The 202,588-nt window shown below is 43.8% G+C and overlaps 1 protein-coding gene and 3 non-coding genes across 11 annotated transcripts; all 4 read left to right on the forward strand.

The window, feature by feature from the left end:
- The first annotated feature begins 52,093 nt into the window (after positions 1 to 52,093).
- PUM1 (pumilio RNA binding family member 1) lies at positions 52,094 to 182,940 on the forward strand. Of its 8 annotated transcripts, none has more exons than XM_074934155.1 (22): positions 52,094 to 52,217; positions 57,420 to 57,793; positions 86,501 to 86,569; positions 108,288 to 108,396; positions 111,223 to 111,401; positions 116,950 to 117,116; positions 120,135 to 120,405; positions 133,655 to 133,748; positions 135,037 to 135,153; positions 146,361 to 146,512; positions 152,499 to 152,637; positions 154,286 to 154,429; positions 155,632 to 155,928; positions 156,729 to 156,965; positions 168,998 to 169,265; positions 169,789 to 169,918; positions 170,628 to 170,762; positions 172,316 to 172,453; positions 174,580 to 174,705; positions 176,176 to 176,297; positions 177,363 to 177,555; positions 181,199 to 182,940. In XM_074934155.1, the coding sequence occupies exons 2-22, from the start codon at positions 57,431 to 57,433 to the stop codon at positions 181,328 to 181,330; spliced, it is 3,582 nt and encodes a 1,193-aa protein (XP_074790256.1). In that variant the 5' UTR covers positions 52,094 to 52,217; positions 57,420 to 57,430; the 3' UTR covers positions 181,331 to 182,940. The 8 variants fall into 8 exon arrangements, with proteins under 8 accessions (XP_074790256.1, XP_074790259.1, XP_074790260.1 ...); XM_074934158.1 differs by having other exon boundaries at positions 170,628 to 170,756; XM_074934159.1 differs by having other exon boundaries at positions 135,049 to 135,153.
- Positions 141,674 to 141,760, forward strand: LOC141974766 (small nucleolar RNA SNORD103/SNORD85). The gene has a single exon (XR_012635808.1). It is a non-coding gene; the product is annotated as a small nucleolar RNA SNORD103/SNORD85 (small nucleolar RNA).
- Positions 150,724 to 150,797, forward strand: LOC141974765 (small nucleolar RNA SNORD103/SNORD85). Its single transcript, XR_012635807.1, has one exon. It is a non-coding gene; the product is annotated as a small nucleolar RNA SNORD103/SNORD85 (small nucleolar RNA).
- LOC141974764 (small nucleolar RNA SNORD103/SNORD85) lies at positions 178,143 to 178,228 on the forward strand. Its single transcript, XR_012635806.1, has one exon. It is a non-coding gene; the product is annotated as a small nucleolar RNA SNORD103/SNORD85 (small nucleolar RNA).
- Positions 182,941 to 202,588: the final 19,648 nt, after the last annotated feature.

Here is a 202,588-nt window from a genome sequence, read left to right on the forward strand (position 1 = left end):
CTTACCCCGTCCGGGTCCCCACATCCTGGAGACATGGCCCTGCTCCTGGCGCCACTCTGGGGAATACGGGGGGGCGTGGAGGTAAAAAGTAAAAACTGCTTTCAGCACCCCCACTATTAAAAGTGTCCCAGCACCACTGCATGGCTTGTCTGGAGCTGTGATGGGGAAAGGCGAGAGAGCAGGATGAGGATGCAGGAGCTCCTAATCACCGCATGGCACTGGGGCCGTGCAGCCTGCTGCCATTGAGGACAGACTCCCCCGGACCCTCTGCTGACAGACTCCCGTGGAACCTCCCCAAACCACCTGCAACTGTGCCAGGGCATGACACAGACTTAACTGCCCTCCAGACACCAGTCGGCCCCATGGCTGCAGCTCTGCATGGTCAGCACAGTCCTGAGCCTTTCACTTGTGCCTGCTGCCCCTCTGTTCATCTGGCTCCACCCCCTGTTGGAACTCATCCTTGTCTGGCCCCACTCTGCCCCAGCTGCCTCTCCCCTCCCTCCTCTGCCCCATCACTATCTCTAGAAAAAATTGATGATTTTGGGCCCACATGTATTAAAGCCACAAGGCACCATTCTGACCTCCTGGTTCCAGCTCAGACCCCTGAAGACACTGAGCCGGGCTGGACCCAGGCTAAGCAAGCGCAAGTCCTGCTGGCTCTGAATTTGGTCCTTTCTGCACAGCGCATGCTGAGCAGGGGCTGCCCGGTTTCATGCCACCGTTGGGAAGCTGAACGAGTGTTACTGAGATTCCTGGGCCTTAACCAACCACTCCTAAATAGGCACGAACGTTGGGGTCTTCCAAACCTGGAGCAATGTTTTCCATCTCTAGTTCAATGCAAGAGAATTGGTAAGGCAGGCTGGCTTCAGGTTGGTTAGCGGCGTGGGCTAATGAGTAGGGTGCTGCCCTGGGAGACAAGGGATGGGGATTCCATTCCCATTTCTGCTAGATTAAACTAGGCAAACTGATTTCCCTCTCTGAAAACTGCAGACAATGGCACAGACCTGAGTAGAAAAGCACTTGGAGCTCGATGGCTGAAAGGGGCTACATAAGAGCTAAGTATTATTAGTAAAACAACACGAGCCAAAGCAAGAAGCTGGCTAAGAAGTTAGTTCCTTTGAGCCTCTAGTCTGCGTATTAGGGCTGGGTCATCTGGTGAGATTATTTATAGTAACCCCTTCTATATGAAGCCCACGTTAATTCCAGGGAGATGTCATCGTTATTGCACGAACACAGGAAGAGCTCTTCTGAGTCACTTGGATGTGACTTTGATGGCATTAGGGGAGACTGGGCTTTCAGTTATTCCTGACGCTCCCGGAAGGCTCTGAAATATCCCCCCTGACATGTAACAATAACATGTTCCACTTGGGCAGTGATTTAAAAAGACGAGGCCAGCTGGTATGTGGGCTGTATTGCTGGCCCTGACTCTTATCCTCAGTAAAGTAAACTGCAAGAGGTCAGAATAAACCCAGCCACTGGAGAATATAATGCCAGCTTGTGCTGTACATTGCTGGAGAGGCAGCACCTGGATCTCATTGATGCTAAAGCCCTTGGGCAGTTCACAGGGGCTTGAAGCACCCAGGGCTCTAAAAGGAAATGGCTGTCCAGAGCAGTGTGTAAGGGCCTTAGTGTAAATGAGAATCAAGACCTCAGATTTTGGTTCTAGGGCCGCATTCAAAGTGTCTGTCCTTCTGTTAACTCCCCTTTGTCCTCCCGCCCCCAGCTCTAGCCTAAGCTATAAGAAAGCTAGTACATGATAAACCTTTGTGGCGCAGCTGCCAAACTTGCATTCAGCTTGTAAACCGTGTGAAATCCTGAGTACATCACAGACATGCTGGAAATTCTAAATTCAACACACATCATTTTCTGGCAGGCCCCATAACTCTTTGAAATTTCAGTGCACTGGGAAGTGGGTTTTTGAGGGGGAAGGGGTTAGCACTGTGGGGGGAAAACAAGCTAATAAAAAGGGAATACTATTAAACTGATACCTATAGACAAGCAACCAAGCTATATTCAGGCTTTCAGCCATAAAAACAAGTCTGGTTTTGACTCATAACACCGAAGATATTTTTTTAAAAAAACCTCCAGCCAAAAACCACGACTAAAATCTTTTCATGTAAATGAACGCTCGGTAAAAATGAATTTTGTGCTGTTTGCTCAGTAGTTTGCTGTCAGCAACATCCTTGAAAAGAAAAAGAGATCTGGATGTGGCTTTGGGGAAAATAAATTGCATTTTTTTAGGTGGCTTGTACTTTGGAGAAAATACGATGGATCTTTTTGCTGACATGTGTAGGACAGAGAGCCTGGAGCACTGGGCCTGGTGCAAGATCTGCGACCTGAACCAGAGGCTGTGAACCAAAGTCAGTCCATGTATTAAAGCAGATGTTTACAATATGCAGCAACGCTGCATTCCAGTGCAGCCTTAACTGATACTGAGCTGCGTTAATATGAAGACAAACATGGAAACGGGTTTTAGTTAATGCTGATGTTTAAGATCTCTCTTACAGATGAAGACAATAACAAAATCCATAGCTGCCCTTAATATTTCTGCTGTTTAATCCAAGGTAGGTTAGTTTTGTAGAAGTTCAAATACTTTTCTGAGCTTGTGGACTAGAGTCATTTTGAGCTTAATGGAAACACGAAGCCATCCCACAGTACTCTCAACATTTCAATGAAGATAGATTCACACTCCAGCAATCTGTCAAAGGTTCAGGTTTCAAAACTAAGCTCTTTGAAAATTAATGAATTTCACTGTGTGCGCTCAGAATACCATTTCCAAAAAGTATAAAATAGATCTCAAGCTAAAAGCATATTTTCCTGACTCAGCATTTTCAAATGCTGTAAATATTGACTTGCTGTCATAAATCAGATAACAAGATACTTTAGAAATCCTGACAAACTTGGCTATTATATCAGGAGCAAATGTCTTCCGTATAGGCTGTCAGAGGTAAGAGTCACTGATATTGCAAAGAGATGGGCTGGTACCAAAACCCAGCTCTGCATCCAAGTTTCTGATCCAAGTTCTCAGCTAAAATTTCTCTCTTTAAGCGGCCAAAGCCCCACACCCTGAAATTTGAGGACATTCTGGATTTCAAACTCCAGACTTCAGGCATGCTTCTATCTCAGGTTGTGATTTGGCCCATTAAGTTTAGATCCACATCGGGAGTTTGGATCTGACGGTTTGTTTCTGGCCTATCTGTTCTGTAGTTGCAAGATGTAAATAAAATGTACATTTCTGGTTTGTTCTCTGCATTTCCCACCTCTGCCAGCTACAGGAATGAGTTTGCCACTCAAGAGCTGAAACCTTCTCCTGCAGTCCAAACCACACCACATCTCTCTCCTCCTGCATACCCTCTCATTAGCCCCCTTCCCAGTGATTTATGAGGCAAACAACTGTGGTGAGGTTGCTAGGAAGAGAAAAGAAAGTAGATTAAAGCATAACTAGTGTTTGAGAACTGGGTAGTATCCCTTTAAATAGTTTGTGGGTCCTCTGTAAGCCTCACTGTCTTCTATGTTTAAGAAGAAAGATGAGCAAAAATTGGAAGATGAGGAAAAATTGTCCTGCAAGAGGTTCCGATATTTCAATATATTTTTTGTTCCGATTTGGGTTGAAAAGTTGAAATATTGACATTTTTTGTGGAATGAAAAGTTCTACAAAATTTCTGTTTGAAGTGGGAAGCATTTCATTTTGGCATTTCTGATCGAAATGAAACATTTCCACATTCCCACATTGAAATGTTCCGTTTTGGTTTGTTGAACTGACCCAAAAAGATTCATTTCGAGTCTGTCTGACATTAGTCTGTGTTTCTCTTTGGTGGTGCATTGCCTGATGCCCTCATTCTCCTCTATGGACTCAGAATACGTCTCCTGAACTGCTGCAGTTTCCTCTTTGGGTGAGGACAGGCAGTGCATCCTGGGAGTCACATGGCTGCAGTGATTCATGGGAGATGTAGTCCAGCTGGGGAGCCTGGCCCATAGAGAAGAATGGGGACATGAAGCACCCAAACAACTACCATGACGCAACATGGGGGCATATCTGAATTGAAATTTTCAGTTTCCAGGCTTTCCTTTTTTTTTCCAACAAAAAATTGCAGTTTTCCCACAGAAAGCAGACACTGTTTGTGAAAAATTTTGTTTGGGAAAAATCCAATTTTCTATTTTTAAAAAAAGTTTTAATGAAATTTTTTGACAAGCCTCAGTTCTATGTCTGTCTCTGCCTGTGACCTGGGGTAAGTCTGTGCCCTTGTCTGTGCCTGCATTTCCCATTTGACTGTCTGTCTAGTTGATTTAGCCTGTAGGCTTGTCATAACCAAAGAGCTAAGGGTAGCCTAGAATTCCTCCTTACCTGTAAGGAGTTAAGAAGCTCAAATAACCTGGTTGGCACCTGACCAAAAGCACCAATGGGGAAAGAAGATATTTTCAAATCGGGGTGGGGGAGGCTTTGTTTGTGCTCTTTGTTTGTGTGTTCTCTGGGGAAGCAGAAAAGCATCAGGTCAGAAAACTTCTCCTAAAATCATCCTGAAATGAGTCTCAATATTGCAAAAAGAGTAAATAAATAAGGCAAGGCACATTAGATTATCTTTTGTTTTTAGCTTGTGAATTTTCCCTGTCCTAAGAGGGAGGTTTATTCCTGTTCCTTTTTTTTTGTGTGTGTGGTCATTTTAAAGTTTTGCCTAGAGGGGAATCCTCTGTGTTTTGAATCTGATTACCCTGTGAAGTTACCTTCCATCGTGATTTTACAGAGGTGCTTCTTTTACTTTTTTTTTCTTTATAATAAAGTTCTGTTTTTTAAGAATCTGGTTTACCTATTTGGTTGGTATATTATTCTCAAGCCTCCCCAGGAAAGGGGGTGAAGGGGCTTGGGGGGATATTTTAGGGAACAGGAACTCCAAGTGGTCCTTTTCCTGAATCTTTGTCTAACTCACTTGGTGGTGGCAGCAGTACCCATCCAAGGACAAGGAAGGATTTGTGCCTTGGGGAAGTTTTTAACCTAAGCTGGTAGAAATAAGCTTAGGGGGTCTTTCATGCGGGTCCCCACATCGGTACCCTAGAGTTCAGAGTGGGGAGGGAACCCTGACAAGGCTGTTTGGGCCAGGAGCTGTCTCTCACTGTGTGTGTAGTGCTAAGTACAATGGGCCCTGATCTCAGCTGGGGAATCCAGGAGCTCCTGGAATATTAATAATAATCTCGCTGAACATACAAAGATTGACATTTTTAAGACACAAAAGGCCAAATACTGAGCTACTTCCTTCATTTTGATTTGGCCCTCACTTCACCAGGACTTTACCTCTCCCTGGAACATCTGCTGAGCTAAGAGAAGTTCTGGGGACATAATCTAGATTTTTAGATGTATCAGGCAAGGAGTTCTCTGCCTGCCAGATACAATTAAATGGAAGTTTTCCAAGTCCACAGTCCTTGCACTACATGATACAAATGAGGGCAGCAGGTCAGGCAGGACTCTAGCGTAGTAGATCATATGCTTTGGGGCTCATATCCTACAGAGGGGACTTTATGTTTCTCTTTTCATAGTATATTAAACATAGAGGTGGGCCCAACCCCAAGTCCCTCCTCCCCTTTTAATCCAAACCCTGGGAACGTTCAGCTCCAGGCCAGGATGCCGGAGCCCGCTGGTAGTTAAAAGGAAGGATGAGTGCTGCGTGGTTTGGCTGGCATTTTCAGATTAACACAGAACAAGGGGGCGGTTAGGTCAAAGCCCGGGCTGGGGGCTGGTCCACTGGCTGGGGCAACATGCAGCATGCTACTAATCGGGGACCTGGTACAGGTGTGAAGGACTCTCATTCCTGAAGCCTATTTTGTCCTCGACAGGTTGGTTCGGAAACCGTGCAGCTGGAGAGCGTCACAGGCCAAGGGCTGGATTCTGAGCTGGGCCCCACTGCTGTCAAGCCAGAGTCTCGCTGCTGAAGTTGGTGAAGTGACTTCAGGTTTACACTGGGGTGATTCAGATTAAGGGAGTGATTAGAGCCAGTGGTTTGGGCACTGGCCTGGACTGCAGGAGAGCCAGGTTCAAGTCCCTGCTCTGGCCTTCCTGTGTGATCTAGGGCAAGTCATTTCCCTTCTCTGTACCTCAGTTCCCCATCTGTAAAATAGGGGTGATAATGCCCCCTACCTCACCAGGGTCCTGGAGAGGAGATGGATACAAGCACCACCCATTGACACATCATGGCATGATGTCCATATGACTGAGCTGGTCACAGGATATGGAGACTCAGACCAGAATCTGGTGCAAGTGGCTCTGGACAATGGAGAGATGGATTATAAGCACCAGCAGCAACTGGTGCAGGGTCCCAGTGCAGGTTTGTGTTCACAGCTTATAATAATGATAATCACATTTTGCTGTCCCTGGGGTGGGGTGGAGTGTGTGGGTGGGGGTGGGGGAGGAGTGAATTTCCTGGTGTAGGCACTGGAAGAGACAGCCATGAGGGCTGCCAGCCAAGGTCCCCTTCCCAAGCCCCAGTAGAGAGGGTGACAGGCTTTTCAAAGAAATTTTCAGCCAGGTCTACTGAGCCTGTTTGATCTGGGGTTGCGAGTGCTGAGAACTCCAAAGTCCCATGATGCCATTCTCCTAGAGCCACCAGTCAGGGTAGAACAGCCTTCTAAAGAGGCATTTGTTTCTGTCTAGATTTTATCCCAAGGAATGCAGCCAAGTTCTTTTAATCAGAACCTGTATAACAGGCCATTGACATATTCCAAGGTAGATCCTGCTCCTGGGAATTTACATTCAGCTCTGGGTACTGCATCCCCAGAAGGATATTGACAAACTGGAAGGAGTTCAGAAAAGAGCAACCAAAAAACAATGGCTGGTGGGAACTGATTGATGATGAGAGGTTAAAGGAGCTAAATATGTCTAGCCACAAGTAAGGGGAAGAGAAATCTGCAAGCACTAGAAGCATATAAACACCAAGGATGGAGATATCTGCAATTAACATAAAATAAAGCTGAGATAGTCCAGGAAGTGTTTGTGGGTCCCAGCCAGACCCACAAGGAAACAATATGAAAAAGATGGTTGAAGAGATCAGGACGAGTGCAGGGGCAGAGATCTGAGACCGTCCTCCCTGGCTCAACCTGGGGCTGACTCTCCTGTGCCCAGCACCTCATACGATCACAAATGCCAGTGCAAAGGGGGAGTAAAATTGGAACGGTTGTGTACCATACCCACTTTTGCAACAGGGTAAATGATGCAGGGCAAGGAAAGAGCAGCCTGTGTGTACCTGTGTCTGAGGATGTGGCTGTCAAGATGAAAAGCAGTGCAGCGTGTAAGCGCTAGTTACTGTTATTTTTATTGTGACCATGCAGCGAGTGGGGAGTCGAAACTAGCTGGAATTTGGTGTATTATCCCTTCCCCCTCTTTCTGTGCTACCACTATACATTATTATTTATGCCTATGGACCAGGAGCCCATTTTGCTAGGTGCTGTACAAATACAGAGCAAAAAGATGGTCCTAAATAATGTCACAGCTCTGCTAAATGGTATAGCAGACATGGGGGGTTTGCAGGCTGACTTCCTTCTGGAAAAAATCAGTGATGTGGAGTCTGTATATTCTTAGTGTAACTTAGTTGTTTACACTATGTACGCTAATCCTGGAACAGAGATGTCACAAACAGCATGCAGGCAATCCCCTCTCTCAGGGGTTTCAGCCCAACCCCCAGTGCCTGGTTCCCAGGGATCAGCTCTGCCTCAAGAATTGTCTCTAGTTAGAAAGAGAGTCCCTTGTGCTTGCAACAGCTCCACCCAAAGAATCTACATCACAAAACAGAAAACAATGCAGCGTTTCTTCAACCACTAAAAACTTGCTTTCTGGGATGGATCTACAAATCCCATGCTGTGCAACAAGAGGCTAAGGAGCTGCTGTGGGCTCAGCCAGCCCCGCCCTGCCCCGCCACACCTGCAAGAGATGCACAGGCTGGAGGAGGAGTTAAAAGGGAGCAGAGCAGCTTGTTTGTGGGCAGTCCAGGGAGGAGAAAGGACTCTTAACAGGCAGTGTCTATGAAAGGGGCAGGTAGGATCTCTCCTCAACAGCTGCCTGCAGTGCCATCCTGGAGGAAAGGGAGGACCTGCTGCTGCTGCTGTTATACCCAGAGAGGGAAGCATTTCCCTCTCTCAGTCTATTGGTGTTAATTTCCCTTGTTCTGTTTATGGTGGGACTAGCTCTAGGCACCAGCCAAGCAGGTATGTGCTTGGTGTGACACGATTCCAGGGGCAGCATTCTGGCCTTCTTCTTTTTTTTTTGCTTGGGCAGTTGCACTCTCAGAGCTTGGGGTGGCAAAAACCCTAGAGCTGGCCCTGGTTTGTGGACTACCCTGGAAGGGGAGAGGCTTGGTCCTGACATGGTTGAAGGGGACAAATTGTCCCCCAAGCGGGATTGAGCTGCCAGGCCACATCAGGCTGTGAAGAGGCACCAAGTGGTGAGCTGACCTCCCTTCATACCTTCTTGCTACAGGCTGCAAACCTTGGACAACAGATGGGTGGTCGGAAATGGCTTGGGGAGGGCAGCCTTAAGGTGTTCTTGGGGATCAGACCCCTTTGGTAGCCCTCACAGGGCCCTGGGCTGGAGCCTGGTGGAGTGGGAGCACCCCTACCAACTGCCCACTCTGGATTTTAAAGGGACTAACCAGTAGGTGATGCTCCCCACAAGTGCTGGCTGTTACTCTCACATTAAGAGAGAACTTGTAAGATTGGTTTCAGAGCAGCAGCCATGTTAGTCTGTATTCACAAAAAGAGAAGGAGGACTTGTGGCACCTTAGAGACTAACAAATTTGTTTGAGCATAAGGTTTTGTGAGCTACAGCCCACTTCATTGGATGCAAGTGAGCTGTAGCTCACGAAAGCTTATGCTCAAACAAATTTGTTAGTCTCTAAGGTGCCTCAAGTCCTCCTTCTCTTTTTGTAACAAGAGTGATCAGGTAAGGTGAGCTACTACCAGCAGGAGAGTGGGGCCGGGGAGCCTTTTGTAGTGATAATCAAGGTGGGCCATTTCCAGCAGTTGACAAGAACATGTGAGGAACAGTGGGTAGAGGGGGAAATAAACATGGGGAAATAGTTTTACTTTGTGTAATGACCCATCCACTCCCAGTCTTTATTCAAGCCTAAGTTAGTTGTATCCAGTTTGCAAATTAATTCCAATTCAGCAGTCTCTCGTTGGAGTCTGTTTTTGAAGTTTTTTTTGTTGAAGAATTGCCACTTTTAAGTCCTGTAAGATTATTTTCAACACTGCCATCTGGTGACCCAGGCCCTGACAATACTTAATTCTTTACCCTTCTATAGTTCCTTTCATCCAAGGGTAAAAAGATCCTTTTGCACCAATTTGTCTGAAAATATTATTTAGCACTGCCCAGCTGTGTTTCACCCCAGAATTGGCTGCATTTCATTGTTGGACTAAGGTGATCTGAATATATGCAATCTGAAAAGTGCTTTTATGTCTCAATTTTCCTCCTGCTCACATGGGTGTAAATCAGAACCAATTCAAGTCAACAGAGTTACAATGAATTGGGAACCACTGGGAGATGCTGGAAAAGCAGGCCTGGAGAGTTTAAGGTATGCAAGACACAAATTTATGAAAAATAAAACCAAGGTCCTATACTAGGGTGATACCAAGAGTATAAAAACTCAGATCACTGAGGGTGTTAAAGATCCCTTGTCATTTCCCCCAAAAAGTGAGTTAAAGCTAGTCAAAACCTGTTCAGTGATTTTTATTTTTGTCGAAAATGCCCTTTATTTCAGTATTGTAACTTTTTTCACCAAAAATGGGTTGTGTTTTTTTTCTGAAGCCTTTTCCTTTTCTTTTCTGGTTTTGACAGAAGAAATACTTAACTTTTCTTTTTTTTAATCTCTGAATTTTTTTTTAAATCCCATCATGGGTCTAAACTGCCCACAAAACTCATTTTTTTTTTTAAATGTTTCATGTCTCAGAAATGGAAAACAAGAAACAAAAATGTCAGTGGAAAACATGTGAATAAAAATTCCACCAAAACAGGTGGAAAAAATAAATGCAAATGATTTTGAAGTTTTCAAAATATTCCATAATTATATTTTTATTTTTTCTAATCAGGATATAAACTGATGTTCCAGTCAATTTTTAATTAATATAATTTCCCTATATTCCCTCTGGAAATTCAAATAGAAAGTGCAGGGGTACTGTATCTGTCTTAAACTGTTGCTGCTGCTGCTAAGTAGCTACCACATTCCAACTAAGAGGTGGCTGCATTGCAACACTGGGTCAAGTAATTCCTCTGCAGTATGTAGTTCATAATGCATTCTGGGGCCCGTGCTATTCTTCTTGGGCCAAATTCTCTGCTGGCACAACTCCCTTGAAATCAATGAAACCAGCCAATAATCTGACCTCTAATTCGTACCCTAGCTGCTGGTTGGATGCTTTTATTGTGTCTGAACTCCCATATGAATCATTGAATGTGGTGCCTGGGTAGACTTCATTATAGGGCCTTTGTGCCCATCATTAACGCTAGCCCATTATCTGACTGGTGGGTGTATTGTACTTGCAAACAACCTGTTTCTCTTGTTTCAGAGTAACAGCCGTGTTAGTCTGTATTCGCAAAAAGAAAAGGAGTACTTTATTTGAGCATAAGCTTTCGTGAGCTACAGCTCACTTCATCGGATGCATACTGCCGATGAAGTGAGCTGTAGCTCACAAAAGCTTATGCTCAAATAAATTGGTTAGTCTGTAAGGTGCCACAAGTCCTCCTTTTTTCTTTTTGTTTCTCTTGTGACATTTATAACGCTGTCTAGAAGTATGTCTGACTTCCTCTGACGAACCCAGTTCCATGCTTCCTTTGGCTGGAGAAGAGGCATGTGAATGAAGCAAACATTGAGCTCCAGGCTTTATGCAGCATTCGATGGTTATTTCTATGTTGTGCATGTGAGCAGCGTTTTGAGTGGCAGCTGACGGTGGTGGGGTGGGAAAACATTTAATAATGCCTTGAGAGGCAGCATGGTCCAGTGTGTTGAGCGCTGGAATGGGATTTAAGAGTCTCACAGTCTTAATCCTGATGCTGCCACTGTCCTACTGTATCATCACGGGCAAGTTGCTCTCCTGTTTGCCCTCCCATCCTTGGCTGTCTTGTGTATTCAGACTGGAAACTCTTCAGGGCCGGGGCTGCCTCTTGTTACGTGTATTTACAGCGTGAGGGGGTCCCAATGCTAGCTGGGCACTCTAAGGTTCAACTATATCAATGTTTATGAAATGGACCCAGGATCTGAATTTTGGAGCTGTTGCATTTCCAGTGAATCCTAGTAGCTGAGGGATTTATTTTCCCCTTCTTACTTCCTGCTGGGGCAAAAATTCCTCTTGTTTTAATAATAGGGAGGAAAAGTCTTTGAAATGAGCATGGAGTAAGAGGAGCACCTCCCGCCCTACAGTGCTACACAGTAATATCTGCTCGTAACCAGTCTGCCCTGCAGAAACCCTCAGTCTGACTCTCCCCACATGGCTCAGAGCCACTAATGTGCTTTCCCCAGATTTGTGGCAATTAAATCTTTGCAGCACCTGACACCATTGCACGTTCTCTCTATAAAGAGCCAAACAGGCCACCACTCCTGGCTTCTTTGCACTCCATGGAGTTCACCCCCGTATCTGCTCTCTCAAATCCAGCTTCTTCCTCTAACACCTGCTCCTCCTTCACCTGTGCTGTTACACCCTGGGCCTCTGCCATGCCTGCCTCTGGCCTGCCTGTATCTCCTCTCTTGCCTCTGCAGTCCATCCCAAAGCTGCAGGTTGCAGCATCTTCCTTTCCTACCACATCACTCCTCCTCGCCCATCCTCGGCACGCTTTCCACATGTGACAAACAGCCTCTCTCTGGGGATTGAACTGGGGGTCTCCATAGCTAACTATGAGCCACTACAGCTTCAGTTAAAGGACTGAAGTCAATGGGAGCTCCAGCTGATCACCCCTGACATTCAGGCCAGAAAAAAAGGGGGTGGTCATGGTAGCATCTAGGAAACCCAATCAGGGATTGGCCCCAGTGTGCTAGGCGCTGTACAGAGAAAAAACAAAGACAGACCCTGCCCAGGAGATCTCCCAGGCTAGGTGTCAGACAGAGTGGGATGAGGTGGGGTTGGGAGGGAGAGGTGACAGTAAAGCCAGTCTACACTAGAGACTTCTGCCAGCATAGCTGTGTCAGTCAGGGTGTTGATGAGATGTGAGCTGTGACCGACGGAGCTGTGCCGGCAGAAGCCCTTTGAGTAAATGCAGTTCTACTGGCTAAGCCATGCTTTTCCTGGCATCTCTTATTTTGCCTGAGGGTGGGTGGTGGAATAAGCTATACCAGTAAAAGTGCAGTTTGGCCAGTCTAAGCTGCATCCACATGAGGGGTGTTTTTCCTGTATAGCGTACTATTAATAGTTATTTATTATTTGTCTTACCTAAGAGCCCTAGTTGCAGACCGGGCCCCATGGTGTTAGGTGCCGTATAAACACAGAACAAACAGGTGGTCTCTGCCCGAAGGAGCTTACAATCCGAGTCCTCCGGTATTCCTATATTGGTAAAACACTCCTAGGGAAGACATGGTGTGATGAGTTCTTCAGGGTGCCATCTGAACTGTGCAATGGCTGAGTCCTCTGTCCTGGGCTCCCTCTCACACTGTGATGCTGTTGCTAAGCCACAAACCTCTGTGAGGTATTGTACTTACACAGACATCCATAGGCGGGGACACACCCAGCTGAGTTACATGAATGCTTCTCTCAGCCACTCATGAACTAACAATAGAGAGGCTCCAGCCAGTTCCCCTGAGCTCCTCAGCCTAGGACCCCAGAGTTGCACTGTCCTGCCCTGGTCAGAAGCCTGACCAGTATACGTTTATAACCCACTCCGCCCCTCCCTCACTGTGGAGTGGATGTGCACCAATTTTTGTTCCTGAGCAGATTTCCCAAGCATATCAAGCAAAATACACTGTTCTAAGTAAAACATAAAACAGGTTGGTTAACTACAGAAAGATAAATTTTGAGCAATTATAAGAGGTAGGCATAAAGGATAGAGATGGTTATTAAATAAAATAAAACAAGTGCACAATTGAAGTTCTATAAACTAAACAGAATTTGAATCAAGCAGTGTCTCACGCTGATCGACAGAACAAGCAGGTTACAGGTCTTCTATACACAGGCTGGAATTCTCCTCCAGCCTGGGACCACCTTCCCCTTGTCAGTCTTTGACCTCCAGATGTGTTTCCAGGTCACAGAATCATAGAAGATTAGGGTTGGAAGAGACCTCAGGAGACATGAGTGAGAACTGAATTAGGCTCTTAATGTGTAGAATGGGTAACTGGTCATCTTCTAGTCCGATCCCCTGCTCAAAGCAGGACCAACACCAACTAAATCATCCCAGCCGGGCTAGGATGTCAAGCCGGGCCTTAAAAACCTCTAAGGATGGAGATTCCACCACCTCCCTAGGTAACCCATTCCAGTGCTTCACCACCTTCCTAGTGAAATAGTTTTTCCTAATATCCAACCTAGACGTCCCTCACTGCAACTTGAGACCATTGCTTCTTGTTCAGTCATCTGCTTCCACTGAGAACAGCTGAGCTCCATCATCTTTGGAACCCCCTCTTCAAGTAGTTGAAGGCTGCTATCAAATCCCCCCTTTTCTCTTCTGCAGACTAAATAACCCCAGTTCCCTCAGCCTCTCCTCCTAAGTCATGTGCCCCACCCCCCTGATCATTTTTGTTGCCCTCTGCTGGACTCTCTCCAATTTGTCCACATCCCTTCTGTAGTGGGGGGACCAAAACTGGATGGAATACTCCAGGTGTGGCCTCACCAGTGCTGAATAGAGGGGAATAATCACTTCCCTCGATCTGCTGGCAATGCTCCTACTAATGCAGCCCAATATGCCGTTGGCCTTGTTGACAACAAGGGCATACTGCTGGCTCATAACCAGTTTCTGCAGAACTGCTGCTTAGGTGTTGAGTTGTGTGGGGAGTGAGGCCAAGTGATTATGCCACTTTCCCTCTTTTATAGTTTCTTCCAGCTTGCTGAAAAGATCTTTGCTGGTGACAGGGGGGTCCACCCCCATGGGTCAAGCATTCTCCATTGTCTACATGCTCTCTCTGAGAAATCTCCATTGTACACAGTGCGGAGGAATAGTGTTATGAGTGTGGATTCTCTTTAACAGGCCATCGGTGCATCTGGCTGGTCCATTGTTGTACCTGACAGGCTGGTTGTGGCTGTTCTCAACCTCACAACATATTTCAGTAACACACACACAGCATAACTTCCCATACAATGACAACACACACAATCCAACAGGACATTAATGTTCAACAGATCAAGACTTTTCAAACGATACCTCACGTGGCACACCTTGCACAAAACATATCCTAGTTACAGGACAGTGGCCAAGGTGGGGGCTCCAGGGTGCTGCTTTGAGGCACAGAGTGCCGCACATGCCTTACGAGTTCATTTCCTTTTTAAAATCTAAATTTTGCAGAGGCCAGGGTTGGCTCTGTGCATTCTGAGCACTGAAAATTGGAAGGACGTCTCTTCTCTAGCCCTGGCTCCGTGGCTAGAGCTAGTCTCTTTACAGCCAGCCAGCTCACCTTACCCCTCGCTCTGCCATTACTGTTTCTTTTGCCTCCAATGGAATTGAAGAGTCCAGCCATCTCGTGCAGCTTTAATGTGAAGAAATCTTCTGCTGTCGTTGTAAACAGGAAGCGCGTGATGAAAAGTGAGTTATTTTATTGAACCCAAGCAAAAGAAATGAAATAGAGGAGCAGCAACAAAGGGCTAATTTACTCGGCGAAGAAATGGCATTCCCCTCCTGCAGCCGCAGAATTACTGCGCGTCACAGATGTTCAGAAGTAAAAAAGCCACTTTTCACAAAATCAAACAAAGGTCTAGAGATTCTTTTCAGGGCCTCCTGTATGTCTAGAGCTTCTCTGCCTACTTCCTCAGCCAAACGTTTAACCTCCAATTCTTTAGGGAGAAAGAAAATCCAGCCTGACTGATTGCTGTGTAAGAACTCATCAATAAACAAGCAGAAGGAAAGAAGGAAACATCTGTTTTGGGGAACATATAGGAACTATGTGATGTGAACAAAGACCTGCGCATTGTGACTGTTGTTTCCCTGGGTGGGTTGGTTTTAAATAGATGCAATTAGAGGAAATGAAAGGATGGAATAGAAACAAGTCCAATAGGGTGAAATGACTGAATTGCAAGGAAGGTATTTTTATGCCTCGGGGAAAGTTTTCATCAGCACTTGTTAGTGTCCAGTATTAAATTGCTTTACAGAGACATCTCAGTGGCTCGTTTTTTAATTCCACCTTATCTAGCTAGATATTTTAGGTACTTATACAGCCCCTATTACTGTTGTATCACAGCCCTGCACAATCTTTATTTACATAACTCCCCTTTGAGGCAGGGCAATACTGTTATCCCCATTGTACAGATGGGGAACTGAAGCACAGAGAGACTAAGGGACTTGCTCAAGGTCACATAGGACATCTGTAGGAGAACAAACAAAGAGGAGTCCTTGTGGCACCTTATCGACTAACAGATTTATTTGGGCATAAGCTTTTGTGGGCTATAACTCACTTCATCAGATGCATAAAGTGGAAAATACAGTAAGCAGGTATAAATATACAGCACATGAAAAGATGGTAGTTCCTTTACCAAGTGGGGGGTCAGTGCTAATGAGGCCAATTCAGTTAGGGTGGATGTTGACAAGAAGGTGTGTGTATCAACAGAGGGGAAATTATTTTTTGTAGTGATGCAGCCACTCCCAGTCTTTATTCAGGCCTAAATTGATGGTGTCAAGTTTGCAAATTAATTCCATTCTGCAGTTTCTTGCTGAAGTCTGTTTTTGAAGTTTTTTTGTTGAAGAATGGCCATTTTTAAGTCTGTTACTGAGTGCCCAGGGAGATTGAGGTGTTCTCCTACTGGTTTTTGAATGTTACAATTCTTGATGTCTGATTTGTGTCCATTTATTCTTTTGCATAGAGACTGTCCAGTTTGGCCAATGTACATGGTAGAGGGGCATTGCTAGCACATGATGGCATATATAACATTGGTAGATGAGCAGGTGAATGAGCCCCTGATGGTATGGCTAATGTAGTTAGGTCCTATGATGATGTCCCTTGAACAGAGACTTGCACCCACATATTCTCAGTTATAGGCTAGTGCCCTGACCACTGTACCATCCTTCCTCTCTAAGCATTGTACCTCACCAACGCCTGGTGCTAGGGTCATGGGGTCAGGTTTCTGAGGATGCAGTGCAAGCTTTACGTGTGAGTGACCCAAATCTTGCACTAAGCATGTGGAAACAGCTCCTAGTGTGAAATCCCACCATGCTGGCAGAACCAGATGAAGGTCCCTCAGCCCATCAGAACTTCCCTAGTTCCCTCATCCTGGGGGTAGCAGCTGTGGAGGGGGCATGTAGGAGAAGTCCTCCCCTAGGCCCCGATCCTGCAATTGAAAGTGTGCGAGTGGACAGCTGCTGCCACGCAGATCAGTTTCAGAATCAGAGCCGTTTGGTGTGCATAAGAAAAACAGTCTTTGTTCCAGTCCTATGTGTGTATTGCAAGGAGGTTGGAGGAAGGTGCTGGCCCAAGGTCCAGCATGTAAGGAATTTCTACAGGCTGTAGTAATGACTACCCCAGAAGCTGAGGAGCTCCCTGTGACGGGTTGGACCCCCCCTTCCGGGGTGCCACCTGATATATTGGGGTCCCACTGAGCCTGTCCGTTCCACCAGCCTGGGCTCCCTCACCCTGTCCTGCTGCACACACGCAGTTAGGGACACCCCCAGCTGTAGAATCACACAGAGTCTGCAATCAGCTCTGCATGGGAAGACTCATCTGGGGAATTGCCCGGCACTCAAGTGCACACACCCTCTGGAGTATAAACCCAAAATTATATGTCTTGCACTGTATAGAGATCTACACAGCTTAAGCTCATGAAATTCCCTCCCTCCCTCAATGTGGAGGAAGATATGCACAGCTTTCTCCCTGCACCCTGCCCCAGTTATGAATTGCACAAACTGGGTTTTAGAATAAACAAAAACTAAGTGTATTTGTTATACCAATAAAATAAAAACCAGCAGGATCTTATTAAAGGGGAAGAGGCAAAATGCCACATTTATTGTGAATACAGAAAGAATCATAGTAAGCAGTTAGTTATAGCTATAACATTCCATTCAATTTCATATTTATTCACACATTCATTCATACGCACACAGGTTCTGCAAGGTTGTTATCATAGTTACCAGCTTTAGAGTTGCTCATGCCAAGCCACTGGCCAGGTGGCCTGGACATGAGGAGGGAGCAGGGCCTTGTCAGATGCTCATCTGATGCTCCTGGAAGTTGGTTTGCAGAATCAGACCCCAAAGTTCTCACTTTCTAGAGTCCATTTTTATAGGAATTTCTTCCTATGCCAGTCTATGGGAATTGCTTCATCATGCTATTGCTGACTCAATCAGCAGATGGCACATTCCTGATGGCTCCGTGCTGCCAGATGTTATCTTGTTCTTTGGTTCTCCCATTCTTGAGGCTGTTGGGTGGATTCCAGTCTGCCCTCCGGGGGTCCTCTGGTTATTTCCACTTGACGCCTTCTTCAGCCAACGGACACTGGATTCTTAGGCTGGCACCTCCCTGATCATTCAGTTATCAGCCACACCAAGCATCCATCCACATACATCCTCTATCTCTATTTTAATCACAATTGTTAACAAAGCGAGATGAATACAACAAAAGGGCGGAGAGTCTCTGGGTGCTGTTTCTGTTGTTACAGAGTATTGCTTTGAGTCTCTCTCTGTGTGAGTAGTTGTTGTTACAAAGAATTGCTTTGAGAACAGACTCTGTCTTAGAATGTACTAACGCAATTAGCAGCTTGTAAGTTTCACACATAGAGGGAGAGAAACAGTACCAAAAACCAAGAGACGTCTTAATTAGTAATACCCTGGAATTTAAACTATGGGGAATCAAACTCATTTGTGATTTTAATACAAAACTACTTTAATATGATCCAACATATTAACTACAAAAGGTGGATTTTAAGTGATTATAAGGGATCACAAACAGATCAAAGCAGAGCAAATAAAACAAAACATGCAACTTAAGCTTAATACACTAAATTAACTGGTTAAAAGTAGCAAATTCTCACCCTAAATGTTGTTTCAAGCAGGTTGCAGAGTTTCTTGAAGGTAAACTGCACTGCTAGCAGCTCAGATCTCCAGGGATTCCTTTTACAGGCTAGATCTTTCTCGCCTGGGCTTAGCCCCTGCTTCCCCCCCACCCCCCACAGCATAGTTCCATTTCTGTAGGTGTTTTCAGCAGTCTTCCTTCTTAAGTGGGGAGCATGGGTGGCGGGTGGAGCCCCCCTTCAGGGAGGCTAGCCCTGGCTCCGACCCCCGCACCCAGAGGAGCCCCAAGACCCCCTTCCCCCCACGGCTGGAGCCGGAGCCCAAGCCCCAGCCCCAAGGCTGGTGTAGTGTTAGAAACCACTATCTGTAGGAGTGTGTTACAGCAGACAGCAGTTTTTTACAATCCCTTTCATCTGAGTAACTGCTACAGGTAGCAAATTCCTACATGTAGCAGTTTCTTGTACTACATGTGAGACATCCACCCCGAGATTCCCGCTCCCCCCACCTGGCCGGAGGAGCCCCAGGCTGTCCAAAGCTCTGACCCACCCCACCTGCCTGGAAGAGCCCTGAGCCAAGCCAGCCAAAGCCCTGAGCCCCCATGCCCAGAGGAGCCCTGAGCCTCCCTCCCCCACACCTGCCTGGAGGAGCCCCAAGCCAGTTGAAGCCCCGAGCCCCCAGCCCGCCCATCTAGAGGAGCCCTGAGCTGAGCCAGCCGAAGCCGCCTTGCACCTCCAGTTCCCAGACCCCAAGAGAAAAGTGTCTCTCAGGCTCTCCTCCGGAAGAAGCTTTTGGTGTGCCCCAGGCAGATTCCAGGGTGGCTGAGGAGGCGGTATTTGCTACTCAGCTTCCTGGGTTCATCAGGAATCTCCCTGGAGCCCATGAAGCTGAATAGCACACACTGCCTCGTCAGCTACCCCGGAACCTGCATGGGGCATAATAAATCAAAACTTCCCCCACAAAATCCCACAACCGGAGGTCTGGCTGCCACAGCAGCGCAAGCTGCGCCTCCCCTGACCTATTATGCCCACCACCCATGGTGGTGGTGCAGTGCAGAAGAACCTAGATTAACTTACTCCCCAGCCTTAAATAGGATTTACATATGGCAGGAAACCTTTGTTTCCTAGTTTGGCCCCCACCCCCTTCCTTAGGAAAAATATCAGCATTGCAAGATGGTATCCTGCACCAGGTGACATGATCACATGACCCTGCAGTGTCAAAGCAGCATCCCAGGAAACTTCTCAGGAAGGAGAGAGATTAGTATCTTCAAAGTCATATTGTTCTCCCTAATGGCCCATCCAGGCTGATTGCCTATTGTCTGGTGGGCATTCCCCAGGTGCAAGCACTTTGTAATTGATACATAGTCTATATTCCTAACCTCTAATACAGAAATGATACATGCCTACAAATAGGGTAATAATATCCAGTAAATCATAACATTTCCAATGACACCTCACATGACCCATCTTGCCTAAAACACACCTTAGTTAGGTCATATTCATATCATAACAATATTTCTATGAAGAATATGGGGTGTAATGTCACACTCCCCCTTGAGGTGGGGGGGTAACTCTGGCTGTGAGAGTGCGTGTGTCAATTTCACCCTCAGGGCCCAATCTCTCGCCTACTGGAGTCAGTGGCAAAATGCCCATTGACATGAATGAGAACTGAATTAGGCTCTTAATGTGTAGAATGGGTAGCCTGGGTGCTAATTTGGGCCCACAAACAAACACTTTTGTGAGGGCCCAGCTGAGTCACCCGACTTTATCTCTCTGGGTCTCAGCATTTACACCCTCTGAAATTGGGAGAGTCTAGGGGGATAGTTAGGATAGAGGATAACTGTGCTGGATGATGCCCAGTCTGCACCTGCTGTAGGGGTCCTGTTTTCAAGCTTTTCCCTGCAATCATGAGGGCTAGAAACATTCTTTTTTCATATGCAAGCTGGGATTCGGCTCTAATCACATGAATCCAGAAGCTGGGACTTTAAGAAAAGCCCCAGACGTTGCAAGACGCACAAGATGTGATAACCCTTCTAGAGGAAGATGCACATGCTGAGGGCCCCAGTAGACAGGGTGTGTTACACAAGCTTAGATTTCCTCTACTTAGACTTACACACGGTAAGGGGGCATAACTTACAACCCCTTTACACATCACTTCTGATTTGGGCTCAGTGACTAACTCAGTCAAAGGGGATGTACGCTGGTGTAACTCACACCCCAAGGGGCCAGAAGGGAGCGAGGAATGTTGCAAGAAAAGCATTTAGCAGGAGGGTCTAAGTTGAAGGAGGCTCCCTTTCTTCTGTCTCCTCAGCATGTCAGGCTACATCAGCTCAGATTCTTTCAGTCACCTACACACTGGGAAGTGGGTGTGAGGGAGCCTGATTTGCACCCCACCTGTGAATTGGGCTCTTTGACTCCTCTAATTTAGCTGGGGAACCACACCGAGGTGCTTAGAAGACTGAGGGCCAGATCCTCAAAGGTATTTGGGCACCTACCTCCCATAGGTTTGAGGATCTGGACCTTAGGATGCTCGGAGAATGTGATCTTCATCCCCTTACCCCTGACACCAGATGCATGCAAAACGACAGCTGTCCAGGACCTCAGTTTTGTGCCTCATCTCGAAGATGGCACTTTCAGCAGCTAGAACCCCCTGACACCACCCAGGGGCCCTGGTTCAGTGCTGATGCAGTGGGAAGAGCGCCACCTACTGAATCACCATTGGAAAGACTGGCACAGTGATGGGCTCTGAAAGCGTGTAACAGATCCTTCTGGGGTTCGAGGGGAGGGGGTGAACACAGACCCACAAAGACCAGGGCCGCCATGACAGATAGGAGTTGAGCTCAGCCATGCAGTCCTGATCACTGGTTGGGTTCTAACCGCTGACTGACAGACATCTGATTTCTAGATGTGCAGTTATGGACTCACTTAAATGTTCCCCGCTTGCGGGTGTGTTCCCAAGTGATGGCTTGAGATGGGCGCATGCCATGGATCCTAGCTCGTGCACAGACAGATCTGTGTGATGATTTCCATAGAGTCTGCTTGCTTGTCAGGAGAATCAGAATTTTCTGAAACACACAGTAGCTAAATATTCCAGTGCCGCTGTCCTGACCTTAACTGCTCCCCCAGTAGTGCCCCCATGATGCCATTGTCTAAACAAACCACTGTCCTACTCTCGGGTTCCTCATGGAGTCTGTCCAAAGACTCCTAATCCACATCAGGTCCATGTGGATCTTCTCCTTAGCTCCCAAACTCCCACAACATGCTGACTAGCCAGGGGGATCTGCAAATGGAACAGGCACGAAAAGTCAAGTAGGGCGGGAGTGTGGATGGAGCAGTGGCCTGGCTATCAGGGCTGCTGAGTTACATTCCCAGCTCATTGAGGTAAGTCTTTCTTGGAGGACATGTTTCCCCTCTGTGGCTCAGTTTCCAAATCCATAGAGAGACTAACATTCCCCCCACTCCGCAGGGAGCTGCGTCCATTGTTTGTTTGAGATCCCTGCGCCTTCTCTCCCACTTTACTTCGCCTCTGGGCAATGCACATAGTGGTGATCACTGCAACAGCATATGATGTGTGCTCCTTCCCCCCCACCTGATGCCACCCCAGCTCCACTGCCCGGGGGGGAGGGAAGTGGGGCCTGTGCTCACCCCTCTGTTCCACATGGGATTTCGAGTGCTGTTGCTGGCACCCATGTCCTTTGCTCCCTGGGTGCTGAGAGCACAAAGACTGAGATTGAGAGAGCGCAGCACGTATGGCACAGGGAGACTTTGCTTTTGTTCTTTCCTGTTTAGTTGTTTCTGCTTCAACCGTCTCTACACCCCCAAGCTGCACGGCTTTCACTGTACCAGCAATACTGTCCCGTATGGGGATGCTGCGATACTCCTCTGGGCTCAACCCTGTCCCCATTGGAGGCAAGGGCAACAGGAACAGACCCTCTGCGAGCGGGGAACAGGCTGAAGACAGACTCACTTCCGGGTCAGTGAGGGTTGGGCCAGCGGCTTGGCAAAGGGCCATGATGCAGTACAACATGGGAGCTGAAGGCTGGTCCTCTGGCTCCTGCGTACCGGGGTGGCAAGGATGTAGGAAAGCTGTTCTAGGTGGCCCCTTCAACACCTTGGATGCGACACTTGGGCTCTGCACATGGAAGTCAATGCAGTCAAGCTGCGGTGAGTGTGGAGAGAATTAGCTGGGGCTACAGTCCTGGAAGAGACTTTTAACCTCCTTCCTGGTTCCCCCCACCCCTTACCTGTCTGATCCATTTCTAGCCTCTCCAGGGCTTTTGTTTTCACTGACAGCTGTTTTACGCCTTTGCCTGTGAGCGAATGTTTATTGTAACATTCCCCATGAAGGTGGACTCAGCAGCACGCTGCCCACTCCAAGCCATGGGAATCAGCAGATTTTACACCAGCTCTTGTCGCCTGGGTGCAGATTATCCAGCTGATCCCAGATTTGCAGCTTCCTCCTCCTATTAGGATCATTGTGGGTCAGATTCTGAGACAGCGGGGTACAATCCAGACCAATGAGTAGCTGGGTCACCCCTGCCCGTAACCTGGAGGCCCCTTTGCAATGCCTTGCTGGGGCAGCCTCCAATGTGGACTGCTCACAAACAGCCTCCAGCATGTACGTCACTCCCGGCTTCATCTGTGTGTGCTGCAGCCAGCCAGCCACACCTGGGCTCTTACCAGCCTTAAAGAGTCCACAGGGTGACTCCAACACACTCCCAGCCCCAGATTTCCCCCAGAAGCGGATGTCCTGTGCTGCCCAGCCCTCAGCTGCTGGACAGTGCAACTACACGGAGTCCGTTATTCCTTTAAGGGAATAATGCGCACACAACTTGTTACTCCAAATGGCGTTACCCAGACACTAAAACGTAAACACACTGGATGAGATAAAACAATCAGACAAGTTCATTAACTACAAAGAGAGATTTTTAAGTGAGTCCGGTATTGAGGCATAAAAGTCAGAAGTGGTTACAAGACAAAGAAAGATAAAACACTGTCTGGTGCCTAACGTAACAAACCATGTTAGATGTAAAGCAAAGTTCTCTCACCACATGCTTTCAGCAGTCTTATTGACCAAACTCTTTAGGTCAGGACCCCTCCCCCAGAGTCCAATGGCTGCTTCCTTTGTCTCTTCAAGTGCAGTGAATGTGATGGGCTAGGGGAGAAAGGGGTGCCTTGGGGCGTCTGCCCCTTCTTTTTATAGTCCTGTCCCCCCTTTGAGAAGCATCTCCAGCTGGGAACAAGGTGACAGGCTGTCTGTGTGGAAGGAAGCTCCATGCTGTTTCTTTGTTAAGATGTTGATTTTTGTCCTTGCCACATTTCCTGCCAAAGAATGGCCACTTAGCAGGTAATGGCCCATCCGCCTTGTTTACACCTGGCAGAGGCATCAGCTTGCCCTTTGTCTCTGAGGAACTGCTTTGACCACTCCCCAGACTTATGTGGAAAACTTACTATTAGTCATGATCTCAGGTTATGTTTATAATTTCACATATAACGCAGCTACGTGCATTTTGCCATGACATTATTGATCAGCAAATTATGAGTTTTTTACATGATGCCTCACAACGATGATGCTTTGTACAAACATTATTACAATTGTGTGTTGGTTGTGAATGCAGGTATATTCTGTCACAACCATACTTTGGAAATACTCCCATTGACTTCAGTGGGACAACTCAAGGGCTATGGCCATGCAACCTGCTGGTGACTGTGCGTGACAGGTCTTCTTCTGGACCCAATCCACCAAGGATGTGACTCTGTTCCAGCCCCAGTTATTTCTCGTGATGAAAAGGCTGTTTACAAACCATATAGACAGAAGTCACATTGTCCCTCTCTTAAGCATGGTCGCCTCTGCGGTGGGGCACAGCATCTAGTAAATAATGGGATTGCAAACCAGTTTAGGATGGAAACCCTGGAATTTGAAGTTGTCTGTTTGTCCTAATTAGTAGAAGGGGCCCTGAGGGTCATTGATCAGAGGTCTCTACTGAGCTGTCTACAACGTGCAGCAAGTCCAAAAGCCAGCGACGTGTTGGGATGCACAAGGAACAGGACGGAGCATATTCCAATATCCTGTGTACAGGACTGGTCACGCCTGCTCAGAAAGAACCCTGAAGAATTATAGGGGTTCAGAGGAAAAAACAAAAATAATCAATGGCCTGGAAAAACTCCCACTGAAGAGAGACTGAAGAGACAGGGCTTGTTACCTTACAAAGCAGATGAACAAGTGGGGACATGATAAAAGTCTATAAAATTACACTTCCCCCCCCAAAACAAACAAACAAACAAACAAACAAACCAAAAGAACGTTGTCAAGGTTGCAGAGTCAAGCACTCCAAAGTTAGGAAATTCTGGATGTTAGTTGCCTTTGCAAGCATGATTCAGCCCCCTTCTGCAGATATAGTCTCTGCTGATATGATCATAGGCTATTTTTTCCACAGGGCCCTCCCGCGCTCGGTGCACAGGAAGGATGTGTTCAGCCAATGAGCAGCTATTCAATATTTTGTTTTCTCCCTGTTGGTCAGTGTGTGGCCCTGGCCTCATTTCCTGCACAATATTCATACCCTGCTCTGGAGACAATATTCTCCATTTCCTCATGGACTTTTCTGTCACGCCCATCACTAGAGCACCAGAGTGCTGCACAGACACTGGCTTTATGTTCCCATCGAGCCAATGAGGGGAGGGGATGGTGTAATCCTCATTTTATAGCTGGGGAACTAAGACCCAGAGACCTAGATCTCAAAGGTATTTAGGCGCCTGACTTCCATTGAAATCAGTGGGAGTTAGGAGCCAAAACACCTTTGAGGATCTGGGCCAGAGAAATCAACATCAAAGGGATCCACTAATTTGGGGTGCCCAGTTGGGGACACCTAGGACCTGACTTTTCGCACTGTATGGCACTTCGTGAGTTCAGAGCACAGCTTCCATAGAGTTCAGTTGCTTGGCACATCGCAGATCAGACCCCTGGGTGCCTCAAACTCCGAAAATGAGCCGCACACAATGAGGTCAGGTCTGTGCTGTGAGCGCTTTGCTAGTGCAGTCACAACGCTACACTACACCGGCAAAGTGCTTCGTTATACCCACGAAACAGCCCTTTTACCAGCACATCTGATCCCAGTGCCCCAGAGTGAAACAGCTTTGCCAGTAAACATGTGGTTTCGCCAGTGTAACTGCATCTACACAAGGGGCTTCTGCCAGGGATCATCCCTCAACACCCCCCCGACACAGGTATGCTGGCAAATGTCTGTAGTGTGGACGTGGCCTTAGTGGCCACTTGTGAAAAGTTTGGTTTAAGTGACCTACCCAGCAAAATGAGGGAACCCTGGGGCAGAGGCAGGGGTAGAATCCCATTCTTCAGGGCAGCCTTCAACTGCCTTAGCCATACAGCCATCCTTTCTTTTCCTGCAGTCCCCTGCTTCATTCCCTGCATACCTTCCAACTTCTGAACAACGCTGAATCATTCCCAAAGCAGGTCCATCCTGTGCACTGACTGCGGCAGGGGTCCTGTGGAAAAAATAGTCTATGATCATGTAATTGAAGACTGGGTCATAATGCATACACATTAGGGGTTGAATTAAGGTTGCAGACACATCTCCTAACTTCTGAACGCTTGACTTCTCAACCTTAACAATGTTCTTTTAGTGAACTTTTTTCGCTCTCTAATTTCCGAGTTTTTCAAAAAAGCCAACTGAAAAAAAACACAGAAATTCCATCCTGTGGCACTGTCCCAGGGCGGCTGGCCCTTCTAAAGGGAGATAGGTCTCAGCAACACCTTTGCTGCAGCTGATTTGCTTCCTCAGGTGGAAAAAATGAATCGAGTCATGTGACAAGTGCTCATGTGATTGAATCTGGTCTTTGATGGTATGTCTACACAGCATGCAGGATCCCACGACAGCGAGTCTGAGAGCCTGGGTGTACCTCATGGGGCTCACAGTACTAAAAATGGCTGTGTAGACACTCAGGCTTGGGCTCTGAAGCCACTCCCCTTCCCTAGGTTTCAGAGCCCAAGACTCAACCTGAGCCCAAATGCCTACACAGCTATGTTTAGCATCGTAGCATGACCCCCCACAAACTCAAGTCTGTAGACTGAGGCTCTGAGACTCATAAGAATGGCCGTACTGGGTCAGGCCAAAGGTCCATCTAACCCAGTATCCTGTTTTCCGACAGTGGCCAATGCCAGGTGCCCCAGAGGGAATTAACAGAACAGGTAATCACAGAATCATAGAAGATTAGGATTGGAAGACACCTCAGGAGGTCATCTAGTCCAACCCCCTGCTCATCAAGTGATCCATCCCCTGCCGCCCACTCCCAGCTTGTGGCAAACAGATGCTAGGGATACCATCCCTGCCCATCCTGGCTAATAGTCATTGATGGACCTGTCCTCCATGTACTTATCTAGTTCTTTTTTGAACCCTGTTATAGTCTTGGCCTTCACAACATCCTCTGGCAAAGAGTTCTACAGGTTGACTGTATGTTGTGTGAAGAAAGACTTCCTTTTGTTTGTTTTAAACCCGCTGTCTATTAATTTCATTTGGTGACCCCCTAGTTCTTGTGTTAAGAGAAGAAATAATTAACACTTCCTTATTTACTTTCTCCACACCTGTCATGATTTTATAGACCTCTATCATATCCTCCCTTAGTTGTCTCTTTTCCAAGCTGAAAAGTGGTTTGAGCATTGGCCTGCTAAACCCAGGGTTGTGAGTTCAATCCCTGAGGGGGCCATTTAGGGATCTGGGGCAAAAATTGGTGATTGGTCCTGCTTTGAGCAGGGGGTTGGACTACATGACCTCCAGAAGTCCCTTCCAACCCTGAGATTCTGTGATTCTATGAGATACTTTCCCACATAACGTGTAGCTAGACTGTGGCACTCCTTGCCATAAGAAGTCCTTCAGGCCAAGAAATTAGCAAGATTAAAAAAAAAAGATTGGACATTTACCTGAATATCAAGAATCTCCACAGTGGTTGTGATTAATGATAACAAACACTTGGAAAAGGTTATTAAAATTCATGCTTCAGGCTTAAGCCAATTTCTTTTAGAAACCGGGATGAGACTTAAAGTGTGGGGGCAAATTATCCCATATCTGCTAATGTGGGGTTGCTACACCTTCCTCTGAAGCATCTGGCCACTGTCAGGGGCTAGATGGACCTTGGGTCTGATCCAGTCTGGCCATCTCTGTGTTCTTAATATTCATTACTTGCTGACATGAAATGTCCCTTAATAGGGCTCATATAGTTTCTGAATATCCCCAGAGCAGTAACACAACATTCCCCTCTCCATGGTCCCTAGCCATGAACTCTGGTGTTGTCCAGGCTCTGTCAGTCCTTTCTGCTAAGACGTTGGCTTCTGTGACATAGAAAGAGTCCTAGATCCTAAGGGCAGAAGGACCATTATGATCATCTAGTCTGACCCTCTATATAGCACAGGCCAGAGAATTTCAGCCAGGGATTCCTGCTTCAAATCGATATGTTGTGGCCAAGTTAGACACTCAATCCTGATTGAACCACTGAAGTGATGCCAATCTACCACATCCCTTGGTAAGTACAAGCTTAGACCAGGGCTGAAATCCACCAGCGTCTTATTTCCAAGAGGTCATCAAACAATCACTTTCATTCACTAGTAACATGGGCTGGATTTGAACCCAGATCTAGAATGCAAAGGCACCATCGCCCTTTGACACTCCCCTGAACTGTCCTGCCCCTCTGGCTGGCTGTCTTGTTGGGTATGTGTTGTGAGGGCTTTGTGTGATTTCAGCTGGGTTTGGGACTGCATTCAGCATCTGATATCCCCATACAGGCCTGTCTTCCCAGCAAGCTAAGCTCTTGGAAAACAAGATGTTTATATACCAAATGTTCAATAATTTACAAAAAAAATATCCAAGCCACTGCTTTCTCAGTGATATCCGGCAAACAGGGCAGTTCTTGTTACCCTATGACAAAGCTATTACCAGATTAGTGACTGATCCAGTGTAAATGTGAGCAAGTCTGGTTTCAACTCTCTGATCCTTCACTCTCTTAGAGGTAACTATTATACTTGGGAGAAATAATTTCCTGTACTATGTGGGCTGAGCGCGGGAGGGAAAGGAAGGTGGATGGTGGAATCCATTGCATCTGTGACTGGTGTTGATTTGCTAATAGGAAAGAGGGAAAACAAAGCTTTTGACACGGTCTCCCACAGTATTCTTGTCAGCAAGTTAAAGAAGTATGGGCTGGATGAATGTACTATAAGGTGGGTAGAAAGTTGGCTAGATTGTCGGGCTCAACGGGTAGTGATCAATGGCTCCATGTCTAGTTGGCAGCCGGTGTCAAGTGGAGTGCCCCAAGGGTCGGTCCTCGGGCCAGTTTTGTTCAATATCTTCATAAATGATCTGGAGGATGGTGTGGATTGCACTCTCAGCAAATTTGCGGATGATACTAAACTGGGAGGAGTGGTAGATACGCTGGAGGGCAGAGATAGGATACAGAGGGACCTAGACAAATTGGAGGATTGGGCCAAAAGAAACCTGATGAGGTTCAATAAGGATAAGTGCAGGGTCCTGCACTTAGGACGGAAGAACCCAATGCACAGCTACAGACTAGGGACCGAATGGCTAGGCAGCAGTTCTGCGGAAAAGGACCTAGGGGTTACAGTGGACGAGAAGCTGGATATGAGTCAGCAGTGTGCCCTTGTTGCCAAGAAGGCCAATGGCATTTTGGGATGTATAAGTAGGGGCATAGCGAGCAGATCGAGGGACGTGATCGTTCCCCTCTATTCGACATTGGTGAGGCCTCATCTGGAGTACTGTGTCCCGTTTTGGGCCCCACACTACAAGAAGGACGTGGATAAATTGGAGAGAGTCCAGCGAAGGGCAACAAAAATGATTAGGGGTCTGGAACACATGATTTATGAGGAGAGGCTGAGGGAACTGGGATTGTTTAGTCTGCGGAAGAGAAGAATGAGGGGGGATTTGATAGCTGCTTTCAACTACCTGAGAGGTGGTTCCAGAGAGGATGGTTCTAGACTATTCTCAGTGGTAGAAGAGGACAGGACAAGGAGTAATGGTCTCAAGTTGCAGTGGGGGAGGTTTAGGTTGGATATTAGGAAAAACTTTTTCACTAGGAGGGTGGTGAAACACTGGAATGCGTTACCTAGGGAGGTGGTGGAATCTCCTTCCTTGGAAGTTTTTAAGGTCAGGCTTGACAAAGCCTTGGCCGGGATGATTTGATTGGGGATTGGTCCTGCTTTGAACAGGGGGTTGGACTAGATGACCTCCTGAGGTCCCTTCCAACCCTGATATTCTATGATTCTATGATTTAAAAAAGGGCTGGCTCATTCAAAAGAGGGTCAGAAGAAAAAGCCAGTGACAAATGCCTGGAAAAATCATGGAGCAATCAATTCAAGGAATCAATTCTGAAGCACTTAGAGGAAAGGAAAGTGATCAGGAACAGTCAGCATGGGTTCACCAAGGGCAAGTCATGCCTGACTAATCTAACTGCCTTCTATGACGAGATAATTGGCTCTGTGGATGAGGGGAAAGCAGTGAACGTGTTGTTCCTTGACTTTAGCAAAGCTTTTGACACCGTCTCCCACAGTATTCTTGCCAGTAAGTTAAAGAAGTATGGGCTGGATGAATGGACGATAAGGTGGATAGAAAGCTGCCTAGATCGTCGGGCTCAACGGGTAGTGATCAATGGCTCCATGTCTAGTTGGCAGCCGGTATCAAGTGGAGTGCCCCAAGGGTCGGTCCTGGGGCCGGTTTTGTTCAATATCTTCATTAATGATCTGGAAGATGGCGTGGATTGCACCCTCAGCAAGTTTGCAGATGACACTAAACTGGGAGGAGAGGTAGATACACTGGAGGGTAGGGATAGGATACAGAGGTCCCTAGACAAATTGGAGGATTGGGCCAAAAGAAATCTGATGAGGTTCAACAAGGACAAGTGCAGAGTGCTGCACTTAGGACGGAAGAATCCCATGCACTGCTATAGACTAGGGACCGAATGGCTCGGCAGCAGTTCTTCAGAAAAGGACCTAGGGATTACAGTGGACGAGAGGCTGGATATGAGTCAACAGTGTGCCCTTGTTACCAAGAAGGCCAATAGCATTTTGGGCTATTTTAGTAGGGGCATTGCCAGCAGATCAAGGGACGTGATCGTTCCCCTCTATTCGACATTGGTGAGGCCTCATCTGGAGTACTGTGTCCCGTTTTGGGCCCCACACTACAAGAAGGATGTGGAAAAATTGGAAAGCGTCCAGCAGAGGGCAACAAAAATGATTAGGGGACTGGAACACATGACTTATGAGGAGAGGCTGAAGGAAATGGGATTGGTTAGTCTGCGGAAGAGAAGAATGAGGGGGGATTTGATAGCTGCTTTCAACCACCTGAAAGGGGGTTCCAAAGAGGATGGCTCTAGACTGTTCTCAGTGGTAGCAGATGACAGAACGAGGAGTAATGGTCTCAAGTTTCAGTGGGGGAGGTTTAGGTTGGATATTAGGAAAAACTTTTTCACTAGGAGGGTGGTGAAACACTGGAATGCGTTACCTAGGGAGGTGGTGGAATCTCCTTCCTTTGAGGTTTTTAAGGTCAGGCTTGACAAAGCCCTGGCTGGGATGATTTAGTTGGGGATTGGTCCTGCTTTGAGCAGGGGGTTGGACTAGATGACCTCCTGAGGTCCCTTCCAACCCTGATATTCTATGATTCTATGAATGGACTGGGTCAGAGCTGAGGTCCGTCTAGTCCAGTTTCTTGTCTGTGGCCAGCACCAGATGCTTCAAAAGCAAGTGCCAGAACCCCCACAATGGGCAACTGTGGAATAATCTACCCAGAGAGGAAGAGTCTTCCTGATCCCCTCACTTAGTACTTGACTTGCGTCTTGCAGCTGGAGGGTTTAGAAGCCTTCCAAACATTTTTCATCCCATCTCCTGTCACTGGGGATGTCCAATCCTTCTTTGAATCCTATTCAGCTCTTCGGTCCCGATCCTCAGAGACATTTAGGCATTTACATTGATTTCAATGGGAGCTGAGTGCCTAAATTCCTTTGCAGATCTGGGCCTTGGCCTCAATAATTCTTTGTGGCAGTGAGTTCCACTGGTTACATATATGTTGTATAAAAGGTATTGCCTTTTATCTGGTTCACATCCATTGTCTGTCAGTTTCACTGACTGACACCTTTGGTCTTCTATTGTTCTATTATGAGAAAGGGTAAAACGGACCACAGTAACTGCCAGACTGGATCAGAGCCAGGCTCCATCTAGCCCAGCTTCCTGTCTCCAGCAGTGGCCAGCACTGGGTGCTTCAGAGGAAGGTGCTACGAACCCCAGAGCAGCAGTTAGGTGATAACCTGATCCCAGAGTAAGTTTCCTCTGACTCCCAATAGCCGGAGGCTGGCTGGAGCCCTAGTAAACGGCTTATTATTTTATAGATCTCTTCCATGTCCTCTTATCCACGTTCTCCTGAAACTTAACAGACACAAGTCCTTTAATCTCTCCTAATACAGAGGTTTCTCTGTGCATTTTTGTTGTCTGTCTCTGGACGTGGCTATTTCTGCAGTATCCTTGCTAAGATGTAGCAACCAGAACTGAGTCCAGTACCCCAGGCAAGGACATACCAGTGGTATAAATAATGGCATTCGCATGTATTCATTATTATTTCCTATCCCATTCAATATGCATCTTAATTTTGTTTGGTTTTTTGACCAGTTTTGCACAGAAAGAGGAAATTGTCATGTATTTGGTCACAATGACCCCGAGGTCTTTTTCCAAGGTAGCACTCCCTTATTATTATTACAGAATCCAGAGGCTCCGGTCAGGATCAAGGATCCTTTGCGCTAGGTTCTGTACAAACACCCAGCATGACATGGTCCTGGCCCTCAAGAGTTTGCTCTGAGGGATGGTTGAAATTTTTCATTCAAACTGTTCATTCAACAAAATATGGTGGTTTTTGGTTTTGGGGGGTTTTTTTTGGTCAAAATGGGTACTTCAGCGGGAAATGTTGGATTTTGACTTTTTGTTTTGTTTTCTTTTCATCAAAACTATGACACCTGAAAATGTTTCCCCTTGCAGTAACCAAAACCTGAAAAGTTTCCTCTGGACTTTCTCAATCTGCAGGTACTGAATCCAATTTTTGATGGACAGCTTTTCAATGAAAACCCGAAAACTTCTGAAGAAAAAAATTGATGAAAATGTATTTTTTTGTTGCTGCTGTTTTTTGGGGGTTTTTTTGTTTTGTTTTTTTCAGGGACAATAAGATTTCCTGACCAACTGTGTTTAAAATCTAGGGCCTGATCCTGAAAATACTTATGCCCATGAGCAGTTGTGCATGTAAGGGTTTGCAGAGGATGTAGTCCAAGAGCAGTACTTCCAGGAATGATGGAGATTGTTTCACAATGCTGTGAGGTTGCAATTTCCCTCCTGGAAGCAGCATGTATGAAAATGCTTTAAACCCAGAGAAGCTCCTCCTAGTACTGAACACTTACCGCTACCTGTGGAAATCAGGTCTCTGCCGCTGACCAACCCTGAGCTTCCTGGCCTTTCTAACAAACTAGCTGATTGAGCCATCACGCTGCATGGGGTATTGAATAAAGTGGGTGACTTCAGGACTGATTATTACTCTTTGTCATGTGACAGCTGAGTTTCATAAAGCAATGTCCAAATAATGCAGCAGTGTTTCTGGTTCTTGAGTCTTTTGGTCAAGCCTGTATATTTGAAAGCCATTTCTTATTCATCTGGGGATATCTCACTGAATCAGTTCCCAGCATTGGTGAACCTCAGTCCTTCCTCTTCTCTGCCAGGGGCACACAACAGTTTAGCCTCTGGAGGGCTGTAATAGTTTGGTCTAATTCTGGTTGTTGCATTTGTGTGGGGGTAGCCTGGTGGTGTTTAGTGGCCTGTGATATACCGGAGGTCAGACTAGAGCAGGGGTGGGCAAACTTTTTGGCCCGAGGGCCACATGAGGGAATAGAAATTGTATGGTGGGCCATGAACGCTCACAAAATTAGGGATGGGGTGCTGGAGGGGGGTGCGGGCTCTGGGGTGGGGCTGGGGATGAGGAGTTTGGGGTGTAGGAGGGTGCTGTGGGCTGGGATCGAGGGGTTCGGAGGACGGGAGGGAAATCAGGGCTGAGGCAGGGGTGCAGGAAGGGGTGCAGATTCCAGCTGGGGGTGCGGGCTCTGGAGTGGGGCTGGGGATGAGGAGTTTGGGGTTCAGGAGGGTTCTCTGGGCTGGGACCGAGGGGTTCAGAGAGCAGGGGGGGATCAGGGCTGGGGCAGAGGGTTGGTGCAGGGGGTTGGGGTGTGGGGAGAGGCTCAGGGGGTGCAGGCTCCAAGCAGCGCATACCTCAAGCGGCTCCCAGAAGCAGCGGCATGTCCCCTCTCTGGCTCTTATGCGGATGTGCGGCCAGACGGCTTTGCACCCTGCCGCATCCACAGGCACTGCCCCTGCAGCTCCCATTGGAGCATGTAGGAGCCTGAGCGGGGCCATGCTGTGGCTTCCGGGAGCCATGTGGTGCGGCTCGCAGGCCGGCTTAAAATGGCTTGTGGGCCGAATCCGGCCCGCGGGCCGTAGTTTGCCCACCCCTGGACTAGAGGGTCTGGGGTCCCTTCTATCTTTATCACAGACAAGAGTAGGAAACAACATGTTGCTGCCCCACTCACATAATTTTGGGGTCATCTGATAATGGTCTCCCCTCTTTGGGTATCTTTTACTGTACTGGCTTTGCGTATAGGACGTGTATATGTTGTGCACTACTGCCTGACCACAGGTAGGCTATGGACCTACTATTAGTGGTAGCTTTAAAAGATTCTCCTTTTGCTCAAGTGGTTGAAGCCTGTGGTTTTGGAGCTAAAGTACTTGGGTTCTAGTCCAGGCTCCTTACGTGCCTTTGTGTGATTTATATAGTCATGATTTCTGCTGTCTAAACTGTCTGGATTCTTTACTCTGTGTGTGTTTCTGTATATGCTTGAGAAGCAACATTGTGATAGGAGTCTGGATCACAGCAGTAGCTAGAAGCCCCACCTGAAATCAGGGCCCGATTGTGCTAGGCACTGTACAGACACATAAGATAAGAGAGTCCCTGCTCCAAAGGTCACACAGCAGATCGGTGGCCAAACAAAGAATAGAATCAGGGTTATCCGCATCCATGCCCTAGCCACTAGACAACACTGCCTCTGATAAGAAACTGGTCTTTATTTCCTGGCCCCAGTTACCTGTCCTGGGTGAGAGTTGCAAAAGTTTAATACTCCTGTCACATAGCAGGGTCAGTATCCACTGGCAGGCAGATGAAGTCTATTGTAACCAAGACTTGTAGATAGGGGGAAGCGGTAGATGTGGTATATCTTGACTTTAGTAAAGCTTTTGATACTTCTCACATGAACTTCTCATATACAAACTAGGGAAATACAACCTAGATGGATTTCAGAGTAGCAGCCATGTTAGTCTGTATCCGCAAAAAGAAAAGGAGTACTTGTGGCATCTTAGAGACTAACAAATGTATTTGCGCATAAGCTTTCGTGGGCTAAAACCCACTTCATCGGATGCATGCAGTGGAAAATACAGTAGGAAGATAGATATATATATAGATAGATATAGATATATATAGATATATATATGCACACAGGGTGTTGCCATACCAACTATAATGGGAGTAATCAGTTAAGGTGAGCTATTATCAGCAGGAGAAAAAAAACTTTTGTAGTGATAATCAGGATGGCCCATTTCCAGCAGTTGACAAGAAGGTGTGAGTAACAGTAGGGGGAAAAATAATCATGGGGAAATAGTTTTTAGTTTGGGTAATGACCCATCCACTCCCAGTCTTTATTCAAGCCTAATTTAATGGTGTCCCGTTTGCAAATTAATTCCAATTCAGCAGTTTCTCATTGGAGTCTGTTTTTGAAGTTTTTTTGTTGTAGTATTGTGACTTTTAGGTCTGTAATCAACTGAACAGGGAGATTGAAGTGTTCTCCAACTGGTTTTTGAATGTTATAATTCTTGACATCTGATTTGTGTCCATTTATTCTTTTGCATAGAGACTGTCCGGTTTGGCCAATGTACATGGCAGAGGGGCATTGCTGGCACATGATGGCATATACACATTGGTAGATGTGCAGGTGAACGAGTCTGATAGTGTGGCTGATGTGATTAGGTCCTATGATGGTGTCCCCTGAATAGATATGTGGACAGAGCTGGCAACGGGGTCTGTTGCAAGGATAGGTTCCTGGGTTAGTGTTTTTGTTGTGTGGTTGCTGGTGAGTATTTGCTTCAGATTGGGGGCCTGTCTGTAAGCAAGGACTGGCCTGTCTCCCAAGGTCTGTGAGAGTGAGGGATCGTCCTTCAGGATAGGTTGTAGATCCTTGATGATGCGCTGGAGAGGTTTTAGTTGGGGGCTGGAGGTGATGGCTTGTGGCGTTCTGTTACTTTCTTTGTTGGGCCTGTCCTGTAGTAGCTGACTTCTGGGTACTCTTCTGGCTCTGTCAATCTGTTTCTTCACTTCAGCAGGTGGGTATTGTAATTGTAAGAATGCTTGATAGAGATCTTGTAGGTGTTTGTCTCTGTCTGAGGTGTTGGAGCAAATGTGGTTGTATTGTAGAACTTGGCTGTAGACAATGGACCATGTGGGGTGGTCTGGATGAAAGCTGGAGGCATGTAGGTAAGTATAGTGGTCAGTAGGTTTCCGGTATAGGGTGGTGTTTATGTGACCATCGCTTATTAGCATTGTAGTGTCCAGGAAGTGGCTCTCTTGTGTGGACTGGTCCAGGGTGAGGTTGATGTTGAAATTATGGTGGAATTCCTCAAGGGCTTCTTTTCACGGCTACCACTCTGAAACCTATTCCCAAGGAGTAATTATCAGTGGTTCACAGTCAAGCTGGAAGGACATAACGAGTGGGGTCCCACAGGGATCAGTTCTGGGTCCGGTTCTGTTCAATATCTTCATCAATGATTTAGATAATGGCATAGAGAGTACACTTATAAAGTTTGCAGATGATACAAAGCTGGGAGGGGTTGCAAGTGCTTTGGAGGATACGATTATAATTCAAAAGGATCTGGACAAACTGGAGAAACGGTCTGAAATAAATAGGATGAAATTCATTAAGGACAAATGCAAAGTACTCCACTTAGGAAGGAACAATCAGTTGTACGCATACAAAATGAGAAATGACTGTCTAGGAAGGAGTAGTGCAGAAAAGGATCTGGGGGTCACTATGGATCACAAGCTAAATGTGAGTCAACAATGTAACCATTGGCACTACTCTGGCCAGACCAGAGTTCCATGGAGTGGATGTAGTTGGCCAGTCTGGAGGCCCAGCATTGTTCTCGTGCTGCCAGCTCGGCAGAGCCCACTTGCTCCAGAGGTGGTTGTCCATGTATATGGTGAAGAAGACAGCTGCCAGGTAGCCCTTAAACTTCTTGGTGATGGCCCAGACCAGGGTCAGGAATTCAAATTCCAAGGAGCTGTAGCATTCATCGTTCCATTCTGACTGTTTCAATCCCCAGCTGGCGATCACCCTCTTCTGATTGTCATAGTCCAGGGGGAGCAGAGCTCCCAGGCCCTGATGGCTTGCTTCCATATACAGTTTGAATGGGAGGGTGTAATCCAGGTAGGCCAGTTTCAGTGCCTTCACCAGGGCAGACTTCAAGCATTCGAAAGTCTCAGTTCAGAGGGTCTTTCCGGGCAGCCCTGCCCTTGGAGAGCCCCGGTAGCAGGGCGTGTAGGAGCAGCCAGCTTGGCAAAGTCTTTTATGAAATGTCTATAGTATCCAACAAACCCAAGTATTTCTGGACAACTCATATTGTGGTGGGCATTGGTCGCGTCTCAACGACCTGCACCATCTCTGCTTGCGTGATACCCCCTCCCCCCGCTGTCACAACATGGCCCAGATATGCCACTTTCTCCTTCAGAAATTGGCCCTTGGAGGGTTTGATTGTCAGTCCATATCAGGTTAGTTGGGTGAACACCACTTCCAGTTTTTCAGGTGCTTCTCATGTCTCTGAGTATACAATGATGTCACCCAGGTACAGGAAGATTGTCTTGAAGTTCTTCCTGCCCACGCAATCACTGGAATGTCCCTGGAGCATTGCAGAGGCTGAACAGCATGCGCATTAACTCGGAGAGTTCATGGGTGTGGTGAAGGCCATTTTTTCCCTAGTCCTCCGGCACCATCACTATCTGCCAATACCTGCTAGTCAGGTCAATGGTGGAGAACAGGGAGGCAGACTGAAGGGCGGTCAATGCTGTGTACCGGGTAGTGAGCATGCACCCTTATGCATAACTCGGTTACCTTTCTGACAGTCCACACAGAAGTGGAGTTTCCCATCTTTTTTCTTGACCAGGACAATGGAGGCTGCCCAGGCACAATAGCCTGAAAACACCTGCCTACTTCATTTCATTGAGTATCTCTTTCATTGGTTGGTAGAAAGCAGGTGGGACTGGCAGAACCTCTCTCTAATCAGGGCATGGTCGGTGACAGTCTGGTGCTGGATGTGGGTCATGCACCCCAAGGCAGCTGGGTGCGTGACCAGCTGGCACCCAAAGGCAGCTGGGTGCTTGGAGAAGGCAGCAGAGTGTTTCCGAATCAGCTCGATTAGACATTCCCTCTGTTCCATGATTACTAGCGCAGTGCCCATGCTTATCTCCTGGAGCCAGGCCTCTCCAGGGCCTTCACTAGCACTGCTCAGCAAGGCAATGCAGACACTCCCAGCGTCTGGTCTCTTTCTGGGGATCACCACATCTTCCCAGTCAACTCTGAGGCAACCCCCCTTTCTTCACAGACACTAGGCTGCGAGCCACCAAAATGGGCTTTGCACCAGTGCCAGGGTATGGCTCCAGCTGGCAGATTAATTCTTGCCCCTTATGCCAGTCTTTGTTTTACACAGGAGAATGGTCTCCTCACAGGGGCAGGTGTCCCAGATCTTAGCCTTTCCAATCTCACTGTGCATGTTGGCAAAGTGGGGCAGTTCTGTCTTTCTCTGATGGCGTCTGCCACGCCCTCCTCCCCTGACGGAGTAGCTGGGACTCATGAGCCCGCAGCGCCTCCGGCAGTTCGTAATAGCAAAGCTGCAGCAGGCTCATGCCTAAAACAACAGCGGACAGGGCATTGTTTCAGTGTCACTTATAACGATCCCCTGTTGACAAAGCATCCTGGAGTCCAGCTGTACGCCGGCAAGCCCGGACCCACATAAGGGATGCTGAGCCTGTTCCCGGCAAGTAGCTGGATCCAGTTGTTGCGGGGTTCGATAAGTCTTCTGGCCCCCTGTGCCAGAGTAATATCCTTTTCTGGATCATAAGTGTCAGGGAGCCAGCTGCAGCAGAGTCAGTCTCCTAGCAACACACTGGAGACAGCTGATCCCACAGGGCCTGTCTGATTGGTGGGGGGATGGACACTACAGGAGAACCTCAGAGTTACAAACACCAGAGTTAGAAACTGACTGGTCAACCACACACCTCATTTGGAACCGGAAGTGCACAAGGAGGCAGCAGGAGAGACAAAAGAAAAAGAAAAAGCAAATACAGCACAGTACTGTGTTAAACGTAAACAGGGTTGCCAAACCTCCAGGACTGGCCTGGAGTCGCCAGGAATTAAAGATTAATCTTTAATTAAAGATTATGTCATGTGATGAAATCTCCAGGAATACGTCCAACCAAAATTGGCAGCCCTAAACATAAACTACTAAAAAAATAAAGGGAAAGCAGCACTTTTCTTCACAGAATCCTAGAATCTCAGGGTTCGAAGGCACCTGAGGAAATTGCCTAGTCCAACCCCCTGCTCAAAGCAGGACCAATCCCCAACTCCCCAGATCCCTAAATGGCCCTCTCAAGGACTGAGCTCACAACCCTGGGTTTAGCAGGCCAACGCTCAAACCACTGAGCTCAAACCACTGAGCTATTGCTCCCCCCCCATGCTCCCTTCTGCACAGTAAAGTTTCAAAGCTGCATTAAGTCAATGTTCAATTGCAAACATTTTAAAGAACAACCATAATCACAAAAGCCAGAGCTCACTGGCTGCCCAATGCATTCTCTGCCTGCAGCTGCTTTGGCCTTGCTTTGGGCTCTGCTCTAATCTCCAGGCAAGGCTACCCCCATGGCTCTGACCATTAGATCTGATTACCCATGTCCCAGTCATGTCCCTGACAATTTGAACAGCCCCAGAGAGCAAGGAGTAGCTAGGAGGTTCACCCCCATTAAAGGTTCTTTCTTCCTGACGGAGGTGATGGACACCTGGCAGAGGCTACAGACCCAGACTGTGGCCCTGCAGGTACAGGTCTCACTCACCTGGGGCCATGGTCCCTTAGGAAATGAAGATTCTGCTGCCAGCCAAGTTTGACAGTAACTGTGGGAAATTTTATGGCTTCCTGAATCAGCGGCTGCTCCTGTTCATGCTACAACCCTTGTCATTTCCCATTGGCCAGGTCGAGTGGGGCTTACTGTCAGCCTGCTAACTGGGGAGGCCCTGGCCTGGGCGTCCCCCCTCCTGGAGACTCCCAGCCCCTGGCTAGGCCAGCTGGAGGAATTCATTGACGCCATGGCAATTGGTTTGTGATATCCTGACTCATACCCACTCCACCAAGAGCGCTCTTCAGAACCTATGCCAGGGGAATAGAGCAGTCACCAGGTTTGGTGCAGAATTCCAGTACCTAGCGGATGACACTAGATGGCACTACCATTTCTGGCATGACTTGAATGAAGAAATTAAGGAAAAACTGGCATGGGTGGAGCCAGTATCTGACCTAGACGCCCTGGTCTAGCTGTGAATCAGCATTGACAATCGCCTGGCTAAACGCCAACTAGAAAGGGAGTCCATTTTTTACCCCCATAGGCCAACCAGATTTGACCCTGCCTTACTGATGCAGGAAGGAGCCAGTGACGAGCCTGAGACTTATGCCTATCGTGCAGGGAGCCTGCGCACTATATCCAGAGATGCCTCAGTAAGACTCATTTCCTGACCCAGTCGGGAAAGCCCATTTTGTCAACTGGTACCCTGGCCATGGTTAGCCAGCGAGCCACCGTCTTCGAACTTCCTCTTCAGTTCTGACATCCTGCCATGTCTGAAGTTGAGCTGAGGTGGACTCAGGGGCATCCGACAACTTCATGGGCTGAAATTTTGCTCAGACTGATAACATTCCCACTCAGCATAAGAGCCTCTCCGATTTGGTGGAATGCATTGATGGGTCCCCTCTCTCCTTTGGCTCATCTAACAACACTGCTGACTGTGGCTCATCTAACAACGCTGCTAACGATGGCCACACTCCAGGGCCACTGGGAAGTTCTGCAATTTGGACTGATCTCATCCCTCGTTTCTCCTCTATCCTCTGTATTCCTTGGCTGGTCACCCATGACCTGCACATCCAGTGGGGATCAGGCACAGTGCACTTTGCATCAAGATTCTGCTGCCATTTATGTCTCCCAGGGTCAGGCGTCAGACCCAAACCCCCTTGTGATGCAACTGCTGACAGGGGGACTTAAAGGTAGATGCTGCCTTTTCTGTCATCCCTTCATCTACTTTGGGTATTCTGGAGAAAAATCAAGACTACACTGATGTCTTTGACTAAAGGAGGGAAGATGTCTTACCATCGCATCACAGTTATGATTGCCCCATGGACCAACAGCCTGGGGCTAACGTTCCGTTTGGCTGTATTTATTCCCTCTCAGCTGGAACTCCACACTATTCTGGGAATACCTCAGTGATCATTTAGATAAGGGGTTTATTCATCCTCCTACCTCTCCAGCCAGAGTTCGGATCATTTTCGTGGCAAAAAAAGACAGCTCCGTGCACCCGTGTGTTGATTACTGGGCTCTGAATAGAGTGACAGTTTGAAATCACTGCCTTTTGCCACTTACTAATGAACTTTTGAGAGATTTTTCTGGGCTAGGTTTTGCTATGTACCTTCATGGCGCCTACAACCAGATCCGTACCAAGGAAGGCAACAAGTGGATGACAGCGTTCCATGCTTGATTCGGACATTTTGAGTCTTTAGTTATGCCATTTGGGCTATGTCTGCCAATCATCAGGCCAAGTTCCTGGACCAGGGAGGGCTCCTGGTGATGGAACAGAGAGTCACTGGAGGCTATTGGTGAAGTCCCTGAGTGTCTCAGTAGGTTTCTGAGCCCGAGCAAAGAACTCTCTCATCTGTTCGGAGGTGGAGGGGAGGAGGGCCCATAAATCTGATCCAGTTGCTTAAAAATATTTTTGACTGTAACATTCTGGTCATCTGCAACTCCCTGCGGGAGGCTCCCCGCACCTGGCCCACCAGGATCCCCACCATCTTGTACTCAGGGAGGCAGTGCATGTTAAATGTGGACTCCAGCGCTGCCCAGAAAGCCGGGAAGCTGGTCTGGGGATCCCTTGTAAATGGAGGTAAGCATGCAGCCCGCATGGGGTATGCCACAGTGGAAAGGGCAGGCCGCCCAGAGGGGGCTGGGTTGGGGGAGGCTGGCGAGGGGCTGTGTTGTTCAAAGATGCCTCAATCCTCCAACTGCCTGTGCAGCAGGCACGTTCCCAAGGGTCCCTGCCTAACTCCCCAAAGCCCGTTCGTGATGCCACTTGTCAGGTGGCGGATTCTCAGGGCTGAGGAAGAGGTCCCAGATCCACAACCCAGAGATGCCTCTGCATGAATACCAGCCCATCCTTCAAGGGGAGTCTGAGTTAAGCCCGGAGCAAGTGCCACACTTAACAAGAGAGCAACACGTGCACCAAAGCCAGCAATAAATCCAGGGAAGGACCTTTAGCAGGGGTTAGACAGACTCGCTTTCCCTGATACAGCACCCAGCTCCCCACATGTCTAGTTAGACACTCACACAGACTCTCTGCACAGCTCCTTGGGTCAGTCCAACAGCCCGTGCACTCTGGCTGTGGGCGCTGGAGAGTGAGTCCTGCTACGCACTCTCACCTGTCCCACCAGTTCCTGGCGGTGTCCCAGGAGCCCCCTTTGCAATCACCCGTGCAGCAGCTGCCTTAGTCAAACCCCTCACCCTGGCGCTTGGGAGTGCCTGCCCCCCATGCAGCGCTGTGGCTTCTTTGTTCTCTCTTCAAACTTTGTGGGGCTTGTGTCCTGTCCCATCCTGCCCCCACCCCATCTGCTTATTGACTCAAACCCACCCAGTCTGTCGTCTAATCTGTGTCCTTGTTTTGGAGTGACAGCCGAATCTGGCTGGCTGAGAGAAGTGCCACTCCAAAACAAGGACACAGATTGGGCTACAGATTTGGTTGGGGGTAGGGGGAGGAAGAGGAGGGAGGAAAGGCAGGGTAAGGGGGAGAGGGGCTCTACCCAATATCATGAAGTGGCATGGGAACCCCAGTATATTGTCTAGCCCCACTGAGGTTGATGAGAAGGATTGTCTGTGACTGCGATCATCTCTTTGTTTTTAAAAGAGCGTAGCGCCCCTGGAGAGCTACCCAGACAAGAAGTTCAGGTTCAGGTCATTGCCTGTTGAGTTAGTGCTGGGACTGCCAGCCCTGGAAATCAACAGCCTCTATTTATACCTGCAACAAGTATTGCACAGGCAATCTTCCCATGCCCCGGTCCATTCCAGTGCCCTGGTCTGCTTCCATAGCGCGTGTTTCGGAACACCAAAGCCTTCGGCAGAACTACCTCTATCACCTTCACAGAGGAGGGCAGGAGACCCAATAGCCCATCTACATTGGTGGCTGCTTATATGGAGAATGGCTTTCATTCTGTGCATTTATGTAGCACATTTAGTCTGAGGATCTCAAAGTGCTTGGTAAATGTAGGTCAGTATCATTACCCTCATTTCACAGATGTGGAAACTGAGGCACAGAGCAGGGAAGTGATGTGCTGAAGGTTACAAGGTAAGTGAGTGGCAGAATCGGCGTCCTGATTTTATGCTCACATGGTGCTGTAAATCAGGAGTAACCCAGGTAAAGACAATGAAGTTTTGTTGGGATAGAGAGAAGTACCCAGGAGAGGAGGCTCAGATCCATAGCAATCCAGACTCCCAGCACAGTACACTAGCTACAGTTAACTTGAATTGGCTTTGAACTAGCATCCTTATGAGTCAGGGCTCTGTGGCCTCATTGTTAATTCCCTGAGCCATGCTGTGCTCCCCGACTACAAGAATGAAGGATGGGATCTGGCTGAAAAAAATAAGGTCAAACACAAGTGCCTGGCAACCTTAAATCAAAGTCTGCTGGCCCTCCAGCCAATGAGTGTTAAATAGCCCACATGTGAAGCTCAGCCGTTCTCACTCACTCTCTCCAGATAATGTCACCATCGCCTCTGCTCATGTCCCAGAATCATTTCAGCACTCAGCAAGCTGGGGTTGGGTGGGAGCAGCCCACCTGGAAACACGAAAGGGCTTGTCTACACTGTGATGTTGTCGACAAAACTTTTGTCTTTCATGGGTACTTTAAAAAGCCCCCCCCCTCCCCCGCGAAAGACAAAAGTTTTGCCGACACAAGAGGCAGTGTGAATGTGGCTTTGTCAGCAGGAGCGCTCTTCTGCCGACAAAGCTAACGCCGCTTGCGGGGCTGGAAGTATTTTTTCAGCAAAAGTGCCAACAAAATACCGACAGAGAGCGTTTACACTCGCTGACTTTTAGTGACAAGGCTGTGTTGACACAGCCTTCTCGCTAAAAGCTGCGTAGTGTAGACAAGCCCTCAGGTATGCATAGCTGCTCTGCTTCGAGAGAGAACTGGCCAGGAAAAAGAGAAATAGGTACAAGCTGGACTGTTCTTCATACTTGCAAGCTAATAGGGTGCCCGTGTGTCTCCCCAAAACAGGTGTCCCTGCTGTGCTTTGTCACTCCATGCAGGCTCTGGCTATTTAAAGGAACCATTGGGCAGATGAGCTAGTGAAAAAGCTGGCTCCCTGAGGGCATGTGCACTGCGATTTCTGTCCCTCACCCTTCATCTGTCTTTTCAGACTGTATGCTATGTGGACTATGCTCTCCTCTGTGCTTGGAAAGTGCCTGGCATGTGGTGAGTGATAGATAATAATCATAAAGGATGCACTCCCACCAGGATTGTCACATGGTGATACCCTCCTGGTGAGCCCTGACATGCATGAGTCCTTAAACCAGCCCTGCATGTACAGTCAAATCCACATGGTGGCAGGAAAGGAGAGGGAGGGGCTCAATAAACTGAGAAGAGGGATGAGTGAGGCGAGGATCCTATTCTTTCCATGCCCATCTCCCTGATGCACATCCAAACCATGTCCTGGATGCCCACTTGATTCCCCGCCTTGTGGCAGGTGTCCTATGGTTTCACTTTGAAAATCTGGTCACCTTGTGCAAGCATCTAAACAGCCAGGACCAGCTCTAGGCACCAGCAAAGCAGGCATGTGCTTGGGGTGGCACAATTCCAGGGGCAGCTTTCCGGCCATCCTTGGGCACTTGCGCGCTCGGAGCTTGGGGCAGCAAATTTTTTGCAGGGGCGGCAAAAAGCCTAGAGCCGGCCCTGTAAACAGCTGTGAGCCCTTCCATGCCCAGGGAGATTGTGGAAATCTCTTGGCAAGAGTGGTGGCATTTCCCTTATACCTACTTGCATTTGAAGGACAAGATGGTTCAGGCATTTGGCAATGGCACACAAACCCTTCCATCTTGCTAGGGTTTTGTAGCTGGTGAGAGAGCACAGGAATCCTGCATTTTCCTATGCCTCTCTCCCCACCAATTCTAGCAACCTCCTGCTCCTGTGCTACTGTTCCTGCATGTGAACTGGTAAAAATAGTACTCCTGGGGGAATTCTGCGCTACTGTGCATGTGCAGAATTCATGTGTCCTGCAGAATTTTTTTCCAGCAGAAAATGTGAGAAAAAATAATTCTTTGTGTGTGCAGTGGCACAGAATTCCCCCAGGAGAAGATGTTCATTACAGCACCCCACCTGCAGAGCCAGGTTAGGACAGACAGAATGGGGCAAATGGGGCTGCTGAGGGGCTCACAGACAGAGTGGGGCAAATGGGGTTCAGAATGGCTAGTGGGGGGGGACAGACTGGCGCGTGGGCTCAGGAGCTAGTGGGATGACAGTGTTGAGCCAGGGGCTGAATGGGAGTGGAGGTGCAAGGCCACCTGGGGACAGGGGAGGGAGGCTGCGGGGACACATGGGGATGGGGGAGGAGACTGCAGAGACCCACAGGGATGAAGGGCGACAGGGGCAGATGTGCCTTATTGAATGGCAGAGGTTTGGGGTCAGCATGGGGGAGGTTCCTCAACAATCCTGCCCCTCCCCCCAAAAAACCCTGTTCCATACTTCTCCCACCCACAACCAACAACCCTCCAGGTTCACTCCAGGCTCCTTCCCTGTCCCCTAGCTCCTCCATTACCCCTGATTCCCCCAAGCCTTTGCACTGTTTCTGACAAGTGCAGGACATACAGTTCTGTATTGCAATTTAAATGAATTACTCAAAGTCCTGTATTAATATGTCTAGTAAGGAATATATTTGTCAAAAAAAACAAAAAAAAATCTGTTTTTGTGTCTGTATTGTTACAGACATACTTGCTGACAGATATTTTGAAATAAATTATCAAAATAATTGAAACTGGCATGATTATATTATGGTTATTTTAAAATAAAATGCAGAATTTTGTAGAATTTTAAAATATTGTGTGCAGATTTTTTAATATTTTACCGCAGAATTCCCCCAGGAGTAAAACAGGAGCAAAATGAAACTGACACCCCTCTAGTCAATTCTGCTCTCCACTCCTGCTGCAGGAGCTCTAGGAGCCTGAGCCAAAGTCCACTGAAGTCAAGGGAAATCTTTCCATTGTTTTCCACAGGCTTTGGCTCAGACCCTACATGCAGGCTCAGCAAAGACCCTAGATGCAACCCAGCCAATGCTGTGGGGCTGGGATCTCCCTCATGTCTGGGAGAGGATCATGAAATACCCACAGGAACAGCTCCCTGAGAGGCAGCCTGCCCTTACAAAAATGGAGCTGACAAATCAAATCTCTACAATTGAGGACATTGAAAGGCAAGTTCTGGTCTATGTTCTTCCTTGATGTCCTGGCAAATTCCAGCTTAGGCCTTGTCTACACTAGAAAAGTGCACAGGTTTAATTTATAAAATCGATCTAGTTAAACGGTGCAAATCCCCAGGATAGATGCAGTTAAAACAGTTTAATGCTTAAATCAGGTTAGCTTGGGTCTGTATGTTACCTGCTTACTTTAGATCCATATAAGCAAGCGATAAAGCACCAGTGCTCTGTTCCTGGCTCTGTCAATGGCCTGCTGTGTGAATTTGGGCAAGTCACCTCATTGCTCTGTGCCTCAGTTTCCCTGTCTTTAAAATGGTGATTGTGAGAGATATGGCAATTTTCTGCATATCCTTGGGAGATCTTATTGAGTTAAGTTTAAGTATTGTTGTATCCATTATATTAAATGCAAAGATTGTGTTTTATTGTGGGCCGGAATTGTATGTAACCTCTCTAGGGGGAAGATGTGATGTCAGTCCTGGGAGTTCAAAGGACTATATCGAAAATGTGCCAGACAAGAATGGAATCTTGGAGCCTAAAAGTGTGAAGTAGATTTCCTTGGGAATCCCTAGGGAGATGGTAATGCAAATCCCTCACCTCTGGTTATGCAAAAACCCAGTCTTTTGAAGCTAAGCCCTGAGGAGTATCACTGTCTGTAGATCACGTGTTCCTAGAGACTGGAAATGAAAGGCCAGAGCTGTATAATGAAATGGCTAACCTGCTCAGCTGGTGTTCTAGTTCTGAAGCTGAGACAGTTATGAACTTGTAACTATGGGGAAACCCAATTGTGAGTTCTGAAGGACTGACACCTGCCAGAGCCCGAGACTGGAGTAGGAGTAACCTCTGGTAAGATTTTTAGCATGAGTGTAGGTTCTTTTATTGTTTTTAATAATAACAATAATAAGTCTGTAATGCTTTTGCCTTAAGAAGCAATATACTGCTAAGAAAAAGCCTCTGAAGAGAAAACAAAATGCAGACGCTGGCCTTTTAGGCAGTGTGGCTTGCTGGGGATATCACAGCATAGGCAGGGAACAGTTCAGCCACAAAGAACCCCTAGTTAAGGTGTGAGATGAGAGTCTCTGCCAAAGAGAGGTGACAGCTGGGAACCAGAAGCCTAAAGGGGGTGCCCTTGGTAGACCATGGAAGGGAAATACAAGTGTAGTTACTCTGAAACTATGACCGGGATAATAATGCTGCACTACTTTGTAAAGCACTTGGAGATCTACTGATGAAAAGGGCTATGTAAGAGCTAAGAATTATTATTATGTTAGCACTTTGTACTGGTTTGAGAAAGCTGATTTTTAAATTTCTAGTATATTCTTATCTAGGCCATGTCTACACTAGCACTTATGTCAGCAAAACTTTTGTCACTCAGGGATGTGACCCCCCCCCCCAGCAATGTAAGTTTTGTCGGCATAAGCGCTCGTGCGCACAGCACTATGTCGGTGGGAGACGCTGCTCATTTAGCTGGTTTTATTTTGTTGATGGGAGAGCTCTCTCCCGTCGACATAACGTGGCTCCACGAGTGCTCTTACAGCGGCACAGCTGTGTGAGTACAGCTGTGCTGCTGTAAGCTTGCTAGTGTAGACATGGCCCTAATATAAGAAGGTATCAGGTGTTACCTTCTGCCTCCCTAAATGCCCCCTGCAGTTGCAAATGATCTTCTTTTCCTGTCCTCAGGTGTTGTGCAGCATTGAGTTAAATAGCTGCTGCCTCTCACCCCAGATGTGTCTGAATTCCAGTGATGGGTGAAGGAATCCTCATAAACAGCCTGTGTATCGCTTCCTAAAGTGCTTTGGGAACTTTCCATGTGAAAGGCAGTGGGGGCAAGGCCTGGTCTACACTAGAAAAGTTATACTGCTATAATTATGTTGGTTAGGGATGTGATTTTTACTGGTTTACTACAGCTATATGGTATAAATGTGCTGAACTAGAATAAGTTATACTGGTATAAGCACTTTTACACTGGTGTAGCTGTATGCACACTTGGGTTGTTTTTTGTGTTTTTTTGGTCACTTCAACTATACCTGTATAGCTAAAGGGGCAAAACAGTTTAGTGTAGGCAGGCAAGCCTTATGGGCTTGTCTACACTGGCAACGCTAAAGGGCTGCCATGCCAGCATTTTAACATGGCTTGTGTGGTCGCGGCAGAGCGCTGGGAGAGAGCTCTCCCAGTGCTCTAAAAAACCCACCTCCACGAGGGGCATAGCTACCAGCACGGCTCCTGCTCTGGTACACTGTCCACACTGGTGCTTTACAGCACTGAAACTTGCTGCACTCAGGAGGGTGTTTTTTTCACAGCCCTGAGCGAGAAAGTTGCAGCACTGTAAATTGCCAGTGTAGACAAGCCCTAAGTCTTATAACAGGAGCAACTATTTTCACAATGATAGTGTTATCAATAGCATTTAGGAACCATCAATGACTACTTTAATAGTGTAGGTTGGAGTCACAGTTATCTCACAGTTAACCTGAGAGAGGCAGGTTGTGTTAGAACTGGCTTTAGTCCTGCAGCCATTCTGGTCAACCTTGCTTAAGGGGTCCATACAAGGAAAATTACTAAGAAAATTATAATGATAATTTTAACCAAATATTTCATTTTAGAATCATTATAAATGGTTACTAGTGTTCTTTCTCATTCAATCTACACCTGAATGTCCTAATATGAGTACTACAGGTCACTGCTTGCCATTGTTGTTTTCAGCTGCAAATGCTGAAGCTGATTTTGTCAGGTCCTTGCAATCCACCACACCTCTCCGGCATGCGAAGCATATATTACATCCACATCTCATACATTTACAAGGTACACATACATCACTCTCTCAGGAGCATTTGATTAACTTCAAAATATTTGGAGGAGGAAGAACAACATTGTCTGGTACAGTTTTGGGGAACATAGATTTGGAACTGTCATTGCATATCCATCCATACTGCAGCAGATCAAGGTATGGTGTATCTGGATCCAAACCACTTTTACACACACGTGCCTGAAGTTGTGCTCATTTTGTGTTTCCCATAAATGCTTCTGTTGTTGGTAGTAGGGAGCTGAGCTTTGGTGTTGATGTGGTACCTTTGCCAATTTTCACTGCCCATGGTTTCTGCTGACTGACATGGTGGTACGGTTTGATTGTCTGTAGCACACCACCATGAATTTGGTTGCCTGTTCAATGACATCAGGCATTGTTGCACTGATGTTATCCAGCAGAGAGTATCCAGCTCACAGAATCTGAGGAGGGATCTGATAGCTGTTTTCAAATATGTCAAGCACCGTTATAAAGAGGACGGTGATCAATTGTTCTCCATGTCCACTGAAGGTAGAATAAGAAGTAATGAGCTTAATCTGCAACAAGGGAGATTTAGGTCAGATATTAGAAAATACTTTCTAACTGTATTCAGAGTAACAGCCGTGTTAGTCTGTATTCACAAAAAGAAAAGGAGTACTTGTGGCACCTTAGAGACTAACCAATTTATATGAGCATAAACTTTCGTGAGCTACAGCTCACTTCATCGGCAGTATGCATCCGATGAAGTGAGCTGTAGCTCACGAAAGCTTATGCTCAAATAAATTGGTTAGTCTCTAAGGTGCCACAAGTACTCCTTTTCTTTTTTCTAACTGTAAGGGTAGTTAAGCTCTGGAATAGGCTTCCAAGAATGATTGTGGAATCCCCATCATTGGAGGTTTTTAAGAACTGGTTGGACAAACACCTGTCCTGATGGTTTAGGTTTACTTGGTCCTGCCAAAGCGCAGGGGGCTGGACTGGATGACTTTTTGAGGTCCCTTCCAGCCCAGGATTTCTGTGATTCTATGAAATACCATTTTGATCACTTTCACTTTTCCCCCAGTATTGTTGGTTTCTTCTGTTGATTGTGTGAGCTTTTCACCCACCAGCAGGAGTGGGAAAACATTTTTAATAGGAAAATGAAATTGTAAAGCCACAAAAAATTGCAGGAAACTCAGGGTAGGAGTAGTATCTGAACTTATGTTTACCTTTTTTTTTTGGAAAATTAGACGAATTCAAATTGACTGTCCCCGTTTAACGTGCACATGCAATCATACGAACTACAAGTCCCAGCATGCAGTGATCTATTTTAATAGCAACAACCTAAACCTGGATTCGGGAAGAGCATGGCATGCTGGGATCTGTAGTCCCCACTGGCTCTATCTCTGTATTGACGCTGAGGGACACATTGCAGACAGCTGTGGGTTGTTTGTCTCAGAAGTGATGGGCTTATATCTCACATACTGAGTATGCAGTATTAGTATGCTATACTATATATAATCCTTTATATATTTCCCTATCTTGTTATCAGTGATCTAGATTAAGTCTTTTTCTTTGGCTTTACTAGATGGGCCATTTATGAACTGGATATTTTTCATTCACACCAGAGGAATGAGACACATGTTGTTTCAAGGGATCAGTCTGAAGGAACTTTGGGACAGGGACTGTAACTTCTTATATAGCACCTAGCACAATGGAGCTCTGATCCTGACTGGGGTTTTGGCTATGTTTAAGAGAGCACAGAGAGAGTTTACAGTAGGAATTGAAGAAAGTTTTCAGGCAGCGTGTGCAAGAAGCTTAGCTCTGTAACTGTCCTGTGGATAAATAGAAGATTTTGCCTCTAGGTCAGGACTTAGTTACAAATTGGTGGGAGACTGGCTAGGAATTTGGTACAACAGCCTCTGCTTTTCCCTATCCTACGTATCCTATTCTGGGAAGAAGCATCATCAAAGCACATGACTGGGAGTTAGGAGATCTGGGATCTATTCCCAGTTTTGCCACACACTTAGGCCCTGACCCTGCAAAAACATACACACATGCTTAACATTGCTCCCATGAGCAGTCTGACTGAAATAAATAGAAATGCTTCATAACAATAATGAATTATTTTGTATTGCAGTAGTAGCACCCCACCCATGGACCTAGACTCCAATGTGCTTGGTGCTGTACAAACACTGAACAAAAATATGGTTCCCAGTCCCAAAGAGCTTACAATCTATGTACTCGTGGTGGTAAAGTTAAGTACATGCAAAGTTTTTGTAGGATCAGGGTCTTTGCAACCCTAGTCACTTTGGCCCAGATCTGCAAATGTATTTAGGTGCTAACTTTCATTGATTTCAATTTGAGGTAGGTGCCTAAATACCTCTGAGGATCTGGCCCTTTCTTTTTCTGTGCCTTATGAAATAGGGATAATAATATTTATCAACAACATGGGGGTATCATGTAGCTTAATTAATTATAATGTAATTAAAATGCTTTGAGATTGCTGAATGCAGGGGACTATAGAAAGGAACTTTATAGTTTGCAGTGGTGCATACTGCAATATCCCTGTTGTTATTGTGTAACACTTTTGGCTTTTATTAAAATAAGAGCTCAGTCTTAGCTGGAGAGAATTGATATGTGTTTTTTGTGTGATATTCGACACTCTGCAAATATGGATCTCTCAGCTGGAGAGGATCAGTTTGGTTTATACATTGCCAACCCCAAGTGTTCAAAAATTGTGAGTCAGGACCCCAAAAAATCATAAGATTTAAAAAAAAGGGTTCTTTTTATTTATCTTCTGGTTCCTGAGTCTTTAGGTTAGGCTCAGGTCATGTTTTCAATCTTTTTTTCTACAACTATGAGGAATAGGAACTTAGTTTTTAAACGTTGAAAGCTGAGATGGTCACTTAATAACATCATTCCTGGAGCAGGGGCTTTAAAAATCCCACACCGAAATATCATGCGGTGTTGTGTATTGGGTAGATCAACTTAGTCAGGGTGTGTGTAAAACCCATTTGGGGTGTGTATAAGGCTGGGACGCCAGTCAGGGTGTACATATGGTGTAAGGGAGCCTGTTGGGGTATGTGCATGCAGTGGATGAGCTCATCCGGGTGCGTGTTCAGGATTGGGTTCCTCGGCGTATCCGTGCAACGCTAGCCCTCTGTCTTGCTTACGGGCATGCGGACGAACTGCCTTGGATCTGGGCTTGTGTTTAACACAGACAGCTGCCCAAGAGAGAGGGCCCAGGGCCCAGTCTAGCTGAGCCCCAGCACAGGAGCTGATGCTGCGCTGGTTGCCACCCAGCCTGGAGCAGGGACAAGGAGGCTCAGCAGCAAGCCGGGCCTGCCTAGCCATCCCATGATGCATCGCGCCGTCCCAGTGCCCAGTGGGCCGCCATGTTGTCGGAGTGAAAGGCAGGGGGAGAGGCAGCCAGCGAGAGGCCTGGGGGGGGCTGAGATCCAGCTTCATCCTACCGCTCCGCCCGTGAGTATCCGCACTGGACCGGGACTAAATTGGGCCCCACACCCCAGGGGACCAGTCGGTGGGGTCATATTGAGGTTAGGGGCTCGAGGTGGGGGTTGATGCGGCCCCGAAAGGCAGCCCCCGCCGGTCGCTGTGCCTGGGTCTCTCCTCTCGCTCTGTTCCTTGTACATGTTTTGGAGTCAGAGCAAGGCCCCTATTGTTATCAAAGGAAGGAGGGAGGGGGAGTGGGGAGGTGCAGGGGGCCCCATAATGTGTCCTAAATCCCTCCACTCCCCCCCCACAAACTCCATTAACCCTTATTCTTGGGTCCCTGTGAAGTTGGGGCAATCCCCTGCCCTGATCCTCCTGGGGGGAGAAGAAATCATCCTTATTTTGGGGGGTGGGTTCAAGCTATTTTGGTTTAAAAAAATAATACCCGACTGGGGGTTCTTCTCGGCATGTAATTCATCGTGTATATTTTAACCTGGCTGTACGGCGTCGCCGGGGGGGGAGGGGGGCGGAAGGGGGGGAATTCAGTAAATGTGATAAATAGTGTCCAAACCATTCGTAGCTTGTACACAGTTCAGATTCCTATCAGCAGGAATTGCTGGGAAACTGTGTGTGTGTGTGTAATGTATATAAGATATACCTGGGATTTCTGGAGGTGCATGCATTTAATTCTCAAAAATAAAAAAGTGATCCATTTTTATTGTCATAAGTGTCCCAGTATTCCTACGGTTTGTGTTTTATCTCTGTAATGGTTGGGATTTTTTGTGTGTGTAAGCCCTGTTGTTTTTTTGGTGTGTGAGAGTCTGTAAGAGAAGGTCTTTATCATTTCAAGTGGAAGGGAATAAAACACACACAATACTTTCCGATGTGCTATAAGTACATAGTGCTGTTCTCTCTTCGTCCTTACTCCCTCTGTAGTATTTGTGTTGGATCATTTTTAATTAAGCAGTTTTGTTTTGAAGAGAACAACATTGGAACTTGTTCTTTACCCCACACTGTGAGAGACTCCCATTTTCATTTTTTTCTGTTCAGTGCTTAATAACTTGGTTCCAAGTAGAAATTTTATTAAGCAGATCATGAGTAAGGAATTTCCTTTTACTGAGAGGGTGGGTGGTTTAGCATTTGTCTTATGACGTGTTTTAATGCTGGTTTAAGAAGTTTAGTGGGTTATCAATTTACCCACTTCCTGCTGTGTCTCCTTAGGTTTTAATGAAAATGTGAACTTTTACGTTTTTGTACACCAGATGCCTCTTAAACAATGGGAAGGCGGCTTTGATTCGTAGTCTAACTTTAGGAATCTGTAAAGGCCTCTATTTTTCCATAGTTTAATTTTGCAAAATACATTTCATGTCCATTCCAATTTTTAAAATACTACTGCAAACTTTTTTTTTTAAATCAGAGCGCTTGGAGATCAGTTATTGAGTTCTGAATTTATTAGTAGTAGTTATGCTACATGCAGAATACAGCTATTTTTTCTAAGGCCATCGCTTCTTGTAGTTAGAATTTGTTTAGCTATGTCCCCAAAGTTATGTTGCTTACAGACAGGAAATTACATGCAGTCTTATGGTAATGATAACATAAAACATCTCGTTTACCAGCGTGTGTGTGTGTGTAAGGGGAAAGAAACGTATGTTAATAGTAATTTCACTCTGGCAATCCCTTTTTGTAATGTCCTATAGGAGGCTGTTTATTTTGTAAATGAATAACACTCATGGGAAACTCTTTATATGGAAAATACAGAAAGAGTTTGAAAAGTAAAAGAGATTGAGTAGCTATAAGACACTTGCAGTGATATGAGTTGCAGCTGCTGGTTAGTTAACCAGTATGTGTTGTGTAGGTGACTTAACATATTTCTGATGCTCTGTATGCTTTGAATGACAGTATTCAGCTGTGTGCTACATTTATCACAACATTTCTGTTAAAACATGTCTCAGAACTAAACTTGAACTTCCCATCATGCTTTTTCCCCCCTTTGCTCTCTTTCAAAATGTCTCCTGTGCCAAGTTTTCTGTGATGACTTGGGATTGGCATGTCCATGTTAAATGAAAGAGGAGGTTTCTGAGAATACAGACAGTTGTACAGAACGTAATAATGCTCTTGTTAGCTCTTGACTGGGATTTTCTAGTGTCAAGAGAATAATAATTTTATAACATTTTCTCCTCCCTGGTGAGATTTGAGGGAGCAAGTGACAGCCCCTCAGATGTGGGAAAGATAAAGCTTGATCACCCCTTAACTTCAGTAGTGGTGATGGAACCTCTAAAAGGTATTTTATGTAAATGTAAATATGTAGCAGGCTGAGGCTAAAGAAGGATCAGGTCTCAAACATAGAAAAGGGCAGGTCCCTTCCCCATTAAAAGCTTTGAAAATCAGGATGCTGCATTTCTCCGTGTCGTGTGGGGTATCACTTAGGTCATTAAGGGAAATCCCTCAATTGGGCCACAACTGCCAAACCTTTTATTGTTACTTCTCAACTATGTGCTATTATCTACCGTGGCCGTAATAGAAAATGATGGCATATTAGTTTGTTAGAGCATTTGGAAAGTTTTGTGTAATATGGACGTTTTTAAAGGAAAAATTAAAAGGGGATCACTGTCTCTGAGTGATTAAATCCCTGGTAATTTGCTCTAACTGGGTGGGGAGGGAATGGGACTGCAGACGACAAAATTTTGTGAATAAGGAAATTAAGTTGGACATTAATGCTGCAAAGATTTATGCAAATGCTTAACTTTGTGCTGTGAGTAGTCCCATTGATTTCAGTGGGGATATTCACAGTGCATAAAAAGAAAAGGAGTACTTGTGGCACCTTAGAGACTAACCAATTTATTTGAGCATAAGCTTTCGTGAGCTACAGCTCACTTCATCGGATGCATCCGCTGAAGTGAGCTGTAGCTCACGAAAGCCTATGCTCAAATAAATTGGTTAGTCTCTAAGGTGCCACAAGTACTCCTTTTCTTTTTGCTAATACAGACTAACACGGCTGTTACTCTGAAACCTGTCACAGTGCATAAAGTTATTCACATATGTGAATCTTTGAAGCATTGGGACTATGGGAAGGTTGGGGAGCGGGTTGTGCGTGTGTTTAAGACTGCCTCACAATATATTTTTCCATTTATTTTGACAGGCGTTAGTTCAGTTTTAGTTATCCATAACATTACCCCAGAGTACCGAAGTACTTTGCCATCCTCATCATAGTATGAGTCCCTTATAAGAAATTAATGATAGAAATAATCTATCTTTCTTCTTCCTTCTGTAGGAGAGTTTGATTCATTTAGTTTTTTTGTTTGCTTTGTGTGTGAGTAGAACTTACTATAGGAAAGCTAAATAGTGTATGCTGGTAAAAGAGTATCTTGTAAAAATAATAAAGCTTTAGTAATGAGACCTCACTATAGTGCTATATTTGAGAAGTGGAATGAGACTACCAGGTTTTGTGGTAAGATTTACATCAAAGTTAGAACCAATGAGGTTTTGCTAAATAAATTTATTTATGTCTGTACACCTCTTTGAACATGTAAAGGGGTGTGCATAAGTGCAAAGTTACCCGTTTACATTGCTCTAGGAAAAAAAAAAAAGAAAAACTTAAGGAGAGGGAAAAAAATCCTATTACTGAAGTTTCTATATTCAGATTCCGCTAACAGATGAATAAGAGAAAAAACACTTCACATTGGTAGGGAAAATCTAGGTGATTTTTGAGCAAAATTAAGATTTCTGTTTGTTGCCATCTTGCACTCCAGTGCAGTTATGAAGTTGTTCCTGAAAGTCACTTGTAGAATTTGATGGTTATTAAAAAGTAGTGTGATGAAAAGAGGAGATAAAGTTTCCCTTCAGAGCCCACAGAACTGTTCGCAGGTTTGGGCCAAAGTTTTCAGTCAAGATATGCTAGGGAGAGCCATATCATGAATGTGGAAGTTGACTTCCTGCATGATGGTATGCAGTTGTGATGATAATGAATGAGGGGCAAATTCTGCTGTCAGTCCATCTTTGTTAACTATTCATGATATTTGTGGGTTTGCAGTTGGGTGACCAGGGCAATAATTGACACGAAGTTTAGAAGTCCGAGCTCTGTTTAGCATTTTTAATAGTGCATGAATTTCTTCCTACTTAAATACCTGATTGTATGTATATATTTTTTTAATGGGGTGGGAATTACATAAAGGAAAAAAAAAACACTTTACCATCAAGGTGTATAGAATCTTCTGTGGTATCACTGTCCATGTTGGATTATTGATCTTTTTGCTTTCACAAAACAAAAAAGGCTTACCATAGCAGCATGAAATCAGTATTTCATACTGTATCAGAACATTTTGGGGATAGTGATTTATTAACTGATTAGCAATATTATTTACCCACTTATTGTCATAGTATTCTGGTCGCTGTGTGGGATGGATTCTCTTTTTTGCTTTGTTTGCTATGCTAGATAGTTTCTACAGTCAGAGTTTAGTTTTTTTCTCTCCCATCAGTAACTGAATTGAGGCTGTCGGCTGATCTAGCTCTGGAACATTCTGTTGGTGTCCCAGTCACTAAGAGGTTAGCTGCTTTTTCTTCAGGGAATCTCCCATAAATATGTGCATATATCTTACTGTCTCATGGCCAAAGCCAGCCTTAGTGTTTGCAACACAGTGCAAGTTATGTTTGGGGCATGACTAATAGCATGTGTACAAATAATATTTTAGGTTTGAATTTGAAAAACTGGCTGATTTAAGTTTTTTTTTTTTTTTGGTTTATCTAACTATTGGATTAGTAATCTAGTAGTATTTACATTGAAATGACAGATTCTGTAGCAGAACTGCCATTAATATAGAAGTTTATAAACATTGATGTTGTATTTTGAATTCCATTACATGCCCTAGGTTTTTCTCCCCGAGAAGTTTTCGGTCCTCAATTTTAGATTAAACTGAGACAAAATTTTAGTGTGCTGACCACAGAAGAAATTTCACTTGCACAACTTGGTGGTCTGATTCCAAGAACAGGCAACTGTGAATATCTTAGCTGTATTGGCAGCATCTTGTAGAATTAACTGTTGGTTTGGCTAGCGTGTATTTTTAATATATTTTACTGAAATTTGTTAAATTTAGCTTTCTGAGATATGGGTCAGTTGTGACTAACAGGAAAGCATAAACATGTCAAAAGAAGTAAAGATTTTTTTCTTGATGTAGGCAATGTGTGCTTAATCAGTTATTAAAATGATTAAACATAGAAAACCCTGTGTCTCCTTAGGTGTTGGTGGAATGAGCGTTGCGTGTGTTTTGAAGAGAAAAGCAGTGCTCTGGCAGGACTCGTTCAGCCCCCACCTGAAGCAGCACACACAAGATACAGCTAATCCCAACATGCCTGTTGTTTTGACATCTGGAACAGGGTCCCAGGCTCAGCAACAGCCAGCTGCAAATCAAGCGCTTGCAGCAGGGACCCACTCCAGTCCTGTCCCTGGATCCATAGGAGTTGCAGGCCGCTCTCAGGACGACGCTATGGTGGATTACTTCTTTCAGAGGCAGCATGGTGAGCAGCTTGGGGGAGGAGGAAGTGGTGGAGGCGGCTATAATAACAGCAAACATCGCTGGCCTACTGGGGATAACATTCATGCAGAACATCAGGTAATAATAAAATAAAAAAAAAGTTCAATATTTCAGACTGAATACATGAACAAATCATGCTAGGATTGCTGCTTTTAATGAACCTTCTTAAAGCTTAAGCCGGTTATTGTGTGGTTTGGATGGTGTCAGCCAGACTTCTTTCTTTTCAGAATTTGAATGCCTCACTAGTTATAAATGAAATGTTTTCTCACTCTTGATGGTGTTGAACTGGAAATCCCACTGCACTCTGTGACAGTAGTTAAAATGGATCTGTTTGCAAAATTCATCAGTCCTCTTTATTGATTTTTGTATGTGTGAACCAGTTTAGCGTTCTTTGTTGCTTCTTATCAAACCTAATGGTGTGGTTACATTATTTTTTATGTAATGGTATTACAAAACTGTGTTGTCCTTTAAAGCATGTAGGAATGGTGAAAGCTTCACACTCTAATACTGAAATGCACACAGTTCTGGTACTTGTCTGCAGCACAAGGAGAAGTGAGGGAAAGGGGGCAGGGCATGGTTAATTGAATGAGGAAGAAAGCAGTTTATAAAAAACAGTTGTTTCACCGTGTGCTAAGGAACAGAACTTTGCTTTCACGTGTATTTAATGTCCTAAAGAATAATCGGATACTTCTACTGTGCATATAAATGAAGAAAGAGAAAAGAGAATTTAACCATTAACCAAAGGTATGGTTTAAATCACAGCATTATTTTATATGCTGGGGCTTAAACAAGTGCATGTACTACTCCTTAGCTATCTGACTGTGACATGTAGGTAACTCTTCAAGTACAGGGATGAACTAAAAAACCTGCTTCCTCTAATAAGGGAGATACAGCAACAGCATTTAGAGGTAAGCATGTTTTTTGAAGTCAGTGGTTCCCAGAAATCTCTTAAAAGCAGCAGGAACAAAGCTTCTGTAACCTCATTAAAACCTCAGCATTGCTTACATAGCTTTTTGGTTTTCTGTCAAAATAGAAAAAAAGAGTGTTTAAATTCACTATTTAAAGGAGCATGGCCAAAATTTGACTTAATATTCAACTTGTTAGAACTTGGTGTGACACCAACTCCATTCTAAAAGAGCTAATTTATTTAAAAGTGAATCACCCTATCACAAAGTTTGAAAAATAAACCAGAAATTAACCCCACCTCCCTCTAGAAAAGTGTTCTGCTTTCTCCGCAGGGCTGTCTAATAAGTAAACGCTATGGTGAAAATTGTGCAATTTGAGTAATATCCGCACATGCATAAACAAAGAAGTAAACAAAGAACTGCATTAATTTCAGTTCCCTAAGAAGCATAGGATGAAATCCAGAATATGAAATAGAGCTAGGAAAAAAGTTGGCAGTGTCTTTTTAAACTTATTTTTAAGAAATATTATGCCTAATTATTTCCTCCATGCAAATACAAGTATTTAGCTAAAATGTGCGTGAAGAAAAATAATGGGTTGGACTCCAGTCTGGAATGACTGCCATTAGTTTGTTTAAAAAAAATCATCTAACTGAAGATTTGAGTAATGATAAAGCTGGAATACAACTTTTATCTGTTAACTAAATCTTTGACGTAGTTAATGTAGGTCAGAGGATGATTCTTATCTACTTCTTAAATATTTTATGGTCTCTCAAATTTGCTGCTATTAAGTGATAATCAGTAGGCACCAAACACTGGTTACACATTGGTTGGGGTAGCATTCGGATATTTTGTGTGAGGATGGCTTTGTCATGCTGAAATGCACAGATGAGCAAAATTCTCAATCCCTGCCCCCCAAAAGGTAGCAACGCCACCAAAAATGGTAGAAAATTGCAGCTATAAAAAAATTATATCCTGCAGTTTCTAGGTGTCTGCAATATTTACTGCATTCTGTAGTAGTCTGTAAACTTTTAAGCTTTAATTTAAAAAACAAAACAAAACTAATTTGACCTGTTTCAACTGTTTCAAAGACTTATTACGCTGCCACAAATGTACTGCTGCTGTTCTTTTGCAGAAAGCTCTCCAGTTAAATAACACCACAAGTAACGTCTTATTGAAAAACATGTTGTTTGAAAATCTAGTTGGGGCTGTTTAGGTTTGGGTTTTTTTTTTTTTTTTTTAGCATTTATGTGTAGGATTTTTGTTTTTTGTTTTAAATCCCAAACATGAAGATATTAACTGCAAATATAATCTAACATTAAGGCTGCCATTTAGTATCACAAAGTCAGGAAATATACAGCAGTATCAATTTAGCGGTTTTGCAAGTGTATAGCATTTTTTTCTGTTTTTTCATGGTAGCTTCAAATATTACTGTTGTGATATATATGCTTTTCTAATACTCCACCTTAACACGCTTAATTTCGTTACGACCATAACTGTTTAGTTTCCTAATATTGTGGTTTCAACTGTGCAGACTTAATGTTACGTTAACCAGTTTTTGCATTCAGCATATCCTTTTTTAATTAAATGAAATTAAAGGTCAATTTAAGGTCATCGGTATGGTATGGGACAGTGACTTGTTTTGCACGTTATCCCGCAGTGATTTCCCAAATGTTCTAAGTTGTATGACTTTTTTGTCATTTCTTTCCCTCTTGGGCCCTGATCTTGTAAGATGTTCCATGTGTGTACAGGTGTCTGCCAACATACGCTCGCAGAATCAGTGCCTTAGTCCTGTATATATCATCTTGGGTCATGTGTCACTCACTCTTAAGGAGGTGGAAGGAGAATATCTGGGGTCCAGGTTGGAGGTATTAAGTTCTCATAAGATGACTTGAAAAATCAGAACAGGTTGATAATGAACAGTAAAGGATTAAAAATTAGGACGCAATTTAAAAACCAAATTTTTATTGAACAGATAAAACTCCTGCCTTGCGTAGTATCTTTTCACTCCTCTTTTGTTGGTATGGTGTCTGTTTAGGGCCTGAGTCCACACCCTTAAATCTCACTGCAGTCAATCGGAATTGAAGGGTGCTGAGCACCCTATGGGTCAGGTTTTCACATTTGTAAAGTCTTTGAAGCGGGGACCATCTGGCTGTGTTTGGACTCTGTATCCATATCTGCAAGTGGTATAGGGCTTGTGCTGCAGACAGTAAAGTGGAGGGTGGTGCTGGGCGTCAAGTGAGAAAATCAGTGGTAGCGGAAGGTCGTGCAGGTTAATTATCCGTTAATACAGTTTAGCGTGAAATGTGCAGGGTTTAGGAGATTGTAGCTAACAGTGGGAAGATTTTGATATTTTTTTAAATGGCTGCTTCCTAATCCCTTTTCCTGTGTCTTCGTGTCAACTGTTCAGACGTAACCTGTTGTCAGCACTTTGGGGCTGGGAGCTCTCTCTCTCTCTCTCTGTGGCACAGAAGACACTTATGCAAATTCAGTAAATAACATTTCAGCCTGTATTACTACAATGGTTATATAACACATGTGTTAAAGTAAATGTACAATATGCTTGCTTTTCATTGTTTACCATGTTTTTATTTTTTCACCTGTCTGCTGCTTCCTCCTTGGAATGACAGCTGTAAAGAATTCAAATGGTGGATGGCTTTGACAGGTGTAACCGAAGAACACGTTTCTCAGTGCTCCAAAAGAAGTAGACAGTGTCATCCTATTCCAAACAATAACCTTCAAAATGGAAGAAAAAAATGTCTTCGCTCAATTGCTATTTTATATGTAGTTTTTCTAACCTTTCCTCTCTCCCCTTCAGGAAAAAATCTCAGTTTTTCTGGTTAGTAAAAATGTTATCAACCAAGACTCCGTTCTCATCTTGGTTAATCTGGTGCATGTGGTGTATTTTATAAATCCAGTATTGCTGTTGTGTACAGATACTGATGTAACTGCTTTTGAAAGGTTTCTGATCTCAGACACACTATAGCACAGGTCGGCAACCTTTCAGAAGTGGTGTGCCAAGTTTTCATTTATTCACTTTAATTTAAGGTTTTGCGTGCCAATAATACATTTTAACGTTTTTTAGAAGGTCTCTCTCTATGTCTATATATTATATAACTAAACTATTGTCGTATGTAAACAAGGTTTTCAAAATGTTTAAGAATTTAAATTAAAATGCTGATCTTACACCGCCGGCCCGCTCAGCCTGCTGCCAGTCTGGGGTTCCGTTCACCTAGGCCGGCAGCGGGCTGAGTGGGGCCTTCGGCCAGGACCCCCGCTGGCAAGGGGCAGGCAGCCAGAACCCCAGACCGGCAGTGGGCTGAGCGGGGCTGGTGGCCAGGACCCCAGACTGGCAGTGGGCTCAGCCTGCTGTCGGTCTGGGGTTCTGCTAGCCAGGGTCCTGGCTTCCGGCCCCGCTCAGCCCGCTGCCAGTCTGGAGTCCCGGCCCTGTCCACATAGAGTAGGTACCTGCTTTCTCCCTGGTTCTAGCCATTCTCTTCCTCTCTCTGCACTGAGATGAGGGTGGGAGTGTGCTGAGAACAGGGCTGGGGGTGAAGGAGCAGGCTGGAGGTTGGGGTGCAGGTCTGGCCAGGAGCTAGAATGAGGGCGGGGTCTCAGGGTTGGGGCAGGAGGTTTGGGTATGGAGTGCTAACCTGGGCAGCTCCCATTTGGTGCGAGGGGTGCAGGTGGGAATGTGGGGGTGTGTGTGTGTGCAGGAGCTCCCGTTTGGTGCTCAGGGTGGGAGTGGAGAATTGGGGGGTGCAAGAGTCAGGGCATAGGGTGTGGGGGGGGTGCAGGAGTCAGGGCAGGGGGCTGGGGGTGTGTGAGGGGGGTGCTGCAGTCAGGGCTGGTGTTGTGGGGGTGGTGCAGGGGCCAGGGCACGGGGCTGGGGTGTGTGTGGGGGAGGGTTCAGGGCAAAGGGCTGGGGGGTGCAGGGGTGAGGGCAGAGGGCTGGGGGTGTGGGCTGGGGTCGTGGGGGTGCTCCCAGCCCCCTGCCCTGAGCGGCTCACGGCAGGGGGCTGGAGGGGATATGCCTGGATTCCACCCCCTTCCCCAAGGTCCCCGAAGCAGAGAGCACGCTGCGGCTCCACTTTTACCTCTCCCCCTCCGTAGCAAGGGCCGTCAGCTGATCAGCCGCAGGGAGGGAGAGGAGGAGGGGCAGGAACCCAGCAAGCTCGGGGAAGAGGCAGTGGGAGGGGGAAGCTTGCCCGCCCTGCAAGGAGAGAGCGGTGGGTGGGGGCCTGAAAAGAGCGGGCCGGGCTGGGCAGGATTTTTAGTGGCACGCTGCTGTCTGCCCGGAGCCGGGCAGACAGCAGCTTGCCATTAAAAATTGGCTCGCGTGCTGGGTTTGGCACGCGTCCCATAGGTTGCCAACCCCTGCACTATAGCAATGGTGCTCAAACCCCATTCCCAAGTAATGGAATGTGGCCGCGCTCCCCACCCCTATTAATAGCCAAGGCTTCATCAGCAGCAGAGATTTGCTGAAGGTGGACCTGGGGATGGGACTGGGCATGGGGGAGGAGCCGGGGATTGAGATGGAGTTGGTCTGGGGGTGGAGAGGAAGTGAGGGTGGAGCTGGGCCTGGAGGCAGAGCAGGACTGAGGGCTGAACAGGTTTGGGGGAGGAGTGAGGCTGGTAGTGGAGCTCCCTCCCCACCCCCCCAGGGAGGGCTGGCTTCAGCCCTGCTGTCCCCCCCCCCCCCCATTCCTCCACGCCCCCATAGGGGGACTCACCCCCACAGTTTGGGGACCACTGCACTATAGGTTGATTTCCTAAAAACCCAAAGGGTCTAGAAGTAACTACAAAACAAGTATCTTTTTGTCTTTAAAATTTCTTGGAGTCTATTTGCTGGCAACAAGGTCTGCTCTGCCAATATATTTAACCTCTAAACAGGAAAAGGATGAAAGTTCAATGCGTATTTTATGTCCGTTGACTCTTCAGACTATCTGCCCAGGTTGCTGTTGTGATGGTGTTTTTTGTTGTGGCACTTATCCAGAAAAATTTGAATTGAGACCAGTAACTCATTTCACATAAGTCACTAAACAGTTATCACATAGGAGTCCTGATGACTACCAGTCTAGGCTTTATTTGGTCTGATGCTGAAAGACCACGTATCTTATTACAGATCCCTGGGGCCACCAAGTCCCAGTACAAAAAAGGCACTTGGCTTAGAGATCTTAGAAGAGTTACCTTTAGCACTTAATGAAAACTAAGAAAAGCTACTTTTTTCCCCCTTGCACACAGATGTTACAGGGAAATGAAGACATTGACCATGATCTTTCAACATTTCAGTCAAGTGTCGCTGTTCCTTAATATTCAGTGATATCCCCTTCTAAATTACAGTAAATGCAGGGCTTTATGTCCAAATTACAGTAAATGAGTAATACGGAAGTCTGTCATGGTTTGAAGATGCAAGAACAATTTTTAGGGATTTACTTTCTTTGAGAGCATCTTTAATTAGCTAATCCCTGCAGCATTCTTCTGTCCCTAGTTATCTCCTCACATCTGAGGAATTATCCATGCACTGAGTAAGAGAAATATAGTGAGAGTGGCAGGGTGAGGATTGGAGTTCATTTCGGGTTTTGTCTCTGTGAAGCCCTCTGAATGGGGAGCACTGAACTTCTTAATCAATACTTTACATTTAACTGGGCATAGAATGCAGTTCTCCTGACTCCTCACTTCTCTCCAAATCCACTATTTAAACCGTGCAGCCTCCCTACTATGTTTCACTACCACATGGATCTAGACTGTTCTCAGTGGTAGCTGATGACAGAACAAGGAGTAATGGTCTCAAGTTGCAGTGGGGGAGGTTTAGGTTGGATATTAGGAAAAACTTTTTCACTAGGAGGGTGGTGAAACACTGGAATGCGTTACCTAGGGAGGAGGTGGAATCTCCTTCCTTAGATATTTTTAAGGTCAGGCTTGACAAAGCCCTGGCTGGGATGATTTAGTTGGGGATTGGTCCTGCTTTGAGCAGGGGGTTGGAGTAGATGACCTCCTGAGGTCCCTTCCAACCCTGATATTCTATGATTCTATGAAGGGCTAGGTTTGGTTCTTGGGATGGCAAACAACATGGTCAAGGCTTGCTTAAGGAGGGGATCACCTCCTCTTTCTCTCAAACGACCTGGGAAGTCAAGCAGAGACAGGCTCCAGTGTTGCTCCAAAGGAAGTGCTGTTTAATTGTAAGCTTTTTCGGCCAGAGACTCAATCCATTTTTGGAAAGCGCCTAGCAGAGTTTAGGTGCTACTGCAATCTGGCCCACATTGCCAAGGAGAGTCACTGCAGCTTGAGGCAAGAAAGAAATCCTGTGACCGCACATACAGTATTCAGTTGTTTGCATATTTAATATCTGTAGTCTTATACCATGAAACAGCCTTTCAAATTAATGGAATTTCCACTGGAATTTCCATGTACTTTCATGGTAAGCACAATAGCTGGGTGTTATGGTAGCAGTGAAATAGTTGACGGTGTTACCATTTAAATTATTTGGCTGCGAAGTTAACACTGTGTTGAAATGAATGCTTGAAATTAGAATATATCATCTTCTGTAGAAAACCTTAATGTACAGGGACTGGCTAGTTCTTCAGGATTTGTTGATATTTTTGTTTTTGAGTCTGTACATTTATATTGGCCCTGCTAACAATTAAATCCATTACAAGGTACCTAGCTTTAATTCACAGAGCACACCTGATCACTTGTGCAGTCTTTGTGATTTCATTATATGGTACCATATCCTTTTAATCTACTTGACTCATGCTTGCCTAGGAAGAACAAAAATACGCTTTTTCATCAACTGATCTTGAAGTTAAATACTGTGCACAGATTTAAGATGTGGGGGTTTTGCTTATTTTAATTTGTGTGGTGTGTGAAGGGGTATGTTCTAGTAGTTCTATAAAATCAAAGTAAAAAACTATTATTAACGAACCAAAAACAGCAGTTTAACAAGACGGTCTGTCTTAAGTGTTTCCATAACTATTAACCATCTTGGCTAAATGCCATGTAAAATGTTAGCCCGTCTGTAATTTTAATAGCATTTTGCTTCAAATGCTAATGGTAGTAGCAGTTCTAATTATGAATTCTTTACTACAAAAATAGTAGTTAAAGCTTCTAATCCTGTCTGATACTTGTGACTTCACATTCTTTCTCTCCTGACTATTGTTATAGAAGAGGACTAAAAATAGTACAGTAATCAGTTGATGGAACAACATATTTTAACCCTGGCACCTAATTGTCATTGACAAGCCTGTATGGGGCTTTTTTGTCACGAATTGGTAAATGTTGTCTCTGGTATTGTGTATAGCATCGCATGTATGTTACAGGCAAGACAAAAAGAGATGCGAGTCAAAATCTCCTCTAGACTAACTAGTAAGAGCAGTTGGCTGCTGCTGCCTATGTATTATAAACCTTCACAAAGGGTTAGCTTAAAATTTTTTTTGTTTCAAAAGGTTTGTAAACCCACCTTCTTTATATCCTAAAACAGTTACCTTGAACAATTCAGACATCTCCACTGTATGAAGTTACCTTTCATTCCTGGGGATTAAAAAAGAGATTTAGTTGCATAGTGCTACAGTCAGGCTCAACATTTTCATATTACTTGTCCTTGCTCTCATAATACTGATAACTTTAAATTTTCAGTATGTGCTACAATTTGAGAATTGTGTATTACTAGAAGACATAAGTTTTTTCTACTTTAAAAATTCAGCAAATTTTTAAAAAATGTAATGGAAGACTATTAACATTCGAGATAGCCCATATGTAAATTTCACAAGATACTTGGGTAGTGCAATGATTGTCATACAAATTCATATAGGTCAAAAGTAAGCAGTATTAGGGATACTATTTCTTGGGGTGAGCATCTGCTTGTGTGATTACACCACAGAGGTAAGTGAGAAGGCCAGACTCAGGTGCCTCAATCTTAAAATAAACTATTAATCATAAAAATAGAAATCAAATACTTTATCCATCCAGACAGATAACAAAAGAAACCCTTTACTACTTTCCAGGAATAAAAAATAGAAAACTGATGCTACAGTTAGACTGTTTATGTAGCACCAAGAAGTGTACTTTAGACACAAGGAATGTATTCCTGGCCGCCCTTACTTCAGTGGGAATTTTGTCTTTGATAGCTGTTGGGTCAAGATTTCACCTGAGGTTATTGCCCTGATGAATGTACTGTGTCTGGTCTTGAACCTGCCAAGCAATCTGTATAAGTGGACTACCAAGCTTGTGCAAAGTCTCACTGACATTAGTGCAACACTCTCCATCTCTTCAAGATTGGGGCCAATATCCTCAATGATTCAAGAAAGAACATATCAATTGGAGTTGTAATTCAGATTGATTGCTTTGAGCGGCCAAGTGATGCAAGGCCTTATGCTCAACGCCATGGCATTTCTCTGTTGGATGTTATGAAGAACTGGTTGATGGTAGCCATGAATGACTTCCAACATAACAGTATCCCTATCTCAGTTCTGCTCATCCCCCCCCAATGCAGTTTAAAATCATAGACATGTAGGGCTGGAAGGGATCTCGAGAGGCCATCCAGTCCAGCCTCCTGCACTCAGTCAAGACCAAGTCAACCTCCTAGACTATTCCTGACAGGTGTTTGTCCAGCCTATTCTTAAAAACCTCCAATGATGGGGATTCTGCAGCCTCCCTTGGAAGTATATTCTGGAGCTTAACTACCCCTATAGTTAGATATTAATATTGAACCTAAATCTCCCTTGCTGCAGGTTAAGTCCATTGCTGTTTGGCCTACCTTCAGTGGACATGGAGGACAATTGATCACCATCCAGTTGTTCCCAAACTTGTTCCGCCGCTTGTGCAGGGAAAGCCCCTGGCGGGCCAGGCCAGTTCGTTTACCTGCCGCGTCCGCAGGTTTGGCTGATCGCGGCTCCCAGTGGCCGCGGTTCGCTGCTCCAGGCCAATGGGAGCTGCTGGAAATGGTGGCCAGGACATCCCTTGGCCCGCGCTGCTTCCAGCAGCTCCCATTGGCCTGGAGCAGTGAATCGCAGCTACTGGGAGCCGCGAACGGCCGAACCTGTGGATGCGGCAGGTAAACAAACCGGCCCGGCCTGCCAGGGGCTTTCCCTGCACAAGCGGCGGAACAAGTTGGAGAACCACTGCCCTACTCTATTTGAAGATTGTTATCAGGTCCCCACTCAGTTTTCTTCTCTCAAGGTTAAACATGCTCAGTTTCTTAACCTAGCCTTACAGATCAAGTTTTCTAAACCTTTTAGGTGCCCAGTATTGGACACAATACTGCAGCTGAGGCCTCGCCAGTGCTGAGTAAAGCAGGATAATTACCTCCCATGTCTTGCATACAGCACACCTGTTAATACACCCCAGAATAAGATTCGTCTTTTTTGGAACTGCATTAGATTGTTGACTCATATTCAATTTCTGATCCAGATCCTTTTCAGCACTACCACCACCTGTGTGGTTATTCCTCATGTTGTAATTGTGTATTGAATTGTTTTTTTTCTTCCTAAGTGAAGTATTTTGCACTTCATTGAATTTCATCTTGTTGATTTAAGACCAATTCTCTAATTTGTCAAGGTCACTTTGGATTCTGATCCTGTCCTTCAAAGTGCTTGCAACCCCTCCCAGCTTGGTGTCATCTGCAGATTTTATAAGCATATTCTTCACTCCGTTATCCAAGATGTTTGTGAAAATACTAATATCAGATCCAGGACCGACACCTGAGAGGCTACACTAGATACGCCCTCCCAGTGAACCATTGGTAACTGCTCTTTGAGTATAGTCTTTCAACCTTTACGCACCCACTTTATAGTAATTCACCTGGACCACATTTCCCTACTTTGCTTATGACACTGTTATGTGGGTGTGTGTCAAAAGCCTTAATGCAATTGAAATATTACATCTATTGTTCCCACCCATCCACTAGGCCAGTAACCCTGTCAAAGAAGGAAATTAGATTGGTTTGTCATGATTTGTTCTTGGCAAATCTATGCTGGCTGTTCCTTAACCCTGTTATCCTCTAAGTGCTTATTCAGTAATTTGTTCCAGTAGCTTTCCAGGTACTGAAGTTAGGCTGATTGGTCTAGAATTCCCTGGTCCTCTTAGTTTCCCTTGTTAAAAATAGATACGATGTCCTTCTCCAGTCTTCTTATACTTCGCCTGCCCTGCATGAGTTCTCAAAGATAATAGCTGACAGTTCTGAGATTGCGTCAACTAGTTCCTTAATTACTCTAAGACAAATTTCATCAGGCCCTGCAAACTTGAATAAATCAAATTTAAATATTTTTTAACCTGTCCTTTCCCTATTTTTGGCTTGTGTTCCTTCCCTCTTGTTAATATTAATTGTGTGGTGTATCTGGTCACTTTTAACTTTTTTAGTGGAGACTGAAGCAAAATAGGTGTTAAAGATCTCAGCCTTCTTGATGCCATTAGTTATTAGCTCTTCTTCCCTGCTAAGTAGAGGACCTATGCTTTCCTTAGTCTTTCTTTTTCACCTAATGTATTTAAAAAAAAGCAGTAAGACGAGATTCTTTATGTCCCTTGCTAGGTATAACTCATTTTTTCCCTTACCCTTTCTGATGTTTGTTTCTACATATTTGTGCTATTCTTTTGTACTCTTCCTTAGCAATTCATCCATGTTTACACTTTTTTGCAGGATTCTGTTTTGATTTTCAGGTCATTAAAGAGCTCCTGAGGCAGTTATATTGGCCTCTTCCTATCTTTCCTTCGCATTGTTATAGTTTACATTTATTCCTTTTGTACTGTCTTGAGATACTGCAAATTGACACCCCAAATGACTTCTCACTCTAGCAGAAAGAAGATAAATAAGAATAGTGGGGAGGAAGGGGAAATGAGGGCAAAAAGAAGGGAATGGGGGTGCATACAAAGTACCATGGAGGGGGATTCAGAGAGTACCCCTATTGGGGAGTTTGCAGGAAGTCCCTGAAATAGAGGGGGATAGGAGGTGGGGTGGTGGTGGGAATGAAACAGCCCCATGTGTGTGCAATGAACTTTGCTTACAGCAACTACACAGTGAGACCCTCTATTTTAGTTTAGATTATCCTTGGATGCTCTATTTAACGCAGCATCAGTGGAAATAGATGACAGTTTAAGTCCCGTTCAGACATCCTTACCACTAATAAATGCAGAAATTCAATCTCTCATTTAATATCCTCCACTACCAAAGAAAAAACAAACCCTGAAGCTCCCCCAGCCCTAATAGGGAAAGAATACATAAAATTCTTCAAGAAGATCTAATATTTATTTATGAAGCAAAAAGTCTGTACTAAGACTTCCAGGAAAGAAAAAAATTATTTGACTCTCAAGGTGTGTGTGTGTTTTTTTGTTTGTTTGTTTTTTACTCTTCTTCCTGTCACCCCTGCCCCAAAAAAAAAAAAGTTCAAGGTCCACTCCTGGTCATTTGCAAATGTAAAAGTGGCTAGCAGTGTGTCTGGCATGATGGAAGCATTCCTGTTATGAAGGGAGAAGTCCATCAAATGTGGTCTAAGGGATTTTGGATGAAGTTAGACTTTCTGGGTGGTTTTACTACTTGTTTGTCTGGGAGAAAATAAATCTTACATAAATTACATTTCTTTAAGGTTATTACAGTCTTTTAATATCTTAAGACACTTAAGGATCACATGTTAAATGAGACTTGGTATCATACTGCAGTACTTTTAAATGAAATTCATACGAAGAGACTGTAGCATCCAAATTTTCTCAATGCAACATGCGAAGTTTACATCAAGTGGCTAGCCATAAACATTAAAATTTATTTTAAATTAGCATTCAAGTTCCTTGCTAATGGTCGTCATTTTGATGAAAACTGACTTATTCTGAGACACCAGAAATATGGGAGCTTAACTAAACTAAACATTGAGAAACTAAAAAGTAGATCTGATGCTGCTTTCACATTGGTTTAACAAGAAGTTATGTGAAGCCACTGTTGAGAGTGGTCAGAAAGACAGCTTGTGGCGCTGTTTACCTATGTATTTAACCTTCTGGCTTTTGATTTACTGACAACAGTGTCATTTAGCACCCTGGTCCTCGTCTTTGCTAGAGAATTTTTCTGTGGGACTGCACAGGTTGGAGTATTGACAGTGCTAGTGCACATTAATCATGATGTTTCAGGTGCACTTTGTTTGCATTTTTTGTCTATATGCGCGCTAGTGCCCATGCTACATTATTGTAGAATGACTGTGCTCTGAGTGCCTTTCCCACAGTTCCTAGCACAACTCCATGAAACAGTGGCTTGTGGTAGATTTCAAAAGGCTTTATGTGATCCATCACGGGTACAGGAGAACTGTGGGAGAAGAGGCCATATTCCTCAGGGAAACGTCCCCAAGTCCCCCGTTGCCAGCTCCGTTTCTAGTCCTTTTCCCAAAATGGAGTTCAGGATGCCTGGTTCTTGTTCCTTGCTTAACAGGAAAGGCTTCTGGAATGTTTCAAAAAGTTGTCATGAGTTGGCTAATGAAGGAGGTATGCTGAGACTGCCGCCTAGCCTGCTGACCAATATAATCTCATTGTTTCCTTTTACTCCTCGTGTGTGTACATCTGTTTTCTGCTGTCTAACAGAGCAGCTACTGGGGGGCAGGGACTCTCTCTTTTTGTTCTGTTTGTACAGCACAGATTGGTCCTGGTCCATGACAGGCTCCTAGATGCTATAGTAGTGTAAATTATATTTCTGCATTAAGTGCATAGAGCCAGAGACTGGAAAGAGTGGTTCATGTGAGTTTGTGATGCGGTAGTTGTGCACCCACCATCCGGGTAGATGGCAGTGTGCTGTTTTTACAAACAATCATTAGTGGGTGGATCTTGCTTTTGGGTCCTACCACAATCCCATACAGGTACATTAAAGTTATGCTCAAGACCAGTAATGGCTGTATAACTTCAGGCTAAGGAAGGCTCTGTGTCTCTGGTATGCTGCCACTGAAATTCCAGACCATCATGATGAACTTCCTTCAACTTGAAAAAGCAAGTTGCAATTACCCTCTGTAAACTGGCTACCTTAGATAATTACTGGTTAGTAGGTGACTGGTTTGGGATTGGGAAGTCCACCAGTGATTGCTCTTGTTGTGGAAGTCTGCAGGGCAATATATAGTATTACATAGGCATGGGTTCATGGTGGCCAATGAACCAGAGATGATTAGGAAATTTAAGTACTTGAGTTTCCTGAATTCTGCAGTAACTATTTATAGAACCCATTTGCCTGTTCTGTTGTCTTCACCCCCCAACAAAACAAAACAAAAAAAAGGGTTAGGGTATGTTGCGGAAACTTGGAAAGACACAAGTTCAGGGGGTACAGAATAATGTTATTCATTCTGGAGACTGAAAATAAGATGGAGATGTTTGATCCACAGTGATTTTCTTCAGGGACTAATATGTCTTTTATCTGCCTTAATTTTTATGACATGAAAGTTGACTTAACATTTTCAATTAACAGTGGACTTCCAAGACAGCTGGGCTGGTGTCAACCTGTGAAAAGCTGGACAAGCAAGTAGCGATACTTGAAGCTCTTAGAACAGTCAGCAGAGCTTTGAGCAAATAAATGCTCTGGGCACATGCTTTCCAAATGATGGCCAGGAACTTTGTGTGGAGCAGTGAAGTGACTGGAATTCGTAGAATATGGTGTGACGTAGCTTGGTTCATTTTTATGTATAAAAAATATTCTTAATTCATAATGATACTTAGCCTTAGTAGAAGTTTGTAGATAATTATATAATTCAGGCATTGTGTTTTTTGGGCAGGGTTATGTATTGGATGGTGTTAAGAAGGATTGATATTAAAGGAACAGTTCTTGGAGGAGTGAATGATGTGCAAAATACTCAGCCCTTGTTTTCAAGAATAAACTTTATTATACACAAACACTTGCAGGCCTGTTTGCATTATCAGAAGGAATGTATCATGTAGAAGAGTGTGTAAGCAATATATTGTCTTACAAGTGCACTCATTAGGATACGCATTTTCCTCTTGCGAAGGGGTGGAGTGCCTGAGGAAAATTTGTGAAGGAGCTGAAGATGTGGGGCAACTGTAATACCTTCAGCCACTATAATAATAGTTAAGGGGCCAGTTGCAAGGTCAAAGCAGCAGTCAGTTTTTCTTTCTTTAATTGCTCATTAAAAACTTCCGCTGAAACTGTCACATGTTCTCCTAACATATCTCTGCACTATCTATATTTCCAGCTACAGTAGAACCTCAGAATTATGAACACCTCAGGAATAGAGGTTGTTCGTAACTCTGAAATGTTCATATCTCCGAAAAAAAGTTATGGTGGTTCTTTCAGAAGTTTACAACTGAATATTGAGTTAATGAACTTTCAAAGTGTATTGTGCAGAAGAAAAATGCTACTTTTTAACCATCTTAATTTAAATGAAACAAGCACAGAAACAGTTTCCTTACCATGCCAGTTTTTTTAAACTTTCCCTTTTTTTGGGTAGTTTACGTTTAACACAGTAATGTATTGTATTTGCTTTTTCTTTTGTCTCTGCTGCTGCCTGATTGTGTACTTCCAGTTCCGAATGAGGTGCGATTGACCGGTCAGTTCGTAACCCTTATGTTCTGAGGTTCTACTGTAGTTAGAAGGCCCTCATCACTGTAGTATCTGAATGCTGCAGAATCACTTCTTTGTCCACCTGTCTGTGCTGGTCTTGCCTTTCTGCATTTTTCAGAATTCTTGTTCTGCCTTTCAGTGATGATCCTTTTATTTTATGCACCTCAAACTCCTAATTCAATCCCCCTCTCTTCATTTCTGTGCAGTTCCATGAATAGATCTCCTCTGCTCTTCCTCTTCCTGGATATCCTCCTGTATCAGGTGTTCCATCTCTATGGGTTTGATCCACCTGCCCCCTTCTGAGATATCGATTGTGGAGTAGATATTTTTTGGGAATAGGGAAAGGGACACAACCTATGTTTATTAACTATTATTTTAATACCCCCCCATCTGAATTTTAATTCCTCACTCAAGTTGCAACTTCAATTTCAGATTCCAGCCTTAGGGGCTGCTTTCTTTTTGGGATGGAAATGTAAAGGACCTATGACTAGCCTTCATGCACAGCTCTTACAAACATGAGGTGGTGTGGTGGTGCTGATTTAATGCCAGAAAAGTGGGGAAGACTCATGGAGAGTCCTCTGGTGATAGTCTTGGAACATGGAGTAATACAGGCTACTTCATTATAGGCTGACTGGAAAACGTCTCTGGAGGGAACTGTTTGAGAGAGCAAGAGGAAGGACTGATAAATCTGTACTAGATATTTGCATAATGATATTGGAGGGCTGGTTGTGTGAGCTTCTGTGGGTGTAACTTGACTTGCCCAAAAACTTAACTGTAAGGCAGGAGGACTTGCTTTATGAAATATTTTCAGACATAACTGTTCAGGATTGGGGAAAAATAGGGCTTAGAATTAGGGATTGTAAAATATGAAACGGTTAACTGGTAAATATTAGTCTTACCATTAACCCATCTTAACTGTTAAACCCTTGCACGTTGGCTGGAGCAGCCCCGGCGCTGAGCTCACTGGCTGGAGTGGCCCCTCTCTCTTTAACCAGTTAAATGATATAATTTTAGTAGTTTAAACGGTTGTCTTTTAAAATATTTACATCCCTAGTTAGTTCTGTCAGTCATTTTCACCCTCAACTCGTGCCCTGTGATAGCAGAAAGATAATAGCAACATGCTACGGAAGTGCCATGGTCCATCATATGGACTGACTCAGTCATGAAAGGAAAGTGTGTGTGCCATACTGAATAGTGTATACTTTTATTGCAGAACGTTATCCTATTTTTAGATTTGCAGTTTGTTACTTTTTTGCATTCCTCCTCCCCTTGTCCTCCATTAAGTGCAAGTCCAGCCACATTGTGTGGGCCAGCTAGCCACGGTAAATGCCAAGTCAGGCACTTCTGCCTTGACTGGGAATAACAGCCCTTGTAACCAAGATAGGGGAATGTCAGGATTTTGAAATTATGGAGTAACTGTCCTGGAAGTGCTGACGATGAGCCGTTACAGCTGCTGCTTGTGCCATGGAGGCAGGGACTTTGGGGAATGTTGGAGGTCAGTGGAATAGGAACTTGTGGGGTAGAGGGAGAGGTGAAGATTTCCACCCTCATGAGGTTCCATCTGCCATTTTATAAACACTAATGGAATTCGTAAGAACTCTGAAATTTCTTTGCTGTGCTCCTGACCCTGCAAATTCTGCCCTGGTTGGTAAATATTAAAATCAAAGGCTACAAATAGGTAGGCTTGTCAGAATTCAATTTAAATTGATTGCTGTCAGTAAACATCAATTTCAGCTGACACACTGAAATTGATGAAAAAATACCCCTTGGTACCTGCCTGCACCTTGCGTCTGCAGGGATTGGGTGTCACTGTCCCTGCTGCTGTGCAGGGAGTCCTGTGCAGCTCTGCTATCACGGCCCTGCTCACTCACCAGTCAGGATTGCGGGGACTGACCCTGGACAGGAACTGTTCCCCATCAGGGTGGCTTCCCCCATGACCAGGGGCTTGTCCTCTTCCTTGCAGCCTGGACTGGGAGTCTCTGGTTTGCCAGCCCAGGACCGCAGCCTCCCCCAGACTGACTCTCAGGTGTCTTGGGCCCTTGCAGTCCCACTGTCAGTGCTGTCCTACCTCTAACCCCAATGCTTCTCCCCTTAATTTCCCACAACTGTAAAAATAAAAATAGTTAAAAAATTTTAAAAAAATTAAAAATCAAATTCTGCCAAGACTCATATAGCCTATAGAAAAGGGCTCCTTTGCTCTCCATTTCTTCTGAACTCCTCAGCTTGGCTGCTGTCTCCATTGCTCTGGCCCCTGCCACACCTGCAATAAGACATCTTGCACATTTTATTGGGAATCTAGTCCAGCTTGTTGGTTCCCTGGCCTGCATGGCTTCTACAATCAGTTTTTCCTTCTGCCTCAGGATTAAGTCAAGAGGCGCTTCCATGCTATCTAATAGCACCTCAGGCTTGTGGAAGGATGAGTCCAAGGGATTTGGTCCATTTCTTCATGTAATCAGGAAGTTTTTTACATGACTCAAGGTGCAGTTCCAAATGTATCTTTATGTGAAATATGTTTGCTACCTGTGGAGATGCCACTCCAGTTGCTTAACATAGACTGAGTGAAATATGGCTATGACCAAGTTTAGCTGGCCCTGGACCATCATCTCTCCCCAGAGCTATACCAGTCATGCCTAAATGTCTGCCTCTGACCAGCTGGCAATTTGATTATATAATGGTCTCCACTGAGAAGTGGTAATATGACAAATTTATTGACCAGAGGTGTTAGGTAAAAGATGATGGTCACGGTGAAAATAACTCTCAACTGAGCTCCATGGCACATGTAATGCTGTTTTTACAGGTATGCCTTCTAGCCAGTTTGAACCCTGTGCAGTAGAATTGTGAAAATAGATCAGAAAGACACCTAAGCAGTGAGTGACCTATGCACTGAGAGACATTCATGGCAGAACTGTATTGCACGTGATCTCAGCTTACACTGAGACTGCATACTTGGAGATTGGCATGGTACTCTTGGACCACTTGGTGGTTAATCATGTTTGAAGCAAATGTAATTCAGATGGTGGCTGTAGTACTGGTGCACCATTATGAGCACTTTTCTGTGTACACACAAATTATGTTACTGGCTTAAGTATATGGAGGCAAACTTGTCAGATGTCTCTGATCTAGACAAGGCTATGATGGGTTCCATCGTGGTGCTCAAAGTTAGTTAACTTAGTTAAACTTTATAAACTTCTCCACAGATATCCCTCCTTCCAACCTTTCTGCCTTGAAAGTTTTGTGCCCATATAAACAGGTAGAAGCATTTTAGGGCTTTTGCTAAGTAAACAGATGTCTTTATTTTGTTTGCATTTGTCTATAGTGTACTTCTGATGCCTTCCAGTTAATTCACAGAATAAACCTTAGGATACCTTTTTGTTAAAATTGAAAAGGTAGCTGAATGTACTTTAGAGTAGCTGACATTTTCTGCTGCCGTTGGAAGTGAGAAGGCACAGCTTTGAAGAGAAATGAGGTGGCATGGGTTTTAGACCTCTGCAGACGTTTGCAGGCCATTTGACTCGTCTTCCATTCGGCGGAGGAGGTGTCTTCGCCACAGAACAGCATGGTGGGGCAGCCTTTTTTCCTAAGAGGGGAGAGAGTAGTACACAGTTAGAAAGCAATACAGCTAAGCCAGTTCTAAGACAACATCATGGAGTGTGTTCAGCTGTTACGATTATTGTGCTGTTGTTTGTGTGTTAAGTCAAGAGGAAACGAGTTCTTTCTGTTTCAACATCAACAGTAATGTGTGACACAGTTCCTGTTCTACCTTGGTGGGTCTTGCGATTATTGGCAGATTTGCAGGCTTTGGAGCTTCATGGCAGCCCTCAGCTTGGCCGCTTTTCTGAATTCACAGTCCAGGTCAACTCCTCCTGTGTGTGACCAGGAGTTGGGAGGATTTGGGGGGAACCCGGGCCTGCCCTCTACTCCGGGTTCCAGCCCAGGGCCCTGTGGAATGCAGCTGTCTAGAGTGCCTCCTGGAACAGCTGTGTGACAGCTACAATTCCCTGGGCTACTTCCCCATGGCCTCCTCACCATAGGACCTTCCTCCTGGTGTCCGACAATGCTTGTACACCTCAGTCCTCCAACAGTCCGCGTTCTCACACTCAGCTCCTAGTGCCTCTTGCTCCCAGCTCCTCACACGCACACCAACAAACTGAAGTGAGCTCCGTTTTTAAAACGCAGGTGCCCTGATTAGCCTGTCTGAATTGATTCTAGCAGCTTCTTGATTGGCTGCAGGTGTTCTAATCAGCTTGTCTTAATTGTCTCCAGAAGGTTCCTGATTGTTCTGGAACCTTCCCTGTTACCTTACCCAGGGAAAAGGGACCTACTTAGCCTGGGGCTTGTATATCTGCCTTCTATTACTCTCCTATAGCCATCTGGCCCGACTCTGTCACAAATGTTAAACTATTGTAGCATGATTTGGGTGAGGACAAACAGTACTTGTTGAATTAGAAAACAGATTTGCGTTGTTTAGCACTGGGGGAAGCTACCTCTAATTCCCAGGAAATAGCGCTTAACTGGTAAATTGCAGTGACTTCCTGTGAAAGTTGATAAGTCTTAAATTTTTAGGCCCTGATGACATTTTGAAAAATTTTGTCCTGGTTTCGTGTCCTAGATAATTGCATCTGTGCAAAGCTGAGTTTACACTGGTGCGGCTTATTACTGAAGTATGTCATATGGGTGTATGCTTGGGGTTTGTAGTGCTCTAACTACATTGATATAATCAAATCAGTGCATGTTTTTTGTATTATCACCAAGGCTGTTGACAGTAGTTTGTTAGCATTTTTCTAGTAAAAATTAAATAAATCATTTACCAATATTAACGTTTTACTTGAAAGGTGACCTACATTAGAAATTAAGGTCTTTCCTACCCTGGAAGACTGTGGAAGACTAATAGGATTATGACATTACAATCACTAAGGAAGTGAGACTTGATTGAGAGGGGTTTTTCTTTTTGAGTGCTAGTCTCTGTGTGTGTTCCTCTGTGGAGTACCTATGTACTCCTTGCCCCCAGAGCTGAGGAATTTTGCAAGCAATGTCCATTGGTCCACATGTGCCCTCTGGCTCACTTAGTGCCTCTGACCATGGAGATAGAGGGTGGGGTGGACTGACGGCCTCTCCAGTTTCTTATCACCGCCACATCGTCTGGATTGGAACCTCCAGTCTGAAGCTTCAGCTTTCTTCTGTAACAGTGAAAATATATTTAGATATCTGTAAATAGATTTTATATTCTTGAGTTTTAAAATTTTTATATGACAGTTTGTGTTATATAGTCTCCCCAACCCCCGTACTCTATTGAAGTTCTGGGCTTCAAAATCTGTGCTTCCTGCCTGCAATCCTTCTTGGTCATCAGTGACGACCAATGCTGCTTGTACTGCTTTGGGGTAGCCCACATCATGGCAAGATCCAGTATATGCTGTTCATTCCCTATCTGTGCCTGGGAAGGGCAAGAACTTCACCTTACAAAGCACCTAATGGAAAAGGTCATGAGGCCGTGGTCGGACCCAGGCTCGGGGACCCCACCATACATCAACCTGACTCAGGAGTGAAGGAGTCTACCCCCAGAGGTCCCTGTATGGGGTCTTATCAGGAGTGCAAGTTATGTCTTCCTCCAAATCCACTTTGAAGAACCTAGGTCTACAGAGGCAACATGCACTAAGCTTCCACCTCTCCCCCCACAAAAAGAGAATACAGCTGCTCTCTCCCCTTATGGAGTGGGCCCAGAAGAGGCGGAGGAAGCAAGGTCTCTGTGTCCCCATGCTGCTTCCTCCAGCATCTCTCTTCCAGAGTGGGGAACCAGGTCCAGGGGGTTACCCTGGGGACCACCCAGGTTACCCAGCCACCATCTCCTTCTAAGGGAACCTTCAGAGCCCAAAACTGGCCTTCTCCTTCCAGACCAGGGAGCTGGGTTCAGTACTTCCTCTTTTAGGACTCGAGCACTAACATAACCCCTTACATGCATGTCTGCGCATATGTGTATCTTCTTCTGCGTTGCCTTACTTCAATATGCAGCCTGGTATTTACACTCAGACTAACTTATTAGCATAAACAGATCGACCCAATGTACTGTATTGGTTTTTGTTAACATAATCAGTATTTTAATGTGTTTGAGTGGTCCAGATTTTGGTGAAAATCAGTGTAACAAAACCAACTAATAGCTTTTGTAAAACCCAGGATCTTTTTGTAAAAATTGAAAACTAAGTCCTTGGGAATGCTGGAGTATTGCTTGTGTGCCATCCAAATATCTGGAACCATTTTACTAATTGCCCCTTTAATATGCAAATGTGAACTGTAGAGGCTGATCTGTCTAGTTCAGATCCTGTCCGCTTTGTTGGATTCATGCATGCATGCGCCTCTGTCCCCTCCCACTTTGCTTGCTTTGCTCTTACACAAGCTCTCTGTGCCTAAGGTTTGCAGCTGGTTGCCTAAGGGTATGTCTACACTACAAAATTAGGTCGAATTTATAGAAGTTGATTTTTTAGAAAGCGATTTTATACAGTCGATTTTGTGTGTCCCCACAGTAATGCACTAAGCGCATTAAGTCGGCAGAGTGCGTCCACAGTACCGAGGCTAGCATCGACTTTTGGAGCATTGCACTGTGGGTAGCTATATCACAGTTCCCGCAGTCTCCGCCGCCCATTGGAATTCTGGGTTAAGCTCCCAATGCCTGACGGGGCAAAAACATTGTCGTGGGTGGTTTTGGGTACATGTCGTCAGTCGCCCCTCCCTCCATGAAAGCAATGGCAGACAATCGTTTTGCTCCTTTTTTCAGTGCGGGTGCCATACTGCTTTCAGCAGACGGTGCAGTAGGACTGCTAACCGTCATTGTCATCCACCGCTTCCACTGCCACTCTGCTCTCCTGATGCTATGAATCCACCTCGCAGGTCCTCTGTATATGATCATCGTCATCCACTGCTTCCGCTGGCACTCTGCTCTCCTGGTGGTCTCTCAGGGTCGCTTCCGCTGCAACTCTGCTCGGCTGCTCTTGTCTCGCCATACCCCGGCAAGTGTGCAGCCCGCTTCGCTGTTGTGTCCTGGCAGCAGACTGTGCAGTAGGTCTGCAAAACTGGTCATCCAGCCACCGCTTCCCCTGCAACTCTTCTGTCCTGCAAACACCATACCACGGCAAGCATGGAGGCCGCTCAGATCACCGCGGCAGTTATGAGCATTGTAAACACCTCGCACATTATCATGCAGTATATGCAGAACCTGCAAAAGCAGGCAAGGAGATGACTGCAGCGTGGTGATGAGGACATGGACATAGACTTCTCTCAAAGCACGGGCCGGCAATTTGGCCATCCTGGTGGCAATGGGACAGGCTCATACCATGGAATGCCGATTCTGGGCCTGTGAAACAAGCACAGACTGGTGGGACCTTATAGTGTTGCAGGTGTAGGATGATTCCCAGTGGCTGCAAAACTTTCACATGCCTAAGGGCACTTTCATGGAACTTTGTGACCTTGCTTTCCCCTGCCCTGAAGCTCAAGAATACCAAGATGAGAGCAGCCCTCACAGTTCACAAGTGAGTGGTGATAGCCCTCTGGAAGCTTGCAGTGCCAGACGGCTACCGGTCACTCGGGAATCAATTTGGAGTGGGCAAATCTACTGTTGGGGCTGCTGTGATCCAAGTAGCCAACACAATCACTGAGCTGCTGCTATCAAGGGTAGTGACTCTGGGAAATGTGCAGGTCATAGTGGATGGCTTTGCCGCAATGGGATTCCCTAACTGTGGTGGGGCAATAGATGGAACGCATATCCCTATCTTGGGACCGGACCACCAAGGCAGCCAGTACATAAACCGCAAGGGGTACTTTTCAGTGGTGCTGCAAGCACTGGTGGATCACAAGGGACGTTTCACCGACATCAACGTGGGATGGCCAGGAGAGGTACATGACGCTCGCATCTTCAGGAACTCTGGTCTGTATGAACAGCTGCAGCAAGAGACTTACTTCCCAGACCAGAAAATAACTGTTGGGGATGTTGAAATGCCTATAGTTATCCTTGGGGACCCAGCCTACCCCTTAATGAAGCCATACACAGACACTTTGGACAGTAGTCAGGAGCTGTTCAACTATAGGTGGAGCAAGTGCAGAATGGTTGTAGAATGTGCATTTGGACATTTAAAAGTGCGCTGGCGCAGTTTACTGACTCGCTCAGACCTCAGCGAAACCAATATTCCCATTGTTATTACTGCTTGCTGTGTGCTCCACAATATCTGTGAAAGTAAGGGGGAGATGTTTATGGCGGGGTGGGAAGTTGAGGCAAATCGCCTGGCTGCTGATTATGCACAGCCAGACACCAGAGCGGTTAGAAGAGCACAGCAGGGCGTGCTCCACATCAGAGAAGCTTTGAAAACCAGTTTCATGGCTGAACAGCCTACAGTGTGACAGTTCTGTTTGTTTCTCCTTGATGAAAACCCGCCTCCTTGGTTCGCTCTACTTCCCTGTAAGCCAACTGCCCTCCCTTTTCCCCTTCGATCACCACTTGCAGAGGCAATAAAGTCATTGTTGTTTCAAATTCATGCATTCTTTATTAATTTGTCACACAAATAGGGGGATAACTGCCAAGGTAGCCCGGGAGGGGTGTGGGAGGAGGGAAGCACCGGGTGGGGTAGCGGAGGAGGGAAGACAAGGCCACACTGCACTTCAAAACTTATTAAATGTCAGCCTTCTGTTGCTTGGGCAGTCCTCTGGGGTGGAGTGGTTGGGTGCCTGGAGCTGCCATGCCCCCTCTCCCCCCAGCGTTCTTGGGCGTCTGGGTGAGGAGGCTTGGGGAGGAGGGCAGTTACACAGGGGCTGCAGTGGCAGTCTGTGCCTTTCCTGCATCTCAACCATACGCCGGAGCAGATCAGTTTGATCCTCCAGTAGCCTCAGCATTGCATCCTCTATCATGCTGCCACCACCTGTCCTCTTGATCCCGCCATCTGTCCTCAACCAGGTGACCATGGATGATATCACTCTCCTGAGGATAACACAGAGAGATAAAGAATGAATGTTGCTTGAATGCCAGCAAACACCTGGACCACACTCTACCATGTTTTCTTATGCAGCGATTTGCCAGCAGATCGAGGGACGTGATCATTCCCCTCTATTCGACATTGGTGAGGCCTCATCTGGAGTACTGTGTCCAGTTTTGGGCCCCACACTACAAGAAGGATGTGGATAAATTGGAGAGAGTCCAGCGAAGGGCAACAAAAATGATTAGGGGTCTGGAACACATGACTTATGAGGAGAGGCTGAAGGAACTGGGATTGTTTAGTCTATGGAAGAGAAGAATGAGGGGGGATTTGATAGCTGCTTTCAACTACCTGAGAGGTGGATCCAAAGAGGATGGCTCTAGACTATTCTCAGTGATAACAGGTGACAGGACAAGGAGTAATGGTCTCAAGTTGCAGTGGGGGAGGTTTAGGTTGGATATTAGGAAAAACTTTTTCATTAGGAGGGTGGTGAAACACTGGAATGCGTTACCTAGGGAGGTGGTGGAATCCCCTTCCTTAGAAGTTTTTAAGATCAGGCTTGACAAAGCCCTGGCTGGGATGATTTAGTTGGGGATTGGTCCTGCTCTGGGCAGGGGGTTGGACTAGATGACCTCCAGAGGTCCCTTTCAACTCTGATATTCTATGATTCCAGACTATGTGCTACTGGCCTGCGGTGGTAAAGTGTCCTATCATGGAGGATGCAATAAGGCTGCCTCCCCAGAAATCTTTTGCAAAGTTTTTGGGAGTACCTCTAGGAGAGCTTCATTGAGATGTCCCTGGAGGATTTCTGCTCCATCCCCAGACACGCTAACAGACTTTCAGTAGCTGTACTGGCTGCGAATGGATCCCAAGTCTTCAGGGCAAATTAATCATTAAACATGCTTGCTTTTAAACCATATACTTATATTTACAAAGGTACACTCACCAGAGGTGTCTTCTCCGCCTTCATGGTCTGGGAGCCCGGCTTGGGAGGGTACTGTCTCCAGGCTGATAAACAGTTCCTGGCTGTCGGGGAGAACAGTTTCTCCGCTTGCCTGGTGTGCGCTATCTTCAACCTCCCCCTCCTCATCATCTTCCTCGTCCCCAAAATCCTCATCCCTGTTGCGTGAGACTCCTTTAGAGGAGTCCACGTACAGGTGTGGGGTAGTTGTAGGGGCACGCCCTAGAATTGCATGCAGCTCATCATAGAAGCGGAATGTCTGGGGCTCTGACCCCGAGTGGGCATTTGCCTCTTGGGTTTTTTGGTAGGCTTGCCTGAGCTCCTTAAGTTTCACACAGCACTGCTGTGGGTCCCTGTGATAGCCTCTGTCCTTCATGCCCTTGGAGATTTTTTCAAATATTTTGGCATTTTGTCTTTTGGAATGGAGTTCTGATAGCACAGATTCTTCTCTCCATACAGTGATCAGATCCAGTACCTCCCGTTCGGTCCATGCTGGAGCTCCTTTGCGATTCTGGGACTCCATGGTCACCTCTGCTGATGAGATCTGCACGGTCACCTGTGCTGATCAGCTTGCCACGCTGGCCAAACAGGAAATGAAATTCAAAAGTTTGCGGGGCTTTTCCTGTCTACCTGGCCAGTACATCCGAGTTGAGAGCGCTGTCCAGAGCGGTCACAATGGAGCACTGTGGGATAGCTCTCGGAGGCCAATACTGTCGAATTGCGTCCACGCTAACCCAAATTCAATCCGGCGATGTCGATTTCAGCGCTAATCTCCTCCTTGGGGAGGAGTACAGAAATAGATTTTAAGAGCCCATTAAATTGACAAAAATGGCTTCGTTGTGTGCATGGGTTCAGGGTTAAATTGATCTAATACTGCTAAATTTGACCTAAACTCTTAGTGTAGACCAGGGCTAAGTGAGAGTGGAGGATTGATCTGTGATGCAGCCCTTGTTTTGATATTCCACCTTTCTCTCCTGAATCTAGATTAAATTTTAAAACAATACTGCGTCTTTTGGGTCATTAAAAGATGGTTGAATTTTTAGGCCTGAGAACTTTGAAAGATTAGCACTGCAGCACATAAGAACATGTTAACTGCTGTGCATTACACTTGGTAATCATTAAGGAAATTGCTAGTTTCTAGTACCTGGGTGTCTGGAATGTCTGATTAGATTATTGAGCCCTGTAGCAAACATACACCAGTCACTTTTTCAAGTAGTCCCATTAAACTCAATGGAACTGCTTATATGAGTTAAGTTACATGTACCTTTGCAACATTGGACCCCTAGTCTGTTGTTATAGTTGGATTGTTTGAAGTAAACTGTGTTTATAGGGGAGATTTATCTGTAGTTTAAGCATAAGTTTCTATGATGACACTTCCTGGAGTTCAGTCATTACATATTGAATTTTGTATTTTGGAACCAGAGTTAGTGTTAAGTGTATCGGTGCCATAAGCAAGTAATAATTTTGGCAGGTGACTGTGAGCCAAAAGAAGAGTCAATATTTTGTTCTCAAAATATAATTTGAAAAGATTTGGTAAATTTGTATTGCTGATAACTGCCCATAGAAAGATATTGAAATATAGGAACATCCCTAATATAGACTTAAATTAAAGCTGAGTACATGTTGTCTTGCTTTTTTCCTTTACCTCACTTTTTCATTTTTAAAATGTTCCATTCTGTATTTTGTTTGCAGTTCTTTTTTTCTGCCATTATCCCCTCACCACCTCTTTCCTTTAACTCCTTGGGTCTTCCTGCTATGACTTTTGTCTGTTTGTCTCCCCCTCCCCAGCTTTTTGAGATTGATAGATTGAGTCAAGGGAAAACAGTATCTGTCTCCCACTCCCCTAGATTATTGCCTCAGTCTCCTCCCGTTGTAGTTCCAGGGATGTTGCGGTTGACTCTAAGGGTTGGCTCCTTCATCTTTAGACAGGCTTCCAAGGATGGAGTTCCTTAAGGTTGCTGCTGCTACCACCTTTTTTCTTTCTTGAAGTTAAGTGTGGGAGAAAGGAAGGTGATTCACAGAGTCAGAGATGATTCTTTTCAGAGTAGCAGCCGTGTTAGTCTGTATTCGCAAAAAGAGAAGGACTTGTGGCACCTTAGAGACTAACCAATTTATTTGAGCATAAGCTTTCGTGAGCTACAGCTCACTTCATCGGAGTGTAGCTCACGAAAGCTTATGCTCAAATAAATTGGTTAGTCTCTAAGGTGCCACAAGTCCTCCTGTTCTTTTTAGAGATGATTCTGCTGCTTGTAAGGAGTTGGGCATGAGAAGAGTCTAGAGTAGAAATCTTGGAGCAAAAGTTTGGCAACATTGTTGACACCTTACATGAGTGCCTAACAGGCCTGTGCTGCCAATGTTTCAGTTCACATTTTCCTACTTTTACGGAGACATTTTATATGCTGGAAGTCGTGAGACCTCTCTTTGAATCTAGGTTTTGTCACTTACACACTGTGACTTTGGGCAGGTTGCTTCCCTCCTGTATCTAGTGTGTCTATCTGCAATATGAAGAGTGATTCTTACTCACCTTTGTAAAGCACTTTGAATTGTATAGATAAAAAATGCTGTGTAACCGCTAAGAAATATTAGAACACTACAAACAGTGCTTTCTCTCGGAATAGTCCTTGTGTTGAAAGCCTTTATTAATGTTTCACTATGCAAAACCATTTTTAAACAGTTTGTTTTGGGAGAGGAGTTTTTATTTATAATGTGATTTCCGACTCTTTGATCAGAAGACCTGCTAAGTTGCTGAAGAAACAGTTGTAACCTGTTCCTTAAGGCTTATTGTAAACTTGGAGTAGTATAAAGATGTTCAGAGAATCTGGTGTTTTTTTAAAACTAACGTGCATCTGAATTTGCACTGCCTATCCCTCGCAGGCAGAATGTGTGATATCAATCTATGTGGATCAGGTAAACTTTAGTAAAGAGTCATTGTAGGCTCAGATGGTGAGGTGCTGTTTAAGGCTGCTGATTTTATGCTATATACACTGCCAACCTGTTGATTTTAAATGTTAGTGTGCTACTTCAGAATTTTTTTTATTTTTCATTGTTTAATATTGTGAATGTTGATTCTATCCTGTCTTTTAATGGAGATCATGTTAACCTCTGCATTTTTTTCATTTGCTTGTGCACAGAGATATTAATGCAGCTCTTTTTTCAATATTAATCTCTACTGTAGCAAGGGAAATCACTCTTATCTGTCTTGAAGTTGCTTATTTTTAGTTTTGAATATATTTGTAGAATTGATAGAAAATATACTCCAGATTTTAAGAGTTGTAAAGGTAAGTCATATTTTGCACCTAAACAGTCTTGTGGTGTACTTTAATAAAGAGTAAGGTTCACTGGCATTTTATGTCTGAAAAAAAATTATAAACTGATTACCTTTTTATTTGTAATAGGAATGAAATATAGTCAGTGCCTCATATTTTTCTCCTCTATTTATAATAGGTGCGTTCAATGGATGAACTGAACCATGATTTTCAAGCACTAGCTCTGGAGGGAAGGGCTATGGGAGAGGTAAGTGAAACATCTTTAGAACAGGTGTGTGTATGTGTGATGGAACGAAGGGAGAAGAGGTCATTCTTCAGAAATGAGAGGTGGATTCTCTTCTCAAAACTACATCCACTACTCCTCCCTTGAGGAAGTCCTGCATCATGGCTGTTGCAAAAAGTCTATTAGGAGGCACTCCAACCTAGGAAGAGAAACATCTGAGCCTTCCAGGTGTTCTACCATCAGCAAGTAATAAAATGGTGCTTGTGCTGAATGGTGGAAACATTAGAATGGAACTTGCTTAGTTTATGTGAAGGGCTTGTCTGCAATAGCAGGGAACTGGAGTTGATGACCCAAGAGATCCCTTCCAGTTGTATGGCCTGTGTTCCTATGTCTTGCTACGAGGTATCATACACTTGTCCCATGTTCCTTTTAGGTATACAGGTAATTAATAGACAACATTACCAAGGCTGCTGCTTTTTTTTTTTTTTTTTTTTTTTTTGGTAAGTGATTGTTCTCCATTTCTATAGGCAGCTTTAGCTATTGTGATGAAGTTTAAAAAGCTATACATGGAGATCTTGCCGCTTTAAACTAGTTAGACATCTTAACCTCATGCTTCAAAACTGATAGGTGCCTATTTCTGTGTAAGTTAATAAGAACACTGCGAAGGGGCAACGTCAAGGGTGGTAACTGGGGCAAAAAGCAGGATTCCCCTCTCCACTAAAATGATCCTCAGTCCATGAAGTTGTGTGGGTAAAAAGTTCTCTTGTGAGTTTACCAATGCCAGCAGAAGAGTTAGAAAGAAGGTTATCAGGTCTTAAATGAAAAAAAGTAATAATAATTTACTTGATTCTTGTATCCTAAGAGGAAATGTAGAATTACTAGCTTCAGATATGGTGTGAAATGTGACAACGCAAATGACCAGCCCAACTTTAAATGTCCATGTTAGTTGCAAAACATGTTTTGCTCTCCTGGTCTCTTCCGGCTCACTTTAATATTCCTTCTGCTGTTCAAAGACCAGTTTATTTTCTCTTCTGTCTTGTGAGTTGGCTGGCTGGCTCCTCAAGCCAGTGTTCTTGTCAGAGTGGATAAAAATCAATGATTTTTTAAAAAAACCCAAAATACAGGTTTATTTAGAATTAAATTTGAAATAGACAACCTATGTTAAGGCCTGAACTTATTATAATCCTATTAAAATAATTTAAATTCAGTTCAGTTATTCAAGTAGTAAATGTTTGCTGCCAGAGTTTTAAAGAGAGTCAAGTTATTGAACAGGTGTAAATGTCTGTCTAAGCACCTGGAACCAGAGTTTGAAGAGCCAAACCAGTTTTTTTATAGCTGTAGGTGCAGAGAGAATATTTATTTTCAGTTCAGTCGCTATTTCAATTTAATCACTACTTCATTCAAAGTTGAGTAACCTGTTGGAGTTAGAAAAAGCAGGAAAGTCTTGTTTTCCTCTTCAAATATCTGAATAAAAATGGAGGGGTGAGGATGAGATCTGCTAATTCTTAAATCTTGAAGGACATGGTTGTTGGGGATAATTTCAGTTTGCTAACTATAAATATTTTGTTTTAATAAATCAGTTTTAAACGTAAAATGTAGAATCATAGAATCTAGGGTTGGAAGGGGTCATCAGTTCCAGTGCTGAGGCAGGACCAAATAAACCTAGGTGTTTTGATAAATATTACATATCTAGCACATTTAACATCATTTAAAAATGGGTTGTGCATTTTAATTGAATTCCAGTTTCCATCCAAATGATCTTGGCACTAATCATTTAATAAATACCGCATCATTCACTGTTCTCTATCATAATGTAAATATTAAGAATCAGAATAAATGTATATTAAGCTATGAAGTTACTTAAAAGAACATGTACAGATATACTATATCCTCCTAATTAGGGGAAAAATTAGTTTAAAGTCTGTATTTAGTTGAAAATCAACATGTTGTAATGATTACCAGCCAATGAAACTTGACCTTTCTTTATGAAAATAATGAAGTACAGAAGCAAAAAGAGATTAAAATAGATATAAATCAAGGCTTCCTGCTTGCTGATTCTGATCTCTCTTAATTTTTGTAAAGAGAGTGACATTGCTGTTTACAAAAGAACTTTGCACAGTGTGCTATTGTTCTTTATCCATGCCAGCTACATGGGATTAGCAGTTTAGATGTAATGTATATTTAATTTCTAAAAAAATCCACCTTGCTTATTCCTCAGATTGTAATGCCTTTGATGTCTCTGTTCCCTGGCTGAACAGCTCAGTTATTTGCAGTGATCTTCCACACTCTTGTTGGTTTTCAGTAGGGGAGCATTGCTAGGGAAAGCTTTAACATGTACACTTGTCTCGTTGTTGGTCATAATGTTCTGTTTGGTATTGACTGTGTGAGGGTCCACAGTCTACATAGATGTACTGTATCACATATTATAGATTGAAAGTTGATTTCCATCTAGTCCCTCTCCAGCCAGGGCAAGACTTTTTTTTTTTTCCTTCAGCACATTTTCTAGAGCTATGTCCAGTCAGGTTTTAAATACCCCAAGCAGTTGGGCTTCTGCCACATCCCTTAGACCAGGGGTGGGCAAACTACGGCTCGTGGGCCGGATCCTGCCCATCGTGGCTTTGGATCCGGCCCACGGGATTGCTCCCCATGGTGCCGCAGACCCCGTGTCGCTCTCAGAAGCAGCTGGCACCATAAGGGGGCAGAGGGCTCTGTGTGTTGCCCTTGCCTCCAGGCACCCCCCAGCTCCCATTGGCTGGGAACGGGGAACTGTGGCCAATGGGAGCTTCGGGGGAGGTACCTGAAGGCGTGGCAAGGGCAGCGTGTCCTTGCTCCCCCCTTCCCCGGGGCCCTGCACGGACATGGTTCCAGCTGCTTCCCTGAGTGGCGCAACATGGGGCCAGGACAGGCAGGCAGGTAGCCTGCCCTGTCCCCGGTGTGCGCCCCTTCCACCCCGAACTCCTGCCCTAAGCCCCCTGCCTGCACCTCGCACCCCTCCTGCACCTCAACTCCCTGCCCTGAGCCCCCTGTCGCACCCCTGCTGCAGTCCGCACCCCTCCTCTGCCCCAGTCCCTTGCCCTGAGCCCATTCCTGCACACCGCACTCCCTCCCGCACCCCGGCCCTGCATACAATTTCCCCGCCCAGATGTGGCGTTCGGCCCAAAAAGTTTGCCCACCCTTGCCTTAGACTCTTATGGCCCAGTACATCCCTAGAAGCTTTCCTAACATTCATTGGGAATTCTGCTATCCTGAAGTTTTGTCCTCTTGTGACATCTTTAAATAATTCCTTTGCATCCTTAATGTTTGCACCTTTAATATATTTGTAGACCATTCTCTGTCCCCTCCCTCCTACGTAGGTGCTGCTTAACCAAACAGTGCATGTTTAGTTTTAACTATTCCTCATAAGTCGAACACTCCTCTCCATATCATTTTAGTTATGTGATAAATAAAAACAGTTCACCAAGCTTCCCAACTAGTCCCAGCATTCAATTGCTGGTCAAATACCAGAGTGAGGTTGATGCCCAGTGTGAAAGTAGATAGACCTATTCAAAAATAAAACTGCAAAATAGCAGATGATTCAACAGGCTTATGCTCAGTATAGTACTCAAAGAACAGAGCTACACACCAAGATAGCTGTTCCAAGGTATTTTCAGTGTTTGAATCATTGCAAGAGGCAAGTAACAAAGCTCTTAAGTGGAAATAAGATAAATCATAAAGTCTGATCCTGTCCTCAGAGGATCTTAAAATATGTTCCAGTGCAAAAAGTCCCCCTGGCAAAGTTCCTTGGATTACAAACATCATCCAGTCCATACGTGCAGCTAATATGCTGAAATCTGCTGTATGGAACTACAAAAATCCTGCCCATTCCACCTTGAACTATTGTCAATATACAGACATCAAAAAAGAAAAGTACTTACTTTCCTCAGGCTAAGCAGAAATACTTTGGATGATGTACCCAATATTACCAAATCTCTCTGTAGTAGAGCTCTACTACGTACACATTCCAGAAGAGGAGGAGTACTTGTGGCACCTCACGAAAGCTTCTGCTCAAATACATTGGTGAGTCTCTAAGGTGCCACAAGTCCTCCTGTTCTTTTTGCGGATACAGACTAACACGGCTGCTACTCGGATTCCAGAAGAGGCAGCTTTAGTGTGGAGTGGCTTCTTTTTTCATTAAATTTTATTCTTTCACTAACACAAGGAAGTTTTAAAAATCATTCTGCTTGTCCACCCCCATTCTAGTCTGTTGTGGAGACCAGTCCCAAGGGGGCTTTAGATTCCATTGGTGACCCTTTAGTGACAATCCCGTTTTGCTTTGACAAATGCTACTCTTCAAAATGCCTTTCTTCTTACATTTGGTATGTTGTGAGAATTGCAGCTCTGTAGCCATAGAAGGGGGACAGCACCAGCCCAAGCTTCTCTTGCACAGCTCCATCAGTGTAGCTGCAGGGACTACCTTGGACTGTGAGAAGTATACTTCAGTCTGTACAGCCCATTCAGTCCTTGGCCTTTGCTGAGAATCTTGGAGTGTTGATACTGGTTGTTCTTTCCAGCCGGTTCCCAATAGGCTACCAAATTTACTTGACATACTGGGTAAAAGCTGTTTAGCAGCCTGTTGTAGCTCTTAGTCACTATCGAGTTGGGGTGGATTTAAACCAACCAATTTGAATTGCAAAAGCTTAATAGCTCATTACAGATTCACTGACCCAGCCCTTAAAATGCTTGTTTTTAAGTCATGTGATTGGATGTTTTCTCAGTTGCTAGATTCAATCTTCCCAGGAATTGTGATCCCTCTTTGGGAGGCTGTAAATGGCTGCTCTTCCCCATCCCTTTGCAGATGTTGAATGACATAGGGTAAAAATGCATGTTTGTAGTTCCATACAATAGTAGTTCAGAACAAAATATTGCTGCTTCCCGAATTACACCATCTCTGTGTTTTTTAAACGTGCTGTGTTAGTGACTTTCACATGAGGTCTGGTCCCTCCATCCACTATTCACAAAGATCAGGAAACAGTGTTGTGCAGGTGCTCTCTGAGTAGAGTTCTTATCTCTTTTGCAAGACACATCTGACCAAATTGTGCCATTTGGTCATAGGCCCACGATGGCTCTGTGTAGAACCTCTCTGCCCAATCAGGAGTGCAGGGAAGTAGTGCTTAAGAAGGCACAATCCCACCCAAGCAGACTGGCATGCCAGAGGATGATGCAGGCTGATCCAGTCTCTCAAGGAAAGAGGTTCATGGTCCTAGCTCCTTCCCAGAATCTTTAGGGCATCATGTACCCCTTAGGCACACACCAGTGGGCTGCACAAGAGGGCATGAGGAAGGCTCCTTGCGGGCTCCTCTCTCCACCTGCGAAACTATCTGACCCTTTAACAGGAGGGTAAGTTTAAGTCCTGAGCTTCCATACCTTTAGGAATCTAGATATTTGACTTTTGCCACAGGCATGAATCTCTGTCACTTAACTCCTTCATCTACTCAATTTAAGAGCAGTTTGCTCACTTTACAGCCACATTATTACCAGAGCAAATGATGCAGTGTTCGATGTTGGTGATTCTTGCTTCTAGTTTATCTGTAACTTGTTTTTAGCACAGTCGATGCTTTTGCTTCGCTGTTTTTTTTTTCTTGTGCTGATCTAGTTCTGATTATAAATTTCCTGCCTTGACAGAAAAGCTGGAACTGAATGCAAATTAGATCTGTGTCTCTGTTTTCTCCCATCCTTTCTGTAGTCATATTGTTTGGAATCTAGAGAATATCAATTCACTTGGTTACAGTGAGTGTTGAGAGAGGAGTCCAGGAGGTGTGGTTTGGCTTTAAAGCACGCTAGATGTGTTCCCAGTTGGCTTCCTTCTCCTTATTCTACAAAACGTTTTCATCTGTGCATGTTATTCAGCTGTTAAACTTTTCTCGATTGTAACCATGCTGAAAAGTGGCAAACTTTAAAACAACATAAGGATACTTCTATGCCAGTGATTCCAACAATACATTGAAAAAAAAACGAGGAGTACTTGTGGCACCTTAGAGACCAACAAATGTATTTGGGCATAAGCTTTCATGGGCTAAAACCCACTTCTGGGTTTTTTTGCTGATAGACTAACACGGCTACCACTCTGAAACCGTACATTGGTTTATCAAAAGGCCAAAACACACTCATTGTCTTACAAAACAATGTTTGAAGATTCTTAGAAGACCAATAAAAAAATTATGCTAGCTGGAGACAGTTGTGGCAGTGAACGATTAATGAGAACAGATAAATATTTGCATGTAAATAAAGATTAAACAACTTGAATTTGAGATGTTAGAACTTCTTCCTTTTAAATTTAGAATTTAAAAAAATCTAGCAAACTCTCCCAGCCCTGGAAAAAGAGTCCCCCTCCTCCTCCAACAACCAAAAGCAGTTCTGATCTAAAATCTTTCAGAGTAGCAGCTGTGTTAGTCTGTATCTGCAAAAAGAAAAAGAGAGTACTTGTGGCACCTTAGAGACTTAACAAATTTATTTGAGCATAAGCTTTCGTGGGTTACAGCCCACTTCATCGGATGCATCTAGCTCACGAAAGCTTATGCTCAAATAAATTTGTTAGTCTCTAAGGTGCCACAAGTCCTCCTGTTCTTTTTTCTAAAAATCTTTGCAACTGGGATTTAAAAAGTAGCTGCTCAGGATATTATGGATGAATCCACTGGATTTAAAAGAGCATTCTGAATGCTCCAGAAGAAAATCCATCAAAAGCTATAAGTGAGGAGTCCACCTTAAAATTACATGATCAGAGAAAGAACCACTATGTTTGAGAGCCTCCCTTTTTCTGTGCCGGTCTGTCAAGATCATGCTTATTTATATTCGTCCTCCTGATCCCCGACATCAAGCTTGTGACCCAAGTGAAAAGGCATTCCCCAGTTCCATTAAAAAGGATCACCTTGGAGAAAACACTTCTCTTCTGCTTAGCAAGGTCCTGATCCTGCAGTATGATCTGTGTGAGCAAGCCCTCGCTCAAGTATGAAAGCTCATTGAAGCCACTCGGGCAGCACTCCCACGGGTCAGATAGTAGGGTTAAGGCCTAAGTTTGTAGTACTATTGGCTCAAGACAGTGGAAGAAGGAATGATAAGAGATCTATGTTACTAAGGGCTCTGAAGACTGGACTTGGAACTGCTAATATCCGTTGCATGTGGTATGAAAAATCTCAAAGATGAATTACTAGAAGTGAGCACATACATAGATTTATTTTAGTACATCACTTGATTAAGATGTTTGTCTTTAGTGAAGTGCACAGACATTTTGAGGATATCTGCTAAGACCAAGGAAACACCTGTGCTACACCTCTATTTGATATCTGACCATATTAGTCAGTTGACTAAAAATCTAAGGACATTCCTGTATATATGGTCATGTTACATAATTTGGGGCTTAACAATATTTTTGAGGAAATAGGTTGTCAGAGGTTGGTGTTTTTCATCTTAACCCTCCAAATGGTGTTCTCTTGTTTTTTTTTTTTTTTCCTCCAAGTGCTAAGGTCTCTATATGATAACAGTTTGTATTCTTACAACGTCTTATGTTAGTAAGGACATTTGTAGGAATTTCACAGAGTGCACTGTTCAGGCATTGAGCTAGTCCACAAATTGAAGTGTGAGGTTTGGGAGAGGGAGGTCACTTCAATTTGCTTTCTAGTCAAAGCAAAGACTACTGTTTGATATCACTGCTCTTGTTTACCTAGTCAGATCTGGCCACAAGATTCCCTCTCCACTATGTATATGTTTGTGCTTCCTTTTCTCATCCACTGGCTTTGGTGCAGCAGTTTACCAGCTCAGCTCTGAACGGTATTTCAGTATCCCTGATGAAGCTAGTGCACATCCACCGCTTCTTGAGTCAGCCCTATTGGGTTAGTTGCAATCAGTGCAGGGCTGCATGCATTGACTTTATAGACAAGTGTGTTTTTATATAAAGGCTTTAGAGCTATGCAGAAAACTGCACTTCTCTTTTTCCTAGACACTGCAGTAGCTTGATGCTGTTAGTTTGCGTTGTGTTTCTATTGAATGTGAAGGAGAGAACACTGACAAAAATATCTAAACAAATAATAGTAAAAAAAGAAAAGAAACTAATGCTTGGGATATGTGTGAGGAAAAGAAGGAATGTTCAGATTATAAGTTCCTGATTTTTGAATGTCATCTGCAGGAAATGCAAGCTCATTAACACTTGTTTGCACACTGAGCTAAGACTGGCAAGTTCACAGAAAGAGAAGGATGAGTAAGAGACAGCCCCTTTTTCTTCTGTTGGGAAAGAAGGCATTGAATGCTTCTTCCTTCTTCCTGCCTCTATTCCTGCTCCCCTCTATATGGATTTTGTAGCAATATTCATCAGCACCTTGTGTTAATTCGTTTGAGGAGTTTTCTGAAGCCAGTATACCGGGGTGGGCAAACTTTTTTGGCCTGAGGGCCACATCAGGGTTGCACAACTGTATGGAGGGTCGGGTAGGGAAGGCTGTACCTCCCCAAACAGCCTGGCCCCCTCCCACTTCCTGCCCCCTGACTGCCCCCTCAACCTCCAACCCTCCCTCCCTCCCCCCCCCCTGCTCCTTGTCCCCTGACCACCCCCTCCTGGGACAACCGCCCCTTCCTTACCCAACCCCCCTGACTGTCCCGACCCCTATCCACACTCCCGCCCCCTGACAGTCCCCCGGGACTCCCGCCCCTTATCCAACCGCCCTCTGCTCCTCGTCCCCTGACTGCCCCCTCTTGGGACCCCCTGCCCCAACTGCCCCCCAGGGTCCCACCCCCTTATCCAACCCTCCCTGTCCCCTGACTGCCCCCCCCCCGGGGTCTCGCACTCCCAACCCTCCCTGTGCCCCATCCAACCGCCCCCTACTCCCTGACTGCCCCCCAGGACCCTCTGCTCCCTTACCCAAACCTCCTGCCCCCTTACCAGCAGCAGGAGCTCACAGCCGCGCCATCTGGCCAGAGCCAGCCACGCTGCCCAGTAGGAGCGGCGGGCCAGAGTGCTGCCCGCGTGGCTGCAGGGGAGGGGCCAGGGACTAGCCTCCCCGGCTGGGAGCTCAGGGGCTGGGTAGGACGGTCCCACGGGCTGTAGTTTGCCCACATCTGCTGTATACAAACCAAGACATCATAATGAGATTATGAGAGCGTTTAATGTCTTGTCATAATTCTTAAAACAACAAAACCTGACAATACATAGTTTTTGAATTCATAAAATGCATTGCTGCTTCATTGGGGTAGAGGAGCAGGATATTTTAAAAACACGCTTCTCTTCTACATTGTAACCTTCCCCATCTTCAAAACCCACCTACTGAAACCAACTTCATTCCACCCCTTCCCCCTCCCCTACCCCATAAACAAAATTATCATCCTTAACACTTCCCCTTCGGTCACATACCTGTGGAAAAAGTGAGCCTTGCACTCTGTCCGAAAGCTAGAGATTTGGATTCTTTGGTTAGTGGGAGTGATCATCATTGTGGAGGGCCATCTTCTGAGAGCACAATGGCACCTCTTTCCTCCTCCCTAATATCTACATCTGTTCTGTTTTTATTTAGATTTGTCAGGGTGCTTTGTCTTATACTGTGCTGTTATGTTTTAATAAAAACAAGGATATTTAGGAAGCATACCGAGAACCATTTACATGTAAAGGAAGTCTGCACCCATTTTGATTTACCTTCTTTCCCCATATCTGTTGGGCTGAAGAGTCACTTAAAGGAGATCTTGAAGGAGCAGTTGGTAAGGGAGAAGAACTAGGAGTGTGCAAAGACACAGAAGCCCAGAGCAGTCAAAAAACTAAAACATCATCACTTGGAAAGAATAAAATTACAGAGAATATACGTGCATTGTGGGAATTACGAAGAAGTAACAACAATAACACAAGTATGTGTTGGGAGGTGAGTGTGAGAGAGACTGTGTGTGCGTGCTGGCTGCTGGGGAAATTTGAGAGACTGTGCGCTGTCTCTTTTAGCACAGCGGCACTCACCAAAAGGCTAGTTCAGACTGTGACAGCTGCCAGTAGCTCTGTCCTGCCCCGTTCTTTGGAGATGGGGTACATGGGCAGAGGAGAGGGGGACACCCTGACATCAGCGCCCCCCACCTTTCCCCATTCTGCACAGCAAGCAGGAGGGTCCCAGGAGCAGCTGGCCAGGGGCTCCAAGGCAGAGGGCTGGAGCAGCACAGCTGCAGAGCAGTGTGGGGAGGGGCACCTGAACACATGTCGCCAGATGTGCGCTTCACTTGATTGACTCTTGGGCCGCTGCGCAGCTTAGAGGAAACACCGCTCTTACTTCTCCTTTTGAATATTTGGAATGGTTTAGAGGGAGTGTGAGATGCCATGGTCTCCTGTGCCATCAGTATGTATGAAGACTATGTTCAGCTGCATGCAGCTTCCTCGATTTATGCAGTTTCTGCCAGCAGTAAGATAACCCAATGCCAAAAAGAAACACACAGGTAAGCACCTGACTTTAACTTAAGACAAGGATAATGGGAACAAAGAAGCATTTAGAGGACCTTACCAATACTCTAACCTCACCAACAATTTGAAAGTATCAGCTCACAAATTGTCAAAGTAGTGCGAAGACTTGGGATCATGCTGGGCCCCTCTGTAATGTTGGAGACACAAGTGGGTGAGGAATGTCTTCCCAGATTTGGACTTTTTCCTGACAAGAGTTTAGCTACTGTGATCTGTGTTTTTGCCACCTCCAGGTTGTTGTACTGCAACTCATTGTATTTGGCATTAAAGGTTATACTACATGATAGCTGTAACTGGAACAGCACACAGCCGCAAACCTGTTAAACAACAATGGCTGTGAGATACTGAAGACTACTTCCCCGTTTGTGACCCACTCATCTGGAGAGGCCTCAAACAAGACGCTGCATTTCCATTAATGAAGAGCATTCTCAGCAGTGGGGGCACCAAAAATAAACTCATTGCCAAACTGTGCCCAAGCCTGTCTGTATTCATACCAGAATGCAAAACTCCCCTTTTTTGCTAAAGCTTCTTCAGTAATGACTTTCCTGTACTCTCTGAAATTAATTATCCTTTAGGAGACGGACGCAAATGCTGGGTTTTAGTTTAGTTGTGACCGGCACTTAGGTACCATGATGATGGACACCTTAAAAATAAGAAGTTTGGCTAGTTTGTAAAGCATGTTGTACTCCCCTCACTAAAGTGCTGTGTAGACTGCAGCCTCTTCAGGGCAGGTGATATCTGACTCTGTTTGTAAAACAGTAAATTTGCAATGCTATGTATGAGTTTTTTAACCACGATCAAGATACTATAAAAGGACAGAGCGTCTATTTGTGGGATTTTCCATGGCGTTCTCACCCTGCTGCTGTAGTCTCTCAAATGGCATCACCATCTTGTGTCACAATATGAGCCTACTTGCTTAATATCTAAATCAGCCACTTACTTAATTTGCCCAGTTTATAATCATGTATCAGTGGGAATCCTTACGTCATCATATCCCTTAAGTGTGGAATTATACTTCATTTTAACCTTTTTAAATGCTCCGTGTTGCCATTTTAAACTTTTCTTTTAAAACTTTTAAAACATTTAAAACTTAGTTAAAAGAAATGCATTTGCCCCTTAACTGTGCCCAACTATTGGTGTTAGCCTAATTGTGCAATGACCTTTGATTCGCTGAAAGAATACAATAGAAGTATAAGTTATGTTTTTTCAGCAAGTTGGCTGGCTCCCATGCTCAACTCAGGCCCATTTTAATTTAAAACTTTAAATATTTTCTGTTCAGAGATTTGCTTTTTACCTGTTGAACTTTCGTACTGCAGGGCTGATCAGAAATGGATGATTTTCCTTTAAGAGAATTCTTTATCACAACTGAAAGCACTTACATGAAAAAATTCTTATGGTCAAAGCCTATTCCTTAATTTTACACCTTGCTAATTGCTGTGTCTGTTGCCAAGCCATTTTTAAGTTTGGGTACAGCGGCTCTTGATAGCTTGGAGGCTGGAGGAGTTGTTTAACATCATCCATCAAATTGTTAAATGCTGTATTCTCATGATTTTACACACGTTGAACAAAAACAGATACTGTAATCTCCATGTGAAGGCAGGACTGTTCTTCAGTGTTCTGATGTTGTGGTATGCTCTGTTAATACTAGGCAACTTTGTGCAGATAACCACTACAAAGGCAGAGAGAAGGTTGTTTGAGTGATAGTCAGTGAAAATGTTTGTATCAGTATTTTGTACAGGCCGAGCTTGTGATTCACTTCAAAATTATAATAAAAAAAAAAATACTTTGGGACGTAAAGTTCTTGAAGAAAAGGTGGATTGATTTAAATCATTGATTTTAAGCAACTTTTCTGTGTGTACCTCAGTTCTTTTCTAAACAAAAATGCATTCTCATTTGTAGATGTAACCATTAAAACATGTTGATTTACAACTAAATAGTACCTTTACACTCAATTTGGTATATCTTTTTACTGCTTAGGAGGGCACACTATAAGTATATACATTTATTTTAAGCAAATATATAGCTTACTATTTTCAGACTCTTACTAATTGTGCTTCTGTAATATGTTAGAAAATGGTGAATGAATATTCACAATTTGAGAACTGAGCCAGTCAGCTCAGAAAGGGAGAGGCTATAAAATAGGAGCATGAGATCACCCGGGTGTGCTCAGTGGATGATCTTAATCAGGTACATGATGGTGTCTCCTGAAGTCAGAGGCCAGATCCCAAGTCTGTGATGATACTCTTGCACCCAGTAGGACAGCCCTTGGGCCCCCCAGAGGATCAAGCCCTTACTACAGTATATGACCTATTGTGTCCTATTTATAAAGCTTGACCTCAAAATTTAGATGTTTTCCCCCCGATTCTTTTCCTGTTTCTTGAAAAACAGTCTATAATTTTTTTTTGATAGAGGCTCATGGATTTAGCATATTTTATTTTTTATTTAAATGTTTTAAGAGATTATAATTTTAGGCCTTAACAGATTTTGTATTAAATTCAGATGTTCTAAAAAGGTTTATTTTTTAAAAGAAAAAAAAGTATTATAATTTAAATGGTAAAATGAAATTAAATAAATAATGAGATTAAACTAGCTAGGGACATAAAGAGTAAAAAAGGAAACATTTTACAAATAAGTTAGAAGCAAGAGGAAGATCAGGGACAGGGTAGGCCCATTAAACAGTGAGTCAACAATGTAATACTGTTGCCAAAAAACAAACAAAAAACCGAACATAATTCTGGACTGTATTAGAGGAGTGTTGTAAGCAAGACACAAGGAGTAATTCTTCCGTTCTGCTCAGTACTGATAGGGCCTCAACTGAAGTTTTGTTTGCGGTTCTGGGAACCACACTTTGGGAAGGATATGGACAAATTCAAGAAAGTTCAGAGAAGAGCAACGAAAATTATTAAAGATCTACAAAATATACCTAGGAGGAAAGATTGGAAAAACTTGTGTTTGTTTAGATTGGAGAAGAGAAGACTGAGTGTGGACATAAGCTTCAATCAAGTACATAAAAGGTTGTTATAAAGAGGAGGGCAATAAATTGTTCTCCTTATCCACTAAAGGCAGGACAGGAAGTAATTGGCTTAAGTTGCAGCAAGGGAGATTTAGTTTAGACATTAGGAAAAACTTCCTAACTATAAGGGTAGTTAAGCACTGGAACAAATTGCCCAGGGCAGTTGTAGAGTCTCCATTGTTGGAGATTTTTAAGAACAGGCTTGACAAACACTTCTCAGGAATGGTCCAGATCAGGGGTTCTCAACCCTTGTATTTCTGAGGCTCCCCCCAATATGGTATAAAAACTCTGGGATCCATCTGTGCCACAACAACTGTCTTTTTTCAGCCCCACCGCAGCTTCAGACCCGCTGCCACAGGGACTCGAGCTTCGGCTTTCTGCCCTGGGCCCTAGCCAGTCTAATGCCTGCCCTGTGTGGTGGCTTCCTTGAAACCTGCTCGCGGCCCCAAGGGGGCTGCGGACCTCTGCTTGAGAATAGCTGGTCTAGATAATTCTTAGTTTTGCCTCAGAGCAGGGTACTGGACTAGGTGACTTATCAAAGTCCCTTCCAGACCTACATTTCTGTGATTCTGTGACTAAAGATCGCTTGCTATGGTGTTTAAGAACCTGTTGTTTAGGACTGCATAAGGGTATTCCCCTACTCCTAACCTTTAACTGGACAGGCATGCCGAGATGTTTATATGCAATTGTATTTGAGAAAAATTAAACACATAATGATTCATAGTGTAAAAATCTCCCTCCCCACTTGTTTCATTGCATGGTTTTGCTGTAATTGCGATTTGTAAGTTGTTTGCAAAATATATTAAATTTGATATAAAAAAAAAAAAGACTAGAGGTTTTCATTAATCCACAGTGTTTAAAAGATCAGTTGAAAGTTCAAAATATCAAACATTAAAATTAAGAATCTAATTTTTGATCCTAAAACTAATTTATCTTCCATTAAAAAGACAAAATGACATTGACCTCTTAGAAATTCAACAAAGGTTGAACCTGGTCATTTACAATACTTCTCTCTGGGGGTAAAAAAAAGCCAGCTCTTGAGGCTACAGTCCCATTTGTTCCGGAGGATGAGATTGTTTTTAGGAGTTTTGGTATTTAAAGTGACCTGAAAAATTATGACTCCAACAACTAACTGGCAATTTTCTTAAACACAAGTGCTTCTCTTTTGACTCTTAAGTCAGTATTTTAAACTGATTATTTTTTAAAGCAGATTTTGCTGAAGGTGTAAATAGAGAATTTGCTGAACCAAACACTACATTTTATGTAACCTCCATGGTGGAAAAAATCTGGCAACTGGAAGCTCCTGAAGGGTGTTCAATTTCATTGTAAACCAACAAAGAGTATTTTATTGAAAGAGCATAGCCTATGTGATTCTCCTTTGTCTCCTTAGTTCATGCGTGTGCACGCCCACACTCTGCCTTATTTCGCTTCCTTTGGCGTCACAGGGGGTGTGGTTTATTCAGAACACTACATCATATTACATTTACAGGTACCATCCTATTAAATGAGTGGCTCATTGCAGCTGAATTTTAATTTAGCAACTCTGTTTCACTTCATCTGAGAAATTCTGATTCTCAGTGTGGCTGGGTAATAGTCTTTTTCTGTACTGGAAATTCTGATGAGTTGAGGTGGTGGTGGAAGCAGAAGGAGACACACAGCCGATAAATTCCTTCAGATTTGTGGCTAGTAGATACTTAATGACTATTTTAACACACAACACTAGTGGAAGGCTTGGAAAATCTTGCCCTGTTTGTAAATGCTTCACCTCCCTATCACTGTCTTTAGCTGTGCTGGAATTACTACTGCTTGTACACAGAGAAGTTGGTGAAGCAGCTGCAAGTTGTACTCTGTTAATTCTCCTCCCCCCACACACCACCTTGTTTCAGTGCCTGTTGCCTAATTATGTTTAGATTGGTTTCAGAGTAGCAGCCGTGTTAGTCTGTATTCGCAAAAAGAAAAGGAGGACTTGTGGCACCTTGGAGACTAACCAATTTATTTGAGCATAAGCTTTCGTGAGCTACAGCTCACTTCATCGGATGCATTCAGTGGAAAATACAGTGGGGAGATTTATATACATAGAGAACATGAAACAATGGGTGTTACCAAACACAGTGTAAGGAGAGTGATCACTTAAGATGAGCTATTACCAGCAGGAGGGGGGAGGGGAGCCTTTTATAGTGGTGATCACTACAAAACGTTTTTTTCCCTCCCCCGCCCCCCCTGCTCTCTTGCTGGTAATAGCTCATCTTAAGTGATCACTCTCCTTACACTGTGTTTGGTAACACCCATTGTTTCATGTTCTCTATGTATATAAATCTCCCCACTGTATTTTCCACGGAATGCATCCAATGAAGTGAGCTGTAGCTCACGAAAGCTTATGCTCAAATAAATTTGTTAGTCTCTAAGGTGCCACAAGTACTCCTTTTCTTTTTATGTTTAGATTGTAAGCTCTTGGGGCTGGGGACTTCTTTAAAAAAAAATACAGATGTGTACAGTACGTATCACTATAGGGGATCCGTGTTAGGTGCTTCAGGGCACTACTACAATACAAGTAATATTCCAGAGATTAGAGAATTGCTTTGATATGTTATTGGGAACTAAATATCTCAAGGGGTTTGTAAGAGAGCCATTCAGTCTCCATAAAGACTATTTAAAAAATGGATAAAGAACTGTTTTGCTTCTAGGTTGCTGGTTGGTATACTATAGTGATCAGAAGTTTCTACCCTCCTGCTTCTTGTCGTCTGTCTGAAATGACCTAGGCTTAGTCCAGTTCCAGAGGACAAATTATCCATTTAACAAAAACCACCTCCACAAATGACCCAGTTGTTTGACTCTCTCTTAGCAGAAAGATGAACGATTGATTGCATGGGCCATGGAGAGTGAACTGTCTTCTCCTCCCTAGAGTTGATTCTCCAGATTAGTTTTGGAGCACGTTGGAGGGCAGTATGGGGTATGCTCGCACTTTTGCTTCCTGTTCCTCACCTGTAGTGTGAATAACTAAGACTAGTCTGTAAGGCTGTCAATCTAGCACCTTTTTGAGACCTAGATTCACCCACAAACTCGTTTGTTTGTTTTTTTTTTAAAAAGTTCGATACTGTCCCCCTAATACTTTTCTTGGATAGATATTTCCCTTGCTGCTTACCAACTGTAATAGTCACTGGTTGTATTAGGGGTTAAACCAGAGTATAAAGGACCAGAAAGGGAAAACTAGGGTATGTTCTTCCCATGGAGCTACGGGTGCAAATAGAGCAAGGTGTGTCTGCCTTCTACAGTTGCATTGTATTTAAAGGAAGGAGATGAAAAAGGGGGCTAGTGCCACCAAATAGAATGCTAATTTTGAGATCATTACATTTTTGGCAAGGGGGAATGCCTTGTATCTGAAAATGGGAGAGAGTAAATTGGAAAATTCAGAGGAGACTATTAAATGGATAAGTGGTCTTGGCCAGACAATGGCATGCAAGATAGAAACCATATTGAAGTGAGTGGGGCTTCATACATTGAACTGAAGGAGAATCCAATTAAAAGTATGGTTCTTGAGAACTGGGACTTTCGAATTTCTGGTGCAGAAAGCCAATATCCGATAGTGTTATACCATCTTGGTTTTGAATCTAGGAAAGGAAATAATTCTCATCTTGTGCTGAAAGGAGCCTTTCAGAGTCTGATTTCATAGTACGTACAGTACTACAAAGCACTTCAAATGTATCTTTATTTCACTATTGATAGAGATAGTTAACCTGTTTTAAAGAGTAGTGGAGATACTGCAGGATTTTTAATATCTAATAATGACTGAAATGGTAAGTGTTTCAAGAACTGTGGGGTATAGCTTAGCTTGTTCTTACAAATTCAGAAGCATGACTTCTTACATAACTGAATTTGTTTGTGGCAAGACAGTGGCAAAAAGGAAAGTTTTGACTGCATGATAAGGTAGAAGGAGAAGCTGGGCTATGGCAGAACTTACCGAAGTGCATGCCTTCAGTAAAAGAGGAACTGCAATACTATTAAGTAGTCTCAGCTTCCTAGATTTATCTATATTTATATCCCGTTTGGGTGCCATTCTGATGCATGGCCTTTCATTACTCAAGATAGAGAAATTGAGGTTTTGTCTGTGTTCCTGTGTGGTACACTAATCTTCCTGTAGGAAAATCACAAACCTTTCAAAGGCTCTTGGAGCCAACAGGTCTTTGTGCTGGGACCCAGAGCACTCCATGCCATCTGGCATTGCCACCAATTGGTGCACATCATCATATAATTGGACACTTCATATTTTGGACCTTGAAGCTCCTTGCAAGTTAGTTCATGACCGTTACTGACCATGATCTCTTTTTTTTATATCCTCTGATTTGCGTGTGTGATCTGTTTGATGTATTTTCTACCTCCAGCATGATGGTGCTTTTGTTTCCTCCTCTCTCTGCACCACCTCTTTGGAGCATTTGTTCAGTGGTAATGGTACGCGGGGAGTGAATCATGTACAATAATTCCTGCTGCCCCCTGAGTTTTCCCCACTGAAGTATATAGATTAAGACTTGTGGTTATAAACAGCAGTGCTGCTAATTTCCATTTTGTTCATTAGTTTATTTAAATTTGTTCTGTGCCTGCTACTTGTGCAGGCTTTCCCCTAGCAAAGCTTTTGACACGGTCTCCCACAGTATTCTTGCCAGCAAGTTAAAGAAGTATGGGCTGGATGAATGGACTATAAGGTGGATAGAAAGTTGGCTAGATTGTCGGACTCAACGGGTAGTGATCAATGGCTCCATGTCTAGTTGGCAGCCGGTATCAAGTGGAGTGCCCCAAGGGTCGGTCCTGGGGCCGGTTTTGTTCAATATCTTCATAAATGATCTGGAGGATGGTGTGGATTGCACCCTCAGCAAGTTTGCAGATGACACTAAACTGGGAGGAGAGGTAGATACACTGGAGGGTAGGGATAGGATAGAGAGGGCCCTAGACAGATTAGAGGATTGGGCCAAAAGAAATCTGATGAGGTTCAACAAGGACAAGTGCAGAGTCCTGCACTTAGGACTGAAGAATCCCATGCACCGCTACAGACTAGGGACCCAATGGCTCGGCAGCAGTTCTGCAGAAAAGGACCTAGGGGTTACAGTGGACGAGAAGCTGGGTATGAGTCAACAGTGTGCCCTTGTTGCCAAGAAAGCCAATGGCATTTTGGGGTGTATAAGTAGGGGCATTGCCAGCAGATCGAGGGACGTGATCATTCCCCTCTATTCGACATCGGTGAGGCCTCATCTGGAGTACTGTGTCCAGTTTTGGGCCCCACACTACAAGAGGGATGTGGAAAAATTGGAAAACATCCAGTGGAAGGCAACAAAAATGATTAGGGGACTGGAATACATGACTTATGAGGAGAGGCTGAGGGAACTGGGATTGTTTAGTCTGCAGAAAAGAAGAATGAAGGGGGATCTGATAGCTGCTTTCAACTACCTGAGAGGTGGTTCCAAAGAGGATGGATCTAGACTGTTCTCAGTGGTAGCTGATGATAGAACAAGGAGTAATGGTCTCAAGTTACAGTGGGGGAGGTTTAGGTTGGATATTAGGAAAAACTTTTTCATTAGGAGGGTGGTGAAACACTGGAATGCGTTACCTAGGGAGGTGGTGGAATCTCCTTCCTTAGATATTTTTAAAGTCAGGCTCGACAAAGCCCTGGCTGGGATGATTTAGTTGGGGATTGGTCCTGCTTTGAGCAGGGGGTTGGAGTAGATGATCTCTTGAGGTCCCTTCCAACCCTGATATTCTATGATTCTGTGATTCTAAAGGGTTCAGTTTTGCTTGGCCAGTGCCCTTCCATCTGTTTTCTTACATTCAGAAATCATTCTTTTGTGGTTGCAGATCCTGTAATGGTCTCTTTCATTCAGTTGCTTCTCAGTGTAGCTTCTATAATAGGCTTGCCATGGCACCAAGACAGTAAAAAGAAAAGGAGTACTTGTGGCACCTTAGAGACTAACCAATTTATTTGAGCATAAGCTTTCGTGAGCTACAGCTCACTTCATGCATCCGATGAAGTGAGCTGTAGCTCACGAAAGCTTATGCTCAAATAAATTGGTTAGTCTCTAAGGTGCCACTAGTACTCCTACTCTAAGGAGAGTGATCAGGTAAGGTGAGCTATTACCAGCGGGGGAGGGGGGAACCTTTTCTAGTGATAATCAAGGTGGGCCATTTTCAGCAGTTGACAAGAACATCTGGGGAGGGGGGGAATAAACATGGGGAAATAGTTTTACTTTGTGTAATGACCCATCCACTCCCAGTCTTTATTCAAGCCTAAGTTAATTGTATCCAGTTTGCAAATTAATTCCAATCAGCAGTCTCTCGTTGGAGTCTGTTTTTGAAGGTTTTTTTGTTGTAATATTGCAACTTTTAGGTCTGTAATCGAGTGACCAAAGAGATTGAAGTGTTCTCCGACTGGTTTATGAATGTTATAATTCTTGACATCTGATTTGTGTCCATTTATTCTTTTACGTAGAGACTGTCCAGTTTGCCCAATGTACATGGCAGAGGGGCATTCTTGGCACATGATGGCATATATCACATTGGTAGATGTGCAGGTGAACGAGCCTCTGATAGTGTGGCTGATGTGATTAGGCCCTATGATGGTATCCCCTAAATAGATATGTGGCCAGAGTTGGCAACGGGCTTTGTTGCAAGGATAGGTTCCTGGGTTAGTGGTTCTGTTGTGTGGTGTGTGGTTGCTGGTGAGTATTTGCTTCAGGTTGGGGGGCTGTCTGTAAGCAAGGACTTACAGTAGTGTTGTTTGGTGTTAGATACTCCACAGCATCATTGATTGTTGATTATGTATCTGAATATAACCTACCTTTTTATCTTTTGTAACTTTTTAAAGCGGTGCAGTATAGGGAATTCTGCTTTTCATAGGTGAGGTAGCAGTTTTATTATAGTACCTGTTTTGCTGTCCTTTGTGCAACCTATTACTCTTGATATCCAAATCCATGTACCTTCAAGTATCCGTTGTCCTGGAGAGGTTGTTTTACAATGTGTATCTGAATCAGATAAGACTTTAAGTTAAAAATACATACTAAACAAAAGTTGTATAGCTGCTTCTTCCTTCCCCCCAAATATAGATTTAAAAGCTGCTTATGCATATTTAAGCTTGCTTCATCAAATGTATCTCTTTGTCTTGGAGTGAATATTGGCTCTGTTATCCTGTAACACCCTGAGTTAACACAAACCTTCTGCTAAATTATATAGACTTGAGCTGCTTAGCATTTCTAATATATAGGACACTTTGACTAGTCCTTCTAGTTTGTACTGTGCTGTAATCTAAATGAGAGATTCTCAAGTGTTTGTTAATCTTCCAGCTCCTTCCATTCTGTCCCGAATTCAGCAGATAGGCTTATTTATTGAACTCCTTGCTGTTACTGTGCTACTTTTTCTCTCTCTCTGAATCACACCACTCCCATTGAGACAGAGGATTTAGTTTAAAGATTGTACTGTTACTATCTAAGGCACGTAAGCAGCACTTGAAATTCCTCTTGCCATATGTAGTTGCCATAAGGCAGATGTTTGCTGAATGGAACTGCTATTTTTAAAAAGCATCTGTTATGCCTGGTATATGTTTGCGAAGTTTGTCCTTTTTGCTGTCACTACACTTTCCTGGAATTGATTTAACCTGAGGGTAGTTTTCTGTCCTGCTGCCCCTGAATTAGAAGAAAAGTTAAGCACCTTTTCAGAATAACATAAGCTGTGCAGAAGCAGTGGCTTAGAACTGTTCACTCTCATCACTGTTTACAAATATTGCCAAAGCATTAAGTACCCTTAACTCCCATGGAATGCACTGGGAGTTGAGGGCGCTGAGCACCTTATGGGATCAGACCCACAATATTTGCATGCGAGAGATGGAAATTCCCAGTCCCCCATATTGGAGTGAAGATTCTATAGGTAACTATATACAATTCAGATGCAATTCTGATTCATTAAAACATGCTCTTCTGATGAGAGCATATCTTTCTTACTAACATTTGTTACAAATGGCTCTCATGCATAGAAATGTGTGAGTGCTAATGGGGTGCGTGTGTTATGCATCAGCCCTTTATGCCTATAGGATCCCTCCTATTTTTCTGAGTTACTTTATGCTTCCACAGGGTGTCACAATCGCTTCATCGCTCTCACCTTGGGAAAGCATAAGCACTCTGATTGTAAAGTGTCTATCAGCTTGTTTTAACATGACTGATTTTTTTGGTTCCACAAGGAAAATGTTTATGGTTTACACTTGCACTTTTATGCTAACATTAAACATGTTTGTTCCTTTTTATTTGCAGCAGCTGTTGCCAGGTAAAAAGTTTTGGGAAACTGATGATTCAAGCAAAGATGGACCAAAAGGGATATTTCTAGGAGATCAGTGGAGAGACAGTGCTTGGGGAACATCAGGTAACTTCCTCAGCAAGCTGGCTAATTCTGAATTTCACAGCTACCAAATATGTCAAAAACCTGGTTGTCTCTGATTATAGCTATTCATACCAGTCCTGTGTAAAACTGGAGTTAACAAAAAGATGAAAAAAATCACAAAAGGATCAGTAGAAATAGATAGGTTTTAAATAATTCTGAATGTAAGAAAATCCACATTCTTGTTCAGTTTTCACCAAACAGGGGTCCCAACTCACCAATGTGTTGCAGGAACATTTTAGATCTGTCATCAGGGCCAGATTAACCCATCAGTTCTGCACTCTGGACGTTGCAGCCTAGTCCATAGGATCACACAACCACTCAGGTTTGGCCCTTCTGATGTGATGGAGGGGTGGCTGGGCCAAACCTGAGTGACACTGTGACTTTGTGCACCAGGTTGCAATGTCCAGAGCGGGAGTTGAGCTGAGCCCTGTGGGACAGGAGCCACTGCGGTGGAGTGAGTGTGAGGTGGGTTCGCTCTCCACCTCACTTGACTCTCCTCCTCCCTCCCCTCCCATTCTGCTACAGGATATCCCCTCTTCACTGGGTCAGGATTAGGATTACAGTGCATATATGTAATGGTGGATCTCAAAAAAAAAAAAAAAAAAAAAAAAAAAAAGACACAGTATGGTGTGTTGCCTTAGTAAACCGTTCGGGAACTCCTGTTCTAATGTGTATCGTGGGAAGCATTCTTAAACCATTGTTTACCACTTTATTTTGGGTTGTGTGCACCATGTGATAGTTTAAAAGAAAATTTTAGCAATCGTCACTCAGCTATTTAGTCTACTAAATAATATATGTGTACATGTATAATATAGGTGGAACAGTTGCAATTATTATGGCTGCCTAACAATCAATTATAAATCCTCCAGTGCAGCCATTTCAGAGATTGAGGGTAGTGCAAAATGTGTTGTGAACATTTAAAAAAAAATCAACTTTTTAAAATCAATAGCTCCAGTGCCTCTGTGGTTTGAAGTAGGCAGACTGGAGCTGTTTGTTAGGGGCATGACCCAGTGATCAGAAAGGTGCCTTGACCAAATCTGAATACCTTTTCCACAAAGATAAGTTCTAAGTCACAGAAGTAGTCATTTGCACATGCTCTACAGAACATGTTAAGCCCTTTCTCAATTTTCTGTAAGTTCCATCTATACTGAGCATGCTCCCAGGCCCCACTGAGCCTCTTGCATTGTTTCCAAACAACTGGACAGATCTCTAGCTCCAGAAAGGACACCAGTAAAATTTACCCCAGTCTGCCTCTTTCCCCCATCAAAACGTCGCATGGCCTAGGGGAGGGTGTGCTGAGCCAAGAGACCATGAGTTCTAGGATAAAGTTTTCAGGGTCTACACTACAGAGTTTGGTCAATATAAAGCATCTCACGTCAACCTAATTCTGTAAGTGTCAACACTACAGCATTGCTCCCACCGATGTAAGTCCCCTCACTACACCGACCTAATAACTCCACCTGCGGGAGACGCATAGCGCTCTAGATTGAAGTAGTTAGACTGATGCAGTGTCTGTATAAACACTGTTACTTACATCACCTGTCAGATCTGTGCCCTTCCAGCTGGGAGCTTCTCACTGAGCTGAGAGCCTGGGCTCTCATCCCCCAACACTGCTCCTCTTAAGTTGGTGCAAGCGCTCCTGGTAAGGACGCACACCACTGGCAGAAGGAGGATAGTGTGGACATGAAAAAACGCAGTAATTACTGCAGTGGCTGTAAGTCGACCTAACATAAGTCGACTTAATTGTGTAGTGTAGAGAAGGCATAAGTCACTTTTGAAAATAGGATGTAGGCTGCAACATCCCATCGACTTTTAATGAAACATAGGCTCTGAAGTAATTTAAGCATTTGTGAAGATTTTACCCCTAGTCTTGCCTCTTTCATTGGCTAGTATTAATCTTCCCCTCTACGTCTCCGTCATTACTGTATCTATACCCTTACCTAGGAGGCAGGCAAGTAGTAGTTGTCCTTTTCCCCCTCTCTGTAGAGATGAGATAACTGAGGGTCTGAGAGGTTGCGCATGGTCACTTTTGGCAGAGCTGGGTCTAGAACCTGGGAGGGAATTAATCAATTTGGGGGTGGGGAATATGAGGTCATGTAGTTAGGCTGTATCAATTCATGCACACAAAGAGGCAAAATTAAGATTGCATGGACCATCTTCGTTCTGGCATTTCTAACTTGAGTTCTGGACTTTGCAGCCTTAACAGTCTTTCATTTGATTATCTTTTTTATGGATATATGAAAAAGATATTGGGAAAATAGTTTTTAGAAATAGCTTACCTTTTCAGCTTCTGTCAGTGATTGGGGCTATTAAGCAGTGCAAGGCGCTAAGCTCCCGTAAATCCTTTAGAAGCCAATGGTGGTTGAAAGTCCTGAGTACTTTCAGGATCAGCTGCTTGAGGAGTAGCTGATTTTCTGTGATATTTCCTAGCCATGGCCTCATTTGATGCAGATTAAGACAGTTCCCCACAACATGAGAAATCAGAAAATGTCAGGCTTTCTGTAAAAACAAAACAAAACTGCTCTTTATCAAAGATGTTTTCAGTAGTCACTGATAGGAAAGCCAGTCTCATCCACCCATGTGGACATCATCTAATTGTCAAAAAGGCAGCTGCTTTGTTTGTAAATTATAATTAAGACTCTCTACATAGCTTTTCTAGTGACTTGCTCATCTTTGTAATTGGATTGGAATCCCCTTTGGTCAGGGACTGTTTCTGTTCTGTACCATGGTCTGTGACTGGGGCCACTACATTGTAAGGTAGTACTACTAATAATGAATCTTAAAGATATGTATATGTGTTTGTTGTAGATCATTCTGTTTCTCAGCCAATAATGGTTCAGAGAAGACCTGGTCAAGGCTTTCATGTGAACAGTGATGTCAACTCGGTGCTGTCGCCACGGTCAGAGAGCGGAGGACTTGGAGTTAGCATGGTGGAATACGTGTTGAGCTCATCTCCTGGGGATTCCTGTCTCAGAAAAGGAGGATTTGTAAGTGTGCCTGATTCTGAAATTTGGGTTTCCGTGATTTTTTTCCCCCTCCATTTGTTGCTGTTTACTTCCTTCCTGAAGACAGATATTCTACCTCTTGTGGGTGTTATGGTTGTATCCACCACCATGTCAAAAAGGGTAAGCCACCAATTTAGTTGTTGTTCATGCTTACGTAATGGGATATAGAAGAAAGAAATACAGCAGGAGTGAGATGGCCAGCCATCTCTGATCCTGTTGGTGAACACACCTGCCATATTGAGACACTAGAAATACGATGTGCAAAAATACTTGGCTAAATGCTGGTGTTCTTGAATATTCTGTAAAGCATGCTTTGCTATGAGATTTGTTCTCTGTTTTCAAGTGTGTTGCAAAAATCACTGCACATTAGTGAGCTGTAGCTCACGAAAGCTTATGCTCAAATAAATTGGTTAGTCTCAGAGGTGCGACAAGTACTCCTTTTCTTTTTGCGAGTACAGACTAACACGGCTGTTACTCTGAAGCCTGACATTACATAGTGGGAATTTATTCAAGGACTGTTCTCTTTTCTGCGACCAGTGTGCTGCTCCCCCCAATGTACTTCTGGCAAAGAAGGGAACAGAGCAGCCAGCTCATACTACCTGTTAACTAGCGCCCCCTCCCCCCCCCCTTGGGTATATTCACGTCCCATCCCACTGCAGTGGGAAGAAATCTTACACCGTCAAACTGCCAAGAGGGGATAGCTCTAAAACTCCCAGACATCTACTAGCTAGGGTTGATATAGGAGGGGTATGCTGGAGCACAGATGCCTCATCTATCATATCAGGTGTTGTACTCACTCCTACTAGTTGTTCTGAGTTTCCCATCAGAACATAGCTTCTGCACCCTTCTGGAGAACCTCATTCATAGAATCATAGAACTGGAAGGGACCTTGAGAGGTCATCTAGTCCAGTCCCCTGCACTCAAGACTTGACTAAGTATTATCTAGAACCATCCGTGAGAGCTGTTTGTCTAACCTGCTTTCAAAAACCTCTAATGAGAGATTCTACAACCTCCCTAGACATTTATTCCAGAGTTTAACCATCCTGATAGGAAGTTTTTCCTAATTTCCAACTTAAACCACCCTGCTGCAATTTAAGCCCGTTGTTTCTTGTTCTAACCTCAGAGGTTAACTAGAACAATTTTTCTCCTTCCTTCTTGTAGCAACCTTTTATGTACCCCCTCACTCTTCCCTTCTCCAGACTAAACAAACCCAGTTTTTTCAATCTACCCTCATAGGTCATGTTTGCTATCATTTTTGTTGCTCTTCTCTGGACTTTCTCCAATTTGTCCACATCTTTCCTGAAATATGGTACCCAGAATGGGGGACAATACTCCAGTTGAGTCTGTATCAGCGTGGAGTAGAGCCGAAGAATTACTTCTTGTGTCTTGCTTACAACTCTCCTGCTAGTACATCCCAGAATGATGTTTGCTTTTTTTTGCACCAGTGTTACACTGTTGACTCATATTTAGCTTGTGATCCATTATGATCCCCAGATCCCTTTCCACAGTACTTCTTCCTAGGCAGTCATTTCCCGTTTTGTATGTGTGCAACTGATTGTTCCTTCCTAAGTGGAGTACTTTGCATTTATCTTCATTGAATTTTATCCTATTTACTTCAGATCATTTCTCCAGTTTGTCCAGATTATTTTGAATATTAATCCTGTCCTCCAAAGCACTTGTGACCCCTCCCAGCTTGGTATCGTCCACAAACGTTGTAAGTTTCTTTTTTTTGTCAGCCCCGAATTAGTAGGTGCCTGGTAAATTTGTTGAGCCCTGGCTGTTAATAAAGAAGAAGTAGGGCTTGGATGCTGACAGGTATTTAGAAATCTGAAAAATTTGAAGGAAGCGGGGAAACTGTTAACTAATCTAATGTTGGAGAGTGGTCTAAGTGGTGTTTTATGATGAAAACAGAGGATTCTTCATACATGTCCTTACAATTCCAAATTCATAGAATGTAATTTACTATCTTTAAAGGAAAACTGCCCCAATATGATTGAAAGATAAGGTGGCTAAGCTAATAAGAACATAAGAGCAGCCACACTGGGTCAGACCAGAGGTCCATCTAGCCCAGTATCCTATCTTAGAATCATAGAATCATAGAATATCAGGGTTGGAAGGGACCCCAGAAGGTCATCTAGTCCAACCCCCTGCTCGAAGCAGGACCAATTCCCAGTTAAATCATCCCAGCCAGGGCTTTGTCAAGCCTGACCTTAAAAACCTCTAAGGAAGGAGATTCTACCACCTCCCTAGGTAACGCATTCCAGTGTTTCACCACCTTCTTAGTGAAAAAGTTTTTCCTAATATCCAATCTAAACCTCCCCCATTGCAACTCTTCTGACAGTGGCCAATGCCAGGTGCCCCAGAGGGAATGAACAGAACAGGTAATCATCAAGTGATCCATCCCCTATCGCTGATTCCCAGCTTCTGCGAAAAAGACGCTAAGGACACCATCCCTGCCCATCCTGGTTAATAGCCATTGATGGACCTATCCTCAATGAACTTATCTAGTTCTTTTTTGAACCCTGTAATAGTCTTGGCCTTCCAAACATGCTCTGGCAAAGAGTTCCACAGACTGACTGTGCATTGTGTGTAAAAATACTTCCTTTTGTTTAAAACAAACATGCTGCCTATTTATTTAATTTGGTGACCCCTAGTTCTTGTGTTATGAGAAGGAGTAAATAACACTTCCTTCTTTACTTTCTCCACATCAGTCATGATTTTACAGACCTCAATCATATCATGCCTTAGTCATCTTTTCCGAGCTGAAAAGTCCCAGTCTTATTAATCTCTCCTCATATGGCAGTTGTTCCATACCCCTAATCATTTTTGTTGCCCTTTTCTGAACCTTTTCCAAGTCCAATATATGTGTTTTTGAGATGGGGCGACCAGATCTACACACAGTATTCAAGATGTGGGCGTACCGTGGATTTATATCGAGGCAATATGATATTTTCTGTCTTATTCTCTATCCCTTTCTTAAGGATTCCAAACATTCTGTTGACTGCCGCTGCACATTGAGTGGATGTTTTCAGAGAACTCTCCACAATGACTCCAAGGTTTCTTTCTTGAGTAGTAACAGCTACTTTACATCATTTTATATGTATAGTTGGGATCATGTTTTCCAATGTGCATTACTTTGCATTTATCAACATTGAATTTCATCTGCCCTTTTGTTGCCTATGCATCCAGTTTTGAGAGATCCTTTTGTAGCTCTTTGCAGTCTGCCTGGGACTTAACTGTCTTGAGTAGTTTTGTGTCATCTGCAAATTTTCCCACCTCACTGTTTACCCCTTTTCCCAGATCATTTATGAATATGTTAAATAGGACTGGGCCCAGTACAAACCCCTGGGAGACACCACTATTTACCTTTCTCCATTCTGAAAACTGACCATTTATTCCTACCCTTTGTTTCCTGTCTTTTAACCAGTTACCAATTCATAAGAGGACCTTCCCTCTTATCCCAAGACAACTTACTTTGCTTAAGAGCCTTTGGTGAGGGACCTTGTCAAAGGCTTTCTGAAAATCTACGTACACTATATCCACTGGATCCCCCTTGTCCACATGCTTGTTGACCCCCCTCAAAGAATTCTAGTAGATTGGTGAGGCATGATTTTCCCTTTACAAAAACCATGTTGACTCTTCCCCAATAAATTCTGTTCATCTATGTGTCTGACCATTTTGTTCTTTACTATAGTTTCAACCAGTTTGCCAGGTACTGAATTCAGCCTTACCAGCCTATAATTGCTGGAGCCCTTTTTAAAAATTGGCGTCACATTTAGCTATCCTCCACTCATTTGGTACAGAAGCTGATTTAAATGATCGGTTACAGACTACAGTTGTTAGTTCTGCAGTTTCACATTTGAGTTCCTTCAGAACTCTTGGGTGAATACCATCTGGTCCTGGTGACTTATTACTGTTTAGTTGTTTCAGAAGTCCTCTGATGACAGCTCAATCTGGGACAGTTCCTCAGATTTTCCACCTAAAAAGAATGGCTCAGGTTTGGAAATCTCCCTCACATCCTGAGCCATGTAGACAGATGTAAATATCCTTTATTGGACCAACTTCTGTTAGTGAGCGCTTGTCTCTCTCTCCAACAGAAAGTTGGTCCAATAAAGGGTTTTACCTCACCCACCTTCTCTCTAAAATCCTGGCACTGATGCTGCTACAACACCACTGCATACACCAAGAAGCTCAATGCACTATTATTAATGTGCAGAATAACTATCTATTATTGCCATATTTAACCTGTGAAATGAAGTTGAGAATGAGGGTCAGTCCTGAAACCAATAGGCTTGTTTGACGGTCCTGTTTGGGTGAGTACAGGTTGCAGGAGTGGGCCCAATTCATATCCATAACTGAACTGGCATTTCCTAGTTCTACTGGTGATGCTAATTAATAAAAATGCTGTTTTGCTGACTGGTGGCATCAGAAGAACTTTACTTTCTAAACACAAAATGTCTAGTTCAAATATGAAACAAGGTTCTCCCAATAGATAATCTGTAGTAAGACAGGATGGAAACTTACTATAGTTTTCATGGGGTTCAGGCACCACTGGTGTCATGCGTGAACTACTTTTCCCTTATTTGTACTAGTAGACTGTTAATGAATGCAGCTTTCTCTTTAGTGGAAAATATTTTTTCTGTGTGCTGTTTGAAAACATCGCCCCCCTCCCCACACACAAATATGTGAAACTGTAGTATGGCCCATTGCAAACACATAAGCATGAGAGTAATTTTACTTATGTCCGTTGTCCCGTTGAGCAAAATTTTAAAAAGAATGAGTCCCGTTTTTCAAAAGTGACTGTAGGTTCTTAGAAGCCTAAGTCTTATTGAAAGTCACTTTAGATAAGCTATTACCAACAGGAGAATGGGTTTGTGTGTTTGGGGGGGGGGGGTGAGGGGGGGAGAGAAAACCTGGATTTGTGCTGGAAATGGCCCAACTTGATTATCATACACATTGTAAGGAGAGTGATCACTTTAGATAAGCTATTACCAGCAGGAGAGTGGGGTGGGGGGAGGTATTTTTTCATGCTTTGTGTGTATAAAAAGATCTTCTACACTTTTTCCACAGTATGCATCCGATGAAGTGAGCTGTAGCTCACGAAAGCTTATGCTCAAATAAATTGGTTAGTCTCTAAGGTGCCACAAGTACTCCTTTTCTTTAAACTGCTAAATGCCTAGTCAGTTTTGAAAATAGAATGTGAGTGCTCTTGAAAATGTTACTCATTAAAGTAAATGTTTAATGTGTTAACAGAATTAGGCCCTGACTTACTACATAGAGGAAACTGTTAAATTGATTGTATGTAATGTTGTAAAATACACAAAGTAGACTTGGAAAGAAAAAAATACTCATTCCCTAATTGCTTCCAGTTATGATAATGTTAAATGTTACCTATTATTGTTACAAGTAAAAATAACTTTTTAAGGGGACATGTCCCTTTAACTTTGTAATTTATTAAGGTAAAAATCCCCGGGGAAAAAAGTAAACTTGATCTCAAAATGAATACATTAAAATGTTATATTTTTTCCAGGGTCCAAGGGATGCAGAGAATGATGAAAATGATAAAGGTGATAAGAAAAATAAGGGCACATTTGATGGCGATAAATTAGGAGATCTAAAGGAGGAGGGAGATGTGATGGATAAGACCAATGGTTTGCCTGTACAAAATGGGATTGATGCAGATGTCAAAGATTTCAGGTATATGCTTTGTTACCTGTGAATTAGTTTGTGTTGCATTTAATTTTGTTGGAAATCCTGCAAGAGCGCTGTCTTTTTTGTTCTGTCTGTACAGCACCTAACATAATGGAGTCCTGATCCAATAATAAGCCTTGTGGTGGCAATTCCCAAAAGACTGTTTTTTGGCTCAGGAATGTGTGTGTCGAGAGAGCGAGTTGACATGGCATCTTAGGCATTTTTTCCTGTGCAGAGGGAATCATTACAGAAGTTAGAGATGGAGAACACCTATTAGTTTTAGTCCGTCCATTGACCTGTGCAGGACTGGTTCCATATTATATATTTGTTTTTAAACATTTCATGCAATGGCATGAAAAGGTCAGCTATTTCCCTGCGGGAGACTGTCCCTAGATATTGTCCTTGCTTGTGGACCATCGTCTAACTTTTAAAAAATTACAGTTGTAGTTATGAAATCAGAATCTCCTGGAATTTGGGCTGTTAAACTGTGTGCTTGTTACTGTATAATTACCTACTTGCTATGCCGTGTTCTCTCTCAAAACTAATGAAAACTGCTATAGAATAAAAGAAAATATTAGGTGCTGTGCGAAATGCATCCATTTTAACAATTGATCAAAAACCATTGGCCTTAGGATTACTATGAACCATTCCACATTTCAGTCCAGTCCTTGCATAATGCAATTCGAATATTATGAGAGGAGCTTTAGGAATGTTTTAAGAGGTGATTTGTAGACCAGCAGCATTAACTTGTTGGAATAATTACCTAGCAGCTCTGCAAAGATGACACACCTTTTGAAAAAATTCTAATTCTATCAGTTTTTAGAACTGTTGTCATGACTGGCTTCTCCTGACCTAGAAACGAACCATAGGAAGGGAAATAATGATAGTTGATTTCAGAAGGGAGAACAACTGAAATGGTTTAAGTTGGCGCCAAAATAATCTTTTTTTTTTTCTTTTTTTTTTTCTTTTAATGAAGTGTTCAGGAAGGAGGGTCCATTGAAGTAAGTCAAGTTAGGTGGTGGAGTTAGGGATCTCCTTTTCTTGGATTCCTTATCACTACAAATGCAAGTCACAAAATGAGGAGAAGCTTATTTGTAGGTCAAACATTTATGAATTATAAATTGAATATCAGCAAAAGCATTTTAAAACAGGAGTGGAATTGCATACATGTTTCACAGAAAATTGCTTTTTATAAATGGGGTGGGGGAACACTTCAGAGTATATCAATGGACCTTTCATGAACCCATTTCTATACAGGTGTTAGCAAATGTGTCCGCTGATTGGATCTGCCAGGAGACTACCATCTCGCTGTCTATTCTGATAATGTGGGGAATCTCCAATTCCCATGTTAGCTCTCTGTTTTAGAGGGGTGATGTGTCATCACAGGAGAGCAGTCTTGTCCAAAAGATTTTCAACCAGTCACAGCTCCTTTTGTTTTTCTTGCTACCCAGTGAATTGCTACAAACCTTTTCCAAATCTGATTTGCTCAGCATGCAGCTAGAGTAGTTACAGTTTGAGAGGCTCGAGGCTCTATAGAGGCTATCTCCAGTTCTCTCTAAGTCAGTATTTCAGTTCTGTGATGTAGAGCATCTATTTATAACCTATCTTTGGGGTGTTAGTAGCACAGAGTATCTAAAAATTGATAATTGAGTGGGCTAGGGTCTGTGTTCTGCTTAGGTGGCATAGCACATGAGGAGTTACACCTTCAGGATTCTAGTCTGGTCTGGGGTTTGGCATGATTCTGGAACTGCTCTATCTTATGCACGCGGCGGCATCTCTTTCTAGAGCTGTTTGGCAGCCCAGAATAGTCAGATTTCACAGTGCCCGTGCACAACCCTCAAAGGGCATGACAGGGCCATTATGCCAGACCTGCACTTGATGGTTTTCTGGTGGGCTGCTTATGTTGCTTTGGCACTCTAAAAGAACCACACTGGAGCTCAGAATCAGAGCCAACATTTGCTTTTGTTTTTCTTGCTATATGTGATTGTCTTTTTGCTTTATGCTCAAAATAGAATGGCCAGTTTCACTTTGCAGAATTGTAATGCTTATTGTGTTTGAGATCCTAATCTGAAGGATTATTTTTTTTTTATTATTATTAGTTTTTATTATTTTGGAGGTTGGGGGGGGGGGGGACTTCCTGTAGAAATGATAGGAGATGTTAGAGACAAATGCCTGTAATATTATACAGGCTTTGAACAACCATTTTCTCTTTTTCACTTCCCCATTTCTAAATCTTGATTAAACTCAGTGTCAGGGTTCATTAAATTTATATTCTAAATTCTCATAATGTGACAAATTGGTTGCTTGGTAAAGAGATAATGCGTTTTGTTTCCCAAACTCGGCCTATTTAAAGTGTCCTGGAGTTTAAATGTGGGGATGTTTTTTTAAATTTTGCTGACAGTTGTTTATAGGCTATATTTTGATGGGGCTCACCAAAATCAGTGGCTGTGCAGTAAACATAATTAGCTAACAAATATTCATTAAATTATATGATCAACATGTACCAAGATACTTAGATATCAAATGGTTCTATATAAAATTATTTAAATACAACCATGCTCATTTCAGTTCTGTTTGAAATGCATGCTGTTTGCCAAATACAAAAGTGACAACATTGTTAGGAGGAAGGATAAGCATCTAGGAAAGCATCCGAAACATTGGAGAATGTTTGTTTTTTTTAAAATGGCTTAATTCATTGCAGTCAGATGTCTTCATCTGTACAGACCTTTAGATAAAATAAATATTAATATGACCTCATTGGTTTAACTATCTGTAGGAGAGAAACTGTTTCAGAGGAAATATGTTGGTAGCGTACTTGGATTGTATGCTTAACTTGACCACATCTAGCTGTTTCTTTTCAGAGCATTTGAGTTAAAAAGTATCTGCCAGTAATTCTGGTTGGCACTAGGGTCGGCTGTTAGTGATGCTAAATGATATGACGTTAACATTGCCAAGAAGGTGTTGCCAGTTTATCTTTTTGGGCAGATACATTTTAGTGACACTTAACTTTTTGTTTTTGTGTAGCCGTACGCCTGGTAACTGCCAGAACTCTGCTAACGAAGTGGATCTTCTGGGTCCAAACCAGAACGGATCTGAGGGCTTAGCACAGCTGACTAGCACTAATGGTGCCAAGCCCGTGGAGGATTTCTCCAACATGGAATCCCAGAGTGTTCCCCTGGATCCCATGGAGCATGTTGGCATGGAGCCTCTTCAGTTTGATTACTCCGGCACTCAAGTACCTGTGGACTCAGCAGCAGCAACTGTGGGCCTCTTTGACTACAATTCTCAACAACAGGTAAACTATTCACACAGGTATTCCACCTCTTTCCTTCCCCAGCCCTTCCAGTGGTCATATCTAACTCACTGGTTTGAGTCGCCCCAGAGGTAGCATGTTACTTCATTACTTGATTGGAGGCGCTGACTCACTTAGCCTAACAGGAACGTTGTTCAATAATGAGTGAGGTTACATGTTCAGGACTCTGCTAAAGTGAGCCAGGTGCAGGAGACTTATCTGATCAGTGGCAAACAGAAAATGCCAAAATAACACATCTCAAGTAGCATTAAGCACATTTAATATCAGTAATTATAAAGCTGCATTGAGTTAAAATAGAAACCTACATGTTTGTTTTATTAGAGAAGGAAACAAACTGCTGCTGAATTATTGTGACTTCATACAGTTGATATTTGAAAAAGCTGCTTTCAAATAACAGACCAACAAAGGCAAAGAAACTGACTTAAGCCTTTGGGTACATTTGGGCCTAGATGTTGCAACACTGGTTGGGGACCTCTGGAATACCAAATCACTGTAGGGTAATTAAAGAAAAGTGTGAACTACATTGCTTTTGCTTGATCCTGGGTTAAGACAAAACGAGATCAGGATCCAGTGTAATTTCTGGGGACCTCCCCCTTACTTTTTTTCCTCAGCCCAAAAGGATTCCTTCACCTTTCCTCCTACCCAGGCGGCCCAATCTGGTGCTTCCTGGACAGAGTAGTCCAGGGGTCGGCAACCTTTCAGAAGTGGTATGCCGAGTCTTCATTTATTCACTATAATTTAAGGTTTTGTGTGCCAGTAATACATTTTAACGTTTTGAGAAGGCCTCTTTCTATAAGTCTATAATATATCACTAAACTATTGTTGTATGTAAAGTAAATACGGTTTTTAAAATGCGTAAGAAGCTTCATTTAAAATTTAAATTAAAATAAGAGCCCCCTGGACCGGTGGCCGGGACCCGGGCAGAGTAAGCGCCACTGAAAATCATGCCTTTGGCGTGCATGCCATAGGTTGCCTACCCCTGGACTAGTCTTTGATCTACGTTCTGGCTCCTTTTGAACGCTAGGTCTAGATTCAAGGATCCACTCTAAGTCTGCTCCTGTTCGTGCTGGTTTGTGTAACAACCGTAAACTTTTGTTCCTTTTCTTTTGTTGGTATTAAAGCCTTCAAAAAAATGTTACTGCTTAAAACAAAAACGTTGTCATGGCAGGCTGAAGAGCATGCATCTAGTCGCCAATTCATAAACCCTGTGTTGGTGGTGTGCCTCGCGAACAGTCAATGAAAGACTGCACTTCTCGGTAGCCCGTATGCTGTGTAATCCCATAATGTTGTCTTGTTGTTTGAAATTTCTTTATACAAGATGTTTTTTAGGGTTCACAAGGACAAATTGGTATTAGTAAAGCATATATTTAGTTCATAATTTAATGACTTGGAAATGACCAAACGGGTTTTATTTTTTAAATGTGATATTAATCTCTTGAGTAAAAGCTTTGATGCAAAGAATCACCTCAGAAAACATTTTTATAATGAAACCTACACACTTGAAAACCAGTGTTTGCAGTGGAAATATTCACACAGTCCTAACTGTGGGCCTGTGTTGGAGCTTATTAAGATTAATTTTAGGTTTCAGAGTAACAGCCGTGTTAGTCTGTATTCGCAAAAAGAAAAGGAGTACTTGTGGCACCTTAGAGACTAACCAATTTATTTGAGCATAAGCTTTCATGAGCTACAGCTCACTTCATCGGATGCATCCAATGAAGTGAGCTGTAGCTCACGAAAGCTTATGCTCAAATAAATTGGTTAGTCTCTAAGGTGCCACAAGTACTCCTTTTCTTTTTATTAAGATTAATTGTTTTTTAAGGTATGGTTATGGTCAGAAAGGTCACTGCAGAAATTTGACACCTGTGTAATTAGTTTTATATTCTCCTTCAATGTCTTGCATATAAAATGGGACTCATTGACAAGTCAAATCAAGTTTTATTTTTTCTGCAATTCTGCAAGTTCTGTTATGTGCAAATCAGATATCTGTTTCTGTTTTGTACCTAACCACTGACAATAAAATTCTGGAAGCAGAGCCTCATTGGAAAGCTTGCTACTACGTGAAGCAAATAAGAGTAGTTTTCTTTTCTGTGGCTCTATTAGATCTGCATAGATGGCAGTAAGGTTTTTTTTTTTAAATGTAAACTAAGCAGATAACACCTGAAGCAGATTTGCCAGTACAGAGAGCCTTTTTCAGAACGTATGCACTTTAACTATTTCACTGCTGAACTCTTTACCTCTCTTGCCATCACACCTTGACACACGCGACAGTTCTGTACTGCCTTTTTAAACTACTTGGATTTCACTGGAACATGAGGATGCACAAGCAAGCTAGACAACAGGTAGTATATGTCCATTGAACATATCTGGTGCACTCAATTCAGCTACTCAGATCAAGGTAATGATATTGTGAATAACCAGATCCGAAACTGTCTGATGGGAACTAGTACTTCGATATGTCAACCTTATTTTTATGTTTTGATAGCTGCCTCATCTATTTACTTACACTTGTAGCAACCTTATATTATACTATTTGAAAACATACGCTATATTTAATGTAGGGCTTTCACTATTGTGGCTCTTAACTCCTAATTGTAACTTCCCACTTCTTAACATATGTCAGTATAAAATGCAATATCCTTGGCTCAGAAGACCAGAGGAGGATTTACTTAATGTGTCCAGCAGCCAATGTTTCCAGGGGTCTGTTCAAAAATAGTTTCTGGTGCCATTGTCTGCCAATTACACATTGTACTTTGGAGTAGAATATATTTCTAAGTAAAATTGGAAGCTATACCAAATGGAGTCTGAGATTGTGTTTAGACCTGTAGTAAAATCTGGCTTACATTTAACTGTTTCCAAAAGGAAATATATCTTAATCAAAAGGACCTCATTTGTATAGCACCTTTTATGAGGCATTGGAAAAGATGCCATATACTTTGAAGGGATTATAAATCTGTGTGGCTAAAAGCAATATTAAGAAGGGAGAGTCTTAACTGTGCATAATCTGATTAGAAATGTCAGATGTTTGTTGCAGAAGAAACTAGATTACACAAATCTGAACTTTATAACATTGACATAATATAAGCTTGTGATGCCTCAGTTTGTTCCAAGTTTTTCTCCTATGACCTCTTGACAAGGTGTGTTATGACACTAGTTTTATGTGTAGGTGAAACTCTCTGAGAGTTTTAGGACTTAAAACAGTATCTCAGATATATCAACAAACCTCGTCCAGACATGTCTTTGCCATGAGTTGTGTCCTAGTATATGAATATGACTTACATGAGGCTAAAATGTTATACACTCAAATATTTTTGTAACTGAAGCACTATTTCTTAGATTCTCACTATTTTAATTGAAAAGGTGAAAATGAATCTCTTGTGGAAGGGGAAGGACACCCAAACTAATATCCGTGTCAGAGCCAAAACCAGCAGTAGATCAGGAGTATAAAAATACAGTTTAATTTAAGGTCAAGACTTGGTTATAATAAGCTTTTTGTTTGGGTTTTTCTCTTTGATCTTCTCTACCAATCCAGGTGTCTGGAGGTTCCTCACTGCCAACAGATGGAGACAATGCATTGAGACTTTATTAATATCTTCTGAATATATGGGGTTTGCTGGCTCTCAGCGCTCAATTGTTTTTGCCTCAGCTGGCTAAGAGAGACCTTAACAAAGCAAAGAATAGAGCAGGCCTTGGACACCTACAGGGATTTCTAGTCACACAGCAGCATGCAGCAGCCTCTGCAGCACTTTGTGGGGGACCACAAACTGTAGTTAGGATAGAAACAGCCTTCCTCAAGATATCCACAGTGAGTGGAGTGAAGAGCCTGTAGCCTATGCAGAACAGGGTGGATTCTCTCCTCCAAAGACTGTTCTTGTTGCCTTCACCAGGGACTGCTAAAGAGCCTTAATCCGCTTTCTTTAGGCATGTCTCCTGGCGTCCCAGCTGCTCCAAGACCTCAAGCCCATCGCCCCATATCCGTTCCAGAGTCTGCAGTTGGACTCTCTTAAGTAGCCGTTGACATCCTTGCCTCCCCTAGTTGGACCCCTCTTGTAGGAACAGTACCTCTAGGTCTGAAGCCCAGAGTGATGTTTGCTACTGCTGCTGTCTTTCACACTTGTGCTTCCGTAAACACGCACGCATAGTGACAATAGAAATATGTATCCATAGCTACCTGAAAATGTCTTCTCTCTGGTTAATAAGATCCATAGAGCCAGTACCATGCATATTTCCACCTGCTTGCAGTTCAATGGCAGGATCAGACCTGTCAGTCACTGGCAGGGAAGGTTTCAGAGTAGCAGCCATGTTAGCCTGTATCTGCAAAAAGAAAAGGAGTTCTCTAAGGTGCCACTAGTACTCCTTTTCTTTTGGCAGGGGAGGAGTGCCCTACCTTCTGAAGTTTCCTCCAATTGAGAACTTCCACAGCCAGGTTAATTCAAATCTACATTCTTAAATTACAGACTGTATTAAATGTAATTTGAGGAAAAAAATAACACTCTCTCCAGAGAATGGTAAATTCTGCATAATGATGACAAACCGCAAATCCTTGGATATCAATTTCCATCTCTATTCTGGATCATCAGTTTGTCTCCTGGGTGGGCTGGATCTGTGGACTTTATTACCCAACGAAAGGAAAATTTCAGGTAAGCATGGATAAATTTTCCTTTTCTTTGCACTGAGGTCCACAGATCTGTTTAAAATGGGATTTTCATAGCAGCATGCCTCTGGGTGAAAAGCATATTCTTTAAATATGGACATCCAAAACAAGATTCTTTATAAATAATCTATCTCCTCCATCTTTCCCTGGGCACTAAGACTTCTGCCAAAAAGAAAGGAAATGGCAGAACTTGGTGAACTTAAATATTGATGGCCATCTGGCTCTCTCGCCAGTCTCAGTACAGGAGATGTGGCTTTTTTGCCCTGTGATTATCAGTGTTGTTAAGGACTGGAATTGGATGCTTAACTGAAGAGAGAATATTTCTTGAATTTTCTTAAGGAGTGATTTGCTATGCCAGTTGAGGACTATCTGTCTGAATTAAAAGTATAATACTGGGTCTCATTAGAGAAAGCTTGTAATTTCAAATAAAAAAAACTCATGTGATTGGAAATAGTAGTCTTTGGGAGGCCTACTCTAATGGATAGGAAGTACAACACCTCCTATGGGGTATCTGTCTGGGTAGTGCTGTAAGGAGCAGAAAGAGTTTCCAAGGTTGTGCTCTCTGATCTTATGGAGTTGGAATAAAGTTGATGCCCTAAGGAAGCATTTGATGTTGGGATTTGTACAAACTTCCTTTCCCTGGACATGCTGAGAACATGATACTACAGAGATTTGACCTTTATGCTTGGACACTCTTGTTCACCCACAGTGAAACCTTCCTGGAGGATATCAAGGCTGTTTCTTTGGTTTAATCATAGAATATCAGGGTTGGAAGGGACCTCAGGAGGTCATCTAGTCCAACCCCCTGCTCAAAGCAGGACCAATCCCCAATCAAATCATCCCAGCCAAGGCTTTGTCAAGCCTGACCTTAAAAACTTCCAAGGAAGGAGATTCTACCACCTCCCTAGGTAACGCATTCCAGTGTTTCACCACCCTCCTAGTGAAAAAGTTTTTCCTAATATCCAACCTAAACCTCCCCCACTGCAACTTGAGACCATTACTCCTTGTCCTGTCCTCTTCTACCACTGAGAATAGTCTAGAACCATCCTCTCTGGAACCACCTCTCAGGTAGTTGAAAGCAGCTATCAAATCCCCCCTCATTCTTCTCTTCCGCAGACTAAACAATCCCAGTTCCCTCAGCCTCTCCTCATAAGTCATGTGTTCCAGACCCCTAATCATTTTTGTTGCCTTCCGCTGGACTCTCTCCAATTTATCCACATCCTTCTTGTAGTGTGGGGCCCAAAACTGGACACAGTACCCCAGTTGAGGCCTCACCAATGTCGAATAGAGGGGAACAATCACGTCCGTCGATCTGCTCGCTATGCCCCTACTTATACATCCCAAAATGCCATTGGCCTTCTTGGCAACAAGGGCACACTGCTGACTCATATCCAGCTTCTCGTCCACTGTAACCCCTAGGTCCTTTTCTGCAGAACTGCTGCCTAGCCATTCGGTCCCTAGTCTGTAGCTGTGCATTGGGTTCTTCCGTCCTAAGTGCAGGACCCTGCACTTATCCTTATTGAACCTCATCAGGTTTCTTTTGGCCCAATCCTCCAATTTGTCTAGGTCCCTCTGTATCCTATCCCTGCCCTCCAGCGTATCTACCACTCCTCCCAGTTTAGTATCATCCGCAAATTTGCTGAGAGTGCAATCCACACCATCCTCCAGATCATTTATGAAGATATTGAACAAAACCGGCCCCAGGACCGACCCCTGGGGCACTCCACTTGACACCGGCTGCCAACTAGACATGGAGCCATTGATCACTACCTGTTGAGCTCGACAATCTAGCCAACTTTCTACCCACCTTATAGTGCATTCATCCAGCCCATACTTCCTTAACTTGCTGACAAGAATACTGTGGGAGACCGTGTCAAAAGCTTTGCTAAAGTCAAGAAACAATACATCCACTGCTTTCCCTTCATCCACAGAATCAGTAATCTCATCATAGAAGGCGATTAACCTGGCAGTTAAATTATGGACTTTGCAACAGCCACTAGAATAAGTTTTTGTTGTTGTTGTTGACATCTCTCTTTTGGGGTCCGTGCCAGCAATAATCACTTCCTCCAAGTATTCATTTTAAACGTGTCTGGTCCTGGATGGAGGATTAACTTTACAATAACAGACCTCTGTGAGAGATGTCCAAAGATCCAGTGCTAGGGTCATCAGACCTGAGAGTGTAGCCTCTTCTGCCAGAAAGGAATAAACAGTATCACCGCTCCCTCCCTCCTGTCTTTTGTATTGTCCTGGGGAGCAGTGGAAAAGGTTGGAATGCATACATTAGGGACCTTGCCCAGCTTTGTAAGATATTATTCAGCTCACCACCTTGGTCCTGACAGAGGCTGAAGGGCTCTTAATTTGCTGTTTCCAGATGAAAAGAGCTCAGTCGCCAGCCAGCCACATTGACTTATGATGAGAGAGAGATTTCTGGGTGTAGGAGCTGCTCTATTAGTCTAACTTCTGCCATGTAAGTGTTCATCCCCTCCTAGGTGGGCAGTACCCAAGAGAGGCAGATCTCTCTATTGGGGCCGATTGTGTTCTTCCCAGTTTTTATGAAAACCGTGTCAGATTCATTGGCTGTTGCAACCAGGACAGATCTGTTATCCATGGGAGGAACCATTCTCTGAAACGTTAATGAATTGTGTTCCAGCTAGTGGGTGCTGTGCATTCTCCTTCTGGAACCCATTCTCTGGACTGAATCAGAAAGCTTTCTTGAAAACCCCTTGAAATTTTGGAATCTTCTTAAGACAAGCTCTGCAACAGACAAGGTTTGAACCTGTCTGCAGCTGTGGGGGACGGAAAATAACTAAGGAAATTCAGGAGACAGCACGTTCCCCTGCTCCCAGTGACGGATGGGTCAGATTCTGTCCCCAAGCAGCAAACAGGCTGGAGTTGCTCATTGTAACTGATCTGTGGACCGTAGCATGAAGAATATATGTCACTATAAATTACTTTATTTCTGATAAGGCAAAAAGACAACCAAAGTCACATCTCCACTTGAGAGCTCTGTGAGTTTGACTTACTCAATGCCAGGCTAGAAGCAAGTCTGAGAACAGCATGACTGATGTGCTGTGCAAACGGAGAGGGCCAGGAATATCTTGTTCCTTTCCTGCCACCCTTGGAAACACCCACTCAAACTCCTTCCACCAGACACTATCTCCACCTCCCTTCACAGGGCAAGAGCTGAGAATCTGTAGAATTAGCCAGCTGTTCTGAGATTTCAGCTGCATTTAAGTCCAAGCCCTGCTATTCTGCATGTTTGTGCAAAGTGTTTTTTAAGATATTTGAAGAGGAGGTCACTGAGTACAATGATGGCCTTTCAAAAGGAAGCTCATTGTAGTTAAAGCTGTAGAAAGCAGACAAAAACTTCGGCCTTCTGCAGGGTACAACATATATATGGCAGTTTCTGTCTCAGTTACACTAAGCACAGTTTTAAGAAGCCAGATCATATTCCCGGGTAAAGCAGCTACAGTTCATCTGGAAAGGGTGCTTCAAGTGCACCTCCTTCATTCAAGAAAGAGGACATAGGTACCTGGACACTGCTACCCACCTCCTTATAGCAGTAATGAAGGTGCACTTACCAGGCATCCCTGGACTTCATAGGAGGAAGGCAATTCTATTCCTTTCATGCATGGGAACATATAACATCAGATCAATGCCTATTAGGCATCATGATCCATAGTTAGAGTTCAGTTTCAAAACTTTCAGCAGCCTTGTTCAATCTAATTGTACCAACCAAAGTAAAGTAGTTTCCTTGAGGGAGTTTCCAAATGAATGGGGGGGAGGGATAGCTCAGTGGTTTGAGCATTGGCCTGCTAAACCCTGGGTTGTGAATTCAGTCCCTGAGGGGGCCATTTAGGGATCTGGGGCAAAAATTGGGGATTGGTCCTGCTTTGAGCCGGGGGTTGGACTAGATGACCTCCTGAGGTCCCTTCCAACCCTGAGATTCTGTGATTCTCTGAAGTGTCTGCTCAGATGAGTCTACAGATACTTATGCCCAATGCTGCTCTGGCACTTGTGTCCATGTTCCCTGCATTTCACAGCCCTGGAACTGTTTTCAGTATTACATAGTATCATTCAACCTGTATGCATCACCTTGAAGCTATTCCATCATGAATAATTATGCCAGTAGCTGTCACTCACCTCTACATGGATGACTTTGGGTCAAATTATAATGGACAGCGAGGACAGCCATTTCCAGATTGTGCTAGTTCCAGGAAGCAGATGCCTAAATACTGATTCGAGAGAAGTATGCAAACCTTGATGTAGATGTTAATACATCTGGGAGTGCAGCTAAGCACCCAGCAAGAATGTTCTTAAATGGGAGACCGACAACACAAAGTATAACAGCAGATCCTTTCCTTGTTGTCTTCAGCTGAAATGGGCTCAATCTTCTCCAGATGTAAGAGCAGTCAGGCTTGCTCTTCTGTGCTTTCACCATGCGTTCAAAAATAGCTCAGTGAGATGCAGTTTGAGAACTTGACTGCCATCACGTAGGTAAACTGATGAGGAAAAAGGATATCATAGAATCATAGAATATCAGGGTTGGAAGGGACCCCAGAAGGTCATCTAGTCCAACCCCCTGCTCGAAGCAGGACCAATTCCCAGTTAAATCATCCCAGCCAGGGCTTTGTCAAGCCTGACCTTAAAAACCTCTAAGGAAGGAGATTCTACCACCTCCCTAGGTAACGCATTCCAGTGTTTCACCACCCTCTTAGTGAAAAAGTTTTTCCTAATATCCAATCTAAACCTCCCCCATTGCAACTTGAGACCATTACTCCTCGTTCTGTCATCTGCTACCATTGAGAACAGTCTAGAGCCATCCTCTTTGGAACCCCCTTTCAGGTAGTTGAAAGCAGCTATCAAATCCCCCCTCATTCTTCTCTTCTGCAGACTAAACAATCCCAGCTCCCTCAGCCTCTCTTCATAAGTCATGTGCTCTAGACCCCTAATCATTTTTGTTGCCCTTTGCTGGACTCTCTCCAATTTATCCACATCCTTCTTGTAGTGTGGGGCCCAAAACTGGACACAGTACTCCAGATGAGGCCTCACCAGTGTCGAATAGAGGGGAACGATCACATCCCTCGATCTGCTCGCTATGCCTCTACTTATACATCCCAAAATGCCATTGGCCTTCTTGGCAACAAGGGCACACTGTTGACTCATATCCAGCTTCTCGTCCACTGTCACCCCTAGGTCCTTTTCCGCAGAACTGCTGCCTAGCCATTCGGTCCCTAGTCTGTAGCGGTGCATTGGATTCTTCCATCCTAAGTGCAGGACCCTGCACTTATCCTTATTGAACCTCATCAGATTTCTTTTGGCCCAATCCTCCAATTTGTCTAGGTCCTTCTGTATCCTATCCCTCCCCTCCAGCGTATCTACCACTCCTCCCAGTTTAGTTCGGATATGGCCGAGGCAAACTAGCTGTTGATTGTACGAACAGAAAAAACACCCATCTAACCTATCTGTTGTTCACCTAGCCAGAATGCAACACAATGACCTGGCTAAACTGATCCCAAACATGTAAAGGAGAGTGGAAAATTGAGAGAGCTTTGGGTGGATTTGTTGTAGTGAAGGGGATCACAAGTAGATGCGATGACCACAGGAAGGTAGAGACACAAGGTATGTGGGGTAATACCTTTTATTGGACCAACTTTGTGTTTGGTGAAAGAGACAACAGAATGGTAGACAGCATGATCATGAATGTGAGTTCTAGAGGTAAATACACCCAGCACGCTGTCATATATTTTTTCACATTGGTCCATAAGGAGGGTGCTGCAGAGAGTTGGCAGATCCTTGGGAACCCTCATTCCTGCACACCTTTCTGAGTCTCAGATTAATCAAGATGTCCTTTCTGTCTTGAACCCATGCATGTCAATACAAAACTGATCCACCTGCTTACTACAGATGACTTATTGGCACAAAGACCCTACTTGTTATGAAGATCCAGATTTCTTTAGGCTTAGGTCATCACAGTTGAGAGGATGCTTCTTGGAAGAAAGGGCTTTTGAGTAAAGGTTATCATAGGCATATGTTCCACATCCACCCGTGATTATAGGATCTGGAGAACATTGTGTCCCTGGTGTGATTGATGAACCATGGATTCGATGTGCTTCTCCATAGCCAACATCCTGGAGTTGCTTCAGAATGGTCTAGACTTAGGAATGAGCACCAGCATCTTACAGGTGCATTCATGAGCCTTCAGGGAACACAGATGTACTTAAACCGAAATGTAGCTAGATTTTGATATAGTGGTTGACAAAAGCCAAAACTTGTATTCAGACAACTTCCTTTTTGGATCTAAAATACTGTACTAAATTTACATCCTGTTTCTTAGTTTGGACCTAAAGAAGGAGGAGGAGGTGGCAGAAGAAGAATATCACGTAGGCTATTGCTCTCTTGTTCATATTTGCAATCTCCTGAGCAAAGAGGATAAGAGTTGAAAGCCCTGCTCTGTGAAGAACTATACCTGATTTTTCTATCAAGATAGTCCATTCTTTAAACAATTCTGTGTTTCATGCTGAAGTTAACTACATCCTGCCTGAATCAGGCTGAATTATTATTGTCCATCTACCCCGGTCTTAACATTTTATAAAGAGGCTAGGCCTCTCTGTCTGAGGCCTGGTCTACACTAAAAAGTTAGGTTGACCCTGCTCTGTTGCTCAGGGGTGTGAAAAATCCACATGCCCAAGTAGCATAGTTAAACTGACCTAACCCCCAACATAGACGGATCTAAGTCTAGAAGAATTCTTCTGTTGACCTGACTACTGCCTTTCAGGGAGGTGGATTACCTACGCCGATGGGTGAACCCCTCCCATCAGCATGGGTAGTGTCTATACCAGGGGTTCCGAAACTTGGTTCACCGCTTGTTCAGGGAAAGCCCCTGGTAGGCCGTGAGACGCCTTGGTTTACCTGAGCATCCGCAGGTACGGCCGCTCACAGCTCCCAATGGCCGCAGTTCGCTGTTCCCGGCTAATGGGAGCTGCGGGAAGCGGCCCCCCAACAAGCAGCGAACCAAGTTTGGGAACCCTTGGTCTATACTGAAGCGCTGCAGTGGCGCAGCTGCAATGTTTTACGTGTAGACAAGCCCATAGTCCTACAAGGATGGAAGTGGAGGAAGGGGGCAGAAAACAGCATAGCATCCAAATCCATTCTTTTCAAGTGGATAAAGCTTCTAGTCAGGAAAGCTTGCTTCAGTACAACAAATGCAGCTCCCTCAGTTTTCACAGTATATTTCGCTAGGAAGTTAGGTGGAAGCATTGCTACTAGAGTTATTCAAGGCAGCTGCCTGGCATGTGTGTTCTCCAGTGTTCATATTCACAAGCTGATGTTGAGGCATCAGCCAATTGTTGTGCCACAAGAGTGCTTCAGGCAGCCAAGAGGCATTAGGCTGTCCCCTCTATATGGCACTTCACTCCTTTGGCAAGCCCCAAGAATCTGGACTGGCATTGGAAGCTGGAGAGAAGTTTTTTCCTTTTTTTTTTCCTCAAGACTTTCTATGCCAGCCCTTATCCCTTCCTTCAAGATTGGTGCTCTCTTCAGCATTTCCAGTGGTTTTGCAAATAGTGAGTTTTCAATGTCTCAAGGTGTGTGATTTTTATATTACACTTAAATAATACTGTGAACTGCTTTCAAAGATTCAGCTGAGCTATGAGAGCTGGCAACCCTTATGCAGGGGATAATATCACCAGAAAGTCCCAGTGTCTGCTTTCTGTCTACTGTCAGGGAAGAACTATGTGCACCAAGTGTCTGGACTGATTTAGAAGATCTTAGAGAGAAAATTAACAGGTAAGGAAAGCTTTCCCCCTCGTGTTATATTAGGGTTCTTTAACTTCTCAGCATGGATCATGTTTTACAGAGATTCTCGTGAGTATCTGCCATCCCATTCCCAGTCCTGCAGCCCATCTCTACTGCAATTTGCAGTCTCATAACATCTCTGTGGCAACAGAAATTGCCTGCATGGGAAAGTAATAAAGTATTTAGTATATCTAATACAGTATTAGAGCTGGAAACAGCCTGGTGAGCTGCTAGCTTGCCGTGACCCACAGGCCACATTTACGAAGTTTGTCTTAGTCTCTTTAAAGAGTAGTTGATGAGTGAAGCTTTCAGGGAATGTGGAGGTAGAAAACCTTCACGATAGGTTAATAATGCTGGAATGAAAATATTTTTAGATGATTGTGGTAGATTATGAATTTAAAACTCCTGTGAACCTCTCTTTTAAACAGGTTTCAGAGTAGCAGCCGTGTTAGTCTGTATTTGCAAAAAGAACAGGAGGACTTGTGGCACCTTAGAGACTAACCCATTTATTTGAGCAGAAGCTTTCGTGAGCTACAGCTCACTTCATCGGCTGCATGCCGTGCATTTCCACTGAACGCATCCGATGCAGTGAGCTGTAGCTCACAAAAGCTTATGCTCAAATAAATGTGTTAGTCTCTCTTTTAAACGTGTTTCCGTATCATGAAGAGTGTCCGTACTCTTATGATAGTAAATCTAATATGTCAGGGTTGCGTCGGGAGGGAATCTGAGAGAACTTTTCTCGTGCACGAATAAAGAACCAAGCCTGTTCTTTTGTCCCTGCAGTTATTTCAGAGACCAAATGCACTTGCTGTTCAGCAGTTGACGGCAGCACAGCAGCAGCAGTACGCATTGGCAGCTGCCCATCAGCCGCACATAGGTAAGTCCTTCATTTAACGCCTCTATTAGATGGCTGGCGGTGGCTGCTGCTACTTGCTAATGGCTGCCTTCAGAATAGCCTCTGGCAGTGAAAACAGGTCCGTAGGCTTTAGAGGGGTTTTAAAAGTACAGTCCCAGTTATGGGTAATTGGTACACAGATTTCAGAAGCAGCCCACATTTGAAGATTATCTTGCAAAATTCTGGTAACATCTTGCTATACGTTTAAAAAGCATCCAAAAATTCCTCTCTACCTGTGATGACCCTTGCTTTGCCCTCATTGAGAATGCTATTCAGTAACGAGAGTATTTTCTAAGTATTCATTTACTCTGAGCCAGACATGAATTGGGGTAAATGGGACAGTGAAATGAGGAAAAATGCACATTTTAGTACAGACCACAGAAACTTGAGTCCATATTTTATGTATTACTATGGTTTAGTCTTGATTAACTCTCCCACGGAATGGAATTTCAGGCTATTCTGGGTGAGACTTAGAAGTTTAAGATGCAGTTATTTAAATGTTACCATTCATAGTATTAAAGAAATACTGACTCGGGGAAAACTGTACATAATCTTGTTTATAGAAAAATAGGTGAACCGTTCACAAGGGCTCACTCATTAATGGTGGGAGTAAATTTCCTAGCATCAAAGAGTTTAACTGTAGGTTTTCCTAATTGAATTGAACTTAGTTTTAAAGTGCTAGAAAGAATTATGAAGACACTGTTTCTCATGTACCATGTATGTTGCACTCCATATTTGTTCAGTTTTGGTGTAGACCTCTGTCATCTTCTCCCCTAATTTAGTAGATTGAACAAAATTTTTATGAAAGTGCTTTTATATCTCTAAAGTGCTTTGAGCTCCTATGACAAAAATGAACTTCAAGGGAAAACATATTTTATGGGTATGTATTAATACCCACCAGTATAAATTAATTGGGAGTTGCTCTTTATTTTCCCATTGTTTTTTTCTAGTTGACTAGTTTCCCAGCCCTTTAAGGGATGTTGTATCTTTGGAGTCAAATCCCATATACATATGGACAGTAACATTGCTATGAATTTCACATTTGATTGTTTCAATAAGACTCCTGGATACTTACTGTTTGCTGTCTACAAAGAACTACATGTGAAAATGCATAATTTGTCTTCTCAAAGTAGCTGCCAGCTTTTCTTACTCTTAAATCATAGCTACACAAGCCTGTTTATCCTCTTCAGTTGCAGCCAGGGTAAATAGCCAAAATATGTAGGTATTCTGGTAGGGCTGCAGTTCTAGTTAAGTTTGTTTTTACTGACAGGTATGTTTTCAGCAGGTTTAGCTCCCGCTGCCTTTGTCCCCAATCCATACATCATCAGTGCTGCTCCACCGGGAACAGATCCATATGCAGCAGGACTTGCAGCAGCTGCAACTTTAGGTGAGCAACTTAGAGTTGTTTGTGCATTAGATGAAATTTTCTATGCCTAAAATGTTTTAACTGTCGCTATCAGAGCAGTCTTAATGTAATCTGTTAGCACGTTTTGAGCTCTACTGAAAAAATAAGTGGATGTCAGTGTGGTGTATAAGGGTATTATAAAACTTAAAGTAGAATTTTGTTTTTGTTTTGAAAGTCTTGCCCCTATAGATTAACACCTAAATTAGAGGATCAAAACCGGTAACACTCAGTATGGATTGTGTTTTACAGTTAAGATTAAGGACAAAAATCCTGAAAGAGAGGTGACATTTCATTTATAGTGACAAATATGCACTTATAGTGACAAATGTGTGATTGGTGTTGGGTTGTTATGAGTTTTTTATTTGACATCTGAAAGCCAAATACTTTTGAAGCCTGCGTTACAGGGTATAGAGTAAAGTTTTCCTGCCAAGAAGTGTTAAGTAAAATTTGTTACTGTTGTTAATTTGAGATTTGCTATGATAAATTTGGTAAATTATGCTTTTTTCTTCACTGGAGGATCCCTTCTGAACTTTATGCTTTCCAGTCCCTTAATTACCTTGTTCCAGGTCTTATATGTCAAAAGATCTCTCACCTGTGCAGAGGCTGAATATAAAGTGTTCTAGATAGCAGTTCTAATGTGGGTCATTCTTGCCTTCATACTGGACCTCTTTCTCCCAGCCTTGTCTAGTCTCTGAACCCTTTCCCAACTTCAGGAGCCAAAATTGCTGTGTCTTGAAACGGTAGCTCCAGTAAGCAATTATTAGAAAGTGTAAAAAATACATTGCATGTTGAATTTTTATTCCAAAAGTCATGAAGTTCTGGCCCAAGTAGTGAGAGTCCTGCGGGTTCTTTCAAAACCAGATTAGTTCTGTACAACCACATTTAATTCTTTCACTGAGCCATCTGGAGAGAGGAAGTCCAGTAAATTCTAAATAAAATGTGCAGAGTTAGATTAGAGCATTACTCAATGAAGGTTGCACAACCTCATAACATTTCATTCTTATGCAGTCGGTTTACCTAAATAACACCCCCACTGCTTCTTTCCACTCCAAGATAAAGTTAAAACAAAGCTAGATTATATTTATTATAAGCAAGTTTTACAGTATTCTGGTTTGCGCAATGTGGGATAGTAAGTTTGATATGTGACTCTTTGTAATATTTACCAGCTGTTACATAACTGTTCGTGAGCTTTTAAGCTTTGGGGCCAACATAAAGTCAAGCTATGATGAAATGGGATTACAAGTATGACCATATCACATGGTGTTTTTGGTAGAGTATATAAAACAGTATGAAGAATCAAGATTATAAAGAGTCCTTTCAGGATTATAATTTTTTTTTAAAGTAATTTTGAAGAGATGAATGTTAGGTGTGGTCAGGGCATAATAAAAATGAAAGATGAGGTGTTAGGGTAAAGCCTATTGTTGGCACACAGGTAAGGCTGAGATGAAATTGAAGAAAGCCAAGAAGTAGAGCCCTATGGAAGCTGCATCAACGAGAACATGGACGGAATTGCGGAATCAAAACCGTAACACTGAATCCAGCTGTGTGTTTTTGTTTTGTTTTTTTTTTAAATCCAGCACAATACAAAATAATAAGGATGCCTCCCTGCTGTGGCCCCAGAGCTGAAGGAGCTCTCTGTGCCCCGACCGCGGCCCAGGGCGGGAGAAACTGTGTGCGCCTCCGCTCACTCAAGGTGGGATCCAGGGTTGGGGTTGGCTACAGCCCAAGGTTTGCTATTGTGAAGGGCATTTATAACAAGGGTGTACTGTATATTCGTTTTTGACTGTTGCTTAGACACATGGCCTGCTACTACTAGTGCAGTTTCCCCCCTCCCCATGGGTCAGTACACATTAAACATGTCTAAAAAGCATTCTACAACTGGAAAACGCTCATCCAAAAAAGCTAAGAAACCATGCACTGACACCAAAGTTCAGAGCTAGTCTGTTGCCTAATGATAATGCTGTCAACATACAATAGACTGGACCCGAAAAGATACCTGCAACGATCATCTAATATCAAAACCCTATCTGAAGAATCACGCCACATATGAGAATCATCGAGGTTCTCACTCTCTACAGAGAACAATTGCAGGCAGTATGAAATCTGCAGATGCCAGATGGGAGTTTGTTGAAGTTTTTCTTGTGGTCTTTGCTGAGACTGTCATCTCAGGGGAAAAAATGAAGAAGCTTCAACCTTTCCTCTTAAAACACTGCAGTCATGGTGGGAAGCATTGCCTGAAAATAAAGCAGCACTTTGGTAGATTCTGCCTTGTGTTTATGAGGAGCACATGTGGTAGTGCTGGCCTAAATCCATGGGGAAAAAGATTCCAGTGGTTGACAAGACAACAGATATCGGAGACTGCAGTGTGCTAAATATTATCATAGCTAAGTTTATTTTTCTTTTACTATGATGACAGGTTCTTAAGTAGGTGCTTTTTTATAATGTATGCATTGGTCTTTAGGAAAACATTTGTTATACTTAGAAAATACTAAGCACTTATACAAGTTAAAGTACAGATAATTTAAGAAAAAGCATTTAAGATGCTATAACCCCTTAAAATAGCCTTAACCCTCCTCCCCCAAAAAGCACCAAATTGGGATTTTGGAGCTATTCTATAAAATGCTTGTTAGTAATTTTATCAAACATTTTATATTTAATTTGCATTAGGAAATTTAATTGTTTATTGCAGTGCAGCTGTAATATTATGCTTGTATAATATTAAAAAAAAATCTTCAACATTAAATGATACAATAGTGGATATGATCTTTTGCCCCCACTGTTTCCCTTGGAAGGCTATTCCAAAACTTCACTCCTCTGATGGTTAGAAACCTTCGTCTAATTTCAAGTCTAAACTTCCTGGTGGCCAGTTTGTATCCATTTGTTCTTGTGTCCACATTGGTACTGAGCTTAAATAATTCCTCTCCCTCTCCGGTATTGATCCCTCTGATATATTGATAGAGAGCAATCATATCTCCCCTCAACCTTCTTTTAGTTAGGCTAAATAAGCCAAGCTCCTTGAGTCTCCTTTCATAAGACAAGTTTTCCATTCCTCGGATCATCCTAGTAGCCCTTCTCTGTACCTGTTCCAGTCTGAATTCATCCTTCTTAAACATGGGAGACCAGAACTGCACACAGTATTCCAGGTGAGGTCTCACCAGTGCTTTGTATAACGGTACTAAAACCCCCTTATCCCTACTGGAAATACCTCTCCTGGTACATCCCAAGACCACATTAACTTTTTTCACAGCCATATCACATTGGCAGCTCATAGTCATCCTATGATCAACCAATACTTGGCAGAATAAGAATTTTTTTATAATTTTGGCTGATATCTATGCTTATTTTTAAGCATTTTTTTTAGATTTTTTTGTTTTAAGTTTTCACAGCTGCGCAAGATTATTGGGGGCGTGTCAAACAATTATTTTATGACGTTAAAATTCAAAAAGTTAAATCTTTAAACTGTTAAAACACAAATTATCAACATATGTCAAAATATACAAATTAAATATCCTTAAATCAACAGATCATACCTGTTTTTACTGTTAATTTGCTAGCACATATATAATAAGTCTACTTCAGAAGTCTTACTCACTGGATTTTGTTTCCAGTATGTTCTCAAACAGGATTTTTTTTACTTTGCCTAACTATAAATTTTGATTGTTGTTGATGGAAATATATTTGTCTGTTTTTGTGTGCATGGTGAAATCTGTTTAGATTTTTCTTTTTTAAATGGTGGTAATGCTGCCAAGCCTGCTAATATACTGTTGCCAGCCTCACTCATGTTTTGAGTCATCGAATCATAGAATCCTAGGACTGGAAAGAATCTTGAGAGGTCTTCTAGTCCAGTCCTCTGCACTCACAACAGGACTAAGTATTATCTAGACCACGCCTGACAGGTGTTCAGAGGTTTTTGAAAGCAGCTTAGACAATGACAGAGATTCCACATCCTCTCTAGGCAATCTATTCCAGTGCTTTTAACCACCCTGACAGGAAGATTTTCCTCATGTCCAACCTAAACTTCCCTTGCTGCAATTAAAGCCTGTTGTTTCTTGTCCTATCCCCAGAGGTTGGCTAGAACAATTTTTCTTCCTCCTCCTTGAAACAACCTTTTATGTACTTGAAAACTGTTATCATGTCCCCCCTCAGTCTTCTCTTCTCCAGGCTAAACAAACTCAGTTCTTTCAGTCTTTCCTCATAGGCCATGTTTTCTAGATCTTTAATCCTTTTTCTTACTCTCTTCTGAACTTTCTCCAATTTGTCCACATCTTTCCTGAAATGTGGCGCTCAGAACTGGACACAATACTCCACTTGAGGCTTAATTAGTGCAGAGTAGAGCAGAAGAATTACTTCTTGTGTCTTGCTTACATCACACCTGTACTACATCCCAGAATATTTGCACTTTTGTTTGTTTTTTGGTTTTGTTTGTTTGCAATAGTGTTACACTGTTGACTCATATTTATCTTGTGATCCACTATGACCCCCAAATTCCCTTCCGCAGTACCTCTTTCTAGGTAGTCATTTTCCATTTTGTATGTATGCAACTGATTGTTCCTTCCTCAATGGAGTATTTTGCATTTGTCCTTATTGAATTTCATCCTGTTTACTTCGAACCATTTCTCCAATTTGTCCAGATCATTTTGAATTTTAGTGCTATCCTTCAAAGCACTTGCTGCCCTTCACAGCTTGGTATCATCCTCAAACTTTATAAGTGTACTCTCTGTGCTATTATCTAAATCATTGCTGAAGATATTGAACAGAACCGGACCCAGAACCAATCCATGCGGGACCCTAGGTGATATGCCCTTCCAGTTTGACCCTGATAACTACTCTCTGGCACCCACCTTATAATAGCTCCATCTAGGCTGCATTTCCCTAGTTTGTTTATGAAAAGGTCATGTGAGACGGTATCAGAAGCCTTCCTAAAGTCAAGATAGACCACATCTTCAACAACCCCAATCCCTGTCAAAGAAAGCTATTGGATTGGTTTGACAGGATTTGTTCATGACAAATCCATGCTGACTTTTACTTATCTTTTTATCTACTAGGTGTTTGTAAATTGATTGCTTAATTATTCGTTCCAGTATCTTTTCGGGTACTGAAGTTAAGCTGACTGGTCAGTAATTCCCCGGGTTGTCCTTATTCCCCTTTTTTATAGATTGGCACTATATTTGCCCTTTTCCAGTCCTCTGGAATCTCTCATCTTCCATGATTTTTTTAAGATAATTGCTAATGTCTCAGATATCTCCTTACTCAACTCCTTGAGCTATTCTAGGATGTATTTCATCCGGCCCTGGAGACTTGAAGAAATCTAACTTGTCTAAGTAATTTTTAACTAGTTCTTTCCCTATTTTAGCCTCAGATCCTACCTCATTTTCACTGGAGTTCACTGTGTTAGACATCCAATCGCTACTAAACTTTTTGGTGAAAACTGAAACAAAGAAGTTGTTCAGCACTTCTGCCATTTTCACGTTTTCTGTTATTGTTTTTTCCCACCTCACTGAGTAATGGGCCTACCCTGTCCTGGGTCTTCCTCTTGCTTCTAATGTATTGTCAAAATGTTTTCTTGTTACCGTTTGTCTCTAGCTAGTTTAATCTCGTTTTGCATCTTGGTCTTTCTAATTTTATCCCTACATGCTTGTGTTTGTTTATATTCATCCTTCGTAATTTAATCTAGTTTCTACTGTTCGTAGGACTCTTTTTTGAGTTTCAGATCATTGAAGATCTCCTGGTTAAGCAAATACTGGCCTCTTGCCATCCTTCCTAACTTTCCTATGGAGTGGGATAGTTTGCTCTTGTGCCGTTAATAATGTTGCCTTGAAAAATTGCCAACTCTCTTGAACTGTTTCCTCCCGTTAGTCTTGCTTTGCATGGGTTCTTATCTACCAACTCCCTGAGATGCTAAAGTCTGCCTTCTTGAAATCCATTATCTTTATTGTGCTCTTTTCCCTCCTACCTTTCCTTAGAATCTTGATCACTTTCATTCAAGCTGTCTTCCACTTTCAAATTCTCAACCAGTTCCTCCCTATTGGTCAAAATCAAATCTAGAACAGCCTCTCCCCTAATAGCTTTCTCCACCTTGTGCAATAAAAAATGGTCTCCAATACATTCCAAAAACTTGGTGGATAATCTGTCCCCTGCTGTTGTTTTCCCCACAGGTGTCTTCGTAGTTGAAGTCCCTCACTGAGTGTGAGTCGTCATACTCTGATTCACATGAATGGCATGATTATAAATACCTGTATAGATTTGATGGTAACACTGATATTGAAAGGAATTGTTTTTACTGTGACCACGTTTGCTGTTCAGTTTACTGGTATTTCTTAAACTCACTTTAACATGTACACACGTTTTGAGTGCATAAACTCTTCAGTGTGTGTGGCGCACAGCACACTAGAAGTACTTGACGTCAAATGCACTAGGATGTTCTTCCTTTTCTATGGGATCTTTCATAAGTATAAAGCTAGGTTAGTCTCTTGAAGTGAAGAATAACTGCAAGTTTTACAGGTCTGGTAGTGATGACACAGTTGCCCTCACTGAGAGAGCCACTCAGTAATGAGAACCTCACCATGTGCTCAGATGAATTTAAGCCAGACTTGCAAAAACGCTCAGAATGCTTTGTTTCAAAGAGTTTACTGCAGTTTTCAGTAACTTTTCTCTTTTTTTACACTTAAAACTGTAGCTGTTCAAATGAGCAACCCGTAGCCGAGGAAGAGTCCAGACTATGTGTGTATGGTAGTTAGAGCTCAGATTAATAACTTCCTTTGGTTTGGAATAGAGATGCCTGATCTTTGTCCAAATGAAGGTTACCATGGCACTTGCCAGGAGCCTGACGGCTACGCTGTTTGCATAAAATGAAGCAGATTGTAGCTGCCTCTCATCAGTAAAGAATTGTGGCTTGCAGAAACTACAGGTCCCAGCATGCAATTTGTGACCTGCTTTGATTAGATACCAGCAGGCACTGGTGCATTTTGATCTAAGCACCCTTGGTTGCTTAGATGAAGATGGGCAACAGCATGCTGGGACTGTTCAGTGGGCTGTGCTTTGGTATTCGTGTGCAATAGTAACAGGGTTAAAAGGTATTTTAACATGTAAAATAAGCTGTTGCTACCTGGGAGCAGATCTGTTGAGTGGGATTTATAGTCGCTTTTCTCACCATCAATGGTGAGAATGGTGCTATGCATCCGATGAAGTGAGCTGTAGCTCACGAAAGCTCATGCTCAAATAAACTGGTTAGTCTCTAAGGTGCCACAAGTACTCCTTTTCTTTTTTCTTTTCACCATCAATGGAGTTCTCTCACAGAGCACCAGACCACTGGAGTGCATTTTAATGTGTAAAATGAACTGATATTGCCTGGAAATAGATCTTTGCTCTCACCCTGGTTTACCTTGTGGCATTGGAGCCCAGGCTACTCATAAGGTGATCTTGCTGTGCAAAAGAGCTTTTGGGGCTGTGATGACACTGTTTACATAGTACAGTGATTGGTCCTATACAAAATCCTATGTGGACAGACAAATGTAAAATGATTTGATAAGGACAGCACAGTAAGATTAACCAATGTCACCCTCAGAGTAACAGTGTTGCTTAACTTCACCATCTTGCAGCATAATGCTGGCTCTGAACTGGCAACACACCAATTTGTACAGACTTGAGTGCAGAATGCTGTTTTGCTTTCAAAAGTTACATTATATATTTTTTTGAGCAAGTATATGTAATTGCAAGGCCCAAGCCTGCTGCTTAAAAGCCTCTTTTCTATCCTTTTCTTTGTCTTCCTTCCCCTTTCTACACTACACTTATGCTTGGAATATTTTCCCTGTTCTCTGATCCAAATACCCACTATGAAAGACAAAATTTGTTCTTGATTGCAGCATTTTGCAATTGAACTTTTATCAGATGTGCTAATACATTTTGTCTGAATGCACTGCTTGTCTGTCTTACAGTCTAAGCTGGGGTAGACAGTAAGCAGACCGTGGGCCAAATCCAGACTGCCAAATGCTTTTGAACAAACTGTGAAATTTACTTATCGCTATTGTTGTTATTTTTGTATTATTTTCTCTGGAATCTGGACTTTGACTATACCTTTGGACCTTGACAGAAAATAATTGATTACCCCTGGTCTAAACTGTATATTCCTCTGTTAAAAGAAAAGGAGTACTAGTGGCACCTTAGAGACTAACCAATTTATTTGAGCATAAGCTTTTGTGAGCTACAGCTCACTTCATCGGATGCATTCAGTGGAAAATACAGTGAGGAGATTTATATACACACAACATGAAAAAATGGGTGTTATCATACACACTGTAAGGATAGTGATCGCTTAAGATGAGTTACTACCAGCAGGGGATGGGGAGGGAAGAAAACCTTTTGTAGTGATAATCAAGGTGGGCCATTTCCAGCATTTCCAGGAATGTCTGAGGAACAGTGAGGGGGGGGAATAAACATGGGGAAATAGTTTTACTTTGTGTAATGACCCATCCACTCCCAGTCTCTATTCAAGCCTAAGTTAATTGTATCCAGTTTGCAAATTAATTCCAATTCAGCAGTCTCTCATTGGAGTCTGTTTTTGAAGTTTTTTTGTTGTAATATTGCGACCTTTAGGTCTGTAATCGGGTGACCAGAGAGATTGAAGTGTTCTCCGACTGGTTTATGAATGTTATAATTCTTGACATGTGATTTGTGTCCATTTATTCTTTTACGTAGAGACTGTCCAGTTTGCCCAATGTACATGGCAGAGGGGCATTCTTGGCACATGATGGCATATATCACATTGGTAGATGTGCAGGTGAACGAGCCTCTGATAGTGTGGCTGATGTGATTAGGCCCTATGATGGTATCCCCTAAATAGATATGTGGCCAGAGTTGGCAACGGGCTTTGTTGCAAGGATAGGTTCCTGGGTTAGTGGTTCTGTTGTGTGGTGTGTGGTTGCTGGAGAGTATTTGCTTCAGGTTGGGGGGCTGTCTGTAGGCAAGGACTGGCCTGTCTCCCAAGATCTGTGAGAGTGATGGGTCGTCCTTCAGGATAGGTTGTAGATCCTTGATGATGCGTTGGAGAGGTTTTAGTTGGGGGCTGAAGGTGACGGCTAGTGGCGTTCTGTTACTTTCTTTGTTGGGCCTGTCCTGTAGTAGGTGACTTCTGGGTACTCTTCTGGCTCTGTCAATTGTTTCTTCACTTCAGCAGGTGGGTATTGTAGTTGTAAGAATGCTTGATAGAGATCTTGTCGGTGTTTGTCTCTGTCTGAGGGGTTGGAGCAAATGCGGTTGTATCGTAGAGCTTGGCTGTAGACAATGGATCGTGTGGTGTGGTCAGGGTGAAAGCTGGAGGCATGTAGGTAGGAATAGCGGTCAGTAGGTTTCCGATATAGGGTGGTGTTTATGTGACCATCGCTTATTAGCACCGTAGCGTCCAGGAAGTGGATCTCTTGTGTCGACTGGTCCAGGCTGAAGTTGATGGTGGGATGGAAATTGTTGAAATCATGGAAGAATTCCTCAAGGGCTTCTTTTCCTTGGGTCCAGATGATGAAGATGTCATCAATATAGTGCAAGTAGAGTAGGGGCATTAGGGGACGAGAGCTGAGGAAGCATTGTTCTAAATCAGCCATAAAAATGTTGGTATACTGTGGGGCCATGCGGGTAACCATAACAGTGCCGCTGGTTTGAAAGTATACATGGTCCTCACCCATAACTATTTCACATTTGGGGACAAAGTTCAGCCACCAGGTTTGCCGTGACATTATCGGAGATACTGTTCCTGACGGCTTGTAGTCCATCTTTGTGTAGTCCATCATACAGTGTGTATGATAACACCCATTTTTTCATGTTGTGTGTGTATGTAAATCTCCTCACTGTATTTTCCACTGAATGCATCCGATGAAGTGAGCTGTAGCTCACGAAAGCTTATGCTCAAATAAATTGGTTAGTCTCTAAGGTGCCACTAGTCCTCCTTTTCTTTTTGCAAATACAGACTAACACAATTGCTACTCTGATTCCTCTGTTAGAAGGCGAGCGTTCTGTCTGAGCATAGTAAATACACATCTCTGCTACAGTGGAGAGCGGATCTGATGTAAAATTTAGTCTTGTATTTCATTCAGACAAGCACATTCCAATTTAAAGTCATTTTCACGGCAACAGTACAGTGAGTAATTTAGCCCTCAGGCTAAGTAGAAATTAGAAGATTTTAACCTTACGCTGATCTCTCCAAAAGACACGAAGCAGACATAAAAGATTCTATTGCTTCCAAACGCTATTGTACTGGATGGGATGCATTCTACCAGGAAGTGCAGCGTACAGATTTCTCATCTGATTGATTGTACACCAGTCTTCTTTGGGTAAACTTTTAAGAAAAGAGGCTAAGCCAGGCCAGAATTAAAATAACTGAGAGTCCTGGAAATTGACACAACCCACATGAAAATTCACAATTCTATTGATCGTTCATTCTCTCTTAAATGTGACATACAAAATGTTAAAAGTGGGACCTGTGCCCTTTAATCCTTTTTTATTACAGGTTTATGTGTTGTATAAAAAAGGCCTGAAAGGGGTTTTGTTTTTGTTTTGTTTTGTTTTTTTGATTCTGCTTGTTTTTACATGGGAAATCCGGGGTTCTCTAGGTTGGAAAACTCTCCCTGGTGACTGGAGAGCTCAATGACAGACACCACAGGAGTCTTGAGAGCAGAAGCGACTTTTTGTTAACTATGTTGTAAAACAGTGTTCACACCTATAGCTTAACCATTCTGTTTTGGAGAAAGGATGCCTTTGTTAAAGGTTCATCAGCAGCACCTTCAGTTACTGCATTGGAGCTCACAATAAAAATCACTTGAGATTCCTGCTAAATGTTGACATGCCTGGTATATAAAAAGCAAAGAACAAGCCAAAGAAAAAACATCCGGCCTTATTTGTATGTTGTGATAAAGGAATAAAAATTGGCACTAGCCCAATCAGTGGTGTAGTAGTTAAAAAGCAAGAACTGGGTAAAATAACCTCAACTAAACTCCATATTCTCCAAATGAGAAGTGAGTAAATTCCATTTATCGTGGACTACACCCCTGAGCATCAGTGATTTTGAAATCCTTTACAGGTCACCTTTAAAATAGGCTTTGTTGAATCAAGTGTGATGTGTGCAGGCGTTTTTGGTCATGGCTTACTGTTGAGCAGGTCTTGTTTACTATAGAAGTTGACTGAATCCTCCTTTGGCATTTTAGGGCCTGCAGTAGTCCCTCATCAGTACTATGGAGTTACTCCCTGGGGAGTTTATCCTGCTAGTCTTTTCCAACAGCAAGCTGCAGCAGCTGCCGCTGCAACTAACTCAGCAAATCAGCAAACCACTCAACAGACCCAACAGGGACAACAGCAGGTAAGTGGCAGTGTCTTGCAGGTACAGTTGGTACCTGGGATTTACATAAGTATGCTCATATATGTTAAAGAATTGCTATTTCCAGTGACAACACGTGAACATATGTGAGGCTCAGTTGATTCAAAATACCTTGGTCTCTTTAGAATAGAGGAGAAAGTATTACCTGTAAACTAACCATTTGGGATCATACCGTTCTTTCTATGTTTTGGAGTTTCCTGTATGCGGTCTGGCAGTGATGGTCTATTTTGCACAACATTATTTGCTGCCAAATCAAAACCAGTCAGTAGTGAAAGGAGGAAACTTAAAAATAGCTTCTTGCTGCTTCAGATATCTGGCTAAACCCCTGTTGGAAGTTGTAACTAGCAGAACAGTAGAATAGAAGTGTTAGATCTTATTTCAATTCTAACACATAAAGGAGATAGGGGACAGCTGTTGGCAAGTTTAAGCAAAGTAGTTTTTAAAAAGTGAATATATTGCAGCAAAAAGAAATCCATGAATGAGCATTAAAATTATGCAAAGCAGGTTTAATGGGGAAAAGGCATTTGTGTGAAAAAATTGCATTAGGAATAAGATGTTTCCATCACATAGCAATAGCCATAGCTCTGTTGCTATTGACTATCTGCAGCTCTGAAGCTATAACAGTTTTAATATGATGGAAGCAGCTTAATCTTAGCACATTTTTTTCATACTGATGCATTTCCCACCTCATACTCAACCCATTTTCCATCTGAGAAGGAGGGATGAGATTTCTTTCTGTGCAAATGTGGGTTGCTTCAACATTTGCCCAGTTAAAAAAAAAACGAATATTCTTAGACTTGTGTATTATCTGTCCTCCCCTCTCTCCTTCATTCACTGTAATGTTTCAAAAACAAAAAAAACCTACTAATATTCCCATTTCCCAGTGTCTGAAGCATAAGAACCTTGAAGTTTGCTGCTCTTCCTTCTTCCTTGTTCACATTTTCAGATGGCAGCAGCACTGCGCAAATCAAGGTGGATCTTGCATGCCTGTTTGCAGAAACTCTAGCCGTGACATAGAGGCAAATATGTTCTGAAAATGTAGGATCCCAAAGAACCCAAACATGGAGCAAATTTTAAGATCTTTCACAACACTATTAGCACCAAGTTTGGTTATTTAGATTGTAATCTCTGTGGGGCAGGCACTATCTCTGGTTATATGTCTGTGTAGCATCTACCACAAAGGACCTTGAGATGCTACTGTAATGCAACACATGTAAATTTATCTTCACCAAATGTATGTCATGATTAAAAAGTGCTTTTGCTGCCAATGGCAAAGTTGCCATGCTTGTAAATCCTCAAGCTCAGATGCCTGCAATACCTGGGCACGAAGGGAGAGCTCCGTTGCCTTGGCTTTAACTTTTCTTATGACTAAGGTTAAGATTTTGTCAGTTATTTTTAGAAAAAGTCAGACAGGTTGCGGACAATATACAAAAATTCATGGAAGCCTGTGACCTGTCAGTGACTTTTACTTAAAATAATGGTTGGGTTGGCCAGCAGATGATTGAAGCCCAGGGATTGGGGTAGGAACAGAGCCCAATCCCTGCTGCTGGCTAAGGGGTTTCCAGCACCCGCTGCTGCAGCAGGCAGCTCCACGGGCCTCCACTGCAGCCTCAGCAGCTGGAGCTCTGGGGACCCGTCCCAGCAGTGCCCGGAGGCTCTGGAGCCTCCCCTTGGGGTGGCTGGGGCTGAAGTGGAAAATGTCACGGAGGTCTCTGAAGATCACGGAATTCGTTACATCATCTTATCCTTACTTATGACTTACATTGATCTGTATCACAAACTTGGTATTTCCTAAACATCACTTTTTGTGTGTTTCATTCCTCTCTTACGAGGGTTTTTAAGAGCTGAAAATCCCTTATAGAAGTGTATGAGAGTTCAGATGATAGGCCATAACAGTCTGGATCCCTTAGGTCTTTTAGTAAGTATTTATGGAGACTCTAAGGGCTTGTCTACACAGGGACACTCAGAAAAATTAATCCGGGTTACCTAAAGGTATTAAAGTAGATTAGTTAAACCACATTGAACCCCTTTGTGGACTCTGTTAATTAAAGTTAAAATGACCTTAATTTAATTTAGTTTAATTCACTTTGGAAATGAGTTAATTCAAACCAAATTAAGGCCACTTAGGGGAAAAAAACTAGATGGAAAGGAGGAATGTGAGAGGCGATGCAATATGGAAAAGGCCAGCCGGGCTGTTTGGGTGGTTTGTTTGTTTGTTTGTTTGTTTGTTTTTTGGCCTTTATCTGCACTACAACAAGGAGTATAAAGAATTTAAGAAGTAGAAGTTCAAAATGAATAAAATGAAATCATTTTTTACATCAGCATAAAATTAGCCTCTGAAACTCTACTGCAGGACAATATGGAGGCAAATACTTTTGTGATTTAACCAATGCTTATAGAAATAAGTGTGTGCAACAGTAATGAGGACCAATTACTGATCTGATCACCAGCTGGAATCAGAAGAAATTTCCACATGATAATATTGCAAATAAGATATATAATGCGGCTTATATCTTCTCTGAAGCAACTATATTTGGTCGTTGTCAGAGAGATGGACCATTGTTTTGTTCCAGTATTACAAGTCATTTGTCATAAAAATGCATATTAATTTCAATTTTTAATGCAGCAAGACTTGAACTATAAAGAGAGTTAGAACATTTTGAAAACTCTTACTAACTTAGCTAAGCTATTAATGTTAGTTAAGTACATATTAGCTCTTTAAAATGCATATTTTATTAATAGTAACAGCCCTTATTAGATGTAGATCAGGTGAGTGCTAAATCAGTCCCTACAAGCATGTGAGAGTGGAAAATGAAAATGACTCTGAAAGTACTGATATAATGTGATGTGGAACGATAGTTAAATTGTGTTACTTAAGGTGGTTTTTCATTATAGCAAAATAAAAATGCATCATAAATAGTCTGCATCTGTATGGAAATCCGGAAAGTTAACTTAATATTCAACTCAGTATTTTCTGTTTCAAAAATAACTTCCAGATTAATGTTATAATAAATTATTCCATTGTTGCTAAACTCTCCCAGCTCAAGATGGATGATAAAAGGGCTGCTGGTGGCACCACAGTTCCTTTGTTTGTAGTCATCCTTACCATCATGACATGAGTAAGAATAGTCTCTGCCCCTCTCATTTTATACCTCAGAAATGCATGCTAATCTGAATTTCAAGCTCTGCATCGACCCTCTCAGATGTATTTACCTAAAACTTGTGCACATATCCAGAGATTGCAAGTTAGATGTCTTTTGAGGCTTGAACCTGCTATATTTAGTTCAGAACTAATGCTGAAAACCCACTGCTAAACCAAACACCAAGTCAGGGAGAACATAGTTTAACAACCAGTATCTAATGATTCTTCAGGGCTAGAAACAAAATAAATCTGTTATACTGCTGAAAATCAGAGAGGTACCATCTTTGCAGTGGTATAAAGCATTTGCTTTTTAGCTCTTGCATGTTGAGAGTTACTGGACCTTACGTGCTCTTTCTACATGCCATCTTCTCCACTATATAGCTAGCATCTGGACTTAGGAGCTGCTGTCTTTAGAACTGCTAGAAGCAGAAACAAATGCTTTGTACTATCTTAAAGCCCTTCCAGATAAAATAAAGCAATAATCTTTCACTCATTGATTTTGGACCAGTTATGAGAAGGGCAATTTTTGCTTCCTGACGACAAAGTCAATCTTCAAACGTCCGCACTTGGCAAGTCACCAACATGCGCGGTTGAATTGAGCTTCCACACTTACACCAAGAAATGCAGGCACTGGTAAAGCAGAAAAAACGAAGTGTGACAGACTTGCCATTTAGGCTTGGCATTCAGAGTAGGGTCCTGCACCCTGTAAATCAGGTATATGCTGAAATGGCTTTTGGAGTGGTTATTGGCTGGTTCAAAAACCATGTATCATAGATATAACCTGTAGTATCTGTCATTATTTTTACAGCTCCAAAAGTGGCCAAAGTGCTTTAGACTTAAAAATGTGTGTATATATTTTAAACGCAAACCTTTCTTCCCCCATGAGAGACACCCTGCATTTCTGAGGGAAATCCTCCAAGGTGCTCCCTTGAAAGAAGTGCTGCTCACATGTTGCTGTGATTTTTTTCAGAACTCGTTTGGGAAACCTAGCTTTTCATTTAAAAATACCAGTTTTGCCCTCATTCTCCTGTGCTTTAGTGGTTTCCAAAAGTGTGGCGATGATGATCCGCTTGCCCTCACTGAGAACGCTGTTCGGTAATGAGAACCTTGAAGAGCTGAGCCAGCACTTTTGGAAACCTGCCAGAATGATGTATGTGGATACTTTCTCTTTCTTGCTTGGGACATCCCAAAGAGGATGGCAGATTCATAAAAACACCAATGTTTCACGTGCTGTGACATATCCTTCATTATGAATGTTCAGTATATTGCACCAGCATTGTGCAGGCTCATCAGTTCACTGCAGCTGTTGAAACCACTTAGACTGGAGGTGGGTTGAGTGTTTGTGAAAATCTGTTAACTACACTCTTCTCTCTTTTGGTGCGCCAAGTAAATATTTGCTTCTACTAACTTTGAGGGAGGCGGGCAGGAGACACCTTTCTATGTGATCTGTTGTTGTAAAATGTCTAACGTGCGTGGCACCACGTGACAGCTTTTAATAGGCTGAACTCCCAAGTGGGTGCACACTTTTTCATAACCACTTGAATTAGTAGGCTTTCACAGATAAACCGCAGAGCAGTTAATGCATCACACACTTTAACTGCAAGGGCTACATGTAAAAGTCATTGTGTGATCTTGTTATTGAAGGGGTCACTGTTTCACAGATGGGTCTACAGCTTGGAAAAACTCAAGCCAAGCCACCATGTCTCACTAGCCTGTGAGAACTAAACTGAGTGTTTCTTCATTTCTGCTCAAGTTGGTAAGCTTTAAGTGTCGTCTCTGTGCACATCAGTAGCCAGATGTGTTATTTTCAAAGGACAAATACCAATAACCATCCTTTTCCAGGAGCAGTGACTGTTTCTTAAAGATTTGTTTAGAATGGTGTAAGTTAGAGATGTATGGAAACAAGAATGAAAAGGTTAGTGGGTGAAATTTTCCCAGGTCAGGTCCAGTAAACTTGACAGGGGCATCTTTAGGTATCATGAAAGCATTTGTACCCATTTTGACATCAGGTCTTCTGAGTTTAATACTTCAGTATGTATAAGACTTTGTAACTGAGAGCATAGTCCACTAAGAATAGAGAGAAGAAAAACTACACTAATTGTCACACATTTGTCATATCACAGCGGTTCTCAAACTGTGGGTCAGGACCCCAAAATGGGTCGCAACACCATTTTAGTGGGGTCACAAGGGCTGGCTTAGACTTGTTGGGGCCCAGGGCTGAAGCCCGAGCCCCACCACCTGGGGCTGAAAGGGTTACAGGCCTCCTGCCTGGGGCTGAAGCCCTTTGGCTTCTCCTCCCCACCCACTTCCCCCACACGGGGTGATGGGGCTCGGACTTTGGCCCCCCATCCTGGGCCGTGAGGCTCGGCGGATTCAGGCTTCAGTCCCCCATCCTGGGGTCGTGAAGTAACTTTTGTTGTCAGAAAGGGGTCGTGGTACAATTAAGTTTGAGAATCCCTGTCATAGTGCATAGGAAGCTGTACACTTAACTAGAGAGACAAGGTGGGTGAGTAATCTTTTATGGAACCAACTTCTGTTGGTGAGAGAGGCAAGCTTTTCAGTTTACACAGGACTCTTCTTCAGGTGACCTGAAAGCTTCATTGAAAGCTTGTCTCTCTCTCACCAACAGAAGTTGGTCCAATAAAAGACATTACCTCACCCACCTTGTTTCTCTAATATCCTGGGCTGTATTCATGGCCAAAACAACACTGCATAAACTTCTTGACTAGACTGTTCATGAAAGTTGTAGAAATGTTTTCAGTTATTTTGACTTATACACTAGTTTCAAAGCAGACAGACTAGTCAATGATCCTGTTTTTCACTCAGGTTCTCCGTGGAGGAGCCAGTCAGCGTCCTTTGACTCCAAATCAGAACCAGCAGGGACAGCAGACTGATCCACTCGTGGCAGCTGCAGCAGTAAACTCTGCTCTTGCTTTTGGACAAGGCCTGGCAGCAGGGATGCCAGGTATGGACTCTGTCAGTGCCCATTAAGCAAAGGAGCGCACTAGATAAACTGCTACTAATATTCTTTGAACCAGCCATGCTTTCTGATGATTTAAATCCCTTTGTCAAAGGTGAAAAGAAATGTTATCTCCTGTCCTGCTTCACTTACTCTTAGGATACAGGTTAAATACACTTACTCTTAGGATAAAGTCAGAAGAGAATACGTTCGGTAGCTTGGCTGTTTGAAGGAATTAATGACTTCTGTTGAAATTTCAAGTTTTGGGTATCTATTGTATCTTTATAGCTCTTTGCCTTGGGTGAAATCCTGGCCACAATAAAGTGAGTAGCAAAACCCCCATCGACTGTAATGGAGCTAGGATTTCACCCTCATATAATACGCCCACGATTTTATGTAGGTGCTAGTGGTTTTAAAAATAATAATTACAATAAATTAAGTTGTCTAATGTGGTTTGTCACAACCGTTTCTGTTTGTACCATGGAAGCCAATGAGGAAGAGGGTCACGATCAGCTGAGAATTTAGTCTTCCACTGTATTGGGTCTTTTGTGGAGCCTGGCTAGGCTGACATCTTTCTTCCTCAGCAACCTACATCATCACTTCCCAATAGCTGTTCCTGTGGGGGTACATGCAGGCAGCCTCGCTGTCAAGAACACCAAGGTCTGCAGAAGATGAGCTCCCATAACATTAGATGTGACCCACAAGACTGTTACAAACTCTCTTGTCCTATAAACTGCAGTATTGTAAAGTATACAGGCCATTATTGACATGCTAAAGGGATATAAGTATGTCTGGTTGGTCAGAGTTAGGTTAAGTGAATGTTCTATAACTTGTCAGCCTGAAGTCTCTTGCTTGGGAATTCCATATGGGTATAGGCCTTCATATGACTTTGAGTGTAACTGTAGAAGGCTTTATTTTGATTATAGAGTGAAAGGTAACATGCATGTTGCAAGGTGTTTGATTTATAGGTAGCCTCAAATTGGGTGGTATTAATACTACTTGGGCCAAATTTTCAAAAGGGCTCAGCCTCCATTGAGAAATGTTAAGCACTTCTGAAAATCTAATCACTTGGGTTAGGCATCTAAATGGGAGTTGCCCTTTCTTGACAATCTGGCCCTTGACTTTGGGAGGGCAGTGATTGACAATGTGTATCAGCAGCCCCTCTTCGTGATCAGATGTTGGGATATTCTGCATCAGCCGAGCTTTATAATGTAGTGTTTGTGTGTGTGCACAATAATACTGGTGTAGTTAAAGTGGTAGAGCTGCCCCCACCCTCACCAGTATGGACACAGGGGTAGTGGTATAAAAGGCACCTTACACATGTATAGCTTATTCCTGTAAGGGAAGGGAAATAAGTTGTGCTGGTAGGACTATTTTAGTGTGAACTCAGCACCTTTGAGTTTGCATGTACAGCATCCACATGGAGGAGTTACAGCTCAGCACTTCAGTGCACACAGCTATTTATGCCCCCTTAGTCTGAACTGTGGGACAGGGTACACATGCAGAAGCAGAATTTATGCAATTTTTCACCTATTTACATTTGAAAATGTCCTGTAGCTGTAATCAGAGCTTCTCTTGAAATAATCTGAAATGTCAGTAGCTCCTGGTGGTAGATGGCTTAGTTGCATATGTTAATTTGTCTCTGTATTCTTAGGTTATCCTATGCTGGCTCCTGCAGCATACTATGACCAAACGGGTGCCCTGGTGGTGAATGCAGGGGCTAGGAATGGCTTGGGGGCCCCTGTGCGTTTGGTAGCCCCTGCTCCTGTCATCATCAGTTCCTCAGCAGCGCAAGCAGGTAAGTTCCAGATAGCTAGAAACGTGTGTGAAAATCTGTCCCATCCATGTGGAAGATGGGGACAATTCTGTGAATGATGTTTGTGCACTCTGCTGTAAATGTGCTGGCAATGATGACACACTTGCCCTCACTGAGATCCATTACAGGGATTGCTGCTGAGAACTTTCTCTGTACTCTGTGGGCTGAGCCTCAAAATACGTAACTGAAGAGTGAGCATAGAATAGCCTTTGGCACCACTTTGCGAAATTCCGATATTATGAACAGTACCTGGTGGCACCTACTAAAATGAAGATTTTGAAACAGTTTCCATTATAATAATTTACCATGCTCAGTCACCTTTTTTAACTGAAATTTCCCAGGGTTATTTTTTGGATTACTGTGTTTGGGGGGTTTTTATTAGGATATTTTGAGAGGTGTTATGGGAAGGTTTGAGCCAGATCCCTTCGTACAGCTTTAAATGATCGAAGAGTGGAAGGAAAACGTTCCCTAATCATAAAATAACTCATTTCTAAAGGAAACTCTCAGCATTAATGTTGTGTTAACAATGTTGGCTAATGTTACTTAATACCTTAGATTATTAAAAATCAAAATCATTTTGATTGTCAGATCCTTAGTACTGCATGTTTGGGGTTTCACGCATGTCAGGGGAATATTATTTGTTTTTATTGGATGTTTTTAATTGGGTGGACATATTTCTGTTGGCCTTCAGTTTTTACAGAGTTTAAATTTAATTCAAGCTACAGTTGTCCCTTTAAAATTTAGCTTGGAAGCAGATTGTGTTTGCTTTTGCTACCTTTTGCTTAATCCTCCACAAATGGTGATTATCTTGAAAAAGACACACACCCAAATACAGTGACCAGGTGTCACAGAGCTATGAGGGGATACTGTTGCAGGCCAGCAAATGAGCAAGACACTGACATACTATCTGGAAAAAAGAAACGTTCAGTGTTCGTAGCACAACTGAAGTGATTTCAAACCATAGCTGTGTAACAAGAGACAGAAGATCAACACAAGGCCTGTGCAGCACTGCGTGCTGCTTAAGTGGAAAGTGTGTATGTTTTGTGACAACTCCCTGCATAGGAGTGAATATCACTCAGAGGGAAGAGTAGTAAACAAAATCAGTAGTAAATAAATGGCACCTGCTAGTTCTAAGCCCCAACATGGATTGTTTTAGACTATATTGTTTAATTGCTTTTTTACAGCGGTTGCAGCAGCTGCAGCTTCAGCCAATGGTGCAGCTGGTGGTCTGGCAGGAACAACAAATGGACCATTTCGCCCTCTAGGAACTCAGCAGCCTCAGCCCCAACCCCAGCAGCAGCCCACCAACAACCTGGCATCCAGCTCGTTTTATGGCAACAACTCTCTGAGCAGCAATTCCCAGAGCAGCTCACTCTTTTCTCAGGGCTCCGCCCAGGCTGCCAACACTTCCCTTGGCTTTGGAAGCAGCAGCTCTCTCGGCGCCACGCTGGGATCTGCTCTGGGAGGTTTTGGAACGGCAGGTAGGCATGTTAGCTGGTCTGTTGGAGATGGAACAGCTCGGAACAAGCTGAATGTGCTTGTTGAGTATCAATTAGAGAAGGCCCAGGCTGATACAACCCTTCTTTTTTAGGGCTTATGCCAACTGACTGCCATGGGCTAGATAGAAATTTCCCTTATTAGACAGGTTCTAATTGTGTCTTTATGGGGTTCTTTTACCTTCCTCCAAAGCATCTGGTATTGTTTGCTCTGAGAAAGGAGTTTGAGCTAGATGGAGGCTTGATCTGATCCAGTCTGGCAATTCCTGTGTTAATACTGTAATGCTCTTTCAGGGAAGTTCTTCATCATCCTGTTGCCCATGAGGCTGACCTCTCCCCTGGCTGAACAGGGTGGACAATGTTTCCATCCACAGCCCATCCGTGCATGATGGTCCGAATAGGCTCATTCAAGGGTGACACAAACCCTCTTCACCTGAGGCTGAACAAGCTACATTGTTGGGCCCCTACTAACTCCAAGAGCTGTCAGTGTTTTTCTGTAAAATCCTTTTTCATGGGTAGTGTATTAGAGATATTAGATCAACAAATTCTATTAAACTTGGCATTGGGCCAGGCAGCCTCTTTGCATTGATGGAAACAGTTCTAGGGACTGATTGTGCCAGGAGATGCATATACACAATTCCCATTAACTTATGAAAAGAGGAGTCCTGTGCCGAGCAGTTAAAGTGGACACAGGTGCATTTTTCTGTTTATTACACACTTCTCAACACTCCCATCACCCTGAATGGTTTGTAAATTTCATTTAGTTTTACTCTCTCCCATTTCAGTTGCAAACTCTAACACTGGCAGTGGCTCCCGCCGAGACTCCCTTACAGGGAGCAGTGACCTGTACAAGAGGACATCCAGCAGTTTGACGCCTATTGGACACAGTTTTTATAACGGCCTTGGATTTTCCTCCTCTCCTGGGCCTGTTGGTATGCCTCTTCCTAGTCAAGGACCTGGCCATTCTCAGACTCCACCACCTTCCTTATCTTCACATGGATCCTCTTCAAGCTTAAACCTGGGTAAGGAATATTATCCCAACATGGAAATAATTACTGGTGAACTCTTTCCCCATGCTGAGAATTAAACTACTGTTTAATTATTTAGGTAAGATAAGCACACTCTGGGAGTCATCCACACCTGGTATTTTTATGGCAGACCTGCTACTTTCACACACCAGACAGAACTCTGAACGGGGAGTTGAAAGAGCTGGGTTCTTGTCCTGGCTTTTCCAGTGATTCACTCTCATTTTATGCAAGTTTCGGTGTCCCAGTTTCCTGTCTGTAAACTGTGGGTAATACTCAACTCCCTTCCTAAAGCATTTTGAGTGCATGGAAGAAAAGCACAATAAAAGTGTCCAGCATTTATTTATTTTTTTTTTTTTTAAAAAAAAAGGCAGGTAGGCTTGACCCATAACCTTTTTAGATGTTTTAAGCTATCCTTTAACCTGTAGGTTAAAGATTTTTGAATAAGGAATTAGTAGATTAAGGCAATCTCATATTTTATACCAAATGTAGCAATTTCCAGAGCATCATTAGTTTTATGCTGTGTTAGGTGTAGCTGTTCAGTTGATGAAAATTTCACACTGATGTGGCCTATCAAAAGAAAATTCATAGTTGGACGTTGAGTTTAGTATATTGCTATATGAAGACATCCATGGCCAACCAGGACTTAAATAATTCTGTAAGAAATGTCATTAAAAACAACTAGCCTTTTTAAATTGTTCTTAGAAAAGATTGAAATGAAATGAGTTGTAGACATTGAATGTACAAAAATATACAGAAAATTGTTGGACTAAAATTCATAATAATATACTAAACTAATGCATGTGTTCATATGTGAATGATGGGCTTGTAAGCACTGCCTTCCCACATGAGAGAATTCACTCCTCTAGAGTGATTCAGGGGGACTGGTAACTAACTGGTTTTTCATTATAATGTGTTGTACAAAATAGGAAATTATTCAATATTCAGGTTATTACCTTGTTTTTGACTCTTCATATGAACACAAATCTCCTAAATTAGGCAAATCTCCTAAATATTTAGAACAGATCTCCCATTATAGGCACCTTTCAACACCAAGGTGTTGAAATTAAGTGATCACCTTCCACGAGTCTATCATGCATATCTCCTACTTGTAATTTAGTTTGTGTATATCAGTGTTTAGCACATTCCTGGTCTACAGGAGCATTGTATTCAGTATTTAATGGCATATCAGTGTAGAATATAAGACTTTGAGTGCAGCGGGGTTATGATACAGTAGCCGTGAAGGTGCGTTTCGATGTGAGAGAGAGGAGTTTGTATAACCTGGAGCTTTCCAGGGGTTGAATATATTTGGAAAGTTTGTAGATTTTATTTTGTATAGTTAGGTGCTCATCAGACTGAAGCTAAATGTCCCACAGTAAAATCAGTACAAAACATTAAAATAGGAGCTAAAGATCGACTGTCTAGAAACAGAGTCTGACGCAAGGGCAGGACTATGGCCCTCAGCCAAACAAAGGGGAACAATATTCCCATTTAGTATGGGGAACAGGGAAGTGATTAAACAATCCAAATGTAAGAACATCAGAACGGCCATACTGGGTCAGACCAAAGGTCCATCTAGCCCAGTATCCTGTCTTCCGACAGTTGCCCGTGGCAGGTGCCCCAAAGGGAAAGAACAGAACAGGGAATCAGGTGATCCATCCCCTGTTGCCCATTTCCAGCTTCTGGCAAAGAGAGTCTAGGGACACTATCCCTGCCCGGCTAATAGCCATTGATGGACCTATCCTCCAGGAACTTATCTAGTTCTTTTTTGAACACACAGTGGAAAAGAAAGAAGGGCACGCAAAAAAAAAAAAAAAAGTCAAGTATAAGCCTGCCTAAATAAATGGGCCTTAAGCCATTTCCTAAAAGCAGCCAGAAAGGAACTCTGATGGCTCTCCCCCCATCCCCCTGAAAAACTCTGCCCCTAGCCACATATTCACTGTGGCTGATTCTCTGCCCAGTGGTTACACAGGGTGAAAGGGGATTTAAGAGCAGTTCCTGTACAGATAATTGCTCTCCCTGCCTATGGCTGTTCTCAATAACATTTGTTTGTTAGCCATTTAGATTTTTTTAATTTGGTTTGATTTTTTTTTAATGCAAACTCAATTTGGGTGTTAATTAAGTGAGCTTCTTCCACAAGTCTATCATGCAATGAGTGCAGAATGGGGCTTTGGGATTTCACGCTATAGTGAAAGCTCTCGTCATGTTCGCGAATGCCCAGTTCACTTTGAGTTTGGGGATGATTTATTTAATCATCATCCGATAACACTAGATTCATCATCTTGACTTAGTGCAGAGTCTGGTCTCATCCCCTTTAGAACTTAATATTGGAACTAGTTTCTGATGGAGAGAGGAAGGAACTCTCACTCAGTGAAGATTTAAAAGACAGCTGGGCCAGTTATAAGGGATTATTAAACCACCCGTTCCTAATCAGTTTGCAAAAGAGGGATCGAAGAAACCTGGTGTAGAATAAAGTTCTACCAATGTATCAACTTGAAGAAAAATTAAGTTCTTGCAAGCAACTTTGTTTCAGGACCACAATGAGATGGTGGTAGGTAAGGTTGAGGTTTGATTTTATTTAGAATCAGCAATCCTATTGGTTAAATGGTGTACAAGTTGTTCCAGGTTTGTCCTTTATTTAGCCCTGTCTTCAGTACAGAGTTGCGTCGAAGTAAGGTAGGTCGACCTAATTATGTCAGTGTCTACACTATAGCCTGACTCCTGCTGATGTAAGTGTCCTACTACACCAACCTAATAACTCCACCTCCACAAGAGGTATGGAGCCATGAAATTGACAAGAAAGCCACTCACAGTTTGGGCTGTCACCCTGGGGCAGGTGGGGGGCTCCAGTGAGAGCCCAGCTGCTCGCTGCTGGCCAGGGTCCCAGCTCCTGGCCAGTAGCCCAGGTGTACCGAAGCTCCCAGCTCCCTACTGGGAGCCCAGCTGCTGCCTGGGCTCCTGGCATGGAGCTCCCAGCTCGGAGCCCAGACAGCTGCTGTGTTCCCAGCAGGGAGCCAAGAGCCACAGGGGCTGCCGAGTTCCCAGTGGGGAGCTACACAGAGCTAAGAGCCTTGGCTCTCAGCCCCCTACACTGCCTCTCTTAAGTCAGCGGAAGCGCTCGTGGTGAGGACATGTACCACCAAAAGAAGGAAGTTAAGTAATTGCTGCGGTGGCTGTACGTGGACCTAACATGGGTCAACTTAAGTTTGTAGTGTAGACATGCCCTTAGCCATGTCATGGCTATGGTCTTTTAACTGGGAAGTGATATATTCTCTATTACTGAGTGCTGTACAAACCAGGAAGATTCATCCCAGTTCTTTCAGCTGTCTGATTATATTATAGCTGTGAAATATGGCTTATATTTAACCAAGCTGGTTCTTTCTGGCATTGTAATCCTGAGAGTTATTTGGGCAGTACCAAGTACCGCGAACTGCAGATAAGCAGTTCTTGAAATAGCCTACAAAGAGAGACTGCAAGAGGGAGACCCTGAGTGAGATGATTATATCACAACTCAAAAGTACAAAATTTGCATAGGCAAGATAAATATATTATTGTAACGCTACCCTCCATGGATTTTAGTTCAGTATACATACACAGTCTCTCTCCAGTAGTGTTTCTGCTGTTGCCTTAGGTTGCACAAAATATTTTTTTTCTTCTAACCTCTCAAATTCCATTGCAGAACATATTGATTCTTGCAGATATGTAGGAGAGACGGGTCAAATTTTGAAGTCTTAAATGTTGTGGCTCTTGGTGGAACCTTTGCTATTTAAATTCTTGTAGCACATAATGAGAGGCTATAATGTAGACATGTAATGCATGGGTAATCTCTCCTTTGCAGGGTTGGGGAAAAGAGGTGCTTAGAAAGTTGTTGAATCCTTAGGGTTTTTCTTCATTGAGAGTTATTCCTGATAAACTACCCAGATTAAATCCCTGTTTAGATGCTTTTATTCCAGATTAAGGGTATCTACACAGAGAGTTGTCAGGAGTAGATATTTTGCTTGAAACTCACACCCTCCTTTAATCTGAGTTAATGGGTTTTAGTGCCGTGTGTTCTGCCTCAGTTAGTGGCACACTTCAGGGCTCTGCAGTGGATTGCACAGAAAGATCACCAATGAGAAGTGTTAATCAGCTGGTTGGCGTTACTGCTGGCTAGTCCTGCCCTTCCTTGCAGTTTGCAAGGCATTTTGGTTTGAAAACTCCTTTTTCTTTTTAAACAGGATCTAGGTGCCCTCTAGTGGACAACCACTGTATATCACCCACTAGCCCAAGTTCAGTGTCTCCCTTGGTGAGAGTCATAGCTGCCTGTTTCTCAGAGAGTTTTCTTTTCATCGCCCTTCTGCTGGGAATAGCTTTCATTCCAGCAGTTCCCCCATTCCGAGCAGCCTGGAGACCCTGCAGGTGACGCAAACTCCAAGTGCTGCTTCCAGGAACAGTTAGAGCAGCATGGCTGCAGCTGTCACTTTGCTGCTCCAGAGGCCTGTGCCCTCCCTTGCACAGCTCTGGAGCACCTTGAATTCACCACCTCAGTACCTCTCTGGCTGGCTCTTGAATAAAACAGTGCCATCAGATTAACACCTGAGTCCCCCCACCATGCACTGAGGAGAAACCCAGCAAAAAGTTTCCTGCCTGAAGTGGGAAGTGACACTTGACTGGTTCAGCAAAGTCAGTGTTGGGATAGCTGCTTCTGTCTCAGATCTCCCCACTACCCAAAACCAGGATACAGAAGCTGTTGTCTTGCACTCCCTGTCTGTTGATTCCCTCTTACCCAAGCCAGGCATTCTGAATGAGCCATCTCTTCTCACTCCAACCCCAAATTGAGCAAGCCTCAGCCAGGCCCTCTGCCTTGCTCAAGGAGATAAAACCATCCTAAACCTGTCATTTATACGACAGGGCAGGTGCCAGTTCACCTTACCTATTGTGTAATTTTGGCTTGCTGTAATATATGGTTAGGACACTGGATGCAGATGCCACCTCCAGAGACAGTCTGATACGAGTGCCATTGGATTGCTTCAGACTTTCTGGAGAGCCACTTGCAAAGCTTTTCAAGGATCTTCAAATAGACCAAGATAATGCCACCTCGGTTCCTCCAGGGATTCTCTAGATCCCTCCCAGGGGATTTTTTTCCCTTCGTATACTGGATTAAGTTCCACAGCAAGTCCAACCAGTAGGCCCTTTCACACTGCACCTGCACCAGAAGTTACTTTATCAGCAGGAATCTGCAAGGTCACATCCAACCTTGTTTCCACAACAACTCTGACAGTGAGACCTTGCACTCCTAGTTACACACCAGCCTAGAAAAAAGGCTGAGAAATGTCAATGTCTGGTCTTTTTCTGAGCTCCAGAAATCAAATCGGATGGGCTCCAGTGTTACCTGCACAATCTCGGGCTGCTTACTGTTATCAGAGAACCCCTCTCCCATACAGTCTTCACATGCCACTTGTCCTGTTGAACCCTTTGAAAAGATGAACAATCACAGTTACCTCTGTTCAGGGACCGCATGTCAAAGCAATTGTCCTTGTCCCGCTTCAAAGTAGAAGTAAAGGTTTTTAATTCATGGCTTATTTTTAATCTCTGAAAAGTTGTGAGGCTTTGTGACTGATCTCTGGTTTGCCCTTTCTCAACCTCTCCAACAGAAGAATAAGACTTTCAAATAGAAACATTAATGCTTATGATTCAAAATTAGGGGCGAGGTCTGTGTGTAAGACCTCTACCTCTGTATAACTGTACTGGAGAGAGACTGTCACAATGGTTGTTATTGGTTCACCATAGTGGATCAACATTACCATTTTGGAGCTATGCCATTCAGGCCATCAACACTAAGTCTTCACAAAGACAGTGGTGAGTCTGGTCTCCCAGCACACGTCAGGGAGTATAAATCTGCCATTCCTTAGACAATCTCCCAATAAATTCCCATTGCATAAGAAGTAACCACCTGCACCGTGCTCCAGGTTCATTATGAGCGGAGGGAAGAGCTCATTGATTCCAGCAAAGGTAATCATACATGTAAGTCTCCATTTCAGAATGGGCCACATCATAGTGGTCAGTTCTAAAGGCAGTTTTCAAAATTTCACACTGATCCCTTCTGGCCCCAAAACCCACCAGGCTTCAGAACATGGTGATTATTGTAGTATGCACGGACTCAGTTTGAGGTCGGCTTTAACTTTGGGATGTCTAATTGGACAATTGGGATGTCCAAAGAGATACAATGAAGAAGAGCCTTGAGCTTCCCAGCTCAGTATGAAAATCACCAAGGTAAGGTCCCTATTGCAAGCATCTCTCTGAGAATGGAAAAAGGCTAATGTAGTGCCCATCTTTAAAAAAGGGAAGAAGGAGGATCCTGGGAACTACAGGCCAGTCAGCCTCACCTTAGTCCCTGGAAAAATCATGGAGCAGGTCCTCAAGGAATCAATTCTGAAGCACTTAGAGGAGAGGAAAGTGATCAGGAACAGTCAGCATGGATTCACCAAGGGCAAGTCATGCCTGTCTAATCTAATTGCCTTCTATGACGAGATAACTGGCTCTGTGGATGATATGGGGAAAGCAGTGGACGTGTTGTTCCTTGACTTTAGCAAAGCTTTTGACACCGTCTCCCACAGTATTCTTGCCAGCAAGTAAAAGAAGTATGGGCTGGATGAATGGACTATAAGGTGGATAGAAAGATCAATGGCTCCATGTCTAGTTTGCAGCTGGTATCAAGTGGAGTGCCCCAAGGGTCGGTCCTGGGGCTGGTTTTTTTCAGTATCTTCATAAATGATCTGGAGGATGGTGTGGATTGCACCCTCAGCAAGTTTGCGGATGACACTAAACTGGGAGGAGTGGTAGATACGCTGGAGGGTAGGGCTAGGATAGAGAGGGCCCTAGACAAATTAGAGGATTGGGCCAAAAGAAATCTGATGAGGTTCAACAAGGACAAGTGCAGAGTCCTGCACTTAGGACGGAAGAATCCCATGCACTGCTACAGACTAGGGACCGAATGGCTAGGCAGCAGTTCTGCAGAAAAGGACCTAGGGGTTACAGTGGACGAGAAGCTGGATATGAGTCAACAATGTGCCCTTGTTGCCAAGAAGGCCAATGGCATTTTGGGCTGTATAAGTAGGGGCATTGCCAGCAGATCGAGGGACGTGATCGTTCCCCTTTATTCGACATTGGTGAGGCCTCATCTGGAGTACTGTGTCCAGTTTTGGGCCCCACACTACAAGAAGGATGTGGAAAAATTGGAAAGAGTCCAGCGGAGGGCAACAAAAATGATTAGGGGACTGGAACACATGACTTATGAGGAGAGGCTGAGAGAACTGGGATTGTTTAGTCTACGGAAGAGAAGAATGAGGGGGGATTTGATAGCTCTTTCGACTACCTGAAAGGGGGTTCCAGAGAGGATGGCTCTAGACTGTTCTCAGTGGTAGCTGATGACGGAACAAGGAGTAATGGTCTCAAGTTGCAGTGGGGGAGGTTTAGGTTGGATATGAGGAAAAACTTTTCCACTAGGAGGGTGGTGAAACACTGGAATGCGTTACCTAGGGAGGTGGTGGAATCTCCTTCCTTAGATATTTTTAAGGTCAGGCTTGACAAAGCCCTGGCTGGGATGATTTGGTTGGGGATTGGTCCTGCTTTGAGCAGGGGGTTGGACTAGATGACCTCCTGAGGTGCCTTCCAACCCTGATATTCTATGATTCTGAGTAGCTATCAGACCTTCCCATCATATGCATTCATCAGATGCCACTTCAGATGAAAAATGACCTTCATAGGAACTGGTTTGGGAGGGAGTATTATTAAAGCATAAATTTCCTAGACTTACCAGTAGCCAGGAATGCCATTGGCTCACTTTCTCCCAGAATTCCTGCTCAGCTAGCCACTGTGCACATAGAAAATGAGAGCCACACCACTGGCAGAGAGATCTTCTCTCTCCTGGGGTGTGCAGGATGGGGAATTTTCATATATGCCCCTTGTATCCAGAAGAAGCTGAACAATCAAGGAGATTCTTCCCAGGGGAGTGGGAACTCAGTGAGACCATTTTCAGTTACTTGACTCCCATGGGATGCTCCCTGTCAGGGAACCTCTTCACTAAGTGCCATGGGAAAGTGCAGTTAATTTTGTTCCCAGCACTGGCAGCTGCAAGCTTGGCTAAAGGAGGCATGTTCTTCAGGTGGGCAGCCCTACAGATGTATGCATCACTCAACCTCTTTCTCTTCCACCTCCTTGTCAGAGATGCCTTATTGGATTTTCGGGCACTGTGCTCCTCTCTGCCCCCATACTGGCCTTGCAGACTGGGTTCCACTTGGATAAGAATGTCTTTCTCTGAACCACATAGTAAAATCTTTCAGTGGTAGCCGTGTTAGTCTGTATCAGCAAAAAAACTCCTAGGATTTCTTGTGGCACCTTAGAGACTAAAATTTATTTGGGCATAAGATTTTGTGGGCTAGAACCCACTTCATCAGATGTATGAAGTAAAAGATACAGGAGCAGGTATAAATACATGAAATGATGTGGGTTGCTTTACCAAGTGTTAGGTCAGTCTAACAAGATAAATCAATTAACAGCAGGATACCAAGGGAGGAGAAATAACTTTTGAAGTGGTAAGAGAGTGGCCCATTACAGACAGTTGACAAGAAGGTGTGAGTAACAGTAGGGAGAAATTAGTATTGGGGAAAATAAGTTTAGGTTTTGTAATGACCCAACCACTCCAGTCTTTATTCAGGCCTAATCTGATGGTATCTAGTTTGCAAATTAATTCTAGTTCTGCAGCTTCGCGTTGGAGTCTGTTTTTTAAGTTTTTTTGTTGAAGAATTACCACTTTGAGGTCTGTTATTGAGTGACCAGAGAGATTGAAGTGTTCTCCGACTGGTTTTTGAATGTTATGATTCCTGATGTCAGATTTGTGTCCATTTATTCTTTTGCATAGAGACTGTCCGGTTTGGCCAATGTACATGGCAGAGGGGCATTGTTGGCATATATCACATTTGTAGATGTGCAGGTGAATGAGACCCGGATGGTGTGGCTGATGTCGTTAGGTCCTATGATGGTGTCCCTTGAATAGATATGTGGACAGAGTTGGCACCAGGGTTTGTAGCAAGGTTTGGTCCCTGAGTTGGTGTTTTTGTTGAGTAGTGTGTAGTTGCTGGTGAGTATTTCCTTCAGGTTGGGGGGCTGTCTGTAAGCAAGGACTAGCCTGTCTCCCAAGGTCTGTGAGAGTGAAGGGTCGTCCTTCAGGATAGGTTGTAGATCTTGATGATGCGCTGGAAAGGTTTTAGTTGGGGGCTGGAGGTAATAGCTAGTGGCGTTCTGTTACTTTCTTTGTGGGGCCTGTCTTGTAGTAGGTGATTTCTGGGTACCCTTCTTGCTCTGTCAGTCTGTTTCTTCACTTTACCAGGTGGGTATTGCAGTTTTAAGAACACTGGATAGAAATTCTGTAGGTGTTTGTCTGAGGGATCGGAGCAAATGTGGTTGTATCTTAGAGCTTGACTGTAGACAATGGATCGTGTGATGTGGTCTGGATGAAAGCTGGAGGCATGTAGGTAAGTATAGCAGTCAGTAGGTTTCCGGTATAGGGTGGTGGTGATGTGACCATCGTTTATTAGCACTGTAGTGTCTAGGAAGTAAAAAGAAAAGGAGTACTTGTGGCACCTTAGAGACTAACCAGTTAGTCTCTAAGGTGCCACAAGTACTCCTTTTCTCTTTGCGAATACAGACTAACACGGCTGTTACTCTGAAACCTGTCTAGGAAGTGGATCTCTTGTGTGGACTGGTCAAGGCTGAGGTTGATGGTAGGGTGGAAATCATGGAAATCTTGGTGGAATTCCTCAAGGGCCTCCTTCCCATGGGTCCAGATGATGATGTCATCAGTGTAGCGCAAGTAGAGTAGGGGTGTAAGGGGCCAAGAGTTGAGGAAGTGTTGTTCTAAGTCAGCCATAAAAATGTTGGCATATTGAGGGGCCATGCGGCTACCCATAGCAGTGCCACTGACTTGAATGTATAAATTGTACCCAAATCTGAAATAGTTGTGGGTGAGGACAAAGTCACAAAGTTCAGCCACCAGGTTTGCCGTGATGCTATCGGGGATGCTATTCCTGACGGCTTGTAGTCCATCTTTGTGTGGAATGTTGGTGTAGAGGGCATCTACATCCATAGTGGCCAGGATGGTGTTACAGGAAAATCACCGATGGATTGTAGTTTCCTCAGGAAGTTAGTGGTGTCTCGAAGATAGCTGGGAGTGCTGGTAGCGTAGGGCCTGAGGAGAGGGTCCACGTAGCCAGACAATCCTGCTGTCAGGGAGCCAATGCCTGAGATGATGGGGCGTCCAGGATTCCCAGGTTTATGGATCTTGGGTAGCAGGTAGAATACCCCAGGTCGGGGCTCTAGGGGTGTGTCTGTGCGGATTTGTTCCTGTGCTTCTTTAGGGAGTTTCTTGAGCAGATGATGTAGTTTCAGCTGTCTGTAATTGGCCACTCCCTCACCACTTCAAAAGTTATTGGTACCCTGCTGTTAATTGATTTATCTTGTTAGACTGACCTAACACTTGGTAAAGCAACCCACATCCTTTCATGTATTTATATCTGCTCCTGTATCTTTTACTCCATGCATCCGGTGAAGTGGGCTCTAGCCCACGAAAGCTTCTGCCCAACTACATTTGTTCCTCTCCAAGGTGCCACAAGGACTCCTCTTTTTTTTTTTTTTTTTTTTTTTTAATAGTAAAATCTTGTTCCTCAAGATGAGTTGCAACAGCTGTCCACTAGAGGGAGCCTGGCTCCTGTATATCAGTGTTTCTCAACGACTGGTCCGTGAGCTCTCCCTGACTCAGTTTAGGAAGCTGGTCCCTAGTATCAACAGGGTTGAGAAACACTGCTGTATGTAAAGGGGAAAAGTCTTCAGCGAAGCTGAGTGGGTGGCAGGACCGGGCGAGTTTGTAACAGTTGATGGAACTTTGTGAGAAATTACAGTTATGGATAAAGAAACGGTGTTTGGGTTTTTTAAGTGACTTTCCATCCACCTGTGCATCCCCTAAATGTAGTATGAATCCTAAACTCTTCCCCACTTCTCCTAACAGGGAGATGATCATTTGGGGCTATTTTTGAAAGCTTTTCAATCATTATACTTGCTCACCGAGGTTTCCCAGTGAAACATATTGAAGGGACAGTAGGACTCCCGTTAACCAATAAGAGGTAAAATTGCTAACTGAAAGACAGTAGTGGAAAATAAATAATTCTGTTTCTTTTGTGCATTTGGCAGCTCATTGTGTTGAATTTCACTGTTTTCTTGTGTAGTCGGTTTATTTTGAGTGAGTCATTTCACGCGACGACAGAGGAAAGAAAAACATTGGAAAATTAGGAAAATATGATTGAAAAACCATACAAGTTGACAGGGAGACTTGGCGCAGATGTATCTGAAACACTTCTAATGCACCTGAGGATCCCTTTAAAGTTGTAAAAGTAGCTTTGGGAGCCTGCCTTGTCCTGGGGGAGACAGTCCAAGATGTGCCACACTGTTGCAACTTTAAAAGCTGCTAAATTCCTATTGCATTAGCAAGGACTGCCACTTGTGGAAATACAGATGTTACCCTTTCACACTTGTACATATTACTACACTACATCCTTAGAAGGGACTTTAAAGTACAGGGTGGGCCCTGGATGGGCTAGGAGAGTCAGAAAGGGATGCGGACAGTTGCTGTATTGTGATAGATGGGAAAGACTTGGAACTGACAGCATGCCAGATTTTTAGACTCCTTTAAACAGTCTCAGGAACCAAAGGCCTTATCAGTTTTAAGCCAAACTCCCCAGTGAAATCTTTAGGCAGTTCTGGTTAAATACAATAGTGCCGGATTAAAGAACCATGCTTAAACACAGTCCTAGCTAAACTGTTTTCTGGGACAGTTTGTCCAGTCTGTCTTCAAGAACAGGTTGCCAGCAAAACCAGTTTAGCTGGACTAGGAATAGCATAGAAATAGTCTTACAAAGAACTCTTGTCTCTGTTTGGAGCCCAGTCATTCAGCTGCTCACCTTTAGCTTTTGAAACATCCTCATTTTTGTGACCCACAGGAGGGCTCACAAATGGTAGCGGCCGCTACATCTCCGCTGCCCCTGGAGCTGAAGCCAAGTACCGCAGTGCAAGCAGTGCCTCTAGCCTCTTCAGCCCCAGCAGCACACTGTTCCCCTCCTCTCGCCTGCGCTACGGGATGTCTGATGTCATGCCCTCTGGCCGAAGCAGGCTGCTCGAAGACTTCCGCAATAACCGGTACCCTAACCTGCAGCTCAGGGAGATTGCCGGGCACATCATGGAGTTTTCCCAGGATCAGCATGGATCCAGGTGGGATTAAAAACAATACACAATATGACACTTTTAGGACACTCCCTTCTTGTTCAGCTCAGTGTGCAGTGGACATCAGAAGTCCAGAAGCAAGGAGGCTCTACACAGGAGCGGAAACTGTGCAACCAAATTGCTTCACTCTCATGCTCCTTTTTGTAGATACTCTGCCACCAGTGTTTGTCCCCAAGTGCTTTGTGTGTAAATAGGAGCAGTCTCATTACCTAGTTAACCTGCTCACTGTGCCAGCATCACTTCATGCTCCCAGTGTTCAAAGGGCTGTCCAAGCAGGAAGTAACCAATAACCCTGCGTCAGGATGTGCTTTGCTGTGCAACGGGGAGATTCTTGGGATATTTGTACTTGTGCCATCACCTAGAGTTTCAAATAGGCACTGTATGTAACTCAGTTTGTTTTGAGCCAGAAAACATGGGGCTTTGGAATGGGTTTTTAGTAGAACGAATACAGTGAGGGAGTATGTGCCAGTAGCCCTTCGAATTATAACATCACACCAATCCTGTTCCTCAGGTTTATTCAGCTGAAACTGGAGCGTGCCACCCCTGCTGAACGCCAGCTTGTGTTCAATGAAATCCTACAGGCAGCTTACCAGCTGATGGTCGATGTGTTTGGCAATTACGTCATACAGAAGTTCTTTGAAGTGAGTTTTCATTCCCTTCTTTGCTAGTTCCTGCCCGACAGGAACTAATCCTGGGGCGCTGGAGGGTAGCTCTGTAAAGACCCTGCCACCAAATAAGGGTAGGAGATTGCTCAGCACTGACAGGATAGTCACTCCATCTCCAGATGCTGCTAAATTCTCCCTGCTGGGGTGACTCAGGCCTGAGGCTCTTAAACGCTTCGGAAGAGTACTTGTTTTGCCTTTAGGATGCACCAGGTGTCAGATATCTCTTTAAAAATTCTCCCCTCGGGAGGTGCCTAGATCCTCTACAACAGGGGCGGGCAAACTTTTTGGCCTGAGGGCCACATCCTGTTTGTATGGAAATTGTACGAAGGGCTGGTTAGGGGAGGCTTGCTTGGAGTGCATGGTCTTTCCAGGAACTTTTTCAGTGTCACTGTGTTAATCAGCTGGTATATTTGTCTGAATGTGGTGGGTTCAGTACCTTTGTCACTTGACTTCTGTTGAATGTATTGGGCATGTCTGACACACAGTCACCTCCCCGTTTTGTTGATACACACCCAGAGAGCATGCAGTTCTTTCAGGGACTCCACATGCTCGTCTGGGCTTTGAAATGCGAAACCAGAGACTTTAACATTACAACCTGCTTACTGCCCCTCCTCTCCCAGTCTATTCCTGGGCTTCACAAAGGTTTGGTGCATGTTAGAACAACAGTGTCTGTCCTCCTTTCTAGTTTGGCAGTCTTGATCAGAAGTTGGCCTTGGCAGAACGTATCCGTGGGCACGTTCTGTCCCTGGCTTTGCAGATGTACGGCTGCAGAGTTATTCAGAAGGCTCTTGAGTTTATCCCCCCAGACCAGCAGGTAATTGTAAGTTTCCATTTTAACTTTCTTCTTGATGTTGAATGTTTCTTGCTGTTTGGTACTTGAATTATTATACACTTGTTGCATTGTTTTTGTCTGTCAGTGGTTTTCCTTAGATTTGGTTTGTGGTATATATGTTATGTTTCATGTGCATGATAAGTGTGTGACATTCTGTGAATCCATTACAGACAAGGAGTGCCATCAGACTGTGCCATCTCACAGTTAAACAATTTCCAGTGTTTCCTGTAATCACATTGTAATGTGGCACGTGGGGACGTTGATAGTGAATTGGCAGACGTCTATTTAAATCCCTCCAAGTAAACAGTTCCCAAATTGTTGCTTTTTGTTCCCAAATTGTTCCCACTCAGTAGGACCTTGCTGCATTAATGTAGGAGGTCAAAATCCTGCCTTTCAACATCAACTATATACTTAATGCACTCTTGCGTACTTGGGAGGAATTCTTTATTCCTTCCAAGATATTAGCCAGAGAGACCAAGTATTAGACACACATGGGAAATCACCTAGATTCTGCTGCGAACGGGCTGGCAAAGATCCCGTTCCCTCATCCAGGATTTCATTAACAACGTAGATATTTAAAATGAGAAATGCAGTGCATGATCCAGCTTCCAAAGATTTTTGGGAATCACAATTTAAGGATCTCTCATTGGCTTATTAAAGCCCATTTCAGTTTTTAATTTAGAAGTATATTTACTTTGGGTTAGGCCTGGGCTATTTCTTCAGCACAGCAATAGGGAGGAGTGTTTGTGCTGCAAGAAATCGTGGTGTGGGGGCCCAAGAGAAGTTCCTATCAGTCTAAGTCTTTTCTGAATTAATGTCCCAGTATGGTGTGGAGCAGTTCTCTGATCCTGAAAGTGGCATGGTGTGGATCAGTTGTAAAAGTGAAATCCTGACCGTTGGTGGTTTTTATAGATTCCACACCATGTTTTATAAGAGTGGAGCTGTTAGCTCCACTGTCGCCTAAACTCCTATTATAATTAGATTAATCTTACCTGAGTTCCACTTACTTTGTCCTGTACTATTGTATGGCATTGCTGTGCTCTGAATAATTATCGCCATCTACTCCAGCAATGGCTGCATTTCATTGATGACTAAAGTATTTCTCATGTAGTTTCACTTCAGATTTTTTTAATGTAAGTTCTCTGCGTTCTATATTATTCATATGAATGCTAACTGCAATGCATATGGATGTTTGAGACAGGATGCTTGTCGGTTGTTCCTTAACTAGACAACTGCTTCACCTAACTTTGTAATCATAAATGGCTTTTTATTAGTTATCTGTGTAGCACAGTAAGCTTAGTGCATAGCATCACCGCATCATCAACTGTTGGAAAACTTTCATTACAGTAGTGATGAGGCACAACCAAGTTCTTCACGGAGGACTTTTAAACTTTAGATTTAGCGTGGATGTCCTTTGTTTTTTGTTTTGTTTGGGTGGGTTTGGGGTTTTTTTGGGTTATTAATGAAGATTCTGCATGGATATTTGCCAGCTATGAACTCTGGGGGTGCTTTCTGTTTGTATCTGTCTGTCTTTCCAATAGAACGAGATGGTACGGGAGCTAGATGGCCATGTACTGAAGTGTGTGAAAGACCAGAATGGTAATCACGTGGTACAGAAGTGTATTGAGTGTGTACAGCCTCAGTCCCTGCAGTTTATCATTGATGCATTTAAGGGGCAGGTAAGTTCTTGAGAAGATAGAAATAAAATGTTGAGCCCTCATTATTTGTGTTGTTTAGTATCACTTTGAACAGAAGCTTAGTTGCTATAACTCACTCAGACCCTTGGGTTTTCAGCTGTAACAGCTTGTTTCCTGCAAACACCCCTGGGAAGAATTTAGCAATAAAATATGGGTGGACACCTCTTCAGTCACAAGCGTTGTCCTTTTGCCTGCCGAGATATCACACAGAGCAGCCTTGCAAAAATCTATTTCACTGGAACAAGTAATATTTTTTTTGGTGGGTGAACAATTAGGTTTTTTCCACCAGTCTTCATAGTAAGGATGATGAGTATGCTTTGCTTTGTGGCTGGACTAGTAAATTTTCATCGTGACATTTGTTTTGAAAAGCTTTCCCAAGGGTCCAGTTGTGGGCCAGAAAGTTTAATTTAATTTAACAACTCCAGAGATGTAGAGCCATTTCTGCCCCATTCCGTTCCTGGAACTCCTAGTATGCTTATGAATAGCCATTTAATTATGTAGCAGCCTTTATCTGTGCTATTGTAGTTCAGTTATCTTGACCTTTTCATTATAAAATCCCTATTTTAAGTGTCTCCAGCTCTGCTGCCATAATTGGCTTTGAATTGAAGCTGAAAGATGAAATCCTAGCCTGAAAGTGAGTTTTCGTTTTGATGCTAGGACTCTTTCAGTCCTCATTTCGCTTACATTTTCAAGCACACTTATGGTCAGAAAAGTAACAGTTAAAAAAACCACCTTCTTATACATTGAGTCTTCTCTATGGTTGTTTTCAAGTTGCTTCTTTCTTTACTAACACACCCAGTTTGTTTATTACCATTAGCATTGCAAAACCAGTCAGCTATAGGACAGCAAGCAAGATTCTAGCCTGCCATGTTCCTTAACAAGCTAGCCAGTTACGCTCTAACTCTTCCAGTGCAGTATCAGTGCAGGAGGCAATCTAAAAGGCAGAAAGAGTATCGCTAGAAACTTAGATCCCAGACACTGGCAGTTAGAAAAATCTTCTCTCATCTTGTGAAATGAGCCGGTTTCATCTGGACTTTATACTGAAAGCGTAAACATGGCACCTCAAGATCATGTCAGAATTTAACTGCCTTTGAAGAGGCTTTTGTGTGCTTGTTCAATTCAGAAGAAGCTTTTTATTATTTTTATAGTCCATCCGGCTGAGATAAAGTAGCGGCTTTGTGTTAATCGGTTTTAAACAGCTGAAGAGAATATTTTGCTTTAAATAACAAGCTGAGCAAGAGTGCTTGACTGAGTAGGGAGGTGAGTTCTTCCCAACCTATTCTCATACTTTGGGAAGGGGGAAGATTCTTTGACACCTGGTACCCCTACAATGAAATGGTAAGGTCGTAAAATAAACCCAGAGAGTTGAGGAAATTCAGTTATCAGTGTATTTTATCATGTGTCCTCAGTGCTGATTGAAGGACAGAATGTACTTCACCCTCCACTAAGCTTTTTTACCTGTCACCTCTTTAAGCCACTTCTTACATAATTTTTGGCATGTAACTATAGTTGATAACCAGCATAAAGTATCCATACAGCCAAAGCAGAAAGTTGTAAATCAGTCTTTATAATAACAACATCCAGCTTTTGTAAAGCGCTTTACAAGGAAGGTTAATATCATTATCCTCATTTTACAAATGGGGAAACTGAGGTAGAGACGTGGCTTGTCCAAGGACACCCAGCAGGCCAGTGGTGCGATGCTGTCCCGCGGGGGGCCCCCCTCAGAGGCTGTCACCTGTTGCTGGAACCCTGTAAGGAGTGGGGGGAGCCTCAGGAGGCTGTTGCCCCTCGCAGGAATCCTAAGGTTGAAGCACAAAGTGTCATGGAGGTCTCTGGAAGTCACAGATTCTGTAACTTCCGTGACGTAAACGTAGCCTTACTACTCATAGTGTGGCCTGGTAGGTAGAGCAATAAATTGGGACTCAGAAGACCTGAGCACTAGCAATCATTCAGTCATAATTTTGGTTACATATGTGGAACAGATTCAGTGAATAAGATGCTGCTATTTTTACCATCACTTTTCTATTCAATTATAAAGAATGCTTAAGCTTCAAAAAGTGGGACTAAAAGAAGTGTTTCCTGTACTGACTTGTATCTGTCGAATGTAGGTATTCGCATTGTCTACACATCCATACGGCTGTCGTGTGATTCAGCGGATCCTAGAGCATTGTCTGCCTGAGCAGACTCTTCCCATCTTGGAGGAGCTTCATCAACACACCGAGCAGCTTGTGCAGGTAGTGGGCAGGAATTAGGAGGGAGGTTGCTGTACAGCCTGTTTAGTTATTGCTCTGTATTGCTGAAGTTTTGGGGCTCTGGTATTGCCGGTGCTGTACAGACGTACAGTAAGGACAGTCCCTTCCTCGGGGAGCTTACGGTCCCTGACTAGGGACAAGATGTAATGGGGTGTAGCCCACAACCAGGGGAGGAGGGAGAAGACGACAAGGGTGGCAGCGTAAAAGGAACCCAAGATTGCAAGTATTATAATAAAAGGGTATGTCTAGACCAGTGGTTCTCAATCAGGGCTACGCGTCCCGCTGGGGGTACACAGAGGTCTTCCAGGGAGTACAGCAAGTCATCTAGAGATTTGCCTAGTTTTACAACAGGCTACATAAAGAGCACTAGTGAAGTCAGTACAAACTAAAATTTCACACGGACAATGACTTATTTATACTGCTCTATGTGCTATACTTACATTGCAGTGTATAATATTTATATTGAAATTGATTTATTTTATAATTATATGGCAAAAATGAGAAAGTCAGCGATTTTTCAGTAATAGTGTGGCTGTGACACTTCTGTATCTTTATGTCTGATTTTGTAAGCAAGTCGTTTTTAAGGGAGGTGAAACTTGGGGGTCCGCAAGACAAATCAGCCTCCTGGAAGGCTGCAGTAGTCTGGAAAGGTTGAGAGCAGCTGGTCTAGAGAGTCTGTAGAAGAGGCTTCTCAGCATGCGTAGACAGACATGCACTAGTTGTGCTCAAGCTAGCATGCTAAAAACAGCAGTGTACCTGTGGCAGCATGGACAGGGGTCCAGGCTGGCCACCTGAGTACGTACTAGGGGGGTCAGGCGCATTTGTACTCAGGGGACTAGTCTGAGCCACCATCCATGCTGCCTGCCAAAGCCACATGCAGAGCTAGCGCATGTCTCGCAACCCATGCTGAGGAGCACCCTCCCAGCTGTTGTGTAGATATACCTTCTGGGTACAAATTGAAAGCATCAAAGCTTTTTAGCCTTTTGAAAAGTGAAGAAAAGAAATTACTGGCTCACTGGCAGGCTACACACCTAGCCATTCTCATTGGGTGTTACAGTGCAGGGCGGGGCAGGTGGGGTGTCTCAAGAAGGTATGTGAAGGGAGGACAGGGGATTGGCTCTGTGAACTGTGTTAGTATTCTAGTGTAGGTGTTTCAGTATTCTAGAACTTGGAGGTTGAGGACATTTGAAATGGTTTCTTTGCTTAAGCAGTTAGTATAATCAACATGCTTCATGCTCAAGAACCAATTATTCTGGATTATAATTGGCACAGAGTTAGTCTTTTATGTCATATTAAAATTTTAGAATGTGACCTTCTCTAGCAGTAGAAATCTTGATTATATCATTTAAGCTAATTATAGACTAATTAGTGTGTAGTTAAACTAAGGTTTACAAAACTTATTAGCACAGGGAGCTGGTTTAGCGTTAATGGTTTCCATACGCTTTGTTACAGGATCAATATGGGAACTATGTTATCCAGCATGTACTAGAACATGGTCGGCCTGAGGACAAAAGCAAGATCGTAGCAGAAATTAGAGGCAACGTGCTCGTGTTGAGTCAACATAAATTTGCCAGGTTTGCATTTGCTTCGTAAAGTCCAAATCCTATAAAAACACTGTTTCTCCTACATGTGCTAGCATGCCAGAAGCTAGCAGTAGCATGCCAGGGAAGTATCTTAACACAGTTATTCCAAATTGCTTCCTCCCTGGCTTGCTTTACTGAGGTGTACTATCCATCTCCCATGCAGAGTGTTAATCAGTTCATTGTCTCCCCTGTGCAGCACACAACAGTTGTAGCAAATCACTTGGTGACTCTGTGCTATAAACCCAGGTCCTCTAGAACAGAAGTTGAGACCAGCAAACCCTTTTCACTTTTCGTATGTCACATTTTACACTTGGACCTCCAGAGATGACAGGCAATAGCAGTCATTTGCCTTCCTGTCAAACAGAGTAATTATGGAAGGTGTTCACCGAAACTAAGATATCACATCCCTCTTTTAATTGTCCTGCATTTCCCTGTTCTAACCCAGGATCTCCTTTCAAGTTGAAATACAGTGCTAAGAGGGACATGCTAAGGACAACTCAGATAGCACTGTGATGGATGTGATATAAACTTAAAATTTTACACTGTAGGCTTTCAAACTAGGGATGCACAAGTTAATTTGGATGAAATAAGACCTGAGCTGATCCTTTGCTCAAATTGCTTATCAAATCCAAGGTTTGAAATAGTGCAGTAAACGTCTTTTTTTGCATGTGCTTCTATGCTTCCTAGTTTTGCTCAGGATGTGAAACAGCAGTTCTAGAAAGACTGCTCTTGGATGTATGCATCTCAGCCCAAACCATGAAATCCTGTAAATCTTGCCCCACTCCTTGTTCTTGTGAGTTTTCCAGATCAAAGGGATGTGGACGAACTTTTAAATATTAGTCCATGTGAGCCTTTTGAACTTTGTCCTTAATAGAAACCAAAAGTTCTTTGGTCAAGATTCCAAAATATCATGCTGCTGAATTTCCATACCAGCACTTCCTGGCTTTCCTAATGGCCATTCTCGGTTAGAGACCCCAAGATCATCACTCTGGGGTTGACTGGAAAGCTAAATCGGGATATTGTGGGGTGACATACTACCACCTTCTTGTGTTGCAGCAATGTTGTGGAGAAATGTGTTACTCACGCCTCCCGCACGGAGCGTGCCATGTTGATTGATGAGGTGTGCACTATGAACGATGGCCCTCACAGTGCCTTATACACCATGATGAAAGATCAGTATGCCAACTACGTGGTACAGAAAATGATTGATGTGGCAGAACCAGCTCAACGGAAGATTGTCATGCACAAGGTAAGCAGCTGCCACCAGTTACTAACAGTAGGGTTTGTGCTTGGGAATCATCATAGATTTTGGAGTTTGTAGCACAAAGATCTAAGTGGCTGGAACTTAAACCTCTTCAGAGTGCAACCTATCAGTCAGGTTCTCAATGCATTGAACTGCTTAGTGCCAAGCATTGCGTGTTACATTCTAAGACAAATTCATTAATCTCTAGCAGTAAGAATGAGGAATTCCTCCTGATAAAGCTGATTTTTAGTGAGCTGTGCATGGCTCTAATCCTGGCACTTTCAAAAATCATGAGAGTTGAGAGGCAGTCCTGAGATCCTAAAAATATTCCCTGAAAGGTGGCATTTCAAGCATATATCTTTCTCTATAGAGTGACTCATACTTGTCTCATCACGAGGACTGCCATTGGTTTATCCCTCCTAGCAGGTATACCATTTACACACTTGGAGGTAAAACTCATCTAGGGTCTTTACCAATCTTTTCTGGCCTACTTACATGCATGTGAACATGGGGATTTATAACAAAAGTGCTGATACAATTTGGGCTGTAACAAAGCCAGCTAGACATGTTGAAATTCAGGTACGTTTCAGAGGTCTGGCAATGATGACACACTTGCCCTCACTGAGAACGCTGTTCAATAATGAGAACCTCACCATGTACTCAGAGGAGCTGAGCCAGACTTCTAGAAACAGCTGAATCCAGAGGTGTTAACAGGAATTCTAAGGACAGTCACCATGTTTGTCATTTCATGCTGAAACATTACAACAGCACTTTAAATAGACTTTCTTTAAAAACTTGATGTAACTTCTATGCTATGGAGTGTGTAGGCTTCATCCATTTGGAATATGCAGCATACACTGCATTTAAAAAGCAGGTGTCAGATTAAAAATTACTTTTAAACAAATTTCCTTGTTAGCAAGAACACCTTAGATTAATCAAATTGAAAACTCAGTTTTGCTTTCTGTCTTTAGTTGCACTGTTTGCTTTCTGCATTTTTCTGAGCTTGGTGAGTTAATACATTAGTCAGTTTTACTTTTGTTAGTTTATTCGTACACTGTTGCAGTGTTTGAGTTTACAAAGGTTGCAAGATTAGATTTGTTTGTTTTTTTTAAATAAGGAAACAAATTTGTCTTAAATATTGCAATACTACCAACCCTGGATTCAAAATAATGAGATTTTTAAAATAATAATTTGGGGCTTTTTATTTGCTTTCTGTTTTTTGAACCTTTAGCAATTGTGTTTTCAAGCTTTTCTCTACAACCACAAGGAACAGAAACTTGTTTAAAAAAACTCCCCCTAAATCTGAGATTTTCATACAATCACACAACTGCAGGGATTGGGGCTGTATGAAAAGCACCAATTATAGCTAGACTAATAATACAGTTATGAGAGTTGCCAACATGGGAATGTAAAATCTAAATGCTGGGATTTTCAGTGGAACCCAAGGAGTCAGGTACCAAATCCTAATGCAATTGAATTCCTTTAGACTCCTTTGAGAATTGAAGCTAGACATTAAGTCATTTGACCAGACAGTGTTCCTTTAAAATAAAAGGAGCATGTATGTAATTTGTACACCACAGTGTGTGTGGGCTTGTCTGCTTGGGGAAGTTAACTGGTATAGTTTTGGTGGAATAATTATCATTAAAACAATCTACAAGCAAAGGCTAAAATTCTGAACAGGGCTTAATTATCTGCTGCCAAGATGGACGGCGTAATCTGAAAATAATGTAATTTTATTCTGGAGGTGGGTATTTATACCAGCATATAATTCTGCAATAGCTATGCTGTCACTTGGGGGGAGGGGTGTTAGTACCTTGTGCTTCCTTCTGTCAAGCCAGTTCCTTTCCTTTGATCAGAATAAGCAGCTAATTAGGTGTCTGTGTAACTATGTCATTGGCGTAATAACATGGCTTTTTAAAATGTAGTCTGTCTTCTACAGGGCTCATCCAAAATAATGGACTTTGCTTGTAGATTGTTTTAATGGCCGTTTTCTACAGCCAGTTTATTGATGCAATGCCATTATACTGTAAAAACGATACATTTATTTTAACACACAAGAATATGACCAAACCATTAAACCGTATACAATCACCAAACTGGACAGTGAAAACTCAGAAAAGAATCACAGATGCAGGCTGTTGAGGGATAAGACAAAGAAACACCGTTGCGGAGTTAGCGTGTTTTCTACAGCCAGTTTCCAAATTAGCCAGTTGAACCTGCTTTGGAAATATTAGGGTGAGGAAGGGAAAGGCATAAAGCTTTGTGACGTTTACAAGACCGATAATTGGGTTCTTGAGGTTAAATGGGCTCAAATCAACTCGTGCCTGAATTAAAGGAAGAGGGGGTGGATTTAGGATTTCCTACCTTAGGGAAATGGAACAATAATGTATTTTTCTTTCCCAGGGGGGAGAGGAGAAGGAGAAAATATTTATGCATCAATTTTCAATGTATTTACTCACCATTCCTATAGTTTCAACCTTGAAATTAAAATATGCCTTCTAGTTATGTCGTTGAAGAAATACACAAGCAGTGTGGACCTTTCTCATGTATCGCTGTCATGACTCATCCTTTTCTTAGGACTTGTCTACATAGAGAAATTGAGTGGCAGAACTACAGTGGTATAATTACGTGTACTCCAGCTAGGCCCCTGTGTGGATGCTCTATTTCAGAATAAAAGTGAATTTTACCCCACAATAGTGTCCTCATGGGGACTTACACTGTTATAGTTCTGCCAGTTAATTTCCCCAAGACGACAAGTCCCTCGTAAACATTGGGGTTAGAAATCTGATCAGAACTGTTCAGGAATTGTCCATCAGAATGATTTTCTGGTGGAAAATGTCCTTTCCACAACATTGAAATTTTCCATCTGGAAAATCGAAACAGCAACTCCCAGTAGGCAGGAAGTGAAATTGATGAGAGCCTTCCAGGTGAGGCTGAATGCCCCAACTCTCTACCTCCCTGGCTGTCAGCCTCCTCCCAGCTTTGGCAGCCAGCAGTCCACCTGGAAGGCTCTTGTTGGTTTCACTTTGTCTGTAGAAAGCTGCAAAATTCCAATCTTTTTCAATGGGATTTTCCTGGAAATCCCTTCCCACGGAAAACTTCACATTTTTGTCCCAAAGCAGGATGAAAAGACAAACTTTTTCAAAAATACGATGTTTTTCGTGGGATGGGATTTCCATTTTCCAGTCACCTCTAAATCAAACTGCTCTTAAACAGAGGACGCTGCCCACCTAAAAATAACCCAAACTGCTTTTAGTTTTCCTTTGCTAAAGTCACTGCTGCACTTACGTTACTGAACTATAAATTAAAATTAAACCACTAAGGTATTAGAATAGGGTTCTAAAGTGTAGTCCATAGATCAGATGTTCCAAAGAAGGCTGGCTGAGCACATGGTGCTGGCTCTCTTCCTTGTTTCCAACTGCTAAAGTTTTTATTAAAAGGCCACTAAAATACATTACTTTCCTAATATTACTTTTCCATGTTAGCAGTTGATCAGTGGGAGGGGAGTTGTGGCTGGGTGATGGGGAATGAGAGAGGAGGTGACTATTATGGTATAAGACTGTGTCCTTGAAGAAGTCTGAGTACAGAAATCCCTCAGGGCGTATGTGGTTCTGGTTTCTAAACTTCCATAAACCTTTTTGTCTCCTAGATCCGGCCTCACATTGCCACCCTGCGCAAGTACACCTATGGCAAGCACATTTTGGCCAAGCTGGAGAAATATTACATGAAAAATGGGGTTGACTTAGGGCCAATTTGTGGACCACCAAATGGTATCATTTGAGACAATGAATTTCAGAGAAACTCACTGGCCATCAGGCATTTAAAAACCAGCAACCGACAATATTCCAATATACAGTTAGAAAATGTTTTATGGTTGCTAAACTACTAAAAATACAAACAAAAATAAGCCTTTGTAAATTTCTTTAATTTTATTATGCATAACATGTACTAATTATTTTTTTTAATTAACTAATTGCCCTGCTGTTTTACTGGTGTATAGAATACTTGTACATAGGTATCAGATGTACATGGGAGGCCACATTTTTGTTCACTGTTGTATCTATATTCCAAATGTGGAAACTTTCAGGGTGGTTGGTTTGAAGAAAAAAAAATGTTTTTAATTCATCCGCCTCGCAGGTGACTTTTTTGCAAATACCTGTTTTTCTCCTTTTATTCAAAACTCAGCAAGAAGTTTGAATTTTAGTTAAATGGCAAAAAACCCGCATTTAACGCTGTTTATAAATATTAAAAAAAAATTCAACTTGCTAAAGCTTCAGTTTAAAAAATTTTTTAAGTTTTTGAAACTTTTTAATTGCTTTTTCTGTTTTGTTTTTGGAGTATAACATGCTAAAGAAGGTAGCTTAGCAGTCAGTTTTGAAAGAAAACGTACGCACCCAGAAAGTTTTTAAATCAAGAAGGGCGGGTGTATTTGTTTACTGCCTACTCAGTTTGTTCTGTTAACACTGAAAGACAAAATTTGATTATTTAGCATGAGGAAAAAAAAATCCAACTCAGCTTTGGTCTTGCTTCTATAAATATATAGTGTATACTTGGTGTAGACTTTACATATATAAAAATTTGTAGTATTTTCTTGTTTTGATGTCTAATCTGTATCTATAATGTACCCTAGTAGTGGAACATACTTTTGATTGTACAATTGTACATTTGTAAACCTCTGTAATGTAAATGTGGAGAAGTTTGAATCAACATAAACCCGTTTTTTGGTAAGAAAAAAATTAGCAAAACCTGTGCATTTCAGTGTATATTCACACCTTTTATGGTCGTAGCATATAGTGTTGTATATTGTAAATTGTAATTTCAACCAGAAGTAAATTTTTTCTTTTGAAGGAAATGTTCTCTTTATACAGCCTAGTTAATGTTTAAAAAAAAAAAAGCTTGGTTTTATTTGTCACCTAGTCGAACAGTAGCGATCCTTTCTAAATGTTATACAGAATGATTCAGTTCAAAATAGTGTTCTTTTGAATCTTAAAAAAGTAATGTTTTGCTTATTTTGTGACAGTAAAAAAAAGTGCAAAAGTACAGAATCCCCTAGTTTTCCTTACAATCAGAGTCCCCTTTCACCTTGTAAAGTGTGAATCACCTTCCCTTTTTGTACAGAAGATGAACTGTATTTTGCATTTTGTCTACTTGTAAGTGAATGTAACATACTGTCAATTTTCCTTGTTTGAATATAGAATTGTAACACTACACGGTGTACATTTACAGAGCCTTGTGTATATTTCCAATGAACTTTTTTGCAAGCACACTTGTAACCATATGTGTATAATTAACAAACCTGTGTATGCTTATGCCTGGGCGACTATTTTTTGTAACTCTTGTGTAGATTGTCTCTAAACAACGTGTGATCTTTATTTTGAAAAATACAGAACTTTGGAATCTGGGTTTGTGCTTTATTTGAACATTTTCAGTATAGTGCCACCAGGACAGATTTTCTTATTGCCTTTGCCTCTTTCTTTCTGGCCTTAAGAATCTCTCTCAAAACAATTTTAAAAGGATGATGCACTGGGTAAGGAATCTATGGATAGTAATTCCATGCTTGAATAATAAGAATATAGCAGTAGGGATATATTACAGACCACCTGACCAGGATGGTGATAGTGACTGTGAAATGCTCAGGGAGATTAGAGAGGCTATTAAAATAAAAAAAACTCAGTAATAATGGGGGATTTCAACTATCCCCATATTGACTTCATATATATCACCTCAGGAAGGGATGCAGAGAGAAAGTTTCTTGACACCTTAAATGACGGCTTCTTGGAGCAGCTAGTCCTGGAACTCACAAGAGGAGAGGTAGTTCTTGATTTAGTCCTGAGTGGAGCACAGGATCAGGTCCAAGAGTTGAATATAGCTGGACCGCTTATTAATAGGGACATAATATAATTAAATTTAACATCCCTGTGACAGGGAAAATGGCCCAACACTGTAGCATTTAATTTCAGAAAGGGGAACTACACAAAATGAGGAGGTTAGTTAAACAGAAACTAAAAGGTTCAGCACCAAAAGTAAAATCCCTGCAAGCTGCATGAAAACTTTTTCAAGACACCATAACAGAGGCTCAACTTAAATGTATACCCCAAATCAGAAAACAGAGAGAACCAAAAAAGAGCCACCGTGACTAAACAACAAAGTAAAAGAAGCAGTGAGAGGCAAAAAGGCATCATTTAAAAAGTGGAAGTTAAATCCTAGTGAGGAAAATAGAAAGTAGCATAAACTGGCAAATGAAGTGTAAAAATATAATTAGGAAGGCCAAAAAAGAATTTGAAGAACAGCTAGCCAAAGACTCAAAAAGTAATAACAATAAAAATTCTAAGTACATCAGAAGCAGGAAGCCTGCTAAACAACCAGTGTGGCCACTGGACGATCAAGATGCTAAAGGAGCACTCAAGGACGATAAGGCCATTGCGGAGAAACTAAATTCATTCTTTGCATCGGTCTTCGCAGCTGAGGATGTGAGGGAAATTCCCAAACCTGAGCCATTCTTTTTAGGTGACAGATCTGAGGAACTCTCCCAGATTGAGGAGTCATTAGAGGAGATTTTGGAACAAATTGATAAACTAAACTAAGAAGTCACCAGGATCCGATGGTATTCACCCAAGAGTTCTGCTGTCTGTAACGTATCATTTAAATCAGCTTCTGTACCAAAATGACTGGAGGAGAGCTAATGTGATGCCAATTTTTAAAAAGGGCTCCAGAGGAGACCCTGGCAATTATAGGCCAGTAAGCCTGACTTCAGTACCGGGCAAACTGGTTGAAACTATAGTAAAGAACAAAATTGTCAGATGAGCATAATTTGTTGGGAAAGAGTCAACATGGTTTTAGTAAAGGGAAATCATGCCTCACCAATCTGGAGGGGGTCAACAAGCATGTGGACAAGGGGGATCCAGTGGATATAGTGTGTTTAGATTTTCAGAAAGCCTCTGACAAGATCCCTCATCAAAGGCTCTTAAGCAAAGTAAGCTGTCATGGGGTAAGAGGGAAGGTCCTCTCATGGATTGGTAACTGGTTAAAAGATAGGAAACAAAGCGTAAGAATAAGTGGTCAGTTTTCAGAATGGAGAGAGGTAAATAGTGGTGTCCCCTAGGGGTCTGTCCTGGGCCCAGTGCTATTTAACATATTCATAAATGATCTGGAAAAAGGGATAACAGTAAGGTGGGAAAATTTTCAGATACAAAACTACTCAAGATAGTTAAGTCCCAGGCAGACTGCGAAGAGCTACAAAAGGATTTTGTGACTGGATAACAAAATGGCAGATGAAATTCAGTGTTGATAAATGCAAAGTAATGCACACTGGAAAATATAAACCCAACTATACATGTACAATGATGGGTCTAAATTAGCTGTTACCACTCAAGAAAGATCTTGGAGTCATTGTGGAGAGTTCTCTGAAAACATCCACTCAATGTGCAGCGGCAGTCAAAAAAGCGAACAATGTTGCGAATCCTTAAGAAAGGGAGAGATGATAAGACAGAAAATATCATATTGCCTCTGTATAAGTCCATGGTACGCCCACAGCTTGAATACTGCATGTAGATCTGGTCGCCCCATCTCAAAAAAGATACATTGGAATTGGAAAAGGTTCAGAAAAGGGCAACAAAAATGATTGGGGCATGGAACAGGTTCCATATGTGGAGATTAATAAGACTGGGACTTTTCAGCTTGGAAAAGATGACCGGGGCTGGGGTGGGGGCGATATGATTGAGGTCTATAAAATCATGACCGGTGTAGAGTAAGTAAATCAGGAAGTGCTATTTACTCCTCTTAACACACAAACTAAGGGCCACCAAATGAAATGAATAGGCAGTAGGTTTAAAACAAAAGGAAGTACTGTTTCACACAAGGCACAGTCAGTCTGTGGAACTCCTTGTCAGAGGATGTTGGGAAGGCCAAGACTAACAGGGTTCAAAAAAGAACTAGATAAATTCATGGAGGCTAGGTCCATCAATGGCTATTAGCCAGGATGGGCAGGGATGGTGTCCCTAGCCTCTGTTTGCCAGAAGCTGAGAATGGATGACAGGGGATGGCTCATTTGATGATTCCCTGTTCTGTTCATTCCCTGTGGGACACCTGGCATTGGCCTCTGTCGGAAGACAGGATACTGGGCTAGATGGACATTTGGTCTGACCCCGTCTGGCCGTTCTTATGTTCTAAAGCATAGCCTTACTAAACTGAGCGCTTGGTTTTAACATGTATTGGAATGAACAATATGATTAACAAGGTATTTCCTAGTTCCATGTGAAATTAATATTTCTGTATGTATCATGGTTTGCAGTTTTAAAAAGAACATTGGAGATTGCCTTTAATGAGGCTACTCTTATGGGTGGAATTAAACACATTCATAAAAACTTGTGGGAGTACAAAGGGACTTAACTTAGCACATATCTCAGTGTCTGCAGTGGGGTCTAAGGCCCAGATCCTCAAAGGTATTTAAACTTCCAGGAAGTTCAGTGCCAAAAATATCTTTAGGACCTGGGGTTCAATGACTGTGTTTCCTTAGAATTCTGTACCACATTGTCACAAAACTACATTTCCCAGTTTAGTGGTTTTTTTAGGTGTTAAAATAATACTCCATGTCTCTGTGTCCATCAACAGCACCCCCCGCCCCCCAGGTGAACTGGCATTGCTTTAATCAGATAGTTTTGACACTTAGTTTAAATCTTCGATCAAATAGTAGGTTTTCCACTACTTTTCCCCCCCAGATTTTTAAGTTAGTCTCTGCGTGCAATAAGCAGTAATGTCACACTGTCAAATGCAGTCAGCTGCAGTTCATGACAGGTGTTTTGTTATGCTCATCAGCTATCACACTGAAAATTCAAAGCCTTTCATATCTCTTGAATGCTTATTGTAGCATAATAGTACTTGGCACTTAGTCCCTTTCATGCAAGGAGCTGGGAATGCTTTATTGGTTTGAATTAATTTTGGCAGCACTCCTCTGAGCTGGGAAAGTATTACTGCCATTGTACTGAGGCAGGGCGAAGGGAAGGCCAACGTCTTCAATAGTCTTAAGCTAACTTTGGACCTGGTAATCGGCCTTGCTGCAGCCACCTCTCTGGGGCAAGGCAAAAGGGGCTGGGAGTCTGGCACCTCTGGAAATCAGCCCTTAAGTGTCCCAACTGGGGCCAAAGTCTGCGGCCGATCTCCTTTAGCAAAGCTGGGCCTTAGGCCCTGATTTTCAGAGGTAACAAGCAGTGTACCTCTTATTGACTTTAACTGAGTTGTAGAGATTTATTAACTCTGCAAGCCTAGGCCCAGGCTCCTGAGTTGGGCACAAAATTTGGGCCTAAAGTATCTTGATCATCTCACTGGTAGAGCCTCCATCAGGGAGAGCACCTAAGAGACTTGCTTCCTAATTCTAACCCTTAGCCATAGGTGCCAAGTCTGTGGCACGGGGAAAAATTCCCACGGGGAAAAATTGGTGGGTGCTCTGCACCCACCTGCAGTTCTCCACCCCACCCCAGCTCACAGCTGCCTCCTCCCCTGAGCACCCCGCTTCTCCCAGTGCTTGCCACTGCTAAACAGCTGTTTTGCGGTGTAACAAACTGTGGGAGGGAGGGGGAGGAATCATAGAATATCAGGGTTGGAAGGGACCTCAGGAGGTCATCTACTCCAACCCCCTGCTCAAAGCAGGACCAATCCCCAACTAAATCATCCCAGCCAGGGCTTTGTCAAGCCTGACGTTAAAAATATCTAAGGAAGGAGATTCTACCACCTCCCTAGGTAACGCATTCCAGTGTTTCACCACCCTCCTAGTGAAAAAGTTGTTCCTAATATCCAACCTAAACCTCCCCCACTGCAACTTGAGACCATTACTCCTTGTTCTGTCATCAACTACCACTAAGAACAGTCTAGATCTATCCTCTTTGGAACCCCCTTTCAGGTAGTTGAAAGCAGCTATCAAATCCCCCCTCATTCTTCTCTTCTGCAGACTAAACATCCCCAGTTCCCTCAGCCTCTCCTCATAACTCATGTGTTCCAGTCCCCTAATCATTTTTGTTGCCCTCCGCTGGACTCTTTCCAATTTTTCCACATCCTTCTTGTAGTGTGGGGCCCAAAACTGGACACAGTCCTCCAGATGAGGCCTCACCGATGTCGAATAGAGGGGAACGATCACGTCCCTCGATCTGCTGGCAATGCCCCTATATATACACATCCCAAAATGCCATTGGCCTTCTTGGCAACAAGGGCACACTGTTGACTCATATCCAGCTTCTCGTCCACTGTCACCCCTAGGTCCTTTTGTGCAGAACTGCTGCCAAGCCATTCGGTCCCTAGTCTGTAGCGGTGCATTGGATTCTTCCGTCCTAAGTGCAGGACCCTGCACTTGTCCTTGTTGAACCTCATCAGATTTCTTTTGGCCCCGTCCTCTAATTTGTCTAGGGCCCTCTCTATCCTATCCCTACCCTCCAGCGTATCTACCACTCCTCCCAGTTTAGTGTCATCTGCAAACTTGCTGAGGGTGCAATCCACACCATCCTCCAGATCATTTATGAAGATATTGAACAAAATCGGCCCCAGGACCGACCCCTGGGGCACTCCACTAGATACCGGCTGCCAACTAGACATGGAGCCGTTGAGCCCGACAATCTAGCCAGCTTTCTATCCACCTTATAGTCCATTCATCCAGCCCATACTTCTTTAACTTGCTGGCAAGAATACTGTGGGAGACCGTGTCAAAAGCTTTGCTAAAGTCAAGGAACAACACGTCCACTGCTTTCCCCTCATCCACAGAGCCTGTTATCTCGTCATAGAAGGCAAGTAGATTAGTCAGGCATGACTTGCCCTTGGTGAATCCATGCTGACTGTTCCCGATCACTTTCATCTCCTCTAAGTGTTTCAGAATTGATTCCTTGAAGACCTGCTCCATGATTTTTCCAGGGACTGAGGTGAGGCTGACTGGCCTGTAGTTCCCAGGATCCTCCTGTGAGTGGGAACGCAGGGTGCTCAGGGGAAGAGGCGGGTCAGGGGCGGGGATTTGGGGAAGGGGTCCAATAGGAGCAGGGAGGGGGCAGAGTTGGTGCAGGGACTTTGGGGAAGGGGTTGGAATGGGGGCAGGGCAGGGGAGAGGGGTCAAGCACCCACCGGCGCCAGGAGAAGTTGGTGCCTATGCCCTTAGCCCCCACTTCAAGAGTTAGCTGAAAGGTGCTTCTCTTCTGATCCGATTGCAGTGCTGTCTCTAGAGAATACACGAGCTGGGGCGTCAGAGCAGAGTGGTGCCGTGTTAGCCATCTTCCCAATGGGGCACACACCTTTGTCTTGTGTGGCATTGGGCAGCTGGCCGGGTGTACCAGGAGTCCTCTTGCCTTCTTTTTAAATCTCATTTTAGAGGCACCAGTGCTCTGCTGTATTAGTGCAGTATCATGTGTTCGTAACTGTTTCGGCTAGTTTCCTAAATCAGTGCATCCGAAAACCCCACGAAAGACTAAACGCAATATGAGAATCCAGAGATGCTATCCTTAACTGTATGGCGTGGGCCATTACCACCCAACAGACTTAGAAGCACTGAAGAGTTTTACACAGCTTAACTTCTCCCTCGTCCTGCAGCTTTGAAGGGGGAGAGAACCCGAGCACCTCCCCTTGTAGTGAATTCAGATTCAAATTAGGGACAGATTTGTAACAGTAAAGTTGATTAACCACTGGGACAAACTACCAAGGGAAGAGGTAAATTCTCCATCTCTTGACGGCTTCAAAGCGAGACAGGTTGCCTTGCTGGAAGATATACTTTAGTCAAACGTACAAGTTATTGAGCTCAATGCAGGGGTAACTGAGTGAAATGTAATGGCCCGTGGTAAACAGTAGGTCAGACTAGATGGTCCTTCTTGGCTTTAAAAATCTATGAAAGCGAAGTGCTGAGATGTGTAGATACAAATGTGCCACATCCCACTGATGCAACATTTCCCGTGTGTGACCCAAAGTGACCTTAATAATTGGCTTGTCCATGATAGTGCTGTTGGAAATACCCCAGATTGGGGACTGATAATGGACGGCACCTGGAATTGTCTCACTCCTTGCTGCATGTGTCCCGTGGGCTTCAAACCACAAAGGCCTGCAGCATCTGTCGATGCAGGAGTTAATAAATCGAAGATCAGCAAAGCTGCATGTCTTAGCTTCGTCATCTGCAAAACAAGGGCAGGGCATGTGGGACATACAAGGATTTTTCTAGGGTTGTGAAACCATTTTGTCCCCTTCTGAAAACAATGGCTTGGAGAGGCCGTTTCGGGAACAAAATGGTCGGAGTCCCACTAAAGATGACTCCAAAGCCCCAGATCCAGGCTCAGTTTTGAGGAAGTTCAGACTGAGATTTAAGCTTTACAGTGTCTCTAGATACCCCATCACTAGACTGTCTGAGCACCTCACAGACATCTGTGAACTAGGGCAGATTAAGTGACATGCCCAAGGCCTCACAGGAAATCTGTATCAGAGTCACAGATCTGTTTTGTCTCATAGACTCATAGATTTTAAGGTCAGAAGGGACTGTTTGATCATCTAGTCTGACCTCCTGCACAATGCAGGCCACCGAATCTCACTCACCCACTCCTGCAATAAACCTCTCACCTATGGGGAAGAGATGGCCAGCCCTCTGTGGAGATAGAGGTGGTTAGGGACTATTTAGAAAAGCTGGACGTGCACAAGTCCATGGGGCCGGACGAGTTGCATCCGAGAGTGCTGAAGGAATTGGCGGCTGTGATTGCAGAGCCCTTGGCCATTATCTTTGAAAACTCGTGGCGAACGGGGGAAGTCCCGGATGACTGGAAAAAGGCTAATGTAGTGCCAATCTTTAAAAAAGGAAAGAAGGAGGATCCTGGGAACTACAGGCCAGTCAGCCTCACCTCAGTCCCTGGAAAAATCATGGAGCAGGTCCTCAAAGAATCAATCCTGAAGCACTTACATGAGAGGAAAGTGATCAGGAACAGTCAGCATGGATTCACCAAGGGAAGGTCATGCCTGACTAATCTAATCGCCTTTTATGATGAGATTACTGGTTCTGTGGATGAAGGGAAAGCAGTGGATGTATTGTTTCTTGACTTTAGCAAAGCTTTTGACACGGTCTCCCACAGTATTCTTGCCAGTAAGTTAAAGAAGTATGGGCTGGATGAGTGCACTATAAGATAGGTAGAAAGCTGGCTAGATTGTCGGGCTCAACGGGTAGTGATCAATGGCTCCATGTCTAGTTGGCAGCCGGTATCAAGTGGAGTGCCCCAAGGGTCAGTCCTCGGGCCAGTTTTTTTTCAATATCTTCATTAATGATCTGGAGGATGGTGTGGATTGCACCCTCAGCAAGTTTGCGGATGATACTAAACTGGAAGGAGAGGTAGATAAGGTGGCAGGTAGGGATAGGATACAGAGGGCCCTAGACAAATTGGAGGATTGGGCCAAAAGAAATCTGATGGGGTTCAACAAGGACAAAAGCAGAGTCCTGCACTTGGGACGGAAGAATCCCATGCACTGCTACAGACTAGGGACCGAATGGCTAGGCAGCAGTTCTGCAGAAAAGGACCTAGGGGTTACAGTGGACGAGAAGCTGGATATGAGTCAACAATGTGCCCTTGTTGCCAAGAAGGCCAATGGTATTTTGGGATGTATAAGTAGGGGCATTGCCAGCAGATCGAGGGACGTGATCGTTCCCCTTTATTCAACATTGGTGAGGCCTCATCTGGAGTACTGTGTCCAGTTTTGGGCCCCACACTACAAGAAGGATGTGGATAAATTGGAGAGAGTCCAGCGAAGGGCAACAAAAATGATTAGGGGTCTAGAGCACATGACTTATGAGGAGAGGCTGAGGGAGCTGGGATTGTTTAGTCTGCAGAAGAGAAGAATGAGGGGGGATTTGATAGCTGCTTTCAACTACCTGAAAGGGGGTTCCAAAGAGGATGGCTCTAGACTGTTCTCAATGGTAGCAGATGACAGAACGAGGAGTAATGGTCTCAAGTTGCAATGGGGGAGGTTTAGATTGGATATTAGGAAAAACTTTTTCACTAAGAGGGTGGTGAAACACTGGAATGCGTTACCTAGGGAGGTGGTAGAATCTCCTTCCTTAGAGGTTTTTAAGGTCAGGCTTGACAAAGCCCTGGCTGGGATGATTTAACTGGGAATTGGTCCTGCTTCGAGCAGGGGGTTGGACTAGATGACCTTCTGGGGTCCCTTCCAACCCTGATATTCTATGATTCTATGTCTGAGCTACTGAACTCCTCAAATCATGGTTTAAAGACTTCAAGGTGCAGAGAATCCTCCAGCAAGTGATCCATGCCCCATGCTGCAGGGAAAGGCAAAAACCTCCCAGGGCCTCTGCCAATCTGCCCTGGAGGAACATTCATTCCCGACCCCAAATATGGCAATCAGCTGAACCCTGAGCATATGGGCAAGGTTCACCAGCTAGACACCCAGGAAAGAATTCTCTGTAGTAATTCAGATCCCATCCCATCTAACATCCTATCACAGGCTATTGGGCCTATTTACCACTAATAGTCAAAGATCAATTAATTGCCAAAATCATGTTATCCCATCATACCATCTCCTCCATAAACTTATCGAGATTAATCTTGAAGCCAGATAGCTCTTTTGCCCCCACTGCTCCCCTTAGAAGGCTGTTCCAGAACTTCACTCCTCTGATGGTTAGTGTCAAGGTTCCCTCCCCACTCTGAACACTAGGGTACAGATGTGGGGACCTGCATGAAAAACCTCCTAAGCTTATCTTTACCAGCTTAGGTCAAAACTTCCCCAAGGTACAAAATATTCCACCCTTTGTCCTTGGATTGGCCGCTACCACCAAACAAATACTGGTTACTGGGGAAGAGCTGTTTGGAAACGTCTTTCCCCCCCAAATACTTCCCAGAACCTTGCACCCCCCTTTCCTGGGAAATGTTGGATAAAAAGCCTCACCAATTTGCATAGGTGACCACAGACCCAAACCCTTGGATCTGAGAATAATGAAAAAGCATTCAGTTTTCTTACAAGAAGACTTTTAATAGAAATAGAAGTAAATGAAGTAAAGAAATCACCTCTGTAAAATCAGGATGGTAGATACCTTACAGGGTAATTAGATTCAAAACACAGAGAACCCCTCTAGGCAAAACCTTAAGTTACAAAAAAAGATACACAGACAGAAATAGTTATTCTATTCAGCACAATTCTTTTCTCAGCCATTTAAAGAAATCATAATCTAACACATACCTCGCTAGATTACTTACTAAAAGACTCCATTCCTGGTCTATCCCCGGCAGAAACAGCATAAAGACAGACACACAGACCCTTTGTTTCTCTCCCTCTTCCCAGATTTTGAAAGTATCTTGTCTCCTCATTGGTCATTTTGGTCAGGTGCCAGCGAGGTTACCTTTAGCTTCTTAACCCTTTACAGGTGAGAGGAGTTTTTCCTCTGGCCAGGAGGGATTTTAAAGGGGTTTACCCTTCCCTTTATATTTATGACACACCCCCCAAATCTCAGCGAGGGTGAGACACTGGCTGGGATTTCTTCCTGGAGCTCTAGGAAAAACAGAGTTAATAAGACACATGCATCTCTAAATATACTACTAAGTACATAAAGACTAACAATATTTTCCACATCTCAAGGACGATTTTAACCAGTTGATTCTGGGAAACTTTCAGGGGAGAGTGCATCAACCACTTTGTTAGAAGCTCCTGAGATGTGTTGGATGTCGAAATCAAAATCTTGGAGAGCTAAACTCCACCGAAGAAGTTTTTTGTTAGTTTCTTTGATGGTGTGAAGCCACTTCAGTGCAGCATGGTCGGTTTGCAGGTGGAAACGCCGTCCCCAAACATATGGGCGTAGCTTTTCTAAAGCTTAGACAATGGCGTAACATACTTTTTCACTGACTGAAAAGTTGCTTTCCCTCTCAGACAGTTTTTTGCTGAGAAACACTACAGGGTGGAATTCTTGATCAGGTCCTTTCTGCATTAAAACTGCTCCCACACCACGCTCGGACGCATCTGTGGTTACTAGGAATGGTTTGTCAAAGTCTGGGGCCCTTAGTACAGGGTCAGACATGAGTGTCGCTTTAAGCTTGTTAAAGGCCTTCTGACACTTTTCGGTCCACTGAACAGCATTTGGCTGTTTCTTTTTGGTTAGGTCTGTCAGTGGGGCGGCGATTTGGCTGTATTGCGGTACAAATCGTCTGTAATAACCGGCCAAGCCTAAGAAGGATTGAACCTGTTTCTTTGACTTTGGGACAGGCCACTTTTGGATAGCATCCACTTTGGCCTGTAGGGGGCTGATAGTTCCTTGACCCAGCTGGTGTCCAAGGTAAGTCACTCTGTTTAGGCCTATTTGACACTTCCTAGCCTTAACAGTTAGTCCTGCCTCCCTTATGCGCTCAAGGACTTTTTGTAGATGTTCCAGGTGGTCTGCCCAGGAATCTGAAAATATGGCCACATCATCAAGGTAGGCGACTGCATATTCTCCTAATCCCGCTAGGAGACCATCTACAAGTCTTTGGAAGGTGGCGGGTGCATTTCACAGCCCAAAAGGGAGTACATTAAATTCATACAGCCCGAGATGTGTGGTGAAGGCTGACCTTTCCTTGGCAGATTCATCTAGCGGTACCTGCTAGTACCCCTTGGTTAAGTCCAAGGTAGAGATGAACTGGGCCCGTCCCAGTTTCTCTAATAGTTCATCTGTGTGTGGCATTGGATAGTTGTCTGGGCGAGTTACAGCATTTAGCTTACGGTAGTCCACGCAAAAACGTATTTTCCCATCTGGTTTGGGAACTAGAACCACTGGAGATGCCCATGCACTTTCAGAGGGGCGGATTACACCCATCTGTAACATATCCTGGATCTCCCGTTCTATAGCAGTTTTAGCTTGAGGAGACACCCGGTAAGGTTGGACTCTAATTGGGCGAGCATTACCTGTGTCAATGGAGTGATATGCCCGTTCAGTCAGTCCTGGGGTGGCTGAGAACGTTTGCGCATACCTAGTGCACAGCTCCTTGATCTGCTGTCACTGCATACGCCCAAGGGTCATGGAGAGGTTCACCTCTTCCACACCACCAGCACATTTCCCTTCGTAGTAGACACCTTCGGGCCACTCAGCGTCGTCTCCTCCCTGGGCTGTAAACTGACAAACCTTTAATTCTCTGGAATAAAAGGGCTTTAGAGAATTCATATGGTACACCTTAGACTTTCGGTTGGAGGTGGGGAATGCTATGAGATAATTAACAGCTCCCAGGAGCTCCTGGACCGTGAATGGCCCTTCCCACGATGCTTCCATTTTATGGGCCTGGAGTGCCTTTAAGACCATGACCTGGTCCCCTACTTTGAAGGAACGCTCTCTGGCATGTTTATCATACCAGGCTTTTTGCTCTTTTTGAGTATCCTGTAAGTTTTCTTTAGCAAGGGCTAAAGAGGTTCAGAGGGTGTTTTATAGGTTGGTTACAAAGTCCAGAATGTTAGTTCCTGGAGAAGGTGTAAATCCCTCCCATTGCTGCTTCACCAACTGCAATGGCCCCTTAACCTCACGGCCATATACAAGTTCAAATGGGGAAAACCCTAAACTGGGGTGTGGTACAGCTCTGTAGGCAAAGAGCAACTGCTGCAACACTAGGTCCCAATCATTGGAGTGCTCATTTACGAATTTACGTATCATGGCCCCCAAAGTTCCATTAAACTTCTCCACCATGCCATTTGTTTGATGGTGGTAAGGAGTGGCAACCAAGTGATTTACCCCATGAGCTTCCCAAAGGTTTTCCATAGTTCCTGCCAGGAAATTAGTCCTTGCATCTGTGAGGATGTCGGAGGGCCAACCTACCCTGGCAAAAATGTCTGCTAGTGCCTGGCACACACTTTTAGCCCTGGTGTTGCTTAGAGCTACTGCTTCCGGCCATCGGGTGGCAAAATCCATGAAAGTCAGTATGTACTGCTTTCCTCTGGGTGTCTTTTTTGGAAAAGGACCCAGAATATCCACAGCTACTCGCTGAAATGGAACTTCAATGATGGGGAGTGGCTGGAGAGGGGCTTTGACCTGGTCTTGGGGTTTTCCCACTCTTTGGCACACCTCACAAGACCAGACATAGGTAAAAACATCCTTGCCCATTCTCTCCCAGTGGAATGACCCCCCCAAACGGTCTTTGGTCCTGTTCACCCCAGCATGGCCACTAGGGTGATCATGGGCTAAGCTCAAGAGCTTGACCGGTATTTAGTTGGAACTACCAACTGTCTCTGAGGATGCCAGTCTTCCTGGTGTCCACCAGAAAGAGTTTCCTTGTATAAAAGTCCTCTTTCTACAACAAACCTGGATTGATTAGAAGAGCTGAGAGGTGGTGGGTTGCTCCGTGCCGCCATCCAAGCTCTCTGGAGGCTTTCATCTGCTTCCTGTTCAGTCTGGAACTGTTCCCTTGATGTTGGAGACATCAGTTCCTCATGGGATTGTGGACCTAGGCTTGGTCCCTCTGGAAGCGATATAGGGGATGGAGCTGTTTCTTCTGTTGACTGTGAACTGCTCTCCGCTGGTGCACTATGTTGGGATTCAGGCTCCGGCTGAGCCTCTTGTGTAGGGTTATCGGCTGCTGCCAGTTCAGGTTCGGTGGGGCCCTCTGGTGTTGAGGTTGCAAGTACTGGATTCAGTGCTGACAATGGGTCTGGTGTTGGTTGTTCAGCTGGTTCCGGTTCTGGGACTGGTTCCGTCTGGGTCTCTGGGACTGGATCCACTACTGCTGTTGCAGACATTGGCCTGGGGTCCAGGTCCATCACCTCTGACCGGGTCCTGATAGAAGTTTCCGGAACAGAGCTAGGCCTCACGGCTTGTTTAGCCTGGCTGCGGGTGACCGTTCCCACCCTCTTGGCCTGCTTCACATGATTGGCCAAGTCTTCCCCCAACAGCATGGGGATGGGATAATCATCATAGACTGCAAAAGTCCACGTTCCTGACCAGCCCTGGTACTGGACAGGCAACTTGGCTGTAGGCAAATTGAAAGAGTTGGACCTGAAGGGTTGAATCGTCACTTGGATCTCTGGGTTGATTAAATTGGGGTCCACTAAGGAAGCATGGATAGCTGACACTTGTGCTCCGGTGTCCCTCCACGCGGTGACCTTCTTCCTGCCCACACTCAGTGTCCCTCCGCTCCAAGGGTATCTGGGAGGTATCTGGGCCTGCGGACCTCTGGTGTGATTCCGGTGCAATGAACTGTAATCTGTTGGGGTTCTTGGGGCAGTTGGCCTTTACATGCCCCAGCTCGTTACATTTAAAACATCGTCCAGCTGACAGGTTACTGGGGCGAGGAGGGTTGCTGGAGAACGGGGTGGTGGGACGATAAGGGGTCTGGAGGGTTCTTTGGGAGGTAGGTGGGGCTTTGGGCGGCCCCCGGTAATAGGGTGTGGTCTGGGGTTGTCCCTTCTGGTCTCCGCTCCAACTGCGACCAGTTTTCTTCTTCTCTGCCACCTCCACCCATCTGGCTCCAATCTCTCCTGCCTCGATTACAGCTTTGGGCTTCCCATCTAGGATGTATCTTTCTATTTCCTCAGGAACACCCTCTAAGAATTGTTCCATTTGCATTAGGAAGGGCAAATTTACTGGAGATTCAACACTTGCTCCTGATATCCAGGCATCCCAATGTTTCACAATGTGGTAGGCATGTTGGGTAAATGACACGTCTGGTTTCCACCTTAGGGCTCTGAACCTCCGACGAGACTGCTCGGGTGTTATCCCCATTCTGACTCTCGCCTTGGATTTAAACAGTTCATACTTGTTCATGTGTTCTTTAGGCATTTCAGCTGCCACCTCAGCTAAGGGTCCACTGAGCTGCGGCCTCACCTCTACCATGTATTGGTCAGTAGAGAGGTTGTACCCAAGGCAGACCCTTTCGAAGTTTTCTAGGAAGGCCTCAGTATCATCGCCTGCCTTGTAGGTGGGGAACTTTCTGGGATGGGAAGTGGTACTTAGAGAAGATAAAGGCTCAGCAGAATAGCCCAACAAACCCTAGCAATCCTTCTCCATCTCCTCCACATACTTCCTCTTTTTTTCCTTCTCCTCCAGTTCTTTGTCCCTTGCTTCCATAGCTCTCCTGTGAGCAGCCGCTTGGTGTTGTTCTGCCTCTTTCGCTGCCTCCCTTTCTTGTTCCTTCTCCTCCTTCTTCAGCCACATGAGTTCTATCTGTCTTTCATGTTCCCTTTGTCTTTCCTCAGCCTGAAATCTGGCTAATTCCAGCTTTTTTCGAGCCGTGGATTTTGTCATTCTAACCTCTCTGTTTTTAACTAACTTTACACCCGAGGTTTAGAAATAAACAAACAAAACTTGGCTGTAAAATTTTGCTGTGCTGGAATAGAATACCTATTCTCTGATAGTGATTGTCAGCCTACAGAAAAAGACAATTCCCTTGTCTCTGCTCTGGGCCCAAATCAAAGCAAAAAACCTGCAACTACTTGGAAACCTGCTTACCAGCAGCCCAAAGGAAAAAAATTTTTTTCCTTTTTAAACTTGTGCTCCTTGTAAAAATCAAAATCCAAAAAAAAAAAACAAAAAACAAAAACACCCTGCCACTTTTGTCTCCAGGCAAATGGGTAGAACACCCCCCCCCCCCCCCATTTACTTTTAGGGAAAAAAAAACCTCTGGGTTGGAAGACTGTGAATTTCCCTGCAGGAGTTAAGTACCCTGCCTCCAGCAAAGAAAACCTGCAATTCACAAAGATAATCCCCTTTTGTCTCTGCTTGGCCACAAAGCAGAGAAAAAACAAGCTGCTTTCAGTTTCAGCTGCTTTCTGGACTTCCTTTCCAAAGGAAAAAAAAGTTTCCTTTTTAAAATCTGTATTTCTAGTTCAAAAAAAATCTCAACTGGATCTCAAAATGATTTCAGGTTAATCCCACCACTATGCCACCATGTCAAGGTTCCCTCCCCACTCTGAACACTAGGGTACAGATGTGGGGACTTGCATGAAAAACCTCCTAAGCTTATCTTTACCAGCTTAGGTCAAAACTTCCCCAAGGTACAAAATATTCCACCCTTTGTCCTTGGATTGGCCACTACCACCACCAAACATTCAGCATTCAGTTTTCTTACAAGAGGACTTTTAATAGAAATAGAAGTAAATAGAAGTAAAGAAATCACCTCTGTAAAATCAGGATGGTAGATACCTTACAGGGTAATTAGATTCAAAACACAGAGAACCCCTCTAGGCAAAACCTTAAGTTACAAAAAAAGATACACAGACAGAAATAGTTATTCTATTCAGCACAATTCTTTTCTCAGCCATTTAAAGAAATCATAATCTAACACATACCTAGCTAGATTACTTACTAAAAGTTCTAAGACTCCATTCCTGTTCTGTCCCCGGCAAAAGCATAACACAGACGGACACAGACCCTTTGTTTCTCTCCCTCCTCCCAGCTTTTGAAAGTATCTTGTCTCCTCATTGGTCATTTTGGTCAGGTGCCAGCGAGGTTACCTTTAGCTTCTTAACCCTTTACAGGTGAGAGGAGTTTTTCCTCTGGCCAGGAGGGATTTTAAAGGGGTTTACCCTTCCCTTTATATTTATGACAGTTAGAAACCTTCGTCTAATTCAAATCAAGTCGGTCCAGTGCCCCAAGTACAGGATCATCCTTGGTGTGGAGAAAGTGAATAGGGAAATGTTATTTACCCCTTCCCATAACACAAAAACCAGGGAAATGAAATTAATAGGCTGCAGGTTTAAAACAAACATAAGGAAATACTTCACACAAAGCCCAGTCAACCTGTGGAACTCATTCCCAGGGGATGTTGTGATGGCCAAAAGTATAACTGGGTTCAAAAAGGTTTCAGAGTAACAGCCGTGTTAGTCTGTATTCGCAAAAAGAAAAGGAGGACTTGTGGCACCTTGGAGACTAACCAATTTATTTGAGCATAAGCTTTCGTGAGCTACAGCTCACTTCATGCATCTGATGAAGTGAGCTGTAGCTCACGAAAGCTTATGCTCAAATAAATTGGTTAGTCTCTAAGGTGCCACAAGTCCTCCTTTTCTTTTTGGGTTCAAAAAGATTTAGATAAGTTAATGGAGGATAGATCAATCAATCATTATTGGCCAAGATGGTCAGGGATGCAATCCCTGCTCTGGGTATCCCCAAACCTCTGACTGCCAGAAGCTGGGACTGGATGATGGGATGGATCACTCGATAATTGCCCTGTTTGGTTCATTCCCTCTGAGGCATCTGGCACCAGCTACTGTCAGATGACAGGATAGCACTGGTCTGACCCAGGATAGCTGTTCTTATATTCTTCCTCCATTTGCATTTAGCTAAATCGGACACCAACAGGATTTCAGGACTCTGGTGCCCAGGCCCAGGGAGTCTCAGCACAATATTTGGCCGCTTTTAGTGTTGTGCTGATCTGGTGGAGAGGTTGAACTTGAGAACCAGAACCTCCCATGCAGGGAGCGGAGCCCTCACAAGCCCAGCACTGTCAGCTGGCTACAACCTTGTCTCTCTGTTCAGGACTACAAGGCTGCTGCTTCGTAGGTTTCGGTTTCAGAGTTCAGCCCTCTCCGGCTGCTGGGCCGGGCCGGTCAGCTCTTCAGGGTGACCCAGGAAAGCAGCTGCACAATGACAGGCACATGGGCAGCTCCTCTCATTGGGCTATTCATGAATGGGCTTCCCCATTTTATTGACGGGGGAAACCACAGTCCAGCGAGATTTTCCCCAGGTCACCCAGCAAGCCAATCAGCCCAGGCCTGCAGCATAGCCCATGGTGCCAGTGCTCCACCAATATTCAGGAATGTGGGCCCGGCTCCACCAATGGTTGGGCTTGTATTTTCAGAGCTGGCCCATCCATCGGATGGACCAAGGCAACTGCCACCGGTCCCGTGCTTTGGGGGGTCCCGCGCTTCAGGGGGATGCAGGGTCCAGGGCGGCCTCGGGGCTTAGCGAGGGGCCTGGCACCAGCAGCAGCAAGCGACTCGGCCCCAGCCCGCTCCACCCCTTCCCCCAACCTTCTGCCCTGCCTCTTTCCGGCTACCGCCCCCTCCCACGAGCGACGCTGGGAGCTGGTGTGGCAGAGTGGGGTGGGCTGGGGCCGGGTCGCTCGCTGCTGCCAGTGCCAGGCCCCCCGCTAGCACCCCAGGCCGCGCTGGACCCTGCATCCTCCTGAAGTGCGGGACCCCCAAAGCGTGGGGCCTGGGGCGGTTGCCCTTGTCCATCCTATGGATGAGATGTCTCTGCTTGGACCTGTTCTGGGCACCACCAAAAATTATACAAACCTGGCACCCATGGGCCTCCTCACTCCCACGCTCATGTTCTAGGCACAGACATCCCAGTGTACGCCTCCTGGGCTGGCATAGGGGAGCTGGCCCCTGTAAGTGGAGCAAGTCCTGTGCCAGAAAGCATGCTCCCAGTTTGGCCACATAAGAGGGTGGGGCAGCAGCTGGGGCTATAAAGGGCGAGGGAACATGGGAGAGGGAGGAGGCCCCTGGTGAAAGGCTGAACAGTAGCAGAGGGGATGGCCAGCTAACCAGCTGATCTCCCTGAGCTAAAGCATGGGGGCTGAAGGGAGCTGCTGTCTGAGCACTGAACCAGAGCAGTAGGCTTCCCTGCTGATGTCTCTCCATCCTGGAGCCAGAGGGCTGAGGACCAGGGAAAGAGTGGCAGGGAAGACTGGCTGGCCTGCCTGAGATGAGAGGTTAATGGAATGGGGGGATTGATGATCGGATGAACTCCCAGCAGAGAGGCCGGGGGCTCTGGCTGGGAAAGGCAGGGCTGCACTCTGGCAGGACCGGAGAGAGGTGAAGAAGAGCCTAGGTGCGATGGTAGACGCAGTAGTGTGGCATGTGCTACGTTGAAGGACTAGATGTGGTGGGATTTGAAGGACTCTCTGCACTGGGGTGGCAAACAGACTCTTGGGACTCTTATGGCTCATTTGCACTGTGTGCTTGGAGCACACCAGCCCTGAGGAGGGCGTTAAGGAGGCAAGACAGCCTGTTGTGGAGTACTGGGGGGTCCGAGATGGAAAGTGGGATGGTGGCATCCATCTTAGGACACCCAGTTGCAACGTGGCGGGGCTCAGGGATGACTGGGAATCAGTCATAGGCTGGAAAGCAATAGCAAAGCATGCTCCTGAGCATGGCTGTGAGATCCAAACATGCTCCTCCACTCCAGGGCTGGAAGTGTCTGGGGTGAGCACCCTGGTGTATGGGAGAGGTCCAGCTTGCTACCTGGGTGCCTCCCACCCTCCCTGTCTGCTTGGCGCGCCTTGGCTGGAGCAATGGCCATTGTGACAGGAGAGCTTAGGGAGTAGATGTGGAGTGAGTGGGCATCATAGACCCTGGAGAAGACTCAGTGCGTGAAACAATAACAGGATCTGCCAACAGTATTAGGTGTGTCCCCTGCTTCCCAGGGAGTAATTTGAATCCAGGGTCTCTTGCTTCAGCCACACGGGGCTGCTGCAGCCTAAAGAACACGTTGCTGTGGTCCCAATGTGCGATTTCCATAGACAATCCCTCACCTTGAGACGCAGATAAACACACTGATGGCTCAGCGAGAGGCACAGTGTTCAGAGACGCTGCCTTTTGCTTGGTAAGAAGATGCACGAGTCTCATTTGGGCCCTGCAAAGCTGCCAGAGGAAGAGAAACAAAATCGCCTTTTGTAATCAGACACCTTTGTGGCCCCTGGAAATTGCTTTTAGCAGCTTGCCAGGCTGTGGCCTTTCATCTCCTCCTGGCACATAGCTCTAATCTCTGCTCAGGCATCCTCACATGCCACGCTAAGCCGGGATCGCCAGTGCATTGCTGGGGATCTGGCCATTCTCACAGCAGAAAGCAAATACACAAAAACATCTTTCCCCCGGGTGTTTTCTGCCTCTACAGCATGTTAATATTCACTCACTTCCGGCGGAAATTTGGCTTGTTTATTGTCCAACGTTGCAATAGTAGCACGTTCATGGAACCCAGGGGTTCATTTGATTGTTTCTTCCAATTAAAACCCACCTGCATTAGAGTTGAAGGCGAGAAGGGACCATGAGATCATCCAGTCTGATCTGCTGGATATCAAAGGCCATTCAATTTCACCCAGTTACCCCTGCCTTGAGCCCAATCATTTGTGATTTGGCTGGAGCA

Source organism: Natator depressus, chromosome 19 (genome assembly GCF_965152275.1).
Source record: "Natator depressus isolate rNatDep1 chromosome 19, rNatDep2.hap1, whole genome shotgun sequence".
Lineage (NCBI taxonomy): Eukaryota > Metazoa > Chordata > Testudines > Cheloniidae > Natator > Natator depressus.

Excerpts from the sequence above, each read along its gene's own strand:
- PUM1 (XM_074934155.1), top strand. The coding sequence starts at position 57,431 with ATGAGCGTTGCGTGTGTTTTGAAGAGAAAAGCAGTGCTCTGGCAGGAC. Across the intron at positions 108,397-111,222 it reads CAGTGCTTGGGGAACATCAG|ATCATTCTGTTTCTCAGCCA; the intron begins GTAACTTCCTCA and ends TGTTTGTTGTAG. Across the intron at positions 169,919-170,627 it reads TCATACAGAAGTTCTTTGAA|TTTGGCAGTCTTGATCAGAA; the intron begins GTGAGTTTTCAT and ends CCTCCTTTCTAG.